The sequence below is a fragment of the Bubalus kerabau genome, chromosome 6, assembly GCF_029407905.1.
Source record: "Bubalus kerabau isolate K-KA32 ecotype Philippines breed swamp buffalo chromosome 6, PCC_UOA_SB_1v2, whole genome shotgun sequence".
In the NCBI taxonomy this organism is placed as follows: Eukaryota; Metazoa; Chordata; class Mammalia; order Artiodactyla; family Bovidae; genus Bubalus; species Bubalus kerabau.
The window spans coordinates 26,611,537-26,899,894 of record NC_073629.1 but is presented as its reverse complement, the minus strand read 5'-3'; the positions used below and the strand labels follow the sequence as shown (position 1 = coordinate 26,899,894).

The 288,358-nt window shown below is 39.0% G+C and overlaps 1 protein-coding gene across 9 annotated transcripts; it reads left to right on the top strand.

The window, feature by feature from the left end:
• The first annotated feature begins 98,185 nt into the window (after positions 1-98,185).
• On the top strand, positions 98,186-247,168 carry MAN1A2 (mannosidase alpha class 1A member 2). Of its 9 annotated transcripts, XR_008715636.1 has the most exons (15): positions 98,186-99,876; positions 129,609-129,864; positions 145,997-146,093; positions 160,780-160,898; positions 166,768-166,848; positions 182,393-182,487; positions 189,287-189,410; positions 194,835-194,928; positions 204,172-204,287; positions 208,549-208,768; positions 214,669-214,841; positions 217,808-217,923; positions 241,291-243,677; positions 244,124-244,250; positions 245,437-247,168. XR_008715636.1 is itself a non-coding variant. In XM_055584610.1 (14 exons), the coding sequence occupies exons 2-14, from the start codon at positions 99,575-99,577 to the stop codon at positions 241,421-241,423; spliced, it is 1,926 nt and encodes a 641-aa protein (XP_055440585.1). In that variant the 5' UTR covers positions 98,186-98,877; positions 99,036-99,574; the 3' UTR covers positions 241,424-247,168. The 9 variants fall into 9 exon arrangements, 4 of the variants coding, with proteins under 4 accessions (XP_055440585.1, XP_055440587.1, XP_055440586.1 ...); XR_008715633.1 differs by having other exon boundaries at positions 241,291-242,285; positions 243,505-247,168; XR_008715637.1 differs by lacking the exon at positions 244,124-244,250.
• The last annotated feature ends 41,190 nt before the right edge of the window (positions 247,169-288,358 follow it).

Sequence of the window (288,358 nt, the reverse complement as noted above, 5' to 3'; positions counted from 1 at the left end):
AAAAGGAAGAGAGGGGAAAGAGAGTGGGAGAGACGGAAAGAGAAAAGAAGGAAGGATAAGAAAAAAGAGAGAAAAACATACCAAACCTTAGAGCAAACTTCTTTATGAATCTGGAATCATAAACCTACTAAATGGAATGCATAGTATATTAAACGTATACTATGTATACATCACAACCAAGAAACTTTCATTCTAGAAATTCAAGTGTAACTTGAAATCAGAAAAACAGATTAACATAATGTAGCATGGGATGTCCTTTTTTTTTCCAGTGAGTATAAAATTCCACACTTTTTCTGTAAGAGTTCCCCCGGCAAGTTGGAAGAATAAGCTAACTTGGATCTCTTCCTTGCTTCAACATGGAGAAATAGTAGATAATATATAGTGGTGGTGGCGGTTTAGACACTGAGTCATGTTTGACTCCTTTGCGACCCCAGGGACTGTAACCCGCCAGGCTCCTCTGTCTATGAGATTTCCCAGGCAAGAATACTGCAGTGGGTTGCCATTTCCTTCTCCAGGGGATCTTCCTGACCCAGGGATCAAACCTGAGTCTCCTGCATTGCCATGTGGATTCTTTCTGCTGAGCCACAAAGGAAGCCCCAGAATATTTACTACCTGGCTTTTTATATAAAAAGCTTACCAACATCTGATCTAGAGCACAACGAAAGCTCCCAAAGGGAAAATATCCCTCACTAAACTTCAGCTTATGATAAAAAATTAATATGTGGCAAAGCTAGCCACAATTTAGGAAAGTCAGTAGACTCGACAATAGTAGATTAAGCAATCTTGCAAATGTTAAATAATGCAAACTGAAGAGACCACACAATGAATATTTTTAAATGATTAAGAGATAAAAGGAGCTAGATTTTAAAAGAACTTCTATAAAAGAAAAATCAGTAACTGAAATTAAAATTCAAAGGAAAAATTAAACAGCAGATTTAAAGACAACTGAAGAAGCAACTGTGGAATGGAAGGTAAATATAAGAAAATTAAGCAGAATGTAACAGTGTTCAAGGAATAGAAAATATGAAAAAGACTTAAAGAGTCAAGAATAGACTGAGAGCAATTAGTTGTAGTTCCAAAAGAAAATGTTAAAGAAAATGACAGAGAATAAATATTAGAAGAAAAAAATTTCTGTGCAACTTTCAGAATTATTAAAAAGTATAAACCTTAAATTCAAGAAGTACATTAAGTCTTTTTTTTTTTTTGCACATTAAGTCTTGATGGGATTAAGTCTTATGAGAATACACACACACACTCACACTCACACACACACACACACGCAAAACTACATAACGTTGTGATAAATTATAAAGCACAAAAGAGAAAGAGAAAACATAAAAGTAAGCGAGAGAAAACACAAATTACCACTGTGGCAGAGTGTTTTTCTTTAGTTGTATATAATCTAAGAACAAAAAAAAATTACATAAAAAATTTTAAACTATTTACAATAATTGTATTATTAGTGGCAGCAATGGTATTACCGTGTGTGCATTGTGGGAAAAGCAATGAAGTAATTATGCTACTGCATTAGTCTGCTAAGACTGCCTTTACAAATACCATAGACTGGGTAGCTTAACAGAAATTTATTTTCTCAAGGTTCTAGAGGCTTGTAGTTCAAGGACAAGATGCCATTAGGGTGATGAGGCCTCTCTTTCTGACTTGTGGACAGCTGCTGTCTAGCTGTGTTGACACATGGGCTTTCCTCTGTGCACAATCACTACGACAAAGCTAGTGGAGGTGATGGAATTCCAGTTGAGCTATTTCAAATCCTGAAAGATGATGCTATGAAAGTGCTGCACTCAATATGCCAGCAAATTTGGAAAACTCAGCCGTAGCCACAGGACTGGAAAAGGTCAGTTTTCATTCCAATCCCAAAGAAAGGCAGTGCCAAAGAATGCTCAAGCTACCACACAATTGCACTCATCTTACACCCCAGCAAAGAAATGCTCAAAATTTTCCAACCCAGGCTTCAGCAATACATGAACCGTGATCTTCCAGACATTCAAGCTGGTTTTAGAAATGGCAGAGGAACCAGAGATCAAATTGCCAACATCCACTGGATCATCGATAAACCGAGAGAGTTCCAGAAAAACATCTACTTCTGCTTTATTGACTATGCCAAAGCCTTTGACTGTGTGGATCACAAGAAACTGTGGAAAATTCCAAAAGAAATGGGAATGTCAGACCACCTGACCTGCCTCCTAAGAAATCTGTATGCAGATCAAGAAGCAACAGTTAGAACTGGACATGGAACAACAGACTGGTTCCAAACAGGAAAAGGTGTACGTCAAGACTGTGTATTGTCACCCTGCTTATTTAACTTATATTCAGAGTACATTATGAGAAATGCTGGGCTAGAGGAAGCATAAGCTGAAATCAAGATTTCCAGGAGAAATATCAATAACCTCAGACATACAGAAGACACCACCCTTATGGCAGAAAGTGAAGAACTAAAGAGCCTCTTGATGAAAGTGAAAGAGGAGAGTGAAAAAGTTGGCTTAAAGTTCAACATTCAGAAAACTAAGATCATGGCATCTGGTCCCATCACTTCATAGCAAGTAGATGGGGAAACAGTGGAAACAGTGGCTGACTTTATTTTTGGGGGCTCAAAAATCACTGTAGATGTTGACTGCAGCCATGAAACTAAAAGACACTTACTCCTTGGAAGGAAAGTTATGACCAGCTTAGACAGCATATTAAAAAGCAGAGACATTACAAAGGTCTGTCTTATCAAGGCTATGGTTTTTCAGTAGTCATGTATGGATGTGTGTCAAAGAATTGATGCTTTTGAACTGTGGTGTTGGAGAAGACTCTTGAGAGTCCCTTGGATTGCAAGGAGATCCAACCAGCCCATCCTAAAGGAGATCAGTCCTGAGTGTTCATTGGAAGGGCTGATGTTGAAGCTGAAACTCCAATACTTTGGCCACCTGATGCGAAAAACTGACTCATTTGAAAAGACCCTGAAGCTGGGAAAGATAGAAGGCAGGAGGAAAAGGGGATGACAGAGGATGAGGTGGTTAGATGGCATCACTGACTCAACGGAGATGAGTTTGAGTAAACTCTGGGAGTTGGTGATGGGCAGGGAGGCCTGGCGTGCTGTGGCCCATGGAGTTGGACACGACTGAGCAACTGAACTAAAGAGAACTGTGCACAAGCAGAGAGAGTGCCCTCTAGCATCTCTTACTTTTCTTACAAGTGCCACTCTAGTGACCTTATTCAAGCTTAATTACCTACCTACGGGTCTTATCTCTAAATACAGGCTCATTGACGTTGAGGCTTCAACATATAAATTTGAGAGGGACACAATTCAATCCCTAATAGGTATCCTTGAGAAGTAAAATTTCAGATATGGAAGAAAGGAAATATGGATGCAAGATGATGATAACGCCAAATAAAAACTCTGTAGTCCTGAATTCAAATGAAACTATCAGTATCAGCTCATAATGTATTTTAATGAATAACTTATTTATAATTAGTATTAATTTAATATAAATATGTGTTATATAACATATATTATTTATTGTATACAATATATATTACATAAATATGTATACTGTATCCACCCATTGAAAAGACATGGAAACAATCTACTAACAATGAGGCCACTAGTTCCCCAGATTATACCCTCTAAATATTATTTCTCATTAAGTTGAATGAGAGCTCCTTAGGCAATGTTGGATTCCAGGCTTGAGAAGGGAAATGTACAAGCTGGGCATAGAATATCTTGTCATTCAGGTAGCAAGAAAGTTGTTAAAGTTATTTTAAAGGCCTCAGGGACTGACTTGAGGGGTCCTCTCTTAGACTAAGATGGGATAATTTGATTTTGAAATTGATTTTGACTACAGAATGTCTGAGCCTCGTTGCCCAGTCAATCTGACTAGCAATTTTATGAAGCATCCAATGTGGCTTTAAGACAGTAATTTGACTGTATAGAGTTGGTGATGGACAGGGAAGCCTGGCGTGCTGCAATTCATGGGGTTGCAAAGAGTCGGACACCACTGAGCGACTGATCTGATATATATATATATATATATATATATATATATATATATATATATGTCATTGTATACACACTAAGGACAAAAAATTCCTGACAACTTTCCTCTTCAGGTTTAAAAAATAGATCAGAATTATTTTTGTTACTTGCAACTAAAGAAACCCAACAGATAGTCCAGAGAAACTTTCTTAGCCCAATGTAGAGCATAATAGATATTCAGGAAATGTTGGCCTTCTTCCTAGGAGCCAAAAACATGCACTGACTTCTTTTCAGATGTTAGCAGCTGTATGGGAAATTTCCTCTCTACGCATGAGGGAACTCTGCCTCTGACCACACCCTCTGTAGCTCTCATCAACTCCCCCAACTCAAAGGAAGAATATCTATAAAGTTATTTTCTGTCCAGGGTTTTGATTAGAGCCAGTTATTAGTAGGGACTTCCCTGGTGGCTCAGAGGTTAAAGCGTGTGCCTCCCCCAACTCAAAGGTGGAATACCTATAAAGTTATTTTCTGTCCAGGGTTTTGATTAGAGCCAGTTATTAGTAGGGACTTCTCTGGTGGCCCAGAGGTTAAAGCGTGCGCCTCCAATGCGGGAGACCCAGGTTCCATCCCTGGGTGGGGAAGATCCCCTGGAGAAGGAAATGGTAACCCACTCCAGTTATTAGTAGGGAGGATCACAAGTCAGGACCCTGTTCTTTTGTACTTTCTATTTCTTATCTCTCTTTAATGTGCAGCCATGAGATCTCTTATCTCTTTTTCAACATTGTGCTAAGAAGATATGTGAATTTAATACTCCTCTCTGGGCCTGGAGCTCTCTATCTACCAATATGCCAAAGATTTTGAGACCATGGTCCAAATGGTCAGAAAGAATAGGACACAACTGAGTGATTAAGCACACATGCACAAAAGACCCCAACACAGACTTGGAGGCTTAAGCCACAGGCTCAAGCTCTGTCTTTTATCAGAAAGCCCCTCATTAAGAATTACCGGGTGCTGGTTCAGCAACTGATTCTCATTTGTTTCTCTTCCTTGCCTTGCAGAGATCTCCCTTGGGAAACTAATGGCCAGAAGAACACTGAAAGAGCAGGGTTCAGGTATTTCTGGGTTCCCTGCATGGAGGGGGAAGAGAAGTTACACCAAAACCCCTCTCTCATTGTTACAGTACCACCAAGAGATAGGAAACAGAAAATGCACGAGAACACAGCGTGAGTGCTGACAATCAACACAGAACACTCAAATTTGTAACTAGGTGCTCTGACAAGAGGGAATACGGTAGATAGACGGTGAGGAGGTGGCAGGTGGGAGGGGAAAGTAGGGGAATAAGAAAACAGTCTCCTCTGTGTTCCCCACTTCATTCTCCTTACCTCACTTCCCTCCCCCTATTAATTCCCACCCACACATCCAAGCAAGAGAGTGATAAAAAGGTAATGAGAATGAGTCAAGTTCATAGGTATTTTTATTGGCCCCATCATTCTTTTGCGTGTACATGTATTGGAAACTTCTCTTTTGAACCCCTGGTGTGCTAAGAAGGCTTATATTCAGTGGCTTACAATATCTCACTTCCAGATCTTTTGGAAGAAACTTGTTTCTCTCTCCTTTCCTTAACATGCTTCTCCTTGGATTCGTCTTTTCTTGCCATCAGAAAGTTAAAATATAGAAGCCCAAAGAGGTATAAACATAGAGGGAAGTGTGCCAAGGAGGTCTTTGTTGTTGTTGTTTAGCCACTCAGTCGTGTCCAACTCTTTGTGACCCCATGGACTGCAGCATGCCAGACTTCCCTGTCCTTCACCATCTCCTGGAGCTTGCTCAAACTCATGTCCATTGAATCAGTGATACCAACCAACCATCTTGTCCTCATCGTCCCCTTCTCCTCCTGCCTTCAATCTGTCCCAGCATCAGGCTCTTTCTAATGAGTCGGCTCTTCACATCAGGTGGCCAAAGTATTGAAGCTTCAGTTTCAGCATCAGTCCCTCCAATGAATATTCAGGACCGATTTCCTTTAGGATGGACTGGTTGGATCTCCTTGCAGTCCAAGGGACTCTCAAGAGTCTTCTCCAATACCACAGTTTGAAAGCATCAATTCTTTGGCCCTCAGCCTTCTTTATGAGCCAACACTCACATCCATACATGACTACTGGAAAAACCAAGGAGTTCTTGGTCTACTTTTAATATTGAATTTTGCCTTTCAATTAGGCAAGAAGAACCTTTTAGTGGTTACTCCCGGCTTCTCAGTGGCCTAGAGTCATGACTGAGGCCTCAATGCCATGAAGAATTTATGTGATTGCCTCGCTGTGTCCTCTGAGCATGATATCCTCCTTGTGAACCACATGGGCAATGGCCATCACTTGGACAAGACTGGATTTGGTTTTCAGAACCTTGTGCCCAAGGCTGACACCACTCCAAAAGAATTCCATGTCATCCCAAACAAGCAGCTCAGGTGATGGCAGAGCTGCTATTCTAAGACCACTGTGGCCAATGCCCTGGCAAGTGACTCCTCTGATCTGAGCCCAGCTGAGCAGTGACTGCTCATAGGGATTGGAGGGAACACCACACAACAGCGAGGAGGCCCTAGGTCCTGAGGGTTGCTGTGACCTCCTTCCCTGGCCATGCCTGTTTTCTGCTGTCTCCACCTATCTCTTCCTGATGGATCTCCTGGTGCTCCCCAACTTTAAGGAAACCTGTTCCCTATGCAAGCTCTGAGAAATGCATAATGATGAAAGGTGATGGCTTCCAACACCAGGACCCCATGTTCTGCCAGAGGTGTGGTTGAAATGTGAATGGATCACTTTGCTTTGGAGCTGATCCTCTCGGTACAGACTCCTGGACGGTTGCTGCCTTGTCTTAGGTTTGTTCCCAAGTCTGGACTGGGACCTCGGATACCATCCCAGGTCCTCTGCTTCCCTCTTCTGGTCAATTGGAAGGACTCTTTATAGCCATGTAGAGTTCAGGGAAAAGGTTAACCAGTTAGTCACTAAGTCATGTGCAATTCTTGTGACCTCATGGACTGTAGCCTGCCAGGTTCCTCTGTCCATGTGATTTCCCAGGCAAGCATACTGGAATGGGTTGCCATTTCCTTCTCCAGGGGATCTTACCTACCCAGGGATCAAATCTGCATCTCCTGCATTGGCAGGTGGATTCTTTACCACCGAGCCACCAGGAAAGCCCCACTGGTAACTAGTAAAGAAACCAAATCATAATCTCCACGTAAACTTTGGACTTTCAATTCACAAAAAGCTACACCCCAAAAGTGGAGTAATTAAAGATAACATGATTGCAGTTCAAATACGGTTACATTAAGGCAATTGTGACATCTACTCTACAGAGTGGACCTAGAGAGAAGATATAAAATCTGTGGTTCCCATGTATAATGTGCAATATGCATTTTTCTCAAAAAGATAAATGATCTGTGACCAAATAAGTATGGAAAATCTTAGGGTAAAGAAAGTTTCATAGGGTTGTGTACTGAAAACAGTCTCAGGGCCTTTAAACTAGAAGTTGTGAATCCTTGAGGGAGATAACACATACAGGTTTTGAATAACAGATCCTTTATTGAGGAGCATTCCAAGGACTAGTGTCCCATCCTGTAGACGAGTCTGACACTGCAGCTCTAGGCATTCATGAGATGAACTAAGAAAAAGAGATCCCCTTCCACATTATGAAATGACAGATGTTATCTCACTCAAGCCAATACCAGGACCAGTGATGCAAATGACCTCCAATATCTCATGAGTTAACATTATACTCAGTTTCAAACACCAAGCTCAGAGCTGGAAGAGACCCTAAGATCCTAAAGATCTCTTGCAATCCAATCCTTTCATTTTGTAAACAAGGCTGGAGACTCAGAGAGCTATAAAGAAAGTACATATGATCCAGAAATCCCATGGCTGGGCAAATACCCTGAGAAAATGATAATTCAAAAAGACACAGGTACCCCAATGTTCATTGCAGCATTATTTACAGCCAGGACATGGAAGCAACCTAAATGTTCATCAATAGATGAATGGATAAAGAAGATGAGGTACATATATACAATGGAATATCACTCAGCCATAAAAGGAACTATATTGGGTCACTTGTAGAGATGTGGACGGACCTAGAGTATCTGTTATACAGAGTGAAGTACTCAGAAAGAGAAAAACAAATATCATCTATTAATACAGGAATGTGGAATCTAGAAAAATGGTACAAATGAACCTGCTTGTGGGGCAGGAATAGAGACACAGATGTAGAAATTGTTGTGTGGACATGGGGTGGGGAGGGAATTGGAATGAACTGGGAGGTTGGGACTGACATGTGTAAACTGCCATGTATAAAACAGATGGCCAGTAGCATCCTGCTGTAGGGCACGGGGAGCTTAGCTTGGTGCTCTGCTATGACTTTGATGGGTGGGTTGGAGGGAGTAGATGGGAGGGAAGTCCAAGAGAGCGGGGATGGATATGTGTTTATATACAGCTGATTCACGCCGCTGTGCAACACTGAAACTAACACATCATTGTAAAGCAGCAATACCGCAATTAAAAAATAAACCAAAAGGAAAAAAAAATCTCTTCAGCTCCAAAAAAGAGTATAGTCTCAAAACCCAGTGAAGAAATATAACCATAAAACCTCCCTGTGGGAGCCCAGGACTTAGGAACATTTTCCCCAGAGGAGCTATCCCTTGTAAAGTGTACACATTTTAAAAAACTAGATCAGCAGGTAGAAAAAAATGCTTAATTCAAAAGAGTGTAAATCAGGCCATCCTCTTCATTGGAAAGTCGAACACAAGATGTTGCAGCATTTGACAAAACAAGCCCAGGCATTATTCATTTATAAACCCACAGAGGGCACTTTTATAAAAGTCATCATCTTCATTCATTCATCAAATGGAAAGTCAGGAAATACAGTGCGTGTTAAACTCTAAAGTGTTCTGGTGCTTTTTCATAAATGTTAATACATTTGGGAGAGCGCCACCACCTCCTGTTTTAGCTAAGACTATTCTGGTAGCTAGTGACAAGAGCCAGACTGAACTAACTTAGACTAAGAAGGAGTGAAGGGAATAGCTCTTTGGAAAGCTGTCATTCCAAAAGGAAGAGCTGGCTGTGAGTGAAAGAGCCACTGGGATTCTCAGTCTTTCTCTTTTGTGCTTTTCTCTGTCAGTCAGCATCCCTCTTCTTCTTCTGCAGATGCGTCAGCCACGCCATGGGGGTTACGGCTGTCATGGGCTCAGAGCCTCATGTATCCCCCACCAGAAAGGAACAAACTCAAGTTCAAAAGTCCTTCAGAACAGAAAAGGACTCTGGTGAGCTTCTCTTGTTGAGGTGTTCCTTTCTGAGAAAAGGGATATAGGGTCTTAGGAGAGGCAGATAGCATACAGGCAAAGGTCCAAATACTGACTCCCTTACCTGCTAGGTGTATGAGTTGGGAAAGTTCTTTAAGCTCATTTACTTCAGTTTCCTTACATGTAAAATGGGTATAAAAATACTGTCTACTTTAACAGGTTTCATGTGATGTTTTAAAGGAGATGAAACATGTACAAATAATTTTATGTATTACTTGCCATAATCAATTACTATTGATTATGTTATCAATAATCACTAGCTATTATTACTGGTTTAGCTAGCAGGATTAGGAGGCCATGCTTAGATAAATCACTATGACAATTTAATGGAGAGATTAAAAACATCAACTCTGAGGTCCAATGATTTGGTTTCAAATTCTGTCATACTTGCCAGCTATACTTTATGCAAGTTATTCAACTATTTTGTGCCTTTGGCTTCTTTGGACCTGGTAGATTATTACTCTGTGAAGATATTTGGTAGACTTACCACTTAGATTAACCTCAAATTTGGGGTATGTAGAACCAAGCATGCAGAAGCTCAACATCACCAAAAGAGATGAATCATTTAAGGCCAGTTGACAAGCTCTTACATAACACTATATACAGATATCATTTCCAGGTAGATCATAAATCAAATGAGAAAAGCAAAACAGTAAAGCTTCTAATAAGTAATATGGGAGAATATCTTAACAAATCCTCTATCAGGAAAAATTTCTAAAGTGGGGGAAATAATGGTTCCTATCCTGTGAAGTAGTTTCAAGGAGTAAGTGAGATGATAAATGTCAATCATTTAGCATCTTGCCTAGCACAAAGTAAGCACACAACTAAAGTTATCATTAACATTATCATGAAGGCTATGTAGGTGGTCTACGAAAAGATGATAGCTCTCATTTGAACGATGATTTAGAAGGAATATTTCATTTATTCATTCAACAGATATTTATTGAGTGCTTCTGCTGTGCTAGGTGTTAATACTATGCCAAATGTGGAAAACAAGACCATCAATGCTTGGTCTCATGAAGCAAACATTCTATTAAGATTTTTTGAAGAAGCTTATCATTCTGACCATGAAAAACAATAGATATCCTCCACAATTACCAACTGTTGGACTCCTGACCTCTCTGTCAATAACCAGTCCTTCAAATTTCCTATCTTTAGCCTTCTCTCTAAACATTGTAACCTTCACCATCATATCTTTCCATCTCCTTGTAAAGGGCACATCTTCTCATTCTTGATAATTGTTATTTTTATTTCTTGTATATATATGTGTGTGTTGCGTATATAAATACTATTGTACATAATATATATTTTATGTATAGCTGTATATAGTATCTGTTATACATTCTTTTCTATATTTTAAGGACCTGGTAGATTATTACTCTGTGAAGATATTTGGTAGACTTACCACTTAGGTTAACCTCAAATTTAGGGTATGTAGAACCAAGCATGCAGAAGCTCAACATCACCAAAAGAGATGAATCATTTAAGGCCAGTTGACAAGCTCTTACATAACACTATATACAGATATCATTTCCAGGTAGATCATAAATCAAATGAGAAAAGCAAAACAGTAAAGCTTCTAATAGGTAATATGGGAGAATATCTTAACAAATCCTCTATCAGGAAAAATTTCTTAAACAGGATACCAAAACACTTGCCAGTAAATAAAAGTTTGAAACACAGGACTGCATTAAAATTAAGAACATCTGTTCATTAAAACATCCCACTAAAAGAGGGAAAAGTCAAGGCTCAAATTGGGAACACTTTGCAATAAGTTTAACCAACAAGAGACTATATAGAGAATTCCCACAAATCTATAAATCAACAAGAAGATAAAAATAAACAACACAATAAAAAGTGACTAGGCGACTTGAACAGGCACTCCACGAAAGAGAAACTGAATAGACAACAAGCCCAAAACCTGCTTCACTTCTTTAGTTAGCAAGGAAATGCCACTGAAACCACACTGATATACACTCACTAGAGAGCCATCAACAAGTGTTGCTAAGATATTGAGTGCCAAGAACTCTGATAGGCTGCTGGTAGAACTATAAACTGGCACTTTACTATGGAAAAGATTGACATCATCTTGTAAAACAGAAGATATGCATAATTTATGACCCAGCAATTCCCCTCCGAGTCATATGTCCCCATAAAACATATGCTGATGTGCACCAGTATACATATTTAAGAATGCTCATAGCAGTATTGAATAATAGCTCCAAGCTGAAACAACCTAAATGTCTATAGAGAGTGGAGTAAATAAAAGTTATGGTATATTCATATTATAAAATGCTACACAGTGAAAAACTGGGGTGGTGGAGTACAGCTACATGACACATAGAAGATGAATCTTAGAAACGTGATATTAATTGAAAAGAGCCAATCAATACAGGGCACATACTGTATGCTATAAATTATATTAAAATTTTATAAAGGCAAAATTAAATAAGTTTTAGGACAAATTATAAAGAAAAATAAGGAAGTAAACACTGTGAAAATCAAGAAAGTATATACCTCTAGGGAGAGAAAGGGGTTATAATTAGGAAAGGCTTGGGGGTTCTAGCAATATTCTGTATCATTACACAGGGGGTTGTTTTACAAATGGCTAAATCATATCTTTTTTTAAAAAATGGTTTTTTGTATGTTTGTTATATAACACATGCATGCATGAGTAAGTATACTACAGATATACTGGGCAGAGATAGAAGTTAATACAGCAGGATAAAGAGTAACAGTGTTCAAGTTCAAAGTCACAGCTTTGACTTAGGAGGGGGCAGAAGGTCACCCATTTAAGGATGATCACCATTCTAGAGCAAGCACTGATGCGAATGGGGCAAATGGTGTCCTGCCCAAGCACATTACATATTCTACCAGTGTAACCTGTAGAAAGAAGTTTAGTTATAGAGAAAATATATAGCAAACATTAAATCCATAGGTTACAAATCATCAAGGCTAACAGCCTCCCAGAATCCCCATCTCAGAGTGTATATGCAGCGCCATAAATTTACAGTTGGTGGAGGGGAACTCAGATGATGGATAGAGAGTGCCAGACATCAGGGCCTCTGCTGCCAACACCCTCTGCTCCTAGCATGGCCCTTCCTTACTGCTCCCTGGGCAGCTGACTGGCTTCTCAGCGGCAACTGCCGCACCAGCAGGAGTCGCATCCATTTCTGCCTTGACCCTCACCCTCCACTACCTTGCGATGCTGCTGCTTTGTATCCTCCGTATCTTCCCCACAACACATGCTCTGGGAGGAGGGTGGAAGAGGCTTACTGGGAGGCTTGTTTGGCTTTCACTGGAAAGGGATAAGTCCCCCTCATGAACATGTTCCCACATCTTCCCTCTAATGGTTCGGCCCGGACGCTTCCTACATCACACTCCTTCTGCTCCCACACCCTTCCAGTGCCAGTATGGGGGCCGTTTCCAAAAATGATTGGGCTCATACAACTTTTAGTCTTTATTATGACCTACGAGATGAATGCATTTTTATCCCCAAGTTGGTTAATATCTTATATTCACATGTCTGCTTCCTTGCCCCTCTGTCCAACAACTTTGAAAATTTCTGGTTTTCACTGAAATAATATCATAAAAATATTAAAGGTAATTTTGTAAGTGAATTGAATCTCCAATTTCATCGTAGCTCTTTTAAAATTTTTTCAACATTTTGCTATGTATAGATATAATTATTCTAAATTAATCATAACATATATACACATCTGTGTCTTGTAGCATAACGTGTCAGAAATATTTTTCTGGAGCTCAAACAACCTTAAATTCTCATTTGGGAATATTTAGTATTCCACTGAGAAGACAAATAATTTACTTAACCACGTCCATATTATTGGATTTTTATTTTTCAGTTTTAACTGATATCATGTGCAATGATACATTTATTAAGGATAAATTAAAATTTTTACATTAATCCCCATTAAAAATCCCATGGATGGAGGAGCCTGGTGGGCTGCAGTCCATGGGGTCGCTAAGAGTCGGACACAACTGAGCGACTTCACTTTCACTTTTCACTTTCATGCATTGGCGAAGGAAATGGCAACCCACTCCAGTGTTCTTGTCTGGAGAATCCCGGGGACAGCGGAGCCTGGTGGGCTGCCGTCTATGGGGTCACACAGAGTCGGACACGACTGAAGCGACTTAGCAGCAGCAAATTTAACTTTATTCGTTTTTGCCAATTACTACAACATAGCAACAGATTTTTGAGTTTTGACTTTCCTAATGTACTTGTGTGATTCATGGTTCTGAAGTCATTAATTAAAGCATTGAAAATGACAGATCCAAGGATGAAAGCTTGAAGAGGTCTATGTTCCAAAAGGTATGCACTGAAATGTTCAAAATAGCATCATCCCTGATATTTTCAAGTTGGTAACAGCCCAAATGCCCATTGGTTGTACAATGGACAAATTAATTATGGTATATTTACAGAATGAAGTGTTAATCACTTAGTCGTATCTGACCCTTTGCAACCTTATGGACTGTAGACTCCAGGCTCCTCTGTCCATGGAATTGCCCAGGTGAGAATACTGGCGTGGGTTGCCATTCCCTTCTTCAGGGGTCATCCCAAACCAAGGATGGAACCTGGGCCTCCCACCTTGCAGGCGGCTTCTTTACCAGCTGAGCCACCGGTACTACACAGGGGTGAAAATGAATGAACTACACTCAAGTGATTACTTGAATAAATCTTGCAAAATGGTATTAAGAAGCCAGAAACAAAAGAATACATGTTCTATAAAGTTAAAAACAGGCAACACTAACTTTTGATGTTGTATATCAACATGCTAGGGAGGAGTTAGTGATGTAAAAGTGTGCAAGGTGGGCTCCTAAGATGCTGGTGGATGCTTCACTTGTAGACCCAGATGATTACATGGATGCCTCCACTGGGTGATAATTCACCAAGCTGTACACTTAGGGATTGTGTAAGAATTTTGAATTTTTCTGCATGTATCTTAGGCGTCAACAAAAGTTAAATTTTAAAATTAGTGATAAGAATAATGAACTCAAGAGCTCATTGTGATATGAATAATTATACTTATCAATTAAAAATAATAATACAGGATTGGAGCTAGCCTGAAGTGGTAGGTAGTGAGTTCAGTTTGAATATATTGAAATTGATGTGTTGGGAGGATACGGAGGTGAAAATGTTCAGCAAACAGTTGTATATATGGGTCCAGAGGGCAAGAGGCAGGCTGAAGAGGGATGTTTGGGAGTCAGAAGTATATTGATAGTAATTGAAAGCATGGGAGTGGATGAGATTAACCACAGATAAGCACAAAGCAATCTGATGAGAGAACTTTGGAGGATCACCAAGACTTAGAGGGAGAAAAGCTCATAATAGAGGTGAAGATATCCAGAAAAAAAGCTCATAATAGAGGTAAAGATATCCAGAGAGAGAGAAGACCTAATAGAGAGCATTGCTAGGAGGACCAGGGGAGGAGGAAACTTTCAGAGGAGGGTATGGCCAACAGGGTCAAATGTCAGACACAGAAAAAGGTATTGAGGGACTGAGACGTCTCCATCAGGTGTAATAGCTTGGTCACAAGTGTCTTTGGTGAAAGTGGAATCCGTGGCATCGTCAGATCTGAGATGAGTTGTCTACAAAGATTATCATCTAGGAAGATGACAGAGTTTGGAGAAGAGTGTGTGTGTTAGTTGCTCAATCATATCTCACTCTTTGCGACCCCATGGACTGTAGCCCTCCAGGCTCCTCTGCCCATGGGATTCTCCAGGCAAGAACACTGGAGTGGGTGGCCATGCCCTCCTCCAGGGGACCTTCCCAAGCCAGGGATCCGATTCGTGTCTCATGTTTCCTGCATTGGCAGGTTGAAGAACGAACAGTTCTCTCCACTTGACTGCCTAAGATTTACCTCTTGAGTCTGAATGGTTGTCTTTGTGTACACAATGATCCTGTGTCCTTAGACAAGAGATTACCCTCTTGTTTCACTCTGCCTGAGGACTTTCCCTGTCCCTGGTTATCCAATTACTCTATATTCTGTTTATTGCCAATTTTTTTCTAAACTAAACATTTTTTCCTCCAGCCTCAAACTTCAGTTTCCTCTTGGACTTCCTATTATGTTCTAGAGCCAAATCCAGTTTATCTCTCCTAGGTGAGATTAAGGTATGGTCTGTTGACTTATGGACTTATCAACCACATGGCAGAAGTCTGAAGAGACAGAAGCTGCCCCAGGCTCATGGGAAAATTGGAATTCTTGATTGGTCATTGAGGTCCTGACTCCAGCCCATGACCTGTGTGCCCATGACCATCTAGCTCAGAGGTTTCTATGTTCATGGGACTCATCCTTTCATGCAAATAGAATGTGAATGGATGGGGGCACAGAAGGAATGGGAGTCAATGTTCTCGTCCTTCTCCTTAAGGCTTTGATTTTATCTTCCACCTTCTGAGCAAAAGAAAAACAATCCCCAAACAACTTCTCACTTCCTCTTTTACTTGGCCACCTTGTTCTCTTTCCATTCCTCTTTTTGGGGCTCATTCCAGTAGATGGCACAAGCTACAGGGAGTATACAACAAGTCAGAGTGTGGGGAAAGCATAGGACAGTGTCTAACGTGAGCTTTATGTTGGCTTCCTTCTTCCTGAAGCAGAAAATCTGGTATGAGGTCCTATCCAATCAGTTCGTATGGGCTCATCCTTTGAACTTACGGGCTCATTCCAATAAATGATTGACTTAATTAAAGCATCATTTATAACCTATGAAACAGAAACAGAATCATAGACATAGAGAATAGACTGGCGGTTGCCAAGGGGGAGGGAGGTGGAGAGGGATGGATCTGGGAGTTTAGGATTATCAGTTACAAACTATTAAATATAAACTAGATAAACAAGGTCCTACTGGAACTATAGCACAGGGAACTATATTCAATAGTTGGTTTATCACAGGATAAACCATAATGGAAAAGAATATGAAAGATAATGTATATATGTGTATAACTAAATCACCTTGCTATACAGCAGTAATTAACACAGCATTGCAAATTAAAAAAAGAAGTATTTATAAAGCAACTATTTTATATATACAACAACATGGGAAATACACAGAAGCAAGTATAGTAGGCTGAATAACATTCCCCAAAGATATCAGGAACTGGTGATATTAACTTATTCTTGGCAGATGTGATTAAATTAAGGATTTTGTGAAGAAGAAATTATCCTGCAGTATCTGAGTGGATCCTAAATGCATCCACATGTATCCTTCTACATGTACAATCTTATACAGGGAAGATGAGGAAGATTAGACACAGACACACAGAGGAGAAGGCAGTGTGAAGATGCAGCACAGAGATTTGAAGATACTGGCCTTGAAAACTGGATGATGCAACCACAAGCCAAGGAACGCTCCCAGCAGCCACCAGAAGCTGGAAGAGGCAAGGAACAGATGCTTCCTGAGAGCCTACGGAGGGAGCATGTCCCTGCTCACACCTTGAGCTTGTGGTACTGATTTCAGACTTCCGGCTCCAGAACTGTGAGATAATACATTTCTGTTGCATTAAGTCACCAAGTTCCTAGTATTCAATAATTTGTGACAGCAGCCACAGGAAGTAAGACATCTACTAACAATTTGGAAATAGTTCAATTAGCTAGAACAGAGATGAGAATGTTGCTGTTCAACTGCTCAGTTGTGTCTGACTCTTTGTGACCCCATGGACTGCAGCATGCCAGGCTTCCCTGTCTGTCCCTATCTCCCAGAGTTTGCTCAAACTTGTCCATTGAGTTGATGATGCCATCCGACCATCTCATCTTCTGTCGTCCCCTTCTCCTCCTGCCCTCAATCTTTCCCACCATCGGGGTCTTTTGCAATGAGTCAGCTCTTCACATCAGGTGGCCAAAGTATTGGAGCTTCAGCTTCAACTTCAGTCCTTCCAGTCAATATTCAGGGCTGATTTCTTTTAGGACTGACTGGTTTGATCTCCTTGCTGTCCAAGGAACTCTCAAGAGTCTTCTCCAGCACTACAATGCAAAAGCATCAATTCTTTGGTGTTCACCCTTCTTTATGGTCCAACTCTCATATCTATAAATGACTACTGGAAAAACCATAGCTCTGACTATACGGACCTTTGTTGGCCAAGTGATGTCTCTGCTTTTTAATATGCTGTCTGGGTTTGTCATTGCTTTTCTTTCAAGGAGCAAGCGTCTTTTAATTTCATGGCTGCAGTCACCGTCTGCAGTGATTTTGGAACCCAAGATGAGAATGGGGTGTGCTGATTTACACACACACACACACACACACACAAATCAAACCAACAATACAGGGTGAAATCTAATGGCAAGGTGCTTTAGCATCTTCTGGTGCAGATGGTTCAGTTCCTGCGGAATCCTTGATGGTCATTTGCTGGCTCTAACTCAGCACTTGCTTAAAGCCTCACTTCACATGTGACACCACTTGCGGTGACCAGGGGCAGCACAGGACCAAGAAGAGCCTCAGGCTTAACAAAGATAAGAGTCGTGCTGGGGCTTTGAGAAGGAAATCATTCTCAGAAACAGGGCTGGGACCGGAACTTTTGCCAGGAGTGAACAGAAAAGGAATAAAACTGACTTTTTGTGTGAAAAGCCTACCTGGACAATGTACAGATCCAATGGCAAGGACTTCAGTAATTTGCTGGCTTTGGGTAGAGCTGGAGGTAACCCAGCAACAGAGAGGCAAGTGGACTCCAGGGGAATGGGCAAGAGACAGGAATTTCACTGAATGCTGGCAGGTTGTAGTTCTTCTTCAGAGCCCTGAAGATAGTGATGACCTATTGCATCTTTAAAAGGTAAATATTATTTAATTGCAGGAAAGAAAGACTAGATTTAATTTCATTGACACTATTAATAAGGACATGAGAAATGCTACCTGAGGTCATGAGAATGAATGAATCCTCCCAGCATCACAGACGGAGATGACCGACAGAGGCACCAATGGAAGCTTGTGGATGAACAGTCTCAAATGTTTAGAGATATGTACTTCTCCCTCCAGACACCTCTACCTCCCCTAAAAAATGATCCATTAACACCATTAGCATCCATTCATCTCATGATCCTTTGATTTTCAGATTTAGGACAAGAACTCTAACTATTGTATTTTCTCCTTTGATGTTGGAAAAAGCCAGGCTTCCATTCAAAACTCAAGAATGGTCCATGGTACCTTCATAAAATACTTCAAGCAGTCCCGGATTAAGGTGTCTCTTAGCACCAGCCTTGTCTCCATGTTGGCTCATTTCCTGTTGTCCTCTGCTATTGAGAACAATGTGAGCCGTTCCGTGACCAGTATATTATACCACCTCTGCTTGTGACCATGCAGCCTTGAATTAACCTCCCTGTGATTTAAAAGCTGTTGGATCTGAATTTCATTATAGATATGATTTCCACACTCTTCTTCTCTGCTGGGGCACAGGGATTCACTTGGAGGGGTGCTATAATTACTATGCAGATTGCTTTCCTATCGTTTGAACCTTCAGGAAGAAAGAAGGTCATTAATGTAACTTCTTCCTCAATTTCTCATTTGAGAAAACCTGAAAGCAGAGCCAGGTATAATTCAGCCCACTGAGCCACTCTCCTCGGAGAGCATAAATAGAGCATGGGAGTTCTGAAATGCATTGCAACCACAGAGTCAGAGAAATTCTCAAAAGACCCATTTCTTGGAAATAAGTTTGCCAAGTGGAGCAGAATCCACAGCTGCTCCTCAAGGTTTGTATTCATCAGGGGACTGTTTTCACAACCTCACCTGCTTTGTCATCCAGCCAGGGGTGTTAAGTACAAGGAGGTCTTTCTCCATCTTGTGGCTGGTGAGAGGGTGGGCACAGCAGAGGCGAGCTCATGGGTCCCTCTATGGTTCTCCTTAGAAAGAGAGCTGGTGTTTGTGTCAGACCCATGGGGAGAAAAACAGGCATTTCTAATGCACTGCCCACATCCTTCTCTCCCCAAGCCCCACTCAGCATCAGCTACCAACAGTAAGTCAAGTCTGGAGAAGACTAGAGATGTGTCAGGTCAACTTCTCCACTGCAGCTTTTGGTCTCTGTGTCCTGAAGTGGACATGGCACTGTGATTCCATGTCATTCTCCTTACCCAACCAATACGTCAAGAGTGGTTTTAAAGACATTTACTGAAATATCAAAATAGTAAGAGATCAGAAATTGGACTTCCCTGGTGGCCCAGTGGTGAGGAATCTACCTGCCAGTGCAGAGGACATGGGTTCAATCCCTGGCCCAGGAAGATTCCACATGCTGTGGAGCAACTAAGCCTGTGTGCTCAACTACTGAGTCTGTGCGCTGGACCCAGCAAGGTGCAACTGCTGAGCCCTCGTGCTGCAACTGCTGAAGCCCATGCACTCTAGAGCCTGTGCTCTGCAACAAGAAAACCACCGCAGTGAGCAGCTTGCACACCACAATGTACAGCCCCCACTCACCGGAACTAGAGAAAGCTTGCATGCAGCAACAAAGACCCAGCACAGCCAAAAAAGAAAATAAATAAGTCACTAACTCTAAAAAAGAGAGTGAGAGAGAGAGAGAAAGGAAGAAAGAAAGAATCTAAATACCCAATAGCAAAAACTGGCTGAATAGAATGCATCTATGTCATGGGATACCATATAGCCAGTAAAATATGAAGATGGTTAAGCTACACTGATATTAAATTACTTCAAGATACATTAAATGAAAAAGTAAGGTAAAAAGTATTATGTGTTTTAGGGACACTTTATGTAAATACTACACATGCTAGTACATTCATAAAAATTTTTTTAGAATGTTCAAGAAAGTGTCAATGGTGGTTTCTTCAGTGAGATAAGAGATTTTAACTTTTATTTCTTTTCCTTATATTTTTTAATACGAAGAATCTATTGCTCTTAACTTTATAGTGTTTCCCCAGCCATCCCCCAGAGGATCTTTCCAGACTCCTCCTGTTGACTCCAGGGCAACTTTCCAGTGTTGTGCAGTCTGTATCCTAAACACAAGCACCCAGTGCAGGGGACAAGTAAGGGCTGAAATCCAGCCTGAGGTGTGTTTGTCTGGCTGCAAACCCCAGCACCAGGTTGCATACACACAGAGACTCATCTTTCCCTAAGTTCTAAAATGTACCGTACGGGCTGGTGGCAGCTCTGCACAGCTCTGCATTTTACCTTTCACTCTTTGCAGCACAGTTTGATTTGGTTCTCGCTTCCAACCTGTCCCCCTCAACTTACCTCTTCAGACCATTTTTCACATCCCCGCTGCCTACTGCCTAATCTAGGGCTCAGTCTAACTCCAGAACCACCCACTGCCATGCCCAGTCTGAACTCAAGTAGCATTCAGGGCTGTAAACGTAGCTATGTGCACAGAATGTTCTAGTGAGAAAGCTACTCCAAGCACATGCATATCTGGGCACAGTGGGAGCAGGGGTCTGGGGCTCAAGGTGGGACCAAGTATGGCAGGCAGGGGAAGGGTTTGGGAGGTGGCAGAAACATTGCTGGGGCCACCTGAAGGCTTCAAGCAGCTTGGATGGGAGGTCTCTTGACTTACCTGAAATCAAGTCAGAGAACAATTTCATGTTGCCCCAGCTTCTGCATGTGAATGTGTCAATATTTATCATGCACAGAGTCAGTTCTTAATCAGCCACACAAATGGCAGTGAGCATTGGCACGTATCATTCAAAATAGCAGATGATCACAAAATTAGGGCTTTGGAGAGCTGTTGTTGGAATGTAATTGGTGATTCTTTTTAATGTAGATGTTTTCCCACCATAGATTTACTTGAATTACAATTAATGTGTATTCCCTGTTTTATATCTACTGATTATAGTAGGACTGAAGGAAGTTAGAGCAAACCTACCAGAAATTAAAGATTTGTTTTGGATAATCTGCATGAAAGGGCTGCGTTCACTCTATTCAAACATACTTAGGTTTCTCTCTCTATTATAACATAACAGCCTTTCTGTGAAACCAAGGGCTAAATAGCATTTCTTCAAAATATTTTTTTGTTTGTTTGTGTTTGGGCTGCCTCCTGTGGCTTGAGGGATCTTTTTTTAAAGCAGTACTTTTCATTTCTTTTTTAAAAAATTAATTTTTAATTGGAGGATAATTACTTTATAATATTGTATTGGTTTTTGCCATACATCAACATGAATCAGCCATAGGCATACAGCTGTCCTCTCCTTCTTGAACCTCCCTCCTACCTCCCACCCTATCCCATCTGTCTAGATTGACACCAAGCACCAGGTTTGAGCTCCCTGCTTGAAGGATCTTAGTTCCCTGACCAAGGGATCAAACCTGTGCCCCTATGGTGAAAATGCAGAGTCTGAACCACTGGACCACCAAGGAAGACGCTCTCCAAACCATTTTCTTATCTTTAATAAAATTCTTTTCTGTGTGTGGTATTAGTAAATATGATTTTACAAAGCAGCCCAAACCTTCTCTTATTTTAGTTGTATCCACTTGAATCTCTAAGTTTTGTGGAATCTCAAGCCACTTTCTCTGGTCTAATCTTCAGAGGGAAGCATCACTAGCTTATGCATTTTTCAGAATGTTGGCACCAGATACCACTAAGTAAGACTTGCTGCATTGTCATAACTAAATATAAACAAAACTTCACATTTTACCTGTGGATTAGGGTGTCAGAAGAGTGGGATTTTCCAGTATATTGATTGTGTATCCTAGCTCTGTGTGTGTGTGTGTTTACTCACCTGTTGTGAAAGTTATGCCTGTCATAGAAGATCGGTACATTTTTTCAGGTAACATACCCACCGACCAATAACTGCTCCTCACATGACAAATTAAGTTCACATACGAATGAATGGACCTATCGGCATGACCCCTTCTCTAAAGAGTATAAAAGCTCCTTGCTTTCTATCAGAGTATTATTGCAAGTGTTAATTGCCCAGTCGTGTCCAATTCTTTGCAACCCCATGGAATGTAGCCCACCAGGCTCCTCTATCCATGGAATTCCCCAGGCAAGAATACTGGAGTGGATAGCCATTCCCTTCTCCAGGGGATCTTCTCTACCCAGGGTTCAAATCCGTGTCTCCTGCATTGCAGGCATATTCTTTATCCTCTGAGCCACCAGGAAAGTCCATCAGAGCATTGAGAAGCAGTAAGTTTTCCTTCTTTCTGGTTCATATTTTCATGGGGCCTCCACTGCCCCATACCCAGCAGTCTATTTCCTACAAGTGACCCCAGGGCTTATAACTCAGGAAGAGATAGGTAGTGTCAGCCTAGCCCAGATACAGGCACATGACTTGAACACAAGCTGCAGCTTGGGGCTCACCAGATGAGTTCGTCAGGATAGAAATGTCAATTTGAGCAGATGTGTTTTCTGTTTTCATAAGACAATTTAGAGAAATGGAATGATTGTCATAGTGTAGGAGTTTTAGTGAGAGTTTTAAATTCAACAGAGAAGGAACCAAGAGGTACCTACACAAGCAAGGAATGGGAAAGGCATTGCAGAATTTAGCAAGAAACTGATGCTTCTCCCCCATTCTTCACTGCATAGATTTTTAAGAAGCAGTGATAATAAATCCAATTGCTAACAGCAAATGCCTTGCAGAGGTGACCAAAGTTGTTTTTTTGATTAGAGGAGACTGGTTTGTTACCAGCTTACTATTTCATAATTGAGAGTAAGAGTGGCCAGGTCAGGTTTGGCTGAATTTAGAGCCAGAATTGGCCACTTACTGGATATGTGATCTTGGACAAGAGTCCATTTCCTTGCCTATAAAATGAGACTAATAATAGTGCCTATCTAATAAGGTGTCTAAGAGGATTAGGGATAATAATGTAAGGAGTTTTGCATGGTGCCTAAATGCATAGAAAATGCTCAATAAAAATTTACTTATCAATATGTGTATTTGAGGGCTTCCCAGGCAATGCTAGTGATAAAGAACCCACCTGCCAATTCAGGTAGATGTAAAAGATGCGGGCTCAATCCCCGGGTCAGGAAGATCCCCTGGAGGAGGGCACAACAACCCACTCCAGTATTCTTGCCTGGAGAAGCCCTTGGACAGAGAAGCCTGGCAGGCTGCAGTCCATGGGGTTGCAAAGAGTCAGACTTGACTGACGCTACTTAGTACACACGTGCATGCATGCATGTTTGAAGGCAGTACTTCCTCTTAAGTAGATTAATCCGCCTTGAATCTTTTTCATCAAATGGTCTCTTCATAGAATATACACAGATAAACGCCAATCAATCCCAGGTGAAATGATCATAAATTCCAAGTTAGTGGTGGCTTACATAAATGTGGTGTCGCTGTTTTCTATCATCTGTGTTAACACTTCCCTCTATTTGTACAGATAATTGACAGCTGAATGCAGTCTCAATAAAATGTTAAGGCTGTAATGCCCAAGTGGAACTTATTTAAGGAGTGATTATGGCTTGAAAATGGTCTGTAAAAATAGCTCTCGTCCTTACATCACATCGCTTGTTCCCAGCAGTGCCTTCAAGCCTTTCTGACAAACAGGCCTGACCTCCTGCAGACCCGGGATTCTATTCTGCCTCACACATCCCCAACACAACTGCCAGCTGAGTTCTAATTGCAGAATCTTCATTACCAGGGATGATTGAAACTATAAAAAGAACCCAGCTGAATTTTTCACATCCTGCTGGGTGAGCACAAGGACCGGCCCTCTGGTTTCTGCCTCCTCCTCCCCCCAGCAATTATCCTTGGTACATGTGTGGTCCTGACTGCAGGAAGCTCCTAGCAGTTGATAGATGTTACCTCCCTTCTGCTCTGAACCTCCTTCCACAGAACGAAAGCTGATGATCATGATAGATATGCCTAGCCATCTTGCACAGCTGCAGACAGGATCTTCATTTCTTAGCCTTCGCACCTAAGTATCTTGCTTGACTGCATGCATGCTCAGTCACTAAGTCATGTCTGACTCTTTGTGACCCTATGGACCATAGCCTGTCAAGCTCCTCTGTCCATGGGATTTTCCAGGCAAGAAAACTGGAGTGAGTTGCCATTTCCTTCTCCAGGGGATCTTCTCAACCCAGGGATTGAATTGGTGTCTCCTGCATTGGCAGATGGATTCTTTACCACTGAGCCACCAGGGAAGCCCAAGTATATTGCTTAAAGTGACCTAGATGTGTGAGACCAGAGGGAGATGAGGCATTTCTCCTGTCTCCATAGAGCTTTGTGACAACATATCAGTGACTCTATCTGTAAACGAGCATTTTCCAATTATATCCTTTCTTCCTGTTAGTCTATCAACAAGCATGCACAAAGCTCCTACTCAGGGCTCAGTACTGAGTTACTTGCAATATGAAGGGAGATATTCAGAAGCAAGAGGCCACCAAGGAATTTTAAATCTAGTTGGAAGGCAGAATTAGACAGGACTGCTCCTGCTTCTGTAGCTAATAACTATAAGAATCAAGGGAGTGATGTATGCAAATTTTATATGAAGTTTATGCAAAACTTTCTATCTACATGAGTGTGTGTCTGAGAGAAACAGCGAGAGTGGGAGGGAGAGAGATGACAGAGTACATGTATCTGTATATCTAGAAACAGAAAGACACAAAAAGAAACATCTGCAAGGATGTTGACCAAAAACATTAAGTTGCATCTCTAAGACCTGAGTAGTGAAATACTTCAGAGTGTAGTCTCTGGAGACACAAGTCATGTTTAAATTGACATTCTGCCACTGACCGTTACCTTGTCCATATTCTATTTAGCCACTCTGAGTTTCTGTTTTCTTAAAGCCATATAAGAATTGTTGTCTCTCATAGCGTTCTCATTAGGATTAACTAGAGCATTGCCTGGCATTTAACTATAAGTGCTCAATAAATATAATTGTTTACAGGAGAGGATGGGGGAGAAGTCTTAGAAAATGCAAGACTTAACAGGTCCTGGAGAACAATGAAGATGTGATAAGCTAGAAGATAGGGCTGGGAGTGTTCAAGGTTAGGGGAACATTCTGAGCAAAGGCAGAGGCAGGAAGGAGCCATATTTGTTCTCCTAGAAAGAATAAGATTGTGTGAAGTGAGAAACAAGGCTGCAAAAGAAGGGGACCTGATCACAATGGTGTGATCACTGACCTAGAGCCAGACACCCTGGAACTCGAAGTCAAGTGGGCCTTAGGAAGCATCACTACAAACAAAGCTAGTGGAGCTGATGGAATTCCAGTTGAGCTATTTCAAATTCTGAAAGATGCTGCTGTGAAAGTGCTGCACTCAATATGCCAGCAAACTTGGAAAACTCAGCAGTGGCCATAGGACTGGAGAAGGTCAGTTTTCATTCCAATCCCAAAGAAAGGAAATGCCAACAAATGCTCAAACTACCGCACAATTGACTCATCTCACAGGCTAGTAAAGTAATGCTCAAAATTCTCCAAGCCAGGCTTCAACAGTACGTGAACCATGAACTTCCAGATGTTCAAGCTGGATTTAGAAAAGGCAGAGGAACCAGAGATCAAATTGCCAACATCCGCTGGATCATTGAAAAAAAGAGAGAGTTCCAGAAAAACATCTACTTCTGCTTTATTGACTATGCCAAAGCCCTTGTGTGGATCACAACAAACCGTGTAAAATTCTTCAAGAGATGGGAATACCAGACCACCCGACCTGCCTCTGAGAAATCTGTATGCAGGTAAGAAGCAACAGAATAGGACCCGAAACAACAGACTAACTCCAAATCAGGAAAGGAGTACATCAAGCCTGTATATTGTCACCCTGTTTATTTAACTTATATGCAGAGTACATCATGAGAAATGCTGGACTGGATTAAGCACATGCTGGAATCAAGATTGCCAGGAGAAATATCAATAACCTCAGATATGCAGATGACACCACCCTTATGGCAGAAAGTGAAGAACTAAAGAGCCTCTTGATGAAAGTCAAAGAGGAGAGTGAAAAAGTTGGCTTAAAGCTCAACATTCAGAAAATGAAGATCATAGAATCTGGCCACTACTGAGTTTTCCAAATTTGCTGGCATATTGAGTGCAGCATTTTCACAGCATCATCTACTAGGATTTGAAATAGCTCAACTGGAATTCCATCACCTCCACTAGCTTTGTTTGTAGTGATACGTTCTAGATGGGGAAACAATGGTGACAGACTTTATTTTTGGGGGCTCCAAAATCACTGCAGATGGTGATTGCAGGCATAAAATTAAGAGACGCTTGCTCCTTGGAAGAAAAGTCATGACCAACCTAGACAGCATATTAAAAAGCAGAGATATTACTTTGCCAACAAAGGTCCGTCTAGTCAAAACTATGGTGTTTCCAGTGGTCATGTATGGATGTAAGAGTTGGACTATAAAGAAAGCTGAGCACTGAAGAATTGATGCTTTTGAATTGTGGTGTTGAAGAAGACTCTTGAGAGTCCCTTGGACTGCAAGGAGATCCAACTAGTCCATACTAAAAGAAATCAGTCCTGAATATTCATTGGAAGGGCTGATGCTGAAGCTGAAACTCCAATACTTTGGCCACCTGATGCGAAGAACTGACTCATTAGAAAAGGCCCTGATGCTGGGAAAGATTGAAGGCAGGAGGAGGAGGGGACGACAGAGGATGAGATGGTTGGATGGCATCACCGACTCAAGGGACATGAGTTTGAGTAAACTCTGGGAGTTGGTGAAGGACAGGGAAGCCTGGCATGCTGCAGTCCATGCGGTCCCAAAGAGTCGGAAGCAACTGAGCGACTGAACTGAACTGAGATAATAGAGGGCCTCAGGGATTTTGGGTGTTGTCCAATAAGGAAAAGAAAGCTAAACTCTTGAATTATTTGAGTCAGAAAAAATATCATCTGTTTAGTGTATCAGAAAATTTCCCTGTCATTGAGATGAAAAAGTGAAGCTAGAAGTGGACTAGAGGCAAGATGGTGGCTAAGATGATATGATCTTTAATTTTCCTGACTATGCCCCCACAACAAAAGTAGAGATGACCCCTAAGATAGCAAAACAAACACACTAGCAGAATGGAAGGCAGCAGAGGGAAGACAGTTCTAAGAGCCAGAAAACGTAGAGATTACTAATAAGTACTCATCTTCACCAGGAGGGGATTTCATAAGGGTGTTAAGTTTGACAGACCTGTGAGGGGAGTTTTCAGACTCCAAATGCCAGCATAGTTGGCATGTGGCCAACTCTCCCCTGAGAGGAAGAGTTAAAGTGAAGAAAACTTTTCCAAAAGATTGCAAAAGAGAAGAGCTTTGGGTGGATTGTTGCTCACCCCAACATTATTGAGAGACAGGAAAATAGAATCTCAGGCCAGCAGAGGTTTGGGGAATTAACATATGTGAGTCTAGAAGCCTGGTGAGGGAAGGAGGGAATGCATGGCCATGGTGGAAAAGTTTAGACCAAGGGGTCCATTCTTCCTGCCCTCCTGCTGAGAAAGTAAAACTCCTGTTAAAGCAAAAACAAAGAAAGAAACAAACCAACCAGTGCCAAGGACAGAAGCATGAGGACTCAGATGATGGGGACACGATCACCTTAATAGAAGGCACCAGTCAGAAACAGTCAAACCCAGACTCCGAGCCACTGATTCTCTTCCCTAGGGGGCTGTCTCATCCTCCCTTAAATCTGTGGGAATGACATAAATGAGAGGCTGAGTTTAGGCTTCTCTCCACTAAGGCCACATAAACGAAGAGCTGACACCTAGAAGGTAAATGGAAAGTACCCAGATAGCTAAGGAATGCAGCCACTAATCAAAGAAAAATAATAAACTAAATTATTCATACTAGATGAGATAGATTTTTAAAATTGAAGAGAGTATAATATATACAAAGAGGGACAAATAATATAATAACATGAAGTGAATACAGTAATTTTTTGAAGATCAAGTAAAAATACCAGGTAGGAAAAATATAGCAGTTTAATTAAGAACTAAAGAGATTAAAAAACAGTATGGATACAGACAAAATTGAACAAGTGAACAAAAGATAATGTTGAGCAACTATCTCACAAAGCATTAGGAAAAAATGAAGTGAGAAAAAATAAATTAGAAAAGGTAAGAATAATGGAAGCAAAAAGTGAGGATTTTAACAGGAGTTCCAGAAGGAAAGAAAAAGGTGACTAGAATGAGATGTGGTAGGTTGTGGGCTTCCCCGCTGGCTCAGCAGAAAAGAATCTGACTACAATGCAAGAGACGCAGATGTGGGTTTGGTCCCTGGATTGTGAAGATCCCCTGGAGGAGCGCATGGCAACCCACTCCAGTATTCTTGCCTGGAGAATCCCATGGACTGAGGAGCATGGCAGGCTACAGTCCATGGGGTTGCAGAGTTAGACATGACTGAAGTGACTAAGCATACATGCACACATGGTAAGTTGTAACATCGTGGCCCCCATTGAACCACACCTCCCACAATGTAGACTTAGTTTCCTCTCACATGGATGCTGAGCTTGATCATGGGCTTTACTTTGACAAATCGGATATCAATAAAGCAAGTAGAGATGTAAGAATCTGTGCTAGAGCACATTGATCGTGTGACTTACCCTGATTTACATCAGTACACTTGAAGGAAGCAGAGACTTAAGAAGTGCTTGTGCACACTGCCCAGACTGTGTGAGGAAGCCTAGCTGAACCTCCTTAAGGATGAAAGACCCCATGATGAGAGAAGCCTAGTCAGCCCAGCTGACCAGAGGATCTTTGTCCACTGGATTCCCTTCAGCTGAAGGCAGACACAGGAGTATGACCCATAAAACCAATAGAACCACCTGCTGCTGCTAAGTCACTTTAGTCGTGTCTGACTCTGTGCGACCCCAGAGATGGCAGCCCACCAGGTGCCCCCATCCCTGGGATTCTCCAGGCAAGAACACTGGAGTGGGTTGCCATTTCCTTCTCCAATGCGTGAAAGTGAAAAGTCAAAGTGAAGTCGCTCAGTCGTGTCCAATTCCTAGTGACACCACAGACTGCAGCCTACCAGGCTCCTCCATCCATGGGATTTTCCAGGCAAGAGTACTGGAGCAGGTTGCCATTGTCTTCTCCGATAGAACCACCTAGACAACTCAGAACCTTAAGAAATCATTGTTGTTCCTTTAAGCCACTATGTTTGAATGAGTGAGTGAAGTTGCTCAGTCATGTCCAACTTTTTGCGACCCCATGGACTGTAGCCTAATCAGGTTCCTCCGTCCATGGGATTTTCCAGGCAAGAATACTGGAAATTCCCTTCTCCAGGAGATCTTCCCAACCCAAGGATTGAACCCAGGAATACTGCCATTCCCTTCTCCAGGAGATCTTCCCGACCCAGGGATTGAACCCAGGTCTCCCGCATTGTAGGCAGACGCTTTACCGTCTGAGCCACCAGGGAAGCCACTGTGTTTGGGGGTAATTTATTATGCAACAATGTATAATCTGTATAGGAAGTATAAGTAAATAGTGATTGAAAATTCCCAGGGTAAAAGATTTTAGACTGAAATAAAAAATATTTCAGACTGAAAGGCTAGTAGAGTGCCAAAAGGATAAGGAAAAAGAAATTATCATCTAAGAATTATAGTGGGTGTAATAACTCTAAGTTCCAAAAGGCAATTCTAAGAGCATGTAGCAAGAGAATATATATCTCACAAAATAACCTGAATTCACTTGAAGTAATGCTATTTGCGGCAACATGGATGACCTAGAGATTTAGATATTAAGTGAAGTCAGTCAGAGAAAGACATATCATATTTATCACTTATATATAGATTCTAAAAAAAAAAGATACAAATGAACTTATTTACAAAACAGAAATAGTGTCACAGACATAGAAAACAAACATGCTTACCAAAGGGGGAAGAGGTGGGAGGGATAAATTAAGAGTTTGGGATTAACAGATACACACTACTATATATAAAATAGATAACCAATAAGGTTCTACTGTATGATACAGGAAACTATATTCAAAATCTTGTAATAACCCATAATGGAAAAGAATCTGAAAAAGAATAAATACATATATGTGTCTGTGTATGTCACTAAATCACTTTGCTATGTACCAGAAACCAACACAACATTGTAAATCATTTATACTTCAATAAAAATAATATAAAAAAATAAAGCTATAACAATAAATACATGTATACACTGAAAAAAGAAACCCCAGTGAAGGTACACTGAGAACAGTGAGATAAGTTGCAGTCTCGGGTGATTGCAAGAGAGCAGGCAAAGAATGATGAGGGTTGGCAATATCCTGGTGGAACAGCAGTGGGAACAGCATAGCAGGGTGGCTATGAGGTATATGTTGTAAACATGTCAGGAGGAATATCTGACTGGATGGATGGATTTGGGTGTTAAGGAGAAGAGAAGAATGAGTTGTGATGGGAATAGAGGCTGGCCAGATGGATCAGGGATCAACTGTGTAGATCCTTTGTGAGCTGATCTCGGGTTAAGTGAAGGGGCAGCAGAAAGGATGAGGAATCATAATAGAAGGAGACCAGTTAGGCTAATTGGAGAAGCACCCATTAAACTATTATGATAGTCAGGTGGAAGGACTGAACTAAGATGGTGGGAACTGGAAGGGGAAGGGAGAACTAAAGACAGGAGCTATTTAAAATGTTGAATCTGAATGTATTGGTAGTTAGTTGAAAGTGGATGGTGAGGGAAGGGAGGGGTTTAAGGAAATTGAGTTTTCTAGTTTTGTTAGGAGGTAAGTTGTAGCAGTGTTAACCAAGACAGGAAACTCAAGAGGCACTGTTTTCGCTAGAAATACCTAATTTTGAATCAGTCAGTACGTATGCTCCCAATTACACATGTCTAGTGGGTAATTCTGGAGAAGGCGATGGCACCCCACTCCAGTACTCTTGCCTGGAAAATCCCATGGACGGAGGAGCCTGGTGGGCTGCAGTCCATGGGGTCGCAAAGAGTCGGACACGACTGAGTGACTTCCCTTTCACGTTTCACTTTCATGCATTGGAGAAGGAAATGGCAACCCACTCCAGTGTTCTTGCCTGGAAAGTCCCAGGGATGGGGGAGCCTGGTGGGCTGCCATCTATGGGGTCACACAGAGTCGGACACGACTGAAATGACTTAGCAGCAGCAGCAGCAGTGGGTAATTTGGAGAAGGCAATGGCACCCCACTCCAGTACTCTTGCCTGGAAAATCCCATGGATGGAGGAGCCTGGTGGGCTATAGTCCATGGGGTTGCGAAGAGTCGGACACGACTGAGCGACTTCCCTTTCACTTTTCACTTTCATGCACTGGAGAAGGAAATGGCAACCCACTCCAGTGTTCTTGCCTGGAGAATCCCAGGGACGGGGGAGCCTGGTGGGCTGCCGTCTATGGGGTCACACAGAGTTGGACATGACTGAAGTGACTTAGCAGCAGCAGCAGTAGCAGCAGTGGGTAATTAGAAATGTAGGCCTTGGAACTTAGAGACAGGTTAGGGCTAAGGATATAGAATTCAGAGTCACTAGAGTTTAGGGATGTAACTAAAGCCATGGCTATGCCTAAGATTTCACAGAAAGTGAATATAGAAAACAAATGTCAGGTGGTTGAGTTCTCTGAAAGTCTGTGGTCCAAAGACAGAAGTTTTGAGAGGCGCAGGGAATGCTGGAAACAGTGAGAGCCACATTTGGCAACTGTCAGATCACATCTGCTTTCTGTGGCGTGGTTTCCTCACTGACTGACAATCAGAACACAAAAATATGTGCAACATATCAAATAGACAAATCCACTCTGCACGGATCTGCCTAAATATTTAGACACAGCCAGGAAGTGACAGAAATTATTAAGAAATTGAAATTCCAATCACTAAAGGTGATCAGTGAAACAGAAAACATCTCTCATTCCATCCCGACTCTCCTCATCAGACCAGTGGTTGATTTGTCATATGGAGAATGGGGAAAGGACAGTTCAGCAAACATGGAAGGCTCTCTATTGAACTAATACCTCATCCCTTAATTTTTCCTTTGGTGAATTTTCTTCTTAAGACATCCCAACATGAGAGGGTAGCCTGAGAAAGTGAACATAGGTAGAGTTAAAAGGATATTAAATTTGACATCAGAAGGTTGAGTTCAAGTTCCAGCTCCACTGGTTACTACCTGTGTGACCCAGCCTCCCTGAACCTTATCAGGAAAAGAAGAATATTAATTCCTGACATATCTACTTTATAGGGCATATGATAGTCAAGAGCTAATGCAAGTCAATTTTTTAATTGCATTCTTCTGGGTTCCAGGTTTCCTGAGTGGTCCCTCAGAAGCTATGGCTTTAATAGGGGGATGGGGCAGTTGGAAGGGAGGAATTATCCTCAGGGAGAGAGCTCTAGTGTCTCAAGGTCTGGCTGCACCAGAGCAACTCCACTTTTATCTGCTTTATATTATGAGATGCTACAGGAGATTTTGTTTGATACTATATATCTGCTGCTAAAAACATCCTTGAAACTCACTCATACCTATGATACATGACAGGTCACACATAAACATGAACTATTATCACTAGAGAGTAAATTCACTGCCCTGGATAAATGTTGGATGATAAAGAACATGTATCTAAAATTAGCTTTTCGGATTATCTGTGCTTTGCAATTCTGGTATCCTCTCTTGAACTTCATTATCAGATAATTAAAAATTCACTGTGTGTGAATTTTTATTATAATAATTATAACTTGGCTCCTACTACTACCCTGAATTACATCTCCTATAAGACCCCTGACTTACTTATCTTGATTACATCTGTGGACTTCTGAGCAGCCAGGCAAGGACTGCAACCATCTTCTATGTTCCTGGTTTAATCACAGTCCTCTATCCTGCAGCCCAGGAATTGTTGGGGAGAGGCAGAGTGTCAGCCTTTCTCAGCTGCAGACACTGCTCAGGAGAGAAAACTTCCCCCCACAGCTCAGAGCTCCTGTAGGAAAACTCAATTTCCCCCCAAGATCTGGCACATCATTGCACACCATTAGACAAGGCTCTATCACAAAGAAGGGTATCAGGATGAGAAGCAGAGCTTAGGTTTTCTGCAGGCAGATCATTAATGACTTCCCTCTGGTGTGTCTTAATAGAATTCCCAGGAGCTCAGGATCTGAATGGTCTGTAGTGCTGATCTGCCAAGGAAAGGGAAATGGGTTAACAAAGGAAAATTTTCAGAGCTGCTCTGGTTTTCAAAAGAGTGGTATAAATCCTGATTGGGTATAGTGACCTTGGAAGCCAGAGGTAGTTAATTATTATTCATGGATAAGAATATTGTTACCCACAAGTCCCCTCCTTTTCAGCAATAACATCCAAGAAATGCCAGTCAGAAATAAAGGGAACATTTAATTTAAGAAAGCTCTTAAATTCTTAATTATCTTAGCCTCTGAAGACTGCAGGCCTTTCAATCAACACCTCTCTAGGCGGTAGTTTTTGTAGTCAACTTTTTCCAAAATCTGCTTCCGCCTTCTTGGGGATGTGTCACATAGCATCTTGTCTCTCTCCAAGTGTTGCTTTCTCTAATGGTACCTGGACATCCAGTCAAGACACTAGAAGGAAGGATTGCAGAAAGCTGAGCACTGAAGAACTGATGCTTTTGAACTGTGGTATTGGAGAAGACTTTTGACTATAGACTCCTTGGACTATAAGGAGATCAAACCAGTCAATCCTAAGGGAAATCAGTCCTGAATATTCATTGGAAGGAGTGATGCTGAATCTGAAACTCCAATACTTTGGCCACCTGATGCAAAGAAATGACTCATTGAAAAAGACCCTGATTCTGGGAAAGATTGAAGGCAGGAGGAGAAGGGGACAACAGAGGATGAGATGGTTGGATGGCATCACCAACTCGATGGACATGAGTTTGAGCAAGCTCTGGGAGTTGGTGATGGACAGGGAAGCCTGATGTGCTACAGTCTATGGGGTCTCAGAGAGTCGGACACGACTGAGCGACTGAACTGAGCTGAGAGAAAGGGCAGGATTGCAATAGTGTTTCCTACGCTTGTGTTTAAGGCCTACATGACCTTGGCCATGGTAGGAAAATAATGGGAAGCAGGGAGATCTCATGTGAATTGAAGGGAAATCCAGAACTTTTCACTGTAGGGAAGAGAAACAGAGCCCTATTGGGCCCTAGGAGAGTCAAAGGATCCCAGCTCCATCAGCTTATATCATAGAGGTGAGAACAATGTTAACTGAATTCTGGGACCAAAGAATATGGCCCACACTGTCAGAACTCATTTGGGAACTTCCAGGCCTTTACCAGGAACAGCTGATTGCTTCCTCACATAGCTTAAGAATTGCCACCTGAACCCCAAACATGGTCTACCCAGCCTGGAAGTTGCTTTATCATGAAAACTCTGGAGATGTATATTAGGGGAGAACAAGTGGCCCCAAAGCCTTTAACCCCAATGTTCTTAGTGCCCAGCATGAGTACCTCTAAGAGCTAAGTCTCCATAATTCAGAAGAGCTCTTGTGCAGTGTGAGCTGAGGAAACGAGAAGGAAGTAGAGGAGAAAACCAGTCTTTGTGGAAAATCTATTTTGTACAAAGCCCTCTGATAGGTGCTTTTACACTGACCACCTTAAAGGCTCCCAACAACCTTACAGATTAGGTATTACTACTCCCAATTTTCTAGATGAGGAAACTGAGAATTGGGATGATCCCGCACTGTATCCAAGGTCATGTCAGTAACATGGGATGGAGCAGAGTTTCTCTCACTAATTACGTTTAATTAACTAATTGTTAAATCCTTTCAGTTCTGCTTCCTAAATGAATCTCAGATCAGTGTCCTCTGACCAGGCGTATACCCATAGTCTAGTTCAGTCTGGACCACTGCAATGACCACTTAACAGGTTTTCCTACTTGTTTTGTAGGAAACAAGACCCTTACCAGGAATCAGCAGTTCCTGGTAAGGGTCTGGAAGGTCCCAAATGGGTTCTGACAGTGCAGAGCATATTCTTTGGTCACGTCTGCCTGTTCTCCTGTCCCCACCTCCAACCAGCCCCCCACATTGTCCTCCACTGGCCATGTTTTACTTTCTAACCTACAGAGCTGATCTCATTCCTCTATGCCAGCTCCTCCAGTCTCTTCTCTGGCCACACCTATTCTAACTTTAAACTCTACATATGTTAAACTCTCTTGTAATTCTCCAACATGCTGTTTCCTGTCTTGGTATATGTCCTTGAATTATGGTGCCCATCTACCCTATATTGCCTTGGTAAAATCATTTTTCCCCTTTCAATTCCAACATGGAAGATCACATCCTTTGTGAAGCCTGTTGTGATACTCAGCCACAGATGCTCCTCCTCCAGGGCAGTAACTTGTAAATAAGTCCTTTATATCAATGGTGACGTTATATCATAATTGGCTTTTTAAGGCTATGTCTGTATCCTCACCAGCCTAAGCTTTTTGTGGACAGAGATTATGTCTCTTCATCCATTTACTCCTTGCATTTAACAGTGTCTTGCCCATCAGTTCAGTTCAGTCTCAGTCGTGTCTGACTCTTTGAGACCCCATGAATCGCAGCACGCCAGGCCTCCCTGTCCATCACCAACTCCCAGAGTTCACTCAGATTCACGTCCATCGAGTCAGTGATGCCATCCAGCCATCTCATCCTCTGTTGTCCCCTTCTCCTCCTTCCCCCAATCCCTCCCAGCATCAGAGTCTTTTCCAATGAGTCAGCTCTTCGCATGAGGTGGCCAAAGTACTGGAGTTTCAGCTTTAGCATCATTCCTTCCAAAGAAATCCCAGGGCTGATCTCCTTCAGAATGGACTAGTTGGATCTCTTTGCAATCCAAGGGACTCTCAAGAGTCTTCTCCAACACCACAGTTCAAAAGCATCTATTCTTCAGTGCTCAGCTTTCTTCACAGTCCAACTCTCACATCCATACATGACCACTGGAAAAACCATAGCCTTAACTAGACGGACCTTTGTTGGCAAAGTAATGTCTCTGCTTTTGAATATGCTATCTAGGTTGGTCATAACTTTCCTTTGAAGGTGTAAGCATCTTTTAATTTCATAGCTGCAGTCACCATCTGCAGTGATATTGGAGCCAAAAAAATAAAGTCTGACACTGTTTCCACTGTTTCCCCTTCTATTTCCCACGAAGTGGTGGGACCGGATGCCATGATCTTCGTTTTCTGACTGTTGAGCTTTAAGCCAACTTTTTCACTCTCCACTTTCACTTTCTTCAAGAGGTTTTTTAGTAGGTACTAAATAAGAACTTATTGAACACAAGGAATTGATTAAGTAATAAGTAAAATTTTTAAAAACTCAATGAGTGAAATAAATGAATAGGTGGAATTAAAACAGGTGTCTCTGACTCAAAAGCTGCACTAATAAAGGAATTCTGAATCTTTACTAGAATGTTTGATTTCTTTTATAAACATAAAAGGAACAAGAAAAATAATTATAGAATAAACTTGATGTGTAAATTTTGAATTTAGAATAGACAAGGTAATATTATTACTTATTTCAGTTCACACAGAGTATACACAGAACTGTGATAAATTATATCATGTAAGATTTCATAGTCTTCAAAGGATACTTTAATATTCTACTTTATTTGAACTTAATGGCAACCCGGTGAAATAGAGGAGGTATTTTTCAGGTGAGGAAACCAAGGATCAAAGAAGAACTAAGGACACACCTAGAGTGGTATAGAACCAGGGAGAGAACAGAAGCCAAGAATTCTGAGTTCAGGTTCAGAATTCCTCCCTCTCTACGGGTGACCTCTGATGGCAGGCTTCAATCATTTGACTGATGGTGAAAATGTACTATGAGTTTTATTTCCTGTCTGATAGACTTCCTAAATCCCTTTCTGAAAACAGGTAGTAGGGTCCCAGGCCCCTCAAGACCCAAAGCAAGGAACCCCCTTCAGAGTCAAGATTCCATTCCCTTAACCTTCCTAGCAAACAGTTGGCCATAGGATTGATTTCAGAGGCCTCACTGTCCCAAGTTTTAGAGTCACCTTTCTGAAGACTGTAGCCAGAGAGGGTTTAGGCAGGGCAAGGACAAAGCAAGGTTCGGGAGAGAGGTAGTGTGAAGGGGTATAGATGGAGGCAGACAGACCTAGGGTCAAATTCTAGCTCTGCCTACTCACTTTTCCTTACAGATGTCCAGTTATTCCAGCATCATCCCTTGAAAACAACTCTCTTTCCTCATTGGGCTGTTATAGTGCCTTTGTTGAGAATCATTTGACTGTATAAATGGTCTTATTCTTGGGCACTCTGTCTGGTTCCACTGATTTATTTTTCTCTCTTAATAGTACTTTTTCTCGATAGTGTAGCTTTATTCTAAGTATTGAAGCCAGTGTAAGTCCTTGAACTTTTTCTTTTTCAGCATTTTTTGGGCAATATAGGTACTTGGTATATAAACTTGAGCTAGTTTGAGAATTTCTATGAAAAACAGCCTTGGTGGGGATTATGAGTGGAATTGCTTTGAGTCGATAAATCAATATGGGGAGAATTGACATCTTAATATTAAATCTTCCAATTCTTAAACATGGTACAGCTATCCATTTATTTAGGTCCTTTAAAATTTCTCCTAGCAATGTTTTGTAATTTCTGTTGCAGAAATCTGACACATCTTTTGTTAAATTTACTCCTAAGTATTACATTATAAAAGCTAAGTATTACACCTTTGGCTGCTATTGAAAATGGAATTACAGGTTTTTAGATTTTTTCATTTCCCAGTTCTACATACTAAGAATAAATGTGAATTTACCTTGGGATTAATTACTGCTAAGCTTCAGAGTCCTCCCTTACAGAGATCCTTAGACTTTTGGAGGTACCCTAGCAGTTTAGTTTCATAATCATAATTTTGTACATTTTCCCTAAATAGGGTACTTTCTTAAATTGTAAAAAGTTCAGACCGCACAAAACTTAGATTCACCCCCTGTCTGATGGCAATTTTCTTGATTTCTCTTAGCACCTCAGTCTTCTTATCTGTAACGCTGGGATAATGAAACCTACCTCCTAAGATTATATATGTTTTTTATTGTGATAAATGACATATAACAAAATGTACCATTTAAACCAGTTTAAAGTGTATAGTCCAATGGCATTAAGTACATAATGTTGTACTATCATTACCTCTATCTATTTCCAAGAACTTTTCATCTCCCCAAAAGGAAACTGCCTCCATTAAGCAATCACTCCCCATTCTTTCCCCCTCTAGCTTCTGGCAACCACCAGTCAGTTTTCTGTCTCTATGGATTTGCCTGACCTTTCACTTAACATAATGTTTTTAAGGTTTATCCACATTGTAGCACATATCAGTATTTCATTCCTTTTAATGGCTGAGTAATATTCCATTGTAATAGACCATATTTTGTTTCACTGTTCATCTGTTTATATACACGTGGGTTGTTCCCACCTTCTGGCTATTGTGAACAGTGTTGCTGTGAACATTTGTGTACAAATTTTTATTTAAGCACCTGTTCCCAGTTCTTTTGGGTATGTACCCTGGAGTGGAATTTCTGGGGCATATGGTAATTCCAAGTTAAACTTTGAGGAAACACCAAACTATCTTTCCTTGAAGGATTATTTTCAGGATCAAATGAGCCAACACATTTGTAAAGCTTTTAATATAGTGCCTGGCACATAGGACTCAATAAATCACTGCTGAAAGATAAAATTCAAATTGCTTACAAGTTATTGGCAATAGAGTACATCTGTTGTAAAATATGTTATGTGTTGGAAGGAACAATTAGTCCCTGCTCTTCATCTTTTTGTGTGGTGGGACTGCTGTAAGGATAACATACCGAGTCTTTACTCCATCCCCTTTCTTACCCCTTCCAGGGAAATAGGCTTAACTTTCTATCTGGCAGATTTTCCCTCTTCCTAGGGAGATACATGTCTGCAGGGAGCAGGCACTCAGGCTCCTATAGTCTGCCATAAATTTTAAGGGGCAGGCCCCTGTGACAGAGATCTGTGGCTGTTCGGTTTTGACTAAGGCTGCCATAGCAGGGTGATGGGCAAACTTAATCTGGGGCACAGTCTCAGCAAGCACACTTGTTAACTGACCTAAGCACCTTTTCCAAACACCTTCCTCATGACTAATAAAGATTTTATTTTTGACTACTTAGCCATAAAAAGGAATGAGATAATGCCCTTTGCAGCAACATGGAAGGACCTAGAGATTATCACACTAAGTGAAGTCAGACAGAGAAAGACAACCACCATATAATATAATTTATATGTGGAATCTAAAATAAGACATGAATGAATTATTTATGAAACAGAAACAGACTCACAGGCATAGAAAACAAACTTCTGGTTACCAAAGGGGGAAGTGAGTGGAGGGAGGATAGATTAGGAGTTTGGGATTAGCAGATATAAGCTACTCTATATAAAATAGATAAACAGCAAGGTCTTACCATATACATGGGGAACTATGTATAGAACCACTTTGCTGTGTACCAGAAACCAACACAACACTGTAAATCAACTATACTTCAATAAAGGTAAGTAAATAAATACAGACTTTATTTTTTTATTTACATTTGCCTGACCCTTGTGTGGAGAAGGCAGTGGCACCCCACTCCAGTACTCTTGCCTGGAAAATCCCACGAACAGAGGAGCCTGGTAGGCTGCAGTCCATGGGGTCGCTGGGAGTCGGACACGACTGAGCGACTTCACTTTCACTTTCATGCGTTGGAGAAGGAAATGGCAACCCACTCCAGTGTTCTTGCCTGGAGAATCCCAGGGACGGGGGAGCCTGGTGGGCTGCCGTCTATGGGGTCGCACAGAGTCGGACACGACTGAAGCGACTTAGCAGCAGACTCTTGTGTATCTCACACAATTTGTTCTTATGTCATTGAAAAGGATAAGGGTTTTATATATTTCTCCCCCCACCCAAAAAAAAAAAAAAAAACTTGAACATATCCAGAAAAACTAACAAGCCTATTTCTAATTCCTGTGTTCTTCTACCTCAAACATAAGTAGGTTAAAAGACAAACTTTAAACTGAGATCAAATATAATGAGTGACTATTTGTGCTTTTCAGAGAGTTTTTATTATTTGATCTTGGAAATTTGGGAATTAGAATAGAAAACCTTTGGACTATTCTGTGGTATTGTTATAGTAAACCTTGATATAGAAAATGCTTTGCAAGCAACTCTCCATTGTAGAGAGGTTTCATTTCAGAGTGCCCGCATTCTTAAATTAACAACCTTGAGATGGTATTTGTTTTCATTTTTGCACTTAATAGAGCATAACATCACATTTATTCTTTTTTTCTCTGGGGGTGAGTATAGAATTGATAAGTAATGAATGTTTTCTTTTTAATTCAATTCAATAAACATTTATTGAGCACCTGCTATGTGCCAGGCAATGCACCAGGCATTTAGCAGGAGACCAAGATGAGTAACCTTCAGTGTTATATGCGAGGAGCTTTTAATCTAATGGCAAATGAAGGAAGATGCTTACGTAAACAAACATGAGGCAAAATTTAGCTGATCTGGCTTTCAATGGGTTTCAGCCATTTGGTTTAGATGATTAAAATCTAATACATCTTACCAAAGGAAATTGGATTCAGAATTTTTATTTTATTATCTATTCCCATGTTGGTTATCCTCCCTTCTGTCAGGCTGCATTTCTCTCTCCCTTTGGAAAATGACGTATTTCCTATAGCTGCAGACATACCGTGAACTATTCAACAGTTTATCATCATGAGCCATCCTTTAAGTAGCTTAATTGTTTAGTTTTTGCTACTGCTTCTCAAGGAGGTCACAGGCAACATCAGGCTGATGAACGAACAAACTAATGAATAAATGGAATCCTGAACTGAGACTCAGAGACTGTGAATTTTAATTTCATCCCATCTATATCCCTTACAAATTCCTTTCTTGAAAGCCACTTCCCAACTCATACTGCCTAACCTCACACAATGGAAAGGAAGCGAGAGCAATGACATCAAGAACATCTATGTCCAGGCAAAGCTATGCGTGAACGTATCCTGAAGGACAGATATAGGTAAAGTCAAGTTCCCAGAGAGAGGCAGCTGAATGATTTAGGATGAAGTTTTGAAGCCAGACTGCTCAGCCTTGGTGCTTGGCTTCTTTGCCTATTAGCTGTGTGATCTTGGGCAGGTGAGGTGACTTGATTTTTTCCATCTGGAAAATAAGGATAATCATAGTGTTTGCTTTTTAGGTTTGCTGTGGGGGATAAAAATGAGTTAATATTTGTATGCATGGTGACGGGCTCCTGGCACAAGGTAAGGACCCAGCGAGATCACCTGAAACACAGTCACATGTGTGGAATCCAGGAGGAGGGATGAAAACAGAGCCCCCAAAAGACACCGAGAGGGCAGAATGAGGTGGAATGAAGTGAAACAAAAGAGTGGTCAAGATGAAGGGAAAGTTTTAAGATGGAAAAGAATATGAGAAAAGACAGGCTCAGAGTGACCCCATTGCAGAGTGGAGAAATAAAAAACGTCACCCTTCTGCTTCCTGTTCCATGGCATCTTGTACAACTCAACCTTGCTACACTTCTGAATTTTTCTCTGCAAAACAGATGAGAGGCAGTGCTTCCCTGGTGGCTCAGATGGTAAAGAGTTAGCCTGCAATGCAGGAGACCTGAGTTCAATCCCTGAGTCAGGAAGATCCCCTGGAGAAGGGAGTGGCCGCACACTCCAATGTTCTTGCCTGGAGAATCCCATGGACAGAGGAGCCTGGCGGGCTACAGTCCATGTGGTTGCAGAGAGTCAGACACGACTGAGCGACTAAACACAATAGTGATTAAATGCCAGTGTCACCACTGATCAGCTGTGTCAGGAGTCCTCAACCCCCAGGGTCATGGACCTGTGCAGAGGATACACAGCGGGAGGTAAGCAGCAGGTGAGCAAGCAAAGCGTCATCTGTTTACAACCATTCCCCATCACTCAAATCTGCCTGAGCTCTGTCTCCTGTCAGATCAGCCATACCATTAGATTCTCATAGGAACATAACCCTAATCCTCAAGTCAAAGCAGAATATCCTGAGATTGCCACAAAATCAAATAAAGTGTACAATAAATGTAATGCCCTTGACTCATCCTGAAACCATTCCCCCAACCCCGGTCCATGGAAAAGTTATCTCCATGAAACCGGTCCCTGGAGCCAGAATGATTAGGGATCGCTGAGCTATAGAAACTTGGGCAAGTCACTTAATCTCTCTAGGCCTTAGTTTCAACTGTTCCATGAGGATACTAATAGTTCCTACCTTTACAGGTACTATGGGATTGGGAAGTGTGTGTTTAACTCGAGGTCTCAGGATATGTTTGTATATAAAGGCATTTTATAAACTTCAAAAGAGCTCATCCCCATGAACATTAGGAATTATTATGGCCTTCAAATTTACTTACTAGTTTTCATTTTGAAAGCTCTATGGCCTAAATTTTCTTTTTCTCTTCATCCAAGTGATTTTTTAAACTAATTGAGAATCTCGGTCAGTAGAGAGATTTCATAGCTTCCTTCTCCTCTCTGTGGGCTGACTTCCTAGCTAGTTCTCTCCCTCTGGATAGCTGTAAAAGCAAGAAGTACTGCCAGGACAGCTCTTATCAAAATATTTTAGCACTTCTGCATCTGGTCCTGGCCATAAAATAGAAGTGAAGAAACACTTATGTAAAGCTTTCAGAGCTGTGAAGGAAAAAGAGAGCTCTTACTTTATTGGCTTTGGTTCATATATCTCCAGGACAAGAAGGAAAAAAATAACTTAAAGATTTAAAGCAAAAAGGCAATCAGTGAAAGAAACTTAAAGATACGACATGAGCACTAGCAGCTAAGATAAACAAGAGAGGAAAAAAGAATGAATGCTGTTGAGTGAATTATCTTTCCCCTGGACTCTGTTCAGCTTTGTGTACCAAGTAAACTAATGAGCTGGGCCCGTGGGAGAACTCAGCAACCCATATGCTAACAAATCAGCTTTCCATGCCAGCCTTCCCACCCTTGCCCACCTGCTATGCTGGTGGCCCACATCCATCCCAACCAGTCTCCTCGGCCCCGAACCTTTTCCTCCTATTTTCTTCTGCAGCCCAATTCTTTCTCTCCCAGCTCTTCCCATGATCAAATAGGAAATGGGTAAGAAAGACAGTATTCCTTTACTATTTATTAGGCATCTACCATGTTCCAGACACTGAGCCAGGATCTGGGGTATGAAGATGAATAAGACAAAGCCCTGCAGTCAAAGAGTTCCCGAAGTGATGGGAGAGACATGTGCAATGCTCATGGCAAGAAATAACCCTGGGGGCTGGGGGATGCCCTGGGGCACAGATGGGGTGTTAACACTCTCCCTGATGGCCTAGGAAAGACAAAAGCTTTCACTTGGCATTTCTCATATCAGTTGTCTTGTACAGTCCTCATATCCATTATGTGGGAGGCACAGGTTTTTTTTTTTTTTTTTTATAGATTAGAGAACCAAGGCTCTGTGTAATTAAGTAACGTATTCAAGGTTGCAAGTGACTAAAACTAAACACAACACTAAAACCTCTGTTCCTTCCAATAACCTTGTGTCATTGGCATCAAACAGGATGATAATGCTGTTGAGATTCGGAGAACGGGGAGGAAACCCTAGATGAACTTGTGGGTGACACGTGGCAGAGAGGAATGCTGACTGCACAAAAGAGGGAAGAATGGAGGGAGGGAGACTGCACGCAGGAAGAGAGAGGAAAGCGATTGTGTGCTGAAGCCTGGTCGTACTGATTCTCACATTTAGGAATTTTGCTGGTAGAATCTGCCATAGTGGGAGGATTTATAGAACAGAAATTGCCAAATGTTACAAATCAGTTCTTTTTTTCCGCCAAAGAAGCCAGTGTACCAGCATATCACTGGAAAGAAGGTATGAGAGAAAGAGTGACTGGTCACTGGAGAATTTACTGTAAATGTCTCTGTCGCAGAAACTGAAGTCTCAAGTGATACACATCCCATCTGTTCGCATACCCTATTTCTAGTGAGAAAGCCTGGAGAATGTGTGTAAATGTCCACAGACTTTCCTTTCCCCTCTTTAACATACTGTAAGAGCCAGGATGGGCTTCCCTGGTGGCTCAGTGGTAAAGAATTCACCAGGAGACTCAGGTTCGATCCCTGGGTTGGGAAGATCCCCTGGAGAAGGAAATAGCAACCCACTCTGGTATTCATGCCTGAGAAATCCCATGGACAGAGGAACCTTAGCAACTAAACAACAATAACAACAGTAGTCAGAATTCTTTGGTTGGTGAGTGACAGAAACCAAATTCAAACTACTTTGAGCAAAAAAGAGACATTTATTTGATCAGGCCCTCCAACCAGGAAGTCTAGGAAGAAGTTGGCCTCTGGGAGAGTTAGGAAGTGAGGAAGTGTGTCAATTGCTAGCTCTAGATCGTTTTCTCTCTCTCCATTTTCAGCTTAATTCTGTGTGTTCACCTTATTCTTTCCAATTACACAAGTGACTCTATGCAGAGGAGGTGAGAATAGAAGAAATCTAGAGTAGGAGAGGGAAGAAGTGGTCACAGATGTTGTCATGCTTGCATCATCCCTGTTTGGTGACCCCAGAGGATGGAGATAGTTTTTCCCATCCAGCATCTACCTGTATTAGGGAACAAACGTGATAGTTCTGGCTTAAATCATATACTCCTGCCTGGGCCAGTCCCTGTGGCCAGACGAATGGGACCCTGATTGGCCTGACTTAGGTGATATGTGCCTTCTTGAGGTCAGAGAGAGTCAGGTTCTGTTTAGTAGGTGTCCCTGATTTGGGGTAGGTCAAGTGGCTACAGTTACCAGAAGAAATGGGAAAGGTTAGTTAAATGGACAAAACAAGAATATGTCCTCTCTACCTGCTAAATTTTTTAATTTTTTAAAATTTTTATTGGAGTGTAGTTGCTCAACAGTGTTGTATTAGTTTCTACTGTACAGCAAAGTGAATCAGATATACATATTACCTGCTAATCTTATTTCCAGGCACAGGCACAATCATTTGATTTCAAGCTTATTTCTCTATCAAAGTTGATTTCCAACTACACTTAGAACAAAATTCAAAATCCTGTAAGGACCTACAAGATCAGGCCACCTGCTTCCATCTGCGTGTCTAATCTTCTTCTCTATCATTCACTAGCCACTCCAATCTCTCCTTCATCTACTCCATTCCAGTCACATGAACTTTCTTTCTGCTTCTAGAGAAAGCTGAGTTCATTCACATCTCCCGGATTTCTAACTGCTGTTCTTTCTGCCAAAAATGCTCATCCCCTATGTTGGCTTCTTCTCCGAATATCACCTTTCAGAAGGACTTACTTTAACTATCATAGGTAAACGAACTTTCCCCTGACTTTAAACAATATCTACCTCTATTCTGTCTAATTTAACTCACATATATCACCACCTCACACTGTTTTCTCTTTTTTGATGACTTGTTTCCTTGTTAAGCAACTGTCTCTCTAATAAAAGGTAAGCTTAATCAGAGCAGGAAACATGTCTGTCTTATCCACTGCTATGCTCCCTTGCCCTGGCACAGTGCCTCATATAGAATAGTGCTAAATAAATACCTGTGGAATGAGAAAATGAATGAAATTGTCTGTATTATAGTACTCTAACCAGCAGAAAGAACACAGAGCAAGAAAAGAGGTTCAGGCTTTGTGTGATATTAACTCCATTTCCTTGGTACAATCCCCACCCATCACTTCTATCCTTATTTCTGCTCCACTTAAACTGCTCAAAAGTAAATGATGCTCACTTTCTGATGAAATCTAATGATGTCTCTTTGATTCATTCATCTTGTTCTTTCTGCTGCCTTTGGCACCGTTGCCCAACGACTCACTTGATTTTTCTCTTTCTAATTTCAGACTCCACAACTTGATTTTCCTTTCCTTTCCTTTCTACCTTGTCTGCCTTTACTCATCTCTCATTTGCTGGATGCAGTCTTCCCATTAAATCTGGACATCCATCAAATCTAAGTCTATTTTATTTGCATATTCATCATCATGTGATACAATTCAGTCCAAAAGAAACTTTCAGAAGCCAAAAGATTTACAGGAACCAAAGCTCAGTAAACCAAGTAAAAGCAGGAACCGGAATTCACCAGTGTCATTGACATGAGCCTGTAACAATTCTTCCAGGAACTTTAATATTGAAATCATTTATATACTGACTAGAATAGATTTAGAAGTATTACTAAGAGAATGTCAATCTAGTCACAAAATCTGACATCAGGAAATATGACCTTAACACAAAGAAAAAAATCAGAGATGAGCACAAGTATTTATGCCTAAAGTTCTGCATCAAAATCTTATTCATAATAAGAAAACACTTGTAAGAAAAAGTCAGAATTCAAAAAAAGGGGGAAGAAATAAAGATGTTTTTAAAATCTAGATTGTTTAAAAACATGCAATTCATGTTAATGCATATAATCACATTATATTATTGAGTGAAAATGGACACAAAAAATGTAAAAATGTATATGTACTTATTCTTATATTTGGTATATGTATGTATACATGTATAGGTCAGTTCAGTTCAGTTGCTCAGTCGTGTCTGGCTCTTTGCGACTCCACGAATCGCAGCACGCCAGGCGTCCCTGTCCATCACCAACTTATGGAGTTCACTCAGATCCACATCCATCGAGTCAGTGATGCCATCCAGCCATCCCATCCTCTGTCATTCCCTTCTCCTCCTGCCCCCAATCCCTCCCAGCATCAGAGTCTTTTCCAATGAGTCAACTCTTCGCATGAGGTGGCCAAAGTACTGGAGGTTCAGCTTTAGCATCATTCCCTCCAAAGAAATCCCAGGGCTCATCTCCTTCAGAATGGACTGGTTGGATAGATAGAGATGTATATATATATATATGTGTGTGTATTATATAGAGAGAAAACAATGAAAGGTAGACTTATTTGTGGGTGATTTTCAGTTATGTTATTAGATTTTTAACTTTTAACATATTTTCTAAACTGTCTATAATAAGCAAGTGTGATTTTATGATACCATTAATTTTTGAAAGAGCAAATCACTTTTCTGTAAACCCTTATATACATTTTTTCATATATGATATATTTCTCAATGTAATTTTTAAAACCTTGACTTTGGATCATTTGTGAGAACTGCTTTTCCTTTTTTTGTTTTTTAAAAATGAAATACATATAAAGTTTTGCAGGACTGTGTCCAACACAGAGGTCAGGGGGTTGTCAGTGCTCATATAAACAGGGTAGAGTAGCTATAACGGCACTAAGGCATAGGCACCAAATGTCCAGGTATAAGGAGGAAGTCGCAGGGTTAACAGAGAATCAACTTCGTTTCCATCAGTGAAGACCGGCCTTGTTCAATTAGTGAAGGAAATTGTTTGTCAACAGTAGTTTCCTGAGTCTCATAAACAAGCCTCGAGATTAGAAAACAACTAAAATTACAGATGATGGGATGAACATTTAAAAGACAAAAAGAGCTGATATGTAGAAAATGAGATGCTGATTCACAAGTTGAAATGAATAGTTTAATTATTAGAGATAATCAGTAAATCTATATCCACTAATGGAATAAAATACGAATTACATAGTCAGCACAATTGAGTGCTTACAAGCTATGAGGATAATGCAAAACAATAAAGAACAGCTGCTAAGTTAATTGACCATTTCCATTTTTATTAATTGGAGAACTATATGGTAATCATTTAAATGGAAAAGAAGTGTGTTTTGTGGATAATACGTTTAACCATTCCAGATACTTTCTTCAGTGCAATATTTATTTTCATCCTATTATCAAATTATTTTTATTTTGGGGACATTTTATGTTAAAAGCCCAAGTGGTTTTACACAACACCTCAAGGGCTTCATTTCCTTATTAGAAAAATAAGGGTGTTGGAACACCGGTTCTAATACTTCATTCTATGGCAGTGGGGCTGCCGGGGCTACAGAAGTTAACACTGCATGGAAGTTGATGCTACCTAAGAATGTGATGATCATCCATATCTTTTCAGTTCTAATTTTTCTTAATCAAGCAGCCTGAGTGAGAGAGTGAAAGTCACTTAGTCGTGTCCGACTCTGAGACCTCATGGACTATAGCCCACCAGGCTCCTTCGTCCATGGGATTCGCGAGGCAAGAATACTGGAGTTGGCCATTACCCAGAGGATCTTCCTGACCCAGGGATTGAACCTCAGTCACTTGCATTGTAGGCAGATTCTTTACCATCTGAGCTACCAGGTCAAGCAGCCTTGGTGATCTCATTTACTCTGATGTTTTTAAATTGTTTTACTTACTGGGTAGAGATCCACGTAAGATTTTGTTGGGGGAAAACATGGCTTTACTGTTTTAACAATTTTGAAAACTTATGAGCTAGAGGAGCTCAAGATTATATGTAAGAGCATCCCAGCCTTCAGAAAGTATTATTAACAGATCCAGGCCTTGCCCTAACTTACCTCATCACCTAGAACTAATACCCTTGCAGGACCAGGGTCCATTCCCTACACTACTTTTTACTTTAGAAAAATCACTCGAACAATCTACTGGTCTCTTTGCACATTTAAAACTTTCATACAAGGGAAGAAGTTCGTGTAATGTCATTAAATGAAATAAAACAAGCTACAAAGAAATAGGAACTCTTCTTTCTCACTTGATAAAAATAGCTGAATCTAGATAGATGAATGCTAAATAAAAATAAGTAATATTATTTTTTACAGATCTTACCATGCAACATCACTATTCAAAGCACTTTGTGTATATTAACTCACATTTTGCCCTTACTGTATGAGGTAGATCATATTACTATTATCTTCATTTTACAGATGAGGAAACTGACATACAGCAACTAATTACATTACCTACTTGAGATTATACAAACACAGAGAAAGAAATTTCTGAAAGTATTTGCTTCAAAAGTTGTAAGACTATGGGTAATGTTTGCACTTTTGCCTGTGTGTAATTTCTAAAAAAGAATTTGTATTATTCATGTAACAAAATAAGAGACTGTCAGAGTTCCCATGCTCATTTTTCCAGGAGACGCTCGCATTTGGAGTCTGGGTGGTAGAAGAAACCCCAAGATCATAGACCTGCTCTATTTGGGAATGGGGCAATGATCCATTAGGATCTGCAGACATATCTTTGTTCTGCATGTACAGAATGGTAGCAATTTTTATTTAGTTGGCAGGAAATGGTTATGATAAAACGTCCTTGGAAAGAAAACTTGCTATTACGGGCTGTCTCCCTTTCAGTAAGAGGGAGTCTTCAACCTGCCCTACCAGGCTTCAGTGCCAGCCCCAGATAAACCAGGCTTGCAGAAATGATATCTTCATCCACTTGGCTCCACGAAAATTGGGCATCTGGCGCCAGCTTGCACCAGAATTGTGTTGAACTGCTTATTTTTAAATTGTATTTATTGGTTTTAAGTCTCTGTGTTTAATTTCCCCAGTGAGACTGTGAACTCGTGAATGTCAGTGATGCTCTGGGAAATACTTTATTTTTCTCAAAATGCATTAAGCACAGTAAATGTTTGATAAACGGTAGCTGAATGAAATAGAGTCAAATATATTAACATATATGTATATATATGTATAGATTTTTGGCACCCTAGAATATTTATTTTCTATTTTAAACCAATGGGCAGCACATTCTTAAGTAAATTCATCATTTCAAATAATACCCCATTCAAAAAAGGTCACTTGGATATGTGTTCTAAAAAACACCACCACAAAGCCCTGGTTGAACTGACTGGGCTATGCCAGGTCACACTGTAGTGTCAGCTGTCTCTTGGTGCATGTGTCTGCTCAGTCACTCAGTCGTGTCTGACTGTTTGTGACCCTATGGACTATATAGCCCGCCAGGCTCCTCTGTCCTTGGGAATCCAACTGCAAAGGTGGATCACTCTGATGCACACTCAATAAACAAACAGAAATAAATAAACAGCAAGGTCTTTTCTCCTTTTCCTTTCCTCTTCTTCTTCTTCCTTTCCCTTTTCTGACGAATTCAGTCCTACAGCCATCATATGGGGCAAAGCAAGGTAGACATTGATTCAGATGTATGGCCTGACATTGGGTATCAGAACTCAAGTAGGATGAGAAGGGCTCTATTCAGAGAAAGGAACAGCCAACATACTGTGAAGGTGATCAAATAAATAAATATATCAAAAATAATGAAAAAAAAATAATGAGAGCTGTTTCTCAGTGTCATACAAGAGACTTAAAAATAAGGTAAAGGAGAAAGAAAATAAACACTGTGGTGTTGAATTGATATTGGAGGTATCAGCATTAGCTCACAGATTTCAATAAATATATAGATATGGAAATCAATTTAAATGTGTATATTCATATACCTTGGGGGCCTCCCAAGTGGCTCAGTGGTGAAGAATCCACCTGCCAATGTAAGAGCCACAGGAGACATGGGTTTGATTCCTGCATTGGACTGATCCCCTGGAGGAAGAAATGGCAATCCACTCCAGTATTCTTGCTGGGATAACCCTATGGACAGAGGAGCCTCATGGGCTACAGTCCATGGGGTTGCAAAGAGTTGGACCCGACTGAGCAACTGAACATACATACACCCATTCATATACCTATGTGCATGTGTACTAAGTTGCTTTAGTCGTGTCCAACTTTTTGCAACCCTAGGGACTGTAGGCTGCCAGGCTTCCTCTGTTCAAGGGATTCTCCAGGCAAGAATACTGGAGTAGGTTGTCATGCCCTCGCCCAGGGGATCTTTCTGACCCAGGGATCTAATCCGCATCTCTCTGTGTCTCCTGCATTGACAGGTGGATTCTTTACCACTAGTGCCACCTGGGAAGCCCTCATACACATATATGTATATGTATACTTATATATATACCTATTCCTTATCTAAATAGTTTTATGACTTTTTATATTTTCAACTTCACATTAGCTTTATCTGGAATTTATTTTTGAATACAGTGTGAGATGGGGTGCCACATTTTTTTTGACCACAAAGCCAGCCAGTTTTATCAACAATATTTATTGAATAATTCACCTTTCCTCATTGATCTGAGATACTTCCATTTCTATATTTTATGTTGACTGTAAACATCTTTAAAAAGCAACTTTGATCATCTCATTAATGACGGGTGAATGCTGACATGTCTCTACTTCTTCTGACATCTTCTTGGAGATCAATGCCCTATTTCCAACTGAGTGTCCAGAAGACATCTTTAAATTCAACACTTCCCTGACCAAACTGACCCTGTCTGTCTTCCTATACTTCTGACCTCAGGAAACATCACTTAACTGCCTAGCAGACTCTCAACTACCTATGACTCTGCGCTCCCCTCACTTTTCATCTCTTCCTCCTTCCCCATTCCTCGGCAGCTCTAGAGTTTAGACTGTGAGGACATCTCCCCTGAGTTATTACAACAGCTTTTAAAATGCTTACTCCTACTAATTCATCTTTTGCACTGATTTCTGAATAATGAACACAAATAATGAATCAGTAAACCTAATATCAATAACAATTTGTCCCTATGACTAGCAACTTTAAAATCTTCAAGTATGTGAACTGTCAAACGCTACAGTGGAACACTCAAGGCAGCCATGACTGACCTTCCAGATACTCTTTCTTCTACCAGACTTGCACTCTCATTACTCACACTAAGCTCTGGTTCTGGAATATTACTTACAAACACTTACCCCATTTTGTGTTTTTCTTTCCCCCCAGCCTAGAAAATCAATTCTCTTTAAAAAAAATAAAAAATCTATTTTCTTTTAAGGTCCAACATAAACATAGCCCTCTTCCATGAAATAATTCCCTAATCCTCTAGTTGAAATTCATTATTTCCCATTTGCCCCCAAAGCACTTTGTTGCTTCCCTGATAGCTCAGTTGGTAAAGAATCTGCCTGCAATGTGGAAGACCTTGGCTCTATTCCTGGGCTGGGAAAATCCACTGGCGAAAGGATAGGCTACCCACTATAGTATTCCTGGGCTCCCCTTGTGGCTCAGCTGATAAAGAATCCGCCTGCAATGAGGAAGACCTGGGTTTGATTTCTGGGTTGGGAAGATTCCCTGGAGAAGGGAAAGGCTACCCACTCCAGTATTCTGGCCTGGGGATTCCATGGATAGAGAAGCCTGGCAGGCTATACTCTGTGGGTCACAAAGAGTTGGACACAACTGAATGACTTTCACTTCACTTCACATATGATACTGTGGATTTTGTTATGCTTCATATAGAAGTGCTATACACCTTAGCTTTTAGATCCAGATTCCAACCTCAGAAGGCAGGACCACATTTTTGTTACCTCTGACCTCCACTTACAGCTAACAGTTGTAGCTACTTGCTAATTGCTCTAACTCCTTTCCTTCCATCCACCCATCCTTTCTTCCTTCCTTCTATACTGATTTAATAAGTGGCAATTGCACACCAAGCACTGTCCTGGCATTGGGGATAGATACTGTGATTAACAAGACAAAGTTCTTGTCCTCATGGAGCTTGCAATATGCAAGGATCCATAGGGGCTGTTATTCTCCCCCTTTAAGTTATTCCTCAAGAAAGGTCACATACTTGGTAAGTGGCAGAACTAGAATTCAAACTCCTATCTGTGTGGTTCCAGTTGTCCCAAGCACCATAACTTGCTGAAATATTTGGGGAACCAAAAAGGTGAAGTTTGATACCTCAAGAGGATTAAATAAGATACCTGAAGAATCCGCCTGCAATGCGGGAGACCTGGGTTCGATTCCTGGGTTGGGAAGATCCCCTGGAGAAGGGAAAGGCTACCCACTCCAGTATCCTGGCCTGGAGAATTCCATGAACTGTAGAGTCCATGGGGTCGCAAAGAGTCAAATACAACTGAGAGACTTTCACTTTCACTTTCTTAAGCACTGACCAGAAAGGAAAACAATTACATGTTATTGCTGAAAAAGCCATGACCCTTTTGCCATGTCTGTGTGCTCAGGAACTAAAGAGAAACCAAATCTAAGACCCCAATTTGATGCTTGTTCTGAGGGCCCACAAAATTTTTTCTACAAAAATTGCTTTATTGTAGAAAATTGAACAGAAAGAAATTGTCATTTATCAAGGTAGAAGCATCTCCATATTTTGCACTTAAAATCTTCACAAGACTGCTGCAAGGTAATGTAGTTTTGATTTTTATAGGTGGGGAAACCGACTGAGGAGGAGCATTTAAACAACTGTCTACAGCCACATAGCTGTTTCAGTCATTATGTTTTAAAAAGAACCTTTATAAATTCACATATAGAGCTTATATAAATTGAATCATATTAAAATGTACATGGGGAAGTTAGCTATTTAAAGGACTTCTTTAAAAGGTAGATTATTCAATAAATGGTAATCGGATTGACTGACTTGCCATTTTGGGTGGGTGGGACAAGTAAAACTGGGTCCCTATCTGAGTTCTTATACCAAAATAAGTTCCAGATGGATCAAAGATATACATGTAGAACATAAAATCACAGACATCCTATAAGAACACATGGATGCATATTTTTGTGATTCTAGGATGGGCAAGATTTCTAAAAATATAGCACAAATCCCAGAAGTTATAAAGAAAAGATTGATACATTTGATTACATAAAACTTACAGTTTTATATAGCAAACTTGGGTCCCTTAAAAGAAGGCAAAACACAGATCTCATCAAGGAACTGCAATAGCATTTGGAGCCCAAATCTGCTATAAATACAGGACTGCATGGCCTGGCATGTCTTCTGTACATCAGTTTTGCTTGACAGACTCAAGTGATGGGGAATCGAATTTGGAAAAAAAATTCGGCAGTGAAAGTGCCGAATCTTAGCCACTAGACCACCAGGGAACTATATCTACACACATATAACAAAGACTAAATTTTCCTTCTAAGAACTAGAGGGAATTGGTAATTGGAAATGGCAGCGACTTTGCGGGAGATCTAAATAGGTGTGCATTCTCTGTTTGTTTGTGAGTGCCAGTGAGTAGTGAGAAAGTTGACATTAAAAACACCTGACAGTCTTCTTTAAGGATCCTGGAAAGGGATAAAATGCTTGGCAAGTTTCTTAGAAAGGAAGAGGAAATAAATGCAGATTTTCTGGAGCTTAATTATTTTGCGCCCCTTGGAGAGATAAGTGTTGGGAAGTAGTCTTTCAGTCCTCTCCTCTCTACCTTAAATACTGAATTTCTGTAGAGATTGAACTTATTCCTGGATCAAGATGTGCAGTAGATGTCAGACTTGACCAGAGTCCTTGGATAGAAAGTTGACCAATGGATTTAAAACCCAATTGGACCACCTGCCGCCATAAGTGTATAAGCTCATGTTCTGGGACAGACAGTGGTGGAATCCATGGGGGATGGGGACAAAAGGTGGCATGTTCCTCGAGAGTATTACCATAGCACTGGGGAAAAAAAATTAGACTCTGGCTAGGGAAAACCACTTAGACACTGCAAAAATGGCAGGTATCAGAAGTGAAACAGCAACAGCACCAAACACAGTAAATGTGACAATAGCTTACATTTACTGATTCCTTACTAAGTGTCAGGCATTGTGCAAAGCACTTCACAAGCATTGCCTCATTTAGGAAATTGAATAACACTAACAGAGAGCATTCAAAGCTTGACAGTTGAGATTCATAGATAAATTAAGTCATGTGGTACTTTGGAAAGACTGCCTAATGTTTGAGAACTCGAGCAGGTATTTGGGAGTGTAAATGGCAACCCACTCTAGTACTCTTGCCTGGAGAATCCCATGGAGGGAGGAGCCTGGTAGGCTACAGTCCATGGGGTCGCAAAGAGTCGAACACGACTGAGCGACTTCACTTTCACTTTCATCAGCTGTAGAGCTATGCAGACAAAATTGCTAAATCATCAGTGAGCCAGAAAGGGGGACCAAAAAAAAGCGTACTTATTAAAATTGGAGACCCTATAACGGCAATAAAGAAGATATAGATCAGGCTCTCTGTGATCAAGTAATTATTGGGGCTGCCTTGAAAAGACTGCATCAGTCAAAACTCCAGCTGCCAGTCTAAGAACAAGCTCCTAATTCCCTCCAGCTGCCAAGAGTAAGGACAGGAATCCAGGGATCACCCAAATCAACTGGGACAGATACTGAACTTCCAGGAAAGCAAAGTCTTGACCTCAGATCTAAGGCTTCTGAGAAGACCTATAGGTGGCCCTTTGCTAGTCACAAGGCTCAGTCTTCAAAGAAAAAAATGCAAGAAACGGTGCTCAGAAATCTATGAAACATAGTTGCCCTTTAATGGGCCGTCACTGTAGGGAGCAAGGCTACACTGCAAAGACTGTGATCAGGAAGAAAACCCATCTTTAGTATTCCCAAGGTAAAAGCAGCACAGAGAGTCAGACACGGCAAAGCAGCTAAAACAAGAACTGGCCCTACCCCTCACCAGAGCAGTCATTAGGCGTGCAGAGATTTAAAGATATCAGAGTAGACGCAAAAAAAAAAACAAGGATGGATTTGGTGTCAAGTGGTGTGGGACAGTGGACCACAAGTAATTATTACCTTGCAATCACTCTATGACCTACGCCTGACTCACTTCCTCTTACAAGAATTAGGTGGGTTATGGTTTTAACACAATGGTTTGACCTGTACCTACTTTGGAACTGTGAGGGCAAGGCCTGACTTTTTTGGAAGGAAAGGAAGAGGTGGGTGTGGATGGCAGGGACTCTGTGCCTGAAAGAGAAGGCGGGACAAGGATCAGCTGCACAGATGCCAACCTGGTCTGGTTTATTCAGAGGGCTTGCTCTATACTGGGCAGCAAGTTGGAACGGAGATCAGGTAGTTCTCTCCCAATGTCTGCATACTGAAGCCCACCTAGATATTTTCAGGGGGTGCCAAAGGCCTCTGCTCTTCAGGATGATCCAATTGGACCTCCAAAAATAAACTTAGACATCTTAGAGAGTTTTCCTGCTGGGTGAAAAGAGAGGTGGAGGAGAATATTATTCTCTAAGACCAAAATTTTCCTTTCTATAGATGAGATTGAGTAGTCTTCAAAAGACACATGACCTTTTTCTCTTTAGAGAAACATTGCAGAGTTTGCATTGCTTGGGATTAGTGAGATCACCTTGAAGAATTCTTAATAAATGTCAAATTCTTAAAATCCTATGGCTTTATCTTCTGCCTCATGGCAGAAGAGGGAGGATGATTTTTTTTTTTTAAATAAGTACAGATTGTAGAACTCTGAATAGTTAATTAAACCAGAATACTTGCCCTAGTCTGCCAAATGGAACTTCAGTGATTTTCAGTGTCTATTTGAAGAGAAGCTTGTCAAAACCCTATGACTAAAGGGAGTTAAAAGAGACCATGACATAATCAGTGTATAATTTCAACTGGAGAAATTCAGAAGTAGAATGACTTGTGTCTAGACCTGGATATTATTAACAAGTATGCTTTGAAAATGAACTATAATTCTGTAAATCAAGAAAAAAGTAACAAATGTTGAAGAAGTGATTCTAAGCCATTATCTCCCAAACTTTAACTGTTCCCATGCTACCACCTTAATATTTTTTCCATTTCTTTGTGCTTACTTCATTTAATGTTTTTCTTTCAACCATTATGCATTTAAAGTTACATATACTCTTTTAAGGACTTCCCTGGTGGCTCAGCAGTAAAGAATCTGCCTACAATTCAGGAGATGTGGGTTCAATCCCTGGGTTGGGAAGATCCCCTGGAGAAATGCATGGCAACCCACTCAGTATTCTTGCCTGGAGAATCCCATGGACAGAGGAGCCTGGTGGGCTATATAGTCCATGGGGTCGCAAAGAGTCGACTGAAGCGACTGAATGTGCACACATACTCTTTTAAAGAAGAGACTTTATATCATGACTGTTAAAAAAAAAAAAAACTTGCCATAAATAGGAGGTAACAAGAAGAAAAAGTACATATTTATATAATAAAAACCAAAACAATCCTTAAAAAAACAACTCTAGCTAGGTACTATCTCATGCCACAGGCTTTCAGACTGAGGCCTGCACTCTTAAAATGCTGCTGCTGCTGCTGCTAAGTCGCTTCAGTCGTGTCCGACTCTTAGCGACCCCATGGACTGTAGCCCACCAGGCTCCTCCATCCATGGGATTTTCCAGGCAAGAGTACTGGAGTGGGGTGCCATTCCCTTCTCCGCTCTTAAAATGGGAGACTAGGAAATGATAGATGAAGAGAGACCAAATGGAAACTTTTCCCTTGAAGTAATCAGCAAGACTAAGAGAGAATTGGAACAACTTGCTCACCGTGTGATTCAGTGTCATTGAATGTCATGTCTGGGTATGACTGATCATTGTCTCCAGGGCCACTTAAGCCCACATATAGTTTGTATGCTGTGTGCTTTGGGAAACACAGTTCTTGACCCTCCCAAGATGACCTAAACCACATCCACCTTGAATGGAGTAGAAATTAGATAGGGAATCAGAGAAAAGAAGGTATAAAAACTGTCTAGAAAGCAGATTAGGAAAATTATGAAGCAGAAACGAAGCAGAAGCAAAAAATGAACAACCATAAGGCAAAGTATAAAAAAGCTGGGAGGATAAACTCATTTGAATGCAAGCAAAGATGACTAACAAAAGGAATATGGAAAACTCTTTAAAGACTGAAAGCAGCTACCAAGTGACATCACATCTAACCAACATCCAACCAAGATGAGCAAGAGAAGAAATTACCAAATAAGCATGGGGACTGACTCTGTAGGCCACATCAACTGTCATCTGTTGCCCTCCTTTCTATTTTTTTCTAGATTAATTAGCTATTATATTTCTATTTTTATTTTTTGTTGGGGTATAGCAGCTTTACAATGTTGTGTTAGTTTCTGCTGTACAGTGAAGTGAATCAGCTCTATGTATCCATCCCCTCCCTCTTGAACCTCCCTGCCACAGCCCCTTCTCACCCCTCTAAGTCACCACAGAGCGCCAGGCTGAGCTCCCTATGCTATACAGCAGGTTCCCACCAGCTATCTCTTTTACACATGGTATTGTATATATGCCAATGCTACTATCCCAGTTCTTGCTACCCTCCCTTCCCACCCTGTGTCCACAAGTCCATTTTCTCTATCTGTGTCTCTATTCCTGCCCTGCAAATAGGTTCATCTCTACCATTTTCTAGATTCCATATATATATGTTAATATATGATGTTTGTTTTTATCTTTCTGACTTATTTCACTTGCTCTCTTTTCTTGAAAGGGAATGGAGGTGATATTGGCGAGATGGCCCACATATCACTCTGACTGTCCACTGGTATTTTTTCTCTTCTGGCTGTGCTACATGGCTTGTGGGATCTTAGTTCCCTGACCAGGGACTGAACCTGGGCCTTAGGGGTAAAAGCACTGAGTCCTAGCCACTGGACTGCCAGAGAATTCCCTGCCCACTGTTACGTCATCTCAAGTAACAGCACCAACTGTTAAGTCACCTATTTCAGCTACTTCAAAACAAACACATGCTTCTTCCCTTTTCCCCTTCTCCCCGCTCCCATCAGTGGGAAGAATGGGAATTTGTCCAGCTGAGTCTTACTTCTCAGTTTAGCCATTTTGCATATGGAATGTGAATTGCCCATCAGTTAATTTGTTTTTCTAGAAGGTAATAAAATGTAATTTATAACTGGTAGGCTCAATGGCCAGAGAGAGTGATAAAATTCCAAACCCAAAACATCGGTATTCAGTACCTTTAGCTATTCTGCTATATAATCGAGTTTATAGCAAAGCAAAGATGGGTCAGTTGGGGCTCCTATAGTTGTCATTTATGCCTCAGAAAATAATTTCTAATGATTGGGGCAGGGTAAATAAATAGAAGACCAATAAAGCTCAAGGTAAAAGATATGTTTATATCACATCAGAAGCTGCACGTATGCTAACTAATATAAAACTGTGTTTTGTTGCCTTAAAAATTCCACCATCTGGGTTATAACAGTGACTCATCATAATAACCCATAAATATATAATAATATATTTAATATATACATAAGAAGATGTAAATATGTGTATAGTTTTAAAGCTTCAAAATAGTGTTTCTCAAGTACTATTCCAAACGTGATTTTCTGAATTTTCAAAGTTCCTTTTAAAGTTGGTTTGACCTCACACTGACAGAATGAAGGAGAATGATAAGACTTCCTAGATTTTAATGTAAATTAAAAAGAAGTAATCAATCACACTTATACAGCGCTCTGCAGTCTATGGAATGTTTTCACCACTGATCGTCACTGTGACCCTGTGAGACAGGTAGACTGTACAGAGAAGGTAACTGGTCCAACAAGGTTTAGGGACTTACTCAAGCCCACAGAGCCAGTAAACGAAACTGCCATTCAAAATGAGCATGGATTGAAGCTGGTGCATTCTCTAGGGAGGAGAGTCTGTCTGTCTCCTCAGAGACCTCACAGGTGTCCTGACTCCATTGAATCAGCAAGTTGTAAGATCTGTCCCTACCTGGTCAACGTCCCAGAATTGTGCTCTCAAAGTCAACTGAAGTGCCTGGACCAAACCCATGAGGGATCAAAGTCTACACCAAAGGGTTGATTATTATTGTGAGGAGTGTTACTACCATCTGAACCAAGTAGAATGCAGTTGCTGGCAAACTACCATATCCTCTCCCTGTGGCAGCATCGCGTGGGCTGACACACTGCAGCCAGGGGGTTCGTGATGGGCGTGAAGGCAGGGGAGGATGCTGAGAAACGGGCAAGGAGGAACATATACCCACATGTCCTGGCACAGTGTGCCTAGCATTATTTCTAATTCCATCATTACCAGTATTTATTATCATCAACTGTTCCATTCTAGAAAGGGCAAAGATTAGACACAGGTTAATTAGCTTGCCCATAGTCACACAACTATTATGAGAGACAGGTTCAAACCCAGGTCTATTTGCCTTCAAGACTTTCAGACCCTCTAAAAGGGAATGTGGTAGTGATGATAAGGATGGTGGTGATGGTGTAGGAGGCAGAAGAAGGAGGGGAGGTAAAGGAAGAATGAGAAAGGTAAGGGGAAGGAAAATGGGGAGAAGGGGGAAAGGGAGGAGGGAGGGAGAGAGAGAGAAAGAAAGGGGATCAAGAAAGAAAGGAAAGTGGACAAAGAAGAGACAGAAGGGAAAGAGAGGAAGGCCAGGGTACAGCCTCTAATGGATGTAAATATCAACATTTCCAATGGCATCTCACAGTAACCCAAATGTGAGCAATTGGTTGGATGGGATGGAGAAAGTATACCTCTGTTAGTCTAGGGAGCATGGCTGTTCTTCTGGGGGCTGAGATGGGTGAGAGGATTAGGGGAGAGAGCCAGGTAAGCATTGCAGGAGGTGGTGCCAGTGTGCAGACCTTCATCCCATTTGGAGAGAAGACTGGACTAATCAGCCATTTAGGGATTGCAGAACAACCAGTGACAAGAAGCAAACTGTAGATCTCCCTTAGAAGTAACTGCACTGTATCACTATACTACTAATATGAGATTCTTGCCTCATTATTTTCTAACTTATATTCATCATTACTTCAACTCTGTAAGCCTCAGTCTCCTCATCTGTAAAATGGAACTAAAGCTATTTGCCCAGTTGTACTTACTGTACGTAGCATTTCAGAAGCCCTCACTGGGGCCGGCACTACACTCAGCGCTCTCTCTACAGGCATCACTGTTCTAAATACTTAGAACAATCTAGTGATTCATTAAATAAATTATGATTTACCTGTTTTATAAATGATTAAAATGAGGCTTAGTGAGGCTAAGGATCTTGATGAAGGTAGAGTTAGGGTATCTTTGTTAGGAAAATCTCAAAGATTTAGCCTGAAAGATTTTTTGAGTTTTAAGTGTAACTTAAAAAAATTCTAGGACTTCCCCGGTGATCCAGTGGTTAATACTCCACACTTCCACTGCAGAGGGTGCAGGTTCAATCCTTGGTCAAGGAAGTTCTGCATGCCTCACTGTACTGCCAAAAACTAAAAACAAAAACAACAACAAAAAAAACAACAACTCTAGTTCATGGGACCACTGGAACCTCATGAGGAATAAGACATTTGTTTGATCTCAATTCTAGGTACTGCCTCTCCAGATGGTGCTTTCATACTGGAGCCAGAAGCACCTGCTCTGAACTGCAGCAGAAAAAAGTCAGGAAAGAGTTTCTCCTAGAGCAGGTTGGAGCCTAGAAGCTTGCAAGTAGTAGGTCTCTCTATGGGTAAAACCCCCATGTTAAGGGCCATGTTGATTCCCTTTGACTGTCGACTCTTTGACTTGCAGCATCCTTGAATTTTTTTAGTAGAACTCTTCATACAAAGGGCTTCCACAGGCAGCTCAGTGATAAAGAATCTGCCTGGCCACCAGGAGATGCTGGAGATGTGGGCTCAATCCCTGGGTCGGGAAGATCCCCTGGAGGAGGAAATGGCAATCCACTCCAGTATTCTTGCCTGGGAAATTCCACAGACAGAGGAGAGAATGGTGGGCTATGGTCCAGAGGGTCACAAAGAGTCACACACGACTGAACAACTGAGCACAAGCACGCTTCATAGAAAGCTGAAGACACTTAAACCATACCCTCCTAGGTAGTACGCTCTTGGAGTGCCCGTTGGTAGTGAAACAGACAAGAAGTGGTTCAGGATTTGGATTTAAAGTTTAAAAAAAACCTTGACATTCCTTTTTAAAGAATGACATCAATACCCTATTACCAACATAAAATTTGATGAGCTGTAGTAGGGAACTCTGATCCCTTCTCCTTTTGTCATTTTACAGCTTCCACATTGTTTTCTAGAAGTTTAAAAATATCATCACTTTAAGACTCTGTAGATTTTAATTATCAAAGCAGCTACATCCATTTTTTGCCAAAAGCAGAGTAACCTTATTTTATAATGGAAACAAAGTCCATAGCTTGGTCCCAGCAGCAAGCAGTTAATAGGTCATTCCATAAAGATTTATATATACTTTGTGAACAGACAAGAATTTCAAATAGGTTAAGTCAAACTTCCAGACTCACTTATATTTAATCACTTTAGGAAAGTTAGATTTACTTCAATTAGAGGCTTACAGCTTCGCTAAATGAAGTTTGTTTTTATAAAGACTCCCCCAAACACTTGCCATTAAACAATTTAGAGAATAGGAAATTCAGTAACTAATTTTAATATACCTACAGGGGAAATCAAAACAACAGTCACATTTGTTGTTGTTGTTGTTTTAGTATGGAGATAGCCTAACTGTGGGTTAGAGAAACGGGCAGTGTTTCGTAATTGGATTTATACACCTGCCGTAACAGAACTGGGCATGGAACAACAGACTGGTTCCAAATCGGGAAAGGAGTACATCAAGGCTGTGTATTGTCACCTTGTTTATTTTACTTATATGCAGAGTACATCATGTGAAATGCCAGGCTGGATGAAGCACAAGCTGGAATCAAGATTGATGGAAGAAATATCAATAACCTCAGCTGTGCAGACGACACCATACTTATGGCAGAAAGCGAAGAAGAACTAAAGAGCCTCTTGATGAAAGTGCAAGAGGAGAGTGAAAAAGTTGGCTTAAAGCTCAACATTCAGAAAACTAAGATCATGGGCATCTGGCCCCATCACTTCATGGCAAATAGATGGGGAAACAATAGAAACTGTGACCAGACTTTATTTTCTTGGGCTTCAAAATCATTGCAGATGGTGACTGAAGCCATGAAATTAAAAGACGCTTGCTCCTTGGATAACATATTGAAAAGCAGAGATATTACTTTGCCAACAAAGGTCCGTCTAGTCAAGGCTATGGTTTTTCCTGTGGTCATGTATGGATGTGAGAGTTGGACTGTGAAGAAGGCCGAGCACCGAAGAATTGATGCTTTTGAACTGTGGTGTTGGAGAAGACCCTTGAGAGTCCCTTGGACTGCAAGGAGATCCAACCAGTCCATTCTGAAGGAAATAAGCCCTGGGATTTCTTTGGAAGGAATGATGCTAAAGCTGAAACTCCAGTACTTTGGCCACCTGATGCGAAGAGTTAACTCATTGGAAAAGACTCTGATGCTGGGAGGGATTGGGGGCAGGAGGAGAAGGGGACGACAGAGGATGAGATGGCTGGATGGCATCACTGACTTGATGGATGTGAGTCTGAGTGAACTCCGGGAATTGGTGATGGACAGGGAGGCCTGGCATGCTGCGATTCACGGGGTCACAAGGAGTTGGACATGACTGAGTGACTGAACTGAACTGAACTGCTCCTTGGAAGAAAAGCTATGACCAACCTAGACAACATATTTAAAAGCAGAGACATTACTTTGCCAACAAAAGTCTGTCTAGTCAAAGCTATGGTTTTTCCAGTAGTCATGTATGGATGTGAGAGTTGACTTTACAGAAAGCTGAGCGCTGAAGAATTGATGCTTTTGAACTGTGGTGTTGGAGAAGACTCTTGAGAGTCCCTTGGTCTGCAAGGAGATCCAACCAGTCAATCCTAAAGGAAATCAGTCCTGAATATTCATTGGAAGGACTGATGCTGAAGCTGAAACTCCAATACTTTGGCCACCTGATGTGAAGAACTGATTCACTGGAAAAGACCCTGATGCTAGGAAAGATTGAAGGCAGGAGGAGAAGAGGACAACAGAGGATGAGATGGTTGGACGGCATCACCGATTTGATGGACATGAGTTTGAGTAAGCTCTGGGAGTTGGTGCTGGACAGGGAAACCTGGTATGCTGCAGTCCACGGGGTCACAAAGGGTCAGACACGACCAAGAGACTGGACTGAACTGACTTGCTGTAAGAAAATTTACACACCTGGGGCTTCCCAGGTGGCACTAGGCAGTAAAGAATCTGCCTGCAATACAGGAGATATAAAAGATGCAGGTTTGATCCCTGGGTTGGGAAGATCTCCTAGAGGAGGGCGTGGCAACCCACTCCAGTATTCTTGCCTGGAAAATCCCATGGACAGAGGAGCCTGGTGGGCCACGGTCCATGGTGTCTCAAAGAGTCGGTGACTAAGCTGGCACACACACATGTAAGAAAATACTCCTCCAAAGTGAAAGCAAAAACTTGAACAGAAATAGTTGGAGGGAGGTGGGTATGTGTGTAAGAGAGGGTGAGGGCACTCTTTTATTACCTTTTGGATTCAGCAATATCAACCTATCTGCCTACTTTAATGCTGTGAAATTCCGGGGAAAAAAAGTTAAAAATCTGTGTTTCAAATCCTCAATCTCTGCATCCCTATTCCCACACCTGCTATCCTCTTTTCTCAAAAAAAAAAAGAAAGAAAAACTACTGCCAGTGCCTTTGCTGTGATCCTTGCTTGTGTGGGTGTTCTCTCTGGAATAGCAGCTAAATCAAGAAAGGTCTTGGCCGCGGCTCACTGCATTGGTGACTACCTTGAGGCCAGCCAGGGACAGTCTCAGACTCTGGCCAACTGCCACAGATGCAATTGCTTTGAGAAGCAGGTCTCATCACCACTAACCTCGTGCAGAAAGATGAAAATGGGAAACACAGTGATTTTTTATTCAGTTTCCTCCTGCTCATTCTAGGAAACAGAACCAAGGCAACGTAGCATAGGAATGAAAAGAGGTTTTTCTTAGCAAAGAAACAGTCCACATGCAGAATAAGTACAAAAATGTGGCTTAGAGAATTTTCTCAAAAATATTAAATGACCATTCTTCATCTTCCTATCAGTGAGGGGGTTAACCCTAACCCTAACCCTAATCCTAACAGACTGGATGGCGGTGGGGTGAGGTGAGGGTTGAGTGTGGGTCGTAAGTGGTTGACACTTAGAGAATAAGCCACGTTAATCTTGTTTTTGAAAATAGCAAGTCAAATGCATAAAAGCTTTATAAATTATAATGTAGTTATTATAGACAAAAGTATCCTATAAGCATGATTCAGGTGAGACATGATGAAATGTGGTTGTTATGATATTTTGAGATCTCTTAATTAAGACTAAATTAGAACTTTTTGCAAAATAGAATATTCTTCATGTGCAATGTGAAGCCCGGAGCAACTTTCGTCTGCTGGAGGGAGCTCAGGAGTCACTGGGCCTCTAAGTGAGAAAGACACCCAGTGCAAATGTAATGGAAGTGGCAGCTTGCTACCAACTATAGTCCACACTCTTGTAGCGCTGACTCAGTGAATGCATGTCCCTAACAACCCGCCTTGTTCCTGGCACTCTTTCTCCCCTAGAGCTCATGCTGTTGGTTAATAGACTCTTTTATCTGCCTGAGTGGCTGTGTCCCCTCAGTAGGGAAGCATGCTGGAGACTGCTTGCCTAAATAAATAAGCAGAGAGACGAGTTATCCCCGTGGAATCCTGCCATGAAATCACAGCATTCTCTTCACCATGGGAAGAGCAAGGGCCAGCCTCCCTACAATTCAGATGTGTCATGAACCTGCAGTAAATATCAGACAGATTTGTCAGACTAAGAGAGAGATTACTAACCTCAGGGACCAGAAGAGCTCAGCCTCAGGAAGACAGACACCAGAATGAGATGGGAAATCAAAATGGGGACCAGACCTGCCTGGCCAGTTGGGGAGAAGGCTAGTTTCTGATGGGGCAGTCCAGTGCAGTAGGTACGAGTCTAGGCTGTGTGTGTGTGTGTGGAGGCAGGGTGGGGGTGGTGGGGTGGGGACAGGCTGGTTATTAACCAAACAATCTGGGACACATTTCTAAACCTCTACACTTTCAACAGCGGCCCTGAGTTTCCTTATCTCTAACATGGAAATAACCGTGTTCTGATAGTTATAAGAGAGAACATATCAAAATGGTCTGTAGTAAGCACTCATTAAATGCTAGATATTATCAAAGACAAGATGGATTTGCAACATTCATTAGTCAAACCATTATACCATATACCTTAAACTTACGCAGTGATGAGTGTCAATTATCACTCAATAAAAATGGGGGAAAACTGAATAAATAAATAATGATGCATTATTAAAAAAAAAAAGCAAAACAGACGCAGATTTTTCAAATGACATCTGATGTGTGATTGATGATTCTTTTGTCCCTGACCCCAGATTCTTGAATAAGAAAGAGAGACAAATTCAGCTGAGCTTTAAATTATGTCTTATACTTGAGTTCTGCAAATGTTGATTTTGTGTTGGATTAATTTCTGTGCAGAGGAGCTGGTATGAAAGTAGGCTGAGCTCTCAGTTGGCCATTTTCCCTTTATGCTCTACCTGGTCTCTACAAGTTGTTTAATGAATATTAATTAATCAGAATTCATTAAGTGTCTACCTGAGAGAATTGCAGAGCAGTAACCTCTGACCTTTCATCCTGTCTCCCCTGTTTTCTGGGGTTTTGATGGTGATGATTATGGTTGTAACATCCATTTTTATTAAATAAGGAAAGAGACAAAATTAGGAAAATAAAAAGCTTGGGCGTACTTGGCTGTGCTGCTTTTCTAAATGCGTATTAACTATCAATATTAACTTTGGTCTGAGCATTGTGCCAGCTGCTTTTCTTATGCTCTATCCTTTAGTCATTGCAAGAACCTACAAGGAAGTAATCTTAGCTTGACTTTCCTGAGGATCAGAGAAGTCAAGTAGCCTGCTCCAAGTTTCACAGTAGCAAGTGGCAGAGTTCGAAACCATCAATACTGGAGTGGGTTGCCATGCCCTCCTCCTGGGGATCATCCCAACCCAGGGATCAAACCCAGGTCTCCCACATTGCAGGTGGATTCTTTACTGTCTGAGCCACCAGGGAAACCCAAACCATCAATAGCTAGATCCCTCCTCAAATGTTCCCTCCTCAAATGTTTTGGAGTGTTTGCTGTATAAATTCTGGAAGATAAACCATGGGTTCATTCTCTGGCAATATATGGAATAAAATCATTTACAGGCAATCTTGTAAATAAATTTCCACCACCAACCCCACCCTGAATGCTTTTGACTCATACACCCTACACCTTCATCAAACAATAGGGCATTTGTAAAACTTGTACTTTCAGAGCAGCAGTAACCACCCAAAACTTGGCTCCTCAGAAGTAAAGGGTGTCTGCAAGAGGGTGTCTTTTTCACCCAACCTGGAATCCTGGCTCATCCTCAGGAACTCCAGAAATCCTCAGTCTAAGGTGGATGGCAGTGTTGTAGGAAAGAGCCAATTCTGACTCCTTGTTGGATCTGTTTCTTTGACTTTAACCTTTGCTTTTCATTCCTTTTCTTATTATAATCATACATAATGCCTTGCCTCAGCGAACCCTGTCCTTCTGGCTGACTTGTAAACTAAAAGTGCTTTTGTTCAGCTCACAGGGAGATAATCTGACCCTGCCCACCTGTGAATGGCTGCAAGAAAGAAGAGATGAACTCATCCCCTCCCTGAGGCTGGCCATTCCAGGAGATATTTGCAAGATAATGGCCTTTTTACTTTACTTCCTCAACTCTTCCCCAGCATACAGACCCAAACAAGATGGCTATTTTGAGACATTAGTCTGCCATCGTCTCAGTCAGCCTGCTTTCCAAATAAAGTTGTATTCCTTGCCTTAATATCTCATCTCTGATTTTATTGCCCTGTCGTAGCAGACCAAGCTTGGACTCAGTAACAGCAGGGATGCTACAAAAGACTTTTGTTCCAGGGAAGTGTTTTAGGGTACATTACCTGACCATGTCCTGCCCTCAAGCAATTCTCATTTAGTGGTTCAGGGAAGGAGGGCCTTGCAGATTAAAATCACCTCTATCAGTAATTATGACCTACAGCTAGAATTGAGAACCCATGGAATTGGTTAATAAGATGGGAGTCATTAATCTCTCTGGTTAAAAGAAAAAGGTGAAGAATGCTTGACATCAGTAATGGTGAGGATAATGATAATAGTAATAAAATTAGGTGAATGAATGAATGCTTCAGTGAAATCTTGGGATTTAAATGCTCCCAGACTATTTGGTTATTTCATTAGAAATAAACATAGTTCCCTACCTTCGCTGTGCCATAGTCTTGCCAAGAAACCCATCTCATTTTTGGAGAGTAACAACTTGGGACTTCTGTGTCTCTTACCCATAATTGACTTGCAGCTCTATGCCCTTTGGTCCATCTTCCCTCCAGGTTTTATTTAGATTGCTCTCTGGTGTTCTTTTTTCTATATTTGTGCAGTACTCAGTTTGATTGCTTGGGGTTAATGGTTTCTCCCCAGCTCTGCATTTATCTCTATGAGGAATTTCCACTTCTCTTGTTACATCAACCTAAATGAACCTGATACCCAGGAGATCCTGTGACTATCATTTTCCCCTTGGCCTATAGGAATCCCTGGTAGAGAAGTTAAGACAGGAAAGAATTTCAAGTTAGATGCATAGAACAATTTTGTATAAAAAAGCAAGACAGCCATTTGAGGTGTCTTCATTTTTCTCCGATTCATAAAAATCAGATAGTCAATGTCTTATGGGGACACTGTACATATTTTCCTGAAAAATAAAAGAAAGTACTAAAGACTTTTTTCAGGTTCTTTGCCATTACATATTAATATAATGATTAATATTGCTATTGTGAGAATGACACAATTAGTTTTTGTCCCGTCAGATTCTGATCCTATCTTCAAATCTTGATGTAGTTGTAGAGGTAGTAGTAATTGTTGTGGTCTGGGCACGGGTGGAAAAGAATTTCCAGACATGAGACAGAGGGAGAGGAAAATTAAGTTTATTAGAATGGGAGATGCTGTTAGAACAGCAGGGTAGCTCAAGGGAGAACTGATCTTGAACAGGGTCCTTAGTCCACTTTTATACCCAGGGTACAAGGAGTGGGATAGCGGTCTTGCGGGTCACTTGCTGATTGGATGAGGCATGTATACTGGGTGGGGGAAGAGTAAGGCAAATACCTTCTCCCCATGTGGTAGGAAGGGAGACGGGTAATACCGCTTTTTAGTCCTTGGGTCACCACTTTCCTCCCTCTCTTTATTTTTAGGGCCAAATTTTTTGCCCCTCTTGATATCCTGCTCATATTTAACTAATTCTTTCCCTTCTCAGGCATTTGAGAATCCAGTCTCAGGGGAAAGGGGGCAATGACCACTCTGGCTTCATCAAGCTGTACAGGGGCATCGTGGGGCTCTGGATTCCCTTTGCCTGCTCTCTCAGGGTGCATTTAAGGAGGGAGATGAGAGTCCATGGAATGATAAGGTGACTTGTTTCAGCATCCTCTAAGTGTTGGTCAGGGAATATCCTTGTTGTACTACCATTTGGAGATTTATTGTATTCTAGAAGAAACAAATTTAACAAGAAAGTTAAATGTTCAGTTCAATTCAGTTGCTCAGTCATGTCTGACTCTTTGCGACCCCATGGACTGCAGCATGCCAGGCTTCGCTGTCCATCACCAACTCCCGGAGTTTACTCAAGCTCATGCCCATTGAGTTAGTGATGCCATCCAGCCATCTCATCCTTTGTTGTCCCCTTCTCCTCCCAACTTCAATCTTTCCCAGCATCAGTGTCTTTTCAAATGAGTCAGCCCTTAGCATCAGGTGGCCAAGGTATTGGAGTCTGACTGATCTCCTTTAGGATGGACTGGCTGGATCTTCTTGCAGACCAAGGGACTCTCAAGAGTCTTGTCCAACACCATAGTTCAAAAGCATCAATTCTTCGGTGCTCAGCTTTCTTTATAGTCCAATTTTAACATCCATACATGAATAGTGGAAAAAACCATAGCCTTGACTAGAGGCAAAGTAATGCCAACGAAGAACTTTGTTGGCAAAGTAATGTCTCTGCTTTCTAATATGCTGTCTAGGGTTATAACTTTCCTCCCAAGGAGTAAGTGTCTTTTAATTTCATGGCTGCAATCACCATCTGCAGTGATTTTGAAGCCCCAAAATATAAAGCCTGCCACTGTTTCTACTGTTTCCCCATCTTTTGCCATGAAGTGATGGGACTGGATGCCATGATCTTAGTTTTCTGAATGTTGAGCTTTAAGCCAACTTTTTCACTCTCCTCTTTCACTTTCATCAGGAGGCTCTTTAGTTCTTCTTCACGTTCTGCCAGAAAGATGGTGTCATCTGCATATCTGAGGTTATTGATATTTCTCCCGGCAATCTTAATTCTAGCTTGTGCTTCATCCAGCCCAGCGTTTCTCATGATGTACTCTGCATATAAGTTAAATAAGCACGGTAACAACAGCCTCGACATACTCCTTTTCCTATTTGGAACCAGTCTGTTGTTCCATGTCCAGTTCTAGCTGTTGCTTCTTGACTTGCATACAGATTTCTCAGGAGGCAGGTCAGGTGGTCTGATATGCCCATCTCTTTCAGAATTTTCCACAGTTTATTGTGATCCACACAGTCAAAGGCTTTGGCATAGTCAATAAAGCAGAAATAGATGTTTTTCTGGAACTCTCTTGCTTTCTCGATGATCCAGCAGATGTTGGCAATTTGATCTCTGGTTCCTCTGCCTTTTCTAAAACCAGCTTGGACATCTGGAAGTTCACAGTTCCATACTGTTGACACATGTCTTGGAGAATTTTGAGCATTACTTTGCCAGTGTGTGAGATGAGTGCAATTGTGTAATAGTTTGAGCATTCTTTGGCATTGCCTTTCTTTGGAATTGGAATGAAAACTGACCTTTCCAGTCCCTTGGCCACTGCTGAGTTTTCCAAATTTGCTGGCATATTGAATGCAGCACTTTCACAGCATCATCTTTTAGGATTTGAAATAGCTCAACTGGAATTCCATCACCTCCACTAGCTTTGTTCGTAGTGATGCTTTCTAAGGTCCACTTGACTTCACATTCTAGGATGTCTTGCTCTAAGTGAGTGATTACACCATCAGGATTATCTGGGTCATGAAAATTATTTTTTGTACAGTTCTTCTGTGTATTCTTGCCACCTCTTCTTAATGTCTTCTGCTTCTGTTAGGGCTACACCATTTCTGTCCTTTATTGAGCCCATCTCTGCATGAAATCTTCCCTTGGTAGCTCTAATTTTCTTGAAGAGATCTTTAGTCTTTCCCATTCTATTGTTTTCCTCTATTTCTTTGTACTGATCACTGAGGAAGGCGTTCTTATCTCTCCTTGCTATTCTTTGGAACTCTGCATTCAAATGGGAATATCTTTCCTTTTCTCCTTTGCTTTTCATTTCTCCTTTTCACAGATTCTCCTCAGACAGCCATTTTGCTTTTTCGCACTTCTTTTTCTGGGGATGGTCTTGATCCCTGTCTCCTGTACAATGTCACAAACCTCTGTCCATAGTTCATCAGGCACTCTGTCTATCATATCTAGTCCTTTAAATCTATTTCTCACTTCCACTGTATAATCATAACGTATTTTATTTAGGTCATACCTGAATGGTCTAGTGGTTTTCCCTACTTTTTTCAATTTAAGTCAGAATTTGGCAATATGGAGTTCATGATCTGAGCCAGTCAGCTCCTGGTCTTGTTTTTGCTGACTATATACAGCTTCTCCATCTTTGGCTGCAAAGAATATAATCAATCTGATTTCACTGTTGACTATCTTGTGATGTCCATGTGTAGAGTCTTCTCTTGTGTTGTTGGATGAGGATGTTTGCTATGACCAGTGTGTTCTCTTGGCACAACTCTATTAGCCTTTGCCCTGCTTCATTCTGTACTCCAAGGCCAAATTTGCCTGTTATTCCAGGTGTTTCTTGACTTCCTACTTTTGCATTCCAGTCCCCTATAATGAAAAGGACATTTTTTTAGGTGTTAGTTCTAAAAGGTCTTGTAGGTCTTGATAGACCCATTCAACATCAGCTTCTTTAGCATTACTGGTTGGGGCATAGACTTGGATTACTGTGATATTGAATGGTTTGCCTTGGAAACGAACAGAGATCATTCCGTCGTTTTTGAGAGTGCATCCAAGTACTGCCTTTCAGACTCTTTTGCTGACTCTGATGGCTACTCCATTTCTTCTAAGGGATTCTTGCCCACAGTAGTAGATATAATGGTCATCTAAGTTAAATTCACCCATTCCAGTCCATTATAGTTCGTTGATTCCTAAAATGTTGATGTTCACTCTTGCCATCTTCTGTTTGACCACTTCCAACTTGCCTTGATTCATGGACTTATCATTCCAGGTTCCTATGCAATATTGCTCTTTACAGCATCGGACCATGCTTCCATCACCAGTTACATCCACAAGTGGGTGTTGTTTTTGCTTTGGCTCCATCTCTTCATTCTTTCTGGAGTTATTTCTCCACTGATCTCCAGTAGCATATTGGGCACCTACCGACCTGGGGAGTTCATCTTTCAGTGTTCTATCATTTTGACTTTTCATACTTTTCATAGGGTTCTCAAGGCAAGAATACTGAAGTGGTTTGCCATTCCCTTCTACAATGGACCACATTTTGTTAGAACTCTCACCATATCCCGTCCATCTTGGGTGGCCCTACACAACATGGCTCATAGTTTCATTGAGTTAGACAAGGCTATGGTCCATGTCATTAGATTGGTTAGTTTTCTGTGATTGTGGTTTTCAGACTGTTTGCCCTCTGATGGAAAAGGATAGCTTATGGAAACTTCCTGATGGGAGAGACTGACTGAGTCTCTCCCATAAAAGACTGGGTCTTTTTATGATGGGTGGGGCCATGCTTAGTAAATTTTTAATCTGATTTTTCTGTTGAAGGGTGGAGCTCTGTTCCCTCCCTGCTATTTCAGTTCAGTTCAGTTGAGTCACTCAGTCATTTCCAACTCTTTGCAACCCCCTGAACCGCAGCACACCAGGCCTCCCTGTCCATCACCAACTCCCGGAGTTTACTCAAACTCTTGTCCCTTGAGTCGGTGATGCCATCCAACCATCTCATTCTCTGTCACCCCCTTTTCCTCCTGCCCTCAATCTTTCCCAGCATCAGGGTCTTTCCAAATGAGTCAGCCCTTTGCATCAGGTGGCCAAAGTATTGGAATTTCAGCTTCACCATCAGCTCTTCCAATGAACACTCAGGACTGATCTCCTTTAGGATGGACTGGTTGGATCTCCTTGCAGTCCAAGGGACTCTCAAGAGTCTTCTCCAACACCACAGTTCAAAAGCATCAATTCTTCAGCGCTCAGCTTTCTTTAAAGTCCAACTCTCATATCCATACACGAATATTGGAAAAACTATAGCTTTGACCAGACAGACCTTTGTTGGCAAAGTAATGTCTCTGCTTTTTAAGATGCTGTCTAGGTTGGTTATAACTTTCCTTCCAAGGAGTAAGCATCTTTTAATTTCATGGCTGCAATCACCATCTGCAGTAATTTTGGAGTCCAGAAAAATAAAGTCAGCCACTGTTTCCCCATCTATTTGCCATGAAGTGATAGGACCAGATGCCATGATTTTAGTTTTCTGGATGTTGAACTTTAAGCCAACATTTTCACTCTCCTCTTTCATGTTCATCAAAAGGATCTTTAGTTCTTCTTTACTTTCTGCCATAAGGGTGGTGTCATCTGCATATCTGAGATTATTGATATTTCTCCCAGCAATCTTGATTCCAGCTTGTGCTTTATCCAGCCCAGAATTTCTCATGATGTATTCTGCATATAAGTTAAATAAGCTCGGTAACAATATACAGCCTTGACATACTCCTTTTCTTATTTGAAACCAGTCTGTTGTTCCATGTCCAGTTCTAGCTGTTGCTTCTTGACTTGCATACAGATTTCTCAGGAGGCAGGTCAGGTGGTCTGATATGCCCATCTCTTTCAGAATTTTCCACAGTTTATTGTGATCCACACAGTCAACTGCTGCTGCTGCTAACTCGCTTCAGTCGTGTCCGACTCTGTGCAACCCCATAGACAGCAGCCCACCAGGCTCCCCTGTCCCTGGGATTCTCCAGGCAAGAATACTGGAGTGGGTTGCCATTTCCTTCTCCACCACACAGTCAAAGGCATAATCAATAAAGCAGAAATAGATGGTTTTCTGGAACTCTCTTGCTTTTTCAATGATCTAGCAGATGTTGGCAATTTGATCTCTGGTTCCTCTGCCTTTTCTAAAACCAGCTTGAACATCTGGAAGTTCACGGTTCACGTATTGCTGAAGCCTGGCATTTTGAGCATTACTTTACTAGCGTGTGAGATGAGTGCAATTATGCAGTAGTTTGAGCATTCTTGGCATTGCCTTTCTTTGGGATTGGAATGAAAACTGACCTTTTCCAGTCCCATGACCACTGCTGGGTTTTCCAAATTTGCTGGCATATTGAGTGTAGCACTTTTACAGCATCATCTTTTAGGATTTGAAATAGCTCCACTGGAATTCCATCACCTCCACTAGCTTTGTCCGTAGTGATGCTTCCTAAGGTCCACTTGACTTCACATTCTAGGATGTCTGGCTCTAGGTGAGTGATCACACCGTCATGATTTTCTGGGTCATGAAGATCTTTTTTGTACAGTTCTTCTATGTATTCTTGCCACCTCTTCTTACCTGTGTTTTACTTACCACCCTGCTATTTACCTGGGGCCAAACTATGGTGGAGGTAATGAAGATAATGGTGACCTCCTTCAAAAGATCCCATGCATGTACTGCTACACTCAGTGCCCCCATCCCTGCATCAGGGACTCAGCAAACTAAAATGGACTGGAATGGGTGACTCTTACTCAGATAACCATTATATGTACTACTGTGGGCAAGAATCCCTGAGAAGAAATGGAGTAGCCATCATAGTCAACAAAAGAGTCCGAAATGCAGTACTTGGATGCAGTCTCAAAAACAACAGAATGTGTACATGGCCCAAAGATTAATAGAAGCAGAAAAGCTGCTCAGGGGCAAGTCAGGAGAGCCAGGACCAGACGGTGGTTCGTGACATTAGTGTCTCTCTAGGTGTAAGAAGATGCAAGAATTTGGGCTCATAAAATCTTTACCTGAAAACATCTGACTATCTGAAAGCCAATTCTTCTGGGTTTTTCCCAGAGCAGAGTGCCTTATTTCTGATCTCCACCCTGAACTCCTTTCAGGGGGTGTTGAAGCTCAGCAGCTGGCAGTGGTCATGATGTAATCTTTGTAGAGACAGCTGGCAAGTGCCAGGTGTCTGCAAGTCAGCAGGGTCCGTTTATAGCCACATATTTGACCAAGCTTTGGGGGCATTTCATGGCCGTTGTGTCCCGTGGTGCTGGGAAGGCTCATTCACAGGTCTAACAAAGATTCCATTGACAGGCCACTCAGTGTGCTATTACTAGACCAGACCTTGCAAAGTAGAAAAGTCTCTGGACCATACCTGTCTTACTAGCCTCTTGGTCCAGGAAAATATTCCCTCTTGTTCTTCTTCCCATATCTAGAGTTATATTGTCACAATCATTGATCTCATATGCAGTAAGGTAAGAAACAATCCTCTGAAACAAGTGACATAGAAAATAATATAGCTAGCAGTTATTAGTAAGGTCACAAGCAAGAATTTAAGTCAGGAACTTTCATCAGGTATAGCCCAGTATACCCCAGGTCATCTGACTTAGTTAAATGATTATAGCCAGGTATGAATCTCCTGCTTGTACATCATGGAGCATCTGACCTTTATCCAAAGATTGGTTATTGAGATAAGCTTTAGAAACAAACTTATAGTGTCCTTTTTAATAACTTAATTAATTAAACCTTTTAGCAATATAACATAAAAACAAGGAACTATCTCAAAAATGAGTCATAGTAAACATAGACCTTAATTAACAAAATTAGAACTTAATATTAAGTGATATATAATTTTTTTGTCATTGTGAGGGCATTAACCCTGTAGTCAGGGAAGGCTTTAACCCATCAAATAAAAATGAGGTTTGTCAGGGAGCCAGGAAAATCCAAGTGGCCGTCTTGGATTTCCCAAAGCCCTGACTCTATGACTTACAGCTATTGTTTACCCATTTTTAATTCCTCAGTTTAGGAGTAGACTTGTCATAGTTTAAGGACATCAGAATAGCAAAAGTCTAACAGTGAGGGTTTATTTTTTATAGAAGCAGAAGGAGCTTTTACATGTAACATAATCTTAAATAATGGTTATTTACTTTACCAAAGTAACAAAAGACTTTAAAAAAACAAATAGAAATCACTTAAAGGCAAAGAAAGCTGCATTCTAAGAAAACTTTGTTCTCTTAACATAGAGAGTAAGAGTTGGACATGACTGAAGTGACTTAGCAGCAGCAGCAGCAGACTAAATTCCAGTCTGTTACCAGTTTACTGGATAACAAACAAACAAAATTTGTGTATCAGTTAATCTTAGAAACGTCTTTTCTAATAATCTTGAAGTCAATGTTCTTGCCTGGAGAATCCCTGGGACGGGGTAGCCTGGTGGGCTGCCATCTATGGGGTTGCGCAGAATCTGACATGACTGAAGCGGCTTAGCAGCAGCAGCAGCAGTATTCTTGCAAAGGCATCGGAGTGAAACCATACAAGGCATGTTTAAAATCTGATTAAATTGCAATTGACAAAGTAGCACTTTAATATGATAACTAGAATTATAATTGACCACATTTTATCAGAGCATATCAGATCTATATGAATTCCACAGAATTTTAGGATGTCTACCCAGGGATCGAACCTGGGTCTCCCACATTGTAGGCAGACACTTTACCATTTGAGCTACCAGGGAAGCCCATATTAGTAATATCATACAGTATAACCTGAGAAGATTTATCACCCTTCAATAGTACTTTGCATATAATTTAACATGTCCAATGAACCCATGCACTTTGGGATGTCTCAGGGACCCTCTGAAGCATCCCAAAGTTAGCTAGAAGTCAAGTTATTTAGGAAGCTTTGTTGATAAGTATCAAAAGGGTTTATAACACTCAGTCAGATAGAATCATATAGATCACTGTGAAACAATATATTCACTTAACCAAAGTAACAAAGATTTCAAAGGTAAACAGAACAGATCACTTCTGAGGTAAAGAAACTTAAAATCCATTATCAAAGGCAGTTCAACATCTCAAGAAAACTTTTATTTATGCACAAAACTCTTCTCTTGGGGTTCACTTTCCATAAAACCTTCTTATCACTTTCTGTACCCATTACTTCATTCTCCCATCCTGAAATAGTCACCTGTATGTCAGACCTACTTTCTTTTCCCTCCATAAAATGTAATTTTATTCCTCGTACCTTCTTTACTGAAAACACACATCCAACTTTCCTTAAGTAACCAAGAACTTACCTTTATATTAGCATTCTATAGATTGGTGAACATAATTACCAGTGATAATTTCTAAAAAAAATTCTAGAGAACATCTCAGGATGGCATCAAACATTATTCATTAATAGTCCAAAATCTCTAGTTTCTCTGTAAGAGGAAGTTAGTATTCAGTAATGAATGTTTCAGAATCTTATTTTATTTCGAAGTGACCTAGCTATTCAATAAACTTCCATCGCTTAGTTTAGCACAACCCTTGAAATTCAGGTTACCAATATCTAGAGAGACTGTTTTAGGCAGATATTTCTAAAGTATAATTATTCTTAATAGTTTATCTAAAAGCTCTTATCTCATTTATATATATTTTTAAAGTTTCTTCACTAGAATTAGTTTCCTTGCTGACAAACTTGTAACAGATATAACAGTTTAACAATATTTAACTTATGATAAACCTAGGCACAATGAAAATATATGCTTAATGTTAATGATTCTTAGACATGTCTACATTAGATTAGCAAACAACATTAATATTAGATATTTAATATTGAATATTTCCCAGTTTACATAAATTTGAAATTCATATAAGTTAATTTCTCTTGTATTTAGAATTGTCTGATTTGTAAGTGCTTACTTTTCTTTAGGCCAATTAAATTAGTGCTCATCTACAACTTCAGCAATATTATAAAAAAAAAAAAGATACACACTGAAACATATATAAATCCAGACAGACAGGCAGAGATTTCATAGTTTTCTGCTTGAGATTTAAAATGTCTCTTTGATTCCCTCCCCTCCCCCCCCCCGGTTTTTTTTTTTTTTTTTGACGTTCTAATTTGTCCAAGGCTGAGGTCTCAGGCAAAGTGGGCTGTGTATTTCAAGGACATGGAAAGGGTTAACTTCAAACATTTCCCTAGGCAGGCCTTTTAACAAGCTAGTTGTTTTTAATTGCATATGCAAAAAGAACCAGTTTTGCAGTTTCCAAGAAAAAAAATTCATTTTAACCAGTTTTCTCTGGAATCTAAAGAATATCATGGCCATCCTGTGTCAAAAAGTCATCTTTCCTTTCTGTAGTCATAGTTTCATAGCTAAAATATAGACCAAATAGTGCTCAAATTGACTCTGATATCAGGGGCAGATCAGCTGATAAAAATCTTGGATTGTCCCTCTGGTTGAGAAGTGAGGTCTTTGTTCCATCAGAAGATGGAAGGGTTAAGGGAATTTGCAGGAGTGGGGGAAGCTTGGTCCATCTCCACTCTGAGAAACAGGAGTAGTTAGAAGGGAATTCTTTAGAATGTTAGGAGAGTTTTTTGATCCCTCAGGCTTTTGAAACAAAAGGGAACCTTAGAATTCTTTCCTAGAGGTCATGTGGATATGAAAGATGAAGTAGAGGTCATCTGGGAAATCTGATGGGGAGAGATAGAGGGGGACAGGAGATAGGGAGGCAACAGAAAGACACATGCGGCATGAGTTCCTGAAATCCAGATTCTGACTGAGGGCCGTGAAGGACTGAACATAAGGAAATTCTGAGTCCTTTCCCTGCTTTTGGCAAAAGCTAGTGTGCCATTGAGAGGCCATGTTTTTTGGGTCCCCCAGTTTGTATTGGGGCCAAGCCTTTTGCAGGGTCAAAATATTCCAGTTTCTGAGAATGTAGCCAAGGAGTGAGTCTGAGAGAGTCTCCTGAGACATACCTGAACCCATCCTTAGCCTATATGCCATAGAATGGGGATACTGAGAGTCACCGACTGGCAAAAAGGCATCCCTTTTTGTCTCAGGGACATCTCTGTGCAACCAATGGCACAAAAACGGGCAACCGTCCCAACAGTCACGTCCAACAGTGAGATGTGACCTCTGAGAACCATGTGACTAAGACATCATGTGACCCAGGCAGAGAAAGACAGAGATTCCTGGGAGCAACCAGGTGACTCACCATTCCGGGATTCCCTGAAACATGGAAGGCACTCTTGGGATGGCTCAGAGGCAACACCTAGGCTCCTGTAAATCAATCCGGATGGAAAGGGAAAGAAGTGAAAGGGATAAGGAAGAAGGCTGAGGAATCTGCCTTACAATCCTACTGGGGAGGCGGTGGCCAGGGGAAAATGGTCTGTCTTGCTTCAACACTGATACGGTGTTCAGAAGTTGTCTTGCTAGGGGCAGATGCCCTTGTGGCCTGATCTGTTCCGTGTCCCCCTCATCCTCACACGGGAGTCTTCATGTGGCAGGCGCCCTAATGGATTTTCAGTACCTGACCTGTGCCCACACAATATTGGTTTGCCTAGTCCTCAGTTGGAAAGAAGTTGAAAGGCGAGACCCTCAGCCATTCAGACGGCAGCTACTGGTGAGCAGTGGGGCCTTTGGAACACAGCAGAGGGTAACCCTGGCCAGAGTTCCTCAGTTGCTTCCACAGCACTTGCCTGTTCTCAGAGGGTCCCTGTGAAAAAGGAGAAGTGAAGAGGTGGGGGAAGAGACCCCAAGTTCCCTGTACAGGTCACCAAAAATGTCATGGTCCAGGCGTGGGTTGGAAGAGAATTTCCAGACATGAGACAGAATGAGAAGGAAATAAAGTTTATTAGAGTGGGAAATGCTGTTAGAACAGTGGGCCAGCTCAAGGAAGAACCGACCTTGAACAGGGTCCTTAGCCCACTTTTATACCCAGGGTATAAGGAGTAGGGGTCTTGTGGGTCATTTGCTGACTGGATGAGGCACATATACTGGGTGGAGGAAGAGTAAGGCAAATACCTTTTCCCTATGGGGTAGTCAAGGCTATAGTTTTTCCAGTATTCATGTATGGATGTGAAAGTTGGACTATAAAGAAAGCTGAGCACCGAAGAATTGATGCTTTTGAACTGTGGTGTTGGAGAAGACTCTTGAGTGTCCCTTGGGCTGCATGGCGATCCAACCAATCCATCCTAAAGGAAATCAGTCCTGAATATTCATTGGAAGGACTGATGTTGAAGCTGAATCTCCAATACTTTGGCCACCTGATTTGAAGAACTGACTCATTTGAAAAGACCCTGATGCTGGGAAAGATTGATGGCGGCAGAAGAAGGGGACGACAGAGGATGAGATGGTTGGATGGCATCACCAACTTGATGGACATGAGTTTGAGTAAACTCTGGGAGTTGGTGATGGACAGGGAGGCCTGGTGTGCTGCAGTCCATGGGGTCGCAAAGAGTTGGACACAACTGTGCAACTGAACTGAACTGACTGATGGGGTAGGAGGGGAGACAGGTTATACTGCTCAGGAGGACCTGAAATCCGTTAATAGTTACAACATGGGGGAGGGAAAGATGATAAGGGTCTGGTTTTTCCGTTCCTGCATTTCAAGACCCTCCTTGGTTTTAGTCCTTGGGTCACCTCAGTAATTTCTGTGTACCATGTTTAAATCTTCAATGTTATTCACATCTTCTGGTGCATCAATTCTTTCCCTCTCTCCTTCCTTGCATATGTATTTCCAGGAAGTATAAAGGTTAAAAAAATTACCTAACACAATAACAGAAATGAAAACTCCCTTTAATTTTAATACATATCTGGCTCATCTAGAAATATAAAGAATTATAATTTTATTGATGTGGCCTAATTTTTTTATACTGTTTAAAACTAACAAGTTACTATGATTTTAATTAATATTAGGAAAGCATAATACATCCGTTCTTTCAACTTCCATGATAGGGAAGAACCCTACAACATCTTGATAGTGGAATCTCTGATTATAGCATTTCTCCATCAAGACAGAGATGTCTATATAGCATGATGGTAACCAAATTATGTTTTAAGTAGAATGATACAGCAACTGGCCCAAAAGGAGAAGAGCCCAGTTCACTATTTTGCTTGCACTGCTCCTGAATGCAGGGTGCTGCAATTGAAGAAGCAATGTGGTCTGAACTGAAACTAAAATGATAATGGCTCATAATAAACAGCAGAATCTGTGTGTGAAATTTAATTCAATATTAGCATTAATTAGCTCAAATAAGTGTTAACTTTAAAAACCAGACACAAAAAGGGGTTTGTCTGTTCAAAACACATCCTTGCCATCACTTAAGAGGCAATACTGGAATCACATATCTCCTTATGGCTCTATTCCTACCAGGAATCTTCCAGTCTGCAGACTTTCAGGCAGATTTCCTGTAAGGATCCAAAGGGTTTCTCGACAGTTCAAATAGTCCTGTTTCTGTATTATAGGCTCACACTCCACTCCATGCATTAGAATACTAGGCTGAAATTGCATAGCACATTTGGAACTCTGAACCTCATTTGCATTTGGAATGACTATAAAAGAAATACAAAACCTTAAAATTCATAATTGGAAATCTGTAAGTTCTTTAAACTTTTTCATGCTTGTAGATACTGAATAAAGTGCCATTGGAAAAGTAGCTCCTTAATTTCCAGCATTTGTAAGTAACCTCAGTTTGGCTGTACAATCTGTACACCCTTCCCAGCTTCAGTCAGTGCAGAATCATTGTTCTCTGAAAGAGAAACACACACTGTAAACTTGGAATTAGCTTAAGATCATTAAGAACAACCAGAAAATGAAAAGGAGTTATGTGCCATGAAATCTATGACTCTGTAAAAATTCACAGGTCAATAGATTGGAATTCCTTGTTCATATTACCAGCTGCACACTAAGGAAAGCCCTACCGACTGTATAATACTGTTAATAGTTGGGCAAATTAAAGTCTATTGTGTACAGAAAAGCATGAAAATCTGCAATAAAAATATAAATAATCTTAAAGGACTATTATTATGTGAAAAATGATTATTTCAAATATACACATAGTTTTCTGATATTGTTAAAGGATAATTTTTGCCCAGATTATTAAAACATTCCATAAGCACCAATAATTTAAAATAGTCTATTTTTGGTAGACACCTTTTAAAATTGACTTGTATACCACTTGTATATTGAATATAATTTACTCCCTTTTTTTTTTTTTGTCCCCATGCAGCATGCAGAATCTTCCCCAGCCAGGGCTCAAATCTGTGGCCCCAGCATTGACAGTGCAGGGTCTTAACCACTAGACAGCCAGGGAAATCCATAATTTAACTTTTTAAAAAAATTTCTTTATTTGTTTATTTTTGGCTGTGCTGGGTCTTTGTTGCTGCACCGGGCTTTTCTCTAGTGGCAGAGGTGGGGGTGCGACTCTCTAGTTGCAGTGCTCAGGCTTCTCTTGTTGCAGAGCGAAGGTTCTAGGGTATTCGGGCAGTGCAGGGGCTTAGTTGCCCTGTGGCATGTGGAATCTTCCCAGACCAGGGATCGAACCTGTGTCCCTTGCATTGGCAGGTGGATTCTTAACCACTGGTCCACCAGGGAAGTCCCTAAAATTTAACTTTTTAATGAATCAGTTTGAATGTCAAAACTGACAGACTAAGAGTTAAACAGCATAATCAAAAGCAAGGACACAATATCTCCACCTTTCCCTACCACCCCCACTTCCTCTCCCTATCCTTAGCAAAACCCTGCTTCTCTTCCTTGCTATGTATCAGGTTTTGTAGAACACAGATACAGATATTGTCTTTGATCCTCCTCCTCTGCCATTTGATCAACAACGCTATCTGAATGTCCCTTGAAATGTCTGGGACATTTCACCAATGACTTTTTCCTTCACCAATGACTCTATTATAGTTCAGGTTTAATATGTCTTGGCTAGAGAGTAGGAAGAGTTTTCTAAAATAGTCCTCTTGTCTTAATGAGTCTGATCATCCTGAAGTCCATTCTCCATTTTATAGCCAGAGTGATCCTTCTAAAAAAGGACATCTGATGTAATCATTATTCTGTTTAAAATCCTTTAATGGCTTCCCATTGCTCTCAGAATAAAACTCAGCTCCTTAATGCAGCCTCTTAGAGGCCCTTCATGATTCAATCCCTATTACCTCTGTTTTTTTTTTTTGGTCCTCTTAATCTATTAGGTTGGTGCAAAAGTAATTGCAGTTTTGCATTGTTGAACTTCAGCATTTCATTTGGAATACATTCTTAAATAAATGTGCTTATGTTAGACATAATTTTAATGCACATTTCTCACTTTTTTTTTGCTAATGACATTACTTATTGTTTATTTTATATTTATTTTACACTAGGGAAATGATGTTGGGCAAAAGCAAATTTGAGTACTTTTCTTATTCAAATTCAAAACAGATTGTAAAGCAGCAGAGATGACTTGCAACATCAACAATGCATTTGGCCCAGGAACTGCTAACGAACATTCAGTGCACTGGTGGGTCAATAAGTTTTGCAGAGGAGACAAGAGTCTTGAAGATAAGGAGTGCCATGGCTGGTCATCAGAAGTTGACAATAAACTGAGAGGCTCATCGAAGCTGATCCTCTTACAGCAACATGAGAAGTTGCTGAAGAACTCAACGTTGATCATTCTATGGTTGTTTGGTATTTGAAGCAAATTGGAAAGGTGAAAAAGCTCAATAAGTGGGTGCCTCGTGTGCTGACCCAAATCAAGAAAATTGTTGAAGTGTCATTTTTTCTTATTGTATACAACAATGAACCATTTCTCAATCAGTTTGCGCAATGAAAAGTGGATTTTATATGACAGCCGGTATGTCCAGCTCAGTGGTTGGACCGAGAAGCTCCAAAGCACTTCCCAAAGCCAATGTTGCACCAAAAAAGATGATGGTCACTGTTTGGTGCTCTGCCGCTGGTCTGTTCCACTACAGCTTTCTGAATCACAGTGGGACCATTACATCTGAGAAGTATGCTCAGCAAATTGATGAGGTGCACCAAAAACTTCAACACCTGCAGCTGGCATTGGGCAACAGAAAGGACCCAATTCTTCTCCATGACAATGCCCAACCACACATCACACACCAATGCTTCATAAGTTTTACAAATTGGGCTACGAAGTTTGGCCTCATCTTCCATATTCACCTGACCTCTCACCAACCGACCACCACTTCTTCAAGCATCTTGCCAACTTTGTGCAGGGAAAATGCTTTCACAACCAGCAGAAGACAAAAAATACTTTCCAAGAGTTCATGGAATCCTGTAGCATGGATTTTTATGCTACAGGAATAAGCAAACTTAATTTCTTGTTGGCAAAAATGTGTTGATTATAATGGTTCCTATTTTGATTAATAAAGATGTATTTAAGTCGTTATAATGATTTAAAATTCACAGTCCAAAATAGCAATTATGTTTGCACTAACATAAAGTTGTGTCTGATAGATTAAAATCTCCCACTCAGACAGTGGGCTTGTCAATTTCTCTTTGTAATTCTGGTGGTTTTGCTTTGTATAACTGAAAACTATGTTATTAGGTACATTCAACTTCTTGGTACTGATACTCTTAATTAGTACATTTGATTCAAAATACTTTTTTGTCTCATATTAATAATGCTTCATCAACTTTTTTTTGACAGTATTTTGATAGCTTCTTTTTTAAATCTCTTTTTATGTAATATTTCTGTGGTTTAGTTTTGTGTTTTTTCACTAATGTTATATGTCTGAATATTATTCCAAACAATCTGATAATCAGTCTTTTAATAAGTAACTTAAATCTGTTTAGTTATTGCGCTTGCTGATAATAGGATTTAATTCTACTATTCTATTTAATTTGGGGTTTTGTTTGACATGCTTTTTTCTTCTTTTCTGCCTTCTATTTAATGATCAGTTTTCCATATCAAATCTCCCCATCCCTTGCTACTTTTTTTTCTTTGCAGGTTTAGAAGCTCTAGATCAGTTTTTTATTAATAGAAAATATCTTATAGACAAAGTATTCAAACACAATCATTTATATTTCTCTTCCAAACATGACAAAGGACTTACCATGTTTTAACTACCCATTGAAAACATTTCTTTCCTTCTTTTTCAATACTAAAGTATTTTTTTTTAATTAAAGTATAGCTGATTCACAATATTGTGTTAGTTTCAGCAAAGTGATTCAGTTATACATATGTATTTTTTCAGGTTATTTTCCATTATTGGTTTTTATAAGATATTGAGTATAGTTCCCTGTGTTATATAGTAAATTCTTGTTGCTTATCTATTTTATGTGTAGTAGTCTGTGTCTGTTAATACCATACTCCTAAAGTAGTTATTTTCAATTCTACCATCACATTTTATTAATTTCTTCCCACACTAGAATCTTCTGTATCCTAGGCTTTCCCTCTGGGCTTAATTTTCTCACTGGGGGAAGTACATTCTTTAGTAGTTCTTTTAGTTTAGGTCTGTGGGTGGAAGACTCCCTAGTCTTTTATGGTTGAAAATGTCTTTGTTCTGCCCTCTCCTGAAATGGTAGTTTATCTGGAAATCAAATTCTTGGTTGATAATGTTCCATTCAATACTTCTAAGATACTCAATTGTTTTCTTTTTTCTGTTGTTGCTTTGGAGAACTCTATAGACTCTTTAGGAGAAGGCAGTGGCAACCCACTCCAGTACTCTTGCTTGAAAACCCCATGGATGGAGGAGCCTTGTAGGTTGCAGTCCAGGGGGTTGCGAAGAGTCGGACACGATTGAGCTACTTCACTTTCACTTTTCACTTTCATGCATTGGAGAAGGAAATGGCAACCCACTCCAGTGTTCCTGCCTGGAGAATCCCAGGGACGGGAGAGCCTGGTGGGCTGCCGTCTATGGGGTCGCACAGAGTCGGACACGACTGAAGCAACTTAGCAGCAGCAGCAGCATAGATTCTTTGAAGGTAATCAGTATTTTCCTCTTGGTAACTTAAGATCTTATCTTTATCCTTATTTCTCTGTAGTTTCACTATAATGTGACAGAAGTGGTTATTTACTTTTATTATCTTGCTCAGTACACATGGTGTTCTGATGTTTTTATTAGAAAACCTTCAGTCATTTCTTTATTTTTAAAGTATAACTTGTCCACTCTTCCCTTCAGTTTTTAGTATTTCCTTCTGGAATTCTTAAGAGACATATGTGGAAGCCATTCAATATAATCCCATGAATACCAATTTTTTTCACATTTTTAAATAACTTTATTTTTCTATGTTATGTTCTGGGTGAATTCTTCTCTACTATGTTCTGGGTGAATTACTTTTTCTCTTCAACTTTGGCCAGCTCCAGGGTTAACCTGTCCATTGATTAAAAAAAAAAAATCTCAATGACCATATACTTATTTTCAAGATTTCTATTGTCTTTCCCCCCCATATTTACCTCATTTACCTGTTCTTCATGCAGCTTGTATCTGTTTCCTAATTTCTTTTCCTTTTAAAATGAGTGCTGGGCCTTCATTTATCACTTTGATAATGTGAGACATTAATTTAAAAAATCTTTGTCACATAATATCATAGTGTAATTTTATTTGGAGTAGGTTCATATTCTGAGTGTTCATTTTGTTGGCCATCTTTCTTAGTATGAGACTTCTGTATATCTTTGGAATTTGGTGGTCAGGCTCATTTTGAGTGAAGTTTTTATTTGCTTTTTTCTGTCTTATTTTAATTTAGTATGCTTCCCCCTCCCCTGCCCTCGTTGTGCTCACCCCTTCAGGCTCAGTGATTTTTGCTTCCAGATGCCTGCCTGAACTTTTGTTCTGGAATCAGGATTACTACTGGCATTTTGTACTCCTACCCCACAGTGGTGTTGGGGATATTGCAGAACTAGTCACTTGGCCACCTACTTGGCTTAGCTCCTGATGCCAAGGCTGTGCCTTTTTGTCCTTCTGCTTCCCCAGGCAGTGGGCTGGCAGCAGTTTATTTTCAGTATCCTCTCACAAGTTCCTGACTTCAACAACTAAGACTGTCCTCCACCTTTTGGAGCCTATTTAGTTGCTGTCACTTCAAAGGAGACACAAATTTTGGGTTTCAAACTTTCTACCTCAGTGGGTCTGTAGCTTCAGACTTGCTAAGTGCTTTCTGTTTCAACTCCATTTCTGATCTAAGAAAAGAGTTATTTTATTATGGAGCTTGGTTACATCATTTTGGCTTTCTCTTTCTATATTTTCACTATCATTACTATTTGTATGAAGTAAAGTTTGTAGATCAAAGCATGACCTTACTGTACCAACTTGAGCAGAAATCATTCTAACGTTTAATCTTCTGGCTTTCAGTTCAGTCCAGTTTATTTCAGTCGTGTCTGACTCTTTGTGACCCCATGGACTGCAGCATGCCAGGCTTCCCTGTCCATCACCAACTCCCAGAGCTTTCTCAAACTCATATCCATCCAATCAGTGATGCCATCCAACCATTTCATCCTCTGTCATCCCCTTCTCCTCCTGCCTTCAATCTTTCCAGCATCAGGGTCTTTTCTAATGAGTCAGCTCTTCACATCAGGTGGCCAACGTATTGGAGTTTCAGCTTCAGCATCATTCCTTCCAATTAATGTTCAGGACTGATTTCCTTGAGGATTGACTGGTTGGATCTCCTTGCAGTCCAAGGGACTCTAAAAAGTCTTCTTCAACACCACAGTTCAAAAGCATCAATTCTTTGGTGCTCAGATTTCTTTATAATCCAACTCTCCCACCCATACATGTCTACTAGAAAAAAACTAGCTTTGACTAGATGAACCCTGGTCGGCAATGTAATATTTCTGTTTTTCAATATGCTGTCTAGGTTGGTCATAGTTTTTCTTCCAAGGAGCAAGTGTCTTTTAATTTCATGGCTGCAGTCACTATCTGCAGTGATTTTGGAGCCCAAGAAAATAAAATCTGTCACTGTTTCCATTGTTTCCCCATCTATTTGCCATGAAGTGATGGGACTGGATGCCATCATCTTAGTGTTTTTAGTGTTGAGTTTTAAGCCAACTTTTTCACTCTCCTCTTGCACTTTCATCAAGAGGCTGTTTAGCTCTTCTTCACTTTCTGCCATAAGGGTGGTATCATCTGTGTATCTGAGATTATTGATATTTCTTCTGCCAATCTCGATTCCAGCTTATTCTTCATCCAGCCTGACATTTCTCACGATGTACTCTGCATATAAGTTAAATAAGCAGGGTGACAATACCTTGACGTACTTCCCGATCTGGAACCAGTCTGCAGTTTCATGTCCGGTTCTAACTGTTGCTTCTTGACCTGCATACAGATTTCTCAGGAGGTATGTAAGGTAGTGTGGTATTCCCATCTCTTGAAGAATTTTCCACAGTTTGCTGTAACCCACACAGTCAAGATTGCCGGGAGAAATATCAATAATCTTAGATATGCAGATGACACAACCCTTATGGCAGAAAGTGAAGAAGAACTAAAGAGCCTCTTGATGAACGTGAAAGAGGAGAGTGAAAAAATTAGCTTAAAGCTCAACATTCAGAAAACTAAGATCATGGCATCCGGTCCCATCACTTCATGGCGAATAAATGGGGAAACAGTGGAAACAGTGGCTGACTTTATTTCTCTGGGTTCCAAAATCACTGCAGATGGTGATTGCAGCCATGAAATTAAAAGACGCTTACTCCTTGGAAGGAAAGTTATGACCAACCTAGATAGCATATTGAAAAGCAGAGACGTTACTTTGCCAACAAAGTTCTGTCTAGTCAAGGCTATGGTTTTTCCAGTGGTCATGTATGAATGTGAGAGTTGGACTATAAAGAAAGCTGAGTGCCAAAGAATTGATGCTTTTGAACTGTGGTGTTGGAGAAGACTCTTGAGAGTCCCTCAGACTGCAGGGAGATCCAATCAGTCCATCCTAAAGGAAATCAGTCCTGGGTGTTCATTGGAAGGACTGATGCTGAAGCTGAAACTCCAATAATTGGGCCACCTGATGCGAAGAGCTGACTCATTTGAAAAGGCCCTGATGCTGGGAAAGATTGAGGGCAGGAGGAGAAGGGGACGACAGAGGATGAGATGGTTGGATGGCATCACTGACTCAATGGACATGGGTTTGGGTGGACTCCGGGAGTTGGTGATGGACAGGGAGGCCTGGCGTGCCGTGGTTCATGGGGTCACAAAGAGTCGGACATGACTGAGCGACTGAACTGAAACTGAAACACAGTCAAAGGCTTTGATGCAGTCAGTCAAGCAGAAAAGAAAGAAAGAAAGAAAGTGAAGTCGCTCAGTCATGTCCAACTCTTTGCAACCCCATGGACTGTAGCCTATCAGGCTCCTCCATCCATGGGATTTTCCAGGCACGATTACTAGAGTGGGTTGCCATTTCCTTCTCCAGGGTATCTTCCCGACCCAGGAATCGAACCCTGGTCTTCTGCATTGTAGGCAGACCCATCTGAGCCACCAGGGAATTCAATAAAGCAGAAGTAGATGTTTTTCTGAAACTCTCTTGCTTTTCCTGTGATCCGATGGATGTTGGCAATTTGATCTCTGGTTTCTCTGTCTTTTCTAAATCCAGCTTGAACATCTGGAAGTTCACGGTTTACGTACTGTTGAAGCCTGGCTTGTAGGATTTTGAGCATTACTTTGCTAGCGTGTGAGATGACTGCAATTTTGCAGCAGTTTGAACATTCTTTGGCATTGCCCTTCTTTAAGACTGGAATGAAAACTGACCTTTTTCAGTCCTGTGTCTGCTGCTGACTTTTCTAAATTTGTTGGCATATTGAGTACAGCACTGTAACAGCATCATCTTTTACGATTTGAAATAGCTCAACTGGAATTCCATCACCTCCACTAGCTTTGTTCGTAGTGATGCTTCCTAAGGCCCACTTGACTTTACATTCCAGGATGTCTGGCTCTAGGTGAGTGATCATACCATCGTGGTTATCTGGGTCATTAAGATCTTTTTTTGTATAGTTCTTTGGTGTATTCTTGCCATCTCTTCTTAGTATCTTCTGCTTCTGTTAGATCCATACTATATCTTTCCTTTATTGTGCCCATCTTTGCATGAAATGTTCCCTTGGTATCTCTAATTTTCTTGAAGAGATCTCTAGTCTTTCTCATTCTATTGTTTTCTCTATTTCTTTGCATTGATCACTGAGGAAGGCTTTCTTATCTCTTTTTGCTATTCTTTGGAACTCTGCATTCAGATAGGTGTATCTTTCCTTTCTCCTTTGCCTTTGGCTTCTCTTCTTTTCTCAGCTCTTTGTAAGGCCTCCTCAGACAACCATTTTGCCTTTTTGCATTTCTTTTTCTTGGAAATGGTCTTGATAACTGCCTCCTGTACAACGTCATGAACTTCTGCCCATAGTTCTTCAGGCACTCTATCAGATCTAATCCCTTGAATCTATTTCTCACTTCCTCTATATAATCATCAGGGATTTTGTTTAGGTCATACCTGAATGGTCTGGTAGTTTTCCCTAATTTTTCAATATGTCTGAATTTTACGATAAGGAGATCATGGTCTGAGCCACAATCAGCTCCCAGTCCTGTTTTTGGTCACTGTATAGAGCCTCTCCATCTTCAGCTGGAAAGAATATAATTAATCTGATTTTGGTATTGGCCATCTGGTGATGTCCATGTGTAGAATAGTCTCTTGTGTTATTGGAAGAGGGTGTTTGCTATGACCAGTGTGTTCTCTTGGCAAAATTGTTAGCCTTTGCCTTGCTTCATTTTGTACTCCAAGGCCAAATTTTCCTGTTACTCCAGGTATCTCTTGACTTCTTATTTTTGCATTCCAGTCCCCTATGATGAAAAGGACATCTTTTTTGGGTGTTAGTTCTAGAAGGTCTTGTAGATCTTCATAGATCTGTTCAAGTTCAGCTTCTTCAGCATTACTGGTTGGGGCATAGACTTGGATTACTGTGATATTGAATTATTTGCCTTGGAAATGAACAGAGATCATTCTGTCATTTTTGAGATTGCACCCAAGTGCATTTCAGACTCTTTTGTTGACTGTGAAGGCTACTCCATTTCTTCTAAGGAATCTTGCCCACAGTAGTAGATATAATACTTTTATCTTGGCTTTCTCTCTCACCAACCTTCCCTCTACCATCTGTGTTATAGCCATAATTAATTATTTGAGAGGATCAGTAAATTGCATGTCCCACCCTTTTCCCCCACTGATTTTGAATGAAGACATACAGGATAGTCAAGTGGAGGTTTTTTTTTTTTTTTTAATGTCAGCTCTATTACAGGTAAGCTAATAAAGAAAAAGGTCTAGATCTGTAATCCAAAAAAGCTTCAGACACTCTCAGCTGACCACTCACTCCCACAAAACTTGGCCTCAGGACAGCCCACCAAAGGGGAATGCTGGGTCTGCCAAGCAGACATGTTCACAAAAGATGGTTGCACTAGTTCTGGGGCAGAAAGGGAACAAAAGAATGAATCCTCAGTAATTGGGACTTTTTAATAGATTAGTCCCATTCAGTCAAGGCCTTTGAGCCAATGAATGTTAGAGTACTCCCCAGTCAGGTAGCTCACTCCTGAGTGTGAAGGGGTGTGATCTAGGTACCCAAGTGGTGGCAGTGGTTTGCCTGTCAGACTCCTCTGTCCATGGAATTTCCCAGGCAAGAATACTGGAGTGGGTTGCTATTTCCTTCTCCAGGGGATCTTCCTGACCCAGGAATTGAACCCATGGCTCCTGCATCTCCTGTGTTGGCAGGTGGATTCTTTACCACTGAACCACAGTTTTGCTGAAAGTTTTCACTTTTGTCTCAGGTTCAAAGTTTTGTTAACAAAATAAGCCCCTCATTGTGTTCTGCGTGCTTAGTCGCTTAGTCGTGTCTGACACTTGCGATCCCATAGAAGCCTGCCATGCCAGGCTCCACTGTCCATTGGATTCTCCAGGCAAGAATACTGGAGTGGGTTGCCATTTCCTTCTCCAGGGGATCTTCCCAAACCAGGAATCGAACCCGGGTCTCCTGCATTGCAGGCAGACTCTTTACTGACTGAGCTACGAGGGAAGCCCAAGCCACTCATTACATATATTTAAATAATCCAAATACTTATTTGAGAACTATCTAGCTTACTTTCAATATACTAACATTAAAAGAGAAGTAGAAAGAGCAGAGGATACATCACCAAATCGGCTTTTGACCAACATCCAGACTTAAAACAGCACTGGGAAGTCCCATGTCACAGCACATCCAGAGTCCAATTGGGAAAAGGTCCCAGGCAGCGCATCCACTCCCTGGGTGAGACTTCAAAGATTGCAGTTTGAGGTTCCCACTTATAATCCCACAAATTAATATAATCATCAGTCTGTGAGCAAATTGCAAGCCTGGTTTCATGTTAATGCTGTTTGTTTTGTCTTGTAAAAACAAGGGTCTTCCCTGGTGGCTCAGATGGTAAAGAATTCTCCTGCAATGGGGGAGACCTGGTTTCGATCCCTGGGTTGGAAGATCCCTTGGAGAAGGAAATTCTCCAGTATTCTGGCCTGGGGAATTCCATGGACTGTAGAGTCCATGGGGTCACAAAAGTCAGACAAGACTGAGCAACTTTCATTTGTCTTGTAAAACTTGGAATGTTGCTAAGCCTGGGGCTTGCTTGACCAGACCTCGTCCAGGGGCTAAACAATCTCAAAATTAGTTCCCCATCTTCTCTATGGTGGTTCCAGTGTTAAACTCACAGCAGGCAGTCACCCACAGTCACTCACAGTTGGGGCAATGTCCAGGCAGGTTAGAAGCAAGGTCAGAGGCCTACTCTGCTTTGTTTTTGAAGCCTAAACAAGACTATTTATTTAATTTCTCTAACAAGCACCAAGGAAATCCAGGAGCCCCTATGGAACTCTTCAAAATTGGATACTCCCATCCACCTTTATAAAGAGCAATCTGATGCCGAAGGAGGTTAAGCGTTCTTTGTAAAGCCTCATATTAAAGCTGTTTTTAATCCACTCAAGGCAGTTATCTTGACAATATATGTCACTGATTTATACATTCATTCATTAAATAGTATTGCACATCCACTATCAGTGATATACTACGTTCTAGATATCAAAAGATAAAGGAAATATGGAAAGCAGCTGATATAATGAAAAAAATCCAGGCTCTGGAATTGGAGAATCTTGGACCTAATCCCGCCTTTGCCACTGACCTGTGTGAACCTGGAAACACTGGAAAACTTTATTCTTATTTCTTCATCCATAAGATTAAAATAAAAATACATACCTCATAGGGTTGTTATGAGAATTAAATGAGATCATGTACCTGATAGTGCTTTCCCCATAGCTGGGATTCAGTAAATATGAGTGGTAGTTTTTACTATAGGCATCAGGATGAGTAGGAGTTGGCAAGTGAAAAAAAGTGGGAAGAACCTGTGAAAAGGTTGGAGGAAGGAGAAAGAACATGGCATGTGCTAGGGGCAACTCCTTTCCTTTGGCCACACTTTTCCTGTGGTAGGGGAAGGGTGGGTAGGAGTGTTTCATTAGAATACAACTCCCTGGTGTACAACACCCTGTAGGATTCTTGCCTGGGACATCCCATGGATAGAGGAGCCTGGTGAGTTACAGTCCATGGGGCTGAAAAAGAGTCAGACACAACTTAGTGACTAAACAACAATAGGGGCTGCTAGGTTTGAGATACCTTCACAGTCACTTGTGTCCAGTCCTTTCCATTTTAGGCCTTCTGCCCACTTTCATCCCTAACCCAAGTCTCATGGGTGCTTGAAAGAGTTCCTTCTGGTCCCTTATCCTTTTACACCTGTGGAACTATTGATGCGTCATATACTAGAGAGAGCCACAGCACCTCCATGCAAAGATATCCTGGGTATTCTTTACATTGTACGTCACAGAAACTAATTATGACTGTAAAAGAAATTTACAGGCTTGTGTAATCAGAACTTTAAAGGATGAACTAGCCTTAGGTATAGCTGGGTTCACAGAAGCAGATTTACTATGTGGCCAGTGATGCTGAAGCGTCTGGCTTCCTCATTGCTTGGCCCTGATTTAGGCACTGGTAGAAGGCAATGGCATCCCACTCCAGTACTCCTGCCTGGAAAATCCCATGGACAGAGGAGCCTGGTGGGCTGCAGTCCATGGGGTCGCTAAGAGTCAGACACTACTGAGAGACTTCACTTTTCACTTTCATGCATTGGAGAAGGAAATGGCAACCCACTCCAGTGTTCTTGCCTGGAGAATCCCAGGGACAGGGGAGCCTGGTGGGCTGCTGTCTATGGGGTCACACAGAGTCGGACACGACTGAAGTGACTTAGCAGCAGCAGCAGCAGAGGCCCTAGTCATGTGTTTACATAGTCACATTTTTCTAAAATTTGAAAATTTCATTTTCCTTCTTCAAGAGTATTGGGCTTCCCAGGTGGCTCAGTGGTAAAGAATCTACCTGCCAATGCAGGAGATACAGGTTCAATCTCTGGGTCAGGAAGATCCCCTGGAGAAGCAACCCACTCCAGTAATCTTGCCTGGGAAATCCCATGGACAGAGGAGCCCGGCGGCCTATAGTTCATGGGGTTGCAAAGAGTCGGACATGACTGAAGTGATGGAGCAAGTATGCACGGTTCAAGAGTATTGAGAGTTTAGGTCAAGCAACATATTTACTGTAATAGAGCAGGGAAGTATCTGATTAAGCGGCAGTAACAAGTAACTCTGGATGCCTGTGCATGTTCTGCTCCCTATGTTGGAACACTAGCCTTCTTCCCTGTTGCTTAAAGGCTCAGCTCAAACATTTGATCGAGAAACCATCCTTGACATACTTCCAGTCGCCCTCCCCTCACTTTGGTGCCCTTTCAGTGAACCCATGGGCCCTTGAGGCTTTAGTTTGTCAGGTAATTGTCAATGCTCACCTATCTCCAAACATCGGACTGTGTGCTCATTGAGACAGGGATTCCAACTTATTTCTCCAAACCTCTAGCACCTAGTAAACAACTCTCCTGACTTGTTTAGTCACCAAGTTGTGCCCAACTCATCTGCGACCCCCTGGACTGTAACCCACCAGGCTCTTTTGTCTGTGGGATTTCCCAAGCAAGAATGGGAGTGGGTTGACATTTCCTTCTCCACGGGATCTTCCCAACCCAGGGATGGAATCCAATCCGCGTCTCTTGTATTGGTAGGTGGATCCTTTACCACTGAGCCAGCAAGGAAGCCCCTAACCTGCTCCTTTACCTTTGGATATCAACAAGTCAGGAAGAGTCCAAAAAACTTCACCTGCCTGTCTGAGCCAAAATACTTGAGGCACATTTGCTTATGAAAGACATATTTGTTGAAGGACTATCATGTAATATAGCCTCTACTAGGTGCTAGAGGTTTGGAGAAATGAGTTGGAATCCCTGTTTCAACGAGCACACAGTCCAGTGTGGGGAGATAGGTGAGCATTGACAAGTAGCTGACAAACTAAAGCCTCAAGGGCCCATGGGTTAGGGGCGTCCTTGCTGGCTCAGTGGTAAAGGATCCGCCTTTAGTTAAAGGATCCTTTATCCTTTAGTTCCAGAGAGCTAACTTGCGAGTTTCATAACCTTGAACTTCAGCTTATCCCTGACCTCTAGGGAAAAAACTTTACAGAAGAATGCAAGAGTGGAAAGAGCTGACCTAAACTTGGTAATTTTTCTACACATTTAATGGTGATGTTGTAATTTCTCCTATAACATCTTCCTTGGGAACCAGTTGCAACTAAGAAGAAACAGGTTATATAAGTAAATCAAAAGCCTCTTTTTGCATTCCAGCTATATTTTTTCTCTGTAGTATATGACTTCAGTTTCACTGAAAACAGAGCTAGATGGTGTATATATATGTGTGTGCTAATAGATGTATGTGTTAATAGATGTTAAATTGTTTCAATAATGGAAAAGGTATGATTGAACAAATAGCTGTTACACTGTAATACATAAGTGGATCTCAGTAATGGTCCTATAAATCTGAACCGTCGGGATAAATTTTGTTTTATTATGAACTTAATAATTCCTATTTCCTAAAATATTAATTTATATGGATTTATAAAAGGGAAATTCATCTGCCATTTTTGAATCTTGTCTATGTCTGGGTGCATGCTCAGTCATATCTGACTCTTTTTGACCCCATGAACTGTATAGCCAGCCAGGCTCCTCTGTCCATGGGATTTCCCAGGCAAGAATACTGGAGCGGGTTGCCATCTCCAGAGATTCCCTAGTGGCTCAGATGGTAAACCGTCTGCCTACCCCGGAAGACCAGGGTTCAATCCCTGGGTCGGGAAGATCTCCTGGAGAAGGAAGTGGCAACCCACTCCAGTATTCTTGCCTGGAAAATCCCATGGATGGAGGAACCTGGTAGGCTACGGTCCATGGGGTCCCAAAGAGTTGGACACGACTGAGCAACTTCACTTTCTTTCTTTCTCCAGGGCATCTTCCTGACCCAGGGATTGAACCCAAGTCTCCTGCATTGTAGGCAGATTCTTTACCATCTGAGCTATAGGGAAATGCCACCTGGGAAACCTATATATATCTATATATCTATCTCATGTGGGCTCTGCTTCCTGTTGATTGCCCTCAGATGTGTGTTCATCTTGATGCAACTGTGTCCACTTATTTGAAATTTGACCTTAACTTTCTCAAATATCAGTCTATTTAAAAATTTTTATTTAATTATAAAAGTAACACAAACAGAGCACATGTGGAAAAACCATATATACCATCTTAATCCAACAGCTATAGTCTTTTTCAAATATTCCCTTTAAATTTTTTATACACATAATTTTATATACTTGTAGTCATAATTTATGAATATATTTTTGACTTGCTTTTAAAGATCAACAAAACAAAACAATACTGATTCTTTTAAAAATCATTTCAGGGACTAGTCTCTAGAATGAACACACACACACTTTTGGATGCTTGTGCAGGATTACAGTAAGATAATCAACAGCATCATCAATGGACTTAGATTGCAGACTGCATTTGCAATAATCTCAAACTTAAGTAATGATGTTTTTACTGTCCTGAAGGAAAAGTGAATTTTTCAAAACAGCCAAGGACTAGAAAGAGGGACACAGATAAGTCTTCTCCACCAGCTATGAGTCATACTTGTCTACTAGGTTAAAGCAGGTTTCATGATTGATATGTCTGTGGTTAACAATTTGGTGTCCATATAGATAATATTTATCCTTCAAGGTTCATATAACTTGCTCTTTCATTTAGAAATCAAATTTATTCTCCTGATCTTTCCATGGAAAGTAATGACGTCAACAGTTGGAAAACCAAGTGTTTCTTTTCCTTTGGCTTACAGAGAGGCTCAGCATTAGAAACTTATTCATAAAATTGGCACACTTTATAAAGACACATCGGGAAGGCAGGGAATTTCTTACATCTACTTTTCACAAGTGTCCAACACAAATCTCACTTTGGATTGGGCTGCCAGCCTGAATGGGTGAGAGGTGGCACATAACATTTTTATGTCTTTGTTTCATTTGGTGAATCAATGACAATGACTTCTTTTGTCATATGGTAGGTAGTTAGATATGCAAAACTTCTAGAAATAGTGCAGACTGGAATGTACTCTGAATTGTGCCAATGAATGAGGATTTTTTTGTTTGATTTTTAGCTCAGGCTGACCTTTTGTCCCTGCCATTTAAGGGACTCTTTTCCAATTCCCAGTTATCACTAAGGATGTGTAGAGGGAATGACATCTTAGTATCAAACACAATCTCAAAGCTGAAAGTAAGAGTATTTGTGTATCATAGACATTTGTTCTTAATCACAACATGGGGGCTTCCCTCATAGCTCAGTTGGTAAAGAATCCACCTGCAATACAGGTGACCCGGGTTCAATTCCTGGGTCGGGAAGACCCCCCTGGAGAAGGAAATGGCAACCCACTCCAGTATTCTTGCCTGGAGAATCTCACTTACAGAGAAGCCTGGCAGGCTACACGACTTAGCAACTAAACCACCATCACCAATCACAACATGGTTCTTAACACTATGGATAACAGAAATCAATTCAGGGTGCTTTTCAGGCTTAATTTAAACAATATTGTTGTCTTTTGGGGTTCTAGCACCTCCTTGTCTATACTTATTATCTCTTTTGCAGGAGCGGTGGTGGTGAGGAGTGTGAAGATGATGGGAGAACGTCTTCCAGAAACTGAACGACGACAAGGCTGCTGTCCTATGGGGTCATATGGACTGCTGCAGGAGACTCCTCAACCACGACACCTAAACGAAAGGTCGCCATTTTAAACACAGAGCCAGGCACTTGGTTGATGCTCAACAGAGATGACTCGAGCCTCGGGTGCCCAACGACGTGCATAGGGGCTGCAAAGAAGTTGGAGACCCAGTCTTTGAGCCCTAAGGGATCACGGTCCACAACTGAAGACATGACTTCCACAGAGCAAGATTAAACGTTAACCTTGGCCATGAGATCCTTTGAGTCCCAGTAACTTGATTGCAGCGAAGCCTTGGTGACCTGAACCCTCCCCACCCCCGCCCCAAACGCTAGGTCAGTCTCACGAGTGACGATGGCAAAGCCCGGCACGGCTTAAGTTATCACTGAAGCGCGGACGGGAGACCTTCTCCCACCAAGCGCCCAGACGGCGGCGGCAGGACGCTTCCTGGGGGCGCGCCGGCGGCTGGCGGGAGGGCGGCGCTGGAGCCCGCAGCGGCGCGAGGCCGGAGCGCGGGCCAGGCGGGGCGGGGGAGGGGCGGCGGCGGCGGGGCCGGGAGCGTGCGCGCGCACCTCACACTCCGCCGCCCGGGGACGCCCACTCGCGAGTCGGGGCCGAAGGCCGGCCCGCGCCTTCCGTCCCACCCCAACACGCCGGCTCCTCTCAGGCGTGTGCCCAACGGTGAAAGCCCCCGGTTGTTCCGCGCCTTCGGGGCCTAGAGTGCCACAGGGCGAGGACCGGGCCGCAGCCCCGCACCGCGTGGACGCGCTGCCTCTCCCGCAGCCGCCGCCACCGCCAGAGAGAGCAGCTGCGAACGACCCGAGGCTGCGCGGCGGAGGCCCCCAAGGCCCCTGGCGGTCGGGGAGGAAGGAGACGGAACTGACCTCTGCCCGCCTGAGGCGCGGCTGCTCCCGCGCGCCCGGGGCCGCCGTCGCCCCCGGGCTGAGGGAGGAATGAGCAGGCGCCTGCCCCGGGCTCTCGGACCTGAGGGCCGCGGCTCGGCTGCTTCTTACGCCTCCGCTCTGCGGAGGCTCGGTCGCCGGGCCCGGGTGCGGCGGGGTCAGCGGCGGCCTCTCTCGGGGAGTCGGCGCCGGGGTTAACTTAACCGGCCGCCGAGAGGAGGAGGAGCCGGGCGGGGGCGGTCGACGCACCTCCCCTCCCCCAGCACACGCCGGGGCTTCTCAGAGGCCGCGGAGGAGGAAGTTCCGCTCTCTGACAGACCCGAGCGGTAGCAACAGCGGCCGCGGCTGGGAGGGCGCAGGTATTTTGGACGCGAATGCCCTTCGCGCCGACTGTCGAGGGGGCAGCGTCGGAGCTGTCGCCTGCCCTCGGAGCCGGGGGACAGGGTCGGGAGGCGCGGGCGTAGGAGCCCTCTTTCCTGCTTTTCACCCAGCGTCGCTCTTTTGGCTTTTCACCCAGTGTCGCGCTGAGGCGGGAGACCCCTCCTCTCGGTTGGCCGACTTCCGAAGAGCCCCTTGTTTTTCAACCACTGAGATTAAGAAATTCTCCAATCGAAGCATCAGAGGAGCCTAAGTGAACCTTCTACAACTCTGGGATCACGTCAGTCACCCTTTTGGGGCGGGAGACCACGCTGGAGCATCTCCCTGAGGTGCAGGAATGGAAGAGCCCACCTTGCATCCTTTCTGCGGTGTTGCTTGCCTGATCTACCCTTGGGAATGAAGAGGAGACTTGTAGTCACCCGGTGAGGTACCGAAAGCCAGATGGCAAAAGAAAATATCACAGGACTTAAAACTAGTGATCGTTTTGGGGCCACACGCGTTTCTGCATGTAATTGAATGAGCGTGAAAGAGGTGCCCTATTGAAAAGCACAACAGTCCTTTAAGAGGAGAAAAATTGAATTTCCCCATTTTTGCCAAGATTCCGAAGACTGTTCAATGTATCGTACGTTTGATATAAGATGAGAACTTTATAAAATATTTTGCCCGAGAGCTTAAACGATGACTACCCCAGCGCTGCTACCCCTCTCTGGACGAAGGATACCACCTCTGAACCTGGGGCCGCCTTCCTTCCCGCATCACAGGGCTACCTTGAGACTTTCTGAGAAGTTTATCCTCCTCCTTATTCTAAGTGCCTTCATCACCCTGTGTTTTGGAGCATTCTTCTTTCTTCCAGACTCTTCAAAACACAAACGCTTTGATCTGGGTTTGGAAGATGTGTTAATTCCTCATGTAGATGCCGGCAAAGGGGCGAAACACCCTGGAATCTTCCTGATCCATGGACCAGATGAGCATAGACACAGGTTTGTTTATTTCAGAAGTTCTGGTATTAACGTTTGGCAGAGCGAGGTATGGTTTATTGCATCAGATCTGTTATTTTTTGGCAGTAAAATATAACTTTCCCTGAGTTGTGAGAGCTGTATTGTGATTTCACAACTAGTTAAATAGAGAACCACAAACTGGAAGGACTCCAGAGCCCCATCCAACGTCCAGCTCCTTCCTTTTATGTAGGAAGAATATATGTGTTCGGGGGTGTTGGGTCTGATGTGAACAGTGGGGAGTGGAGGTATGAAAACTTAACTTGAAGAAATAGTGAAATAGGCCGCGCCTTCATTTATGAAGAAGGTGTTGCTTTATGTCATTGTGCCACCCTGTGAAATAGGTCCGTGGAGTCCTGACATGCTGTGGATTTGTTGTCTCTCAAAGGGCCCTCGTTCTCTGGCTGGTAGTTAACCTTAGTAGTGAAGCTTAAGCATTTTAGTAGGACAAGCACAGGTACAGTAGATGTATTTTGGTGCTCTGTGTGCAATCAGTTAAGTTAAAGATCTCACTGAATCTTAAGTCACTCACTGTGAGTCTTGTAGACAAGATTTGGTTATGTTTTTAAATATAATTTTGTTCTCACCTTCCCCCCCCCCCCTCCCCTCCATGTGGAAGGTAGTGTGTATTAAGTGACTCTTGAAATTTGCTTAATTAAAGGGTTCACATTCTTTCCAGTCACTAAATCTGAAGTGAGCTCTTGGGAGAATATATCCAAATTAGGATAAAATGGGAGCTCTAGCTCTCTTTAAATCTTTTATTATATCAAAAGAAGAATCTGGGAAAGTAGTTTGGTTTCTTCAAACCTACAGTTTTGTTTTGTTCTTTTTTCCCCTGTTCCATCTTTCCCCCTTTTGCTCTATTTCTTAAATTAATTTTTGAGTATGTTTTAAAAAAAAAAGGCTTATATTCTGTTCTCAACTGATGTTAGTTTTAACTTTTCCTCAAGCACAAAGTTTTTGAAAAACCTTGTGTTCAAATGTTATCCAAAATTAAATACTTTAGAAATATCTACTGTTGTAATGAGAGCTGATTTTTCCTTTTTCTCAGTCTAGTTCTTTGCTTGCTGTTTCTTTGACTTTTGGCTGAACCTTATGGAGTAGTTACTTCTAAAATTATTTCATCCCATTCGTCTGTAGCCAAATTAATTTGAAATTTTTGCCATCATCTTCAACTTTTGTACTCTTTTCATTTGTTTCTTTTATTTTCTCCTTTGCTGTTTGTAACTTTGAGAAAAATCTGATGTGATCTGTGAAATACGTTGCTGAAAAATTAACACTGAAAGTACTGCTTTCCTGGAAAACCTTATTTCCCATGGTATTTATAATGATAAGTTTTTTTTTAAAGATGCTAAAACTGACTTCAGAGTTCTTTGAAGCCACAAATTAACATTATTTAACTCTCTTAGTTATTTGTCATATGCTTAACAGTTTCCTTTATATTTTAAATTGGTTTAAAAGTTAAGAAATGTGGCACATTCTAGTTTAAAAATGTTCACATAGAAAAATTCTGTTAAGTGGAGTTTAAATTTCAAATTTGAATGAAAATACATATATGTGCAATATGTGCATTTTTCCACATTTTAAAAACCTATTTAAATCTCTTAAAACAAGAACTCTTAAATTTATATAGCCCTTGAATACCTTTGCTTTTTGTTTTGCTGTACAAAACTGTTGGATTTCTGAGTTTGGAGTGAGAGATCGGTTATTGAATTCTCTTAACAAGGTATGGCGAGTGAGCCATATCTTAGGTTTTGGGTAGTAAGAGTCTGGACGACAAATCATTTATATGAGACACTTATTCAAATCTGTTTGGTTCTTGAGTTTTGGAAAGCATGAATTGGAATAGAGTTCAGGTCTTGAAGGATCCCTTTATTATCTCTGAGCATATTTTATGTGGTAAATCAGTTTATTTTTATATTGATTGTCACCATATCTGAAAACAGTGTATAGTTATAAGTAATTTTTCTAATTTGAGCAACAAAATACATTCCAAATAATATATCATTCAAATAATCAGATTTCAATGTAAAATATGAAACATTAATATATAAACATTAGCGTTGTTGTTCAGTGACTTAGTTGTGTCCAACTCTTTGCCACCCCATGGACTCCAGCACCAGGCTTTTCTGTCCTTCACTGTCTCCCACAGTTTGCTCAAACTCATGTCCATTGAGTTGATGATGCCATCCAACCATCTCATCCTCTGTCTGTTAAAATGGTGTCTTTCTGAATTAACATTAACATATTCAAAAGTAATTCAGAAAGATGACATTTTAACAGATACTTTTGGTACTAAGTTCATGCCTATTTTGGATGTGGTCAAAGGATCGTCTTTCTTAGTTGAGAAAATACAAATGATGATTTATCTTAATTTTGTGTGTGTGGAGAAGAGTGTAGAATAGAGGGATGAGGAGCCTTACTTTAATGGAGAAGTAATGAGAAATAAACCTTGGCCATTATTTATTATTCACAATATTTAACGGATACCTGTTGAATTGGCTTTTCTTAATTACTTAGTTTAGTGTAGTAGTTTGGTGCTTAAACTCTGGAGTCAGACTGCATGGATTCATACCCTACTTTTTCATTGATTAGATATGTGATTTGGAACAGATTTTCAAACTCTTTGCCTTAGTTGCTTCCTCTGGATTACAGATTGTTATATTGAACGAGATATAGTGCATGCAAAGTGCTCAGTGTAGTTCCTAGCATTTAGTAAATGCTCAGTAAATATTAACAATTATTAATAATAATTATATTTTGAGTATTTTAATTCTGAGTCTACTTACATGTACCTTTAAATATTGTACATGTTTCTGAAAAGTTGGGTGCAGATTAATTTTTAAAAGTGTACCAGAACCTTATTCTCTAAAGGAATATTTTATCATCAAATTATTTAGCAATAAATGTGTATTGCATGTCTGCTGTGTATTGGGCCCTGCTTTTATGGCACTTCCCACTTAGGGGGAGGGGTGGGAAGGGATGACAAACATTAAATGAACAAATTTATTTTTTGGGTGTGATGAGTGTTACGAGATACATTCAGTGTTGTCAGAGCACAGAATGATGTGAGTTAGCCTGTGGAGTGGGGGACAGGCAGTGGGAGCAGGGAAGGCTTTTTGAGGAAACAACTGCTCAGAAGCATACAAGTAGGAGATTGCTAAGTCAGGTAGAGTTGTGGGGGAAAAAAAGATCAAAGCAGAGAATATGACATATGTGAGAGCCCTCAGTAGTATTACTGTTGAACCCAAGTTCGTGTGCCTGATACACAATGAGGCCGAACAAACGTTAAGAGTTTGGAGTGGAGAAAAGTTTACTGCAAGGGCTAAGTGAAGAGGATGGGGCAACTCATGCTCCAAAGACTCAAACTGCCCGGTAATTTTCAGGGAAGAGTTTTATAGGCAAAAGTGCTTGGGAGAGGGCTGCAGGTTGTGTGACTTCCTCTTAATCTGTTGGTGGTGAGGTAACAGGGTGGTGTTCTAGGAATCTGTCATCAGCCTTCTGATTCCAACCAATTAGGGTTGGAGCCAGAACATGCTTGTGTTCAGCCTGAAGATACAGTCTTCCACCTAGATGGAGGCCCTACTTCCTGTCAGAACTGGGAGATTTGTGTCATATTGTTATGCACCTCCCTGAGGAGGATCACTGCTGTGTTGTTTCTTTCAGCTGTTCCCTCACTTCCCTGGTTAGTAACTGAATCTGCCCTGTGGACTTAAGAAAGGTCATGGAGGTGGAAAGCCTTTTTCCTACAAACAAGGAATGGGACACTGAAAAGGGTTTTGTGCCCTGGAGGGCTGTGCAGGATCCTGGTTGGTTTCAGCATTGTTGAGGATCTGAGAAATAGTGTGGCTTGTATGGCTCATATAGAGATTAGTGGTGTGGGGCTAGGTGAAGAGACTAGGTGAGGAGTCATATTCAGCTTCCTTATTGTTTGAAAAGTTTGAATGAGTTGCCAGCATTGACATATGAGGGAGATTTCACACAAAGTCTGGATTTCGAATTTCTCTTGAAAAAGTAGAGGATATAGCAACATCCAAGTCTGTATTTTCAGATGGCAGTGCTCAGCTGGATCCAGGCAGCTGCTGCTCCCTCTAGAGGGGCATTGGCTCCTCATTTTGTGCCACTCAGTTAAGTTGCCAGATAAGTAAATTTAATGAATCAATATTTAACCTGGTTGTTGTTGAGTTCGGAATCCCTAGGCAGAATTCTGTAGTTTTTAGTCAAGTATTTTGATCTTAAGTACTGTGGGAAGTCATTGAAGAGTTTTCTTTGAAGCAAGGGACTGTCATAGTCAGTCAGTATTTAAAAAATATAAACAATCACTTTGGTTACAGTGTAAACACTGGGATGGAGGGGAACAGGAGGAAGTGTAGTGAAATCAGTTAGAAGAGCATAAATCACAGATAATATTGGCTTAGACCACAGTGGTGAAAGTGGAGGAGAGAAATTAGTGGAGAAAAGCACTTGATTCAAGAGACATTCAAACTGTTAAGTTGTGTGGAAATTGGTGGTTGGTTGAATATGGAGTCTAAAGGAGGAGGAGGAGGTAGTCTCAGGTAACTTTCTAAGTGACATGGTTATGGATTGCTAAGAAATATACACTATATTTAACTAATACTTTATATAATTGATATCACATGAATTTAAGATCAAGTGTTTTCCTGAGAAAACCTATGTGTTCCCTCCCATTAAATGGTTCATAAATAACATAGAGTTTTCAAACAATATATACTTTGCAGATGATAATGACATAGAATGTATCATTTGATGTTCATGATACATGTTTAGCATCTATGATTTTAGTCATGTTTAGCATCTGTGATTTTAAAGTAACCAAAACATTTAGCTAGTGGTTATAGTATACATGAAATATTATAAATACACACAGATATACATAAAGTATCATGTTCATAATTTGTGTACATAACAGGCCCATCTAATAAGAATTTTACTTATTAATTTTCACTTTTGACACTGACATTTGTTTTATATGTTGGCATTATATAAATGGGCTTTGTGTTTTTGTTTTTTGAAATATTTATTTGAACTACCAATAAATTTCATCCTCCAGTCAAAATTTGCAAGTATAAATTGAATTCTTGGGGTTGGGTGTATGTTAACTTCTGATAGTTTGCTCAAAAGGAAAGAACTGGAGTCAGAAGGAGTTAAAGTTGCATCTTGGTTTTACTAACTAGCTGTGTGACATTGTACTAGACAGAATCACTTTAAACCTGTGTTGGACAATATCGTAGTCACTAGTGTCCTGTGGCTTTTGAACGTGACATGTGGCTAGTCCAGATGGTAGCATGCAGTAGTGAGAGTTCCTCAAGTTTTTCATGTTATGTTTGTATTTTTGGCTTGATTCACTTTTCTTTTCTGTTGCAGGAGTAGAGATTTTATATCTCACCATTATGAGTTTAGCTTTCTTAGTACCTTTTCTCATCTCATCTCCCATGCCTCCTCTCCCTGCATCCTGTTCTTTATTTAGGGCTTACTGCTTCTGTTTTAGAGAGGTTGCACATTTATTTTATCCTGTATGTCTGCTGGGTTTTCCCTTGTAATATATTTCCCTAATTGTCTTGTGGTTATTTTTCCTACTTCCTTTTTTTTGACTGTTGTTCCATCATTCAGTCATGTCTGACTCCTTGCGACCCCGTGGACTGCAGCATGCCAGGCTTCCCTGTCTATCACCAAATCCCCGATCTTGCTCAGACTTATGTCCATTGAGTCGGTGAAGCCATCCAACCATCTTGTCTCCTCCTTCTGCCTTCAATCTTTCCCAGAATTAGGGTCTTCTCTAATGAATCGGCTCTTCACATCAGGTGGCCAAAGTATTGGAGCTTCAGCTTCAGCATCAGTCCTTCCAATGAATATTCAAGATTGATTTTCTATAGGATTGACTGGTTGGATCTCCTTGCAGTCCAAGGGACTCTCAAGAATCTTCTCTAACACTGCAGTTCAAAAGCAGCAATTCTTCAGCGTTCACCTTCTTTATGGTCCAACTCTCACATCCATACGTGACTACTAGAAAAACTTTAGCTTTGACTATATGGACCTTTGTTGGCAAAGTAATGTCTCTGCTTTTTAATATGCTGTCTAGGTTTGACATAGCTTTTCTTTCAAGGAGCAAGTGTCTTTTAATTTCATGGCTGCAGTCACCATCTGCAGTGATTTTGGAGCCCAAGAAAATAGTCTGTCACTGTTTGCATTGTTTCCCCATATATTTGCCATGAAATGATGGGACTGGGTGCCATGATCTTCATTTTTTAATTGTTGAGTTATAAGCCAGCTTTTTCACTCTCCTCTTTCATTTTCATCAAGAGGCTCTTTAGTTCCTTTTTGCTTTCTGTCATAAGGGTGGCATATCTGCATATCTAAGGTTATTGATATTTCTTCTGGCAATCTTAATTCCAGCTTCTGCTTCATCCAGCCTGGCATTTCACATGGTGTACTCTGCATATAAGTTAAATAAGCAAGGTGACAATATATAGCCTTGACGTATTCTTTTTCCACTTTGGAACCAGTCTGTTGTTCCATGTCCTGTTCTAACTGTTGCTTCTTGAGCTGCATACAGGTTTCTCAGGAGGCAGGTCAGGTGGTCTGGTATTGCCATCTCTTGAAGAATTTTCCACAGTTGTGATCCACACAGTCAAAGGCTTTAGCATAGTCAATGAAGCAGAAGTACATGTTCTTCTGGAATTCTCTTGCTTTTTCTGTGATCCAACGGATGTTGGCAATTTGATCTCTGGTTCTTCTGTCTTTCCTAAATCCAGCTTGAACATGTGGAAGTTCATGGTTCACGTATTGTTGAAGCCTGGCTTGGATAATTTTGAGCATTCCTTTTACTAGCGTGTGAGATGAGTGCAATTGTGCAGTAATTTGAACTTTCTTTGGCAGTGCCTTTCTTTGGGATTGGAATGAATTCTGACCTTTCCCAGTCCTGTGGCCAGTGGCTGAATTTTCTAAATTTGCTGGCATATTGAATGTGACACTTTAACAGCATCCAGCATCATCTCTTAGGATTTGAAGTAGCTCAGCTGGAATTCCATCACCTCCACTAGCTTTGTTTGTAGTGATGCTTCCTAAGGCCCACTTCCCTTTACTCAGATGTGAATAAGGTAAGATCAGTTTATACCTGACATTTATCAATAATCTGTGGTATAGATGTCTTTGATGCTTTTTTTTTTTTTTGGATCTGCTTATATATTGAGTGAATACTTGTTTGAGCTCCATAGTTGGAGGACGGATTGATTTATATAGCTTTCAGTCTCTTTTCTTCTGTTCTAATATCTTTAGTCCTCTCAACTTGTAGCACTAGAGTAGATTTCACAGTTTTGGGTACAGTTGACATCATAGACAGCTACTGAAATTCTTGTTCTCTTACCAGCTAGAATACAGTGTTTCATTCTGCTTCCTCTATCCTCCAGGAGTTGTTCTCTGATATAGCCTAGCTAGGTAGATAATAAGGAGAGAATTGGGAAGATACTGTGGGGAAGGCAAGTTGAACAGTGCTCTGACGACATGAAGGTTTCTATCCCATTTTATGATTAGGTCTCTGTGATAAGTTACAGTTGGGGTAGTGTAGTTTGGACATTTTTTGTTTAATGAGTAAGATAAGGTTATAAGTTACTGAAAAATTCTTCCAGATTCTGACATAATGGCTCTTATTTCTTTGATAGCCTGAGTTTTATTCTTTTCTGCATCTTTCATAAGTATTAATAGTAGACTGTATTTTGGGGCTGCTTACCAGATGACATTTGTGTACTCTTATTTAGAGTCTAATTTTGATCCTAAGCAAAGTGACAGTGACTTTGCTTTTACATTATAAAATCACTGTTATAAAATGAGTATGTTTTTCATTTTTCTCAGAAATGAAAAAAGAATTAGTATGGTGTGATTAAAATGCAGAATGCCAAGGTGTAAGTCCTGATTTTCATGTTGGTCAGCATGTACTAGAAATTTCTTGCTGTTCAGTGCCCTAGAAGTTGAATGTTAATAAGTAAGCATTATTTATTAGATGAAGTTAAATGTTTTAAGGAAATAAAATTTGTTCAAATATAGTTTATTTGCTTTAAGCCGTAATAACCATTCCAAAATTTGGGTTTTATAACAAGTGTTTTAGTGTTATGAAATGTTTATTTACTCTTATTTATTAATATTTCTTTTGATTTTTCTTACTAATGGATCAAACATACAATCTCAGAATATTCCTTCCATATTATGAATATTTACATAGACTTATGTAGCTTATGTAGCATCTATAATATTAATATGTAGTCTAAGATTAGATTTTGTCATCATTATTTAGTATTATAAATCTGTGCTTGAATTACTTTGATTTGCCTTTAATCTTATTTTGTAATAGTGCTCTCTGATCTGTAGCTTTCTGGTTAATATTAATTTACCCATTAACATCTGAGATTGTCAACACCCAAGAATGAGTGACTTTCACTTTCACAGACAAATTTATTCCTTTACTGTTCCTGCCTTTGGGTAGTCTTTTTCCCCACGTACTTTTATCTTTCTCCTATATTGTCTGTGATTGCATGTTTACAGTCATTTGCTTACTTGTTGCTCCCAACAGAACATGGGTTCCTTGTGAACAGATGATTGTCTTTTAATTATTTTTGTCTCTCCAATGCTTAATGTTCATTTGACCCTTAATGAAAGTATATATATATTTAAAAAATTGAATTGTAGTTGATTTACAGTGTTGTATTAGTTTAGTTTCTGGTGTATAGCAAAGTGATTCAGTTTTATATATATATTCTTTTCTATTATGGTTTATTACAGTATATTGAACATAGGTCCCTGTGCTAGATAGTAGGGCCATTTTGTTTATCTATTTTATATATAGTAGTTTGTATCTGCTAATCCCAAACTTCTAATTTATCCCTTCCTCACCCACTTTCCCCTTTGGTAACGGTCAGTTTGTTTTCCGTATCTGTGAGTCTGTTTCTGTTTCATATATAAGTTCATTTGTATCATATTTTAGATTCCACATATAAGTGATATCATATCTTTCTCTTTCTGACTTATGTCACTTGTTATGATAATCTCTAGGTCCATCCATGTTGCTGCAAATGGCATTATTTCACTGTATTTTATGGGTTAGTAATACTCCACTATGAAAATATACCACATCTTTTTTATCCATTCATCTTTTGATGGACAGTTTAGGTTGGCTCCATGTTTGGCTGTTGTAAACAGTGGTATTGTGAACGTAGGGGCCCATGTATCTTTTTAAGCATCTTTCCTTTACATGCGTAGGAACCGGATTGCTGAGTCATATGGCAGCTCTAATTTTAGTTTTTTAAGGACCCTCCATGCTGTTCTTCATAATGACTGCATCAGTTTACATACCCACTGAAAGGACAGGAAGTTTCCCTTTTCTCTCTTTCCAACATTTGTTATTTGTAGATTTTTAAATGATGGCCATTCTGACCAGTGTGAGGTGGTACATCATTGTAGTTTTGATTTGCATTTCTCTAATAATTAGTGATGTTGAGCTTTTTTCATATGTCTCTTGGCATCTATATGTCTTTTGGAGAAATGTCTGTTTAGGTCATCAACCCATTTTTTGATTGGGTTGTTAGAATTCTGAGTTATATAAGCTGTTTGTATATTTTGAGATTGAAGCCCTTGTCCATTGCATTATATGCAAATATTTCTCCTAGTCAGTAGGTTGTCTTTTTGTTTTGTTGAAGGTTTCCTTTGCTCTGCAAAAGTTTGTTAGTTTGATTGGGTCTCCTTTATTTTTGCTTTTATTTCTATTGCCTTGGGAGACTGACTTAAGAAAACTTTACTACAATTTATGTCAGAAAATGCTTTGCCTGTGTCCTTTTATAGGAGTTGTATGGTGTTATGTGTTATGTTTAAGTCTTTAAGCCATTTTGAGTTTGTATAGTGTGAAGATGTGTTCAAACTTCATTGATTTACATGCAGTTGTACATCTTTTCCAGTATCGCTTCCTGAAGAGACTATCTTCTCTGTTGTATTTTCTTGTCTCATTTGTTGAAAATTAATTGACCAGAGGTGTGTGGGTTTATTTCTGGGCTTTCTATTCTGTTCCATTGATTTATATGTCTGTTTTTTGCGCCAATGCCGTGCTTTTCCCCCACCTTTTTGGCCACGCCACCTGGCATGTGGGATCTTAGTTCCCTAATCAGGGATTGAACCCTGCCACGGCAGTAAAAACACTGAGTCCTAACCACTGGACTGCCAGGAAATTTCCCATACCACACTGTTTTTGATTGCTATAGTTTTGTAGTATTGTTGGAAGTCTAGGAGACTTATGCCTCCAGCTTTATTCTTTTCCTCAGGATTGCCTTGGCAATTCTGAGTCTTTTATGGTTCCATATAGTTTTTAGGATTATTTGTTCTAGTTCCATGAAAAAGTCATGGATAATTTGATAGGGATCATATTAAATCTGTAGATTGCTTTGGGTAGTATGGCCATTTTAACTAATGGCCATACTACCCAATTCTAATACTACTACTACTCAATTCATACTACTAATTCTTCCAATCCAAAAGCATGGGATAGTTTTCTATCTTTTAAAATCATCTTCAGTTTCCTTTATCAGTGTTTTATAGTTCTCAGCATATAAATCTTTCTCCAGTTTGGTCAGGCTTACTCCTAAGTGTGTGTGTGTGTATATATATATATATTTATATGTGCAGTTTTAAAAGGTATTGGTTTTTAATTTTCCTTTCTGATATTTCATTGTTAGTATAAAGAAACTGATTTCTATATATTAATGTTGCATCCTGTTCCCTTGCTGAATTTATTAGTGCTAGTTGTTTTATTGTTGAGTCTTTAAGATTTTCTGTATATAGTATCATCTCATCTGCATATAATGACAATTTTACCTGTTCTCTTCCCATTTGGATACCTTTCTTTCTTTTTATTGTATGATTGCTATGACTAGGACTTCTGATACTAGAAGTGGGCATCTTTGTTTTATCTTGAATTTTAGCAGGAAGGCTTTCAGCTTTTCACTATTGAATATTATGTTAACTGTAGATTTGTCATAGAAGAAAGTGTTAGTTCCTCAGTCATGTCTGATTCTCCAGACAAGAATACTGGAGTGGGTTGTCATCTCCTTTTCCAGGGCATCTTCCTGACCCAGGGATCAAACCCAGGTCTTCTGCATTGCAAGCAAATTTTTTACCATCTGAGCTCCCAGGGAAGTCTAGATTTGTCATAAATACGTTGAGAATGTATTAATAAATGCTGTTATGTTGAGATACATTTTCTTTATACTCACTTTGGTAAGAGTTTTTATTCATAAATGGATGTTGAATTTAACAAATGCTTTTTCTGCATCTGTTGAGATGACCATGTGATTTTTGTCTTTTCTTTTATTGATATGGTGTATCATGTTGTTTGATTTGTGTATTTTGAATCATCCTCGTGACCCTGGGATGAATCCAGTGTGTTCATGGTGTATGATCTTTTTATGTCTTACTGAATTTGGTTTGCTAATATTTTGTTGAGAATTTTTGCATCTATATTCATCAAAGATACTGTCCTGTAGTTTTTTTCCTTGGTGTTGCTTTGTCAGGTTTTGGTATCAGGATGATGATGGTGGCCACATAGAATGACTGTGGGAGTGTTTGCTCCTCTTCAGTCAGGAAGTAGAGAAGGATCAGTATAAATTCTTCTTTGTATGTTTGGTAGAATTCCCCATTGAAGCCATCCAGAATAGTATGTATCTTGAATAAATGATGTCCATGGCGAGGTGACAAATTCTGCAAAAGGAGATATAAACAATGTAAGACAATATTGAGAGGTAAGATGCAAAAGTAGGATGAATAATGTCTTAAAGTGAGGACAATGTTTAATAGAGGCCCTTTATTAAAAATAATTAAAAAAAACTTGCAAATTATTCACTTTGGCCCTCTCTAAAAAATACTTATCCATACACATGTATCTAAGTTATTTTGCATGCCCTTACATTGAATTTTTCCTTCTTTAGGAAAAAAAGAGAAAATAATAGTATGTGATGAATATTTTCACATATTTAGCATTTATTCTTTACATCAGACCTGTAAGTTAGGTATTACTAACCTTATTTTTACAGATATAGTGATCACGACGGTGTTGGAAAGTTGGTATCACAGAAACTAAACATCTATATGAAATCTATAGTACATGGTAAACATTAATTTAATTGATTAACTGGGCAAATGTTATGTTTACTATTGTTTGAAAGTTATGAAAAGTATTTAAATTATGGTTTAGGTTGGCTAGGTAAATCATTTTGCTCTTTTATTTTTCATAACTGTGCATGTTCTGTCAGAAAAGTTTATTTAGGTTACCATTAAATTTTTGCTGGAATTTTTTCCTTTTAGAACACAGTTAAAATGAAGCATGGATGAAGATTTATATACAGATTGGCTTTTAGGATTTATTATAAAGGGAAAATCTCCTTTAAAGGCATTCATTCCAATATCTATCTTGGAATTTTATGTAGTCCAGAACGAAGACATCATTGTATATTTAAAAGGGCGGTGGGCTCAGTGTTAAGAGATAGGGGCTCTAGTTTCAGTGTTGTCCTTACTTAATGGATGTATTTCTTTGAGCTCTTTAACTTCTTTGTGCCTTGTTTATGAAATGAAGGAATTGATTGAACCTTCAAAGATTCCTTCCAGCTCATGCATATGAAATACCAGTAATTTTATGAAGTGGGGACTGAAGAATGTGTAGTAATTTAGTTCAAGGCATGACAAATACTTTGAAAATAAAGTGTATTCTGAGTAGGAATTAGTGTTATTTCTATCTATAAAAATTAAGGTTTGAAAAATAATTTTATAAATGTCTAATTCATTTATAGATATTATGGTTACTTTTATAATGAAATGTGTGCCAGTTTAAAGAGTGTAAATGACTGAAATGGTGTTTTTATGCATTATTTCGCATAAGTTTAAAAGTATAACTTACTGAACATTTTTTTACACCAGCCTGAAGGTAATAGGTATATTTACAAAAGTATTTCCAGGTGTCATTTTTGAGCTCACTTAACAGTTACATATAAAGTTTTATATAACCATTTAATTTGTTATAGAAAACTTTAGGATAGATTCTATGGAAAACAAGAGTTCTTGAATAATTCAGGCCTCAGACCCTATAGGGCTCTTATTACCCCAGTGCAGAATTTTCTTTGAGATAATAATTTCCTAACTTTAATGTGGAAAGATACCATTGAAAGTGTCTGTTCTTTTGTCTTCCATATCAATAGGAACTTTAGAGATAAGTTATATAGTTCTAAAAAAGAAAGGATATGATGTAATCTGGTGCAAAGAACAACGTGTGTCTCGTTTTTCTTTTTACTTTTTGACATTTACATATTTATGATATCAACCTCTATTACTTGTGCAGATCTCTTGGCCTCTCCATAGTGATAACATGTTCATTTATTCAGCAAGTGGTTTTTTTGAGTGTTTAGGATGCACCAAGCATTATACTAAGTATCGGGGTTCAGTTCAGTTCAGTTCAGTCGCGTCCGACTCTTTGCGACCCCATGAATCACAGCACGCCAGGCCTCGCGGTCCATCACCAACTCCCGGAGTTCACTCAAACTCATGTCCATCGAGTCGGTGATGCCATCCAGCCATCTCATCCTCTGTCGTCCCCTTCTCCTCATGCCCCCAGTCCCTCCCAGCATCAGAGTCTTTTCCAATGAGTCAACTCTTCGCATCAGGTGGCCAAAGTACTGGAGTTTCAGCTTTAGCATCAGTCCTTCCAAAGAACACTCAGGACTGATCTCCTTCAGAATGGACTGGTTGGATCTCCTTGCAGTCCAGGGGACTCTCAAGAGTCTTCTCCCACACCACAGTTCAAAAGCATCAATTCTTTGGTGTTCAGCTTTCTTCACAGTCCAACTCTCACATCCATACATGACCACAGGAAAAACCATAGCCTTGACTAGACGGACCTTTGTTGGCAAAGTAATGTCTTTGCTTTTGAATATGCTATCTAAGTTGGTCATAACTTTCCTTCCAAGGAGTAAGCGTCTTTTAATTTCATGACTGCAGTCACCATCTGCAGTGATTTTGGAGCCCCCCAAAATAAAATCTGACACTGTTTCCATTGTTTCCCCATCTATTTCCCATGAAGTGATGGGACCAGATGCCATGATCTGAGTTTTCTGAATGTTGAGCTTTAAGCCAACTTTTTCACTCTCCTCTTTCACTTTCATCAAGAGGCTCTAGTTCTTCTTCAATTTCTTCCATAAGGGTGGTGTCATCTGCATATCTGAGGTTATTGAGATTTCTCCCGGCAATCTTGATTCCAGCTTGTGCTTCTTCCAGCCCAGTGTTTCTCATGATGTACTCTGCATAGAAGTTAAATAAACAGGGTGACAATATACGACCTTGACGTACTCCTTTTCCTATTTGGAACCACTCTGTTGTTCCATGTCCCGTTCTAACTGTTGCTTCCTGACCTGCATGCAGGTTTCTCAAGAGGCAGGTCGGGTGGTCTGGTATTCCCATCTCTTTCAGAATTTTCCACAGTTTATTGTGATCCACACAGTCAAAGGCTTTGGCATAGTCAATAAAACAGAAGTATTGGGGTTATTGGAGAATATTATAGAAGATAAACTTTTAGTTGGACACTACTGAAAATGTTCAACCTGAGATTCAAATCTTAACATTGTCTTCAAGCATAAATTATCTCTGGAGTCAGATTCTAGGGATCTTAAGATACTTTTTCACCTAGGTGAGGCTCAGGTATGCATTTAGGTCATTGGTATTTTTTGAGAGTTCAGATAAGTAGTTGTCTTTTTTCCTTTCTTTTTTCTCCTAATGAACATTTGTTTCATTAATTTATGCATTTCTGGCATATGGACTGGGTTATCTGGAAGTGAGGTGCAGTGTTCTGAAGCTTTTTTCAATAAGGAACCAGACCCTGTCATTTAAAAAAGTATGCCAATCATTGTGCTAAATTGGGATCTCACACAGTTATATATCTTCAGGTATCTAAAACTATATATATATAGCTGTATAGAGTTATATTCATAAGTCTATTTAAAATGTTTATGTATGTACATGACTTCTTCCATTACTTTGCAGTAAGGTGGCATCTGATATACAGTTTATATCTTTTTGGTGTGTATAATAAATATAAATTATTTTTCTATTAATTTGTGATACTGTTAATCAACATTTACCTTTTCATGAGCTAGGTTTTTTTCCCTCTACTTAAAAAGATTGTTTATATCGAGGGGCCGTGTATATTGAGCAGGGTTGCTCCACTTGCACTTACACTGTTGGTGAAGGTGTAAAGTAATAGAATTTTTGTAATGAACAATTTAGTAATCAATTAATTTAATAAATACCAATCAATTTAAAGTACATGTTCTTTGATTTAGAAATTCTTCTAAGAATTAATCCTAGTAAATCTTTACATCAGTGCACAAAGAAATGTTTAAGAATGTCCCTGGAAGCTGTAACAGGACATATGGTGAATGATCCAAATGTCTGTCCTCAGGGAATTGGTTAAATAAAAAATCATGTATCCCAAGGATTTCCCTGGTGGTCCGGTGGCTGGGACTCTGTGCTCCCAATGCAGGGGTCCAGGGTTTGATCCCTGGTCAGGGAACTATAATAGATCCCACATGCTGCAATTAAGAGTTCACATGCTACAACTAAAAAATCCTGAGCACTGCAACTAAGATCCAGCAACCCCAATAAGTAAATAAACAAATACTAAAAAAAAAATAAATAAAAAGATAATGTATCCCAGAGTATACAGAGTTCTTTTTTTCTTTAAACCCCCATGGATCTTTCTGATTACTCCCCAAAGTAACCACCATTTGAAGTCTTACACTATGTTTTGATATCAGGTATAAGTCCTCTCATTCTTTTTTGTATGTTTGTTATAAGTCTTTTAACAGCTAACATTGTCACTGTAGCCACTGTTTCAGATCTTGACATTTTTCTGTTTTAGCTGAAGATTACCCTTCTTGAGATAAACCTCTATTCTGAGTTTTGATACTGTCTTTCTCAATACATGGTTTTATAATTATGCTCCATATATATTGATATGTTATATAGACAAACAATTGTAAAATATATAATTATATTCTGCATGCTCTTAAACATTGTATATCTTCTTCAGCAAATTTTTTTAATTCAACATTTAAAAAATGATTTATATATATTATCATATCGGATATATTATCATATCAGGCTCTGGTTCAGTTATTCACTTAGATATTCTATTGTGTGATTAAACCTCAGATTATTTACATATGCCCCTGTTGATAGATTTTTTTTTTATGTTAATTCCATATTCTAACTACAGAAGCATTCTTGTACATGTGTACTTGGGCACATGTGTTTTTTCCTCCAAGATAAAAGCTTAGTAATACAATTATTGAATTGTAAATTATATGCATCATTGACTGCATGTTTTGCTGCTAAGTTAGTCTCTAAAGGGCTTATACCAATTTACCTCCCACTTGCATCTTTGTAAATCATGGCTTTGTTAAATTTTAGAAATCTTTAGCAATTTGATACAAATTTTAGTTTTTATTTCTTGATTACTAGTAAGATGGAATTTTTTTAAAACATATTTATTGATTGCTTGAATTTCCTAGTCTTTGAGTAGCTTGTTCACTTTTTTGGCCAATTTTTCTTTGAGATTGTTCTTTTTCTTACTCATTTGTAGGAATTATTTATATATTCTAGATGAATTCTTCGTTACTTATATGCATTAAAGATAAATTCTTGCAATGGATGTCTGATTTTCATGCTTTGTTTATTTTTATACTCCAGTTTTATAGAAGTTTTAAATTTTAATGCAATTGACATTTTTCCTTTGTGATATTTTGCTTTTTGGATTTTTATGTAGTTGGTGTCATGTCCAACTCTTTGTGACCCCATGGACTGCAGCACGCCAGGCTTCCCTGTCCTTCATCATCTCCCGGAGCTTGCTCAAACTCATGTCCATTGAGTCGATGCCATCCAACCATCTCATTGATAATAATTTTTCATATTATTATCTTTGTTTCTGGTTTCTCTATGTCCTTCTGTATATTTGTTTAACTAGCATAGCATACTGTTTAAATAATAGAAACCAACCTGGCTGCATACCAGGAGGTAAGGAGCTGGCGAGCAAGTGAAGCTTCATCTGGAACTCCCTATTGCTTTTTGCATTACCACCTGAACCATCCTTCCCCCTCACCCCTGCACTGCCCCAATCCATGGAAAAATTGTCTTCCATGGAGGAGCCTGGGGTGCTGCAGTCCCTGATGCCAAAAAGATTGGGGACTGCATTTAAGAGGCTGCCTTTGCTCCATCATGTATTCTTGCCTCTTTTGTCAAAGATAAGGTGCCCATAGGTATGTGGGTTTATCTCTAGGCTTTATATCTTGTTCCTTTGGTCTATATTTCTGTTTCTGTGTCAAAATACAATATTGTCTTAATGACTGTAGCTTTGTAGTATACCCTGAAGTCAGAAAGATTGATTCCTCCAGCTCTGTTTTTCATTTCAAGAATGCTTTGGGTATTAGGAGTCTTCTGTGTTTCCATCAGGTATTCTCTTTTCAGTTAAGACTTCTTTAATGGCTTGCTTTGCTCTTCAGTTGCAAAACAAACTTTATTCATGGTTGAACTTTTCTTCTCTGGCTTTCTTACCATGCCCAGTCTGTTCTACACTACTGCACCTTCTCCCCTCTGCACACTATACTCTAGTGGCCCTACCAACTTATTTCCTAACTGGTATATTGTTTTGCTTCTTCTTTGTACACTATCACTTCTATCTAGTATGCCCTTGTTTTCTTGATCTGCCTGGCAAATTTGCTTTTTTTTCCTTTTAATTTCTATTTGAAGAGTATGCCTTTCTAATGCTGTTTTCCTATGTAAATCTATTTTCAAGTCATGCTCATGTTGTTGTTCAGTCGCTGAGTCACATCTGACTCTGTAACCCCATGGACTGCAGCACCCCAGGCTCCTCTGTCCTCCATTATCTCCTGGAGTTTGCTCAAATTCATGTCCATTGAGTTGGTGATGCTATCTAACCATCTCATCCTCTGCTGCTCCCTTCTCCTTTTACTTCAGTCTTTCCTGGCATCAGAGTCTTTTACAGTGGGTTGGCTCTTTGCATCAGGTGGCCAAAGTATTGGAGCTTTAGCAATAGCCCTTCCAATGAATATTCAGGATTGATTTCCTTCAGGATTGACTGATTTGATCTCCTTGCAATCCAGGGAACTCTCAAGAGTCTTCTGCAGCACCACGATTTGAAAGCATCAATTCTTTGGCGCTCAGCCTTCTTTATGATCCAACTCTCATATCTGTGCATGACTATTGGACCATAGTTTTGACTATATGGACCTTTATTGGCAAAGTGATGTCTCTGTTTTTAATACACTGTCTATATTTGTCATAGCTTTTCTTCCAAGGAGCAAGCATCTTTTAATTTGATGGCTGCAGCCTCTGTCCACAGTGATTTTGGAGTTCAAGATGTTAAAATCTGTTGCTGCTTTCACTTTTTACCCTTCTATTTGCCATGAAGTGATGGAACCGGATGACATGATCTTCGTGTTTTGAATGTTGAGTTTTAAGCCAGCTTTTTCACTCTCCTTTTCACCCTCTTCAAGAGGCTTTTTAGTTCTTCTTCACTTTCTTCACACCTTAGGTTGTTGATATTTCTCCTGGCAATCTTGATTCCTACTTGTGATTCATCCAGCCTGGCATTTTGCATAATGTTTTCTGCATATAATTTAAATAAGCAGGGTGACAATATACAGCCTTGTCTTACTCCTTTCTCAAGTTTGAACCAGTCAGTTGTTCCATGTCTGGTTTTAGCTGTTGCTTCTTGACCCACATACAGGTTTCTCAGGTGATAGATAAGGTGGTTTGGTAGTCCCATCTCTTGAAGAATTTTCCAGTTTGTTATGATCCACACAGTCAAAGGCTTTAGGGTAGTCAATGAAGCAGACGTAGATGTTTTTCTGGAATTCCCTTGCTTTCTCAACGATCCAACAAACATTGGCAATTTGATCTGTGGTTTCTCTGCCTCTTCTAAACCCAGATTATACATCTGAAAGTTCTTAGTTCATGTACTGCTGAAGCCTTGTTTGAAGGATTTTGAGCATAACCTTGTTGGCATGTAAAATGAGCACATTTGTACAGTAGTTTGAAATGTGTTCAGTTCAGTTCAGTTGCTCAGTTGTGTCCGAGTCTTTGCAACCCCATGAACTGCAGCACGCCAGGCCTTCCTGTCCATCACCAACTCCCGGAGTCCACCCAGACCCATGTCCATTGAGTCTGCGATGCCATCCAACCATCTCATCCTCTGTCGTCCCCTTCTCCTCCTGCCCCCAATCCCTCCCAGCATCAGGGTCTTTTCCAATGAGTCAGCTCTTCGCATGAGGTGGCCAAAGTATTGGAGTTTCAGCTTCAACATCAGTCCTTCCAATGAACACCCAGGATTGGTCTCCTTTAGAATGGACTGGTTGGATCTCCCTGCAGCCCAAGGGGTCTCTCAAGAGTCTTCTCCAACACCACAGTTCAAAAGCATCAATTCTTCTGTGCTCAGCTTTCTTTATAGTCCAACTCTCACATCCATACATAACCCTGAACAGTTTCCTTTTTATCTTTGTGTCTTAGTGTTTTCCTAATAAGATGGAGAACAGTGTTAAGTATAGGGTGCCTCATAAATTGGTGTGAGAACTAAATAAGGTAATCTTGTATAAAGAAAGAAAAAATAAAAACAAAACGAGACAACAACTTAAAAAAATGCAAACCTAATGTTATTTATGGGATATTAAAAAGTGATTTAACTCTTACACAGAGGATATAATTGAAAAAGTAATTTCTTTTTTTTTTTTTTAAAGTAATTTCAAATCTCATGCAAACTTGCAGTTATAAGATTAGATATTTTTTGGAAATCTTGGAAGGTACCCATAGTTAGCCATTCTGCAAAGTTTGAGGGCACAGTCCTGCACAGGACTACCTTACTTCTGACACCACCTAAAATTTCAGGGGACTCTAAAGCCACCCTCAGGTTTGATAATTTGCTAGGACTCCCAAAACTCACTAAAAGTCATCCACTCATGAAAGGATTATAGATTATAGTGAAGGGATGGAGTTTAAAATCAGCCAAGGGAAAGAAGCACATAGCATATATTCCAGGAAGGTTCCAGATGTAGAGCTTCTAGTGTCCTCTTCTTATAAAGTCAGGACATCAAGTTGTGACAGTGTGTATTGTCACCCAGGTAAGCTCATGTGAGCTTTGGTGTCCAGAGTTTTTGAGGAATGAGTAACTGATTGCCTCCATGAATGAGCAACTTAGTCTCCATGTTGGCTGATACTTTATGACCCAGAACCTCACCCTAAGTTGTTTTGTTGGATTTATTTGGTTTTTTTTTTAGTATGGCTAGCCCCGACCCTGGATGTGGCCAACCCCACCCTAAAAGGTGGTGTGGCCAGCACCCACCATAAACAAACAAGGACACATCTATGAAGTAGACAGATTACCTCCCATAAAGTGGCCAGACTTGTCTTAGGACAATGCAGAATTCTTTACTACATGGAAAGATACAAGGCACTGATGAAAAGCAAGAGACAAATGGAAGTTCACCATGATTATCTGTTGAAGATATCAAAGTTACAAAAAAAAAAAAAAAAAAAATCTTAAAAAGATGTAAGTAAAAGGTCATTCAGGTGAAAATAAACATCTAGAAATTTGATCCAACTGATGAAATTTAAAATCTAGAAATTTGGGCACTAAAGTAAAATTTGAGGAGCCTCTTGAAAATGAAATTGAAATGAGGACAGATTAGCTCAAGATGGTGGAGTAAAAGGACATGCGCTCACTCCTTACAAGAACACTGAAATCACAACTAACTGCTGAACAGTCATCAACAAAGTCAGTTCTGGAACCTGGCAGAAAAAATACCCTACAACCAAAGTCAAAGGAGAAGTCACAGTATGACGGTTGGAGGGGCATAATTGTGATAAAATCAAATCATATACCCACTGGATGAGCAACCTACAAACTGGAGAACAATTACAGCACAGAAGTTCTACTGGAATAAAAGTTCTGAGCCCTATGCCAGGCTGTCCAGTGTGGGGGTATCTGGCAACAGGAGGAAGAGTCCCTAGAGAATCTGGCTTTGAAGTTTAATTGCAAGACTTCTCAGGACACGGAGGGTGGGGGGAGGGAGACAGAAACTCTGCTCTTGGAGGGTACACACAAAGTCCTGTGTGCACCAGGACCTAGGGGAAAAAAGCTGTGACTCCATACAAGACTGAGCCAGACCTACCTCACCTCAGAGGTGAGGGGTATCTGGTGGCTCATTACTGGGACAAACACTGGCAGCAGCAGTTCTGGGAATTACTTATTCATGTGACCCCTCTAGAGGCCACCATTAGCCTCACTAAACAGCCTGTAGGCTCCAGTGCTGGGACACCTCAGGACAAACAATGAACAGGGAGGGAACACTGCCCCATCCATCAACAGATAAGCATATTAAAGTTTTACTTGGCACAGTCATGCCCACCAGAGAGATAGGGCCAAGCTCTAGGGTACCACCAGTCCCACCCATTAGGAAGCTTGTACAAGCCTACTAGATAGCCTCATCTACCAGAGGGCAAACAGTAGAAGTAAGGAGAAGTACAGTCTTACAGCTTGTGAAACAAAAACCACAATCACAGAAACTTAAGACAAAATGTAATGGTAGAGGATTATGTCCCAGTTGAAGGAATAAGATAATAGCCTAGAAAAACAACCAAGTGAAGTGGAGATAGGCAACCTTTCAGAAAAAAAATTGAGAATAATGATAGGGAAGACAATCCAGTCTCAGACAAAGAATGGAGTCAAGGATTGAGAAGATGCAAGAAATGTTTAACAAAGACCTAGAAGAACTAAGAAAAGGTGAGTTTTCATTCCAACCCCAAAGAAAGGCTATGCCAAAAAATGTTCAAACTATCACACAATTGCACTCATCCCACACGCTAGCAAAATAATGCTCAAAATTCTCCAAGCTGGGCCTCAAAGTATGTGAACCGTGAACTTCCAGATGTTCAAGCTGGATTTAGAAAAGAGGAACCAGAGATCAAATTGCCAACATCCATTGGATCATCGAAAAAGCACGAGAGTTCCAGAAAAACATTTGCTTTATTGACTATGCCAAGGCCTTTGACTGTGTGGATCACAACAAATTGTGGAAAATTCTTCAAGAGATAGGAATACCAGACCACCCGACCTTCCTCCTGAGAAATCTGTATGCAGCTCAAGAAGCAACAGTTAGAAGTGGACATAGAAGAAGAGACTGGTTCCAAATTGGGAAAAGAATATTGTCACTCTGCTTATTCAATTTATATGCAGAGTACATCATGTGAAATGCCAGGCTGGATGAAGCACAAGCTGTAATGAAGATTGCCGGGGGAAATATCAATAACCTCAGGTATGCAGATGACATTACCCTTTGGCAAAAAGAAAAGAACTAAAGAGCCTCTTGATGAAAGTTAAAGAGGAGAGTCAAAAAGCTGGCTTAAAACTCAACATTCAGAAAATGAAGATCATGGCATCTGGTCACATCACTTCATGGCAAATAGATAGGGAGACAGTGGAAACACTGACAGACTATTTTTTTGGGCTCCAAAACCACTGCAGATGATGACTGAAGTCAAGAAATTAAAAGACACTTGCTCCTTAGAAGAAAAGCTGTGACCAACCTAGACAGCATATTAAAAGGCAGAGACGTTACTTGGCCAACAAAAGTCCATCTAGTCAAAGCTGTGGTTTTTCCAGTAGTCATGTATTGATGTGAGAGTTGGACTATAAAGAAAGCTGAGCACCAAAGAATTGATGCTTTTGAACTGTGGTGTTGGAGAAGACTCTTGAGAGTCCCTTGGATCACAAGGATATCAAACCAGTCAGTCCTCAAGGAAATCAGTCCTGAATATTCATTTGAGGGACTGATGCTGAAGCTGAAACTTTAATACTTTGGTCACCTGATCCGAACTGACTTAATTTGACAAGACCCTGATGCTGGGAAATATTGAAGGCAGGAAGAGAAGGGGATGACAGAGGATGAGACCGTTGGATGGTATTGTTGACTTGATGGACATGAGTTTGAGCAAGCTTTGGGAGTTGGTGATATACAGGGAAGCCAGGCGTGCTGCATGCAGTCCTTGGGATCACAGAGTTGGACATGACTGAAGAACTGAACTGAAAAAGAACTAAAGAACGAACAGAGATAAACAATACAGTAATTGAAATGGAAAATGCACTAGAAGGATTCAACAGTAGAATAACTTAAGCAGAAGAACAGATAATTGACCTGGAAGACAGAATGTTGGAAATCACTGCTGAGGAACAGAATAACAAAAAGAATGAAAAGAAATGAAGACAGTATAAGTGACCTCTGGGACAACATTAAATGTACTACCATTTGCATTATAGGAGTCCCAAAAGGAGAGGAGAGAGAGAAAGGATCTGAGAAAATATTTGAAGAGAAAATAGCTGAAAATTCACTTCCCTAACAAGGTCTTCCCTGGTAGCTCAGCTGGTAAATAATCTGCCTCCAATGCAGGAGACCCTGTTTCAATTCCTGGGTTAGGAAGATCCCCTAGAGAAGAGATAAGCTACCTACTCCAGTATTCTTGGGTTTCTCTGGTGGCTCAGATGGTAAAGAATTCGCCTGCAATGTGGGAGACTTGGATTTGATCCCTGGGTTGGGAAGACCCCCTGGAGGAGGGCAAGGCAACCCAGTCCAGTATTCTTGCCTATAGAATCCTCATGGACAGAGGAGCCTGGTGGGCTACAGTCCATGGGGTTGTAAAGAGTCGTACATGATTGAATGACTGAGCACAGCACAACGTTCCAAAGGAAACAACCACCCAAGTTCAGAAGGTGCAGAGAGTCCCAGGTAGGATAAACCTAAGGAGGAACATGCTGAGAGACACATAGTAATCACATTGACAAAAATTAAAGACAAATTTAAAATAATAAAAGCAAGGAAGGAAAAACAACAACATACAAAGGAACTCCCATAAGGTTTTCAGTTGATTTCTCTGCTGAAACTCTGCAGGCCAGAAGGAAGTGGCTCAATGTATTTAAATGATGAAAGTGAAGAACCTACAATCAAGAATACTCTACCCAGCAAGGCTCTCATCCAGATTTGATATAGAAATCAAAAACTTTCAGGTAACAGGAGATGAGGTAGCTCACCACCAACAAAATCACCTTTGCTGAAAATGCTAAAGGAACTCTTTAGCGGGAAAGAGACCAGCAACTTAAAACAGCCTCGTGCTACATATATAGATTGCTATATCAAAACCTCACATAAACAGCAAACCCAAAAACTATATATACACAAAAACAGAGATCAAAAGATTTGGTATAATTAATGGCTTACATTTGTATAGAAAATTACAATTTACTAAGTCCTTATACTTACCTTGGATATCACTAGCCAAGTGTTCAGTTCAGTCGCTCAGTTGTCTCCGACTCTTTGTGACCCTATGAACCGTAGCATGCCAGGCCTCCCTGTCCATCACCAACTCCCATAGTCTACCCAAACTCATGTCCATTGAGTCGGTGATGCCATCCAACCATCTCATCCTCTGTCATCCCCTTCTCCTCCTGCCCTCAATCTTTCCCAGCATCAGGGTCTTTTCAAAAGAGTCAGCTCTTCACATCAGGTGGCCAAAGTATTGGAGTTTCAGCTTCAACATCAGTCCTTCCCATGAACACCCTTTAGGATGGACTTGTTGGATCTCCTTGCAGTCCAAGGGACTCTCAAGAGTCTTTTCCAACACCACAGTTCAAAAGCATCAGTTCTTCTGTGCTCAGCTTTCTTTATAGTCCAACTCTCACATCCATACATGACTACTGGAAAAACCATAGTCTTGACTAGACGGACCTTTGTTGACAAAGTAATGTCTCTGCTTTTTAATATGCTGTCTAGATTGGTCATAGCTTTCCTTCCAAGGAGTAAGCGTCTTTTAATTTCATGGCTGCAGTCACCATCTGCAATGATTTTGGAGCCCAGAAAAATAAAGTCAGCCACTGTTTCCACTGTTTCCCCATCTATTTCCCATGAAGTGATGGGACTGGATGCCATGATCTTCGTTTTCTGAACGTTGAGCTTTCAGCCAACTTTTTCGCTCTCCTCCTTCACTTTCATCAAGAGGCCCTGTAGTTCTTCTTGACTTTTTGCCAAATGTATTAGGATAGTATTACCTGTCTTGCTATCTTTATTGAGGAAAGTACTGGTCTTGGAGGTTTTTGAGTGACGTGTGTCAGGTTACAGAGTGAGTTGAGGGCAAAGATGGAACCAGAATCCTAGTCTCCTGACTTTTTGCTTAATTACTTTTACGGCAAGTACCTTTTTTCCAACTGCAAAATGATTCTTCTTGGATATGTTCTCTAGGCCTAGGCACAATGTCTTCTGTTGGTAAGGAGGGGGAGAGGGATTGGAAAGCAGTTTGGTGGTACCTGCATATTTACCATAGTTATCTTATCTTTGGAGAAGAGAATGGCAACTCACTCCAGGATTCCTGCCTGGGAAATCCCATGGACAGAGGAGCCTGGTGGGCTACAGTCCATGAGGTCCCAAGAGTCAGACAGACTGGAGCAACTATCACTATCTTATCTAAGATTTCATTCAGTGCTTATCTGCTGCTGATGCCCTCATCTGTCTGAGTCTCCTGAACAGATCAGCCCAGAATTACCCTTGGATGCATACTGGGGTCAACCTTGTTTCTTCTCTGCCATACTTTTCCTATATCTAGTCTTTCTGCAGATGGATTTTTTTCTTGCTACCCAAATGACCTTGTTTGTTCCCAGTTGTCTGGCTCTGCTGTGATTCCTCCTTTTTTCTCTGTTTTTCTCATTAGCCCGTTTTCATAGTGAGCTATCCAATTTTATTTTTCTCTAAATGTTTAACATTTTATTTTTAATACTAGGCTGTGAATTGTTTTTTTTTTTTCTCTCGATATATAATTGTGTGGTTTTCAACACATGTTCACATTTGTGTAAGCACAGAAATTAGGGTATGTAACAGTGCTACAATCCAGAAAAACTGTCTTGTATTATTCCTTTATAGTTAACCTCTCCCCTTTCCATAACTCCTGTCATCCACTGATATATATAAATGTATATATTCATTATTACTCTGCTTTTGTCTTTTTGAGAATGTCATGTAAAAGCAATTATATAGAATATAACTGTTGATACTGGCTTCTTTCATTCACATACTACCTTTGAAATTCATTCAAGTTGTGTGTTTGAATAGTTTTTTTTTTATTGCTGAGTAGTTGGCACCCCACTCCAGTACTCTTGCCTGGAAAATCCCATGGACGGAGGAGCCTGGTAGGCTGCAGGCCATAGGGTTGCTAAGAGTCGGACATGACTGAGCGACTTCACTTTCACCTTTTACTTTAATACATTGGAGAAGGAAATGGCAACCCACTCCAGTGTTCTTTCCTGGAGAATCCCAGGGACGGGGGAGCCTGGTGGGCTGCCGTCTATGGGGTCGCACAGGGTCGGACACGACTGAAGTGACTTAGCAGCAGCAGCAGCAGCAGTATTCCAGTGGCACCCCACTCCAGTACTCTTGCCTGGAAAATCCCATGGATGGAGGAGCCTGGTAGGCTGCAGTCCATGGGGTTGCTAATAGTCGGACACAACTGAGCGACTTCACTTTCCCTTTTTACTTTCATGCATTGGAGAAGGAAATGGCAAGCCACTCCAGTGTTTTTGCCTGGAGAATCCCAGACACGGGGGAGCCTGGTGGGCTGTCGTCTATGGGGTCACACAGAGTTGGACACGACTGAAGTGACTTAGCAGCAGCAGCAGAAGCAGTATTCCCATAGTGTGAATGTACCACAGTATAAACAGTGGTTTGTTTAACCATTTACTTTTTGAAAGACATGAAGGTTATTTCCAGTTTTTACCCGTTACAAATAAAGCTGCTATAAACATTTGTGTATAGGATTCCATCCTCCCCCGTTTTTGAAATTGTGGTAAAATATGCATAACATAGGGGCTTCACAGGTGGCATTAGTGGTAAAGACCCCCCTTGCTAATGCAGGAGACGTAAGAGATGCAGGTTCAATCCTGGGTTGGGAAGATACCCTGGAGGAGGGCATGGCAACCCAGTCCAGTATTCTTGCCTGGAGAATCTCATGGACAGAGGAACCTGATGGGCGACAGTCCATAGGGTTGCAAAGAATCAGACACAACTGAAGTGACTTGGCGCACACACACATATGCATAATGTAAAGTTTACCATCTTAACTATTTTCACATGTACAGTGCAGTGGTATTAAATGTATTCATATTACTGTGCAACCGTCACTACCATCCATCTCCAGAATTCTTTTCATCTTGCAGAACTGAAACTGCTTATCAATTAAACAATAACTTCCCATTTTTTCCTTTCCTCAAGCCTCTCCTAACCATCGTTCTGCTGTTTTTCTGATTTTAACCTACCCTAAGACTCTCACGTGTAAGTGGAATTAAACAATATTTTTCTTTTTGTGACTGGCTTGTGTATAGGTTTTTATATGAGCATAAGCCTTAATTTCTCTGGGTTAAATGCCCAGGGAATTGCAGGATTCTATGATGGTTACATGTTTAGTTTTTAAAGAAACTGCTCAAGTTTTCCAAAGTGGCTGTACCATTCATTTTACTTTCTCACTAGCAATGTTGTAAGTCTAGGGTTTGAATTAAATTTCTAGAGCGGTAACTCTCGTGACCCCTTAGAGTAGTCATCATTGGATGATTTGGAAAATAGTAACTAACACTCCTGTATTCACTGATGTGGATTGTGTTGGAGTTGGGGAAAAGATTCAGGACTCGATAGAAACCCAGTAGGTATCTACTGTAGTAGTGGTTTCTAAACTTGTATGCATACCAGAATCATCAGGGGAACTCTTTATAATTCAAATTCATGGAGCTCATACAGACATGCTAAGTTGGAATCTGTATTTTTAACGAGGGCTAAAGCAAATTTTAAGTGATCATGCCCACAGTAGTTTGTCCATTGTGTTATAAGGTCTATGGAATTTACAAAATGTAAAAATTTCGGGAGCATATGGGGCTTCCCTGGTGGCTCAGTGGTGAAGAATCCACCTGCCAGTTCAGGAGACGTGTGTTTGATCCCTGGGTTGGGAAGATCACCTGAGGAGGAAATGGCAACCCAGTCCAGCATTCCTGCCTGGAGAATCTCATGGACAGAGGAGCCTGGTGGGCTACAGTCCATGGGGTCACAAAGAGTTGGACATGACTTAGTGACTAAACAACAACAACGTAATGTATATTCAACAAATAAGAAATTTCCAGTCCTCTTATTATCTTTTTCCGTATCTCTCTTCGACCCTATGTTTGTATCTCCTTGTCTCTTTTTCATATCAGTTTATGAAGTGATCTTATGTATTTAAAATTTTTTAAAAATTGAAGTAATGTTGATTTACAGTGTTCTGTTAATTTCCAGTGTACAACAAAGTGATTCAGTTATCACGTGTATTTTTTCATATTCTTTTCCACTTTGATTTATTATAGGGTGTTGAATATTGGGAGGCCTGGTGTGCTGCAGTCCATTGGGTTGCAAAGAGTCAGATACCTTGGTGACTGAACAGCAGCAACAACTGAATATAATTCCCTGTACTATACAATAGGACCTTGTTGTTTATTATATGGTCCCCTCTGATACTTAATTCTATTTTTTCAGTAACAAATAATCTCACCTTGGATAAACCTAATTGGCTGTGATACTACCACTGTGCAAAGCTTAATTCTATATTTTATTTTCTCTTCCCCCATCTAGTTTTTCACTGGTCTCTCTCCCCCCGCCCCCCCCCCCCCCCATGTGTCTAATAGGTTATTGACTACTACTTTCTCTGTTTTCACTTGGCCCTTAAATTGTAACTTACTAGGTTCCCTCTTCCTACTATGGAAAGTGTTTGCTGCTCAGCATCTGGGGCTTATTTTCTTTCTCATACAAAGATATATTTATCCTGCTCTTGGGGCTTCCCTCATAGCTCAGTTGGTAAAGAATCCGCCTGCAATGCAGGAGACCCCTGTTTGATTCCTGGGTCAGGAATATTTGCTGGAGAAAGGATAGGCTACCCTCTCCAGTATTCTTGGGCTTCCCTTATGGCTCAGCTGGTAAAAAATCTGCCTGCAATGCAGGAGACCTGGGTTCTATCCCTGAGTTGGGAAGATCCCATGGAGAAGGAAAAGGCTACCCACTCTAGTATTCTGCCCTGGAGAATTCCATGGACTGTATAGTTATGCTGTTGCTGCTGCTACTGCTAAGTCGCTTCAGTCGTGTCTGACTCTGTGTGACCCCAAAGACAGCAGCCCACCAGGCTCCTCTGTCCCTGGGATTCTCCAGTCAAGAATACTAGAGTGGGTTGCCATTTCCTTCTCCAATGCATGCATGCATGCTAAGTCGTTTCAGTCGTGTCCGACTCTGTGCGACCCCATTGACAGCAGCCCACCAGGCTCCTCTGTCCACGGGATTCTCTAGGCAAAAATACTGGAGTGGGTTGCCATTTCCTTCTCCAACTGTATAGGTCATGGGGTCTCAAACAGTCAGACACGACTGAGAGACTTTCACTTGTGTAGGTAGATCCAAGTCTCTCTCATGGGTTGTTCTTTCTTTTCGACGGCAGGAGTAGAAAACAACTATCAAGGTTTGGTGAAGGAAGCTTTAAGTTTTGTATTTATTTTTCTTCTCTTCTTACAGGGAAGAAGAAGAACGTTTGAGAAATAAAATTCGAGCTGATCACGAGAAGGCTCTAGAAGAAGCAAAAGAAAAATTAAAAAAGTCAAGAGAGGAAATCCGAGCAGAAATACAGACAGAGAAAAATAAGGTAGTCCAAGAAATGAAGATAAGAGAGAAAAAGCCACTGCCAGCAGTTCCTATACCAAACCTTATAGGAACACATGGTGGAGACCCAGAAGATAATGACCTAAGAGAGAAAAGGGAAAAAATTAAAGAGGTAATAAGCTGAGATTTGTGATGCGGGGTGGTTAGGGATATAGGTATGCATTTGACTGGGTGTAAGTTTATCTCTCTGTCTGAATTTATGCCATCTGTGGTACAAACTTTGTCATACTTTCATCAAATTGTTTGTTTTGAGGTCAGAATTGTAGTTCAGTTTACAAGATGGCATCAAGTGCTAAAACTCTCTTAATATCAATCATAATTACAGGATACTTACAATTTTTGATATGGTGTTGATTGGATAGTTATGGTGCTTATCTTGTGTTCAGAGAACTTTTGATACTCAATATTTTATAAATAATGTAGAATAGACCCATAAACAGTTTATCATTTAATAAGAAATTTCATAAATATCTGTTTTCAAGGACCTCTGCTAGTTACTAGTTTCTGAAAAGTTAGCAAGTTTCTGAAGAGCTAGCTTTATATGTACCATCTTTCAAGGAGCCCGTCGTGATACCACTTAACCATACTGCAGATTAAGTACACATCTTTCCAAAGAGTCCCAATGGATTTAATGGGGAAGGATTGATTTCAGCATTATTGAAATTTGTTTGGTCTCAGGAGTCTTTCAGTTTTGTTATTCTAGGGGTTCTTTGGAGATAAAATACCAGAATGAGAAGGAATCTAGTGAATGTTTTAGTAGAACTTTGTTAATTAGAAATCCTGCTAATGCTGGGTAGAGTTTTAGTTTTACTGTTGTGAAGAAACAGATTTTGAAATAGCATAAACAGTATTTCAAATTGATTGTTTATCATAACTTAAGACAATAAGTTTAGTTCAAATAGATATCTATTAGGATATATTCTAGTAATGAATATGGAAGATGTGCAGGTATTTTAAGCATCCTTTATGAATTAGTATAAGATATGTACTTTGATTTTACCTTACTCTGGATTCTATGTTTTGTGCTCAGGCTGCTTGAGGCACTTTCTTTGGGCAGTGTTGAGGAAAAGGCAATGGCACCCCACTCCCGTACTTTTGCCTGGAAAATCCCATGGACGGAGGAGTCTGGTAGGCTGCAGTCCATGAGGTCGATAGAGTCAGACACGACTGAGCGACTTCGCTTTCACTTTTCACTTTCATGCATTGGAGAAGGAAATGGCAACCCACTCCAGTGTTCTTGCCTGGAGAATGCCAGGGATGGTGGAGCCTGGCGGGCTGCCATCCATGGGGTTGCACAGCGTCGGACACGACTGAAGCGACTTAGCAGCAGCAGAGGAGACTTTGATAATATTTTTTTAATGTCATTAGAATTTATTGAAATACTTTCTGATGTACGTAATAATTCACATAGATAACACTGTGTGTTTCAGTTCAGTTCAGTCGCTGAGTGGTGTCTGACTCTTTGCGACCCCATGGACTGCAGCATGTCAGGCTTCCCTGGGGACCCACTACCACCCACAGGTTCAGTGATACACTGGGAGTACTCACAGAACTTAGCATTGACAGCATACAGATTAAAATCAATAGAAAAGGCATATAGGACAAAGTCCAGTAGAGACCAGGCAAAAGCTTCTCATTGTCCTCTCACAGTGGAATGATATCAGTTCAGTTCAGTTCAGTCACTCAGTCGTGTCCGACTCTTCGCGACCCCATGAATTGCAGCATGCCAGGCCTCCCTGTCCATCGCCAACTCCTGGAGTTCACTCAGACTCACGTCCATCGAGTCAGTGATGCCATCTAGCCATCTCATCCTCTGTCGTCCCCTTCTCCTGCCCCCAATCCCTCCCAGCATCAGAGTCTTTTCCAATGAGTCAACTCTTCGCAAGAGGTGGCCAAAGTACTGGAGTTTCAGCTTTAGCATCAATCCTTCCAAAGAAATCCCAGGGCTGATCTCCTTCAGAATGGACTGGTTGGATCTCCTTCCAGTCCAAGGGACTCTCAAGAGTCTTCTCCAACACCACAGTTCAAAAGCATCAATTCTTCGGCGCTCAGCCTTCTTCACAGTCCAACTCTCACATCCATACATGACCACAGGAAAAACCATAGCCTTGACTAGACAGACCTTTGTTGGCAAAGTAATGTCTCTGCTTTTGAATGTGCTATCTAGGTTGGTCATAACTTTCCTTCCAAGGAGAAAGCGTCTTTTAATTTTCTGGCTGCAGTCACCATCAGCAGTGATTTTGGAGCTCAAAAAAATAAAGTCTGACACTGTTTCCACTGTTTCCCCATCTATTTCCCATGAGGTGGTGGGACCAGATGCCATGATCTTCGTTTTCTGAATGTTGAGCTTTAAGCCAGTTTTTTTACTCTCCACTTTCATTTTCATCAAGAGGATTTTGAGTTCCTCTTCACTTTCTGCCATAAGGGTGGTGTCATCTGCATATCTGAGGTGATTGATATTTCTCCCAGCAAACTTGATCCCAGCTTGTGCTTCTTCCAGCCCAGCATTTCTCATGATGTACTCTGCATAGAAGTTAAATAAGCAGGGTGACAATATACAGCCTTGGCGTACTCCTTTTCCTATTTGGAACCAGTCTGTTGTTCCATGTCCGTTCTAACTGTTGCTTCCTAATCTGCATGTAGGTTTCTCAAGAGGCAGGTCAGGTGGTCTGGTATTCCCATCTCTTTCAGAATTTTCCAGTTTATTGTGATCCACACAGTCAAAGGCTTTGGCATAGTCAATAAAGCAGAAATAGATGCTTTTCTGGAACTCTCTTGCTTTTTCAATGATCCAGCGGATGTTGGCAATTTGGTCTCTGGTTCCTCTGCCTTTTCTAAAACCAGCTTGAACATCTGGAAGTTCATGGTTCACGTATTGGTGAACCCTGGCTTGGAGAATTTTGAGCATTACTTTACTAGTGTGTGAGATGAGTGCAATTGTGCAGTAGTTTAAGCATTCTTTGGCATTGCCTTTCTTTGGGATTGGAATGAAAACTGACCTTTTCCAGTCCTGTGGCCACTGCTGAGTTTTCCAAATTTGCTGGCAAATTGAGTGCAGCACTTTCACAGCATCATCTTTCAGGATTTGAAATAGCTCCACTGGAATTCCATCACCTCCACTAGCTTTGTTCATAGTGATGCTTTCTAAGGCCCACTTGACTTCACATTCCAGGACATCTGGCTCTAGGTGAGTGATCACATCATCGTGATTATCTTGGTCTTGAAGATCCTTTTTGTACAGTTCTTCTGTGTATTCTTGCCACCTCTTCTCAGTATCTTCTGCTTCTGTTAGGTCCATACCATTTCTGTCCTTTATCGAGCCCATCTTTGCAAGAAATGTTCCCTTGGTATCTCTAATTTTCTTGAAGCGATCTCTAGTCTTTCCCATTCTGTTGTTTTCATCTATTTCTTTGCATTGGTCTCTGAGGAAGGCTTTCTTACCTCTTCTTGCTATTCTTCAGAACTCTGCATTCAGATGCTTATATCTTTCCTCTTTTCCTTTCCTTTTCGCTTCTCTTCTTTTCACAGCTATTTGTAAGGCCTCCCCAGACAGCCATTTTGCTTTTTTGCCTTTCTGTTCTATGGGAATGGTCTTGATCCCTGTCTCCTTTACAATGTCACGAACCTCCGTCCATAGTTCACCAGGCACTCTATCTATCAGATCTAGTCCCTTAAATCTGTTTCTCACTTCCACTGTATAATCATAAGGGATTTGGTTTAGGTCATACCTGAATGGTCTAGTGGTTTTCCCTACTTTCTTCAATTTGAGTCTGAATTTGGGAATAAGGAGTTCATGATCTGAGCCACAGTCAGCTCCTGGTCTTGTTTTTGCTGACTGTATAGAGCTTCTCCATCTTTGGCTGCAAAGAATATAATCAATCTGATTTTGGTGTTGACCATCTGGTGATGTCCATGTGTAGAGTCTTCTCTTGTGTTGTTGGAAGAGGGTGTTTGCTATGACCAGTGCATTTTCTTGGGAAAACTCTATTGGTCTTTGCCCTGCTTTCATTCCGTATTCCAAGGCCAAATTTGTCTGTTATTCCAGGTGTTTCTTGACTTCCTACTTTCGCATTCCAGTCCTCTATAATGAAAAGGACATCTTTTTTGGGTGTTAGTTCTAAAAGGTCTTGTAGGTCTTCATAGAACGGTTCAGCTTCTTCAGCGTTACTGGCTGGGGCATAGACTTGGATTACTGTGATATTGAATGGTTTGCCTTGGAAACAAACAGAGATCATTCTGTCATTTTTGAGATTGCCTCCAAGTACTGCATTTCGGACTCTTTTGTTGACCATGTTGGCTACTCCATTTCTTCTAAGGGATTCCTGCCCGCAGTAGTAGATATAATGGTCATCTGAGTTAAATTCACGCATTCCAGTCCATTTCCTAGAATGTTGACATTCACTCTTGCCATCTCCTGTTTGACCACTTCTAATTTGCCTTCCAGGTTCCTAAGCAGTATTCCTCTTTACAGCATTGGACCTTGCTTCTATCACCAGTTACATTCACAACTGCGTATTGTTTTTGCTTTGGCTCCATCCCTCATTCTTTCTGGAGTTATTTCTCCACTGATCTCCAGTAGCATATTGGGCACCTACCGACCTGGGGAGTTCCTCTTTCAGTATCCTGTCATTTTGCCTTTTCATACCGTTCATGGGGTTCTCAGGGCAAGAATACTGAAGTGGTTTGCCATCCCTTCTCCAGTGGACCACATTCTGTCAGATCTCTCCACCAGACCCGCCTTTCTTGGATGGCCCCACGGGCATGGCTTAGTTTCATTGAGTTAGACAAGGCTGTGGTCCTAGTGTGATTAGATTGACTAGTTGTCTGTGCTTATGGTTTCAGTGTGTATGCCCTCTGATGCCCTCTTGCAACACCTACCATCTTACTTGGGTTTCTCTTACCTTGGACGAGGGGTATCTCCTCACCACCGCCCCTCCTGACCTTGAACGTGGAGTGATATGGACAGTGCTTAATTCTCCCAGAAATGATGTGTGGCAGTGTGTGTGATGTATTACCAACCAGAGAAGTAAACCTGAGCCTTGGTGTCCATGTTTTTGGTTTTTTTTTTATAATTTTTTATTCAGTTCAGTCACTTAGTTGTGTCCGACTCTTTTGACCCCATGGATTGCAGCATTCGAGGCTTCCCTGTCCATCACCAACTCCCGAAGCTTGCTCAAGCTCATGTCCATCGAGTTAATGATTCCATCCAGCCATCTCATCCTCTGTCGTCCCCTTTTCTTTCTGCCTTCAATCTTTCCCAGCATCAGGGTCTTTTCCAGTGAGTCAGTTCTTCGCATCAGGTGGCCAAAGTATTGGAGTTTCAGCTTCAGCATCAGTCCCTCAAATAAATACTCAGGACTGATTTCCTTGAAGACTGATTATTTGATCTCCTTGCAGTCCAAGGGACTCTCTGAAGAGTCTTCTCCAGCACCAGGGTTCAAGAGCATCAATTCTTTGGTGTTCAGCTTTCTTTATAGTCAAACTCTCACATCCATACATGACTACTGGAAAAAACATAGCTTTGGCTAGATGGACCTTTGTTGGCAAAGTAATATCTCTGCTCATTAATATGCAGTCTAGGTTGGTGATAGCTTTTCTTCAGGGAGCAAGTGTCTTTTAATTTCATGGCTGCAATCACCATCTGCAGTGATTCTGGACCCCTAAAAAGTCAAGTCTGTCACTGTTTCCATTGTTTCCCCATCTATTAGCCATGATGTGATGGGACCGTATGCCATGATCTTTTTTTTTTGAATGAGTTTTAAGCCAGCTTTTTCACTCTCCTCTTTTCACTTTCATCAAGAGGCTCTTTAGTTATTCTTCACTTTCTGCCATAAGGGTGGTGTCATCTCCATATCTGGGGTTATTGATATCTCTCCTGGCATTCTTTAACCCAGCTTGTGCTTCATCCAGCCCGGCATTTTGTGTGATGTACTCTGCATATAAGTTAAATAAGGAGTGTGACAGTATACAGCCTTTACCTACTCCTTCCCCAGTTTGGAAGCACTCTTGTTCCATGTCCGGTTCTAACTATTGCTTCTTGAGCTGTGTACAGATTTCTCAAGAGGCAGGTCAGGTGGTCTGGTATTCCCATCTCTTTCAGAATTTTCCACAGTTTGTTGTGATCCATACAGTCAAAGGCTTTGGCATAGTCAATAAAGCAGAAGTACATGTTTTTCTAGAACTCTCTTGCTTTTTCTATGATCCAGTGGAAATTGGCAATTTGATCTCTGGTTCCTGTTTACGTTCAAAATCCAGCTTGAACATCTGGAAGTTCACAGTTCACATACCATTGAAGCCTGGCTTGGAAAATTTGGAGCATTACTTTGCTAGTGTGTGGGATGAGTGCAATTGTGTGGTAGTTTGAACATTCTTTGGCATTGCTCTTCTTCGGGATTGGAATGAAATCTTACCTTTTCCAGTCCTGTGGCTACTGCTGAGTTTTCCAAATTTGCTGGCATATTGAGTGCAGCACTTTCACAGCATCATCTTTTAGGATTTGAAGTAGCTCCACTGGAATTCCATCACCTCCACTAGCTTTGTTTGTAGTGGTGCTTCCTAACGCCCACTTAACTTTGCACTCCAGGATGTACGGCTCAAGGTGAGTGATCACACCATCGTGGTTATCTGGGTCATGAAGATCTTTCTTGTATAATTCTTCTGTGTATTCTTGCCACCTCTTCTCAGTATCTTCTGCTTCTGTTAGGTCCATACCATTTCTGTCCTTTATCGAGCCCATCTTTGCAAGAAATGTTCCCTTGGTATCTCTAATTTTCTTGAAGCGATCTCTAGTCTTTCCCATTCTGTTGTTTTCCTCTATTTCTTTGCATTGATCTCTGAGGAAGGCTTTTGTATCTCTCCTTGCTATTCTTTGGAACTCTGCATTCAGATGGGTATATCTGTCCTTTTCGCCTTTGCCTTTAGCTTCTCTTCTCACATCTTTGTAAGGCCTCCTCAGAAAATCATTTTGCCTTTTTGCCTTTCTTTTTCTTGGGAATAGTCTCGATCACTGCTTCCTGATGAAGGTCATGAACCTCTGTCCATAGTTTCAGGCACTCTATCAGTTCTAATCCCTTGAATCTATTTGTCACTTCTACTGTATAATCATAAGGGGTTTTGTTTAGGTCATACCTGAATGATCTAGTGGTTTTCCCTACTTTTTTCAGTTTAAGTCTTGAATTTTGCAGTAAGAGATCATGATCTGAGCTACAGTCACCTCCGGTCTTGTTTTTGCTGACTGTATAGAGCTTCTCCATCTTCAGCTGCAAAGAATATATTTAATGTGATTTTGGTATTGGCCATCTCATGATGTCCATGTGTAGAGTAGTTTCTTGTGTTGTTGGAGGAGGATGTTTGCTATGATCAGTGCATTCTTTTGGCAACACTCTGTTTGCCTTTCCCCTGCTTCATTTTGTACTCCAAGGCCAAATTTTCCTGTTACTCCAGGTATCTCTTGACTTCCTACTTTTGCATTCCAGTCCCCTATGACGAAAAGGACATCTTTTCTGGGTGTTAGTTCTAAAAGGTCTTGTATGTCATCATAGAGCTGTTCTGCTTTAGCTTCTTTGGCATTAGTGGTTGTGTCATAGGCTTGGATTACTGTGATATTGAATGATTTGCCTTGGAAACGAACAGAGATCATTCTATAATTTTTGAGATTGTACCCAGTACTGCATTTCAGACTCTTGACTATGAGGGCTACTCTATTGCTTTTAAGGGATTCTCGCCCACAGTAGTAGATATAATGTCATCTGAATTTAATTTGCCCATTCCAGTCCATTTTAGTTCACTGATGCCTAAAATGTCAATGCTCACTCTTGCCAGCTCCTGTTGGACCACTTCCAATTTACCTTGATTCATGGACCTACATTCCAGGTTTTGATGGAATCTTGTTCTTTACAGCATCAGACTTTACTTCCATCACCAGTCGTATCCACTAGTGGGCATTGTTTTTGCTTTTACTCTGTCTCTTCATTATTTCTGGAGTTATTTCTCACTCTTTTCCAGTTGTTGCATATTGAGCACCTATCAGCCTAGGGAGTTCATCTTTTAGCATCATTTCTTTTTGCCTTTTCTTACTGTTCATGGGGTTCTCAAGGCAAGAATACTGAAGTGGTTTTCCATTCCCTTCTCCAGTGGACCATGTTTTGTCAGAACTCTTCACTATGACTTGTCCGTGTTGGGTGGCCATGGTTTATAGTTTCATTGAGTTAAACAAGGCTGTGATCCATGTGATCAGTTTGGTTAGTTTTCTGTGATTGTGGTTTTCATTCTCTCTGCCCTCTGACGGATAAGGACAAGAGACTTATGGAAGCTTCTTGATGGGAGAGACTGACTCGGGGGGAAACTGCGTCTGATTGGTGCAGCCTTGCTCAGTAAATGTTTAATCCAATTTCCTGTTGATGGCTGGGGCTCTGTTCCCTCCCTGTTGTTTGGCCTGAGACGAAACTGTGGTAGAGTTAATGATGGTAATGGCGGCCTCCTTCAAAAGGACTTGTGCACATATTGTTGTGTTCAGTGTCTCTGACCCCACAGCAGGCCACTGTTAATCCACGCATCTGCTGGAGACTGCTGGACACTCATGGGCAAGTTTGCTCCTTTTGGAGACTCTTCCTTTCTTCTGGCTCCTGGTCTGCTAAGGGTTTTGTTTGTGCCCTCCAAGAGTCTGTTTCCCCAGTCCTGCAGAAGTTCTATAATCAAATCCCACTGGCCTCCAAAGTCAGATTTCCTCGGGGTTCTCAGTCCCTTTGCCAGATCCCCAGGTTGGGAAATCTGTTGCTTGTGCTGTGCTTAGTCGCTCAGTTGTGTCCAGCTCTTTGTGACCCCATGGACTGTAGCCCACCAGGCTCCTTTGTCCACGGGGATTCTCTTGGTAAGAATACTGGAGTGGGTTGTCATGCCCTCCTCTAGGGGATCTTCCCAACCCAGGGATCAAACCCAGGTCTCCCTAATTGCAGGCAGATTCTTTACCATCTGAGCCACCAGGGAAGCCCATGTAGGCTTGGCCCATGTAGTCTTAATTAAGCCCATGTAGTCTTAATTCTCCAGTCCCTCCAGAGATCAGGCTGATTCCCTGTGTTTCAAGGTCCCCACCATAAATCACATTATTAGCATAAACTGTCTGACATGACTCAAGGCTTTAGGTAAACAAAAATGCTCTTCACAGGCAGAATAATACAAGTTTAGAGGTTATTTTCCAGGAGCCTGGCTTACGCCAAATCTTTTCTGAGAATGTGTAGGGTTTGGACAACCCAGACCTGCTGAGTGAATCCTTTAGATAACATTGCGTTATCTAGTGTTCTTGTAGATTAACATAAAACTTAAGAATCCCTGTGTAGGGTCCTGTTAAAAATTATGGTTGATGCCTTAGCAAGGAGAGAAAGTTGAGACCTAACCTGCAGGGGAAGATGCTAATAAGAGGCAAGGTGATGTGCATTACCTGCAGAATATCTGAAAGTTTCAAGAATTAAAGCACTATTTACTTCTGAAGGCAGGGGTATAAAATAGAGCTGGGAAAGCATTATTTGAAAGTTTTAAAAGGAGCTTTTAACCCCTAAATTTCCAATTCTGTCCTCCCTTTCCCAAAAGAAAACTAAAAGTTTACTTTTGGATGGATAAATTAGAGAAGATCTAGATTTGGGAAATACCAGGTATGGTATGGCTGAGGGGAAAGGGCAGAAGTTATTCTAAAAAAATGAAGAGTGTTGGAGGTGGAGAGCATTAAGTGAAAAATGGATTCTGAATATTGAGACAGCTTTATTCTGCTAGACTTTTAAAATTCTGCTCATCAAATTTATTTTCAGTAAGCAGGAAAACGAAGGATTTTTCTCTGGGGAAACCTGACTATGAGTGGCACAAGAGGAAAGAGCTACTCTGTTCTTCAGTAAAATGCCCCCTGGGTTTCACCTGATCTCCCTAAGATGAAACTCAGTCAACAAGTCTAGCCTGTTCATTGACAGCCTTTGATTATTTTATAAGTGCTTTACTCATATGTGAAGAGCAAACCAAAGAACACCTGACATGTATAGAAAGTTTGTTACATGAGAGAAATGGAAGAAAAGAATTTAGAGCATACAAAAACCATGCAGGGACCAGAATAAATATATCTAAAAGGAATTAATATCTTTAGAGTGCCAAAAAACTAAATTTATAAAATGCAAATTAGTTATAAAAAGGAACATTTACAGAATAAGAAAGAGTTCTTGGAAAATAAAAATGTGATAGTTTTAAAATTCAAGAGAAGAATTGGAAGATAAAATTGAGCATCTTTCTCAGAAGGACAAAATTCAGTTCAGTTCAGTTGCTCAGTCGTGTCACAAAAGGTTGAGAAAATAAGAAAAATGGCAAGATCAGTCTGCAACATCTAATAAATGATTGATTAGTGGTTTTGAAAAGAGAACATGGAAGATAGAGGGGAAGAATTCAGAGACACAGTTCAAAGGTTCCTACTGAAATTTTAGAAAAGAAAACGAAGTTTTAGAAAATTTTAGAAAAAGTGGCATAACAGATCCTAAAAGTTTATAGAAAAAAAAATAGTTCCACCCAAAAGATTGGCATTGTGTATAATGGCACATTAGATTCTTCAACAATAATATTAGAAACTGAAAGAGTGTGGAGCTAAGGCTTAGAAAGAATTATGTATTCAGCCAAATTATGACTCAAATCTGAGGGAAAGATATTTTTAGACATTTTGTCAGATTGCTACTAGAAAATATGCTTCAGCATAAAAATAGGGATATAAAGTGATTTTGGAAACAGGTGATCTGTCACTAGAGAGAGAAAGCAAGGGCACTGTCAGGATTGTGAAAATGGGAATCAGGAGGAGCTGGCTGTGCTGCAGGTAGGGGGAACGGAACTCCCCTTTAGAGTAGGAGGAAGGAGCCTCAGAAGGGATTTATCAGAGAATAAACTGAGACTGACAGTTTTCTGATGTGTTTGATAATTTTGAGAGAGGATTTGAAACTCAAGTTTAATTTGGAAGTAAATTAATAATTTTTACTAAAACTACATCAATAATAAACCCCACCAAACTTCAGACCAGTAGATAACAGCAGGGAAAACAAAAGTTGAACAAATTAATATATCAATAGTAATATAAGAAAAAAACTGTTAACTATATTGAAAGAGTGAGACAGGGAATATAAATGGAAAAGTATGTATAGGGGTGGGTTGATAGTTTATAAGAAAGCTAAATTAACTACAGGGGCATATAATAAACAGCTAAATTTTTTTTAAAATCAAGAAATCACCCTGTAAACTATACAGTGGTAAATAGAAAAACGGGTGAAAGTTTAAGTAATTGGCTCAGGAAAAGGGGAAGTTAGGAAAGTGGGGAAGATAGGACACGTTATTAGAATTTTTAAAAATTCAACATTATTGAGACATATTTTATGTACCGTAAAATGTGTCTATTTTAAGAGTTCAGCTTGATGAGTTTGGAAAGTCGTACACACCGGTGTAACAATTGCAGTCAAGCTGTGAATACATCCATCATCTCAAAATAGTTTGTGTCCCTCTTCAGTCAGTTCACCCGATTCCTTGGCCCCAGGCAACTACTGATCTGCCTTTAGTCGTTTAAGATTAGATTTGTCTTTTTTAGAGTTTCAATCAAATGGTCATCCTCTGTCGTCCCCTTCTCCTCCTGCCCCCAATCCCTCCCAGCATCAGAGTCTTTTCCAATGAATCAACTCTTCACATGAGGTGGCCAAAGTACTGGAGTTTCAGCATCAGTCCTTCCAAAGAAATCCCAGGGCAGATCTCCTTCAGAATGGACTGGTTGGATCTCCTTGCAGTCCAAGGGACTCTCTGAAGAGTCTTTTCCAACACCACAGTTCAAAAGCATCAATTTTTCGGTGCTCAGCTTTCTTTATAGTCCAACTTTCACATCCATACATGACTACTGGAAAAATCATAGCTTTGACTAGATGGACTTTTGTTGGCAAATATCTCTGCTTTTTAATATGCTGTCTAGGTTGGTCATAGCTTTTCTTCCAAGGAGCAAGTGTCTTTTAATTTCATGGCTGCAGTCACCATCTACTGTGATTTTGGAACCCTAAAAAATAAAGTTTCTCACTTTATTTTTTATTGGAAAAAGTATCTGTTTCCATTATTTCCCTGTCTATTTGCCATGAAGTGATGGAACCAGATGCCATGATCTTAGTTTTCTGAATGTTGAGTTTTAAGCCAGCTTCACTCTGTTCTTCCTCTTTCATCAAGAGGCTCTTTAGTTCTTCTTCACTTTCTGCCATAAGGGTGTTGTCATCTGCATATCTGAGCTTATTGATATTTCTCCTGGCAGTCTTCATTCCACCTTGTGCTTCTTCCAGCCTGGCATTTCATATGATGTACTCTGCATATAAGTTAAATAAGCAGAGTGACAGTATATAGCCTTGACATGCTCCTTTTCCTATTTGGAACCAGTCTGTTGTTCCATGCCCAGTTCTAACTGTTGCTTCTTGAGCTGCATACAGATTTATCAGGAGGCAGGTCAGGTGGTCTGGTATTCCCATCTCTTGAAGAATTTCCCACAGTTTGTTGTGATCCACCCAGTCAGCTTTGGTGTAGTCAGTAAAGCAGAAATAGATGTTTTTCTGGAACTCTTGGGCTTTTTTGATGATCCAACAAATTTTGGCAATTTGATCTCTGTCTTTATAAAATCCAGCTTGAACATCTGGAAGTTCACAGTTCACATACTGTTGAAGCCTGACTTGGAGAATTTTGAGCATTACTTTGCTAGCGTGTGAGATGAGTGCAATTGTGTGGTAGTTTGAACATTCTTTGGCATTGCCTTTCTTTGGGATTGGGATGAACCTTTTCCAGTCCTGTGGCCACTGCTGAGTTTTCCAAATTTGCTGGCATATTGAGTGCAGCACTTTCACAACATCATCTTTTAGAAATAGCTCAACTGGAATTCTATCACCTTCACAAACTTTGTTCGTGGTGATGCTTCCTATGGCTCACTTGACTTCACATTCTAGGATGTCTGGCTCTAGGTGAGTGATCACACCACCGTGATATTCTGGGTCATGAAGATAGTTTTTGGATAATTCTTCTGTGTATTCTTGCCACCTCTTCTTAATGTCTTCTGCTTCTGTTAAGTCCACACCATTTCTGTTCTTAATGGTGCCCATCTTTGCATGAAAAGTTCCCTTGGTATCTCTGATTTTCTTTCCCATTTTATTGTTTTCCTCTATTTCTTTGCATTGATCGCTGAGGAAGGCTTTCTTATCTCTCCTTGCAATTCTTTGGAACTCTGCATTCAGATGGGTTTATCTTTCCTTTTCTCCTTTGCCTTTTGCTTCTCTTCTTTTCTCAGGTATTTGTAAGGCCTCCTCAGACAACCATGTTGCCTATTTGCATTTCTTTTTCTTGGGATGGTCTTGATCACTGCTTCCTGTACAATGTCACGAACCTCTGTTTGTATTCTTTAGGCACTCTGTCTATCAGATCTAATCCTCTGAATCTATTTGTCTCTTTTACTGTATAATCATAAGTGATTTGATTTAGGTCATACCTGAATGGTCTAGTGGTTTTCCCTATTTTTTCAATTTAAGTCTGAATTTTGCAATAAAAAGTTCATGATCTGAGCCACAGTCAACTCCCCTGTTTTGTTTTTGCTGACTGTATAGAGCTTCTGCAACTTTGCCTGCAAAGAATATAATCAATCTGATTTTGGTATTGACCATCTGGTGATGTCCATGTGTAGAGTCTTCTCTTGTGTTGTTGGAAGAGGGTGTTTGCTGTGACCAGTGCGTTCAGCTTATCTCTTATTTAGCACCAGAGGATTCATACCGGAGTGAAACCTTATAAATGCAGTGAATGTGGTAGAATGCAAAGCTCAGAAAACACCAGAATGCAGCCAGAATGCAAACCTCAGAAAACACCAGCGAACTCATATCGGAGAAAAGCCTTGCAAATGTACTGAGTATGAGAAAGCCTTCAGTGACTGTTCAACAAGTGACCCTTGTTGGTTTTCTTTAATTTCTTTTAGCAGCAGTGTTTTGTAGGTCTTAGTGTATAGTTCTTGCACATATTCTTTTTTTTTTTTTTTAATTTTATTTTTAAACTTTACATAATTGTATTAGTTTTGCCAAATATCAAAATGAATCCGCCACAGGTATACATGTGTTCCCCATCCTGAACCCTCCTCCCTCCTCCCTCCCCATACCATCCCTCTGGGTCTGTTTTTTGATGTTTTATAGATGTAATTGTTTTTGAATATCCATTTCTGATCACAACTAGCATGTAGAAATGTATTTGATTTTAGTTTGCTGAACTTAAATTTTTTTTTTTACTGCAGTCATCTTTTAGTTTATTGGCTTTTTAAAATTGCTTAGGGTTTTCCTTGTACATAGTCACATGCTTTGTGAATAGAGGTACTTTTTCCTTTTTGATTTTTATGCCCTTTGTTCTTTTTCTTTTTGCACTGGCTAGCACTTTCAGTAGATTATTGAAAAGAAGTGGTGAGCATGCATGTATTTGATTTGTTCTCAACCTTAGAAGTAGGGTCTTCTGCCATTATGTATGATGGCTGCTGTAGGGTTTTTTTGAAGATGCCCTTTAGTAAGTTGAGGATGTTGCCTGTAATTATAGTTTTCTGAGAGTTTTTTTTTTTTTTTTAAATCATGACTGGGTGTTGAATTTTACAGATGCTTTGTCTACATCTAAAAAGATGATTGTATGTTTTTTTCCCTTTTATTTGTTAACATGGTGAAATATGTTGATGGGTTTTTGAATGTTAAATTCACTTATATTCCTGACTTAAATTGCACATAGTCATTGTGTAGTATCCTTTTTATGTATTGTTAATTTTTGTTAAGGAATTTTGCATCTTTGTTTTTAAGATATATTGATTTTTAATTTCCTTGTAATATTTTTGCCTAGTTTTCATGTCTGAGTAGGCTGCAAAAAAAGTTGAGAAATGTTTTAATGAATATTATGTTTGATACACCATAAGCTACTATTACGTAATTCAACTGATATTTAATTAAATACTCTGCTGTTGTATAGGTTAGTACTCACTGGGTTGAAAGAAACCCAGTTCAAACTAATTGATATAAAAATATTTATTAGCCTAGCGCTCTAAACCAGGGCTTCAAATGTGGCTCAGTCCAACCCTGTAGATGTTATTGTCAACAGATATGTATATCTCTATTTTCTTTTGTTACTTCATTTCTCCATGTTGGGAGAGTTAGCCCCCCTCAGCTCCAGGATTATATATTGCATAGGTCTTGAGATTGCAAAACAAGACAGTCCTTTGTCTCATGGTATCTGTAACAATATGTGTGAAAGGACTTGATTGCCTTTACTGGATCACATGTACCCAGTCACTTAGTGTAGGTCAGGGATTGATTGGCAGGCTGCAACCTGCTGGCCAAACTCTGCCTGCTTCTTGGTTTTTAAAAACACAGTTTAATTGGAGCCCAGTCATGCTCATTTGTTTACATATTGTCCAGGGCTGCTTTTTGCTGCAATAGCTGAGTTTAGTGGTTAGCATATATACCGTATAGACGTCAAGGTCTAAAATACTTACTTTATAGGAACAGTTTGCTGATCTTTGGTCTAAAGATTAGGGATACTCTAGCCAGGCTGTGTTCATTGATTGTGGAATCAGAGCCCATTTTTGACAGCTCTGTCATGGTTACAGTGAGGGAAGGGGAGCTGTTTCTGAAAGGATTATGCTATGCTATGCTAAGTTACTTCAGTCGTGTCCGACTCTGTGCGACCCCGAAGACGGCAGCCCACCAGGCTCCCCCGTCCCTGGGATTCTCCAGGCAAGAACACTGGAGTGGGTTGCCATTTCCTTCTCCAGTGCACGAAAGCAAAAAGCGAAAGTGAAGTCGCTCAGTCGTGTCCGACTCCTAGCGACCCCATGGACTGCAGCCTACCAGGCTCCTCTGTCCATGGGATTTTCCAGCCAAGAGTACTGGAGTGGGGTGCCATTGCCTTCTCCGTCTGAAAGGATTGGCAGTTCCTAAAAGGAAAGAATGCCAAATAGACACTTTGCTCCCCAATAAAAAGAGCTTCTTTTATTACACCTAATTTTTTGTTCTGTTGTGTAGACTTAAGTTAAACATGATTATATATGTTTTCACATTGACACTGATGTTAACAGAATAATATACTAATGTAGGAGATACAGGAGAATGTGTAAGGATATAGTAATAGAATCTTTAAATTGCATGAAATGTAAGGATAACAGTCTGTGAAAAATGTAAATTGATGGGTTATAATTTTTCTTTTCTCAGATGATGAAACATGCCTGGGATAATTACAGGATATATGGATGGGGGCATAATGAACTCAGACCTATTGCAAGGAAAGGACACTCCACTAATATATTTGGTAAGGCTGCTTTTTTACTGTTTTTATTTTAAAAATAGAATCTAACGATTTAGTTACTTTCTAAAACCTGAGTACAGTAGTCCCTGCTTATCTAAGCTTTTGTTTTCTTTCTATTTCATTTACTTATGGTCAATCTCAGTCTGAAAATATTAAATGGAAATATTCGGAAATAATTAATAAATTTAAATTTTGTGCCTTTTCCAGCCTAGGGTATGAACCATCTCTTTGTCCAATGTATCCTACTTGTTAGTTAGCCATCTGTCTGGGCTATCAGATCAACTGTGGAGATAGCGCAGTGCTTGTGTTCAGGTAGTCCTTATTTTACTTAATAATAGGCCCACAACACAAGAGTAGTGATGCCAGCAATTTGGATTTGCCAAAGAGAAACTGTGAAGTGCTTTCTTTAAGTGAAAAGATGAAAGTTCTTCACTTAATAAGGACCATATGCTGAAATTAAGATCTCAGGTTAAGAATAAATATTCTAATCATGAAATTGTGAGGAAGGAAATTTGTGCTAGTTTTACTGTTGTGCTTCAGACTGCACAGGTTATGGCCGTAGTGCAATTAAGTGCTTAGTTAAGATGGAAAAGTCTTTACATTTGTACAGTAAGATCTTTTAAGGAAGAGAGAGACTACATCTACATAATGTTTATTGCAGTAAATTATTATAATTATTCTATTTTATTATTAGTTATTGTCAGTCTCGTACTGTGCCTAATTTATAAATTAAACTTTATTATACATATGTATGTATAGGGAAAAAACATGTAGAGTTTGGTACTCTCCAGGGTTCCAGGTATCTGGGCACCTTGAGATAAGGGGGGCGGTCTTCTTTATTTCTCGTGGGCTTCAGTCCATGGGGTCACAAAAGAGTTGGACACAACTTAAGTGACTAAACAACAGTAACAACTGTATTTCTATGGAACTGTAATTTGAAGCAAGGTGTAGTTTTTTGCAAGTTTTACTCAAGATTTAGTTATCACAGATAAGTGATAAATTTTGTATTTGCATACAGATGTTTTAGTCATATATTTGTATTTTGAAGCTTTTTCTGCATTGTTTTTCTTTAGTGTAAGAAAGGTACATACCTATTTGTAATTGTTTTTCTTCAACATAGTCCCAATTCTGATACTCACACATTGCAGAGGAGGAAAAGGATAGGAAATTCCAGTAGTGTTAGCTATGTATGTTAAAAAAAAATAATAATAAGTAACATGCCTAAGGTGATTCAGTTGATAAATTGAGTAAATGTACAGTATATTCACAGTTCCAAGGGAGAAATTGACAGTGTGTGTGTGGATGAAGGTTTGGGGAAGAGCTTTTTGTTTAACTTGAATTTAATAACTTTCTACCTCACATGAGTTCAGTTCACTTGTTAAATTTCTCAGTTTAAAAGAGTGTTAACTACCTTAACAACTTTTATTTAACCTAAGAATAAGTCTTAAAAATTATCAAGTTGTTCTTTAGAGTCTTCACATCTTCTCTCATTTTAGGTGCTTCTTGATGTGATGGATATCTTTTAAATAGCAGTAGGTAAAGACAAGAAAATACTAATAGAATCAGAAAGCACATTTGTCAGTCACATGAAGTGCAGTCATCTTTACTAATTGTAATGCAACACCACAATAATAACTATTTTTTTATTGTGACTAAGGAAGAATTTTTCCTGTGCAGTGATATCTCATAATTTTTTCAATGCTTGATTGTTTCCTGTCAAAAAAGAAAATGACTGAAAAGATAATTTCTCCTGGGTTTGAGAGATGTTGGGATGGAGGAATAATGGAAAAATTTTTTCTTTAGGTAATGAAAGACACCCAGAGATCTCACATATGACATTTAATTTTGCATCTATCACTTAATGAAGTATAGTTTATTTCCTTAGCAGAGGTTACAGAATTAAGTTACTGTTGTTTGTGGAGGCCACAGTGAGACATTAGTGCAGTAAAAGATATTTAATGATTAATTAAAATTAGATCCTCTCTGCAACTAACCATCCGTTTGTATTAAACTCAGTGGTAAATTCTGAGCCCTTTTAAAATGAGTTGGATGTTAATTTTTTGTTTAGTTTTTTAAATCTTATTTCTCAGAACATCTAATATAGTAAGACTTATCAAATAGTATGGTCCTAGGTGAGGTAGTAGGTAAATAACATACATTTGTTTTACTTAATCATGACTGTAATCAATAACTTAATTTACTTAATCAGTAACTGTAAGGTATGATTATTTGCTGAATTTAAAGATAAATGAGCTTTCAGGTAACTTCTTAAAATTTTATTCCTTATGAGTCAGTATAATTCATTTAGTGAGCAAACTGGTTGTTTCTTTTTTAAAGTCTGAAAGAGTTGCTCTGTTGTGTCAAACTCTTTGCAACGTCATGGACTACATCGTTTGCCAGTCTCCTCTGTCCATGGAATTCTTCAGACAAGAATACTGGAGTGGGTAGCCATGCCCTTCTCCAGGCAATCTTCCCGACCCATGGATCGAACCCAGATCTCCCCCATTTCAGGCAGATTCTTTACCATCTGAGCCACCAGACAAACCCATTTCCTTCTTAAATGAATGTGATTTTGTTAAAATCCTAATGGGTACGTTTTGACTTAATGTTTTCTCTTTCTAAAAATAGCATTTTTATGAAAGGGGTTTTGCTGTTTATTTATTTATGGCTGTGCTGCATGCCACGTGGCTTGCAGGATCTTAGTCCCCTGACCAAGGATTGAACCCAGGCCCATGTCAATGAAAGTTTGGAGTCCTAACTACTGGGCCAACAGGGAATTCCCTTATGAAAAGTGGTTTTAATTTGTGGTACTTTTTGTCAGACTTCTTCACAAGTGACCTTTGTAGATCACTATTTGGTTAGGTTGGTAAATGATGACCAGGGCAATGACAGGTTCAGATTATTGTCAGGTGAGTTCTTACTGACTGGTCATTAGGAGCACTTAAACTGGTTTACTGGATAAACAAAGTTATTTGTGAGATCATAGAAATTAAAGGAGCCTAGAGTTGGAAATGGAGAAGGAAATGGCAACCCACTGCAGTATTCTTGTCTGGAAAATCCCATGGACAGAGGAGAGTTGGAAAGGGTGACTTTACAAAATTAGTCTTTTAATTTGGTACAGAAGCAAGATTTTGTCAGTTTTGATTTGGTATTTCTGAGGGGTCATCTTGTAATGAGTATCAATTGAGTATTTTCCAATAAAATTTTTACCTTTTTATTGAGGTATGAGGTCAGTTATTTGCTTTAGAGATTCCGTAATTGGGTTTGTGAATAAAACTGTATTTTCCTTTGTATGTGTGTATGTTACATACACATTGCTAGTTACATTACTAGTAACAATAGTTACATACACATTACTAGTGGCAGCATCAATAGTATTTATACAGTGCATACTCCTGAAGGCTGAATCTTGTGCCCCACAAATTCACCTGTTGCAGCTCTGCCTCCCAATGTGACTGTATTTGGAGATAGAGTGTTTGGGACGTAATTAAGATTAAACTAGGGGCCTTAATCAGAAAGGGATGGAACCCTTAAAGAATATGAAGAAGCACCCAAAATCTTTTCTCCCACTGCACATACACTAAGAAAAGGCTGAGTGGGTATGATATAGCAAGAAGGTGAACATCAAGCCAAGAGGAAGCTGTTCCTCTAAAGATTGGAAGCTTGCTCTTGGTTTCTAACCTCCAGAACTGTGAGAAAAGAAATTTTTGTTGTTTAAGCCCTGTAGTGGATGGTGTTTTGTTATGGTAAGCTGAGCAGAATAATAAGCATACTATATACCAAGGACTGATAGAAGTGATTTATGTGAGCGGGCTTATTTAGTACTCAGACACTATGAGGCAGGTACTATTATTATTATTCCCATTTTACAGAGGAAGAAACTGAAGCACAATTAGGGTTAACTAACTTACTCAAGGTTGTACAGCTAGTAAATAATGGAGCCAGATTTTTATTATAGGCAACTTCATGCTGAAGTTCATGCTTCTAATTCTGTTTCAGCTAACTTTAAAGACAGAAAAAAAAAAATTACCAGCACATGGGAAAAATCTATTGACAAAATTGTACCGAAAATGTAGAAAAAATGAAAATGCAATCTATATTATTTTCAGTAGTCAAAAGTAGGTGCTTATATTGATACTTTTAGAAAAACATTTCAGCGGTTACATTTTTCTTCCAGTGGAATAAACTAAGTGGGAATGAATCCTTTATTGTTTGTTTTGTCTGATAGTTTTAGTTATGAAGTTAGTTTACTAAAGGATTAATGAAGAGTTTGACTTTTTCCTACTTTGTTCCTATTTTACATCTCATATTCTTGCTAGTGAGTATTATTTGGGATTTTTTTTTTTTAATCTGTTTTTAGGTTTTTTGTTGAAGATCTTTCTAAGGGGAGGATCATAGTGTCTCATTTGACATCCCAGATTCTGTATGCCTTTATAAAATTAGAATCGTAAAAGTTGGAAGAAACTTTAAAAATCTTAACCTATTACTATAGGAGCATATAAGCAGGAATTGAACCTTCTTGGTGGCTTAGATGGTAAAGAATCTGCCTGTAGTGCAGGAGATGTGTGTTTGATCCCTGTGCTGGGAAGATCCCCTGGAGAAGGAAATGGCTACTTGCTCCAGTATTCTTGCCTGGAGAATTTCATCAACAGAAAAGCCTGATGGGCTACTGTCCAAGGGGCTGTGACGAGTTGGACACGAGTGTGACCGACACTTCTGCTTTTCACTGTTCATAATATTCTAGATTATAAGGAAATTTAAAATGTGTCCATTTTCTTTTTCTTAGCCTTGATTATTAAAACATTCTTTATATGGTAACTGAAATCATATTCCTCTGACTTCTGTCTAGTTTGTACTTGGTTGGCATCAAGGTTTCTTTTTGTACATATAACAGGAAATTCATTTCAAAATGGCTTAAACTAAAAAAGAAATTTAATGAGATCAGTGATGTTCTAGAGTAGATCTGATTCCAGTTAAGCTTTTTTCTTTATCTCTTTCCTCTGTTTTCCTCTGTGTGTTTATATTTTCAGATTGACATCTTAGCAGGATAAATTGGTTTGATTTTGTCTAGTTGGGGCTCAGTCCTGGACCTTGTGAGTGGGGAGAGGAAAATGTTGCTGGACATAGGTTACCACTGATAATAATTTTTCCAACAGTGATTAATAGAATGAATTAGGTTTACTTAGATACTTTGGAGAATTGAAAGATTTTTGTTAGGGGTAGTTCTTCTTACATTTGAAAGAATTTTGATTTGGAAAAGAATATTGTTTGTTTTTACAGTGCTTTTTTGAAATGTGCCTTTTATCTTCCAGGTATGTATAAGTTCTTTTGTTATTTCTAACTTGCTAATTATTTCTAATATTTTGTTGGGGATTTTGCATTCATATGTAGGGAAGGATATTGTTTTGTATTTTTCTTGTACTATCTTTGTCTTGTTTTGGTATCAGTGTAATAAAATGAATTTGGAAGTTTTCTCTGCTCTTCATTTTTCTGTACTGTTGATTTGATAGTCTTTCTTAAGTTTTTTATATAATTTGCCAGTGAAACCATCTGCATGTGGAGCTTTTTTTTCTGGGAGATTTTCAACTACAACTTCTACAATTTCAGTTTCTCTATTTCACGTTGCTATAAGGGCCATTCACTATCTGTTTCACCTTAGGTTCAGTCATTTCAGTTCAGTTCAGTCACTCAGTCGTGTCCGACTCTTTGTGACCCCATGAATCGCAGCACGCCAGGCCTCCCTGTCCATCACCAACTCCTGGAGTTCACTCAAACTCACTTCCATCCAGTCGGTGATGCCATCCAGCCATCTCATCCTCTGTCGTCCCTTTCTCCTCCTGCCCCTAATCCCTCCCAGCATCAGAGTCTTTTCCAGTGAGTCAACTCTTCGCATGAGGTGGCCAAAGTCCTGGAGTTTCAGCTTTAGCATCATTCCTTCCAAAAAACACTGGGGGCTGATCTCCTTTAGAATGGACTGGTTGGATCTCCTTGCAGTCCAAGGGACTCTCAAGAGTCTTCTCCAACAGCACAGTTGAAAAGCATCAATTCTTTGGCGCTCAGCCTTCTTCACAGTCCAACTCTCACATCCATACATGACCACTGGAAAAACCATAGCCTTGACTAGACGGACCTTTGTTGGCAAAGTAATGTCTCTGCTTTTGAATGTGCTATCTAAGTTGGTCATAACTTTCCTTCCAAGGAGTAAGTGTCTTTTAATTTCATGGCTTAGTTTTGGTAATTGATGGTTTTGAGGAATTGGTCTGTTTCATCTAAGCCATTGATTTTATATGCATAGAGTTGTTTGGAGTAATATTACCTTTTTGATATCTATGGTAGCTGTAGTTATAATCCCCTTTTATTCCTAATATTGGTAATTTATGTTTTCTTTTTTTTCCTTTGTCAGTTTTGCTAAAAGTTTTATCAATTTCATTGATATTTTCAAAGAAGAAGCTTTCGGTTTCATTGATCTTCTTATGTTTCCTTTATGTTTTAATTTTCTTTGATTTCTGTTCTTTGTTATTTCTACTCTTCTGCATGATTTGGGTTGCTTTTGTTCTTGCCTTTTTGTTTGTTTGTTTGTTTGTTTGTTTTTTGTTCTTGCTTTTCTAATTTCTTGAACTAAAAGCCTAGACTATAGATTTTAGATCCTCTTTTCCAATGTAAGCATTTAGTGTCAAATAGTTTTCTGCTAAGTGCTGCTTTAGCTGCATCTGAAAGATTTTGATATATTGTATTTTCATTTTTAATCAATTCAGTATGTTTAAAAACTTACCTTAAGTTGTTTAATTTCTAAATGCTTAGAGATTCTTCTTTTGTCTTTCTGTTATTGATTTCTAATTTAATTCCATCATGGTCAAAGAATGGACTTCCCAAATGGTGCAGTGGTAAAGAATCCACCTGCCAATGCAGGAGACACAGGCTCAATCCCTGGGTCAAGAAGATCCCCTGGAGAAGGAAATGGCAACCCACTCCGGTATTCTTGCTGGGAAAATTCCATGGACAGAGAAGCCTGACAGGCTATATAGTCCATGGGGTTGCAAAATGTCAGAAGTGTTGAGAGTCTGAGCACACACACATACTCATGGTCAGAGAATATACTTTGTGTGATTACAGTTCTTTAAGTCTTTTAAATTATTTAAGAATTACCTTTTGACTCAGAATATGGCCTGTCTTGGTGAATGTTCCATTTATGCTTGAATAGAATGTGTATATATGTAGTGACTGTTATTGGGTGTAGAATGTTCTATTAATGTCAGTTGGATCTCATTGGTTTATGGGTTTGTTCAGGCTTCCTTGTCCTTGCTGATTTTCTATCTAGTAGTTTTATTAATTACTAGGTGAGGGGTGTTGAGGTTCCCAACTCTATATTGGATTTCTTTCTTGTTCCTTTCAGTTCTGTCAGCTTTTACTTTATGTATTTTGAAGTGCTCTTGTTAGGTATTTACACCTAATAGATATATCTACTTGGTGCCACCACCAAATCTCTAATACCAAAACCAGACAATGGTATTACAGTGTAAGGAAACTTATAAACCAGTGTTCCTCATGGTTCCTTTATGAACCATGTTCATAAACCATGGTTCCTTTATGAACATGGACATAAAAATCTTTGACCAGATTAGATTTATTTTAGTAAATCTTACTCAGCAATATGTAAAAAGAATAACACCTCATGACCAAGTGGGCTTTATCCTAGGAATGCATGGTTGGTTTAACATTTGGAACTTAGTCGATATAACTGAAGATATTAAGAAACTAAAAGAGGAAAATTATATGATCATCTCAGTGGTTATTGAAAAAGCATTTAACAACACTCAACATCCATCCATAATAAAAGCATAATAAAAACTTTCAGCAAACTTGAACTAGAGGGGAACTTTCTTAGCCTGATAAAAAGCATTAAAACATACCTACCCTTGCTCCCCTGACACATACCCAAAACCAAACAAATAGAAAAAGAATCCCCACATACTTAATGTTGAGGGACTAGACACTCTCCCTGAAAACTGTGAACTAGGCAAAGATGTCTCTGCTCTCCAGCTTCTATGTAGCATTATGCAGGGAGCCCTGGCCAGTACACTAAAGTAAGAAAAAGACAGAAAAGTACAAAGGTTATTAACGAAGAAGTACAACTGTCTTATTTGTAGTCAGTATGATTGTTCATGAAGAAAATACTAGGGAATCTGTCAAACAATAACAACAAAATACTAGAATGAAAACAAATTTAGTAGTGAGGCCATTGGATACAAGTTCAATATACAAAGTAAATTATATTTCTCGATACTAGCAATAAACAGTTATAAATAAAATAAAAATAATATCCTTTGCAGTAGCATAAAAACATGAAATACATGTGGATGAGTTTAATACACTATGTGCACAATCTGTGCACTGAAAACTGTGACTATTGAGAGAAATGGAAAATAACTTAAATGAAAGACATGCCATGTTTATGAGTTGGAACACTCAATATTGTTGAGATGTCAGTTCTCTTGAAATCTGTCTTTAGGTTTAAAGGAATCCAAGTAAAAATGACTTCTCCATAAAAATTGATAGGCTGATTCTAAAATCTGTATGAAAACTCAAAGCATGTACAATAATCAAAATAGTTTTTAAAAAGAACAAAATTGAAGGATTTGTGGTGCTTGATTCTAGATTTACTGTGGAGCTTCAGTAATGAGGACAGTACAGTTTTTAGTGTAAAGATAGACATCGAAATCACTGGAAAAGAATAGAAATAGAGCTACACATACATTTTTAATTGATTTTCAACAAAGATGCTTTCAATGGGTTATAGGAAAGTCTTTCTAATAAGTGGTGCTGGATCAGTCATATACTCCTACAGAAAAAAACAAAAACATTGACTCTTCAGCACTGTACAAAAATGAACTTGAAATGGATCATAAATCTAAACATAAAAACTAAAAGTATAAAATTTCCAGTAAAAAACATTTGAGAAAATCTTTGTGACTTTGAGGTGAGCTAAGAGTTTTAAGAATACACAAGGAGTAAACCATTAAAGAAAGAAATTGATAAATTGGACTTCATGAAAATTAAAAATCTCTGTTCTCCAAAAGACATTAAGGAAATGAAAAAGCAAGCCCAAGAATTGGAGAAAATATTTGTGGTACATGTATAAGCGTGTATTCAGAATATGGAAATAATACGTCACCAAAGAATATAAATGAATGGTCAATAAGCGCATCAGTCATCAGGGAAATTAAAATTCAAACTATAATACAAAATCCTATTATTCATACCCACTAGAATGAGTTCAATTAAAAAGGGCAGCAATGTGTCAAGTATTGAGAAGGATGGGAGGACAACCAGTGCGTGCGTGCTCACTTTGGTTGTGTCCCACTCTTTGCGTCTCTATGGACTGTAGCTTGCCAGGATTCTCTGTCCATAGGATTCTCCAGGCAAGAATATTGGAGTGGGTAGCCATCCCCTTCTCCAGGGGAACTCCTGACCCAGTGGTCTAACCTGCGTCTCCTGTGTCTCCTGCATTACAGCCGTATTCTTTACCCACTGAGCCACTAGACTTTTTATATTGCTTTGGGAGTATATAATGGTACATTCTGGAGAGCAGTTTGTCAGTCTCTCATCAAATTGAACATAAACTCACCATAAAGTGAAAGTGAACGTGAAGTCGCTCAGTCGTGTCCGACTCTTAGTGACCCCATGGACTGCAGCCCACCAGCCTCCTCCATCCATGGGATTTTCCAGGCAAGAGTACTGGAGTGGGGTAAGCAAGTCCATATCTAAATATTTCCATGATGTTCACAAATGAGATCAGACAATAGTTTTACTTTTTTACTAAGTTATATTTTTGCATCAGTGGTATGCAGAATCATAAGTTTTTTACCCCCTATGTTCTATCAAGATTTATGTAGTATTTGTCATCCTTAAAATTAAAAGTAGAATTTATTCTATGAAACTTCTACAGTACAGTTCTTGTATTGTGGGTAGCTCTTTGAAAATTTCTCAATTTCTTATTTCTTGGTCTGTGTTTAGATTTTTCTGTTTCTTTTTTCATAAGTCAAAATAATGCTCATTTTCTTAGAAAATTGTCAGTTCCACTCATTTTCAAATTTATTTGGAAAATACAACTAAAAATTTTTTTTTTGTTTTCTTAATTTCTTTTATGTCTGTCTCTTGTAGCATTCTCAGTTCCTTTTTTGTGTTTATATATTCCCATTTGTTGTTCAGTTGCTAAGTCGTGTCTGACTCTTTGAGACCCCATGGACTGCAGCACTCCAGGCTTCCCTGTCCTTCACTATCTCCCAGAGTATGCTCAGACTCACTTCCATTGAGTCGGCGAAGTCATCCAACCATCTCATCCCCTGTGGACCCCTTCTCCTCATGCCCTCAATCATGGTCTTTTTCCAGTGAGTCGGCCCTTCACGTCAGGTGGCCAAAGTATTGGAGCTTCAGTATCAGTCCTTCCAATGAATATTCATAGTTGATTTCCTTTAGGATTGACTGATCTGATCTCCTTGCTGTCCAAAGGACTCTCAAGAGTCTTCTCCAGCACCACTGTTTGAAAGCATCAATTCTTACGTGCTCAGCCTTCTTTATGGTCTAACTCTCACATCCATACATGATTACTGGAAAAACCATAGCTTTGACTATATGGACCTTTGTCAGCAAAGTGATGTTTCTGCTTTTTAATATGCTATCTAGGTTTGTCATAGCTTTTCTTCCAAGGAGCAAGCATCTTTTAATTTCATGGCTATAATCATCATCTGCAGAGATTTTGGAGCCCCAGAAAATAAAATCTGCTGCTGTTTCTACTGTTTTCTCCATCTGTTTGCCATGAAGTGAGGGGACTGGATGCCATACTCTTAGTTTTTTGAATGTTGAGTTTTAAGCCAACCTTTTCACTTTGCTCTTTCACCTTCATCAAGAGGCTTTTTAGTTCCTCCTCACTTTCTGCCATTAGAGTGGTGTCATCTGTGTATCTGAGGTCTTTGATATTTCTACTGGCAATCTTGATTCCAGTTTGTGCTTCATCATTTTGCATGCATGATGTACTTTGCATACAAGTTAAATAAGCAGGGTGACAATATACAGCCTTGACGTACTCCTTTCACACTTTTGAATGACTGCTTTAAAAAAATCAGTTATAAATTTATTGTATAGTTCTTTTCATAGAATCATCTCGAATTTATTATTCTGATAGTTGTTTATTACTAATTCATTTACTTCTGCCTTTAGCTTTTCTGATTCTTCTACTTTGTTGCTCAAGTTTATCATTCTTTTTCTTACTTTGTTAGAACAGAGTGCAATTGTTTTCATTTGTTCTTATTAAATAGTACAGAATTTTCAAGTTAGGAGTTTTCCTCAGAACTGGTTGATTCCTGTGTTCTCATAATAAATCTTTATTAATGTGTTATATCTTCTGTAGTGTCATACTTTAATGTTTATTTGACCCAAGAGTAGTTTTAGACCCTTTAATTTTTTCCAGTTGAAATCTTCAGTTGTCGTCTAGGTAAAAGTCATAGTGATAGCCAGTAATTTCACTTTTGCCTTTCACTTTTTTGTGCTGCTTAGCCTGTGGCACAAACCTCTCCTTGTGGAACCAACCAAAATCAGTACATATATGTGGGTCTGGCCTTTTTCCATTTCAGAATAGTCAACACCTTAGAGCAACATATATTTAAAGGACTAAATAAATAACTAGAGAACTGAACATAGCTACCTATAAAAATTGAAATGAGAACAAAAACAGGGACTCCTAAGGATTTAAAATATGCATGATATATATTGTGGACAAAATACTAAAATAAATAGAGATACATATTTGATTCAGGTGATTATGCAAGTCAGTCAGTTCAGTTGCTCAGTCGTGTTCAACTCTTTGTGACCCCATGTGTGACCTGGTGTGACTGCAGCACACCAGGCTTCCCTGTCCATCACCAGCTCCCGGAGCTTGCTCAAACTCATGTCCATCAAGTCGGTGATGCCATCCAACCATCTCATCCTTTGTTGTCCCTTTCTCCTCTCACCTTCAGTCTTTCCCAGCATCAGGGTTTTTTCCAGTGAGTCAGTTCTATGCATCAGGTGGCCAAAGATTATGCAAGAGATAGTGATATATGGGTGATTAAATAGCTTGATAACATTTTTGTTATCTTAATAGGAAGCTGAGGAACAAAAAAGAAATGGAAAGTATGTCTGTAATAACCCAGAACAAATGTTATAGTTGATATCAACATGAAGGGAACTGAGTGGGGAGAAGACCAAGGAATTTATCAAAAGTGTGTTGGAGTACTCATTTTGTTAGTAGAAGGATATCCTTCTTGGTAAATTGAAATAATTAGGAGCACATGAACAAGAAAGTGTGATGTAAGTTAAAAACAAGCATTATAAGAACAAGTTTGTACAGCTTAAAACCATCCTAAGAAAACATTTGGGGAAAAAAGTATGGAATTAAGAAGGAAAGTAAAGGGCTTCCCTGGTAGTCCAGTGGCTAAGAGTTTGAGCTTCTGCTACAGGGGGCATGGATTCGATTCCTGTTTAGAGAAGTTCTACATGCAGTGCAGTGTGGTGAAAATAAATAAATAAATAGAAGGGATATTAGATGGAAAATATAAACCTAGATAGGCTTCAGTGGTAAAGAATTTGCCTGAGCCTGGTGGCTCAGTGTTAAATAATCTGCCTGTCAATGAAGGAGATGCGAATTTGATCTTTGTGTCTGGAAGATCCTCTGGAGAAGGAAATAGCAACCCATTCTAGTATTCATGCCTGGAAAATCCCATGGATAGACAAGCCTGGCAGGCTATATTCCATGGTTTTGCAAAAGAGTTAAGACATGATGAATGATTAAACAACAACAACAATGAACCTAAGTAGTATTGAATACAGATTCCTAAAATATCACCAGGGTAACTTGTTGATAAGACAAAGTGAAAGTTGCTCAGTCGTGTCAGACTCTTTGCGATCCCATGAACTATACAGTCCATGGAATTCTCTAGGCCAGAATACTGGAGTGGGTAGCCTTCCCTTTCTCCAGGGGATCTTCCTAACTCAGGGATTGAACCCAGGTCTCCTGCATTGCAGGTGGATTCTTTACCAGCTGAGCCACAAAGGAAGCCCAAGAATACTGGAGTGGGTAGCCTATCCCTTCTCCAGCGAATCTTCCTGACACAGGAATCAAACCGGAGTCTCCTGCATTGCAGGCGGATTCTTTACCAACTGAACTATCAGAGAAGCCCTAGCTGAGGATTATGTTTACCATGGTAAGGGAGATCACTCCCTCAGCAGAACCTTAGTAGCCTGTTAGACAGGGAAGGATGAAGTTGAGATATATATTGAGATTTTAAGTCTTGCTTAGTAAGGGCCCTTCAATTGGTGGATTATGGTTGATTATATCTTGGTTATGATTGGAAAAGGATCATTATGTTATGCGCTTACCTAGTGGCTCAGTGAGAAAGAATCCACCTGCTAATTCAGGAGATGTGAGTTTGATCCCTGAAAGATCCCCTGGAGATGTAAATGGCAATCTACCTCAGTATTTCTTGCCTGGAAAACTCCATGGACAGAGGAGCCTGGCGGGCTACCATTCATAGGATTGCAAAAGAGTCAGACATGACTTAGCAACTAAACAACAGCAACATGATTAGAGAATTTAAAGGAAGGAGGTTTAGAGTTTTGAAGTGTTAGCCATCATTTGATAACTTTCTGTTAAAGAGTTGATGGATCTTTGAAGAAGTTCCTGGAATGAACAATAAATTATTTTGTAACTTTTGTCTTTCTGAGTATGTTTCCTGTAAGAATAAACTCATTGATGAAGACAGTGTAATAATAAAGTTATGTTAATATAGGCAGTAAGCTGTGTGGGTGATTTTCATTCTCAGAAGGTAGAAATAATAATCTCATTCCTGGGGCTAGGGAGAACCCAGTTGCTCCTTGTTATTTGTTCTTTTACTCTGCTACCGGATTTGTCTTACTAGTATCTTATTCAGGGTTTTTGCAGTTCTGTTCATTAGTAAGATGGGCCTGTTCTGTTTTCTTGTGTGTCCAATATCTGGTTTTGGTATCAGTTAAGCTAGTTTTGTTCAATTAATTCCTCCCCCCCGAAACATTTTCTTTAAGATCAAGATGATCTCTTTTTGAAGATAGGCAGATCTTAGTACTTTGATTTTCTCTACTCACATTTTATGACTTCCTTCTTTTAAAATACATTCTATCTGCTTTTTGATTGTTAAAGATTATTATACTTTATATTCCCACTACAGTCATATAGCCTTGTTATACTTTAATTATTATTTTAAGTATGTTTTTTGCCCTTTTTATGAATTTGGATCAAAAGAGCATGGTTCATGGTTGTCTTATGACTTAACTTGCCATCTTGAACCACCCTCACCATTTCTTAAATTAATCCTTTTTTTTTTTTTTTTCTTCGATCTATCTCAGTTAAGCAGAGAGATCTCATTTTCTGAACCAGGAAGAAAATTAAGAAGAATTACAGTTTTAGTTTTCCTTTGTCTTCCTATTAGTTATCAATGTGTCTCTTTAGAAAAATGTTTTAAACAATGTATATTGTCTATTCTAATGGAAAAGTAGACGATGTTGGATATTTTTTAATCCCTATATTCCTACTCTGGTTTACTTTCTATATATATGAAAAATGAAAATAAGTCTTGTACGAAGGGTATCTTTTTAATGACATTTTTCTCTGTAAATATAGGAACTTCACAAATGGGTGCTACTATAGTAGATGCTTTGGATACCCTTTATATCATGGGACTTCACGATGAATTCCGAGATGGGCAAAAATGGATTGAAAACAACCTTGATTTCAGTGTGGTGAGTATACAGTTCATAATTTATTCAGTTGACTATAAAGAAAAGCACAGTCTCTAACAATAGTTTTGAGTATTATACTGAGTTTAAGGAAATCCCTAGTCTCCCTTCTTCTTTTGCAGTTGTCAGTTGTTTAGTTTTTGCATAAAATAGACACCTTTTCTCAGCATTTTCCTTTTACTTTTCTTACTCTTATCATTTAAGGTAACATGTTGAGTGTGTTAAAAGCAAGAGTTAGGGGAAAAAAGCACATTGAACTGCAAATATAGGAAAATCATAAATTAACTTTAAAATAAATATTTTATTGTTTTTTAAAGATACAGTGATTTGGCGCAGTTTTTTTTAACATCTTTTAAAAATGTTATTTTTTAAATTGAAGTATAGTTGAATCGTGTTGTGAATATGGCACAGTTTTGATGAGTCTTCATAGGCATGTGCTCATCATCCCAGAATTTTGGCATAGTTGTTAAGTGGTACTGCTTAGGTTTGAAGCCCAGCACAGCTACATTCTAGTACTCCTTGGGAAATCTACCTGTAAGTAAGTGCTACTTTCTAAACCTGTCATAAAATTGCTATCCTGTTGCAGTATTGTGAGGATTATATGAGATAATCTGGTACATATTCAGTGTTCAGTAAATGATCGCAGTTATTTTCATTGCTACCAGTCTTCACCTAAAAGATGTGTGAGCTACTTTGTCATATTCATTATTATCTTTCATGATATTTGTACTTATTGTTCCTTCTGAGTGTAGTGAGAAACCACTCCTTTATGTGTTTTTCTCTATGGCAGACTCTGTATCATTCAAATTATGATTTAAATCTGTAATCATTTCTTTTCTGATGCCTTTCCTGATGCTAATTAGACTAAAACTGATTACTTTCTTTTGTATTATTTTAGCATTTTGAGCATATATAACAACAGTTTTTATTATCAGGTTTAGGTTTGGCTGTGCATAACAGAAAATCTAGTATGAAATAGCCTAAGCAAGAGAGAGAATTTATTTCTGTTTCCTGGAAATCAAGTGCAGAGTTAAGCAGTTAGGACTGATTTGGGTAGCTCCTCAGTGATCTAGGATCCTTTGTCTTACTGCTCTGTCAACTGTAGTATAAAGCTTCATCTTCATAGATGATTCCTCAAGATAAGGTGGATAAGTGCTCAGTGGCAGAAAGGAGGAAGGAAAGGATAGAGAAAAGATATGTGACTGTTCAGAAGTCGGTTACCCCATTTTTGCTTGTGTATTAGTGAGTGAATCTTACTCATGTGGCCGCATCTTATTATAAAGGGGATTGAGAAATGTAGTTCATCCACTCCTCTCCACACCACCCCCCCACCCCGCTACCCACCTCGTATAGTTATGTAGCCCTTAGAGATTATGCTTTTTGCATCTTATTTAAGAAATCCTTACTTCATGGTCATGAAGATATAGTCCAATGTTTAATTCTAAACTTCTGCATTTGGGTCTTTAGTCCTTATATAATTGAATTTGTAGGTAAATATGATAGGCAATTATCAGTTGATCAACAAATAGTTGATTCTATCTATTAATATTTCCCTGCTATTTATACATGCCACATTAGTCATGTATTAGTTATAGTCTGTTGTTTTCTACTTGCTCTTCTGTTTATTCCTACATGAATATTTTAGCAGTCTAAATATTTATTGTACTCTTAGCCACAGTATTTTTATAAGACAACTTGATATCTATATTTGAATCTTGGTATTATTGATGTTATTCTACTAGGAAATGATCTTAGCAGTTCTCAGTTCTTTGTTCTTTTAAGCTCTGGAAAACCCTGTTGAAATTTTGATGAGGATTGCATTCAGTTTATAGATGAATTTGGAGAGAATTGGCATTTGTGACTCTCAAACCCTCCTGTTTGTTAACATGGCAATTTTATTATGCCTGATAATTTGTTGGTGTATTGTGTCAGTTGGCTCAATCAAGAACCAAAACTGTACAGTTTTTTAAATGAGAGGATTTATTGTTTAGAATTGTTAACCAAATAATGGGGCACTGAAAAGACAAAGTAGAACATTATTGTATTACAAGAGGTAGTATTAATAACTGCAATAGATGGCTGCCATGCCTGGAACTCTGAGAACAATCAGAAGAGGTTGAGATCATTAAAATTTAGTAGCTTGGGGCTCTGTTTTTGATAATTTAGGAGTTCTTAAAAGGATCCTCTTGGAGCTAGGGCTCAGACATCTGAAGAGGGGGTACCTAGCTAGAGCTTGGTATCTCAAAAGGGCATAAAGAGGCCAATTTGGGGAATGTGTCTGTGACAGGGAACTGTAACCTGGAAGCAAATGCCAGGGTGAAGAACCATGGCTGGTTTGACACTGTCAGAAACCAGAAGTAAACTAGAAGGAATAAGTTCCTTTTCCTTCCTTCATCCTTGTATTATCTTTATAGCACTTCTTGTCATTGGCAGGGCCTCTTGGGGAGCCCACTGGCAAATGAGAAATGCATTTGAAGAGTTCTAGTTTCTATATACCAAAGTAGAATGTTAAAGGATGGATTTGAAGCTGAGGAAAAAATAGCTTAACAATCAGCACAGCTATTTTTCATTCCTTTACTCTTAGCCTTTCTGTGTCATTTGTTTTAGCTGTATATTTTACATATGATGTGTACTTAGATTTTTTTACTTTTATCCAGTCTTGGAATCTTTTAACTGTTAAATTTGAAATATTTACACTTAGTATGGTAACATATTTTTGGAGTTGGATCTTCCATCATTATTTTGCTACCTATATTATTATTGTGCTTCTCATTTGCCTTTACTTTCTCTCTTTCTTATTTTAGATTAAATTACTTCATGTCTGTTTTTTCCTCTATTTTTTAGTTTGTATCTCTTTTTACCTCTACTAGTTTGATTATATACTTTCCATTTCTGTTTATTTTGGGGTTACTCTTGAAATTTTAATAGATATACTTACCAAAGTTTAAAATTAATCAGTTTCTCTTTCTTCTGAAAAATATAAAGATCTTAGAATGTTTTAATTTAGCTCATCTCCTTCTTGTCTTATGTGTAATTGTTGTTTAGTTGGTCCCAGCTTGCATTTAAAGTAATGAATAGAAAAATTAGGTAATGAATAGAAAAATAAACGTATTTATTGAGTGCTTTCTCTGTGATAGACACTGTTCTGGATCTATGGATACAGGAATGAACAAAACAGAGTTTTATCTCTGGTTTATACTAGTTTATATTCTAGTTGGAGAAGGCAATGGCACCCCACTCCAGTACTCTTGCCTGGAAAATCCCATGGATGGAGGAGCCTGGTAGGCTGCAGTCCATGGGGTCGCTAAGAGTCGGACACGACTGAGCGACTTCACTTTCATTTTTCACTTTCATGCGTTGGAGAAGGAAATGGCAACCCACTCTAGTGTTCTTGCCTGGAGAATCCCAGGGACGGGGGAGCCTGGTGGGCTGCCGATTATGGGGTCTCACAGAGTCAGACATGACTGAAGTGACTTAGCAGCAGCATATTCTAGTTATGCAAGAAAAATAGTAAATGCATATTCAAGTTATATATAACATATCAGGTAGTGATACGTTCTTACTCTTAAAGAAGAGTAAATAAATAGGATTGGTGAGTAAATTGGTGAGTAAACAGGAGTAAGCAGTGGTGAAAAGTTGCTGTTTTTATATCTGATGACTATTGAAGGTAATAACATTTCTGAGAAGATACCCAAGGGAAGCCACGTGGATATGAGAGAGCCAAGCTTTCTCCTAATAGGTATTATAGCTGAGTATAAAATTAGAGGTTGGTGATTATTTTCTCTTAACCTTTTAAAGATATAGTCTCATTGTCTTTCTAACATGCTGTTGAAAAGTATGCTGTCAGTTTAATTTTTAAAAGGTAATCTGTCTTTTCCCCCCTTGTTAATATTTTCTTTCTTTGCTTTGTTTTTCTGCAGTTTCTTTACCATTCTGTATTTAGATCATTCTGTAAAGGACACATAATATTCTTTAGTCTGAGGACTTTTGTTTTCAACACTTTAGGAAGATTCTGTCTTTACTCCTGTAAATAATGTTTCTTCCTCATCCTCTCTGTTCTGTTCTCTAGACTTTCTCTTCTGTCTCTTGTGAGGAAAGGTTTAAATTTTACAAATAAAGAATTATACCATATTAAGATGATGATTAAGTGTTAATTGGGGAAATAGTACAGGATAAAGACTATTAGTGATGAGGGATTACTTCACTATTTTATATTGTGTGGTAGAAAAACTTTCTAAGTGAAATTTGCTCCTAGAGATGTGCAAGTGGTGTAAAGACTGACTCGGAAGTGAATTTGACAATTCTCAAATGGCAGGTAGGCCCATTTGGTGCAACCATAAAGTGAGTCAGAGGGATATTTGTTAGGAGATAATGTCAGAGAGGTTGTGGGGAATCTTATTATGTCTAATAAGTCATTTTATCCTGAGTATAACCAGAAATCATTGTAAAAGTTTGCACAGAGTGGTAATCTATGCTGACCTAAGATTGAAAAGTTACATTACGCTCTAGCTATACGGTACTGAACAAATAGAGTGCTGGGAAGGATGAAATCAGGGAAACTGGTTAGAAGGTATTATTGTTCTAGTGAGTGACAGAGACCCTCTCTCCCTCTTTCGCTTCCTCTCTATATTTAGTGAATGTCTACTATATATCCTGCAGTATGCTTTATATTGGGAATATATGAAGTAGTATAAATGTTTTGCTTTTGAGGATGGGATAACAGTTTATGTTATTAAAATAATTATATTGTGAAAGTTCTATATTAGAGAATTATGCTTGTGTTAGCAAATGATGTCTTCTGCCTCTGAATATTGGAAAGCCTTCAGGGTAATACATATTTCCTTTTAATTTTTATTTAAAAGTTAATTAGAAATATTATTTTTCTATTAGTCAATTTTGTATATTCTGTGGATTCTTTGGTCATGTTCTTCGCCACTTCTTCACTTTTCTTTCCATGCATTAGAATTTGTCTCAGCAATATCTTTATCCATATCTAAATACAAACCTGTAGACTATATGTGGTAAGTTATTCTATATTTGTGGCAGATATCCTTCTGTTTGTTTCTTGCCTTTTAATTTTGTTCATGATTTTTTTGTTATAGGTAATTTTCATTATGGGGAAATTCAGGTCTTTCTATCATTGTTTGTTATCAGTGCCATTGATTATATTCTTATAAAGTATCTGCTTTCTCAAGGGAGTATAGATATGTTATCACATTTTCTCCTACTTTTTTTTTTTGTACTTCTGTGTTTACTTCTAAATTATTTTGATTTCATTTTGATAAATATGTATATATCATATATATGAGAGTCAAATTAATTTCTCATCTAGGAGTTAGTTTTTCAACATTATTAATTGAAAAATCTATCATCTTGTCATTACTTTTTGGCACCTCCTTTAACAGTGATTAAGTTATACATACTAGAAAAGTATTTAAAATTCATGAGAAGAGATAGAAGTAAAAATGGACATATAGTTTACTGAATATATATTATAGTGTAGTGAATATAGTATAGAGCAGAAAGGGGCCAGTGGATAGAGCACTGTTTCAAAATTTAAGAAATGGAGGCTTTCATGAGGGAGAATAGTCAAGTCATCAAATATCTTGCTAATTTCATAATCATATGTAAGGCACATGAAAATGGCCCATTGGTTATGGCAACTAGGAAGCTGTGCTGATAGCAGTAGAGGAGTTTCAGTAACATTAACAAATGGGAGGTGAGATTTCAGTTGCATGAGAAATGAAGATGTAGAAAGGGGAAAAAAAATATTCTCCCCAGTGTGTTTGTGAGAAACATATGAAGTATTGAAGATATTTCGAAACCTTTACAGCTTTGTGTATATGTGAGCATTTTCAATATGTTTTCACAGAATTCAGAAGTGTCTGTGTTTGAAGTCAACATTCGATTTATTGGAGGCTTACTTGCAGCGTATTACCTTTCAGGAGAGGAGGTGAGCAAAATCAAGTAATAAATTGTTTGGGGGAAAAGGTTGTGAATTAAATTTAGTAAAATGAAATATTTCCCTAGCAGCATGTCATCTTTTTAAATTGTCTAATATTGAACTAATCTACAGGTTTGCTGAAATAACTAGATCTTCAGATAGAGCTCTGTTCCTTGGGGTTAATGATTTTTTTGTTTTGAGAATATCAGTAAGACAAATTTATCACAGATCCTAACATTGTGTACACTGTGTCTCCTCTGTAGGAGTAATCCTCTAGAATTTACCATTGCAGTTAATTACATGGTTGAAACAAAAGGAGAAAATGAGTCAATAAGATTAAAATTAAGGAATCAGTAAGATTCATTTTGTTTAAAGTGCCTATTTGGAAATTGAATGCAATTTATTGCTGTGAATTAAAAAAATAAAACACCAACAACTCTAAATTCTCCTTTTTGGAAGTCTTGGACTGAAATTCAGTTAGTTTGAAATAGAGACCATTATTTATGTTTTTAAATACTCCTTGATAAAGGTGTACTTATTAAGTATGTTTCAAGTACTCCTTGTTAAAGGTGATTTTTGGAAACGATGGTTCTGTACTTTGAGAAATTCTGACCCAGCTTTTAGAGTTTAGAGTTTCTCAAAGTACAGAACCATCATTTCCAAAAATCACCTTTAACAAGGAGTACTTGAAATATACTTAACAAGTACACCTCACTTTTATCAATAAAATCATAGTAAGTTAATGCTGCTGCTGCTGAGTCACTTCAGTCATGTCCAATTCTGTGCGACCCCACAGACAGCAGCCCACTAGGCTCCTCTGTCCCCGGGATTCTCCTGGCAAGAATACTGGAGTGGGTTGCCATTTCCTTCTCCAATTCATGAAAGTGAAAAGTGAAAGGGAAGTCACTCAGTCATGCCCGACTCTTAGCGACCCCATGGACTGCAGCCTACCAGGCTCCTCTGTCCATGGGATTTTCCAGGCAAGAGTACTGGAGTGGGGTGCCATTTCATAGGATTTTTTGGTCAGACTTATTGAAGTGTTACTTACACAGTAAAATTCACCCACTTTAGTGAATACTTATATGAATTTTGACAGTGCATACAATCTAGTAAGCACAAGTAAGAGACAGAGGAATTTATCATCCCATAAAATTCCCTTTTACCATTACCACCAGCCTCTGGTAACATTTGATAGGTTTTCCATTCCTACTGGCTTCTTTCTGTAGTACAATGCATTTGAGATTTATGGAAATTGCAGCCCACTCCAGTGTTCTTGCCTGGAGAATCCCAGGGACGGGTGAGCCTGGTGGGCTGTCGTCTCTGGGATCACACAGAGTCGGACATGACTGAAGCGACTTAGCAGCAGCAGCAGCAGCAGCAGCAGCAGCATGTATTTAGTAGCTTTTTTTTTTTTTTTTTTACTGCTGTATATAGTATTGCACTGTGTGACTCTGAGGTAGTTTATCCATTCACCAGTGGATTTGTTTTTAGTTTTGGAGGTTATGAATAAAGCTGCTATAAATATTTCTTAGGTTTCTGTGGGATCATAAATTTTTATGTCTCTTGGGTAAATATCTAGAAGTGGGATTGTGGGATCAAATTATTAGTAAACTTTGGAAGAACTCACCAGACTCTTTTTCCAACAATTGTCTTCTATCATGACTAGTACTTGCTATTGAGAGTTTCTTTATTATTTTTAGCTATAGGTGTGTAGTAGCATCTCATTGTGGTCTTATTTTCCTTCTCTCTAATGGCAGATCATGTTGAGCACCTTTTCATGTGCTTGTCATTCATATATCTTTTTTAACTGTTCAGTCTTTGGCCATTAAATTTTGTTTATTTTATTATTTTTGAATGTTGAGAGTTTTTTTTTGTATATTCTGTATATTCTGGACTTAGGACTTTATAACCTGTGTGTTTTCAAGTATTTTCTCTCTCTGGCTTTTCTGTGACTTAACAGTATCTTTTGAAGAACTGGAGTTGTCACATCTTGAATTAATCCAGTTTATCAGTTTTATCTTTTATGGTTCATGTATTTGATATTTTGTTCAAGAAATGTTTGCCTAATCCAAGGTCACACAGATTTTCTCTAAATGCATTATAGTTTTACTTTATTATACTTTTAATCTGTAGTCCGTTTTGAGTTAAATTTTACATGCTGTGAGGCAGAGATTGAGATTCATCTCTTTCCATATAGATATCCATTGCTAGAATTTGAAAATCCAACCATTGTTGAAAAGACTAGTCTTTCTCTATTTAATTGACTTTGCACCTTTTTTGAAATTAATTGACCATATATGAAATCTATTGACCAAGTGTGGGTGTACTTCTAGACTCTGTTCTGTTGATCTGTATGTCTGTCCTTTTGCCATTACCATTCTGTGTTCGTAATTATGAATTTTTGGTCTTTATGGTCTCATAATTAGGTTGTATGAATCCTACAACTTTGTTCCTTTTTGGAATTATTTTGGCTATTCTAGTTTTATTTTCTATATAAACTTTAGAATCTGTTTCCTGATTGTCACAAAATAATCTTACTGGAATTTTGATTGGGATTATATTGAGTCTGTCATTAAGTTTAAGGAAAATTGATAACTTTCAATGCTTGAACATAACGTATCTCTACATTTATTTAGTTCTTTAATTTTGTTTATTGGTGTTCCTAGATTTTACAGATCTTATATATATTTTGATGGGTTTATGTTTCATGTTTCTTGATGCTGTTAAAAGTGGTATTGCATTTTTAAATTTTAATTGCTGATTGTACAATGTCAGTATATATAAATACAATTGATTTAAAACAGCTTTTAATAAAAGTTTAAGTTTGCAGCTGGCTCAAGACATTTTTTTCTTTTCTGGATAATTTTTCTGATGCTATCATTTTTATAAAATGTGGTAAAATGTACATAATAGAATAGCATTCACATTGTTGTGCTCTGTGCAGTTGATTTTTACATTGACCTTGTAGCCTGAGATTATCCTATATTAACTAGTTAATTCTGGTCACTTTTAAATGGATTTTTAATAGGTTCTTTGGGGCTTCCCTGGTGGCTCAGCAGTAAAGAATTTGATTGCCAATGCAGGAGACATGGGTTTGCTCCCTGGGTAAGTGGCAACCCACTCCAGTATTCTTGCCTGGGAAATCCCGTGGACAGAGGAGCCTAGTGGGCTACATACAGTCCATGGGGTCGCAAAGAGTTGGACACAACTTAATGATCTTTTCCTTCCTTCCTTTCAATAGATTCTTTGGGAATTTCTTTTTAAAGAATCATGTCATCAGGGAACAGAGGTGTTTTATTTCTCTATATAGAGAACTGTTTTATTTGTATAGTTCTTTTATTTTTTCTTTTTCTTGCCTAGAACCTACACTAAATACAAAGTTAAATGGGAGTGATGAGAGTGTATTCCTTTTCTGGTTCCTGATACGAGGGGAAGAGCATTTAGTTTTTCACCATTAAGCATAATGGGTTTTTTGGTAGATGCCCTTCATCATCTTGAAGAAATTCCCTGCCATTCCTTTTTGCTGAGATTTTAAAACTCATGAATAGGTATTGAATGTTGTCAAATTTTTTTGGCATTTAATTAGATGATTATATGATGTTTCTTCTTTATTTGCTGATAATGTGAATTATACTAGTTGATTTTTGAAATCGCCTTGCATTTTGTGGAAGAAGTTCCACTTGGTCATGTTGTATTATCCTCTTTAAATATTGCTGGAATTGATTTGATAATGCATTGTTGAGAATTTTTTGCATGTATGTTCATATGAGATACTGATCTATAGTTTAAATATCTTTTTGTGTATGTGTGTGTTTCGTATAAGAGTAATGCTGACGATATAAAATGAGTTTGGAAGTGTTTCTTTCTACTGGAGAAGTTTGTGTATTGTTGTTGGTTAGTCTCTCAGTTGTGTCTGACTCTTTGTGATCCCATGGACTGTAGCCCACCAGGCTTCTTTGTCTAGGGGAGTTCCCAGGCGAGAATACTAGAGGGGGTTTCCATTTCCTGCTCCAGTGTTTGGTAGAACTTCCCAGTGAAACCAGGTGAGGTTGGAGTTTTTTGTTTTTTCCCACTAAGTTTTACAATGTATGTATTCGGTTTCTTTGGTGGATATAGTACTATTCATGTTTTTTCTTCTTAGGTGGCTTTTGTAAGTTTGTGTGGCTTTTGTTGTTTATTTCAGGGAATGTGTTTCCGCTAAATTGTGGACATAATTTGGTATTATCCTTTTCAAATCTGTAGGGTCTTTAGTAATGTTCCCTGTTTCATTTTCTCTTTGGTTGTCAGTCTGGCTACAAAGTGTATTAATATTATTTCAGGCTTCCCTGGTGGCTCAGGCAGTAAAGAATCTGCCTGCAATGCAGGAGACCAGGGTTCAATCTCTGGGTTGGGAAGATCCCCTGGAGAAGGGAATGGCAACCCACTCCAGTATTCTTGCCTGGAAAATTCCATGGACAGAGGAGCCTGGTGGGCTACAGTCTATGGGGTTCTCATCTTCTCTTTGGCTGTCAGTCTGGCTACAAGTGTATTAATACTATTATTTCAGAGAATTGGTTTTTGTTTCATTGATTTTTCTCTACTTTTGTGTGTTCAGTTTTATTAATTTTGCTTGTATCTTTACTTCTGCTTTCTTTGGGGTTAAGTTGCACCTTTTACCCTATTCCCCACTCACCCCAGTTTCTTATGGTTGAAGCTTGTTAGATCATTAATATGGCACCTTTTCTTATTTTGTTTTTATCTTTATACTGAAGTAGTGTTCACTTACAATATTCTGTTAGTTTCAAATGTACACATAGTCATACAATATTTTTATAGCATATACTTCATCAAAGTTATTTTAAGATATTGACTATATTCCCTGTGCTGTACATTACATCCTTGTAACTTAATTTTTTCCTAGTAGTCTATAAGAATTAATAATCAAAGATTTGCTTCTCAGCCTTGCTTTCGTTGCATCCTATGAATTTTGATATGTTTTTGTTTTCCTTTTATTCAAAATATTTTCTCATTTCTCTTCCTTTTTATTGCTGAGTTATTTAGAAGTATATTGTTAAATTTCCAGGTATTTGAGAATTTTCCACATATCTTTGTTACTGATTTCTAGTTTGTTTAATGGGCAATGAATAGAGAAAAAATCTGTTGAGTTTGTTAAAGCTTGTTTCATGAGCCAAAATATGGTCTATCAAAAAAATGTGTGCTTGAAAAGATGTTTATTCTGCCGTGGTTGGGTTAAAACTTCAGTTAGATCAAACTGGATAATTATGTTGCTCAGAACTTCTGTAAATTTACTAATTTTCTGTTTACTTGTTCTGTCAAATACTAAGTTGTGGAGTCTTGAAGTCTCTGACTAAAATTATGAATTTGTTTGTTTCTCATTTCAGTCCTACCAGTTTTTACTTTATGTATTTTGGAGATCTGTTCTTAAGTGTGTACATATTTAGGATTGTTGTCTCCTTGGTGAATCTGGTTTTTTATTGTTTTAAAGTTTTTCTCTTTATCCCTGTTCATATTCTCTCTTATCTTTAGTTTGTCTGATTCTATTATAGTTATGTTTCTTTCAGGTAATGTCACATGGTGTATCTTCTAACCTAAGAGTGTGTTGGAGGCATTTTTCATCACTATTTTATCTTGATTTTTAAGATTATTATTTTTAATACTTCATTTGACCTTTACAGTTTTCATTTCTCTGCTAAAATTCCTCATTGTCTTTATGCATGTTTTCCACCTTATCTACTAGGTCTTTTAACATAGTAATTATAGTCATTTAAAATTCTTTATGATTATTTCAACCTTATTGAGTCTGGATTGTCAGTTGCTTTGTCTCTAGAAAGTGGATTAACTTTTCTTGCTTTCTTTAGTGTTTAATAATATTTTGTTTAATGAAAAATACCATGTATGGGTGGGACAGTAAAGACTGAATTTAATAATATTTGTGCCAGAATAGCGTGTCTGTGTTGTTAGTGTTAGGAGCTGAGTAAGTTTAGTCCGAGTTGAAACAGGTTTGGGACTTTTATTGCTAAGATAACCTGCAGTGTACCACTGGCTTCAGATTCCTCTCACATTACCTTGTAATTACAGTGAGCCTGTTTTGCAGGCAAGTTTTTCTTTATGCCCTTGCTCTGCCCTCTACTTCAGGTGTTTCCTGCATGCCTGTGCCTCAGGGAGGATCTGCCTCTACAGCCTATCCCTCTCCCAGCCATGAACCCCTGTTACTTGCTACTCCATTCTTCCTAGTCTTTACCAGGTTAAACATTATATGATGTCATTGAGATAGAGCATTTTTTTCTTATTTCATGCTTGTCTGACTATGTAGAGGAAGTACTAAATGTTTTGTTTGTAGTTGACTAATTTTTATACCAAAAGGCATATGATTCAAAATTAATTATGAATGACTTATGTAAAAGAAACCTCAACGTCTGTTTCATTAGGCTCTTTATCTGAAGGTTGAAACAAAATGTTGAAATTTTGGTTGCTATTATCACAGGAAAACACTAAAATACTGAAAAAGTATGCAATGTTATCAGTATTTCCATTTTTGCAGTGTTAATACCTCAGACTTCAGAAAGAAGCATTGTGAAGTAGAGGGAAGCACAAGTACTTTGGAGCTATAGGTTTGAGTCTCTACTCTGCCCCCTTTCATAATGGTTATTTGTCAAGCTGTTTACCTCCTATAATTTAAGTTTTGTTATATATAAAACAATGAAAGAGTTCACTTGAGAGTTGTTGTGGGGATTAAATTATTCGAAAGTGCCTAACAATATTATCTGATACTACTTTGTTTTTCCTCCTCCTTGGATTTTTTCCTGTATGGTAAATATATTGTTTGGGAAATCCTTTTACTTAATTGAAAATAGATTGTTGTTGTTTAGTCACTAAGTCTTGTCCAGCTTAGTGAGAAAATTCTTTTACTTAATTGAAAATAGATTGTTAGTGTTTAGTCACTACGTCGTGTCTGATTCTCTATAACCCCATGGGCTGCAGTCTGCCAGATTTCTCTGTCCGTGGAATTCCCATGCAAGAATACAAGAGTGGATTGCCATTTCCTTCTCCAGGGAATATTGCTAACCCAGGGAGGAATCGAACCTGTGTTTCCTGCATCTCAGGCAGATAGATCCTTTACTGCTGAGCTACCGGAGAAGCTCCTTGAAAACAGGTGAAAGTGAAGTTGCTCAGTTGTGTCTGACTGTTTGCAACCCCATGGACTGTAGCCTACCAGGCTCCTCCGTCCATGGGATTTTCCAGACAAGAGTACTACAGTGGGTTGCCATTTCCTTCTCCAGAGGATCTTCCCAACCCAGGGATCGAACCTGGGTCTCCCACTTGTAGGCAGACACTTTACCTTCTGAGCCACCAGGGAAGCCTGATATCTGAAAACAGATATCATAAGTTAATTTCTTTGGATAGAGTTTACTGTCCATAAAAGTAAGAACATGTTTTACTTTTCTTTCTCATAAAATCAGATTTTACTGACCATTTTACTTTTCTACTTCATCATTTTACATTGAAAGCTCTGATCCATGTCTATTCCAGGAGGCAAACAATAAATCCTTGAGATCTGTTAATAATAAATAAAACATTGAATATAAGATTATTCTAATACTGGATAGATAATAAATCCCTATATATCAAATAAGATAGAAAATTATCTATAATTTATAACATGCCAAAGTACCTTTATTATATTTAGGAAGAGTGTAACTAGAATAAAGAACATTTTGCATACATTCTATTAATACGTTCTTATATGGTGAACCAAATGAGGGTTATATGCTATCCTAAAAAAGTGTTCCTCTGTCCTATGATTTATTAATATTATAAATGTGAAGCTTTATCGTTTTATTTTCTCAGAACAAGACTATTTATTTTAAATATTCACAAGTTTAAAAATCTTGATGATTTATTATGTTTACTTGATGGTAGCCTCAAATATATGACATTTCTTTAACAATATTGTCTCTTCTCATTTTTTAATGGTTATCAAGGTGGCATCCTTCCCTGAGTAAGATAATAATGTAATATATGTGGATAACAACATCTGAAATCTGTCAGATAAAATAGAGAAATGGTTATGTAGAGTTTAATACATGTTTCACAGAATATAAAAACAAAATAAACAGCATCAACAGCCAAATTTTTCTTTAATAAAACACAAATGTGTACTTTGTTGTCTGCAGGTAAGGTCATTTCTGAAAAAGTTCAGGGATATTTTCTAAGACACATAGAGGTCCCTTTTTTGGCCCTAAAATTCTAAATAAAAAAAGAGAAACATTAGAGTGTTAATTTTTCTTGGTTTAAATGTTAACCATCATTGTCCTTACTGCACTAATTTTCATTTTATTTTTGCTTTAGAAGTTACTGCAATTTCCATTCAAAATTTGACCTCTGCATTTTCTCTAGATGCGTTGGTAGTTGGACAAAACATTCTGCCAAGCTTTGGTATCCCATTTTAAATATACTCTCCAACATTTCAGCTTATATGTGTGAATTCATCTACACATTTGTATACATTCTTACATGTTCAAAGTCACAGTAGTAATACCAATTCACAGTTGATTACGGTTATGATTACCAGTTTGATCAGAAGATAGAGTTTACCATATGATCATCCCAGTAGATGCAGAAAAAGCAGTTGGTGAAATTCAGCATCCATTCATGATAGAAACTCTCACCAAAATGAGTATAGAGGGAACATACGTCAACATAATAAAAGCCATTTATGACAAATCTGCAGGCAGTGTAGTACTCAGTGAAAAAAACTGAAAGTCTTCCTACTAAATTCTGAAACAAGACAAGGATGCCCACTCTTACCACTTCTGTTCAACATTGTATTGCAAGTCCTAGCTATAGCAGTCAGACAAGAAAAAGAGATAAAAGGTGTCTAAATTGGAAAGTAAGAAGTAGTAAAATTGTCATTATATGCAGATGGCATGATACTCTATATAGAGAACCTTAAAGTATCCACACAAAGACTATTAGAACTAATAAATGAACTCAGCAAGGCATCAAGATACATGATTAATATAAAGAAATCTGTTGCATTTCTTCACACTAACAGTGAAATATCAGAAAGTTAAAAATCCTGTTTAAAATCATTTCAGAAGACAGAGTTTAGAGGTACTAGAAATTTAGGCATAAAATCCAGGACAGAAGAGAGCCACAGAGAAGCCCCAAATTCTGCATGCACTAAACTATGTATTTAGATCACATTGTTTTATTTCCCTATGTGGTTTTAGAGCTAAACCTTAAATTTTTGCCTGAAAAAGACTTTAACCTTCCACATTCTCTGCCTGGTAAAGCACTTAAAAAAGCTTTCGAGCTTAAACTTAGAAATTTGTTTATGTTAAACAGCTCTATTGAAGTTAATTTATATACAATAAAATGCATCCAGTTTAAACGTATAGTATATAATTATATTTAAATTTTGACAAATGTCTGATATACTTTTGGAGCGAATACAAATGATACAAATTTTTTGGAAAATAATTAAGCTGTCAAATAAACGTTTAAAATTCTGTGACCCAATAACGTACTTTAGGAATCTTATTATCTGAAAGTAACAACATGGATACATAAGATGTACTCAGAAGCATTCTTTCACAGCATTTATATTTCTTACAGATTGTTCCAGTAAAAATAACTGGGAGATTTTACATAATGGATGATGAATACATAAAAGTTTTTTCTATAAATAAATGTTTTGGAAATCTTCATTTAAATGTTGAAACTCTTAAACACTTTCATCATCTTATTAGTCAAGAGTTGTAGTTGCAGAAAACAATGTATTTTATCTAGTGATTTAATAGAAGGTACTGACCAGCTAACAGAATCTTTGGGAGGGTCATGAAATCAGACACTTTTGTTATATAGCTAGAAAACATGCAGCCAGGAGAAATGCTCAAACATCAGTTCAGTTCAGTTCACTTTCTCAGTCGTGTCCAACTCTTTGTGACCCCATGGACTGCAGCATGCCAGGCCTCCCGGTCCATCACCAACTCCCGGAGTTTACTCAAGCTCATGTCCATTGAGTCTGTGATGCCATCTAACCATCTCATCCTCTATTGCCTCCTTCTCCTCCCACCTTCAATCTTTCCCAAATCAGAGTCTTTTCAAACGAGTCAGTTCTTCACATCAAGTGGCCAAAATATTGGAGTTCCAGCTTCAGCATCAGACCTTCCAGTGAATATTCAGGACTGATTTCCTTTAGGATGGATTGGGTGGATCTCCTTGCTGTCCAAGGGACTCTCAAGAGTCTTCTCCAACACTACAGTTCAAAAGCATAAACTCTTTGGTGCTCAGCTTTCTTTATAGTCTAACTCTCACATCCATATATGACTACTAGAAAAACCATAGCTTTGACTAGACGGACGTTTGTTGGCAAAGTAATGTCTCTGCTTTTAATATGTTGTCTAGGTTGGTCATAACTTTTCATCCAAGGAGCAAGCATATTTTAATTTCATGGCTGCAGTCATCATCTGCAGTGACTTTGGAGCCCTCGAAAATACTCTATCGCTGTTTCCACTGTTCCCCCATCTATTTGCCATGAAGTGATGGGACCAGATGTCATGATCTTAGTTTTCTGAATGTTGAATTTTAAGCCAACTTTTTCACACTCCTCTCTGACTTTCATCAAGAGGCTTTTTAATTCTTCATCACTTTCTGCCGTAAGGGTGGTGTCATCTGCATATCTGAGATTGATATTTCTCCCAGCAATCTTGATTCCAGCTTGTGCTTCATCCATCCCAGCATTTCTCATGATGTACTCTGCATATAAGTTAAATAAGCAGGGTGACAGTATACAGCTTTGATGTACTCCTTTTTCTATTTGGAACCAGTCTGTTGTTCCATGTCCAGTTCTAACTGTTGCTTCCTAACCCGCATACAGATTTCTCAGGAGGCAGGTCAGGTGGTCTGGTATTCCCATCTCTTTAAAAATTTTCCAGTTTGGGGTGATCACACAGTCAAAGGCTTTGGCATAGTCAATAAAGCAGAAGTAGATATTTTTTTGGAATTCTCTTGCTCTTTTGATAATCCAACGGCTGTTGGCGGTTTGATCTCTGGCTTCTCTGCCTTTTCTCAAACCAGATTAAACATCTGGAAGTTCACAGTTCATGTACTGTTGAAGCCTGGCTTGGAGAATTTTGAGCATTACTTTACTGACATGTGGTTAAAGCGTCTGCCTGGAATGCTGGAGACCCGGGTTCCATCCCTGGGTCGGGAAGATTCCCTGGAAAAGGAAATGGCAACCCATTCCAGTATTCTTGCCTGGAGAATCCCATGGAGGGAGGAGCCTGGTAGGCTACAGTCCATGGGGTCACAAAGAGTCCAATACGACTGAGCGACTTCACTTTCACTTTCTTTCACTTTACTAACATGTGAGATGAGTGCAATTGTGTGGTAGTTTGAGTATTCTTTGGCATTGCCTCATAGTTTGCCCCTGTGTAAATAACAGGGAAGGAACACAGCCCCACCCATCAACAGAAAATTGGATTAAAGATATACTGAGCATGGCCCTGCCCAACAGAATAAGACCCAATTTCCCCCTCAGTCAGTCTTCCCATCAGGAAGCTTCCTTAAGCCTCTTATCCTTCTCCATCAGAGGGCAGACAGATTGAAAACCACAGCCACAGAAAACTAACCAATCTGATCACATGGACCACAGCCTTGTCTATCTCAGTGAAACTATGAGCCATGCCGTGTAGGGCCACCCAAGCCAGATGTGTCATGATGGAGAGTTCTGACAAAACGTGGGCCACTGGAGAAAGGAATGGCAAACCACTTCAGTATTCTTGCCTTGAGAACCCCGTGAACAGTATGAAAAGGCAGAAACATAGAACACTGAAAGATGAACTCCCCAGGTCAGTAGGTGCCCAATATGCTACTCGAGATCAGTGGAGAAATAACTCCAAAAAGAATGAAGAGATGGAGCCAAAGCAAAAACAACACCCACTCGTGGATCTGAATGGTGTTGAAAGTAAAGTCTGATGCTGTGAAGAGCAATATTGCATAGGAACCTGGAATGTTAGGTCCATGAATCAGGGCAAATTGAAAGTAGTCAAACATGAGATGGCAAGAGTGAACACCAGCATTTTAGGAATTAACGAACTAAAATGGACTGGAATGGATGAATTTAACTCAGATGACCATTATATCTACTACTGCGGGCAGGAATCCCTTAGAGGAAATGGAGTAGCCATCACAGTCAACAAAAGAGTCCGAAATGCAGTACTTGGATGCTTAAGCATACCTTGTGGCTTTTATGGTATGATCCAGACCCATTCCCTCTGTTGCCCACATGTTATCTTTGAAACTTGGGACTAATCGTTAGAACTTCTGTCAGAGCTACCATACAAGAATCAGGCACCTGTGCATGAAAGACCACTGCTTCAAATTGTTTACTTCCATCCAGATTGCTTATTTATGTATACTTACCAATGCCTAGGCCTTATCTTGAAGTTTAGGTGGGATGGAATCTGGGAAATGTTATGTATAGTTTTCCATCCTCTGCAGTGTATGAATTTTGCTTGAAAAGACACTTGAGTGAGTGTTGAATATTACTCCTTGGAAGGAAAGTTAGGACCAACCTAGATAGCATATTAAAAAGCAGAGACATTACTTTGCCAACAAAGGTCTGTCTAGTCAAGGCTATGGTTTTTCCAGTGGTCATGTATGGATGTGAGAGTTGGACTGTGAAGAAAGCTGAGTGCCAAAGAATTGATGCTTTTGAGCTGTGGTGTTGGAGAAGACTCTTGAGAGTCCCCTGGACTGCAAGGAGATCCACCTCGTCCATTCTAAAGGAGATCAATCCTGGGTGTTCATTGGAAGGACTCATGCTGAGGCTGAAACTCCAATACTTTGGCCACCTCATGCGAAGAGTTGACTCATTGGAAAAGACTCTGATGCTGGGAGGGATTGGGGGCAGGAGGAGAAGGGGACAACAGAGGATGAGATGGCTGGATGGCATCACTGACTCGATGGACGTGAGTCTGAGTGAACTCCGGGAGTTGGTGATGGACAGGGAGCCCTGGCGTGCTGCGATTCATGGGGTCGCAAAGAGTCGGACACGACTGAGCGACTGAACTGAACTGAATATTACCACATCATATTAAAAGAAATGAAAATAAAATTGACAGTAAAGTAGTCTTTTTCAACTCTCAGGTTAGCAGCAATCAAAAGTTTGACAACTCTTATGTTAACAAAAATACAGAAAAACAGCTGGTCATAAATTCTGATAGAAATGTAAATATGTGAAAAATGTGAACAGGTTGGCACTAATTATCGGAATTACAAATGAATGTATCCATAGCTTCAGTAATTCCACTCTTATAATTTATCTTACAGAGGTACATAGTTTTGGAAACGTATGTCTATGAATAGAAGACTGATTAAGTAGATTACAGTACTATCTATCCAAGGATAAATTTTGCAGCCACTAAAGAGAAAGAGGTGGAATGATATGGAAAGATCCCCGATATACAATTAGTGAAAGAAGCACGTTAAGAGTAGAGTATATGATATTCTGCTTTTGAGAGAGAAACAGAGGCAGTGTGTGTAAACTGTAATAGAATTTCCATTCTGAGAAATGGAAAATGAGGATTGATGTGACATTCTAGGAGTCATGTATACCTTGGAACTGATTATAGCACAAAATATTACTAGATACTTAAGAAATTAATAGCTATTTGCATTATAGAAGGAATTGTGTGGTCAAGGGTTAGGACTAGAAAAGAGATTTACCTTTTACTTTGATATGTTTTAGATTTGTATTATTTTCCTGCATTGCATACTAGCTAATTTGTTTTAAATTAGCTGTTGCTGTTGTCTGCCAAAATGTTTCTGAGACTAGGAACTGTAAGGCTGTGGTATATTTATCATTAAAGATTTTGTATTTTCCTGAATAAATTAAGCCTTCTAGGTAAGGAATTTTTTTTCCTCAATGACATTGGGATGGTGCTTTCATTGAGTTATGTATTATTATTATTGGTACTATGTAAGAACTAACTGACATAGGTAGTTGAAAATTAGAAAATATGTCACTAATTATTTCTTGAAGTAAAATAAGAATGCTTTCTGTTTAGAAAAAAGCTTATGTTTGTAAGTTATTTTACCGTTTGGAATATTAGTTTTACATGTAAAAGATATGATCAGCAAACACATGTCATTAGTGTTAGTTCTTAGTTAAGAACTTGGTCCCTTTGCCCCGCTGCTAAAGTGTGAGATAAAGAAGCAGTGCTATTCACTAATAATGTAATGTCTCTTTGTGCATGTTAGTCACTCAGTCATGTCCGACTCTGTGACCCCATGGACTGTAGCCTGCCAGGTTTCTCTGGAATTCTCCAGCAAAATATTGGAGTGGGTAGCCATTCCCTTCTCCAGGGGATCTTCCCAACCCACGGATCCAACCAGGATGTCTCTCATTGCAGGCAGTTTCTTCACCATCTGAGCCACAAGGGAAACCCTCAATTTCTCTTTACTAACATATAACTGTTAGTAGTATTTATGTAGGTATTCAAGGAAGTGGTTAATTGTAGATGTATAAGAATATCTAATTTGAAACTCTGCTAAAAATTTCCTGTCATTTAAGAAACTTTGCAAAATATATTAATGTCATATTGCTTTGTATACTTGCACATACTCCTCTCTGGTTTATACCCCCAGTAATGTAGGTGTGCTTTGTTTAATATCATCTCAACTTAGAACTTTGATCTAGGCCATGCTTTCAGCTACTTACTTATTTGAAAAATCCAATAATATTTTATCAACTGTACTTGACCACAGTGAAAAGATGGAGCCTTGAGTATCGGATGATTTTGAGAGGGTAGCCTTGAGGCATGTAGAAGAATATGCCGCTTTTCTTAGCAGGGTGTTTTGAGTCTCTAAGTCAGTAGTCTCTAAAATGAGATACATGTTAAGAATATTAGAAATTATACTATAAATGTCTTGGTAATAGTACCTTGATTTTGAAAGTTTGAGAACCATTGATATTTAGGCAGCTTATTGTTTTGTATACCAAAAAAAAAGCAGTAATTGGGACCAAGAGGTGAAGCATATAACTCATAAAATAAGCTTGAAATGTGAACATAAATATTTTCTTTTCATTTAATAATTATGGGTGAACCTTGATGGAGAATGTCAAGATATAAACATGTAAGATAGAAACATGATTATAGTAATTCAAGGGCATTTATGAAATTCAGTGGCATCTCTTTCTTTTAATATTTGTTCTGAGCTTGATACCATGGGTGAATTTCATAGCCTAGTGTTTTCTCTCAGATTTTTTGCCAGCTGAAAATACAGATATTAACACCAAAACCAGTCCTTCCCTTTCAATTAATTGTAGTTTCAAGCCATTTCACTTTCAGCTTTTTCTTCACTATCCATCCACTTTACAACAATTTTTCTGATTGCTGTATACTCCATGGTACCAAGAGATGCCATTTTCCCCTCTGTACTTTCATATATCCAGTATGTTGTGGTATGCATCGTAAAAGAGATCAGGAAATTTTATTGACAGCAGTAATTTCATAATTTATGAATGTTTGTGTGTTTGTCCCAGATATTCAAGATTAAAGCAGTCCAGTTGGCTGAGAAACTCCTTCCTGCCTTTAACACACCTACGGGAATTCCTTGGGCAATGGTGAATCTGAAAAGGTAAATTCTATTTTTATATGGTTATTCTTGTTCTGAATATATTAGATTAACTGATTTTTTGAGCCTTCACCATACTTTTTAAGACTTAAAACTGTTTTTCTCCGCATGTATACAGAAGCATATTTCTTTAAAGCATTGCCTGATTTTTAAAATACATTCTTTGCTTTGAAATAGTAAAACTATATTTCATTTCTACTGCTTGTTTCTGTAAGTCTAGATTTCTCTCCCACACCTTTATTGTTAACAGTATAGTTGTTTCTTTAAGTTTGCTTATTTATGTCTACTTAGTGCTGGAATGGATTCAAAGTGCTTTCCCTCTCTTCCTTTTTTGTACACTACTTGTTTTTTTTCTAAGTCAGAATACAACACAACATACCTTAAAATCAGGGCTTCCTGTTGCTGAATGTCTTACTAATGATAAGGGAAGACATAACTCATGATATTGACTGTAGGATCCTTTTTATGATATCTAAATTGTAGAAGTTCAAAGTGAAGCATGATTCTCTGACAGGTTTATTTGGGAAAATGAATCTATTGTAGTCATTTCTTTTTAATGGAGAACTTGATTAAGTTTTGATTTTCATTAAGAAATCATTATTTTATGCTGAACATGAAATCTAACTTTACTGTTCTTTGCTGTCATACACTATATATAATGTAAACTAACTCTTTGTGAGGAAAAAGCTAGCCAGAGTTCCATACCAGCCTCCACAAAAGGATATGGCCTAAGGTGTTAAGCACATACCTGTTCTCTTTTGTTCGTAGTTTCATTCCAGATTTTCTGGTGTTTCCTTCAGTAGCAGTGTCAGTCGTATACCTTTCTTATATGATTAGAATTTTAATTAACTTACAGTTTAACTCTGAGATGAAGAAATATGCAGGATATTATCTATAATAAATCAAAAATCCAGCATTGCAAAACTTCAAATTTAGATTGAGACAAAAAACTAGTAGAGTTTTCAAGGACCATGTCTTGAACATAAGCTTAATTTTCATACTATATCTTTGTATATATTCATACAAAATATTTATTTTACTTGAGTTTATAGAGCATAGATGTATTTACCTATTTTTAAAGGTTTTTGGTTTTGTGTTTTGATTGAATTATACATATCTCTCACGTAGACTTTATTCCAGTCTTGATGTCTGAAATCCAACCTGTGTTAATAATCTAGCATTATTTATCTCTTACAATATGATTAGCACACAGAAGCACATACATACATACTGGTGGAGCTTTTAAAATTTTATATGATTTGTTTGGATACTTGTTTTTCTTACTTATTCTTATTTTCTTTCTACTTCTTATTTTTCTCACTCAGCAAAATCTCACGGAAATACCCTTCCAGGTCATGCCACAGAGCTTTAAATCAAACTTTGTGATAACCACAGAGTAGAAGATAGGATATACTGTAAATACATAGGTTATACCATGATTTATTTAATTATTCCATATCAGTGGTATTAGTTTATTTCCATTATTTTGCTACTATAAACGTTACAGTAGCATCCTGTTATATATGTCCTTCCCTTGTAGCTCACTCAATAAATAATCTGCTTGCAATGCAGGAGACTAGGTTTGATCCCTGGGTCAGGAAGATCCCCTGAAGAAGGAAATGGCAACGCACTCGGGTATTCTTGCCTGGAGAATGCCATGGACAGAGGAGCCTGGCAGGCTACAGTCCATGGGGTCGCAAGAGTCGAACACGACTTAGTGACTAAACCACCACCATATATATCCCTGTAGAGAGAGGAAGTTTTTCTGAAAGTGATTCTGAAGAATATGATTGCTATATCAAAGGGCATATGTCTTTTTTTTTTTTTGTAGGATAGATTTCCCAAGTGTGCAATTGCTGGATCAAAGGATATATGTATTTTTGAGTTTAGTAGTTACTCCCCACATATTTTCCAAAAGGCTGTAATTCATCATATTTCCACCAACAGTATATGAGAATACCAAAATGTCTATAAGTATATGTTCTGTTTAATTTTCAAGAGAATAATGGCTATGAAATGTTACTATTGTTATTTTCATTTGTATTTTCTGCTTAGTGAATTCAAGCACCTTTTCATAAATTTATTGGACATCTAGATTGTTTTTTGTGAATTGTCTGTTTCTAAGTGTTGATTGAGTTGTGTTTTTCTAGTTAGCTTATAAAAGAGCCTTACAGATTATAGAATTACTTTTCCCCCTGTTCTACTACTTGTTTGTTGTTTTTATAATAATTTTTCATCCTTAAGTTTTGATTTTTTATATATTCAAATATGTCTTTTATAACTTTGAAGTTTTCAATCATGGTTAAAAAGATTATCTTCACCTGTATTTTATAGTCTCCTGGATTTCCGTAAAATGTTTTTATAATATTTTTTTTTTAATTATCAATATGATGTTGGCTGTAGCTTTTTTTTTTTATCAGTTGCCTTTATCAGATTGAGGAAGTTTTTTTCTCTAGATAAACTGTTAAAATAACTTAGAATAAAATTATTCAAAAACTCATGAGATACTATTCTTACTAGGCTCTTTGTGAGGTTTAAGATTGTGTTTTCACAATCTTAAATGTCTTTAATTTTCCTAACAGTCATGTGAACTAGTTATCATAAATTCTTATATTATGGATGAGGAAACTGAGTCTCAGAGAAGGAAAATATCTTGCTCAAGGTCTTTCAGTTCATTAATGGCAGGAGTAGGAGCCTATGTGCTACATCAGTATTAAGGTTATATCCTTATCTTCTGCATGTACTTCAACTTTTCTACCAAATCATGTATTACTCTTTTCTGCATACATTTTAGTGGTAATTTTAAGATTCTTATCTCTAAAAAAGCTCATATTCTGTATTTGTCATTTGACTGACCTAATTTAATATTATTCTAGGTGATACAGAGTTTAAATTAAAATCAACTAGTTCTAAAAGAGCTGAAACCAAAAGTGTCCATCTTTCTATGAGAGAAAGATTTATATTTTTCACTTCCTCCTAAAAGTAGAAACGACCCTAGAGAATGGTTTTAGAGTTCTAGTGGGAATAACCATGACTTTCTAATGAATCTAGACTTCCAGTTCCAGCCCTGAGGTAACTTATATCAGGTTAACTCTCCCATCAAAAGTAATCACAAAATCCCAACAGAATGATTTGAAGGGATTGGAGAGCAACACCTAAGGGAGAACCCAAAGGGCCTGCTTGAAGCCAGCTGTAGAAAGCTGGCTTTTCCCCTACGGGTATGTTCTAAATTGAGTGTGATTGAGGCCAACCCTAAAACAGTGCTCACGTAGAGCAAAGAAGACTGTGGTTAGGCTTTGGAACTGCCAAAAGGGCTGAGATACAAGGGATGAGTATCTCAAATCAGGAAGGAATTGCAGAGGATAAGCCCCAAAATTTATCTACAGATTTTCCTCCTATTGTTGGCTGATTCTGTGCCTGCACATGCACGGAACAAAGATATAAAGAAACTAGAAAACAGCATTTGGAGGCTGAAGGGCAAAAGGAGAAAATTTAACAGCTACTTGGTATTGGGAAAGTTGGCTTAAAGCTCAACATTCAGAAAACTAAGATCATGGCATCTGGTCCCATCACTTCATGGGAAATAGATGGGGAAACAGTGAAAACAGTGTCAGACTTTATTTTGGGGGGCTCCAAAATCACTGCAGATGGTGATTGCAGCCATGAAATTAAAAGACGCTTACTCCTTGGAAGGAAAGTTATGACCAACCTAGACAGCATATTAAAAAGCAGAGACATTGCTTTGCCCACAAAGGTCCATCTAGTCAAGGCTATGGTTTTTCCAGTGGTCATGTATGGATGTGAGAGTTGGACTGTGAAGCAAGCTGAGTGCCAAAGAATTGATGCTTTTGAACTGTGGTGTTGGAGAAGACTCTTGAGAGCCCCTTGGACTGCAAGGAGATCCACCCAGTCCATCCTAAAGGAGATCAGTCCTGGGTGTTCATTGGAAGGACTCATGCTGAGGCTGAAACTCCAATACTTTGACCACCTTATGTGAAGAGTTGACTCATTGGAAAAGACTCTGATGCTGGGAGGGATTGGGGGCAGGAGGAGAAGGGGACGACAGAGGATGAGATGGCTGGATGGTATCACCAACTCGAATGACATGAGTTTGAGTGAACTCCGGGAGTTGGTGATGGACAGGGAGGCCTGGCGTGCTGTGATTCATGGGGTTGCAAAGAGTCGGACACGACTGAGTGACTGAACTGAACTGAACTGGTATTGGGAAGACAGGTTAATGTCTAAGGCTGCCAAGGTGGAGGGCCCTGTGAGGTTGTATGTAAAAATATGAAAAATTTTTTTTAGAACTTAGTGTTTTGATAGTGCTTATATGCACTATGAATGAAACTTTGAGATAGAAAGTTTTTATATGGAAATGAGATTTTGTATTTATACTTGACTGTGCTATAATCCATTCACCTTGCTAATGCCTAGGTAATCTTTCTAAATGGTATGCTCTATCCTTTAAATATTATGTTACATTCATTAAAATTGTATATGATATTCCTTCATACTTAAATTTAAAATTTCACCATAGCCAACAGAATTTCTACACAGTCTAGATTATACCCAGCTTTCTAGCCTCATCCTATATCATCATTTCTCCTTCCTGAGCTCCAGCCAGACTACACTGTTATTGTTCAGCCAGGTCTTCGAGACCTCATGCAGTGTAGCACGCCAGGCTCCTCTGTCCTCTATTATCTTCTGGAATTTGCTTAAATTCATGTCCATTGAGTTGGTGATGCTGTCTAACTATTTCAACCTCTGCCACCCACTTCTCCTTTTGCCGTAAATATTTCCCAGAATCAGGGTCTTTTCCAATGAGTTGGCTCTTTGCATCAGGTGGCCAAAGTATTGGAGCTTCAGTTTCAGCAACAGACTTTGCATTAAATATTTAGGGTTGATTTCCAATCTAGCCACACTAACCAAGTTTTTTTCTCAGGGCCATTCCAACTGCTATTTCCTCTACTGAGAATTCTCTTCTTCCAGATCTGTTCATCACTGGCTCCTTCTCATCATTCAGTTCTCAGTTTAAATTGTGTCATTTTAGAAACTTTTTGAACATTGTACATAAAGTCTTTAAACTCTTCCTCTATCACTAGTACTCAGTATTCTATTCTATTCAACTCAGTATTCTATGTTTTATTTTCTTCGTAACAATTATCATTTATTATGGGAACAGGAATGTTATATGTTAGAGAAGAGAGAAGTCGCTTAGTCATGTCCGACTCTTTGCGACCCCATGAGCTGTAGCCTACCAGGCTCCTACATCCATGGGATTTTCCAGGCAAGAATACCGGAGTGGGTTGCCATTTCCTTCTCCAGGGGATCTTCCCAACCCAGGGATTGAACCCAAGTCTCCTGCATTGCAGACAGACGTTTTACCCTCTGAGTTCACTGTTATATCTCCCAGATAAGAATAGGTACTTTATATTTGTGAAATGAATGACTGTCCTACATAGTTACTGTATCCATATTTCTTCTTTGTTTCTCATGTCTGGCTTCAAAAAAATCTGTTAGTGGTATTTGCCTTTCATAATTTCAAAAACAGTGCAAAAATAGCACCAAAAAATTAAAGAACTTTGAGGTAGTGGTATCCTGATACCTATTTCAGTGTTTTCTCCACACAGATAAATACAACATAGCATATTGAATTGCCAGTATACAAGTAGATATAAATAAGAAAGGTTAACAACTATATGGTACTGGCAGCTACACGGTACTGAGGAGACAGTATTTGAAGCTGCCATGGTGAAGGGCCCTTGGTAAACACCCCCAGGCTTTCAGCTGACATCCCATAGGGCCACTTTCTGTACAGGTAAAACTAGAATAGTTTTAACCCTTAACAAAGCTCAGAGCCAAGGTTATCTGCCTGTAACTCAGTCTATGTTTCAGAGGAAGCTTAACCTTCTGGGAAAGAGGATAGCATCCAAAGAGTCTGTACTTTTCATTTATATAGTTTGGCTTCCAGTGAAAAATTTATAAGGCACCCTGGAAAAAAAAGAAGATATCCTAGAAATATATCTGCACAAATTAAGTGCACACAAGATTATTCACTATAAAAGTTTTCATAATAGCAAAATACTAGAAATGTGCCAGAGGACCACTAATAGAGGATTGATTAAAGTCTATCTACTTGTATAATGTAGTAGTTTTCATACACTATCAGCAGTGGAGGCAAGACAGTGCTTTGTCATAATACTGTCCTGTGGCATCAGTGGTCCCAGCACAATAAATGTGAGTTGTACTTTCAAGGTTTGAAACAACTTAGAATGCTCTCACACATTTTTGTGTGGATGAGAAACATTTCAATTGAAAATCGTTAATGTCTTGGAATTCTATGCATTTGTAGATAAAAATATAAGAAATTTGTTTATAACCTTTGGAAAGCCTAATGAGGTACATCTTAATAGTTAAAATCTAACATACAGAGCAGTAAGTATACTTTGCTGTATTTTAAGAAAGGAGGGAAAAGAAGAATATGTATTTGAATTGCTTACTTATGCATAGAAATTTCTATGCTAACACATAAGAAGCTAATGAATGATTATATTTGGGGCCTGTAAGGGGAAGAGAGATGAGAGTGGGGTGAAATACTTAACATATACTTTTTACATTGTTTTGATTTTTAGGACATGTGAATATTCTATTCAAAATAATTTTAAAATAGTAAGATTTTAGGTACAATAATCTATTGTGTTTGCAATAATTGCTGAGAGAGTTATTTAAAAGTTATATACTCATTGAAAAATGTTTTGGTCTTTCCCCGATTCTGTCTCCTTTTACCTTTTCGTTCATTCAGTGGAGTAGGACGAAACTGGGGCTGGGCATCTGCAGGAAGCAGCATTCTTGCTGAATTTGGCACACTACATATGGAGTTTGTCCACCTCAGCTACTTGACAGGAAACCCAATTTACTACAAAAAGGTTAGTATTCTTGCTTTCTTTTCTTTGTTATAAGAGAATCCTTTAGGTTTTACCCCAAAGATTTGATTAATACTTAGAAAATATTTGCCTTTTTAAAAATTATATTAAAGAAATGTATCTTATATTTAGACCAGATTTGATATATTTTCTGTTATCTGAGAAGATATAATCATTAGTAAGTTTTCAAGAAATTACATTATAGTCTCTATTTAGCATTGTGCTGAAGTTCCTAGTCAGTATGGTAAAATAAGACAGAGTGAACAAAAAGGTAAAGATTGAAAAGGAGAAAGAAAACAGTAATTACTCACAGATTAAATGATTACCTAAAATATTAAGATAATCAGAGGAACCTTGCGGGTTACAGCCCATAAGGTTGCAAGAGTTGGACACGACTGAGCAACTAAGACTCTCACTTTCACATTTAAATTATTAAACAAGAGCTTAATTTATATTTTGAATATAAGATCAACATGATGTGCTGTGCTCAGTCGCTTTAGTCATGTCCTACTCTTTGCGACTCCATGGATTGTAGCCTGCCAGGTTCCTCTGTCCATGGGATTCTCCAGGCAAGAACAGTGGAGTGGGTTGCTATTTCCTCCTCCAGGGGATCCTATATCTCCCCCTAATAGGTCAGTTGGTAAAGAATCCACCTTCAATGCAGGAGACCCTGGTTCAATTCCTGGTGAAGGGATAGGCTACCCATTACAGTATTCTTGGGCTTCCCTTGTGGCTTAGCTGGTAAAGAATCCGCCTGCAATGTGAGAAAGCTGGATTTGATCCCTGGGTTGAGTTGGGAAGATCCCCTAGAGAAGGGAAAGGCTACCCTCCCCAGTATTCTGGCCTGGAGAATTCCATGGACTGTATAGCCCATGAAGTCGCAGAGTCAGACATGACTGAGCACCTTTGACTTCACTTTCTTATATCACTTTCATTGGCAGGCAGTTTCTTTATCACTAGCGCCACCTGGGAAGCCAAAAGATCAATATACATATTAAAAATCAGTAGTATTTCTCTATACCAGCTGTAGCAGGCAAAAATATATCACTTATAAAAACATATCTATGTAGTAGGAACAAAAGTATAAGTTTTCCACAAGTAAATCTAACAACAGATGAGCAAAGTTCAAAACTACTAAATGACATTGCTGCTGCTACTGCTGCTAAGTCGCTTCAGTTGTATCCAACTCTGTGTGACCCCATAGACGGCAGCCTACCAGGCTCCCCCGTCCCTGGGATTCTCCAGGCAAGAACACTGGAGTGGGTTGCCATTTCCTTCTCCAATGCATGAAAGTGAAAAGTGAAAGTGAAGTCGCTCAGTCGTGTCTGACTCTTAGTGACCCCATGGACTGCAGCCTACCAGGCTCCTCCGTCCATGGGATTCTCCAGGCAAGAGTACTGGAGTGGGGTGCCATTGCCTTCTCTGAAATGACATTGAGTTGGCCCTAAGTAAATGGAGAGATGTATTATATTCATATATAGGAAAACATACAAATTTCAGTTACCTCCAGATTTATCTATAGCCTCAATTCAATGCCAGTCAGTTACTCAGTGCTTTTTTTTTTTTTTAATGAAACTTGACTAGACGTATCTAGAATTTAAACAGGAGAGAAACATTCAAAATACTTCTGAAGAAAAACATGATGGATGGGTTTGTATTACTCAGTTATCGACACTACCAATATTAGTGTTGGTGCATTGAGACAAGTAAAACTGATAAACAGAATGCTACTGCTGCTAAGTCACTTCAGTCGTGTCTGACTCTGTGAGACCCCATAGATGGCAGCCCACCGGGCTCCCCCGTCCCTGGGATTCTCCAGGCAAGAACACTGGAGTGGGTTGCCATTTCCTTCTCCAATGCGTGAAAGTGAAGTCGCTCAGTCGTGTCTGACTCTTAGTGACCCCATGGACTGCAGCCTACCAAGCTCCTCCGTCCATGGGATTCTCCAGGCAAGAGTACTGGAGTTGGGTGCCATCACCTTCTCTGGATAAAAAAAATAAATAGCCCTTAAACAGCCCGACATGTATGTGGAAGTGTGACAATGGTACCTTTTTAGATGATAACGATTCTAGGAGCATTAAAGACTTAAATTTAAAATACAAAATCTAGTAAAGCTGAAAATACATATACTCTATGGCCCAATAATTCCAGTCTTTGGTGTGTACATTTACTTCATACATATAAAATCATTGTTTGTATTAGCAGTTTATATGATAAGATTCAATACAGCAGTGAAAATAAATTAATTATGGTCACATTCATTAATCAAAAGAGTATAATACAATTCTTAAAAAGTTCAAAAGAAGCAGAGCTGAAGAGAATATTGTTTAGGGATTCAAAAGTGATTTTAATAGAATCAAGGTAATAACGAATGTAAAATTCAAGACTGTGACCACATCTCAGAAAAAGTCAATGATATTTGAATGTGTAATGGTAAACAGAATAGCAAACGTTATGTCGTGTTGTATTTCTTAAATTTAGTATGACTAGACTCTCTCTATATAGTCCTTTCTGTGTATGAAATATTTTATCAGTCAGAAGAATTTTCAGATTCTTCTGAAAGATAGCAAAAGGGAGCCAAATCACAGAATTTTCCCTTTCTTGATTAAATTAGCAATAACAATAAAAATAATTAAGACCAGCAAAAATTAATCAGTAACAATGAAAGAAGGAAAGGCTGAAACCTTATGTCATAAATGTGATAGCCATAAAAAATAGAAGATTTCTGCTGTGATATCTTAAGTCTGTCTCTTGCCCTATCCTGAATCCTTACTGGGCAGAGAAAGAAAGTCAATAAATTCCTGATATTCCCTGTTAATCTTACAAGGGAGACAAGTGCCATAGTATACAACTGCCCACAGCTCCAAATGTGTTCTCACCCTCCGTCCTCCATAAGCACTTAGGCCTCAGGAAATGAGCTAGTACACTAGTATTCCAAATCTTAGTGTATCCTGGAGGGGAGATGCACCGCCCCCTGCCCCACCCCCACCCCCCACCACATACACACAACAGGAAGGAATTTGAGGACAGTTCAGCTCCACTGTATCAATCTGAAGTTCAGGTCAGAGCTGACCTAGTTAAACATGAACGAGATGAAAGAAAAAGCATGGCAATTATGCAGACATACTGCAGGAAACAAGAGCAGAGTGGTAGAGCGCATGTAAGAGACAAAGAACCCAGCTTGAGATTTTATAAAACCAAAAATAAAATAATACAGTAAGATAGTAGAGCTAAAAAAGCAAATTGAGACCTTACATATTTCTGTAAAATAAGTGAAAAATAACATTAACCTGTACATAGTTGAAAACTGAATCATTGGCATGAAATAAAGGCCAAGAGATAATCGTTGTGAAAATAAGGAAAAACATAAAGAGATTTTTTAAAAAGATAAATTCGTAAAACAGATAATCTAGCATATGATATTTCTTAAGTGGAGAAATCTTAACCTAACGCATAGAAATCACCTGAAAACAACAAAAGGAGAAATGGAACTATTAACTTGTTTTTAACAAAATTGAGATACTTGATATTTCATGTCACAGAATAGGAAGAAAGGTTGGCATAAGCAATCAAGGTCAGAGTGCAGTTTGCGTAACTGAGGAGAGGATATTGGTGGCTGTAGCTTTCAAAAATAAAAGCTCATAGAACAGTTCTTTAAAGTAAGTAATACATCTTGAGGTACAAAACCAAATCCTCATTAGCAGCAGTGGGAACAGACTACAGACTGATGGTAGACTCTTCTTTGGACCCCGCTAAATATGATGTGTTGAGAACCTGGAAAAACAAATCAGTTAAGGATCTCACTGACAAGCTGTATTTGTACTTGTATACTTTAGTGACAGAAGAGTAATGAGTAACAGTGATTCTCTAGTGCTGCATTGCTGGTTTCAGTTGCCTGATGAGAAACAAAGGCTTAAGAAACCACATTCACATCTGGACTTTACTTATCCTTTTATGTCAAAACTCTTGTGAATTGCTGGTTCAAGAAAAATAGTAATAAGTCATCAAAAAAGAACACATACAGAATTTATACAAAAATATTACCAGAAAAAAAGGGAAGGAATGTGAAAAATAAATGATGGCCAAAAGATATTTATCAGAAAACAACAATTGAAGACCTGACCAAGCATCACCATGAGAGAGAAGATAATGAAGCTCTCATTTATGTGAAACCAGAATATAAACAGAGATACAGGTGCGCAGAGATAATAAGATGCCATATCAGTAATACAGTGTAAGAAAAAATTAAGTCATAGTCAAAATGAAGGACAAAATGGAAGTAATACAAAGAACGCCTTCAAAACATAGTGAGAGACTTGGAAGGCAGAATGGAGACAAGCTAGTGAACATGGAAATTAAAAGATAGGTAAAAAGGTTTGCAAAGGAAATGATAAATGTGGAAAAGAAGCAGAGGGGATTTAATGTATGCATAATTTTCAGAAGGTGAGAGAACTGACTAAACCTGGTTAATGGAATTATTCAGATTGAGATTGTTGTACATAGATTTGGTCTCAAAGATGTAAGAACACAAGTAATAAGCATCCCTGAGCCAATTCCTAAAACTCCACGATGACAGAATCCAGTTGAATAAAAGAAGATTGGAAACTGTGAATTAAAGGGTTGGTGCTATGCTCAAGTCCAGAAAATAGTGAAGTGTATGTATAAGGCCCTGTGAATAAAAAAATGTTTCCTCAAGTCATTTATGCCAACTAGGTTATCATTCAGATGTGATGATAACATTCTGAAACAAGAATACAAGAAAGAACACGTTTGTGCTTTAAAAAAATTTTTTTAAGCACTTAAAAAATCCATCATCCAATCTAGAGATGAATCAAAATGAAGTCCCTGGAAAAGCCTCCAGCTTCTTAATGTATTTCATGATTTTCCCCCCTTAACTTAAGGAATATCTTTTAGGAATTTGAAGTTTAGGAATTCTAGGAATTTAGGGATGTCTATTATGGAATCAATATTTAAGGTTCAGCAATTTAGTTTTACTTTTTCATCTATTAACTTCAGAGTGGTTTCATACTTTTTATTACAAATATTCTATTATGATTATATTTTTATGAAATTGTTTCTGTTCTTAACATTTAGTTATGTACATATTGAATATGTCTAGAATAATGTTTACCAGTGGTGTTTCTGATGACTATTTCTGGAGAGTAGAATGTTGAAATTTAAATTGGTTTCTATGCCTTTTTCTTTGTGCTTTATTGTTGCTTATTTATTATTTTTAAATAATGCTCATGTTCTATCTTATAAAAATAATGAGTCATTTAAAAAAGAGAAGCCTTATTGTCTATCTCACATACACACACAGTGGGGCGGTAGGAATGTAGGTTCTGAGTGAGAGAAAAAAAACAAAGCCCAGATTAATATAAAACTTTAGTGATTTTTTTTCATGATTGCATTCTTTATCTTGCTTAGGTCATGCACATTCGGAAACTACTTCAGAAAATGGATCGTCCAAATGGTCTTTATCCAAATTATTTGAACCCAAGAACAGGTCGCTGGGGTCAATGTAAGTATTGACCACTGATGCTCTGTTGAAATATAGTCTGAAAACTTGTGCTTGATATAGTGATAAGTACACTACATGTAGTATTAGAAACCCCAGATTGTATTTAACCCTATGATCTGCTAGTCCTGTAACCTTTGGCAAGTTTCTCATGTCTTGTAGTTTCAGTTTTTATATGTTTAAAATGGAGATATTAATAACCCATCTCACAAGAGTATTTTATTTCACGTATGTGTAAGTACTTAGCTAAAATATAGTGTGATGTTTGCAAAGGGTTATACTTTTAAGCCCTTGTTTGTGAACTATATCTTGGTATAAATAAGAGCATTGCTTGAGATAAGTAGTTAAGTATTATGTAGAAGAGTTGTGTGTGTTAAATGACTGGAAAATAGTGTGCTTGCTCTTAGACAAGCCACGTCTGATCATTCATTTTAAAAGGTAACGGTGACAGACTTTATTTTCTTGGGCTCCAAAATCACTGCAGATGGTGACTAAAGCCATGAAATTACAAGACACTTGCTCCTTGGAAGAAAAGCAAGCGTCTATGACAAACCTAGACAGCATGTTACAAAGCAGAGACATTTCTTTGCCAACAAAGGTCCGTGTATTCAAAGCTATGGTTTTTCTGGTAGTCCTGTCTGGATGTGTGACATGGGCCATAAAGAAGACTGAGTGCCGAAGAACTGATGCTTTTGAACTGTGGTGTTAAAGAAGACACTTGAGAATCAGTCCCTTGGACTGCAAGGAGATCAAATCAGTCCATCCTAAAGGAAATCAATACTGAATATTTATTGGAAGGACTGATCCTGAAACTGAAGCTCCAGTACTTTGGCTACCTGATGCAATAAGTCAACTCATTAGAAAAGACCCTGATGCTGGAAAGATTGAAGGCAGGAGGAGAAGGGGGCGACAAAGGATGCGATGGTTGGATAGCATCACCAACTCAATGGACATGAGTTTGAGCAAGCTCTGGGAAATGGTGAAGGACGGGGAAGCCTGGCGTGCTACAGTCCATGGGGTCACAAAGAGTCAGACATGACTGAGTGAACAACAGCATCAGTGTCTGTTATTTACCAGACTTTTGGATGAGACTGGAGATTGGGAAAGAATATATAGGATTTTGAATTCAGGCAGCTCTCGGGCTAGCAGGCAGGGTTTGTATAATGAAATAAATGTTGTAGTAAAGGAAATGTACCAGTTGTTAGGTGAGACTGTGGTAGAAGTGATTTCCTCTGTTTCCGGAGACTGTGTTTTGTTTGTGAAGGGGTTGATGATATCTCATTAGAGTTTTAGAACTGATCTTTGAAGGAACTGATTTTTTAGAAACATTAAATAAAGTTTTCATGAAAAACATGAAACTAATCTCTTGTAGTTAGTTTATGAAAGAGCAAAACACAAATGGACAGAATACAGATGTTCCTATTTAATCCTAAGAGTGGTGCTATCGAAGATAAGTGACACATAGAGACAGTGCACTCCTTCTGTGCTGCTTTAGTAGAATGTACAAAGGACTATGTTTAGTACCATGTTTGTAGCATCTCCGTAGTTTGGTCATCAGAGACCTTTGTTGCTGTCTTTCCACTTTACTGTGTCCCTAAGCAAATCAGTGAAGCTTTTAAACAGAAGATACTATTCTTTTTCTATTAAATTAATAAACAGAATGGACATATCCCAGTATATCCAGTGCTTCAGAAAATATGAAAATTTGTATGACCTTTGAAGCAGTGACTCATTTCTAGACATTCATTCCAAAAAATTTTCAGACCTGTGTGTGTGTGTGTATGTATACACACACACACACACACACACACACACACATATATAAAATAGGGATAATTTGGAAACATTCTAAAGCACTCCTGTTCAATGGAATGAACTTTCTGTGATGAAGAAAATGTTCTATTTAATTAGCTATTTGTGACTAAAGCCTACCACATTGGACAGTGCAGTTTTTAAACTTGTGAAAGAGATTTGGTTAAGTTATAGTCCCTCCAGGTGTGATATACTATATAGACATTAAAATTTATGTTATTAGAATGTTTGACATAGATAAATATGAAGTACCTAGAAAGATATTTGGAAGAAGGAAATGGCAACCCACTCCAGTATCCTTGCCTGGAGAATCCCATGGACAGGGGAGCCTAGTGGGTTGCCGTCTGTGGGGTCGCACAGAGTCGGACATGACTGAAGCAACTTAGCATGCATGCATGCATTGGAGAAGGAACCAGCAACCCACTGCAGTATTCTCGCACGGAGAATCCCAGGGACAGGGGAGCCTGGTGGGCTGCCGTCTATGGGGTCGCACAAAGTCAGACATGACTGAAGTGACTTAGCAGCAGCAGCAGCAGAAAGATATTTAGCAAAAGAGAGAAAACAAACACCACAAAAATAGGAACCAGAGTGTTTCCTGTGTTTTTTTCCTGAATGTTTGTTTTTATTTTCTAATTTTGTTTACCTCTGTTAACCTAATCTGATAATGGATATATGTTACTTTTGAAGTAAAAGCATTTTTGAATAAGAAGATGCTCTCTTGCACACCAAAATCTTAGAATACTGAAAAATAAAACACTGTTTGAGAATTGCCAGCCTTTCAAATGACCAACAGTATCTCATTGATGGCATCTTAATTAAAATTATAACTCTTTCTCTTCATCAAATGGTATTGTGAAAACTGGATAGCCACATGAAAAAGAATGAAGTTGGGCCCTTACCTTATACCAGATTCAAAAATTAAGTCAAAATGCATCAAAGACCCTAAATTGAAGAACCAAAACTATAAAACTCTTAGAAAGACAAATCTTCATGACCTTGGATTTGGCAGTGATTTCTTCAAAAGTACAGGCAACAATAGAAAAAATAAATTGGATTTCATTAAAGTTAGAAACATTTGTGCATCAAAGGATATTGTTATGAGATTGAAAGACAACCCACAGAATGAGAGTTTATTTGTAAATAAATAATACTTGCAAACCATATATCTGATAAGGGTTTAATATCCAGAATGTATAAAGAACTTCTCAAACTCATGTTCAAACTCAACAGCAAAAAGACAAACGCTCAATTAAAAAGTGGATAAAGAACTTGAATAAAGTGTTCTCCAAAGAAGATATTCAAATGGAAAATAAACACATGAAAAAAAAATGCTCAACATCATTATTCATTAGGAAAATGCAAATCAAAGCATAATGAGATGTCACTTCACACCTGCTAGGAAGATTGTAATCAAAAGGACAGATAATAAGTGCTGGTGAGGATGTGGAAAAATTGGGACCCTCTCATGCTACTAGTGGGAATGTAAAATGGTGTAGCCACTGTGAAAAACAGTTTGGTGGTTTCACAGAAAGTTAAGCATAAAATTCCATATGATCGAGCAATTCAACTGCAAGATAGATACCCAAAAGATGTGAAAGCAAAGACACAGAGAGATATTTGCATGCCAGTGTTCACAGCAACATTATTCACAATCCCGGTGGAAACAAGAAAGTATCCTTCAAATGGATAAATAAAATGTGGTATATACATACAATGGTATGTTTTTTAACTGTAAAAAAGAATGAAGTTCTTACACATGCTACAACATAGATGAACCTTGAAAATATTAATCTAAAATGAAAGCCAGTTGCAAAATGACAAATATTATATAATTGCAGTTATATCAAATAGCTAGAGTAGTCAAATTTAGAGAGACAGAAAGTGTATTGGGGGTTATCAGGGGCTTGGATGAGAGGAGAATGGAGTTATTGCTTAATAGGTGTAGCGTTTCTGTTTGGGATGATGACAAAGTTTTGGAAATAATGACAATGTTTGTACCACATTGTGAATGTAATTAATGCTACTGAATAGTACACTTAAAAAATGGTAAAAATGGCAACATTCATGTTATATGCATATATTTACCATAGTAAAAATTGCAGTAAAAAACAATTCTTTTAGTCATACTTGTTTTTTTCCCACAAAACGAATCCAGATTACTTCTTTAGAATTTCTTCACCCACAGCAGTTATTAATTTTGAGAATGTTATAAAAAGAACTATTCACTGGTTGTTTTGGCAAGAGGTCTTTACAATTTTAGGGGAGCTACCCTGATATCCCTTTAGCAGCTGCAGTCCTTATTAAATTGTCCAGTTTGTTCCTTCTAGTATTTCTGTATATTTCATATCAGCTTCTGAAAAGTATATCAAATTCCATTATTATCTTTGAGCAGTAGGCATCTGTCATAACTATAAATAGTCTGCAAAACAAACAGTGAATTGAACTGAAATTTAACAATTCAGCTTTGGCTAACTGTATTATAATTAGAGTAATGATAATGTCTGTGACATGCACACAGCAATCACAGAAGAATTATGGTAATTACCTCCAGGAAAAGTACTTAGCAACAGATATAAAAGAATGTAGTAAGCAACCTAGATTTAAAGGCACATCATTAATATCTTTTTTTTTTTGCTTCATTTTTTCACTAGTTTTCTATGTACAGTACTTAACCTATGCCATTTAATGACTTAAGTGAAGAAGATATAGGAAACATCATTACTGATTCATTAAATTTCATACTACTGATTTAAAATGTGAAAAAGTAAGAATGGGTATAATACTTGGAGTTGAAAGACTAATCCAGGTTTTTCTGCCTGATAATTTAGATAAGTTAATTAACCCCATGCCTTTGTTCCTTCATCTGTTATTTGTACTTATTTTATTAAGACAGTTATGTGAATCATGTTTATGAGATAATGAATATATTTAAAAAAATAAATAAAAAATACTTCATAAACTATAAAGCATATGGTACAGATCTGTTTATTCTAGAATTTCCTATAAGAATACTTCAAGAATTAGCTTCTTAGAACCTCATTAACTTTATGTTAAGACAGAAAATGTAACCATTGGTATTTAGTAGTACTTTCTAAAGTGTTATCAGTTTCTGAATTTCAAACGGATCATGGAGTGACATGGTACATCAAATTTGACACCAAGGCGGGCATGGGTTAGTGGTTCAAATAAAGTCAGACTACTGGGTGATAAATTCCATAGTTAACTAAGGATCTCAGGCTTCTGCTGTGAATTTATTTATTGAATATATAAACATCTACTGAAATGACATTCTAGAAGAGCTGATGAGAACCTGTTAGGCAGGACTGGGACTGCATCCTATAACCTAAGTAACCTGTAACTAAATCTGTAAACCCTGGCAATAATTCACATATCTAAAAATCATTGCCTCTAAACTGATGACAAGACATTTACCTTTCCAAGGTTTTTCTCATTAATTCATCTACTTTAATTTTTTATGTTTTCTTCTCCTGCTCATTTGTTAATCCTTAGATCTACAATATATTGAGAAATATATGTGTGAGGCCAAAGTGCAAAATTTTAAAATGCCCTACACATTATTTTAATTACTTTTATAACTGTTAATGTTCCAAAGGACCATTTGTGTCCTTTGATCATGTCTTACATGCTGTCTGGGTGAACTCCACGATGGCTTAGATACATTTTTATAAATCCCAATTTTATAACTCCCAAAGGTATACTGCTAACTTATCTCTCTGGATTTCCATGTTTGTTATACCCATTTAGATATCCATTTAGTCCCTCAGATTCATCATGCCCAAGATTCAGACTCCTTCCACTTTAAGTCATTTCCCCCTCTAGTATTCCCAATTTCAGGGAAGAGGGCTGCTGTTCATTCAGTCATTTTCCCCAGCAAGAAATCTAGAGTTCATCCATGACTTCTCTTTCTTCATCCTTTCAGTAAATACCTGGTAGATAACAAACCAAAAGATTATGGTAGAGTCAGGAAAGATTAGATTATTTTAAGATGTTAATAATAAGAGGTAGTTTCAGTTGACAGGTAGAAGTTAAAGATAAACCAAGAGAGAGATTCCTGAAAAGGAAACGGAAATGGTTAGTGTTCAGAGCTAGGTAGAGTGTATTGAGTAGAGAAGGAACATTTTTTCCTCTTTAACAGGCAAAAGAAACAGATAAATTAATAGATGGGGGTACAGATAGTTGAAAGATGCATTTTTGGGGTTAGTGATCTGTATTTTTTCTATGAATTTGAACTTTTGTTTGTCTGCTGAGATTAAGGAATAGGTAGAGCTGTTGAGGTCTTTTTTTATTATTATTCTTTATTTAGTTTCCCATGTTGGGTCTTAGTTGCAGCACGCAGATCTTCATTGCAGAGCACGGACTCTCGAGTTGTGGCACATGAGCTCTAGAACACACAGGCTCGGTAGTTGCAGCACACGGGCCTAGTTGCTCCGTGGCATGGGGATCTTAGTTCCACAACCAGGGATCAAATGCAGATCCCCTGCATTACAAAACAGATTCTTAACCACTAGACTGCCAGGGAAGTCCCTTAGAGGTCTTTTGAAAAAGAGATTTAAAATCTCTGCTTTAGGGAATGGGAAAGATCACAAATCAAGGGGTCATAGAAAACTTGACAAGCAATGCAGAGCTTCTCATTGATGGTGAAAATTGTGAATTTGGGGATAATAGTAAAGTAGACTCTCAGTTCAGTTCAGTCGCTCAGTCGTGTCCGACTCTCTGCGACCCCATGAATCGCAGCATGCCAGGCCTCCCTGTCCATCACCAACTCCCGGAGTTCACTCAGACTCACGTCCATCGAGTCAGTGATGCCATCCAGCCATCTCATCCTCTGTCATCCCTTTCTCCTCCTGCCCCCAATCCTTCCCAGCATCAGAGTCTTTTCCAATGAGTCAACTCTTCGCATGAGGTGGCCAAAGTACTGGAGTTTCAGCTTTAGCATCAGTCCTTCCAGAGAAATCCCAGGGCTGATCTCCTTCAGAATGGACTGGTTGGATCTCCTTGCAGTCCAAGGGACTCTCAAGAGTCTTCTCCAACACCACAGTTCAAAAGCATCAATTCTTTGGCGCTCAGCCTTCTTCACAGTCCAACTCTCGCATCCATACATGACCACTGGAAAAACCATAGCCTTGACTAGACGGACCTTTGTTGGCAAAGTAATGTCTCTGCTTTTGAATATGCTATCTAGGTTGGTCATAACTTTCCTTCCAAGGAGTAAGCATCTTTTAATTTCATGGCTGCAGTCACCATCTGCAGTGATTTTGGAGCCCAGAAAAATAAAGTCTGACACTGTTTCCACTGTTTCCCCATCTATTTGTCATGAAGTGATGCGACCAGATGCCATGATCTTTGTCTTCTGAATGTTGAGCTTTAAGCCAACTTTTTCACTCTCCTCTTTCACTTTCATCAAGAGGCTTTTTAGTTCCTCTTCACTTTCTGCCGTAAGGGTGGTGTTACCTGCATATCTGAGGTTATTGATATTTCTTCTGGCAATCTTGATCCCAGCTTGTGCTTCTTCCAGCCCAGCGTTTCTCATGATGCACTCTGCATATAAGTTAAATAAGCAGGGTGACAGTATACAGCCTTGACGTACTCCTTTTCCTATTTGGAACCAGTCTATTGTTCCATGTCCAGTTCTAACTGTTGCTTCCTGACCTGCATATAGGTTTCTCAAGAGGCAGGTCAGGTGGTCTGGTATTCCCGACTCTCAGGTCAGCTGATATTTTACTGGCTGGGTGCAATAGGTGAACAGTGAAATAAAGATCACCTGTTGCTTCCTTTCCTATCCAGCCTAGACTGCGTAGTATCTGAACCAATGTGAGAATACCTTTAGTCTTCTGTGTTATCTGTCCTACAAATCCAATGCTTGTATCAACTCAGCCATGTACCTTTTCCATTCATCTATAGTCAGCTGAGCATTGCTCATGAAAATCATCAATAATAAAGGTTAAAGTCACTACAAATTTATAACAAAACTGGGCCCTAGTGGCTCGGACAGTAAATCTACCTGCAATGCAGGAGACCTGGGTTCGATCCCTGGGTCAGGAAGAGCCCCTGGAAAAGGAAATGGCAACCCACTCCAATATTCTTGCCTGGAAAATCCCGTGTACAGAGGAACCTGGCAGGCTTGCAAAGTGTCAGACGCAACTCAACGACTAAGATGACTACAGATTTATTATTTCCAATTCTAACTGGATCACCAGTACCCCTGACAGCTCTAACTTTGATCAGTTTACTTTCTTTTTCTTTACTCTCCTTAAATCTTCTGTATAAAACTCTTATCCATCCTCATCTGTCTTTTCACCATATCTTTTTAATTTCCTGCACAATTTTAGTATTTATGTATGTCTTTAGTAAAAAGTATTTATATAGATTAAGAAGATAGAACTAAAAAAAATTGCAGAGTGAGTCTCAGTTTATTTTAAAAGATGAATTAAAACGAATTAAATTTGTTGATATTACTGATCGATTTGGACTGATTCCAAATATCCTTTTTATTTTGTTTACTTGCTTTTGTAAAAACAGTTTTATTAAGGTAAAATTGACATACAATAAGCTGTATGTATTTGAAGTATACAGTTCAATAAGCTTTAAAATAAGTATAAACTTAAGAAAACTATCACTACCATCAAAATAATGAACATATGTTCACCCCAAAAGACTTCCTCATAACGCCTTTATGATTTTTTTTCCTTACTCCCCTTCTCACTCCTTTTTCAAGCAACCAGTGATCTGCTTTCTATCATTATAGATAGGTTTGTATTTTTTAGACTCTTCTATAAATGCAGTCCTTTATATGTACTTTCATTTTTTCTGGCTCCTTTAACTCAGCATAATTATTTTGAGCTTCATCCATGTTGTGTGTATCAGTAGTTCTGAATATAATCCCACTTTGTGGAATACTACAATTTGTTTATCCATTCACCTGTTGATGGACGTTTGGGTTATTTTCACTTTGGGGCTGTTACAAAAAAGTGCTGTGAACACACAAGCCTTCTAGTGGATGTATGTCCTTTTTTTCTCATGAGTAAAAATCTAAGAGTGGAATATTTGTATTTTATGGTAGGTATATATGTTTATCTTTTAAAGAAACTGCCAAATTGTTTTCCAAAGTGGATGTACCATTTTACATTCCCATCAGTGGTGTTCTTCCACGTACTCATCAATAATTGAAAAAGACTACTAACCATGTAAAATTTCACATCCAGCAGAAAAAGATTTTCTAGAAAATTGGGTTCAGATGTAGAGAAGAGTGATTATGGTACTGTCCTACTGGATTAAATTTGAAGTATGTTGGCAATAGGGCTGTCAATATAATGTTTAAATTATTGATATGTAATATAGTCATTGTAATTAAAAAATATTATTTTTTGTCCTCTATCTTCTCTTTTTTCCACCTCCATCCTTTTTCTGTTGCAGATCATACATCAGTTGGCGGGCTAGGAGACAGTTTTTATGAGTACTTACTAAAAGCATGGTTGATGTCAGATAAAACAGACCATGAAGCCAGAAAAATGTATGATGATGCTGTTGAGGTAATTATTATCGGAACATTTACCTGCTTAACATCTCAAATATATTATGTATTTGATAGAAATTGATGAACATCCTGTACATATATTATTATTTACATTCACTTAGAGTTTGTTAGTATTTCAATATAATAGTCATATATTGTTTTCCTTTATTGTAACACTTTAATTGTTGAAGAATTTAGTGTAGCATATTTATGTATGAAAATTTATTTCAGTTATTTGTAGCTATTTTCTGCAGAGCCTGGAAAAACTTCTGACTTAACATACTTTTCCATAAACATTTCTATTTTCAAATGACCAATTAAACCTACACATTGAGAGCCTTATAGGTATGTAAGGACAAAACACTTTTATAGTATTTTTTACATTTTATAGTGTTTGCACTGCTCTGATTCCTTTTACATATGTGAAGTCATTTAATCTTCTCTACCGTTCTACTTATGAGACCTCAAGGTGCAGAGAAGTAAAGCTTGCATAGCTTAGTTAGTAATGGAACCCATATCTGAACAGTCTAGGTCCAGAGCCTGTACTCTTAACCCCTCTTCTATATTGTTTTATATTTATGTAACCTTGTGCTACAGTGTTGTGGCAATTTAAAATTGGGACAGATTTCATTCTTGGAAACACTTATATGTGGTATTTCCAAGTGTTAGTCACTTTGTAAATTATTTGCTTCTGATCTAGTATAAACCCATATTCCTTTAATAATTTAATCACTTTTAAAAGTTGTATATTTTATACACAGCAACACCATTCTGACTCTAGTCAATGACCCGTACTCAGAGTTATAGTTCTTTTGTCTTTAAGTTAAACCAAGGATCTTATTACCCATTTATATCCTCACTTTTTAAGGAACTAATCTGTGTAGTTTTATAAAAATGCACAGGAGTTGAACTGATACGTTGCATTGTACTGGTTTGCCTACCGTAGGTATAAATGTTTCTTGAAGGAGTGTGTTGACTAAGAAAATGAACTAAACTATAATTGGGAATCTGTACTTTAGTAGGTGACTTCTAAAATTCTTTATGAAGACTTAACATTTTGAAAAGTTGAAGAATTTTATTCTGTTATTAAACTTTAAACCTGGAAATTTTTATGATGCAGGAAAAGTTAATGTCTAGGAAGAATGTAGTATTTTTAGTATCACAGTGATGAAAATAGCCACCCATATCAATCCCACTAGATTGTGGCTTCTTTGAAGACAGACTTATTTATTATTGTCTTGCATGACCTGAAACAGTAGGTATTCAGTAAGTACTTGATAAATGAGTGTATTTAATATTTTTATTTTTGATAAAGTGTGACATGTCGTATATTGTGTAATCATTTTTTTCTTCATAGTTTGCTGCTTTCTTGTAATAATTTAAACCTGAAAACATTTTCTCTTTTATTTTTAATAATTTTTCCTACAGGGAAAAGAACATATTTGTCATTGTTTTAAGATTATATATATTAATACTTTTAAAAGCATGATGCCTGTTTTGAAAGTTAATCTCATAAATTAAAATTTATTTTCCATGAATCATTTGCTATATGAGTTATGTGTCCTAATTTTCTTTCTATATTTGTTTTCTGTATCCTGTTTTTATTAGTCCTTAGTTCGAAAATGGGCACCTATTAAATAACCAGTTAGCTAACTTTCATTTTGAGACATGTATGCAGTTTTTGCAATGTTAATTATCTTTGATAACAGAATTATGTTAGAAGATAGAGTATATACAGATAGTAAATTAATGACATGTTGTATGCATGGAGGAGATAGGAGTGATTATGAATTTTAAGATTCATTCTAATTTAAGATAAGTCATTTTAAATTTGTCTTTCTAAACTAGTGTATTTAAATTATTCCATCCTCATCTGGCCTTCCTCTACACTTACAGGTATCCATATCCCTGGTTCTTATATCTTAGCTTTCTTTTTAAAAATTGTGTAGTTATGGATTTTATATTCTGATCAAGTTTATATTTAGTCTTTATTTGAAATAGCAAATACTATACCTTTTATTCAGTCCTTTTGGAGCATTACTTTCTTGCTCAGACTTGTTCAAAAAATGTCAAACTTCTGAATGGCAGTTACTCTTAAATTGAACTCTTGGGCTTTTGTCACATTTTTAGAGAAAAGGGAGCTGTGCAAGAAATTTTAGGAGTCTGTAAGAGAATTGTTGGTTAAAAGTCCTGTCTTTACCCACCTTCTACTTTAATCCCAGTAGGCCAATGGGGATATGTTTAGATATCTTTTACTCATAACATAGTAAGATTTATATTACTATAAATAGTAATTAACTAAATTACTATAAATATATTTATAGTACTATAAATCTACTATACTATATTACTGTGATGGGCAGAAATAAAAACAAATATCACACAAAGATTTAGAATCTAAACTATGGATATTGTCCTTTAGGCATTTATTGGGTGCCATAAATATATATACACACACACACACACACACACACACACACACACACACACACACACACACAGGCTTCCCTCGTAGCTAAGTCGGTAAAGAATCCGCCTGCAATGCAGGAGACTCCATTTCGATTCCTAGGTTGGCAAGATCCACTGGAGAAAGGGATAGGCTATCCACTCCAGTATTCTGGCCTGGAGAATTCCATGGACTGTATAGTCCATAGGCTCGCAAAGAGTCAGGTACAACTGAGCGACTTTCACTTTCACTTTATATATGGAAAACATGCTGGATACCATGAGGTCCAGAAAGATTAAAAAAACATTGTCCTTGTATTTAAAAGGAAGTAATCTTTTCATTATAAAAACTAATTTTTCATTTGTGCTTTAGTATTACAGTTAAGAACTTCCCTGATGGCTCAGATGGTAAAGTGTCTGTCTACAATGTGGGAGACCCAGGTTCGATCCCTGGGTTGGGAAGATCCCCTAGAGAAGGAAATGGCAATCCACTCCAGGACTATTGCCTGGAAAATCCCATGGACAGAGGAGCCTGGTAGGCTACAGTCCATGGGGTCACAAAGAGTCGGACACGACTGAGCAAAGCAACAGTAAATGCTTATTATCATTATGATTATCAGCTACCCCTCTTTGCTCTAATAGGCTTAATAAAATTATCAAAGAGTACTATTTATTTATAAAATGACTTATTAAACAATCGTTGAAGGCATCCTGCAGGGCTTGTGGAGTGTAAGATGATAAATAAGGCATAGTCCTTATGTTTCTGTAAAACAAACATTATTGTGACAAGGAATATAGAAAAAAACATTTGAAAGCTGATCGTTATTGAGCTTGTCAGAGAAGAGCCCATAATATGAGTTGAGTCTTAGTATTTTTTATTATCAGAAAAGTATAATATTTAATCATGTATAATAATTTATACTAAAGAGAATTAAATCAGTGCAGTTCTTTATAGTTTTACAAAGAAGGTGAAGAATTAATCTTTAGCTCCTCTCAGCAAAATCTAAGAACATGGGCCAAAGGAACAAAGCTCTTAAAATTTTTCATTTTTAAAATTAAGCGTGATTGTTGGACTCTACTTTGTGTTATATTCAGGTTTAATAAAGATTTCTCTCATCATTCCCATTCCTTTCAGTAAAGTTGACATTTCAGAAGAAGTAAAATTGACATTTTAGGAAATTGGATAAAATTGATATTATCTCATGGCCTCTCTTAACCATGGCACAGCCTCCAAAACAAATGCCTAAGTTTTTGAAGTAAGGGACTAAGGAGTTATGTTTGAACTTTTCAGTTTATTTTTCTAAGTTTTATAACATTAAGCTATTTTACCTACTAAACCTTCTTAAAATACTTGAGCAATTATATGAAAAAGAAGCCATTTTAACTAATTATCAAAATCATATTTTTCTGTTTAACCTGAGTGTTATTCTTCCTATTAACATTTTGTTGTATGAAATAGAAAATAAATTAGCAGGGTCTCTGAGTTATAACTTGTCATCCTGACCTCAACTGACTGATTATTATGCATTTCATTTAGAGCAAGAAGAAGAAAAACAGTAATATGGGTAATGTTATGTTGAAAGGTAATCTTCAGGCCAGTCTCCTCTCTCCCACCTTGTCTCATTATAGTAGTGATTGAAATATTTGTTTAAGATTATATGTAACTTATTTGTTCATTCCCAAACTTAATTATTGTAATTAAGTCTTTCAGTTCAGGATAGTTACTGCTTTGTAGAATATCGTCTTACCAAGGTTTTGTGCCAGAAGGATGTAGTAAATCTGAATACTAACACTTTGCCTCTAAAATTTTGAATATCTACTCTTTCTTATAGGCTATAGAAAAACATCTTATTAGGAAGTCTCGTGGAGGTCTTACCTTTATTGGAGAATGGAAGAATGGGCACTTGGAAAAGAAGATGGGGCATTTGGCCTGCTTTGCTGGGGGAATGTTTGTACTAGGAGCAGATGGCTCCAGAATGGATAAAGCTGGACATTATTTAGAGCTAGGGGCGGAAATTGCACGTACATGTCATGAGTCCTATGACAGAACTGGTAAGAATATTAATAATGCTAATTGTTTAGTTTAAAATAATCTTAAGATAATATGTCCAGGAATTAGGAGGAAAATGAACAGGCATTTTTCACTTCAAAATAATTTATACTAACATAGTAAATTATTTTTTTTTAAACTTGAATTTTAATTCTAAATACGTGTTCCTGAATCTTTTTTTAAATTATTATTCTGAATTCTGTTTTTTTAAATAAAGATTTTGAATAAGTTGTTTTAAAGACAATAGGTAGGGCTTAATGCATGGGATAACATTATTTTAATATAGAAGAATTAGTTTATTTCCATTTCTATAAAATGAGTTGCTTAAAAGAATATAGAATTGATTTAGGTTACATGCCTTGCCTATCTTGTGAAAATAGGAATAGCCAAAAGATATTAGTTAAATTGAATGTATAATTGGTATCTAGATAACTGGTAGTTTGTCTCTTAGTTCACCAATAATTTTTAAGTTGTTTGTGCCTTTAAAAAGAAGCTTTCATGTTGCTTTAGGGAAATAGGTGATATTTCTGGACTTCAGTGTCCTCACCTAAAAACAGTGAGATGATTCTCAGTTTTACAGGTGACAGAAGTTGGTTCCTGAGGGTGAAAAATATTGTGTGTGCATCCACGCACATACACATATACACTAATGCGTTTAGTCATAGATAAACAGTATATATGTATTTGTTAAATATAGAATTTCATGGAAGGAGAAGGCAATTAGATTTAAATAAAAGCCTGATTCAGGATGGGGAACACATGTATACCTGTGGCGGATTCATTTTGATATTTGGCAAAACTAATACAATTATGTAAAGTTTAAAAATAAAATAAAATTGAAGAACAACAACAACAACAACAAAAAAACCTCTCATAAAGCAAAAAAATAAATAAATAAATAAAAGCCTGAAGAATAGCGTTGAGAAACACTGAGCAAGGTCTTCCAAGTTTTTCCTCTGGCTTTAAAAATGTATGTTTCTATATGAAATAATGGATAATGGGCTCCCTGAAAAACTGAAAGCTAGGAATTTCTGTTGTGATTTCAGAAATTGAAATGTTGCTTTAGTTAAAGAACTAAATTTGTGTTTCAGGGTTAATATATCATCAGGTACTATGAAACTGATATGATTGGTTTAAAATTTATCCTAGTTTATTAATGTCATATTTTTATATAATAAGTAATTGAACTTACTATGAAATTGACCTTTCAGTTTATCTCAGTTACTAAAGCGAAGATTCCATTTCTTGACAAAATAGAACTAAGTCAAAAGGACGTTGAAGCAGATATCATTTTGTGGTGATTTAACTTAGTACATAATGCATCTGAAGTCAGTGACCTGAGTTACAAATGGAAGTTAAGGTATATTGTAGAATATCAAATACATACTTAAAATATAGCTGAAATTAGTATGACCTCGAGAAACAGAATGGATATTAAGTGTTTGTACTAGGACCCATGATAATAATACTTGTTATGCAGATTTTGACCACAAATCAACTACTGGATCTAAAATAGTAGGATTTCATGCAACAGACACATTAAAATATGGTCTATTATGGTTATTATAATTAATCATTCATTCCATTAAACATGAAGCACATATTTTGTGCCGAGCATTATGCTGGATTCTTATGGGTTAAAGTGTGAACAGATGTCTTCCTTGCCTTTGAAAAATTCATAGAATACCAGAGTTATGAAAGGATTCCTCATATTACTGTACAGTTCTGACTTTCACATTTCATAGTGATATTGCCAATGCTGATTTGAAACACTGATACTATGAAAAGAATGTGTGAACTAGGTTGAAAAGTCCCATGTTCCACTATTTATTATCTGTGAGTCTTAGGTAAATCATTTAACTTTCCTAAGCCTCAGTTGCTCCATCTGCAAAATATTGGGATAATAGTATCCAACCTGTCTTCTACAGAATGTTTTCGAGTTTAAATAAAATTTTTAAAAATGCAGTTTATGGTTGTTGTTATGCTTGTTCTGATGTCGTTTTCATATTGCCAGTCAATGAACCTGTGGCTCTTTCCCATGGTATGCCCCAAAAGATTACTATTTGATTTGTATCCTGTATTTTCAACTCTTTCACTGTTTTTACTTATCTTTAATCTCCAGCTTAGATCTTTTAATTAAAACATACAGTCCTAGTTACGCTTACTTCCCACCAGGTTATTACATCTTCTGCTGTATTTTCTTATAGCTGTGCTGTAATTTTTGGCTAACTTGTTTAAAAATATATCCACTTCTTAGTAGTTATTTGGGTTAATTTCATGCAGTAATTACTGCCTTGGGATTTCACTTCAGTTTATTGGAATTAGAATTAACATTATTTCAAAATCTGTTATTATTCATATATTCCACTTACTGATAAACATGGCCTACTGCTTAATATTTAGCTAGGTTTGTAGGAAACACTGCTGAATCTTCATGAAACAGAGCAGTAATTTGGTGTTGTGTGCTAGATTGCTTCAGTTGTGTCTGACTCTGTGAACCTGTGGACTGTAGTCCACCAGGCTCCTCTGTCCTTGTGAATTCTCCAGGCAAAAATACTGGAGTGGGTTGCCATGCCCTCCACCCAGGGATCGAACCCATGTCCCGTGTGTCTCCTGCATTGGCCAGTGGGTTCTTTACCACTAGTGCCACCTGGGAAGACATTATATCCGCATGGGAAGCTAGATTGATAAATTGTTTTAGTTTATTCATACCTCAGGTATGAAAAGTGAAAGTGTTGGTCACTCAGTCATGTCCAACTCTTTGCAACCCCATATGGTTCCACTGTCCATAGAATTCTCCAGGCAAGAATCCTGGAGTGAGTTGCCATTTCCTTCTCCAGAGAATCTTCCTGACCCAGGGATTGAACTCGGGTTTCCTGCATTGCAGGCAGATTCTTTACCATCTGAACCACCAGGGAAGCCCATATTCTGAGGTATAATGCAAAATAAATGCCAAACCAGATCTTAAGACTTCCAGAATATAGTACTTTCTCTATCTGGGTTTCTAGATTAAAAAGACAGACAAACTGCTGAACATTATTAAAATAATGACTATTATATAACTTAATTTACTTCCCATTGGAATTGGATAAAGCCTTCCTTAGACTATGTGCTGTCACATCTGGGGGGAAATTTAATCTGTTTAGACAAAACATCCATTGAACATGGAGAAATGGACATATTTTAAGAGTTTTTACAGCTATTGTTTGCTTAAGTTGATAGGAAAGGATACAGGAAAATAGTTTAAATTCTTCTCTTGCTATTAGACCATTCACACTGTAGTCAGATTGCATGCTTAAGTTGATAGGAAAGGATACAGGAAAATAGTTTAAATTCTTCTCTTGCTATTAGACCATTCACACTGTAGTCAGATTGCATGTCCAAGAATATTCTTTGTGCTTTTTCAGTTCAGTCAGTCAGTCATGTCCAACTCCTTGCGACCCCATGGACTGCAGCACGCCAGACTTCCCTGTCCATCACCAGCTCCTGGAGTTTATTCAGACTCAAGTCCGTTGAGTCAGGGATGCCATCCAACCATCTCATCCTCTGTCATGCGCTTTTTAGATTTTGTTAAATATCTTTTGTTGACTTAAGTGCAATTATTTTTCCATCTCTACAGATTCTACCTGCCTTGAAAGATGCGTATGAATTTTATTTCCCGTGACTTTACAAACCTGTGCCTGCTTTAAAATTATCTCTTACTGTCTTACAACTGACTTTTTATTTCAATTGATATTTTACTTTCATTTTTAAAATTTGTGCATATCTCTTTCCTTCACCTTCATTATATGATTTCTGCATCCTCTAGATTCTTTTTACTCAAGCACTAAATTATTTATGATTTTGACTCAATTTTTACTTGTTGGATTGGTTATTTTCCTTTTAGAAATGATGTATCAATTGTAAGGGGGAAATTTTAGGTAAGGAATAAAAGTTAAGTAGAGTTAGAATGTTTTGAAATTGTTTTTTACAACATTGCTTAAGCAAAAAAGCACCTGAGAATTAATGCCCTCAGAAACATCAAAACAATGATTTGGCAAAAACAATGGATATGGTATGTGTATTAGATTTGCATGTTTTTACTCACCAACTCCTCATGAATGAAGTTATAAATGATTAATCAGTGAAATAAAAATTTTAGTAAGAAGTCTAAAATATTAGTTCCACACAGCCAATGTCTACTTTAACTCAAGTGATATCATTATGATTATGGGATTATTATCTAATTTAAAGTTAGCCTTAAAAGGTTAACATTTGAAAACTCCATACAGTCACTTAACACTCCTGGTCTTTGAGAAAAGGAAAACATGAAACCCGGAGTAAATGACTTTTCTTCCTATGTATTGGATTACTCTCATTTTGGTGCCTATGATGTTTGTTTGACTTTTCTTATTTTAAAAACATTTTTAAATGACAAACAATATTTGATTGTATGCCAGATCTTGTCAGTAAGCTGAGTAAAAGTTTTCTTACAATATATTGATAATTTCTTGGTTAGTCCTTACCTCACATCCCATTGAGGAGGTGGTCAGAACTATATGAGCACACATAAAGTTTTGCATGCAATTTCAGAGGCTTCTTAGACACAACATTATCTCCCTCTTCGAAAGCCTACCATAGAGTCATGTGCTCAGGTTAAAAACGCCTGCTTCGGTTCTACTTTAGTTCTTCAAGACTTAGCAATAACAACTTGGTTTTCAGCTCTCTTCTGGATCATGGTTTGCTTTTAATAGAGCTACCATCACTACAGTGTTTTTTGGTTTTGTGTTTTTTCTCCAGTGTGGACAGTGGTATGAAATGCTTTATTTTAATTATGATTATTTGGAGTTTATGGTGTCACCCTTACAATGCTAAAATTTGGCCACTGCAAACGTCATGCCAACAACTATGGCATGCTTTTGTTTTGGCATGGCTCTTATGCTACCTTTTCTGAGAAAATATAAAAGTATCTAGCATTTCTTGAAAGAAGTGAGAGACCTTGAAATTATTTGGCACTGATACAAACTAGTAAAAAAGAAAGGTGACAGCTGAGAGTGGTAATTGTGTGTGACTCCAACATCCCAGTGCAGGGTGATTTTATATTGCCCAGGTATAGAGTGCTGGGTATGATTAGAAAGAGGTTCTTTAGAAGTCTTTCATGTAGTACTATATTCCAGCCTGAATGGAAATCATATCATTTAAGGTATTTTATGTAATGTTATATATGTGTAATGGCAATATTTCTTTTAAGATTTTTCTTTAACTGTAGTTGATTTACAGTATTGTTAGTTTCAAGTATTTATTCAGACTGATAAATGGGCAATTTACTGATGAAATTCTTAGTGGTTGGCGATTTGAACCTCTTCCTAGCTGTATATACAGAGGTTATAGAAGAGAGATGATTTTTAAAACTAGCTTTAAGTTTTAAAATGTATTGCTTCTTAACGTACTGTGGTATACTTTAAAAGATTATAATCTGCAACTAAATCTAACTCAAAATCTGAGCTCTGAAATGTTTTCTTACATGTATGTGTTATGTTAAAAAGACTTAAATTATCTTGACTTTTAAATAATTTTGCACAATACAGTTATTTATCTGTTTCATTTGATTTTGGACCAAAACAGGAATGTAATGTGCTTATGTCTAGCCTTAAATTTGTTTCTAAAGAATTACTAGACTCTTGTCACTTTAGTTAGATGTAGCAGTATGTTGATATACATTATGAAAAATATTTCATGTCAGAATAATAGAAATATTTATAAGAAAATGTGGAGCTTTTAAAGTCACTGATTTTGCAAAACAGCAGCAATAAAACAGCTATAAAATTACTTCATACTGTATTCTTTCAAGGGAGGAAAAATCTCTGGCAAACCCAACAAAAATGGTTTATTGTGCTCATTTATTTCTTTTGTCATGTTACAGCATTAAAGCTTGGTCCTGAATCATTCAAGTTTGATGGTGCAGTAGAAGCTGTGGCAGTCCGGCAGGCTGAAAAGTATTACATCCTCCGTCCAGAAGTCATTGAAACCTATTGGTACCTCTGGCGATTCACTCACGATCCAAGATACCGGGAGTGGGGCTGGGAAGCAGCACTGGTAAATAAGCCAGTATTTCATTTTATGTGCAAGACTGTTAAATCAGTGCCATGTGTCCTCATCCATGTTACTTCATGTTTAGAATCATTTAAATGTTAGTTTTTCACTATGATTATAAAATTTCTATACTTGACTATTAATGCTTAACCTCTAGAGTAAACTAAAATCATTGTAAAATTGCCCAGATTCACAGCCTAGGTAAATTAACCCCCATTCACTTCAGTTTGTGTTCAGAGTAATTCTTCAGTGGCACCACAAGGATTATTGAATTGCTAAAATTTTTCTACACTGAAAGATAATGCCAACACACACACATACTCGGTCTCTCCATATATGTGTGTGTGTTGTGTGCATGCTCAGGCATGTCTGACTGCAACCCCATGGGCTGTAGCCCCCTAGGCTCCTCTGTCCATGGGATTTTCCAGGCAAGAATACTGGAATGGGTTGCCATTTCCTATTTCAGAGGATCTTCCTGACCTCTAGGGATCAGACCCACCACCTCTCTTGTATCTCCTGCATTGCCATGCAGATTCTCTACCACTGTGCCACCTGGGTGTGTGTATTCACATACATATATTTGAAATAAGGAATTTTTAATGGTTAGTAAGTAAAGAAAGCAAATGGTTTACTTGTAAAACGCTAACCTTTCAGAGAATTCCATTGTCATCAGTACCTGGGAGAAAGAAAAGTCAATAAGATTGTTCATGAAAGTATAGCTTATCACTGGAAGTGAGGAGGTGTTTTATTCTCTGAGGCATACTAATTATGATAAATAGTACTAATTACAATGAATGGTCATATTCAAATTATTTACCTTAAACTTGGAGTCTAGATAGAACCAAAGACATTCTAGGTGAGATAAATAGTGTTAATAAATTGTGCAGACAAGAATGTGTAAGATGTATTTTAGATCAGAATGTAGCCCAATTTATGTAAAAAGAAGGTTTCACAGGTCAACTAGACAAAAGTTTGGCGCCATTATGTAGATAGTCTTGCATGTCAGGTCAAGGCATGAATACTTTCCTCAGTGTTTCAGACATCATACACACACACTTTTCTCATGTACTATGCAAGTGTTGCTCATTTGCAAAGTAGGGGTAGAAGGTCCTTTGCCTAGCTCACAATCTCTCTGATCTTCTTTTTCTTCTCCATCTCTTACCCACTAAAACTCCTTAACTTTAAGAGTCCAACCTGGGACTACTAAAGGTTTTTGAAAGGGGAAGGAAATGTTGAAGACTTTTTAGTGGGGACTAACACAACAAAAGGATCTGATTGTAATCTGCAAGTTGGTGGGTTTTGGAGACCACTGCAATAATGTAGAAATGACGTGATAAAGACTTGAACTAAGGTGAGGACACTTATGTGTCATTTGTCATTCAGACATAGATGTTCTTTATGGAGTTTAAGAGACTATTAATAGAAGCAAGGTGATTACAAATACAGAGCAGGAACAGACAAAGCATTTATTGTTGCTGCTTTTCTCTGCCTGGGTCCAAAATTGGGAACACAGCTGCTAGGGGAACTTTGTGCAGGAGGGTCCTGCCACAGTTGAGAAAGAGACACAGTGTTGGCACAGTGGTTTGAGAACAGGACACACACACATTTCTGTTGTGTAGTAACGGTTTACTAATGCTGAGGTAAACCAATATATAGGAGAAGTGAGTGTTAGTCGCTCAATTGTGTCCGACTGTTTGCGACCCCATGGACTGTAGCCCTCCAGGCTCCTCTGTCCATGGGATTCTCCAGGCAAGAATACTGGAGTAGATTGTCATTCTGTTCTCCAGTATAGGGGAAAGAGGTAAGGTGATCCTGCAATGAATATGACTTGAATATCCCCTAACATTAATTGCTTCTTATTTAGAGAAATTATGTAAAAATGAATAGTTTAAGTGTTAATTAGCTCTTCTTCAGAAAGGAGGAAGACCATATAAGTAAGAACAGTAGCAAGGCTAGAAGCAGTAAGCCACAGCCTAATGATGAGTTAAATAACCATACCTTCATTCAGTTTCTCTGGGTTTGGTGGAGTAGAGAAAGAAAAGAATCATATGTGCTTTCAGCTCTTTCTGTATGGCTTAATTGCAAAGAGTAATACATCTAGAAAAGCAGAATGTTTGATAGTTTTGAATTGATTCTGTTTAATTCAGAATATTTTATTCAGACATGTTCAAAGGTGAAGAAAGATAAATTAAGAATATGAACTCCCCTTTGGGCAGTAGAACATAGTAGTTAATAATAATGTGGAGCAAATTACTCTTTGCCTCAGTTTTCCCATCTGAATAGTAAAGCTATTAAGATAGCCTCATAGGGTTGTTAAAAATATAATTGTTAATAGATTTAAAGCTCTTAAGCCTTCAGCACATAGTAAATTCTTAATGATTGTTAGCTCTCAGTATTTGTGATTATTATTGTAATAGGTGTGAGGGTGGGCTCTTCCTGCCAGTTTATACCAACTATAATGCTTAATTCATAGGATTATGATAATACACTGTCTGGCATATAGTATGTTTACAGTAGATATCATATTGCTGTTGCTGTGGAGAGCTCCTTCAGTAATACACTTTTTAGCATGATTTGGATTGTTGTTTATCCTTGGAAATGATAAAATTGCTTTAAAAATTTTTAATTCAAACTGACTTCCCTCTTGATTTGTCAGAATTAATGAGGTTTTATTGTACCAGACAGATCTCTAACTCAGTGTGAATAGACTTAATTTGACTCCTAAGTTAGGAAAATATATAATATCTTAAAAAGATTAAAGAGTTTTGGAGAGAGAGACATTCTACATCAAACAGGATGCTTCAGTTAATTTTTCCAGTGCAAGGCTATTTCCATTTGATTAAAAAAGTCTTATTCTGAAACTGTAAAATTCTCATAGAGATTCTCTGAACTTTTGACTATGGTTCCTTAACTTGTCCTTCAAAACTTGAAATTTTATGGAACTGACTCTTGTCTGATCTCTTTCACAGGCTATTGAAAAGTATTGCCGAGTCAGTGGCGGATTTTCTGGGGTGAAGGATGTGTACTCCTCTACTCCTACGCATGATGATGTACAGCAGAGCTTCTTTCTTGCTGAAACATTAAAGTAAGTAGATGCTGTAAAATTTTTTTAAACTGTAGGCTGGTTTTGCTATGTAGTCACTATGTGATCAATTGTGACTATGTTTTATTCTAGTAAATTTTATTCCAAATATATAGTGAAGTCTTGTATAGTTGACTCTTCAATTTTTAGTTTCATCTCATGGAAGAATGACTTAGACTCTTTGTCAAATAAGAGTACCTTTATTTTGTCTTTAGCCCTTTACTATGCATTAACATTGTCTTCTTAATGAATTTAAGATTAAAAAAGAAATGCATAAAATCAAGACCAACTTACTATGGTGTGTCTGTTTTCTCTGGTATCAGGATCTCTGGGGCAGAAATTGTTTTGCATATGTGCACCTGTGTATCTTGCTTGTGTGCTTTTTCACCCTATCTATCTTAAAATTCATTTGAATTTTATGAATTAAAATTTGAGTATAATCTGCCATTATACTCAAATTCATAAAATTTGAGTATAATGGCAGAATTCTGGAAAGCTATATAAAAATACATCAATACTCTTACATAGTCAAGGCTATGGAAAAAGATTTATGTACATGAATGTTTATTGAAGGTTTATAAAAAGTTACTGTTGGGTTAGTATTAGTTGGAAAGTTAAATAAGTTATTGCACATCCACAATGGATATTATAGACTCTTCACTGTATAATATTAAGTGCACATATACATATATAGATGAATATCTTGATATGTATTTCAGCAACATCAAAATGTATACTGTCATGTACCTTAATTGGTGTTATTCTTTTAGATGCTTTTCTGATTTTGCTTTTGTTATCAGGTAAAAATAAATTAAACTGCTTATTTTCCTGCCTCAAATTCAGTTGCTGTCTTTATGCCTAGAATCAAAACAAATTTTTTGAGCTGCAAAAAATTTAGAGATCCAACAAACACCATTCCAATCCATTCCTCCTCTCTACATACGGACATTCCCAGTGCTGCAGATCTCTTTACAACATAAAGAACAGTGTGTCGTAAGGTGTTTTGTTAATCTCATTAGATGATAAAGCACATCACTGCCTTATAAGGCTAACATTGCATTGTTCAGAAGCTTTATTATTAATATTAGAAGCACATTCATGTTTTTAATTTAATTTTTTTTTTAACACCAAAACATTTTGTATTGGGGTATAGCTGATTAATAATGTTGTGATAGTTTTAGGTGAACAGCAAAAGGACTCAGCCATACATATATATGTATCCATTCTCCCCCAAACTTACCATCCAGGCTGGCACATAACATTGAGCAGAGTTCCATGTGCTATACAATAGGTTTTTGTTGGTTATCCATTTTAAGTATAGCAATGTGTGCATGACCTTTCTGAAGTCCTTAACTATTGCTCCACCCCACCCCTCACCCCCACCCCGCTGGCAACTATGAATTTGTTTTCTAAGTCTGAGAGTCTTTTTCTGTTTTGTAAGTGAGTTCATTTGTATCATTTCTTCTTAGATCCCAGATACAAAGGATGTCATATTTCTCCTTCTCTGTCTTACTTACTTCACACAATATGACACTCTCTAGGTCCACACATGTTGCTGCAAATGACCTTATTTCATTCTTTTTAGTAGCTGAGTAATATTCCATTGTCTATATGTACTACATCTTTATCCATTCCTCTGTCGATGGACATTGAGGTTGTTTCCATGTCTTGGCTATTGTAAACAGTGCTGCAAGAATGTTGAAGTGTATATATCTTTTTGGGCCATGTTTTTCTCTGGATGTATGCCCAGGAATGGGATTGCAGGGTCATATGTTTGTTCTGTTTTTAGTTTTTTGAGGAACCTCTGTACTGTTCTCTATAGTGGGTGTAACAATTTACATTCCCACCAACAGTGCGGGAGAGCTCCCATCTCTCCACCCTCTCTCCCAACATTTGTTGTTTGTGGATTTTTTTATGATAGCCATTCTGACTGGTGTGACATGATATCTCATTGTAGTTTTGATTTGCATTTCTCTAATAACTAGCAATGTTGGCCATCTTTTCATGTGCCTCTTGGCTGTATGTCCTCTTTAGAGAAATGTCTACTTAGGTCTTCTACCCATTTTTTGAGTGGGTTTCTTGTTGTGATGCTATTAAATGTAATAAGCTTTTTGTAAATTTTGGAGACTAATCCCTTATCAGTCACATCATTTGCAAATATTTTCTCCCCGTCTGTGGGTTGTCTTTTCATTTTGTTTATTGTTTCTTTTGCTGTGCAAAAGTTTTTGAGTTTAAGTAGACCCCATTTGTTTATTTTTGCTTTAATTTCCATTATTCTGGGAGATGGATTAAAAAAGATGAAGCTTCGTCATCTCATTTAAGGAGAAGGCAATGGCACCCCACTCCAGTACTCTTGCCTGGAAAATCCTATGGATGGAGGAGCCTGGTAGGCTGCAGTCCATGGGGTCGCTAAGAGTCGGACACGACTGAGCGACTTCACTTTCACTTTTCACTTCATGCATTGGAGAAGGAAATGGCAACCCACTCCAGTGTTCTTGCCTGGAGAATCCCAGGGATGGTGGAGCCTGCTGGGCTGCCGGTCTATGGGGTCGCACAGAGTCGAACACGACTGAAGCGACTTAGCAGCAGCAGCAGCAGCAGCTGTGATTTATGTTGGAGGTGTTCTGCCTAAGTTTTCCTCTGAGAGTTTTATAGTGTCTGGTCTAGCATTTAGATCTTTAATCCATTTTGAGCTTCTTTTTGTGTATGGAGTTAAGGAATAATCTAATTTCATTTTTTTTTTTACATTTGGCTGTCCACTTTTCCCAGCACCATTTGTTGAAGAGACTGTCTTTCCAACATTGTATCATCTTGCCTCCTTTGTCATAGATTAATTGACTGTAGGTGCATGGCCTTATTTCTGGATTTTCTATCCTATTGATGTATGTTTCTGTTTTTAATGTGGTACCATACTGTTTTGATGACTGTAGCTTTGTAGCATAGTCTCAAGTCAGGGAACCTGATTCCTCCAGCTCCATTTTTCTTTTTCAATATTGCTTTGACTCTTCAGGGTCTTTCATGTCTCATTACAAATTTTGAGATTTTGTTGTTGTTGTTCTAGTTCTGTGAAAAAAGCCACTGGTAATTTAATAAGAGTTGCATTGAATCTTAGATTGCCTTAGGTAGTATAGTCATTTTGACAATATTGATTCTTCCAAAACACAAACATGGTATACCTTTCGATCTGTTATATCTTCTTTGATTTCTTTCATCAGCATCTTATGGTTTTCAGAGTACAGGTCTTTTGTCTCCTTATGTAGGTTTATTCCTAGATATTTTATTCTTTGTGATGCAAAGAATGATGTTAAATGGAATTGCTTCTTGAATTTCTCTCTCTAATGTTGCATTGTTAATGTATAGAAATGCAACAGATTTCTATGTATCAATTTTATAACCTGGAACTTTACCAGATTCATTGCTGAGCTCTGATAATTCATCCCAGAGCTCTGAGCTCTGATGGTAGTTTTCTGATAACATCCTTTGGATCTTCTGTGTATAGTATCATATCATCTGCAAACAGTGACAGTTTAACTTTTCCAATTTGAATTCTCTTTACTAGAAGCATGTTTCTTACATTGAGTTAAAAATCTGCTTCACTGTGAGTTCTATTCTATGTGCCATGCTTTATCCTTTGGAAATATGGAGTCTTCTACATGGATGTTAACTAACAATATTTGTATATATTAGGCTAAAGATGACAAGTTTCTGAATTATTTGTTTCTGATACCATTCTGGTTGGTTTCTCTGGAGAATGATTCCATGGTTTCCTAGACTGAACACTGTATCAGATGTGATTAAACCAGTGCAGAGTACCAGTCACTAAGTTGCTCATTATACCTTCATTAGTGCAAGATACTATTATATTCTTTCTTAAAAAAAATTTATTTATTTAAACTTTTTATTTTGTATTGGAGTATAGCTGATTGACAATGTTCTGACAATTCAGGTGGACAGCAATGGGACTTAGCCATACTTATACATGAAGATAGTATTGTATTCTGTTTTATGGTAGCCATGATAATATATCTTGAAATTTTGCTATAGGTCTTTTTCCTTTTAAATATGAACTAAGATAATTATTTTCTCTCTTATATTGGTATGATTAGCTTTTCTGAAATTTAATTACCTTTTCCCTTCATTCATCGTTAAATTTTATTTTGGTAGATTTAACATATTCTAATTTATTGAAAAATTTTTGAACCCTTGAGTTTTTCTTTTAATGTATTATCTATTCCAGCTTTGTATCATGCACAGATTTAATAGGTATGTCTTTTCTGTATATATCCAAGTTAACCAAACATTAAAGACATCTAACCATGTATTCTTAACCAGTTCATATTTATCTGTTTTTTCCCAACTATTTTTCTTAATAGTTGTGTGACTTTGGACAAATTACTTCATTTCTCTACCTCAGTTTCATCATCCGTAAAAGAGGAATTAATAATAGTATCACCTAAAAGGGTTGTTATGGGGATTAATACAGCAAAGCCCTTAGAGTCATACCTAGCACAAAATACAAGGTGGAAGGTATAAAGTGGCTATAGGACAGTGTGCCTAGGAGCTGGGGAAAGAAAGGCACAGGTGAAGCAAAGGAGAATGAGGACAAGCTGGAGAACTCACAAGGACAAGCGATCCCACATCTGTCTCACTTCCTCCAGTGTTCATAAGCAGGTGACTTGCAGAAGTACTTGGCACCTTCTGCCATGAGGCTATACAAGCCTGTCTTAGAAATTGGAGAAATTGATGAGGCGCTCCAGTAGGAACTGCAGAAACTGCAGGTCTGGCAGCTGCCCCACACCTCCAAGGTGAGCCAGGTAATCAGTGACAATATGCATAACTCTAACAGCACGTGGCAACCCTGCACTGCCCCTGAGAGCATAATGGCTCATGCTTTTTCTTCCTCCGCATCATATATATGTTTTTTGTAGCAAACCCTAACTCAGAATTGTACAGAGAAAGTAATTCTGACAAATATAGTTCCAGCTTAGCTATGCTGACAAGTATGATCACCATAGGAGACAAATCTTGCAGATAATGAAAAATATAACCTACTTCATATCATATAGTATACAATATTTGTATATAAAATAGATCATTTTAAAAGTGTATTATAAAGCTATGCTAATTAAAAAGGTTTAGAAGTGATATAAGAATAAATTAAACAGTGGAACAGGATAGATTTCAAAAATAAGTCAACTTACATGTGGAAATGTCATCTTTGAAAAAAGGCAGTTCAGATCATTGAGGAAAGGTTAAATAATTTAATAAATGAAGTTAGAAAAATTATCCATTAGAAAAAAAAAACCTGGATTCCTGTAAACACTAAAACTGAAATTATATAGAACATAGCTTTAAATATTAAAAATGAAGTAAAATTCTAAAACAAATCAAAGTTTTTTTTACTCCCCAGCTGTTGGGATGAAGACGGCATGACACACAACCCAGAAACCATAGAAGAAAAGATTTAAATTTTAACTGAAGAAAAATAAACATCTGCAAGGGTGGGGGTAGGGTGGGGAAGAACATCAGACAAAGTAAAGTATCAGTTGTCTTTTACAGTGTAAATATATTTGCAATACTTTTGCTTGTCAATGGGTAAATTTTCTTATAAGGAAAAACTTAAGGCAGTTCACTGGAAAACAGATGGGAAATACCATAAATACATGAAAAATACATATTTGACCCACTCATAAAGAAATGAAATGAATAATCAAATACCATGTTTCACTATCAGTTACTTAAGATATAAGAAGTTCGCATTCTGGTGTTAATAAGAACATATGGATCTAGTCACTTACATGCACTGGAAGTGACAGTGTACATTGTTTGTTGTGGGTGGGGAAATCTTTTACAAAGAACGTGTTGAAATATTAAGAGCACATTATTTTTGCCTCTGTAATCCTACTTCTAAACATTATCCCACACGTATACTTCCACAAGTGAGAAAGATGGACGAAAAAGTTTGTTTCATATTTCTGTGTTTTTTATATTCTCTGCTGTTCTACTGAATGATTGAGTTCTGCATGTACCTTTTTAGTCACATCTCCTACTACACCACTTTCCCCCTGCATTTATTTGATCCATACCTGCCTACTGTATGTTTTCTGTTTCATACTATTTAATTCATTTTGCTATATCTGCATACTATTTTTATGCTTTAGAGATATCTGTATTAAAAACAATTAACATTAGCCTTGATTTCTTAGGAGCTACACAAGGCAGAGGAAATAGATGTTGTTATCTAATTTTAATGTGACAGGTGCTATACTGTTCATTTTGTACATTTCAACAAACATTTGTTGAGTGTGTGTGTCTTTACTCTTGCTTTCACTTGTGCGTGAAATTTATCATTTATTTTTTATATCCCTTACAAAATCCTATTACTTTTTCAAGGTCTAGCTCAAATATCACTGTCTCTGGGAGTCCTCTCGAAAACTAAGACAGGATTAGGCCATCTTTAGGTATACTTACAGTACTTCCTTGTTTTAATAGTTTGCAAATATTAATATCATCACTGCTTCATGTTTGAGATAGAGTATACATACACTAAACAAATGTTTGTTGAACTGTACAGAATGAAGAGCATAGCACTTGTCACATTAAAATTAGATAAACATCTGTTTCCTTTGTCTTGTGTAGCTCCTCAGTAATCAAGGCTAATATGATTGTTTTTAATACAGATATTTTTAAAGTATAAAAATTGTTGTTGTTGTGTAGTCACCAAGTCATGTCTGACTCTTTGTGAGCCCATGGACAGAAAGCACACCAGGCTTCCCTGTCCCTAACCATCTCCTGGAGTCTGCTCAAACTCATGTCCATCAATCAGTAATGCCATCAAACCATCTTATCCTCTGTCGCCCCCTTCCCCTCCTACCCTGAGTCTTTCCCAGAATCAGGGTCTTTTCCAGTGAGTTGACTGTTCGCATCAGCTGGCGGAAGTATATTGAAGCTTCAGCTTTAGTATCAGTCCTTCCAATGAATATTCAGGGTTGATTTCTTTTAGGATTGACTGGTTTGATCTCCTCATTGTCCAAGGGATTCTCAAGCGTCTTCTCCAGGACCAAGGTCGAAAGCATCACTTTTTTGGTGCTCAGCCTTCTTTATGGTCCTTCTCTCACATCTGTACATGACTACTGGAAAAACCATAGCTTTGAGTTGACAGACCTTTGTTGACAAAATGATGTCTCTGCTTTTTAATATGCTGTCTAGGTTTATCATAGCTTTTCTTCCAAGGAGCAAGTGTCTTAATTTCATGGCTACAGTCACTGTCCATAGTGATTTTGGAGCCCTAGAAAATAAAAATCTTTCACTGTTTCCACATTTTCCCCATCTATTTGCTATGAAGTTATGGGACCAGATGTCATGATCTTAGTTTTTTGAATGTTGATATTTTTAAAGTAGGATTCATTTTGATATTTGGCAAAACTAATACAATTTTGTAAAGTTTAAAAATAAAATTAAAAAAAAAAGAAGAAAAAAATAGTCTGTGGATATGGCAAAATGAATTAAGTAGTATGGAACAGAAAAAATGAAAAATAAAAGTTTTTCTGTATGCCACATCTAGTTTCACTTCCCAAAGATAATTATAGTTGATCCTAGAATAACTTAGGTTTAGCTATGCAGATCCACTTATATATAGGTTATTTTTAATAAATATATTGGAAAGTTTTTTTGAGTTTTGTGGCAATTTGAAAAAACTTGCAAATGAACCATGTGACCTAGGAATATTGAAAAAATTAAGGAAAAAAATCAGGTACATCATGAATTCATAAAATATATGTACATACTAGTCTATTTTATCATAGACTACCATGAAATATATACAGATCTATTATTAAAATTAAAATTTCTCAAAACTCACACTAACACAGACTATATACATGGCACTATATTTGCAGTCCAATGATTTGAGTATATGCTTAAAATGAAGAGGGATGCTAATCATCTCCATAGAAGCAGTTCATCTCTCTAGTAAATTGTGTTATCAAGGAAAAAGTGGTCTCTTGTAGTTTTTAAATATTTTTCATCATGTTTAGTGCAATATTGTGAACTGTAAATAACACCATGGTACCCCCACAGTGATGCTGAGCATGTTCCTAAGAAGTAAAGTCATTGACATTGCAAGGAAAAATTGAATTGCTTGACATTTACTGTAGACTGAGGTCTGCAGCTAGTGTTTGTTACTGCATGATAAATGAATCTGTGTAAGGATGATTATGTGAAAGAAAAAGAAATTCATGGATTCATCGCTGCAGCTAGATCAGCAGACACAAAAACCTTGCACTTTTTGCAAAATACCTTTTATCTTGCCTTGAAAATGCAGCTTTTTATGTGGTTGCAGGATTGCTATAAGAAAGGCATTCCTATAGACTAGTATAATTTGAGAAAAAAGCATTATAAGACAAAGCAAAAGGAAGGTGAAGGATCTGAAGCTGGAGGATTTAATGCCAATAAAGGATGGTTTGCTAAATTTTGGAAAGAGATTTGGCTTTAAAAAATGTCATGATAACAACAAGAGAAGCAGCTTCTGCCGACCAAGAGGCAGCAGATGAGTTCCCAGACACCACTGAGAAAATCGTTGAGGATAAAGAATATCTGGCTAAACAGGTTTTTAATGCAGACAAAAGAGCCCTATTCTAGGGGGAAAAATGCCACAGAGGTCATTTATTAGTAAAGAAGAGAAGCAAGCACCAGGATTTAAGGCAGGAAGAGATAGCTCTACTGTTAACTGCCAACTCTGCTATTTTGTGCAAATGCAGTTGGGTTGATCAGAACTGCCTTTATATTCAAAGCTGCTAATAACCCTTGAGCCTTGAAGGAAAAAGAAAAACACCATCTTTTGGTTGCACAATAAGAAGGCCTGGAGGAGAACCCTTTTCTGAATTTGTTCCATCCTTGCTTTGTCCCTGAAGTCAGAAAGTACCTTGCCAGTAAGAGACTGCTTTTTAGAATTTTTTCATTATTGGCCATCTAGAACTCCAGAGTTCACCACCAAAGGCATCAAAGTGGTCTACTTGCTTCCAAACACAACATCTCTAAGTCAGCCTCTAGATCAGGGGTCATACAGATGTTTTAGGCTCTTTACACAGGGTACTTACATAAAAGAGTTAATACTGTGGATGAGAACCCCAGTAGAGACATCATGAATGGAAGGATTACAGCCTTGAAGATGCTGTCATTGTTAAAGAAAAAGCCATGAAAGCCATCAAGCCCAAAACAGTAAATCTTTACAGGAGAAAACTGTCCAGATGTTACGCATGACTTCACAGGATCTACAACAGAGCCAATCAAAGAAATCATGAGAGAAATTGTGGATATGGGGGAAAAAAATAAAAAAGAAGGAGGTGAAGGGTTTCAATATATGGATCTTTCAGAAATTCAAGAGCTATTAGACACCACATCAGAAGAATTAACAGAAGATGAGCCCTTCCAAACCAGTGGCAGATGATGTGGAAGAAGCAGGTCCAGGAAGCAAATTGACCCTAGACTACCTGGTAGGAGGGTTCTGATTATTTAAGACAGCTTTTGAATTCTTTTACAACATGGACCTTCTATGATATGAGTAATTGGTACCACATAGAAACATTTTTAGAAAAATGCAAAAGCAAAAAAAAAGTCAGAATTTATGCTGTATTTCCATAAAGCTATACTGAGTATCTGCCTCCCTTTCCACCTCTGAGACGTCAAGACCAACCTCTCCTCTTCTCTTCATCCTCAGCCTACTCAACATGAGGATGATGAGAATGGAGACCTTTGTGATGATCCACTTCCACTTAATGAATAGATCATCATGCTGTATAGTTACTAAACTTACCTGTTGTGCATGTGCTTGTCTCTGTGTGAAAACCTAATAACTATACAGCAAGAACTGTATGGAATGAGATGCTCTTATGTCATCTTCATCATCATTTAAGTATTTTTTGTGTGGAACATTATGTGCAAGACTTGTACTACATTCCCAGCAACAGTTCACAAGGGTTTCTTTTTCTCCCCATCTTCACCAGCACTTGTTATTTCTTGCCTTTTTGATAACAGTCATTGAAACAGGTGTGATATCTCATTGTGGTTTTGATTTGCATTTTCCTAATGATTAATAATGTCGAGCATCTTTGCATATATAGCTATTGGCCATTTCTGTGTATTTTGGGGAAAATGTCTATTCAATTCCTCTGCCTGTTTTTAATTGGGTTATTTAGTTTTTAGCTATTGAGGTGTATTTTTTATATATTTTGGATGTTAACTCCTGCCAGATACATGACTTGCAATTATCTTCTCCCATTCTGTAGGTTGCCTTTTCATTTTTTGGAGTCTTTTGCACTGCAGAAGCTTTTTAATTTGAGATAGTTAGACTTATTTTTGCCTTTGTTGCTTGTGCTTTTGGTGTCATATCCAAAAAAATTGCCAAGACCCCTGTCAAAAAGCTGTTTCTCTGTTTTCTTCTAGGCGTCTTATAGTTTCAAATCTTAAGTAGTAGTTTTTAATTATATCACTTTCTCATTTCTAACTAATTTTTAAAGCATTCCTGATTTCCTATGTAAAATTTCAAATTGTCCCCTTATTCTCTCATTTTCTGTTACTTTAATTTTCACCATAGCATCTATATTCTAACATAGTATAAAATTTCCCTAGGAATATAAGAATATATGCCTTAGAATATGAACCGACAAGGACGGTGTTTTTGTGTATTTTAGTTATTCTTGTATCCCCACCGTCAATGGTGAAGTCACATATACTTGTTTCAGTATTAAATATTTGTGGGATAAAGGATTGGAATCATTTGATTCCAAGAGAGCAAGAGCAGAAAAACAGGAGTTTTATAAGATCTTGCCAAAATGGGAGTGGGAAGAAGAGAATAATAGACCTGTTTTATTTCCTGCTTTAGGCTCAGTGTGTGAATTCAGTTAGCTAGATAATATAGCTAATAATAAGTCAAGAAACTGAGAAAGCAAGAAGAAGGCGGCAAGATGTGAAAAGTGAGGGAATCAAGAAAGTTGATCTGTTTTCAGGAGAGAGTCACAGATTCAGATGCCAACATGAAGGAGAAAAGCAAAAACAGTACAAACTAAATGGTGTTAGAAGTTACAAAAATTGGTGAACCTAGGGCAGTGGTTCTTAAACTTGAACATGCATCAGAGTCACTTGGAAAGCTTCTTAAAACACAGATCCTGGACTCCCTCGCCAAAGTTGCTGATTAGCAGGTTAGAGTGGAGTCTGAGAATCTGCATTTGTAACAAGTTACCAGGTGATGCTGATGCTGCTGTCTGGAGGATCACACTTCGGGAACCACTGACATCTGTGACTCAGGAAACCACTTAATGGAAGCAATTAGGGATCAAGGAATTACCTATCCTGATAAGGAATAGCTAGTACACCATGAGGTCAGGTGGGCAAATCATTGCTCAAGTGTTATATTTATGTAGTCCAGTCTCCTGAAGTGGTATACTGAAGGACCACAGCCATGGTCTCCACATTTTTTAAACCCTCTTAAGACTTAACCTGGGGCTTCCCAGGTGGTGCTAGTGGTAAATAATCCGCTTGCCAGCGCAGGAGACATAAGAGATGCAGGTTTGATCCCTGGCTTGGGAAGATTCTCTGGAGAAGGAAATAACAACCCACTCCAGTATCCCTGCCTGGAGAATCCCATGGACAGAGAAGCGTGGCAGGCTACAGTCCATAGGGTCGCAAAGGGTCAGACATGACTGAAGTGACTTAGCATGCAGGACTTACCACAACGTCAGTGCAATCTAAGTATTAGACACTAAGGGACACACACACACAATGGATTTCACTTCACTGTTTAATATGAGTATTTTTTCAGTTTCCAAACTGTATTTTGAAATGTCCTTGCCAGTTTTCTTTTCCTGCAGTAGAGGGAGCTACAACTCAAATTGTACTTATGTAGCAATAACACATAATAAGATTATTTTTCTTTTCCATCAATCTTTTTTCTTAACTTTAAAAATCAGCTTTATTAAAGTATTCTAAGTGTACAGATCATTGTATTTTGGCAAGTATATAAGCCTGAGTAACTACAACCACAGGTAATATGGAACATTTCTATCCTCATCTTCCAGTGAGTCCCTGAACACATATCTGGTTTGTGTCACTGTAGGTTGCTTATTCTGGAATTTCATATAATTGCAATCATGCATTATGCACTTATTTTTGTTTGACATTCTTTTTAGCATATATTTTTTAGACTAATTGGTGGTGTTGCATGTATCAGTATATTCCTTTCTCTCGATAAGTATTCTGTTATATGGCTGGTTAACCACATTTTATTTATTCATTCACTTACTGGTGATCCGTTAATCATATACTTTTGAAAGGAATCTAGAAAAAAAAAAAAGAATTATGTTTGACTACATATAAGCGTCTTAATCTTAAGTTTTTTCTATCTAGAAATGTTTTAATTCTTTCCTTAAAACTAACTAATGTCATCTATTTTGCTACTATCAAATAATTTGCTATTAAGTAAAATTGTAAATGTTTTAATCTTGGTGCATCTTAAAGCAGAAATGACAGAGAGTTAAAATTTGTGGCAACAATCTTCTCAAAACTTCAGTAAATATTGTTGACTGAAGTGTGTTCTAAGTTTGCTTTGGTTTAAAAAAAAAACTCTAGCAAGACTTCTGTTTCTCCCTTCGCAAGCGATTTTTTTTTTTAATTAATTAATTTATTTATTTTTGGTTGCTCTGGGTCTTTGTTACTCCATGTGGGCTTTCTCTAGTTGCGGTGCACAGGCTTCTCATTGCAGTGTTTTCTCTTGTTGCAGAGCATAGGCTCTAGGTACACGGGCTTCAGTAGTTAGGCCGTGTGGGCTCTAGCCACGTTCCAGCTTCAGTAGTTGCAGCACGCAGGCTCAGTAGTTGTGACTCTCAGGCCCTAGATCACACAGGCTCCAGGAGTTCTGGTGCAGGGGCTCAGTAGTTATGGTGAGCGTTAGTTGCTCCATGACAAGTGGAATCTTCCCAGACCAGGAGTCGAACCCGTACTCCCTGCAGTGGTAGACAGATTCCTATCCACTGTACCATCAGGAAGTCCTGTAAGCATTTTTACTGAGCATGTTTTTCTTGATACTTAGCTAAGTTGAATAATTAGATGCTTTTTCTAGGGGACTATTTTAGTAATACATGAATAGAGTAATATATTTGTGATAAGGAGATTACAGAATGTTAATGGTAATATCTAGAAAAGGAATGTAGTTTTCACTGTAAAATTCTTTCCAAATTTCTGTAGGTTTGAAAGTTTTATAATATTGAGGTGGGGGGAGGGAAAAGATAATAAATTGTTATCCAGAAGCCAGCTATTGTTGCTGATATTGTTGTCATTTCCTGTAGTAGTTTCAGTTAATTCTTTTTATAGCTACTGTTATCTTCCTTTGCCTGTAAAGTTATTCTCCATATACATAAATGAATGTATAGTTAGCCAGCTATCAGACTATTAAAAGTGTCTTTGAAGTAGGTTCAAAGACAGTTTTGATAGTGGTTTTGCCAACAAAGCATCAAGAGTAGTATTCAAGTTTGTTATCAGAAGTGTCTTAGTAATTTATTTGTGAGAGAGGAAGAATCAATGAGATAGATTATTGGGGTGAGGATTCTTACACAGGAAAAATAGTTCAAGAGGGAAGATTGAAAAAACAAAGCCACTATTCTCTTCCATTTATCTTTTATAAACTTATCTGTAACTGTATCTTAAAGTTAGCTTTCTAACAAGAGAGAACTATTTTTCCAGCTAGATGAGAAAAGTAGCTTTAAATCTCCTGTTTTCTGCTATTCTCTGCTCACTTAACCCTTGAAAGCTGATTTATAAACTAAGTCAAGTCAAAAAGTATTTATTAAGTAGCTGCGCTCCTCTCAGAATTGTGCTATTTGAGAATTAAATATATGAAACATACACTATACCCACGAGCTTACAATCTGGTTAAGAAATCTCTTACTTCTGGTCATGGGCAAACTCAGTAAAAGTATAAAATGTGTGTGTGTCCGTGTGCACGTATAGTGCTCAAGAGAATATAAATGTTTTGGAAATTCAGAGAAAGGAACTTTAGTGTGAGCTAGAGTAGTCATGACAAAAGATTGAAATAATGCTAAGTAATGCATAAGGTATTAATAAGTGACGTAAAGCAGAAAGTCATTTCATGGATCCAGCTTGAGAAAATAAATGCTACCTTTCTTTAAAAATACAGGAAGAATACTAGCCTGACTAAAGAGTATTCACTAGAAGTAATGGAGTTAAGATTCTAGAATCAAAATTAGGGAGGCAAGAATATGGATGAATGCTGAGGACATTATGTAAAGTGAAATAAACCAGTCACAAAAAGACAAATACTGTTATGATTCCACTTACCTGAAATATCCGTAATAAGATTCATAGAAAAAGAAAGTAGAAGATGGAGCTTCTTCCAGGAGGTGGAGTAGGAGGAAAAGAGAAGTTGTTGTTTAAAGGATATAGAGTTTCAGTTTTGCAAGATGAAAAAGTTTTAGAGCTCTATTTCACAATAATGTGAATATACATAATATTACTGAACTTAAAAATGGTTAAAATGGTAAATTTTATGTTATGTGTTTTTACCCCAATGAAAAATTAGAGAATCAATGGCACGCTACCAAGGGAACTTAAAATAAAAAAAATGCCAAAGCATCTGTACTTTTAACTGCATTCCCTGTGGCTTACCCTGGAATGTAATGAAAGGAAAACAGATGACAGAGAGAGCCCCAAAGGGAGAAAGGTAACTTGTTATTTTAAATGATTGCAATTATCCAAAGAAATTACACACCAAGGTACTACTACAAATATGATTTTGTAGTCAGTATTAATGTTCTTTTGGGAATGAATGAGAGAAGCACAACAGAATAGATATATAATTTTAAAGAAGGGAAAAGTTGGATTGAGAAAAATGAAGATAGATGAACTTAATGTCCATTTTCACAAAATTCTAGAAGGTCATGGTTGAAGTCTTTAGAGAAGAATCAGTGATCATGAAGAGCCAGAAAGTGTTCCTAACAACAAGTTCTTGCTGGATAAACTCTAATGATCTTTTTTAATTGGGTTAATAACAGAGTGTAAGGGATTCTCTGAGCATAATTGCATGGTGTTCAGCAAATCATTTAACAAAGTATTTGAAAATGGAAGAGTAGGACTTCTGCTTCCTCCAAGGTGAGATAACCAGCGTCCTATTTACCCTTCCCCTTGAAACAAACAGATAAACTATGTATGAAACAGTAGTTTTCAAAACACTGGACAAAAGGCAATGAAGGACTGAGATCTCTGAGAGATGGGACAAAACCCAGGTGAGCCTGGTATATGTCCCAGTTTGCTGTCTAATGATAGCGTTTCCAGTTTACTGCACAGGAAGGGGGACTTCTGAGGCAGAGTGCAGCAGACTCCTTGAGGAGATGGAGCTGTGATTCCAAGGAAACTATGATAGCTAGTGTTTACAGGAAAGTACCAGAGAGGAAAGAGCTGTACAGAGATCCCAAGAGTCTGTAGTGTTCGGCAGGATGAAGAAACTATCTGAATTGAGGAGGAGAGAGTCATCTGTGAGTAAAGGGAACAGTTTGTGGTGATCACACAGAACTAGAAATAGTGTCTGGTTTCAGTAGCCTGACTGGAAAAGCTCCTAATTTATGGGAATCCAAATCGATTACTCAAGAAAGTCCTGCCTCAGTTGTTGTTGTTCAGTCACTAAGTCGTGTCTGACTCTTTGTGACCCCATGAACTGCAGCATGCCAGGCTTCCCTGTCCTTCACTGTCTCCCGAAGTTTGCTTAAGCTCATGTCCATTGAGTCAGTGATGCCATCCAACCATCTCATCCTCTGTCACCCCCTTCTCTTCTTGCCCTCAATCTTCCAGCATCAGGAGCTTTTCCAGTGAGTCATCTCTTCACATCAGGTGGCCAAAGTATTGGAGCTTCAGCTTCAGCATCAATATTCAGGGTTGATTTCCTTTAGGATTGACTGGTTTGATCTCCTTGCTGTCCAAGGAACTCTCAAGAGTCTTCTCCAGCACCATAGTTCGAAAGCATTAATTCTTCGGCCCTCAGCCTTCTTTATGGTCCAACTCTCACATCCATACATACATGACTACTGGAAAAACCAAAAATCCATATTTGACTATATGGACCTTTGTCAGCAAAGTGATATGTCTGCTTTTTAATACACTGTCTAGGTTTGTCATAGCTACTCTTCCAAGGAGCAAGTGTCTTAATTTCATGGTTGCAGTCACCGTCCACAGTAATTTTGAAGCCCAAGAAAATGAAATCTGACACTTTCCATGTTTTCCCCATCTGTTTGCCATGAAGTGATAGGACCAGATGCCATGATCATAGTTTTTGAATGTTGAGTTTTAAGCCAGCTTTTCCACTCTCACTTTCATAAAGAGGCTCTTAGTTCCTCTTCACTTTCTCCCATTAAAGTTGTATCATCTGCATATCTGAGATTGTTGATATTTCTCCCGGCAATCTTGATTGCAGCTTGTGATTCATTCAGCCCGGCATTTCGCATGATGTACTCTACATATATATTAAATAAGCAGGGTGACAGTATACAGCCTTGACATACTCCTTTACCAATTTTGAACCAGTCTGTTGTTCCATGTCCAGTTCTAAGTGTTGCTTCTTGTCCTGCATACAAGTTTCTCAGGAGGCTGGTAATATGGTCTGGTATTCTCATCTCATTAAGAATATTCCACAGTTTGTTGTGATCCACCCAATCAAAGGCTTTAGCATAGTGAAGCAGAAGTAGATTTTTTTTGGAATTCCCTTGCTTTTTCTATGATCCTGTATATGTTGGCAATTTTATCTCTGGTTCCTCTGCCTTTTCTAAATCCAGCTTGTGCCTCAGTAGAGGGGAATAATCTACAGCTTTGGATCTACATAACAAATCATAAAAACAAGACCTGAAAGGATCAAACTGTTTCCAAGTAACTTAATGATATTCCTGAATAAAACTTAAGATTTATAGTGATAGAAAACTATCCAGGAACAAACACGGAGGTTATCAATTGAAATTAACTTGGAACTCATAGACATGTTAGAATTAGCAGATAATATTAAAACAGTTATTATAACTGTATTCTGTGTATTCAAAACATTAAGTACAGATGTGGAAGATGTTAAAACCCAAATCAAACTTCCAGAAATGAAAACTACAATGTCTGGATTGGAAAATAAATATACCAAATAAGATTAATAGCACATTAGACATTGCAGGAAAAAAAGGTCAGTGAACTTGAAAACATAGGAATAGAAATCAAAATGAAACAAGAACAACAAAAGAAAGAATCTTAGAAAAATGAAAAGAGCATTGTGAGCTGTGTAACAGCTGCACATGGTTTAAAATATGTGAAAATGGAGTCTCGGGCAAAGAGGACAGTGGTATGGATGAAAAACTGATCCCAATCTTTTCAAACTTGCTGCAGATACTATACTCGCAGACTAAACTTCAAGGAAAAGGAACATAAAAAATGCTTCACCCAAGGCACATTGTAATCACATTGCTCAAAAATAGTGATAAAGAAAAAAATCTTAAAAGCAACCAGAGGGAAAAGACAAGTTAGGCAAAAAGGAGCAAATATAACAATGACAGAGTCCTCGTTGAAAGCAAGACTAGTATCCCTCATGAACTTCAGTTCAGTTCAGCTCAGTCGTGTCCGACTCTTTGTGACCCTATGAATCGCAGCACGCCAGGCCTCCCTGTCCATCACCAACTCCCAGAGTTCACTCAGACTCACATCCATCGAGTCGGGGATGCCATCCAGCCATCTCATCCTCTGTCGTCTCCTTTTCCTCCTGCCCCCAATCCCTCCCAGCATTAGAGTCTTTTCCAATGAGTCAACTTTTCGCATGAGGTGGCCAAAGTACTGGACTTTCAGCTTTAGCATCATTCCTTCCAAAGAACACCCAGGACTGATCTCCTTCAGAATGGACTGGTTGGATCTCCTTGCAGTCCAAGGGACTCTCAAGAGTCTTCTCCAACACCACAGTTCAAAAGCATCAATTCTTCGGCACTCAGCTTTCTTCACAGTCCAACTCTCACATTCATACATGACCACTGGAAAAACCATAGCCTTGACTAGACAGACCTTTGTTGGCAAAGTAATGTCTCTGCTTTGCAATATGCTATCTAGATTGGTTACAACTTTTCTTCCAAGGAGTAAGCGTCTTTTAATTTCATGGCTGCAGTCACCATCTGCAGTGATTTTGGAGCCCAAAAAAATAAAGTCTGACACTGTTTCTGCATCTATTTCCCATAAAGTGATGGGACCAGATGCCATGATCTTAGTTTTCTGAATGTTGTGCTTTAAGCCAACTTTTTCACTCTCCTCTTTCACTTTCATCAAGAGGCTTTTGAGTTCCTCTTCACTTTCTGCCATAAGGGTGGTGTCATCTGCATATCTGAGGTGATTGAGATTTCTCCCAGCAATCTTGATTCCAGCTTGTGCTTCCAGCCCAGCGTTTCTCATGATGTACTCTGCATATAGGTTAAATAAGCAGGGTGACAATATACAGCCTTGACGAACTCCTTTTCCTATTTGGAACCAGTCTGTTATTCCATGTCCAGTTCTGTTGCTTCCTGACCTGCATGTAGTTAACTACAAAATAGCTAAACAAGATTTTAGCAAATCAAGTCTAACAGCATATTAAATAGTTAATACATCATGACCCAAGTGGGTTTATTCCAAGTATGGAGGCTTGATTTAACATTTGAAAATCAGTCAATGAACTGTAAAACAAAAACTATATGCTTACCTCAATAGACAGAAAAATCACTTAACAAAATCCAGTATCCATTCCTGATAAAATTCTTAGCAAACAAAAAATAGAAAGGAACTTCCTTAACTTGATAAATGACATGTATGAAGAACGTATAGTTACATCATATTGAAGAACTAAGATCCTCCTAAGATTAGGAACAAGACAAGGATGTCTGTTCTCTTCACTTCTATTTAGCCTTGTAATGGAGGTTCTATCTGCAGCCAGACAAAAGAAAAGACTCTTTTTTTTTGTAGAGGATGATTGTCATCTTTGAAAATCCTATGGAGTTTCTCAAAAAGTTAGTAGAATTAGTAAGTTAATTTAGCAGAGTTGTGGACAGAAGATTAATATATTAAAATCAATTATATATACTAGCAATGAGCAAACAAGAAATTGAAACTGAAAAATTTCCCCTTGTAATAGCATATGAAATGATATGAAATTTTAGGGATATCTTGCCAAAACACATTAAAGACCTGTACAGTGAAAACTAAAAATCATTGCTGAGAGAAATGAAAGATCTAAATAAATGGAGAGATTCACTTTGTGGTTCTGAGAATTCAGTATTGTCAACTCTCCCTCAATTATTCTGTAGTTGCATAATCCCAAACAAAATTCCTGGAGGTTCTTTTGGGTAGAAATTAATAAGCTGTTTCTAAATTTCATATGGAAATACAAAACTTAGAATAACCAAAACAAGTTTCAAAAAAAGCAAAGTTGAAAGCCTAATGCTGCCTGATTTCAAGACTTACTATAAAGCTATCATAATTAGAACAGTGTGGTATTGGTGAAATAGACTAATAATTGATGGACAAATATTCGAAACAGGATCTTGGAAGTGGTGGGAAGACATTTTTCTGACAAAGGTACAAAGGCAGTGTAATGAGAAATGGGTAGTTTCTTGACAGCACCATTTGCTGTACTTGGTTCATTCTGAATTCATAAGGTAACTGGGGAGGCCATGTGTGTTAATTCTCTTTATCCAAAGGAAAAATAATACTTCTATATTTATCACAAGGGGTTAATTAGAGCTTAGAGGAAGTTACCTAAGCTAACCTCACAGTGACAGAGAGATTGGGATGCTATCTTCCTTGATGTTTATATTTCAGAGGCATGGCTCCCAGGCCTTTTAAGAAAATCATTCCTGGATTGTAACACTGGCAAGAGGTTTATGAAGCTTTAAAAAAAGATTTACATATGTATCAAAGGGACAGTTAGAAGTTTTCTCAAGGCAGTGACCTAAGAAAAGGGAAAAAGGGATAAGGCCTTTTGGCACCCGGAAAAAAATTAATATTTTTTCATTAATCTTTAACCAAGATTACCACCTACATCTGGGCTTTTTGTTATATGAAATAATCCCAACTGTTTATGTAGTTTCAGTGTTCTCTGACCTATAGGAAAGTCACCCTAAATTATTTGACCCCTAAAGGAGAGGAAGATGAATTTTTCCCAGCCCCTTCGTGTCTCAATATCACAAATGTTCCACTTCCAGTTTATCTTTCAAAAAAATGGATTTGAATCCACAATACTGCCATGTTTGTTTCAATGTTTTTTCCTTCCCCACCCTTTCCCACTAGGAAACAACTTTAAGATTTAAGAAAGGCAGAGAGGGACAGATCTTTTGGAGAGGTTAATAATTGTATATTTTAATGTATCATTTTTTAGAATATAATTTCCACTACATGTCTTCAATTTATCCATCCTAAGACATTATTTAAACATTAGGAGTATAAATGAAATGGAAGATTTAAGTAATTTTTCAAACAGTCTGAGGTTTTCTTGTGAGCTAGTTGTAGTCCCTAATGCAAGCCTTTAGGGTTGTAGCATCTATCCATAATACCGTGAACACTGCCCCTGGTAGTTGTGGAAAAGAATAAACAAGTCAGCAAGGCTCATTTGATAAACATAAAGAATTAAGTAAAGAACACAGTAGCTTGGTAGTTGGTTCTTTTTTAGCCTTAGCATTTCTCCGTAGACACCTAAATGTTTCTTCTCAGATTTGGTTGACTGTTCTTTCCTGTTTGACTGTAAAACTTCCCTATTTGGTGAATGCTACCAACACTTAGTTGAGATTACTTCTGGTACCATCACCTCCTCTGAATGTCTTGTCTTTATAGATAAAAGAGGTGTATGTGAACAGCATTTTAAAATAGTTCTAAAAAGCAAGCAAGACATCCAGTAAAGCTGAGGTACTTAATAGCACCTTTTTATATACTTACAGGCCTTTGGCAATGCTGTTTGTCATCTGTTATCTTCAACTTTGAACTGTAGTCATAAAAAATCCTTATTAGAGGATCTGGTAGTCTGATAGCTAATTTGAATTAGACTTTTCTCAACTTTCATAGCAAAGATCACACTTATTCGGTTGTTCTGTATTTAAAATCCAAGTTAAAAATCTCTGTCAGTAATAATGTACCATGGCCTTGACATGAGTTGTTTAGCTATTTTACTTTAATTTCAAACATTTATTTTGCTATAAAATTTTAAATATATATCTGTAGTCTACCTCCTGCTGTCTAGGGCCTATTTGACTCTCCAAACCCCTGTTTAAGGTCCAGAGGAATCCTCTGGAGGCTTGGCATGAAAATTGTATTAATTTCCTAGAGCTGCAGTAACAAATCACCACAAACTTGGTGGCATTACAGAAGTTTTTGTCTCACACCTCTGCAGTCCAGAAGTCTGAAATAATTTTCCTCTGAAGGTGTTCTTTGGATGGTGTTCCTTGAGTCTTTGCCTCTGCCTTCACATGATTTTCATGTCTCTGGGTCCAGATCACTCGCTCTCCTTTCTCTTGTACAGATAGAAGCCATTGGTTTTAGGGCCCACACTACAAGGATGGTTTCCTCTTCAGATCCTTGACTAATTATATACCAGAGACCCTATTTCCAAATATAGTGACATTCTGAGGCACCAGATGGACATGAGTTGGGGAATAGGGGGGCTACCCAACCCACTACAGTTTTATTAAGATTGTTTCATGATTGTTTAAAAATAAAACACCAATTTCTGTTATCTAAAGCTTTTTGTGTATTTACATAAGGTACTTCTATAGCACTTTCCAATATAAAGAAATCATTTTACAAGAAACTGCATTTTCTCTCTATTCCTTCACCTACTCCTCTCCCAAGAAGTGTTACAGTTAGAGTGAGCCTGCTACATTAGCCCACATTTAGCCAAAAGACATGAAACTGCACAGAACATAGCTCTCCTAGACATGTTTGTGCCCAGAACACAGAGAGCTTGTGCTTCTCATCTCCATACAGTAAGCAGACTCAGCAGAGTCTCTTGCTATGTTCATCCAAGCCTTTTTCAGTTCCAGCTTCTCTGCCTGTTACCTGGTGAGTAAGTCAGTCAAGCAGATCTCAAGGTCTGGGATCAAAGTGAAAGTAGAGGCCCTGTTACTCTCCATTCCAGCTTCACCAGTTATGCAGTTGATAAGCAGCCTCCATTTACCTCAGTGCCATATGGTTTTACTCTGTCATCAGGAACTATAACAGTAAAATGAAAAGATGTTAATGTGCCTATTTTTAAAATAAAGAAAGTTTAGCTAAAATACTGTAAAGGAATTCTTCACCAAAGCCTTAAGTAAAGCCCAGCTACTTACTGCTGAGATCAAGAGTTATAACCCAGGTTGCCAACTCTGTATGGTTGTTTTCTGCTCACTTTGATAACCCCGTAATAGAATTCATATTGGAATTTGCCCAATTATAATATATAATGTGATATACATATGATATTTTTACCTATCATGGTAAGAATTGTTGTGTAAACTGTTTTAAACTTTTAAGTTACCCCTGTGCCCTGCAGTGTTCATGGAGAGGTGTAAATATATATGTCTTCATATAAACAATGCTATTACCTATTAAGAAAGACTAATAAATGATTAACCCTCCTGTAAATCCATAATGTTTCTAGAACTTTTTTTGAACAGTTTGCAGTATCTGCTCCAAGAACTATAAAAACTAATGTATTAGGAGTATATAAAGTCATTGCTGTGTCCAAATAATAATGCTTCACTTACTTTCTTTAGTGTTTATTAATTCGGGTTTGATCCCTGGGTTGGGAAGATACCTTGGAGAAGGGAGTGGCAACCCACTCCAATATCCTTACTTAAGAAATCCCATGGACAGAGGAGTCTGTCAGGCTGCAGTCCATGAGGTCCCAAAGAGTCGGACAAGACTGAGCAACTAACACACACACACACACACACATTAATTTGTAGTTATACTGTGATCTCTATAAGTTGCCAAAACATATGATTGATATTATATCTGAATTTTAAAAGAATGTCTCTAAAAAACCATGGATTGGTTTGTTTTATGCCATTTAATAGCATTATTGTTTTATGTGCTTCAGACAGGTATGTGGAATTTGCTTTTTAACTGCCTTCTTTCAGAGGTCTAGTTGTTCATCTTACTGGATTTTATTCACTTTTCTGGAATACATTGCTTTTGTGTTTTTAATCATTTGAATGACTGAGGTTCATTTTCTGGCATGTTTTTCATCAAAGTTCTCAAAATAGGTTACTGGTGTACTCTCCCATTATAACTGAGATCACCTGATCTTGTTGAATTCTAGTTGAAAGTCATTTTTTTTTTTCTTTAAATTTTCAGGTATTTGTATCTGCTGTTCTCCGGTGATGACCTTTTACCTTTAGACCACTGGGTATTTAATACAGAGGCTCACCCTCTGCCTGTGTTGCATTTAGCCAACACCACACTTTCAAGAAATCCTGCTGTTCGATGAATGAAGCTCCAGAAAGACCATTCTCACCTGTGTTTTGTTTACATGGACCACTACAGAAATTAGTCTGGAGAGGGGCCTTCTGAAAACCTGGACCTCTTAAGTCAACATGGCAGGGTGAAACATGACTATGCCCTGCAAGACTTTTCAACTTGTAGATATTTCAACTTTGAAATGATTCCATTTTATACCTGACCAAAACATATTCTGGTGTATGTTGGACAGAGACCTGATGTGCTTTGATTCTTAATGAGATGGTCACTTGAAAAATTATGCCTGTTGCTGTTGTTTCTAGAGTCCTGGAATCTGGAGGCTATACTTCCTAAGAATAAGCCAAGAATGTGGAGCACCTTGCAGGAGTTGGAGATGGCCTTTGGAACCAATTACACATTTGTTTCCTCCGTGGAGCAGCTCTCAAGTCACAATATTTACACATTGTTTGTCCTCTTTTCCCCTCCATTTTTAATAATGGAATGGATTAAAATAAACAAGAGCAAAAGAACAATGTAACTGCATAGGCCACAGGAAGACTCGAAAAAGAAACAGAATACCTATCCCTCTCTGAATTTTCAAGTTCCCATTAGATGCAGACTGGCAGCCATTTCAAATCACAATCTAGTCCGTTAAAATTTCTTGGTTAAATTTGATTTCTCTGGGGACATGATTCACAAAGAATACTCTTCAAGTCTTTGTCTCCATATGGAATCATTGAAACTACTATTTATCATCACCACTACTTATGAGCCTGGGTTTGGAATTCCGTGCATGTTGTTCAGTCTCGTGTTGGTAGCATGACAAAAAGTGGGGAAAATGCTGCAGTTTGTTGCCTTGAAACCTGTTCTAAGAGAAAGCCTTGGTTTTGTTGGTAGGAGATTATTTTTTCAAACCAGCAAATCTACCAAGTAAATTTCGTTCACTTTGACCTTAGTAGACTCCCTCAATTTTCAGCTCTTTGTGTGGCTTGGCAAAATTCACTGCACTGTTATGCAGCTCTGAATTTACCTTGAACCAGATTACTTTCACAATTTATTAAATCAAAAACAAAATGTAGTGAAACTTCCTTAAGTGTTTTTGGGATAGGGGATCCTTTATTATCCCATCAGATGAGTGAGCTTTTCATAAACATTTTATGTAAAAAATAAATTCAACTTTTTTTCTCCAAGGATATTTATATAAATCCAAAGAATTAGAGTAGTTTCAAAATAATATTTAGTAATTAAAATGTGGTATAATTTAATTATATTACACTAAATTTGAAATATCTCTATGGGGCTTTCTCTTACCATCAATAGATTTTGCAATATTTCTTTATATATTTGTGGGGGAATAACTTAAATTTTATCAGGAACTAAAAGATAAATAAGGTTTATAAATTTTCTGCCCCTTAAATTTATGTCACAGTACAAGATGCTTTTTCTTCCTTACACTTAATGCAAACAGCTTCCATTGGCAGTAATAGTTGGGAGTAGTAGTATTAGTCTAATATTTACTATGAATTTGAAGATTTCAAAAAGCAATGTGTAGGAAGCCCACTTTAGAGTTCTGAAGGTTTATTGTCTTCTTTTGATAGTTTTTTTGAATTTTTTTATTAGCATGTGGCAGGTTTACATTGGAAAAAGATTTAGTAAATTAATATGATTAAATATTTTAAGGGTGTTCATCTTATACCACAAATAGTCAAACAGTTCACATAGTTCAGAAGATGATCCATAAATGATAACCCCCTCAAGATTTTCACTATACATAGAAAGTAAGGATGTAGAGCCAGTTGCATTATTTAAATCTTTAGGAAACTTAAATTTTAGTACATATTTTGAAATTGTAATATCTTGTACTAGTTGAGAAACTAAAAATTTTAAATGAAAAGGGTAGATGACTAACTTTAGAAGAGAAAGGGAAAGTGTTTGGTTCTCAAAAAACATTAGCTTTGCTCCTAAAAATAGCACAAGCCCACTTATGAGTCACTTAAAAAAAATGAATAACTTGACTTGGCAAAAGACCCAGAACAGCTTTGTAGATGGCAGTGAACACTTCCTAACTTCGTTTAGAAGAATGCAGAGTAAAGGAACCTTTTTGTTCCCCAGGAACTTCTCAAGGAGTGAGAAGACAAAACCCCCACACCAAGTGCTCTGTTTGTCTTTCTGGAGCTCAAGAGAAGACAGAGAGGTGTATGAGCATGGCTAGTTCTGGTACAAACAGAAACTCTTGAGAGGGACAAAGGAAGAGTCTTCATCATCTCCTTATCTTCCTTGTGATGGTGAGAAGACTAGAGCTTATGACATTGCTTCCTTTTTCGTTTTTCTCTGAATACCAAAGGCAATTACATTTAAGTCAGCTACGAGTTGCCAGTTTCATGTTTTATTTTTGTTAAGGATTTAAAATTTTCTTTTCTCCAAGATCAATCCTTATCCTATTATTCCCATATTCTGCTAGTTTCTGAGAGTATTCTTTACTTTTTTCTGTCCTTTACAGTCCTTTGCATTTTGTAGACCTTATGACTCAGGTTAAACATTCGTTATATTTTTAAGACCTTCTGCAAAGAGCCTAGAAATGCTCCTTTCCAGGTGCCTCCTCAAAAGCAGACACATTACTTTGTGCCTTTGGCACAAATGTGCAGAGTAGATAGATCATTTGGTATACAAGAGAAAAAAATAGATGTTAAACACCCCTCTACCTTCTATATTTATTTTTTCTTTCTTTTAGAATTTCAGAATCACGTTTTTGGTTCAAACCAGTATTAAGTTGTTAAAACCAAGAGAATGTGGTCCCAACCAAAAAGAAGTCTCAGTGCAGAAAAATAGGTACCCAGTCACAGGATTCTTACTTTCTGGTGGGTTGCAGAGATGTGCTGTCTTATGTCTGACACCAACTATTCTTGTCTTTGAGTAAATGTTTATGTGTAAAAGCAAAACCTGGGTATTGAAGGAATATATTCCTGTTGTGGAATATTGACCCTGATTCTCTGTGATGTTCTCTAGGACAACCCAGGGCTTCAGTTGGTAGATTTTAACCAAGCAGTTGGAAATTTTGATCATTAACGTCTCCTCTCCCATTCTCCATTGCCAAAGTCTTTGTCAGAACTTCAAATTTGTTGGTAAAATTTGTTGTGCTTGCCCTTGGAGTTTCTCCTTAGGCGTGGATTCCTTATGAATGAGTGAGTGAGTGAGTGAGTGAACAAGCACAGCATACCTAATGTGTGCCAAGCACTGTGCTCGGCACTTTCAAGTGTTAGAACACTTTGTGATTCCAGTGGCATTTTCTGTATAAGAGTTGTTCATACCATTTTAAGTGTTTTTCAGTATGATTCATGTTACAAAGTCCTTAATTTTATATTTCCTTTAAGTTAAAGAAGAAAAGAAATGGTTTATAATATATTTTAAACAATGTGTTACTATATACTACTAACAGCTATAATTGTAGTTAGTAACTAAAGTCTCTTGAAAAATGTCAAAAGAAATACTTGATTTCTGATGCAACTTTGACTAAAATATCTACTTTAGAAATAAAAACATTCTTATTTTGCTATTATCACTTTAATTACGTAATTAAAAGTTAATGTTTTATAGAAATGCTGGTTATTTTATATTCAAAAAATTTTGTCACATAATTAAATGGGTAAAATTTGCAGTTAGTTGTAAATTGTTTACACTCTGCTGTGGTTCCTAGTAATGGTCTCATGCTGTTAAATATAAAAGAAGAATATACTGAAATATTTCTAAGTTCCTAATAACAGTTCCTAGTAATGGTATTTTGAGTTCTTATTTTTCTTTAGGTTTCCTTACACTCAGATTGGCTAGCTCATATCTTAATCCACTCTTTATGTAGATATATACATAAATACAATGATACACAGAAAGATTTTTAGTATTGTCTCTGTTAATTAACAAACACTGTTGTTAACTAGTTTTGGCTGCACAGATTTTAAGCAGAATATTTGAGTAACCAAATATGATCTGGAGATATTTTAATGTACTTGGTTCCAGAACACTGATGAAGATGATTTTCTGTTCCTTCAGCTCATTCAGGTCATGTTGTCTGTGATCTGTGGATCAGCATGCTTTCCTCCAGAGAGCCAGATGGTGAATATTTCAGGCGTTGTGAGCCATACAGTCTCTATCTCTACTACTCAGTTCTGCTGTTGAGCCATCAAAGCAAGTATAGACAACATGTAAAGGAAGGGGTGTTGGTGGCTGTTTTCCAATAAAACTTTATTTTCTGGAACATGGAGGACTAGATTTGGCCCATGGATCATAGTTGTTACCCCTTGATCTCAATTCTAATTTGTGTAAGACCCTATAATCTTTGATATTCATATTTTATCTGTGTTTTGAATACATAATTCATTTTTAAAGCAAAAAAAAAGTCATGTATGTATGATCATATGTATTTGTGTAACCTAAAGCTATATATTTGTTGTCTTGAAAATAGCTATACTCTGGAGGCTGTTCAGGTTTCAGTATGGTACAACTATCTTGAAGGAGGCATTTTGTTTGTTTGTGGAATATGCTGTCAGCCCTTATCCTTTCTTGTCATTTAATGCCACAATTCCAGAGCCTCCATGTAAAAGGAAGGGTCTCTCTGGTATCAAAATTAGTACATTTGCTCCAGGTTCTGCCTGCTCATTGACCTTTGGACCAGGACTCTGGATGGCTGGAGCTGCAAAAATTCCTCCACTTGAATACTCTTAGGGCCCTATGACAAGAATGTGAAATTATATTTCTGACCTTTGTGCTACAGAAGTCAATTTCCTGAAAAAATTTTAAGCAACAGAAAATGGGTTATGTGGCTCAGTTGCCATGTGGCAACTACTCTTCCTTTTTAGACTGCAGAAAGGTACTGTTGCCCTTGTTGCCTCTGCAACAGCCTAAATCTGAGGAATGCAGAGAAAAAGATGTATCCAGAAGAAGAGTTCCCTTCCTCTTCTTGCACTTGGTCAATCCTTTATCAAGTCAAAAGTATTTCATAATGTCAGTGTGCATTATATTTAAATTAAAGCATCCTCAGCCTTTTAACTGTTTAACAACTAATCCACTTTAACCTTTGAGCCCAGCAGAACTCATGAAATTACATGATACCACATTGCTAGTACGTATGTACATTGCAGTGCACTGAGCTTCCTGAGGATAGCTTTTTTCACAAAGAAGTTTACCAAATATTTCACTGAGTTTGGAAATCTTAGAACAGGGAAAGCCTGTACTCAGAATGACAGGGGGGACACACACCATAAATGAATTACCTTTCTAGGTCCAGCATACAATACAGAGGGCTTCGGCTCAGTGTGAATCAGTGTGAATGTAAGTGTGAGTACACAGACACGTACACCACATATATACATGTTAATATGCAGAAGATTTTAAATAATTAAAAATGTGTTGCAGCTATTTGAAAACTACAGACTTCTACTGCAAATTATATACCAGAAAAATCCATGGAGATAAGCTCACCTCTTGGGAAAACTTATTTTTTAGAAAATTTAGAAATTAGTTTTTGTTGGATAGGTTGAATAAAGCATCCTCAGTTTTAATACAGATTCAGAAGTTGAAATGCCATTTCTCAATCGTAATGGTCTCAAATTCACTGGTATAATTTTTCCCTAAACTAATAAGTGGGGCAAGTATAACCTCCTAAATCGGTACCCACCGGCCACTCCTGAACTGATTTCCAGTTATGTCCTCCATACGTAATTTTTATAAATTAAAGGTAATATTGTATATTAAAGATTAAATAAAGATGTTCTTTAAGTGAAAAGTCTGTTTATCCTTTATTTGTACCCATTGATGACAGCACAGTTCGGTCTTCCTGTTTGTAGAACAACTTCGACTCTGAGTTGGGAGACTGGGAACATTCAGAGAGCATTTCTTTTGGTTCAGCTAATCTTAATATTCCTCAATGTTATAGAAAGATGAAGAGCTTGCCAGATGAAAGTTTCATGCCATCTAATTTTAAGAAAACAAACTATAGGCCTGTGTGACTGTTTTATCTAGTCTAGTCCAACCTCTGAGACCATCAAGCTCAAAAATTATATAATCACTGGATCTCTTTCTGTTATCTGATTCTTCTTAAGTGATTCTTGAGCAAAAACAGGCCTACAGGACTTGAGGAATAGAGTCAGCTATAATATAGATAATGGTTTAACCTATCAATACTGTAAAAGCACAGGATATTTAAAACTGTACCCCTGAATCATCAAATGGATAGTATAAAGCCAAAATAACAATCAGTTTACATCCCTGAAGTCATCTTCCTGCCACAGTGGATTTTAATGATCAAAATTTTAAACTAGGAAATTTGAACTATTAGATGTATTAAAGTTAATTGTGGACTTATCTTTTCGGAAGCTTGAGTGACTATTTTATAAAATCTGAGCCTCTGTCAGGTATCAGATTTTCACCATTATTTCACTGGCTTACGAAACACTATCAATGTGCAAACAGCATTCATGTTAAAGAGTATGGGTTCATAGAAACAGTACATTGGTGATTGCCAGAGTCTGAGGGGAGTGGAGATGTTGGTCAAATGGTACAAACTTCCATTTGTAAGATAAGTTGAAGGGATGTAATGTATAGCATGATGGCTATAGTTAACAACATGGAAACATACTTGAAAGTTACTAGAAGGTTTAACACCATCTCACACCAAAAAATGTATGTGAGGTGATGAATGTGTTATTGACTTGTAATCATTACACAGTGTATGCATATATCATACCATATACAGCTTCAATTCACAGCATGTTATGCCAGTTGTACCTCATTAAGGCTGTTAAAAAAAAAAAAGGGTCCTGTTGGCTGACCTAACATGTCTTAAAAAATTTTTTGTAATTAAATATAGTTTGCCACTTTAGCCATATTTGTGTATAACCCAGTAGCGTTAATAATTACATTGACAGTGTTGTTCAACCATCACCAGTATCTATCTCCAAAACTTTTTCATCACTCCAAACAATCTCTGTAACCATTGAGCAATAATTTCCCATTCTCTCCTTCCCTCAAGAGAATTTCAGTTTCTTAACCCTAAGAAAATCTCAATTTTTTATCTGTAAAAGGAAGATAATACAGATTTTTTAGGAGTATTAAATATGAAAAATCCATGCATCCAGGCTGAAATAAGCTTGCAATGTTAGTTGCTATTTTTTAATTATGTTCATTAGCAACAGATTGGAGTAATAATTCCAAAAGGAGTAGAAAAAATTTAATAAAGAGGTTCAGGTCAGCAAAGAACCAAGAAAACTAGTTCTAAAACTTCCTTGTTTTATATGTAAGGAAATGAAACCAAAAGGGGGTAAAATTAAGGCATTGGATGATCCCCAAAGTGGTTTTTCAATTTCATCATGTATCATTTCATGAAGTGTTCCATGCAGTTTTGTTATTAATGACACACAAATATATTAATATATGTGAACCAATCAGTTTTAGAACTGTATGGTAGAACATTTTGTTAAAACACACAGAGGAAAAAAAAAAGTTAACAGCAGTTATCTTTTTGTGGCAAGGATATAAGAGAATTACTTTTTGCCATTTGCTTGTTTAACTTTTATTTATTTATTTTTACTTTACAATATTGTATTGGTTTTGCCATACATTGACATGAATCCGCCACGGGTGTACATGTGTTCCCCATCCTGAACCCCCCTCCCACCTCCCTCCCCATCCCCTCCCTCTGGGTCATCCCAGTGCACCAGCCCCAAGCACCCTGTATCATGCATTGAACCTGGACTGGTGATTCGTTTCACATATGATGATATACATGTTTCAATGCCATTCTCCCAAATCATCCCACCCTCACCCTCCCCCACAGAGTCCAAAAGACTGTTCTATACATCTGTGTCTCTCTTGCTGTCCCGCATACAGGGTTATCATTACCATCTTTCTAAATTCCATATATATGCATTATTATACTGTATTGGTGTTTTTCTTTCTGGCTTATTTCACTCTGTAGTACTTCACTCTGGCTTACTTCACTCTGTACTCGGCTCCAGTTTCATCCACCTCATTAGAACTGATTCAAATGTATTCTATTTAATGGCTGAGTAATACTCCTTTGCGTATATGTACCACAGCTTTCTCATCCATTCGCCTGCTGATGGACATCTAGGTTGCTTCCATGTCCTGGCTATTATAAACAGTTCTGTGATGAACACTGGGGTACACATGTCTCTTTCAATTCTGGTTTCCTTGGTGTGTATGCCCAGCAGTGGGATTGCTGAGTTGTATGGCAGTTCTAGTTTCAGTTTTTTTTTTAAGGAATCTCCACACTGTTCTCCATAGTGTCTGTACTAGTTTGCATTCCCACCAACAATGTAAGACGGTTCCCTTTTCTCCACACCCTCTCCAGCATTTATAGCTTGTAGACTTTTGGATCACAGCCATTCTGACTGGCGTGAAATTGTACCTCATAGTGGTTTTGATTTGCATTTCTCTGATAATGAGTGATGTTGAGCATCTTTTCATGTGTTTGTTGGCCATCTGTATGTCTTCTTTGGAGAAATGTCTATTTAGTTCTTTGGCCCATTTTTTGATTGGGTCATTTATTTTTCTGTAATTGAGCTGTAGGAGTTGCTTGTATATTTTTGAGATTAGTTGTTTGTCAGTTGCTTCATTTGCTATTATTTTCTCCCATTCTGAAGGCTGTCTTTTCACCTTGCTTATAGTTTCCTTTGTTGTGCAGAAGCTTTTAAGTTTAATTAGGCCCCATTTATTTTTGCTTTTTTTCCCAATATTCTGGGAGGTGGGTCATAGAGGATCCTGCCGTGATGTATGTTGGAGAGTGTTTTGCCTATGTTCTCCTCTAGGAGTTTTATAGTTTCTGGTCTTACGTTTAGATCTTTAATCCATTTTGAGTTTATTTTTGTGTATGGTGTTAGAAAGTGTTCTAGTTTCATTCTTTTACAAGTGGTTAACCAGTTTTCCCAGGACCACTAGTTAAAGAGATTGTCTTTTCTCCATTGTGTATTCTTGCCTCCTTTGTCAAAGATAAGGTGTCCATATGTGCGTGGATTTATCTCTGGGCTTTCTGTTTTGTTCCATTGATCTATATTTCTGTCTTTGTGCCAGTACCATACTATTCTGTCTTGATGACTGTGGCTTTGTAGTAGAGCCTGAAGTCAGGCAGGTTGATTCCTCCAGTTCCATTCTTCTTCCTCAAGATTGTTTTGGCTATTCAAGGTTTTTTGTATTTCCATACAAATTGTGAAATTATTTGTTCTAGCTCTGTGAAAAATACCGTTGGTAGCTTGATAGGAATTGCATTGAATCTATAGATTACTTTGTGTAGCATACTCATTTTCACTATATTGATTCTTCCAATCCATGAACACGGTATATTTCTCCATCTATTTGTGTCCTCTTTGATTTCTTTCACCAGTGTTTTATAGTTTTCTATATATAGGTCTTTTGTTTCTTTAGGTAGATATATTCCTAAGTATTTTCTTCTTTTCATTGCAATTGTGAATGGAATTGTTTCCTTAATTTCTCTATTTTCTCATTATTAGTGTATAGGAATGCAAGGGATTTCTGTGTGTTGATTTTATATCCTGCAACTTTGCTATATTCATTGATTAGCTCTAGTAATTTTCTGGTAGAGTCTTTAGGGTTTTCTATGTAGAGGATCATGTCATCTGCAAACAGTGAGAGTTTTACTTCTGCTTTTCCAATCTGGATTCCTTTTATTTTTCTGCTCTGATTGCTGTGGCAAAAACTTCCAAAATTATGTTGAATAGTAGTGGTGAGAGTGGGCACCCTTGTCTTGTTCCTGATTTTAGGGGAAATGCTTTCAATTTTTCACCATTGAGGGTAATGTTTGCTGTGGGTTTGTCATATATAGCTTTTATTATGTTGAGGTATGTTCCTTCTATTCCTGCTTTCTGGAGGATTTTTTTTTTTATCATAAATGGATGTTGAATTTTGTCAGAGGCTTTCTATGCATCTATTGAGATAATCATATGGCTTTTATTTTTCAATTTGTTAATGTGGTGTATTACATTGATTGATTTACAGATATTGAAGAATCCTTGCATCCCTTTAATAAAGCCCACTTGGTCATGATGTATGATCTTTTTATATGTTGTTGGGTTCTGTTTGCTAGAATTTTGTTAAGGATTTTTGCATCTATGTTCATCAGTGATATTGGCCTTTAATTTTCTTTTTTTGTGGCATCTTTGTCAGGTTTTGGTATTAGGGTGATGGTAGCCTCATAGAATGAGTTTGGAAGTTTACCTTCCTCTGCAATTTTCTGGAAGAGTTTGAGTAGGATAGGTGTTAGCTCTTCTCTAAATTTTTGGTAGAATTCAGCTGTGAAGCCGTTGGTCCTGGGCTTTTGTTTGCTGGAAGATTTCTGATTACAGTTTCAATTTCTGTGCTTGTGATGTGTCTGTTAAGATTTTCTATTTCTTCCTGGTTCAGTTTTGGAAAGTTGTACTTTTCTAAGAATTTGTCCATTTCTTCCAAGTTGTCCATTTTATTGGCATATAGTTGCTGATAGTAGTCTCTTATGATCCTTTGTATTTCTGTGTTGTCTGTTGTGATCTCTCCATTTTCATTTCTAATTTTATTGATTTGATTTTTCTCCCTTTGTTTCTTGATGAGTCTGGCTAATGGTTTGTCAATTTTATTTATCGTCTCAAAGAACCAGCTTTTGGCTTTGTTGACTTTTGCTATGGCCTCTTTTGTTTCTTTTGCATTTATTTCTGCCCTAATTTTTAAGATTTCTTTCCTTCTACTAACCCTGGGGTTCTTCATTTCTTCCTTTTCTAGTTGCTTTAGGAGTATACTTAAGTTATTTATTTGACTTTTTTTCTTGTTTCTTGAGGTATGCCTGTATTGCTATGAACCTTCCCCTTAGCACTGCTTTTACAGTGTACCACAGGTTTTGGGTTGTTGTGTTTTCATTATCATTCGTTTCTATGCATATTTTGATTTATTTTTTGATTTCTTCTGTGATTTGTTGGTTATTCAGCAGTGTGTAACCTCCATATGTTGGAATTTTTTTAATAGTTTTTCTCCTGTAATTGAGATCTTATTGCATTGTGGTCAGAAAAGATGCTTGGAATGATTTCAGTTTTTTTTTTAATTTACCAAGGCTAGATTTATGGCCCAGGATGTGATCTATCCTGGAGAAGATTCCATGTGCGCCTGAGAAAAAGGTGAAATTTATTGTTTTGGGGTGAAATGTCCTATAGATATCAGTTAGGTCTAACTGGTCTATTGTATCATTTAAAGTTTGTGTTTCCTTGTTAATTTTCTGTTTAATTGATCTATCAATAGGTGTGAGTGAGGTATTAAAGTATCCCACTATTATTGTGTTATTGTTAATTTCCCCTTTCATACTTGTTAGCATTTGTCTGACATATTGCAGTGCTCCTATGTTGGGTGCATATATATTTATAATTGTTATATCTTCTTGGATTGGTCCTTTGATCATTATGTAGTGTCCTTCTTTGTCTCTTTTCACAGCCTTTGTTTTAAAGTCTGTTTTATCTGATATGAGTATTGCTACTCCTGCTTTCTTTTGGCCTCTATTTGCATGGAATATCTTTTTCCAGCCCTTCACTTTCAGTCTGTATGTGTCCCTTGTTTTGAGGTAGGTCTCTTGTAGACAACATATATAGGGGTCTTGTTTTTGTATCCATTCAGCCAGTCTTTGTCTTTTGGTTGGGGCATTCAACCCATTTACATTTAAGGTAATTATTAATAAGTATGTGAAGCGTGAACTTCCTGATGTTCAAGCTGGTTTTAGAAAACGCAGAGGAACCAGAGATCAAAGTGCCAACATCCGCTGGATCATGGAAAAAGCAGGAGAGTTCCAGAAAAACATCTATTTCTGCTTTATTGACTATGCCAAAGCCTTTGACTGTATGGATCACAATAAACTGTGGAAAATTCTGAAAGAGATGGGAATACCAGACCACCTGATCTGCCTCTTGAGAAATTTGTATGCAGGTCAGGAAGCAACAGTTAGAACTGGACATGGAAAAACAGACTGGTTCCAAATAGGAAAAGGAGTACATCAAGGCTGTATATTGTCACTCTGCTTATTTAACTTCTATGCAGAGTACATCATGAGAAACACTGGACTGGAAGAAACACAAGCTGGAATCAAGATTGTCGGGAGAAATATCAATCACCTCAGATATGCAGATGACACCCCCCGTACGGCAGAAAGTGAAGAGGAACTAAAGAGCCTCTTGATGAAAGTGAAAGTGGAGAGTGAAAAAGTTGGCTTAAAGCTCAACATTCAGAAAACAAACATCTTGGCATCCGGTCCCATCACTTCATTGGAAATAGATGGGGAAACAGTGTCAGACTTTATTTTGGGGGGCTCGAAAACCACTGCAGATGGTGACTGCAGCCATGAAATTAAAAGACGCTTACTCCTTGGAAGGAAAGTTATGACCAACCTAGATAGCATATTGAAAAGTGGAGAATTACTTTGCCCACAGAGGTTCGTCTAGTCAAGGCTATGGTTTTTCCAGTGGTCATGTATGAATGTGAGAGTTGGACTATGAAGAAGGCTGGGCGCCGAAGAATTGATGCTTTTGAACTGTGGTGTTGGAGAAGACTCTTGAGAGTCCCTTGGACTGCAAGGAGATCCAACCAGTCCATTTTGAAGGAGATCAGCCCTGGGATTTCTTTGGAAGGAATGATGCTGAAGCTGAAACTCCAGTACTTTGGCCACCTCATGCGAAGAGTTGACTCATTGGAAAAGACTCTGATGCTGGGAGGGATTGGGGGCAGGAGGAGAAGGGGACGACAGAGGATGAGATGGCTGGATGGCATCACTGACTCGATGGACGTGAGTCTGAGTGAACTCCGGGAGCTGGTGATGGACAGGGAGGCCTGGTGTGCTGTGATTCATGGGGTCGCAAAGAATCGGACATGACTGAGCGACTGATCTGATCTGATCTGATGATCCCTTTGCCATTTACTTTATTGTTTTGGGTTCAATTTTATACACCCTTTCTGTGTTTACTGTCTAGAGAAGATCCTTTAGCATTGTTGTAGAGCTGGTTTAGTGGTGCTGAATTCTCTCAGCTTTTGCTTATCTGTAAAGCTTTTGATTTCTCCATATTTGAATGAGATTCTTGCTGGGTACAGTAATCTGGGCTGTAGGTTATTTTCTTTCATGACTTTAAGTATGTCCTGCCATTCCCTCCTGGCCTGAAGAGTTTCTATTGAAAGATCAGCTGTTATCCCATAAGGAATCCCTTTGTGTGTTATTTGTTGTTTTTCCCTCGCTGCTTTTAATATTTGTTCTTTGTGTTTGACCTTTGTTAATTTGATTAATATGTGTCTTGGGGTGTTTTGCCTTGGGTTTATTCTATTGGGGACTCTCTGGGTTTCTTGGACTTGGGTGATTATTTCCTTTCCCATTTTAGAGAAGTTTTCAACTATTATCTCTTCAAGTATTTTCTCATGGTCTTTCTTTTTGTCTTCTTCTGGGGCTCCTATGATTTGAATGTTGGGGCATTTAACATTGTCCCAGAGGTCTCTGAGGTTGTCCTCATTTTTTAATTCATTTTTCTTTTTTCCTCTCTGTTTCATTTATTTCTACCATTCTATCTTCTACCTCACTTATCCTATCTTCTGCCTCCGTTATTCTACTGTTGGTTCCCTCCAGAGTGTTTTTGATCTCATTTATTGCATTATTCATTATATATTAACCCTGTTTTATTTCTTCTAGGTCCTTGTTAAACCTTTCTTGCATCTTGTCAATCCTTGTCTCCAGGCTATTTGTCTGTAACTCCATTTTGTTTTCAAAATTTTGGATCATTTTCATTATCATTATTCAGAATTCTTTATCAGGTAGATTCCCTATCTCTTCCTCTTTTGTTTGGTTTGGTGGGCATTTATCCAGTTCCTTTACCTGCTGTGTATTTCTCTGCCTCTTCATCTTGTCTATATTGCTGTGTTTGGGTGGCCTTTCCATATTCTGGCAGTTTGTGGTTCCTCTTTATTGTGGAGTTTCCTAGCTGTGGGGTTGGATGGGTGGCTTGTCAAGGTTTCCTGGTTAGGGAAACTTGTGTCGGTGTTCTGGTGGGTGGAGCTGGATTTCTCTCTGGAGTGCAATGAAGTGTCCAGTAATGAGTTTTGAGATGTCAGTGGATTTGGTGTGACTTTGGGCAGCCTGTATATTGAAGCTCAGGGCTATGTTTCTGTGTTTCTGGAGAATTTGCGTCATATGTCTTGCTCTGAAACTTGTTGGCCCTTGGGTGGAGCTTGGTTTCAGTCTAAGTAAAGAACTGTACAAAAAAGATCTTCACGACTCAGATAATCATGATGGTGTGATCACTCACCTAGAGCCAGACATCCTGGAATGTGAAGTCAAGTGGGCCTTAGAAAGCATCACTACGAACAAAGCTAGTGGAGGTGATGGAATTCCAGTTGAGCTATTTCAAGTCCTGAAAGATGATGCTATGAAAGTGCTGCACTCAATATGCCAGCAAATTTGGAAAACTCAGCAGTGGCCACAGGACTGGAAAAGGTCAGTTTTCATTCCAATCCCAAAGAAAGGCAATGCCAAAGAATGCTCAAACTACTGCACAATTGCACTCATCTCACATGCTAGTAAAGTAATGCTCAAAATTCTCCAAGCCAGGCTTCAGCAATTCGTGAACTGTGAACTTCCTGATGTTCAAGCTGGTTTTAGAAAAGGCGGAGGAACCAGAGATCAAATTGCCAACATCCGCTGGATCATGGAAAAAGCAAGAGAGTTCCAGGAAAACATCTATTTCTGCTTTATTGACTTTGCCAAAGCCTTTGACTGTGTGGATCACAATAAACTGTGGAAAATTCTGAAAGAGATGGGAATACCAGACCACCTGGCCTGCCTCTTGAGAAATCTGTATGCAGGTCAGGAAGCAACAGTTAGAACTGGATATGGAACAACAGACTGGTTCCAAATAGGAAAAGGAGTACGTCAAGGCTGTATACTGTCACCCTGCTTATTTAACTTGTATGCAGAGTACATCATGAGAAACACTGGACTGGAAGAAGCACAAGCTGGAATCAAGATTGCCGGGAGAAATATCAATCACCTCAGATATGCAGATGACATCACCCTTATGGCAGAAAGTGAAGAGGAACTCAAAAGCCTCTTGATGAAAGTGAAAGTGGAGAGTGAAAAAGTTGGCTTAAAACTCAACATTCAGAAAACAAACATCTTGGCATCCGGTCCCATCACTTCATGGGAAATAGATGGGGAAACAGTGAAAACAGTTTCAGACTTTATTTTGGGGGGGCTCGAAAACCACAGCAGATGGTGACTGCAGCCATGAAATTAAAAGACGCTTACTCCTTGGAAGGAAAGTTATGACCAACCTAGATAGCATATTCAAAAGCGGAGACATTACTTTGCCCACAGAGGTTCGTCTAGTCAAGGCTATGGTTTTTCCAGTGGTCATGTATGGATGTGAGAGTTGGACTGTGAAGAAGGCTGGGCGCTGAAGAATTGATGCTTTTGAACTGTGGTGTTGGAGAAGACTCTTGAGAGTCCCTTGGACTGCAAGGAGATCCAACCAGTCCATTCTGAAGGAGATCAGCCTTGGGATTTCTTTGGAAGGAATGATGCTGAAGCTGAAACTCCAGTACTTTGGCCACCTCATGCGAAGAGTTGACTCATTGGAAAAGACTCTGATGCTGGGAGGGATTGGGGGCAGGAGGAGAAGGGGATGACAGAGGATGAGATGGCTGGATGGCATCACTGACTCGATGGACGTGAGTCTGAGTGAACTCCGGGGGTTGGTGATGGACAGGGAGGCCTGGCCTGCTGTGATTCATGGGGTCGTAAAGAGACACGACTGAGCGACTGAACTGAACTGACTGACGGGAGGCATTTGATCAGCTCCTATCGATTAATGTTCCCTGGAGTCAGGAGTTCTCTGGTGTTCCCAGGATTTGGACTTACACCTCCTGCCTCTGTTTTCAGTCTTATTCTTACAGTAACCTCAAGACTTCTCCATCTATACAGCACCGATGATAAAACATCTAGGTTAAAGATGAAAAGTTTCTGCACAGTGAGGGACACCCAGAGAGGTTCACAGAGTTACATGGAGAAGAGAAGAGGGAGGAGGGAGATAGAGGTAACCAGGAGAAGAAGAGGGGGAATCAAAAGGGGAGAGAGCAAGCTAGCCAGTAATCACTTCCCTATGTGCTCTCCACAGTCTGGACCCCTCAGAGATGTTCACAGGGTTACACAGAGAAGAGAAGAAGGAGGAACGAGACAGAGGTGGCCAGGAGGATAAAGGGGGGTATCAAAAGGAGAGAGACAGATCCAGCCAGTAATCAGTTCCCTAAGTGTTCTCTACAGCCTGGAACACACAAATTCAGAGTTGGGTAGAGAAGAGAAGGGTGAGGGAGGAGATAGAGGCAACCTGGTGGAGAAAAAGGAGAGTCCAAAGAGGGAGAGAGCAGTCAAGTCAGTAATCTCGCTCCCAAGTAAAAATGGGTACTGAAGATTGGGTTCTTAAAGATACAAAATTGATAACAAATACCAAAAAGCAAAGATTAAAAATCTAGGGTAGAGGTTGGATTCTCAAAAATACAATAATAAAAAAAAAGTCACAAAAATTATAATATATATATATATATATGAAGTTTGCTTTAAAAAATAGGCTCTTATTTTTTGCAAAGTAATAGGTTATAAAAATGAAAATTAAAGGGGTAATAGAGGACTTATGGCACCCCACTCCAGTACTCTTGCCTGGAAAATCCCATAGATGGAGGAGCCTGGTAGGCTGTAGTCCATGGGGTTGCTAAGAGTCAGAAAGACTGAGTGACTTCCCTTTCACTTTTCACTTTCAAGCATTGGAGAAGGAAATGGCAACCCACTCCAGTGTTCTTGCCTGGAGAATCCCAGGAACGGGGGAGCCTGGTGGGCTTCCATCTATGGGGTCGCACAGAGTCGGATACGACTGAAGCAACTTAGCAGCAGCAGCAGCAGCAGAGGACTTAAAATAAAAAAAAATAATAAAGAATTTTTTTATTTAAAAAATGATAATAGTAAAAATATATCTAGGACTTTCTCTGGTGTTGTTGTGGACAGTGTGGGGTTAGTTTATTTTCAGATAGTTCCTTGATCTGGCTTATACTTCTCAGGATCTATAGGCCCCTTCCTATGTAGTCGGTGCTAACTACAGAGTTTTAATCTATTGCACCTGTCACTTCCAAGGTGGTTCCCTCTGTTTGTTTTAGCTTCTTCTGTTTGCTGGAGAAGGCAGTGGCACCCCACTCCAGTACTCTTGCCTGGAGAATCCCATGGACAGAGAAGCCTGGTGGGCTGCACGACTGGGCGACTTCACTTTCACTTTTCACTTTCATGCATTGGAGAAGGAAATGGAAGCCCACTGGAGTGGGCTGGAGAATCCCAGGGGACAGGGGAGCCTGGAGAATCCCAGGGACAGGGGAGCCTGGCGGGCTGCCATCTATGGGGTTGCACAGAGTCGGACACGACTGAAGCGACTTAGCAGCAGCTTCTGTTTGCTGGTCTCTTCACTGTCTAAATTCCGCCCTGACACAAGGGGGCGGTGGTGGTCACTTTTTTAAGCTCACTTGTTCAGACATGCTATGGGGAGGGAGGAACACTGCAAACAAATATCACTGGCATGTGCTTGCAGTGTCTCGGCCACACTGGGTCTGCCCCCGCTCACGGCGTGTGTGCTTTCCCAGTCTACATTGCTTAGGCTCTAGATTGCTCTGCTGGGAACTGTCTGAGGCAGGCCCTGAGTTGTATGCACTTTCCAGGTCTAAGCTGCTCAGGTTCAAGTTCTCGGGTACCCCACAGAGGCACAGACTTGGTTGGGCCTGCATTTTGTGCCCTTCTCAGGTCTGAGCAGCTCATGTGACCAGGTGATTGGTGAGCGCAGTCACTGTGACTTATCGCCTTCCCCGTCCCTGCCACTCAGTTTTCTGGGTGTACAACTGGTGCACCTTCTCTGGTGTTCCGTGTGTCTCTTCTGGGGAGCTGATCTCTGGCTGCCACCCTCCCGGCATATGTCGACTGTCCAGAATCCCAAGAAGTCTTGGTTAGCAATGAAGCCTGCTTGCAGTTTGGTAGATGATGCCTCTCTGGGGCTGCAGTTGCCCCCTTCTGGCTCTGGCTGCCCTCGCCTGCCTGTCTCTGGCAGGGGATGGGACTGTCCACAGCGGGCTAGCTCTGCTCAGTCCTTTGTTCTGTGAGCGGGTCTGGCAGTGTCTTAGGTTAGGGCTTTTCACGGGATAGCTATCCCACAGTCTGGTTTGCTATCTCAAGTTAGTTTCCTCGGATTGCCCTCGGGGCATTCAGGCCCGGTCCTTACTCTAAGCAATATAGCCTGCGCCTCCTCCCTGTCTGGCCCCCGCTTGCTAGTGGCAGATACGAGCAGATGCGCTGCTTTTCCGCTGGGGGTTGCCGTTAGGCACGTAATCTGTGGGTTTTAATTATTTATTTATTTTTCCTCCCAGTTGTGTTGCCCTCTGAGGTTTCAAGGCTTGCCACAGACTCTCCAGTGAGAGTGTTCCCTGGTGTTTGAAAACTTCCCTTTTTTTTAAAGACTCCCTTCCCAGGATGGATCTCCGTCCCTACCTCTTTTGCCTCTCTTTTTATCGTTTATATTTTTTCCTACCTCCTTTTGAAGACAATGGGCTGGCTGCCTTTCTGGGTGCCTGATGTCTTCTGCCAGCATTCAGAAGTTGTTTTGTGGAATTTACTCAGCGTTCAAATGTTCTTTCGATGAATTTGTGGGGAAAAAGTGGTCTCCCTGTCCTATTCCTCCGCCATCTTAGGACCACCCTCTTAACTTTTTAAAATTAACAGCTTTATTGAGGTATAATTTACACAAAGTAAAGCTTTCCCATTTTAAGTGGGAAGTTTGGTGATATTTAGTAAGCTTATAGTATTGTCCAACCCTCCCACAATCCTCAAAGATCCTCCATGCCCATTTGCAGCCAGTTTCTTTTCCTACCTCAGCCCTGGAGAACCATTAATCTGCCTTTTGTCTTTATGTTTTCTTGCTAAGTCTCTAAGTTGTGTCAGACTCTTTGCGAGCCTTCCAGGCTCCTCTGTCCATGGAATTCTCCAAGCAAGAATACTGGAGTGGGTTGCCATTTCCTTCTCCAGGGGATCTTCCCAAACTGGGGATTGAACCTGGGTCCTCCTGCATTGTAGGCTGATTCTTTACCATCTGAGCCACCAGGGAAGCCCTGGTCTTTATAGATTTGCCTTTTCTGGGTATTTCATGTTGTCTTTTGCAGTTGGCTTCTTTAACCTAACATAGGGTTTTCAAGCTATAGTTATGCTGTAGCAAAGTATCAAGAGTTTGTTCCTTTTTATTGCTGAAAACATTTAATTTATATGGATATTCCATATTTTGTTTATCCATTCATCAATTAATAGACATTTTGGTTTCCACTTTTTGGCTATTATAAACAGTGCTGTTATGAACCTTGCATACAAATTTTTGTATGGGCATTTGTTTTTGTTTCTCTTGTGTATGTACTCAGGGGTTGGAAATGCTAGATAACATGGCAAATTTATCTATAACTTTTAGAGAAATTACCATACTGTCTTTCAAAGTGACTTTTACATACCCAAAGTGGGTTTTTACGTTCCCACCAGCAATGTATAAGGGTAAGAATACCAGTTTCTCCACATCCCCACCAACATTTGTTATTGTCTGTTACAGACATTCTAGTGGGTGTGAAGTTATATCTGAATACAGCATTCATTGGCATTTTCCTGATGACTAATGATGTTGAATCTGTGCTATTAGCTGTGCAGATGTCTTTGGTAAAATGTCTATTCAAATATTTTTCCCATTTTGAAAACTGGACTCTCTAATTGAGTTGCATGAGTTCTTTATACTATATCTATTTTCTCTAAGGTTGTGGTTTGTCTTTATTTTTTAATGCTCTATTTTGAATGCAACCTACTTTAATTTGGATGAAGTGTAATATAGCAAGATTTTCTTTCCTGGATTTTCCTTTTTTGCCTAATCCAAGGTCACAAAGACTTTAGACCTGTGTTTTCTTCAGTTTTATAGTTTTACATCTTAAATTTAGGTGAATGATTTATTTCAAATTAATTCCTTATATATGATAAAGGTCTCATTTGTGCATGTTGGTATCTAATTATCCCAGTAGTATTTATTGAAAATACTATCCTTTCCCTATTAAATTGCTTTGGCTCCTTTGCAATATATCAACAGATCATAAATGTGAAGTTTTATTTCTGGATACTCAAGTTTGTCCCTTGATCTGTGTCTTTCCTTATGCCAATACTGAATTTAGAAAGGGCAGAGGAACCAGAGATTAAATTGCCAACATCCGTTGGATCAACATCCGTTGGATCATCGAAAAAGCAAGAGAGTTCCAGAAAAACATCTACTTCTGCTTTATTGATTATGCCAAAGCCTTTGACTCTGTGGACCACAACAAACTCTGGAAAATTCTTAAAGAGATAGGGATATCTGACCACCTGACCCGCCTCTTGAGAAATCTGTATGCAGGTCAGGAAGCAACAGTTAGAACTGGACATGGAACAACAGACTGGTTCCAAATAGGAAAAGGAGTATGTCACGGCTGTATATTGTCACCCTGCTTATAACCTCTATGCAGAGTACATCATGAGAAATGGTGGATGAAGCACAAGCTGGAATCAAGATTGCTGGGAGAAATATCAATAACCTCAGATATGTGGATGACACCACCCTTATGGCAGAAAGCGAAGAACTAAAGAGCCTCTTGATGAAAGTAAAAGAAGAGTGAAAAAGTTGGCTTAAAACTCAGCATTCAGAAAAGTAAGATCATGACATCTGGTCCCATCACTTCATGGCAAATAGATGGGGAAACAGTGGAAACAGTGACAGACTTTATTTTGGTGGGCTCCAAAATCACTGCAGATGGTGACTGCAGCCACGGAATTAAAAGACACTTGTTCCTTGGAAGAAATGACCAACCTAGACAGCATTTTTAAAAGCAGATACATTACTTTGGCAACAAAGGTCCATCTAGTCAAAGCTATGATTTTTCCAGTAATCACGTATGGATGTGAGAGTTGGACTATAAAGAAAGCTGAGCACTGAAGAACTGATGCTTTTGAACTGTTGTGGTGTTGGAGAAGTCTCTTGAGAGTCCCTTGGACTGCAAGGAGATCCAACCAGTCCATCCTAAAAGAAATCAGTCCTGAATATTCATTGGAAGGACTGATGCTGAAGCTGAAACTCCAGTACTTTGGCCATCTCATGTGAAGAGCTGACTCATTTGAAAAGACCCTGATGCTGGGAAAGATTGAAGGCGGGAGAAGGGGACAACAGAGGATGAGATGGTTGGATGGCATCACCGCTCAATGGACATGAGTTTGAGTAAACTCCGGGAGTTGGCGATGGACAGGGAGGCCTGGTATCCTGCTGTCCATTGGGTCTCAAAGAGTTGGACACGACTGAGCGACTGAACTGATGCCAATACCACATTATGTTGATTACTTGTAGTTTTAGAGTAGTGGTTCTGAATAAAGGTGTAATTTTTTCCCTGCCTCCAGGACATATTTGACAATGTCTGAAGACATTTTAGATTGTCATGACCTGGAAATTGAGGGCTGGTGCTACCGGCAGCTAGTGGGTGGAAGCCAGGGATGTTTGTTCGCTATTTTTTTTTCCTGAAATTAAGTCATTGTCCTGTTTCTTTGCATATTTTATATATATATATATATATATATATATATATATTTACTGAAAACTGGACATTTTAGATAATATCATAGAAATTCTGGATTCTGATCTGATCTCCTCCACCCAAGAAGGTGGTGATTGCTGCTACTGCCATTTTTCTGTTTGTTTAGTGATTTCCTGGACTAATTCCCTTTATAGCTCAGTTGGTAAAGAATCCGCCAGCAATGCAGGAGACCCTTGTTCGATTTCTGGGTCGGGAAGATCCACTGGGGAAGGGATAGGCTACCCACTCCAGTATTCTTGGGCTTCCTTTGTGGCTCAGCTGGTAAAGAATCTGCCTGCATTGCAGGAGACTTGGGTCTGATCCCTGGATTGGAAGATCCCCTGGAGAAGGGAAAGGCTACCCACTCCAGTATTCTGGGCTGGAAAATTCCGTGGACTATAGCCTCAGTTCAGTTCAGTCGCTCAGTCATGTCCGACTCTTTGCAACCCCATGAAGAGCAGCACACCAGGCCTCCCTGTCCATCACCAACTCCCGGAGTTCACTCAAACTCACATCCATCGAGTCAGTGATGCCATCCAGCCATCTCATCCTCTGTCGTCCCCTTTTCCTCCTGCTCCCAATCCCTCCCAGCATCAGAGTCTTTTCCAATGAGTCAACTCTTCGCATGAGGTGGCCAAAGTACTGGAGTTTCAGCTTTAGCATCATTCCTTCCAAAGAAATCCCAGGGCCGATCTCCTTCAGAATGGACTGGTTGGATCTCCTTGCAGTCCAAGGGACTCTCAAGAGTCTTCTCCAACACCACAGTTCAAAAGCATCAATTCTTCGGCACCCAGCCTTCTTCACAGTCCAACTCTCACATCCATACATGACCACTGGAAAAACCATAGTCTTGACTAGACGGACCTTTGTTGGCAAAGTAATGTCTCCGCTTTTGAATATGCTATCTAGGTTGGTCATAACTTTCCTTCCAAGGAGTAAGCGTCTTTTAATTTCATGGCTGCAGTCACCATCTGCAGTGATTTTGGAGCCCCCCAAAAATAAAGTCTGACACTGTTTCCACTGTTTCCCCATCTATTTCCCATGAAGTGATGGGACAGGATGCCATGATCTTCGTTTTCTGAATGTTGTTTTAAGCCAACTTTTTCACTCTCCACTTTCACTTTCATCAAGAGGCTTTTTAGTTCCTCTTCATTTTCTGCCATAAGGGTAGTGTCATCTGCATATCTGAGGTGATTGATATTTCTCCCAGCAATCTTGATTCCAGTTTTTGCTTCTTCCAGCCCAGTGTTTCTCATGATGTACTCTGCATATAAATTATAAGCAGGGTGACAATATACAGCCTTGACATTCTCCTTTTCCTATTTGGAACCAGTCTGTTGTTCCATGTCCAGTTCTAACTGTTACTTCCTGACTTGCATACAGATTTCTCAAGAGGCAGGTCAGGTGGTCTGGTATTCCCATCTCTTTCAGAATTTTCCACAGTTTATTGTGATCCACACAATCAAAGGGTTTGGCAAAGTCAATAAATCAGAAATAGATGTTTTTCTGGAACTCTCTTGCTTTTTCCATGATCCAGCGGATGTTGGCAATTTGATTTCTGGGGTTGCAAAGAGTCGGACACGACTGAGCGACTTTCATTTGTCTGGACTAATTCTACAGAGATCATCTTTCCTGGGCTTCATGGTCACCGATGTCTCTGCTCAGTGTTGTATGTTTTGAAACTTATTTGTATTTTTAAATACGACTTCCTATGAGTCATTCCTGCATCAGCATAGCTTAGTGGTCAGCCAGTGATCTGTTAGAAGTTTTACTCCAATATATCTTTAGCCAGTAAGGTCTTCCATCCTTTGCCAGTGGATCTGTGTGTAGGCTGTGGAACATATTAAACTGTGTGCAGCTTACAAGTTCAAGTAGCTTTCACTTTACCTTGGGCCCTCATTAGTGAGAGCTGCCTGTGTCCAAGGCCTCACAGTCAGCCAGGAATGTATGCCAGAAAGATAGATAGGGCTCTTTCTTTTGAACTGTGGTTCTGGAGAAGATTCTTGAGAGCCCCTTGGACAGCAAGAAGATCAAACCAGTCAATCCTAAAGGAAATCAACATTGGAAGGACTGATGCTGAAGTTGAAGCTCCACTATTTGGCCACCTGATATGAAGAGCCTACTCAATAGAAAAGACCCTGATGCTGGGGAAGAGTGAGGGCAGGAGAAGGGGGTCACAGAGGATGAGATGTTTGGATGGCATCACTGACTCAATGGACATGAGTTTGAGCAAACTCCAGGAGACAGTGAAGGACAGGGAAGCCTGGTGTGCCGCAGTCCATGGGGTTGCAAAGAGTCGGACACAACTTAGCAACTGAACAACATCAAGGCTCTTTCTAGTCTCCCCTGAATATATTCTGCCTAGCTCTTGTTTGCAGGCTTCCCAACGACCAGGGGTATGTCTGGGTACACTATGGTTGTGTCATTCCATGGACCTATCACCCTGTTAAGTTTCTGGCTAGTCTGCCAATCTGTTGCTTGTCCCAACCAGAACCAAAATCTCAGGCTAGCAGCATTGATCTTTCCTATTCTATTGCCACTAAGATTGCTATTTCTAACAATGCCCAGAAGAATGGAGCTTTAATGCACTCCCTCCACCCCAGCTTGTCCTGCCTGGGAGACCTGCCATGCTGATGGAGCTTTAAGGAGATGGGCTAAGCCCTAGGTTGAAATACTACAGACACACTGTTCTTACCTGAAGGTCAGTGATATTTTCTTGAATAAATGCTTCTTGATTTGTTGTATGCCCTTGCTTAATTTCTAGAAAGTTTGTCTATTTTATTCCTTTTGGGAGAAAAGAGTTGCCCCTCACTCTGCCATCTGCCATTCCAGAAATAAATAAAGGATGGATGGATGGATGTTTTTATTGATATTCTTTATAAATTCTTCTAGAAATTTTAGCCTTAAAGTTTACTCTTTCCAGCTGAAAGAGTATCCACATCTATCAAAATTCTACTCATTCTGTGTTCTCACTGAAACTTTTACCGGACCTTCCCTGACGTTCCTAACTGAGTAATTTCTTCTACACTGTACATCCATTGTTCTTAATCTTAACTCTCTTTTGTTTTATTATATTCTGTCTTAACGTTTACTTGTGGGAATGCCTTTAAATCCCCAACTAGCTTGACAGAGACTTAAGGACAGAGTATGGTAATCATCTTTTAATCTACTTAACAACTTCTTTATCTGTCAAATAAATACCCAGTTCTCAGACCTCACTGCCCTCATCAAGCCAGGCTGCCCCAGTTTAGGGTCAATTTATCTTGATTTGGAGTTTTTCTAGCAATAAAAACATTGTCAAAACCATATACACTAAGAAAAGTCTAGGTATTAGAAAAGGGATTTGTCATATATTGTGTCCTTTTTATGCAAATATGGGAAAGACACTGTGCAGTTGGTGCAAAGAATGTCAGAAGGCCTAATGGGATAAGCAGAGACCTCTGATTAGCCCAGGGTCCAAGATTGTTGTCTGTTATCTTCCTCTGAATGATTGTAAAATCCTATACAATTTATTCAACTTCTCTGGCTCTCCATGTATTTTCTATAAAATGAGGCACCTGGACTAACAAATTTGCATGTGATTCATGACATAATTAATATGGTTATAATATTGCACAGACATTTATTGCACTTTAACCTTTTTCCAGAAGCTCTAATAAGCTTCAAGTATATAAAAATCAAAATAAAATCTCTATTCCCAAATAGGGATTGGCCCACTTAATATTATGACAAGTGGTCTAACAGAGGGAATGCATTCATATTATAGGGGAGAGTAGGAGGAGCATCTCAATCAAGCTTAAGACAGGTTTAGGAGGGGAGAAAATAAGAAAGATTCTTTAAAAACCTGACATTTGAATTTTTCGAGGAAGTAGAGTTTGAAGGTAAGGAGGAAAGGAGCCTATTTGATAAGGCAGAGGTACCTGAGAAAGGAGGGGATATGAGATCCAAAGCACAAATAGGAAGACTAGCCTTGAACTTGAGAAAGGACATCCATTTCACTGAGACCCATAAAACAACCCTCTCATGCAGACCCTTTTAGACCCTGAGACCACATTGTCCATGGTCTGGGCTAGGCAAGCAGGGGCACTCACCAAGATCCCAGGAGTGGCTATCCCTTCTGAAACTCTGCGTTTAGTCATCTACCAATACCAAAGAGCCCATGAGATGCACAAAATGAATGTTATTTAGGAAAAGGTTTAAAGAAGTCCCCTGGAAATATCTTTTAAAAATACTCATTCAACCTTCAGATGACTCCAAAACAAATTAGCATGGGCACAGTATTTTGAAGCAATTCAGTAGTAAGAAGCCAGGAACATATGCCACCAATGAGTGATAATCTTAGTCATTGTAGGAAAAGAAATATGATCTTTAATATGATTATATTTAAGATGCTGAGGCAAGTTGAACATGATACTTTAGAGCAACCAGTCCTTCCAAACAGGGCTACATGACATTTTTGTACAGAAGGGGAGGGACCCAAGAGGAGACACAGGCCCAGTCACTGGCTTTTATGATAACTGAGACAGAAGCCCCTGAAAGCCTAAGGGAGGTGCAATGTGGTTTGCTCTGTGCTTGTAAAGGGTCACTCTGGCTTCTGTGTGGAAAGCAGATTGTTCAGGGCCAGTTAGAGGCTGCTGAAATAATCCAGGTGAGGAAAGGTGGTGACTTACATCAGTGGCAAGGACAGTGATTGGGTCTATGATTTGAAGATTAAAGCTCACATGATTTGTCCCTGGGTTAGATATGACTCTGAGAGAGAGAGAGAGAGAGAGAGAGAGAAGGCAAGTTTGACTCCAGAGTTCTTGACCTGAACAACCAGCAGAATAGAGTTACCATTTACTGTATGGAAATGATTAAGATTTAGGAGGGCTGAATTCGAAATTTGTTCTTGAACATACTAATTTTGCAATTCCTATGAGGGCAGAGCTGCAGAAATCTTGAGGCATGGGTTTAGAGAAGGGGCGGGAGGCAGGGACTCAGGAAGCCAGGACACAGAGAGCCCCGGGCAGGAGGCCACTGTCAGACATAGCCTGCATCATGGAACCATCGCAGACCTATTCTTAGTAGCCACTTGCTTTGCAGCCTCAGGCAAGGTTTGAAGTTTGTGTTTGGTGAACAGTGGTGCATGTGTGCTAAGTTGCTTCAGTTGTGTCTGACTCTGGGTAACCCTATGGACTGAAGCCCACCAGGCTCCCCTGTCCATGGGATTCTCCAGGCAAGAATATTGGAGTGGGTTGCCATGCCCTCCTCCAGGGAATCTTCCCGACCCAGGGACCAAGCCCACATCTCTTACATCTACCTGCATTGGCAGGCAGGTTCTTTACCACTATTGCCACCAGGGAAGCCTGATGAACAGTGGAGATGGATCCAATTGCTCACTCTGACTGACAGGGACAAGGAGCTTTCCTCCCACTGAACTCACATAGTAAGGGATTCCCCCAAAACTTTCAAGTTCTGAGTGCTAGCAAGAAATAACAACAGAAAAGACAGATATTCTATAAAGTCAAACATCACAGGTCTGGTGCATATTCATTTGGTGACCACCAGTCACAAATCCAACATCTCTGGGTCTCAATCTTCTCATCTGAAAAATGGGATATTACATACCTCTCTCAGGGTGCTTGGGAGGATTAAATAGCTTGTCCCATGTGACACCACCAGGCTAGACCAGCTGAGGCTCAGACCAGCCTTGCTTCCTGAACAGCTGTTCTGGACGGGAGCCCAGATCAAGGAGCCAGGGCTTCACTCACAGGCCCACCGTTTGGCTTCAGCCTTGCTCAACAACTCAGACTAACACGGATTTTATGGGCAGAGGGTGGTTGCTGTACATCCTGTAATGACTATAAATCCCTCTATAATTCAGGCTCTCGTCATTCAGCTTAGCAATAATGCCCTTGTATTCCAAGCCCTTCTAAAATGCCAGGTACCTTGCTAGGACATTGCAGATCTCATCTCATGGTGGTGATGGTTTAGTCTTTCAGTCGTGTCTGACTCTTGCGATCCCATGGACTGTAGCCCCCCAGCCTCCTCTGTCCATGGGATTGTCTAGACAAGAATATTGGAGTGAGTTGCCATTTCCTTCTCCAGATATTATCTCATATAATCTTCCTAACAACATGGAGTGTAGGGACTATGATCACTCCCACTTACAGATTAGGAAACGGAGTCTCAGACACACTAAGTAGCCTCCCCATGGTCATTTGAAATGAGCGAGTACGCTCCTAGCTGCAGCGCCTCTGATGAGGACAGATGGAGTCCATCTGTGGGCCCAGTGCTGGCCGCCTTAGCTTACAGCATGAAGCCAATCTTCCCTGAGGGCCCCTGGAAAAGGTACGGTGATCCTGTGGTCTCCGTCAGAGCCAGGTGGGCCGCTTCTTCCACATAGTGGTCCTGGCGTGTTGCTTGCCCTGGATGAGTCTAGCTGGAGTGCTGGCTTCCCACCAGGATCTGCACCTAACAGATCTCAGAAGCCTGACCAGCCTCCAGCCTCGGGGGCTCTGAGGGGTGTCCCGAGTGGCCCTGAGGTTCCTGCTTGATCAGATTGTGGCTGATGGGAGCTGTGCTGTCCAGCGTGCAGTCCCTGAAGAGCTCCAGAATGAAGAGAGGACTAGAGACTGCAGGAAGCTTCCCAGGCATGTAGAAGACACTCTATTGAAAAGAGCAGTGATACCGTGTGTGCCATTGCCTCTGGGCATTCCAGGCCCAGTACGCTTCAGACCAAATACTGGGAAATGGGCCCTGTTTGTGGAGGACAGAGGGAAGCAGTTCACACCTGGCTCCAGCAGAGTTGGTGCATTTCATTTGACCTCTTTCATGAAATGTTTCTAAGAAATACAAAATGAGACATTCTAAGAGTTGGGTATTTTTCCATTTGGCAAACATCTATGATTTATATGGCCCCTGTGACACCTCGCTCACTCTAGTCTTTTCCTTCTTCCTCCACCCACACTCCCTGTCAGCTCAACTCAGGATGAGGGCTTAGATTGGCTGTTCACACTTGGCTCACAAGGCCTTGCCCCCTTGGTGCAAGGGGAAACCATGGGAGACTACCAGAGAGAGGAGAATCCCCGCATTCACCCAGAGCTTGCATCATAAGCTCCTAGGCCAGCAAAGGTTCTTAAAAAGTAAGAGGAGGGAGGCAGAGTCCTCCTTGTCCTCTCCAGGAACCAGGAGATGCCAGAAGGGACCTCAGTTGACATGTTTCCCAGTTTCCCAGCAACATTAGCAGAGAAGAGGATTCAAAGGGCAAATCCAGCATGCGTTCCCCTACACATTGAACTTCCCTTAGCTTTCTCTTTCTTGACTTAACCATCAATGTCCTCCTAAAAGAAGCTAGAATTTCTTTAATGTTTATTTTTATTTATTTGGCATTTTACACGTGATAGTGTATATATGTCAAAGAGAAGTCAGAATTTTTAAAAAAAATCTAGCTTGAAGGGATCCTAGATACTCCCCTTGGAGATAATTTGCAAATTAGGAAACAAAAAAAAAAAAAGTGGGAGAAAGAGGAGACTCTTCTAAAAATTCATTCATGCAACTTTTGTTTACTTACAAAGCACATTCAGTGATCATCAGTACCAAGCTGCTAGAGTGTTTACAAAGATTAGTTATATTTAGTATCTAGCGTCAAGGACTCTATTGTCATTTCAACTTTGTTCTAAGGATGCTTTGAATCAGGAAAATTGCCCCGGAAAGGGCTTCATTCCGTCTAGTCTTTTTGCTAGTAAAATTTAAATCTGGGGCTTTTTTGGGCAAAAGTGACTCAGCTAACAATTAGGATAAAGAATTTTAAATTAAAGTTTAGCCAGTATGGTTTTAATTCAACTTAACAGCATTGAGTGAGCATCTGTTATATGGCAGGTACTGGGCTAGGCACCAGGGATGTGGAAATGAATAAGATATAGTCCTTGTTCTAAAGGAGATCACAGTCTAAACATATCCAAACTACAAGGTGGATTATATGCCATAAAAAGGCATGACATGCGGTGGCAGAAGAATAAGAACCACATGGCTGGACATTCTGAAGAAGATAAAACAGCCTTCCTTGATATTGTACCTTCTGCTGTTTCCTATCCTCTCTGTCTTTTCCCAGCCAAGTCTGTTCATTCATTGAATCACTCATCCAGACATTCACCAAATATTTATGTCCCAGGCACTGTTCTAGACTGGGAATGCAGCAATAAGTAACACAGATAAAGGCCTAACCGTTTGCATACATTCCAGTAGGGAAGAGACGGATGACAGATGCCAACAAATGAATGCATAAATATATCACCATGTCAGTGACAATGAGTGCTGCAAATTAAAAGAAGGTGGAGGAGACAAATAGTACAGATGGGGAAGGCGTGTGTATTCCATATCAGAATATCAGAAGGTTTTCTAAGGTGAGGACTTTTGAGCAAAGACCTGAATGAAGTGGCAGATGAACCTGCGAGCGCTGGGGGAAGAGTACCCCAGGCAGAGAGAACAGCAGAGATGGAAATATGTTCGATGGCCAGGTGGCAGGAGCGTCATGAATGAAGAGAAGAACAGTGAGGGGACAAGGAATTGGGAAGGAAGCAGAGGCCAGGTTAGTAGAGCCGACTTTGGAGTTTGGGTCGTGTCCTAAGGGGAATGGAAAACCGCTGATGGATTTGGACGGGGACTCAGATGATCCAGTTTGTGTTTTTAAGAGATGATTATGGCTGTGGATTGAGAATAAACTTTAAAAGGTCAAGAAGTGAAGCAAGGAGGACTTGTGAAATATTTTCAATTTGAGAAACAAAAATAAGTTGACCTTTCTGATACAGGAAAATAGCAACAAGAGCAAGGCTGGGGGCGGGGGACTTCAGGGGCTCGTGTCTGAATGTGGCGTGTGTAAAATGCCGTTAGATTGCCGGGTGGAGATACTGAGCAGGCAGTTGGGATGCTTGCATCTGAACTTCAGGGAACAAGGTAAATAAAAAAGAGATCTGTGTCTGGACACATTGTAGAGAAAGGAGAAAACATCAAAGATGGAGAGAAGACCTTGAAAGTGGCCAGAAAGAGATGACAGATCTCTTTAAAAGGACAGTCAGAATAATGCTAGCATGGAAGGATTTAATGTGAGAGTGATTCATCAGACTCCTCAACAGAACAATAGGAGCCAGAAAATGGACCATAGAGGACTGAGTGAAAATAGCTGTCAACTTAGACTTGTACACTTCGCAAAAGTATTGCTCAAGAATAGGGCAAAGTATTTATAGGAAACAAACAAAATTGAGAACATTTACCACCAAGAGAACTATTTAAAAAAAAAAATTTCAGGGGCTTCTCTGGTGGCTCAGTGGTAAAGAATCCACCTGCCAATGCAGGAGACACAGGTTTGATCCCTGATCTGGGAAGATCCCAAATGTCGCAGAACAACTAAGCCTGTGCACCACAAATACTGAGCCCATGCTCCCTAGAACCTGTGCTTTGCAACAGGAGGAGCCACGGCAATGAGAAGCTCATGCACCACAGCTACGGAGTAGTCCCCGCTCACCGCAACTAGACAAAAGCCCACACGCAGTACCGAAGACCCAGCGCAGCTAAGAATAAAGATAAACAAACATTTTAAAAAAGCTTTAAGGAAGAAAATGGGAAGGAAACTGGGAAGCAAATAAATGGTAATACTATCAATAAACTCAAAAATGTCTTTGCTGAGTTAAAAAATATTCAAACAGCACTATGTGAGTTCAGAGAGGGAGGAAGGGACCTGAATTCTAGGAGAGGAAGGAAGATGTCAGTTCAGTCACTCAGTCATGTCTGACTCTTTGCGACCCCATGAACTGCAGCATGCCAGGCTTCCCTGTCCTCTACTATCTCCCAGAGTTTGCTCAAACTCATGTCCATTCAGTTGGTGATGCCATCCAACCATCTCATCCTCTGTCACCCCCTTCTCCTCCTGCCTTCGATCTTCCCCAGCATCAGGGTCTTTTCGAATGAGTCAATTCTTTGCATGAGATGGCCATAGTATTGGAGCTTCAGCTTCAGCATCTGTCCTTCCAATGAATATTCAGGACTGATTTCCTTTAGGATTGACTGGTTTGACTTCCTTGCAGTCCAAGGGACTCTCAAGAGTCTTCTCCAACACCGCAGTTCAAAAGCAACAGTTCTTCAGCACTCAGCTTTCTTTATAATTCAACTCTCACATCCACACATGACTGTGACTACACATAGCTTTGACTAGATGGACCTTTGTTGGCAAAGTGATGTCTCTGCTTTTTAGTATGCTGTCTAGGTTTGTCATAGCTTTTCTTCCAAGGAAAAAGTGTTTTTTCATTTCATGGCTGCAGTCATCATCTACAGTGATTCTGGAACCCAAGAAAATGAAGTCTGTCAATGTTTCCATTGTTTCCCCATCTATTTGCCATCAAGTGATGGGACCAGATACCGTGATCTTAGTTTCTTGAATGCTGAGTTTTAAGCCAGATTTTTCACTCTCCTCTTTCACTTTATCAAGAGGCTCTTATTTTCTCTTCTCTTTCTGCCATAAGGGTGGTATCATCTGCATATCTGAGGTTATTGATATTTCTCTTGGCAATCTTAATTCCAGCTTGTGCTTCATCCATCTCAGCATTTTGCATGATGTATTTTGCATATAAGTTAAATAAGCAGGGTGACAGTATACAGCCTTGATGTGCTCCTTTCCCAATTTGGAACCAATGTGTTGTTCCATGTCCTGCTCTAACTGTTGCTTCTCGAGCTGCATACAGGTTGCTCAGGAGGCAGGTCAGATGGTCTGGTATTCCCATCTCTTTCAGAATTTTCCACAGTTTGTTGTGATCCACACAAGTCAAAGGCTTTGGCATAGTCAATGAAGCAGAAGTAGATATTTTTCTGTAATTCTCTTGCTTTTTCTATGATCCAGTAGATTTGACCTCTTGTTCCTCTGTCTTTTCTAAGTCCAGCTTGAACATCTGGAAGTTCATGGTTCACATACTGTTGAAGCCTCTCTTGGAGAATTTTGAGCATTACTTTGCTAGCGTGTGAGATGAGTGCAATTGTGCAGTAGTTTGAACATTCTTTGGCATTGCCTTTCTCTGGGACTGGAATGAAAACTGACCTTTTCCAGTCTTGTGGCCACTGCTGAATTTTCCAAATTTGCTAGCATATTGAGTGCAGCACTTTCACAGCATCATCTTTTAGGATTTGAAATAGCTCCACTGGAATTCCATCACTTCTACTAGCTTTGTTCGTAGTGATGCTTCCTAAGGCCCACTTGACCTCACACTCCAGGATGTCTGGCTCTAGGTGAGTGATCACATCATTGTGGTTATTTGGGTCATTAAGATGTATGATAAACTTTGAAGGTAACCACTGAAAGAACAAAAACAGCATGTGAATATTTCAAATGTGTAAAGAAAGGGAAAAAAAGAAATATAGAAAGTAACTTGACGAATTGTTTTAAAAAAGGAAAAATGGAGAAAGAAATTGTTGCACTTGAAAAAAAAAATCACAGTGATACGCTGTTAATGACAAGCAAGAGTGAGAGGATAAGGACAGGGAAAAGTTAAGTGCCCCGATGAAGGGGTTTGACATAAAGAGAGTGTGACTCATCTGACTTGTGCTTTAGGAAGATGAAGTGGCCTGCACCATGGAGTGTGGACTAAAGGATGAGATGGGAGGCAGGAATAACCGTTAGGAAGCTTCACCATCGTCTAGGCTAGGAAGGTCTGAGCTGAGGCTGTGGCTCTGACAGCAGGGACAGGCAGGGTGGAGATGTAGAAGACACTGTCAGTTATCCCAGTGGTGGTTGCTCGGTGCGACCCCATGGACTGGAGCCCACCAGGCTCCTCTGTCCATAGGATTTCCCAGACAAGAATACTGGAGCGGGTTGCCATTTTCTTCTTCCCGACTCAGGAATCCAACCCAGGTCTCCTGCACTGCAGGCAGATTCTTTACCTTCTGAGCCACCAGTGGTTATCCTAAGATAAAGTCAAAATGACAACCTCAAGCCTGTGATCTCAAGCAGGGACATGTAAGCCATTGTATCAAAACCAGGTGTGAATTCTGAGCTCGACGTGACGGCCTCTGGAACTGCGAGAAGCTGACCTTTTTTCACTTACAATTGACATCATTAGTACTCTAAGCGGTCCAGGCCTTCTAAGCCTGCTGTCAAGGGAGGTGGTTGTCAAATTGTCAAGTTGAAACCCTGTCTCTGGGATTGTCATTTGTGGCTCTGCTCTCTCAGTAACTAGAAAAACAGAGAGAGAGAAACACACACACACACACACACACACACACACACAGTATCTTAAAACTACCAACTCTAATGTTACTGCAATAAGTTTTTCTCCCGCATGAACAAATGTCACAAGTCCTTCACCCTTCACCATGGGAGGCAATATTATTTTACTAGGCTGGATGGGTTACTATTTTGCACATTTCTTTTTACTGATGAGGAGACACCAGTCTAGAAAACAATGTGGCTGGCCTCAACAGTAAGTGGTAAATCTGAAAATGGAAACCAGGTTGTCTGGTGTCGGGGCCAGCTTATCTTTCTGTTGTCAGGTGTGAGCTTGTTTTGGTGACAGGAGGGAGCCGTGAAAGAGAAACTGGCCAACTCCAGCTATATTTCCATCCACATCCACCCACTAGTCTTTCTTCTTTGGTTTGCTTTTTTTCCAACAAAATAAGGAAAAATTTTAGATAAATATAAAACCTTTCATTTGGGCTTTAACAGATTTCTCAATTCAAGCGGTGGAAGGCAGCTCCTAAGGCGTGGGAAGGACAACATCCAAATAATAGTGGTTCCTGTGAAAGAAAATAGAGGAGGAAGTCATCAAAGAGATAAAGGTGATTGCCTCAAACTAAAAAGCATGCGTCAATACATAGGGAGGGCTCTGAGTACCCATCACACGAGATGAAAACAGACCACGTATGTGAAACTGACATTTCTGAACAGTGTGAACAAAGAAGAAAATCTGAAGAGCTTCTGAAGAGGGTCAAGTGTATAAAAGTCAGATACAAAGTTCAGGAACAGAATAGATTTGATTTCTCAACAGTAACCCCAGAAACAAGAACATCTAGAGCATTACTTTCAGTATCTGGTGGGAAAATTATTTCCAACCCAGAATTTTGTATTTGCTCAAACTATCAGGGAAGAGGCTAAAATAAAGACATTTTTCAGACAAGCCAGCTCTTAAAATTTTACCACCTAAGAAGAGATGCTGAAGAATGGCCAAGCTAAATTGGCTATTGGCTGAAGCCATAAATCACCATTTGTTGAATGAACTTTTGAGACACATGACTAAACCAGCAATTTTATTTTTAGAGTTTACTTAATAATTTTTTTTTTTTTTTTTGGCCACGCCATGTAGCATGTGGGATCTTAGCTCCCTGACCAGATATCAAACCCATGCCCCCTGCATTGGAAATGTGGAGTCTTAACCACTGGACTGCCAGGGAAGTCCCGGTAATATAATTTTATTATTAAAAGTCAATTTTTAAAGTTTGACATTATAATGCAGAAATGAAATTTGTCAGCTCACCAAGATGCTCGATTACTCCTATGATCATTATATATGTCATGTAAACAGATGCTCAGTTTCAACTAAGGTTGGGTGGAACAGCAGCTATTTTTAGTTTCCTTGCCAGCATCATGGTGCCTTTGATGGTAATGATGCTCCTGACATATTAATCTTTCCTTGTCTCTGTTAAAACTAAGATAATGCTTATTTTAAGACCTACTTGGAGATTTAGTTGCTGATGAAGATGCCATCTGATTGAAGCAAACTGAAGTTTTGTATTGTAGCTATATTTTCATAAAAAAACTTCAGATTTTTGTTCTCACTTAGATTTGTATTTCTTTAAACCAAGGATAAACAAGTATGGAAATGAAGTAACATAACTGGGTTTCAGAATAATAAAATCTTCTATAAATTTTCATCTGGGAAATTCTCTGGTAGTACAATGGTTAGAGCTTGACACTCTCATTGCTAGAGGCCTGGGTTCAATCCATGGTCACAGAACTAAGAACAATGCAGCCAAAAAATTTAAAAATAATAAAATAAAAATAAACATGATGCTTTGAAGTTTTTAAAAATTTTTTTTCATCTGGGTCTAAGATTTTATTGCATGCCTACAAATTTTGGCATCTTCCCTGGAAAAAGATGAAAGAATTTCAACAGGTACAATTTAAGAAAAGGTTGCCCTCTAGAGGTTCATTATTTTGGTTATTTTTTCCAGCAGATTCCAACAAATGAATTATTTCTTTGCATCTAACCTTCAAGTGTTAATGGCTTCCCCGGTGGCTCAGACAGTAAAGAATCTGCCCACAATGCAGGTAGACCTGGATTCGATCCTTGGGTTGGGAAAATCCCCTGTAAAAGGAAATGGCAATCCACCCTAGTATTCTTGCCTGGAAAATTCCATGGACAGAGGAGCATGGTGGGCTGTGGTCCATGGGGTTGCAGAGAGTAGGACATGACTGAACGACTAACACTTTCACTTTTGAGTTGTTAACAAATGCCACTAACTTAGTATTATTACCTGACATATTAAGTCACTTTAAAAAGTCAAGTCATTTTTAATACGTAATAACTCCAATTCCATCTTGGTTGACCATCTCATATCCGTAAATGACAGATCAATTTCAAAGTCAGATAGTTTCTCTTTTACAAAGGAAAATGATGAAAATGGCCCACTATCTTTTTGCTTCAGCCTGGAATTCTGTTAAGACATACTGTTAACAACTCTAAATACACAACTTAAGGATGTGAACAAAATTTTTTGCTTGTAATTTCTTCTCTGTGGTTCCCCTACTGTCATTCTAAAGATTGATTTTCTATTCAGTGACTGTCTTCTATCAGTTTCACCATTCTCTTGGTGAGTCTTCCTTTTCCCACCCCAACTCCTTGGCAAACATTCATCATTAATCCACTGTGGTGACCATTTCTGAAAAAAAAAATCTTCTACTTGGTTCTGCTTGTCTAAATGACTGAAGAACAGGCTACAGAAGGAGCACACTGAATTGCATCATTAAATAGTAGTGGTGGGGTGTTTTATTGCATATCAACTCTTCCACCAAGAAAAAGTATAAATAAATAAGAGCAAGACAAAATACGAACATGCATTCTTTTGACAGCAACTCAGAGTTAGATTGAAGGTAACTGGGACTTAAGTTGCCAGATCCCTGAGAGAAAAAAGATGCATAGAGATGAACCCAGTATTCTGCAGTGCTTTTTCTTTGAAACATTTGCCCATTTGCCAGTTAGGAGCAACACAGAGCTGAGAAGCTAGGGAGATAAACAGAGTTTTCTGTAGTCTAAAAAGTCTAAGGGAAAAAAGTAAGTCCTGGGATCACCAAGAATAGGCCGTAATAAACACCCTAGGTTTCCATTAGGACCCCCAAGAGCCTGACTCTGGGACAAGAGTAAACCAGAAATAGATGGTGCTCACAAATGACTGAAACCCAAGTACAACCCTCTCCCACTGGATTAATATAATCTGTCCATCCTCTAACTCTATCAGAAAGCAAAAGTATTAACAACTCCCCTCCAGAGAAATATAACATCATCCAGAGCCTCAAATTCTCTCTACAATTTTTTGTGCATACCAATTACCATTCAATTCCAGGGTAGGTAGGATATAGAACTACATAACTAAAATCCAAGAGGAAAAAACCCTTAAAAACAGTCTCAAAGATGATCCAGGTATTGGAATTTATCAGACATGATTTTTAAAATAATTGATTAATGTTTTTAAGAAAAAGTGACAAGATGGAGAATTTCACCAGCGAATTGGAACCCATGGAAAGAGTCAAATGGAAATTACAAAATGGAAAAAATAAAGTAATTGAAACCAAGCATTACACAGATTAACTGCAGCTTAAGATAGAAGATGAGAGAATGCATGACTAGGGAGACAGGCTAATAGAAAATATATATACTGAAATGCAGAGAGTAGGAAAAAAAAGATTGAAATATAGGGACAAACATGAGACATATGTGAAACACTGAAAGGTCTAATATAAATGCAACTAGAGTCGCAGAAGAGGAGAAAAAAGAGAATGGAACAGAAGCAATATTTTAAGAGTTACTGGCCAAATTTTTCTAAAATTCAGACAATAGATTTAAAAGTTCTATGAAATCAAAATAGCAGAGATATAAAGAAAGTCACATCTTGGCACATCAAAATGAAAATGACCAAAATCAATGACAAAAGCAGTCAGAGGAGGAAAAAAAAAGACATCTTCAAAGGAGCAACAAAAATACTGATAGCTGACTTTTCTTTTCAGCAGAGACCATGGAGGATAGGAGATACTGGCATGATATTTGTAAAGTGCTGAAGAGAAAACAACTGGAAACTTAAAATACCCTTCAAAAATGAAGATGAAATAAAGACATTTTATGGGGGACAAAGCTTGGGAGAATTTGATGCTACACTAAAACAAATACTTCCTTAGGAAAAAAGAAAAAAAAATCCCATATGGAAACCTGGGAATGCAGGAGGAATGGAGAGTAATGATCAGTCTATGTCAATGAAGCGAAATCTAAATGAATATTGACTGTATTAAATAATAATAGCAATAATTTATGGCTGGGTCAAAGATATATGTATATGTGTTTAAAATACATAATTAAAGGCACAGAAAGCAAGAGGTGGTAGAAGGAATTAAAATGTTACCTGATGAAAAGCAAAAACACTACAACTCGCACCATGCTTGATCACCAAATGTGTGGATTTTCTTTGACACCAACCAATTCTCCAGTGCCAGCTGGGTGTCCTGCAATTTGTTTCTGTTCTGAATCTATCTACGTGGAGTTAGCATCATACCCCACAGGTTAAGGCCTCAGCCCCACAAGACTGCCCCCATTGCATACGCCAATCACAACTGTGGGTCCCCCTGGTTACCCACATTTCTATCTGTCTTGGCCACAAATGGGGAGTTCTCATGACCCCCTTCTCAGGTTCAGTAATTTGCTATAGGAGCTCACAGCACTCAGGAGAACAGTTATGTAGTCTCAGTTTATTACATAATAAAGGATATGATAAAGGAGGCATATGAACAGCCTGATGAAGAAATACATGAAGAAATCCAGAGGGCCCTGAGAGGAGGACCTTCTGTCTGTGGAGTTGGGCTGTGTCAGCCTCCCAGCACATAATCAGTCTTCATCAGCCTGGAAACCCTCTGAACCACATTGTTCAGAGATTTCTACAGATGCTTCATCACGTAGGCATGTGAAAGTGAAAGTCGCTTAGTTGTGTCTGACTCTTTGCGACACTATGGACTATATAGCATAATTGATTACAAAATCAGTTTCCAGTCCCTCTTTCCTCCCTAGAAGATAGAGTAGGGGCTGAAAGTTCCAACCTTCTAATCATTGGTTGGTCTTTCTGATGACCAGCCTGTATCCTGAAGCTATTCAGTAACCCACCAAAAATCCCCTCATTGGAACAAAAGATGATCCTATTGCAGGAAATTCCAAGAGGTTTAGGAACTCTCTGTCAGGAACCAGAGTCAAAGACCAAGTAATAGGTGGGACAAAGATGTACCTAGCACCTTCATTACTTAGGAAATTACAAAGAGTTTTAGGAGCACTAACCAGCAACTGAGGATGAAGATCAAACTATATCTCTCATTATATCACAATATTATGCCATATCTGGGAAGTAGTAAAAATATTAATATAGGTAGACTTTCATAAGTCAAAGACACCTGTTGTAAATTCAAGATCAGATCAGATCAGATCAGTTGCTCAGTCGTGTCCGACTCTTTGCAACCCCATGAATCGCAGCACCCCAGGCCTCCCTGTCCATCACCAACTCCCGGAGTTCACTCAGACTCACGTCCATCTAGTCAGTGATGCCATCCAGCCATCTCATCCTCTGTCATCCCCTTCTTCTCCTGCCCCTAATCCCTCCCAGCATCAGAGTCTTTTCCAATGAGTCAACTCTTCGCATGAGGTGGCCAAAGTACTGGAGTTTCAGCTTTAGCATCATTCCCTCCAAAGAAATCCCAGGGCTGATCTCCTTCAGAATGGACTGGTTGGATCTCCTTGCAGTCCAAGGGACTCTCAAGAGTCTTCTCTAACACCACAGTTCAAAAGCAGCAATTCTTTGGAGCTCAGCCTTCTTCACAGTCCAACTCTCACATCCATACATGACCACGGGAAAAACCATAGCCTTGACTAGACGGACCTTTGTTGGCAAAGTAATGTCTCTGCTTTTGAATATGCTATCTAGGTTGGTCATAACTTTCCTTCCAAGGAGCAAGCATCTGTTAATTTCATGGCTGCAGTCACCATCTGTAGCGATTTTGGAGCCCAGAAAAATAAAGTCTGACACTGTTTCCACTGTTTCCCCATCTATTTCCCATGAAGTGATGGGACCGGATGCCATGATCTTCGTTTTCTGAATGTTGAGCTTTAAGCCAGTTTTTTCACTCTCCACTTTCACTTTCATCAAGAGGCTTTTGAGTTCCTCTTCACTTTCTGCCCTAAGGGTGGTGTCATCTGCATATCTGAGGTTATTGATATTTCTCCCGGCAATCTTGATTCCAGCTTGTGTTTCTTCCTTTCCAGTGTTTCTCATGATGTACTCTGCATAGACGTTAAATAAACAGGGTGACAATATACAGCCTTGACGAACTCCTTTTCCTATTTGGAACCAGTCTGTTGTTCCATGTCCAGTTCTAACTGTTGCTTCCTGACCTGCATACAAATTTCTCAAGAGGCAGATCAGGTGGTCTGGTATTCCATGTCTTTCAGAATTTTCCACAGTTTATTGTGATCCACACAGTCAAAGGCTTTGTCATAGTCAATAAAGCAGAAATAGATGCTTTTCTGGGACTCTTTTGCTTTTTCGATGATCCATCGGATGTTGGCAATTTGATCTCTGGTTCCTCTGCCTTTTCTAAAACCAGCTTGAACATCAGGAAGTTCACGGTTCACATATTGCTGAAGCCTGGCTTGGAGAATTTTGAGCATTACTTTACTAGCATGTGAGATGAGTGCAATTGTGCAGTAGTTTGAACATTCTTTGGCATTGCCTTTCTTTGGGATTGGAATGAAAACTGACCTTTTCCAGTCCTGTGGCCACTGCTGAGTTTTCCAAATTTGCTGGCATATTGAATGCAGCACTTTCACAGCATCATCTTTCAGGATTTGGAATAGCTCAACTGGAATTCCATCACCTCCACTGGCTTTGTTCGTAATGATGCTTTCTAAGGCCCACTTGACTTCACATTCCAGGATGTCTGGCTCTAGGTCAGTGATCACAGCATCGTGATTATCTGGGTCGTGAAGATCTTTTTTGTACAGTTCTTCTCTGTATTCTTGCCACCTCTTCTTCTTCTGCTTCTGTTAGGTCCATACCATTTCTGTCCTTTATCGAGCTCATCTTTGCATGAAATGTTCCTTTGGTATCTCTGATTTTCTTGAAGAGATCTCTAGTCTTTCCCATTCTGTTGTTTTCCTCTATTCCTTTGCATTGATCGCTGAAGAAGGCTTTCTTGTCTCTTCTTGCTATTCTTTGGAACTCTGAATTCAGATGTTTATATCTTTCCTTTTCTCCTTTGCTTTTCGCTTCTCTTGTTTTCACAGCTATTTGTAAGTTTTCCCCAGACAGCCATTTTGCTTTTTTGCATTTTTTTTCCATGGGGATGGTCTTGATCCCTGTCTCCTGTACAATGTCATGAACCTCCAACCATAGTTCATCAGGCACTCTATCTATCAGATCTAGGCCCTTAAATCTATTTCTCACTTCCACTGTATAATCATAAGGGATTTGAATCATTAAAAGAAAAATAAAAGCTAATGGAATGGAAGGAAGAAATAATTAATAAAAATTTATGAGAGAAAAAGCCACATAATAAGGTAAGACAAATAAAGCACAAATGATGACATTTAAATCCAAATGCCTCAACATTAAATATAAACAAACTAAATACTGCAATTAAAAGCAGCTATCAGCAGCAGGATTAAAAAATGAAACCAAAACCAAAAAAAAAAAAAAAAAAAGCTAAGTTATATGATGCTGTCAAGGAATTCAGTTGAAATACAAGGATAAGAAATATTATAAACAATAAAATAGATAAAGGTACACCGTGAAAATAAGAATCAAAAGAAAGTTGGTGTTATTACATAATATCAGAAGCATTACTAATATTGTCCTTTTTTAAATAACATATACTAGGAGTAGATTTTCTAGTATTATAATATGCTCTTTTTTTTTTTTTGATCTGGAATTCATAGCTTGACCAAGTCTCAAAAATGCATCATCTTTAATTACTGAAAATTAATGGCAGTTTACTCAGTTCTTATTTATTTATTTATTGTTGGCTATGCTGGGTCGTCTTTGCTGCATGTGGGCTTTCTCTAGTTGCGGTACCTGGGCTTCTCACTGCAGTGGCTTCTCTTGTTACTATACACAAAATTACTCTTTAATTATGATGGCATTTCAGTTTGGGAATAATATTTATATTCAAATAATTTGTAGAATTAAAACAGAAGGAGGTTCTTTTTCCAAAATACATCTTAAGGGATTGCTTATATCTAAAGATTAATATTTCTGCTTTATTGACTATGCTAAAGCCTTTGACTGTGTGGATCACAATAAACTGTGGAAAATCCTGAAAGAGATGGGAATACCAGACCACCTGACCTGCCTCTTGAGAAACCTGTATGTAGGTCAGGAAGCAACATTTAGAACTGGACATGGAACAACAGAAAAGGAGTACGTCAAGGCTGTATATTGTCACTCTGCTTATTTAACTTATATGCAGAGTATATCATGAGAAACGCTGGGCTGCAAGAAGCACAAGCTGGGATCCAGATTGCTGGGAGAAATATCAATAACTTCAGATATGCAGATTACACCACCCTTATGGCAGTGAAGAACTAAAAAGCCTCTTGATGAAAGTGAAAGAGGAGAGTGAAAAAGTTGGCTTAAAGCTCAACATTCAGAAAACGAAGATCATGGCATCCGGTCTCATCACTTCATGGCAAATAGATGGGGAAGCAGTGGAAACAGTAGCTGACTTTATTTTTGGGGGCTCCAAAATCACTGTTGATGGTAATTGAAGCCATGAAATTAAAAGACACTTACTCCTTGGAAGGAAAGTTATGAGCAACCTAGACAGCATATTAAAAAGCAGAGACATTACCTTGCCAACAAAGGTCCATCTAGTCAAGGCTATGGTTTTTCCAGTGGTCATGTATGGATGTGAGAGTTGGACTATAAAGAAAGCTGAGCGCCGAATAATTGATGCTTTTGAACTGTGGTGTTGGAGAAGACTCTTGAGAGTCCCTTGGACTGTAAGGAGATCCAACCAGTCCATTCTAAAGGAGATCAGTCCTCAGTGTTCATTGGTAGGACTGATGTTGAAGCTGAAACTCCAATACTTTGGCCACCTGACGTGAAGGGCTGACTCATTGGAAAAGACCCTTATGCTGGGAGGGATCGGGGGCAGGAGGAGAAGGGGACAACAGAGGATGAGATGGTTGGATGGCATCACCGACTCCATGGACATGGGTTCGGGTGAGCTCCAGGAGTTGGTGATGGACAGGGAGGCCTGGCATGCTGTGGTTCATGGGATCGCAAAGAGTTGGACATGACTGAGCAACTGAAATGAACTGAACTGAACTGAAGATTAATAATTTAATTTTAGAAGTAACTTAGGGACTTTCCTGGCAGTCCAGTGGTGAGGACTCTGTGCTTCCACTCAAGGGGCCTGGGTTCACTCAAGGGGCCTGGGGAACTACTAATATCACATGCCTTGTGACTCAGGAAAAAAACCCAGTAATTTGGATGCCATGACATATTCATATCGCTGACATTTTTGCACTAATTATATATTATAGTTACTCTCAAAGTCACATGATTATTGATATCAGAAACTCATGAATACAAGGAATTATGCTGAAGTATGCATTTGGCTCTTTGGTCTTTTTAAGGCTGAGGCTTCATAGCAAGGCCAAAATCGAACCAGTATGCACGTTATGCATACTATACCCCATTTCTTAGGAGATTGTCTACCAAAACAAAGGTGTAAACCAAGAAAGAAGAAAAAATGAGATTTGGGAAACAGGAATTCCAACTTAAGAGAGGGAGGAAGAAATTCATCAAATGATGGTAAAAGGAGATTTTAGGACAGTAGTTCTGCAACAGGTATAGCTAGCAAGCAGTCCCAAATAGAGCAGGTCAAAAGCATCCAGAGACAGAGCTCTAGGAAGTCAAAATTTACAGAAAACCTGATGGTTTGAATAATCAAGGGAGTTCTAAGTGGACAGATAAGAGCTGGGTTGCATTAGTAATAAGTATATGGAAAACTATCAGACTCAAACTCTGTGAGCCTTTTCTGGCTATTCCTGTAGCTGGGCCAACTAGACACTCCCCAGAGTTTGTCTCCTCCCATCACTTCCAGTGTTGGAGGAAACACCACACCACAGGGCGTGGGATCTAGTATCCTCAGGTGGGCAGCCCACTAAGGAACTAGAGAGTGCAACTGGGAAGTACGAGGGAATACATTAACATGGCGTGAATTTTACCAAATGGAAAACCAGAGAGGAGGAGGAGACAGGCAGATAAATTCTCCCTTATTTTAAATAGAGGACACTGGGCATGGCTCAGCTAGAGAAATGGCAAGTGTGGGTGAACATATCTGCTGAGCAACCCACTCTGTCCCTTAGTGGTGCTTGTGTTGCCAAGCCTGATAACACACCACTTTGTATTGCCCCCACTTTCCTTGTCTCCCTTCCTTCTCCCTCATCCTCACACACCTGGATTTGCATCTCCCAAAGGAGGTCTGTACACTTAAATCCCTACTTCCAACTCTACTTTTTGGAAGATCTAGGCTATGGCACGCCACTCCAGTACTCTTGCCTGGAAACTCCCATGGACAGAGGAGCCTGGTAGACTGCAGTCCATGGGGTCTCGAAGAGTCGGACACGACTGAGCGACTTCACTTTCACCTTTCCGTTTCATACATTGGAGAAGGAAATGGCAACCCACTCCAGTGTTCTTGCCTGGAGAATCCCAGGGATGGGGGAGCCTGGTGGGCTGCCATCTGTGGGGTCGCACAGAGTCGGACACGACTGAAGTGACTTAGCAGCTTAGCAGGCTAAGATTAAAACTGAACAAATGATGAAACGAGAAACTTCAACAAAAAATAAAAGTAGTGCAAGAAAGGAAAAATAATACTAGTATATAGTACACGGCTCAGCCACTAATAGTATAGCGTTATAGTCATAGCATTATGAGTGCTAAATAGCCAACAAAACCCAAGATGTAGCCGGCCCGGAAGGATGGGAGGGGAAGAGATGGTATGCGTGGCAGTAGTGGCAGCAGTGTAGTCGCTCAGTCGCGTCCAACTCTTGCGACGCCATGGGCTGCAGCCCGCCAGGCTCCTCTGTCCATGGGATTTTCCAGGCAAGAGTACTGGAGTGGGCTGCCATTGCCTTCTCCATGTGAGGTAGTGATGGTTAAAGAGACCTAAATTCTCATCTTCCAACATGAAAAGTCAGTTAGAATGAAAAATATGAAAAACTGAAGGAAAAAAAAACTAAAGGAAGCAACAAATAGAATTGAGAAAATGATAACCCTCTTGGGAAAAGGAAATGGGGAATTGAAGACAATTCTTTTAAAAATATCTTATTTATTTATTTATTTGAATTGGAGCATAATTACAGTACGGTGATGGTTTTTGCCATACACCAACATGAATCGGCCATAGGCGTACGTGTCCCCTTCCTCCTCCGTACCAATTCTGGTTTTTATCTTACTGAGTTACTTGACTCTTCAACCATTTACCTTTATAATTTCAATTTTAAAAGATACATTTTTAAATACATTCCAAAGGCAAGGGTATGGTTTTGTTATTGTTCTTCACAAAATAGAGTAACTGTATGTCTAGCTTTCAAAGAAGCTTCCTGTTTGCTGAAGTAGCTGTATCATTTTTTTTTAATTTTATTTTATTTTTAAACTTTACATAATTGTATTAGTTTTGCCAAATATCAAAATGAATCCGCCACAGGTATACATGTGTATCATTTTTTAATTCCCTCTAGCACATGAGATTTTTCCCCTTGTCTCCGCAAAGGCACGGCCCTCTTATTGAAACCTCGTGGCAAATGGCAGTGGGTTGGGAGAGTCTGTGGGGCGCTGCGTCCATCTGCAATGATGTTATAAGCCCCAAGCTGGTGCCATGTGAGTCAGACCTAATCTGTACTCCTCCCTCCAAGGCTACTTTTAGCATCAGACTCCAGGCTTCCACCTGCCCAAGTGGATGTCTGTGCCTTTCAGGTAGCAAACTGCTTGCCACTCTGGCAGCCAAGCCAATTCAGAAGCTAAACCAAGGCAGGGGACAGTAACTTGGGAGCAGTCTCTATAGTAATAGCCTCTCATGTGCCAGCTAAGAAGCCTCATGGTTTCTGAGGAGTGTGTTGCCAGGCTGATGCCCAGGACGGTGTGTGAGGGGGAGAATCGTGTTAGATTGCAAGCCAGCAACTGTGGAACAGGAGCATGAATACTTGTGATACACCTACTATATGCCCAATGCTCTGCTGGGTGTTGTATATGCACTGTCTCGGAGCCCCCTTAACTCTTCAAGGTTAGCCTTGCTGTTCCATCTTGTAGGAGAGGATCTGAGGTTCAGAGAGGTTAAGTAATCGGCCAAAAGGCACACAGCACTCAGTGGAGAATCAGGATCCACCTACCTTCAGAGTCCCATGTTTCACCACGAACATTCCACTGGCCCCTCATCAGAAAGAGGCCTGAGGTGGGCAGCTTCTGGAGGCTGAGAACTACCAGTTGGTATGGAGGTTCCCCAGGAAAAGTTTCCCAGAATCTGTTTGCTCTCAGATCACTGCCACGAGACTGGATTAGAGGATAACGTGGCCCCACAGCAACACGTGGAGAGCTCCAGCAGATGGCTTTCACCATCGCCAGCATCACCAGCATCATCATTATGCTTGTTACGCTGCTGAAAAGCTCGCACGGCCCTTCTTGGATTTTTAGCCTACAACACCACAGGCAGGAGGAGTTATTATTGTACCCATTTTTCAGTTGAACCAATGACACCCAGAAATCCTTTCCCCTGGAACCCTCCTTTCTGGGAGCTACCTTTGGCCCACAGGGCTCTCAGGGTAGCCCCTCTGAGGGACGGGGTAGGAAGCTCCCCCTCCCGGGCAGTGAAGAGCCCTACCAAATATTTGTGGGTGAGTCCTCATCCAGGGGAGGGAGGAAGAAGCCAGGCTGATAGATTACTGAGCATTTGAATTCAGCCTCAGAACAGCAAATATTGATTTAAGAAGCT

What these genes read in the sequence shown, in the direction of transcription:
- MAN1A2 (XM_055584610.1), top strand. Translation starts at nt 99,575, where the DNA reads ATGACTACCCCAGCGCTGCTACCCCTCTCTGGACGAAGGATACCACCT. An exon ending in AAAGGGAAAAAATTAAAGAG is followed by an intron (nt 129,865 to 145,996) that starts GTAATAAGCTGA and finishes TTCTTTTCTCAG; the next exon opens with ATGATGAAACATGCCTGGGA. An exon ending in ATTACCTTTCAGGAGAGGAG is followed by an intron (nt 166,849 to 182,392) that starts GTGAGCAAAATC and finishes TGTTTGTCCCAG; the next exon opens with ATATTCAAGATTAAAGCAGT.